The sequence below is a fragment of the Echeneis naucrates genome, chromosome 19, assembly GCF_900963305.1.
Source record: "Echeneis naucrates chromosome 19, fEcheNa1.1, whole genome shotgun sequence".
Classification (NCBI taxonomy): Eukaryota; Metazoa; Chordata; class Actinopteri; order Carangiformes; family Echeneidae; genus Echeneis; species Echeneis naucrates.
In genome coordinates this window covers 9,987,875-10,216,013 of record NC_042529.1, presented here as the reverse complement: position 1 = coordinate 10,216,013, position 228,139 = coordinate 9,987,875, and the positions used below count along the sequence as shown (strand labels likewise).

The 228,139-nt window shown below is 40.9% G+C and overlaps 27 protein-coding genes across 51 annotated transcripts; 14 read left to right on the top strand and 13 right to left on the bottom strand.

Moving 5' to 3' along the window:
- Window positions 1–2,004: 2,004 nt before the first annotated feature.
- Window positions 2,005–6,569, bottom strand: LOC115060076 (uncharacterized). Its single transcript, XM_029527902.1, has 8 exons — window positions 6,354–6,569; window positions 5,647–5,685; window positions 5,292–5,516; window positions 4,916–5,197; window positions 4,165–4,440; window positions 3,782–4,006; window positions 3,497–3,607; window positions 2,005–3,405 (listed from the first exon to the last, which is right to left on the bottom strand). Exons 1-8 carry the CDS (start codon window positions 6,454–6,456, stop codon window positions 2,924–2,926), a joined length of 1,743 nt encoding a protein of 580 aa, XP_029383762.1. The 5' UTR covers window positions 6,457–6,569; the 3' UTR covers window positions 2,005–2,923.
- Window positions 6,570–20,272: 13,703 nt separating this feature from the next.
- Window positions 20,273–44,631, top strand: LOC115060466 (SH3 and multiple ankyrin repeat domains protein 1-like). The gene is made up of 26 exons (XM_029528392.1): window positions 20,273–20,617; window positions 23,358–23,561; window positions 25,459–25,530; window positions 25,624–25,732; window positions 25,956–26,107; window positions 26,225–26,392; window positions 27,374–27,490; window positions 27,601–27,678; window positions 27,849–27,915; window positions 28,179–28,354; window positions 28,486–28,616; window positions 29,075–29,214; window positions 29,711–29,824; window positions 30,372–30,450; window positions 35,411–35,493; window positions 35,662–35,786; window positions 36,919–37,054; window positions 37,250–37,330; window positions 37,788–37,796; window positions 37,987–38,013; window positions 38,108–38,164; window positions 38,252–38,373; window positions 38,887–39,013; window positions 39,095–41,731; window positions 41,831–42,314; window positions 42,410–44,631. Exons 1-26 carry the CDS (start codon window positions 20,273–20,275, stop codon window positions 43,308–43,310), a joined length of 6,741 nt encoding a protein of 2,246 aa, XP_029384252.1. The 3' UTR covers window positions 43,311–44,631.
- A 2,845-nt stretch (window positions 44,632–47,476) lies between these two features.
- On the top strand, window positions 47,477–53,242 carry LOC115060379 (protein kinase C and casein kinase substrate in neurons protein 2-like). Its single transcript, XM_029528296.1, has 11 exons — window positions 47,477–47,653; window positions 47,767–47,980; window positions 49,065–49,135; window positions 49,251–49,407; window positions 49,662–49,897; window positions 50,714–50,869; window positions 51,173–51,348; window positions 51,441–51,561; window positions 51,689–51,756; window positions 51,859–51,938; window positions 52,698–53,242. Exons 3-11 carry the CDS (start codon window positions 49,079–49,081, stop codon window positions 52,808–52,810), a joined length of 1,164 nt encoding a protein of 387 aa, XP_029384156.1. The 5' UTR covers window positions 47,477–47,653; window positions 47,767–47,980; window positions 49,065–49,078; the 3' UTR covers window positions 52,811–53,242.
- A 685-nt stretch (window positions 53,243–53,927) lies between these two features.
- LOC115060376 (circularly permutated Ras protein 1-like) lies at window positions 53,928–62,883 on the top strand. Of its 3 annotated transcripts, none has more exons than XM_029528291.1 (21): window positions 53,928–54,009; window positions 54,258–54,363; window positions 55,037–55,288; window positions 55,812–56,033; window positions 56,147–56,293; window positions 56,381–56,461; window positions 56,559–56,632; window positions 56,919–57,074; window positions 57,157–57,198; window positions 57,403–57,492; window positions 57,757–57,908; window positions 58,014–58,095; window positions 58,339–58,469; window positions 58,712–58,796; window positions 58,913–59,019; window positions 59,168–59,280; window positions 60,103–60,220; window positions 60,687–60,827; window positions 61,212–61,305; window positions 61,399–61,422; window positions 61,500–62,879. In XM_029528291.1, exons 2-21 carry the CDS (start codon window positions 54,273–54,275, stop codon window positions 61,641–61,643), a joined length of 2,346 nt encoding a protein of 781 aa, XP_029384151.1. In that variant the 5' UTR covers window positions 53,928–54,009; window positions 54,258–54,272; the 3' UTR covers window positions 61,644–62,879. The 3 variants fall into 3 exon arrangements, with proteins under 3 accessions (XP_029384151.1, XP_029384152.1, XP_029384153.1); XM_029528293.1 differs by having other exon boundaries at window positions 53,980–54,009; window positions 56,153–56,293; window positions 61,500–62,881; XM_029528292.1 differs by lacking the exon at window positions 55,812–56,033 and having other exon boundaries at window positions 61,500–62,883.
- znf668 (zinc finger protein 668) lies at window positions 61,283–67,226 on the bottom strand. Of its 2 annotated transcripts, none has more exons than XM_029528295.1 (2): window positions 67,126–67,226; window positions 61,283–65,300 (listed from the first exon to the last, which is right to left on the bottom strand). In XM_029528295.1, the coding sequence occupies exon 2, from the start codon at window positions 65,290–65,292 to the stop codon at window positions 63,319–63,321; it is 1,974 nt and encodes a 657-aa protein (XP_029384155.1). In that variant the 5' UTR covers window positions 65,293–65,300; window positions 67,126–67,226; the 3' UTR covers window positions 61,283–63,318. The 2 variants fall into 2 exon arrangements, with proteins under 2 accessions (XP_029384155.1, XP_029384154.1); XM_029528294.1 differs by lacking the exon at window positions 67,126–67,226 and adding an exon at window positions 65,867–66,145.
- znf646 (zinc finger protein 646) lies at window positions 65,588–75,274 on the top strand. Of its 9 annotated transcripts, none has more exons than XR_003842260.1 (6): window positions 65,804–66,582; window positions 67,218–70,036; window positions 70,284–71,363; window positions 71,741–72,638; window positions 72,732–72,831; window positions 74,717–75,274. XR_003842260.1 is itself a non-coding variant. In XM_029528290.1 (5 exons), exons 2-4 carry the CDS (start codon window positions 67,434–67,436, stop codon window positions 72,636–72,638), a joined length of 4,581 nt encoding a protein of 1,526 aa, XP_029384150.1. In that variant the 5' UTR covers window positions 65,804–66,582; window positions 67,218–67,433; the 3' UTR covers window positions 72,883–74,037. The 9 variants fall into 9 exon arrangements, 6 of the variants coding, with proteins under 6 accessions (XP_029384145.1, XP_029384150.1, XP_029384149.1 ...); XR_003842259.1 differs by having other exon boundaries at window positions 72,722–72,831; XR_003842258.1 differs by having other exon boundaries at window positions 71,741–72,989.
- A 63-nt stretch (window positions 75,275–75,337) lies between these two features.
- si:rp71-1c10.7 (tumor necrosis factor receptor superfamily member 12A) lies at window positions 75,338–82,339 on the bottom strand. The gene is made up of 5 exons (XM_029528297.1): window positions 82,066–82,339; window positions 78,206–78,304; window positions 77,967–78,110; window positions 77,282–77,330; window positions 75,338–76,896 (listed from the first exon to the last, which is right to left on the bottom strand). Exons 1-4 carry the CDS (start codon window positions 82,145–82,147, stop codon window positions 77,290–77,292), a joined length of 366 nt encoding a protein of 121 aa, XP_029384157.1. The 5' UTR covers window positions 82,148–82,339; the 3' UTR covers window positions 75,338–76,896; window positions 77,282–77,289.
- A 666-nt stretch (window positions 82,340–83,005) lies between these two features.
- Window positions 83,006–94,321, bottom strand: rnf40 (ring finger protein 40). 2 transcript variants are annotated; one of them, XM_029528203.1, is made up of 20 exons: window positions 94,270–94,321; window positions 93,660–93,808; window positions 93,371–93,538; window positions 92,954–93,263; window positions 92,082–92,282; window positions 91,785–91,906; window positions 91,458–91,604; window positions 91,042–91,116; window positions 90,768–90,887; window positions 90,397–90,576; window positions 90,037–90,172; window positions 89,588–89,709; window positions 89,178–89,437; window positions 88,771–88,888; window positions 88,508–88,657; window positions 86,071–86,283; window positions 85,853–85,978; window positions 85,044–85,184; window positions 84,826–84,927; window positions 83,006–84,436 (listed from the first exon to the last, which is right to left on the bottom strand). In XM_029528203.1, exons 2-20 carry the CDS (start codon window positions 93,795–93,797, stop codon window positions 84,260–84,262), a joined length of 3,006 nt encoding a protein of 1,001 aa, XP_029384063.1. In that variant the 5' UTR covers window positions 93,798–93,808; window positions 94,270–94,321; the 3' UTR covers window positions 83,006–84,259. The 2 variants fall into 2 exon arrangements, with proteins under 2 accessions (XP_029384063.1, XP_029384064.1); XM_029528204.1 differs by having other exon boundaries at window positions 86,071–86,280.
- Window positions 94,322–94,560: 239 nt separating this feature from the next.
- Window positions 94,561–97,955, top strand: phkg2 (phosphorylase kinase, gamma 2 (testis)). Its single transcript, XM_029528004.1, has 10 exons — window positions 94,561–94,744; window positions 95,016–95,127; window positions 95,211–95,386; window positions 95,488–95,542; window positions 95,654–95,719; window positions 96,001–96,164; window positions 96,237–96,327; window positions 96,472–96,625; window positions 96,732–96,857; window positions 97,001–97,955. The coding sequence occupies exons 2-10, from the start codon at window positions 95,033–95,035 to the stop codon at window positions 97,244–97,246; spliced, it is 1,173 nt and encodes a 390-aa protein (XP_029383864.1). The 5' UTR covers window positions 94,561–94,744; window positions 95,016–95,032; the 3' UTR covers window positions 97,247–97,955.
- Window positions 96,850–100,103, bottom strand: cfap119 (cilia and flagella associated protein 119). Its single transcript, XM_029528005.1, has 9 exons — window positions 100,053–100,103; window positions 99,934–99,968; window positions 99,751–99,816; window positions 99,495–99,658; window positions 99,083–99,153; window positions 98,871–98,987; window positions 98,707–98,770; window positions 98,283–98,345; window positions 96,850–98,189 (listed from the first exon to the last, which is right to left on the bottom strand). Exons 1-9 carry the CDS (start codon window positions 100,056–100,058, stop codon window positions 98,107–98,109), a joined length of 669 nt encoding a protein of 222 aa, XP_029383865.1. The 5' UTR covers window positions 100,059–100,103; the 3' UTR covers window positions 96,850–98,106.
- Window positions 100,104–101,288: 1,185 nt separating this feature from the next.
- LOC115060117 (tubby protein homolog) lies at window positions 101,289–105,839 on the top strand. Its single transcript, XM_029527952.1, has 12 exons — window positions 101,289–101,389; window positions 102,331–102,490; window positions 102,650–102,868; window positions 103,008–103,148; window positions 103,307–103,459; window positions 103,549–103,715; window positions 103,840–104,001; window positions 104,107–104,219; window positions 104,711–104,825; window positions 104,910–105,008; window positions 105,100–105,271; window positions 105,385–105,839. The coding sequence occupies exons 1-12, from the start codon at window positions 101,348–101,350 to the stop codon at window positions 105,516–105,518; spliced, it is 1,677 nt and encodes a 558-aa protein (XP_029383812.1). The 5' UTR covers window positions 101,289–101,347; the 3' UTR covers window positions 105,519–105,839.
- Window positions 105,840–107,464: 1,625 nt separating this feature from the next.
- On the top strand, window positions 107,465–110,763 carry LOC115059551 (interleukin-21 receptor). 2 transcript variants are annotated; one of them, XM_029527059.1, is made up of 8 exons: window positions 107,465–107,602; window positions 108,068–108,197; window positions 108,313–108,500; window positions 108,623–108,792; window positions 109,375–109,552; window positions 109,720–109,822; window positions 109,923–110,001; window positions 110,074–110,763. In XM_029527059.1, exons 1-8 carry the CDS (start codon window positions 107,503–107,505, stop codon window positions 110,545–110,547), a joined length of 1,422 nt encoding a protein of 473 aa, XP_029382919.1. In that variant the 5' UTR covers window positions 107,465–107,502; the 3' UTR covers window positions 110,548–110,763. The 2 variants fall into 2 exon arrangements, with proteins under 2 accessions (XP_029382919.1, XP_029382918.1); XM_029527058.1 differs by having other exon boundaries at window positions 108,289–108,500.
- Window positions 110,764–111,111: 348 nt separating this feature from the next.
- On the bottom strand, window positions 111,112–123,488 carry ube2ib (ubiquitin-conjugating enzyme E2Ib). Its single transcript, XM_029527060.1, has 7 exons — window positions 123,354–123,488; window positions 121,881–121,959; window positions 121,683–121,766; window positions 121,266–121,338; window positions 120,243–120,352; window positions 112,685–112,764; window positions 111,112–111,633 (listed from the first exon to the last, which is right to left on the bottom strand). Exons 2-7 carry the CDS (start codon window positions 121,944–121,946, stop codon window positions 111,570–111,572), a joined length of 477 nt encoding a protein of 158 aa, XP_029382920.1. The 5' UTR covers window positions 121,947–121,959; window positions 123,354–123,488; the 3' UTR covers window positions 111,112–111,569.
- An 876-nt stretch (window positions 123,489–124,364) lies between these two features.
- On the bottom strand, window positions 124,365–140,080 carry kctd5b (potassium channel tetramerization domain containing 5b). 2 transcript variants are annotated; one of them, XM_029528198.1, is made up of 6 exons: window positions 139,830–140,080; window positions 133,706–133,814; window positions 133,275–133,366; window positions 133,070–133,165; window positions 130,269–130,394; window positions 124,365–127,941 (listed from the first exon to the last, which is right to left on the bottom strand). In XM_029528198.1, exons 1-6 carry the CDS (start codon window positions 140,049–140,051, stop codon window positions 127,912–127,914), a joined length of 675 nt encoding a protein of 224 aa, XP_029384058.1. In that variant the 5' UTR covers window positions 140,052–140,080; the 3' UTR covers window positions 124,365–127,911. The 2 variants fall into 2 exon arrangements, with proteins under 2 accessions (XP_029384058.1, XP_029384057.1); XM_029528197.1 differs by lacking the exon at window positions 124,365–127,941 and having other exon boundaries at window positions 127,952–130,394.
- A 360-nt stretch (window positions 140,081–140,440) lies between these two features.
- pdpk1b (3-phosphoinositide dependent protein kinase 1b) lies at window positions 140,441–148,659 on the bottom strand. 2 transcript variants are annotated; one of them, XM_029527542.1, is made up of 14 exons: window positions 148,531–148,659; window positions 146,005–146,295; window positions 145,753–145,795; window positions 145,472–145,609; window positions 145,188–145,332; window positions 144,907–145,004; window positions 144,724–144,799; window positions 144,563–144,631; window positions 144,215–144,311; window positions 143,895–144,068; window positions 143,552–143,769; window positions 143,327–143,384; window positions 142,915–143,067; window positions 140,441–142,785 (listed from the first exon to the last, which is right to left on the bottom strand). In XM_029527542.1, exons 1-14 carry the CDS (start codon window positions 148,552–148,554, stop codon window positions 142,672–142,674), a joined length of 1,698 nt encoding a protein of 565 aa, XP_029383402.1. In that variant the 5' UTR covers window positions 148,555–148,659; the 3' UTR covers window positions 140,441–142,671. The 2 variants fall into 2 exon arrangements, with proteins under 2 accessions (XP_029383402.1, XP_029383403.1); XM_029527543.1 differs by lacking the exons at window positions 144,907–145,004; window positions 145,188–145,332; window positions 145,472–145,609.
- A 360-nt stretch (window positions 148,660–149,019) lies between these two features.
- tsr3 (TSR3 ribosome maturation factor) lies at window positions 149,020–151,675 on the bottom strand. Its single transcript, XM_029527998.1, has 6 exons — window positions 151,273–151,675; window positions 150,841–151,051; window positions 150,341–150,534; window positions 150,089–150,256; window positions 149,516–149,570; window positions 149,020–149,325 (listed from the first exon to the last, which is right to left on the bottom strand). Exons 1-6 carry the CDS (start codon window positions 151,388–151,390, stop codon window positions 149,193–149,195), a joined length of 879 nt encoding a protein of 292 aa, XP_029383858.1. The 5' UTR covers window positions 151,391–151,675; the 3' UTR covers window positions 149,020–149,192.
- Window positions 151,676–151,737: 62 nt separating this feature from the next.
- gnptg (N-acetylglucosamine-1-phosphate transferase subunit gamma) lies at window positions 151,738–154,585 on the top strand. Its single transcript, XM_029527833.1, has 11 exons — window positions 151,738–151,866; window positions 152,000–152,054; window positions 152,136–152,203; window positions 152,290–152,344; window positions 152,496–152,579; window positions 152,685–152,778; window positions 153,102–153,216; window positions 153,312–153,394; window positions 153,640–153,762; window positions 153,859–153,940; window positions 154,045–154,585. The coding sequence occupies exons 1-11, from the start codon at window positions 151,800–151,802 to the stop codon at window positions 154,122–154,124; spliced, it is 906 nt and encodes a 301-aa protein (XP_029383693.1). The 5' UTR covers window positions 151,738–151,799; the 3' UTR covers window positions 154,125–154,585.
- An 82-nt stretch (window positions 154,586–154,667) lies between these two features.
- chlsn (cholesin) lies at window positions 154,668–163,921 on the bottom strand. Of its 3 annotated transcripts, none has more exons than XR_003842256.1 (6): window positions 163,422–163,597; window positions 163,234–163,335; window positions 156,866–157,077; window positions 156,355–156,436; window positions 155,630–156,006; window positions 154,668–155,524 (listed from the first exon to the last, which is right to left on the bottom strand). XR_003842256.1 is itself a non-coding variant. In XM_029528191.1 (6 exons), the coding sequence occupies exons 2-6, from the start codon at window positions 163,557–163,559 to the stop codon at window positions 155,827–155,829; spliced, it is 714 nt and encodes a 237-aa protein (XP_029384051.1). In that variant the 5' UTR covers window positions 163,560–163,573; window positions 163,875–163,921; the 3' UTR covers window positions 154,668–155,826. The 3 variants fall into 3 exon arrangements, 2 of the variants coding, with proteins under 2 accessions (XP_029384051.1, XP_029384050.1); XM_029528191.1 differs by adding an exon at window positions 163,875–163,921 and having other exon boundaries at window positions 154,668–156,006; window positions 163,422–163,573; XM_029528190.1 differs by having other exon boundaries at window positions 154,668–156,006.
- Window positions 157,976–159,903, top strand: LOC115060304 (uncharacterized). Its single transcript, XM_029528189.1, has 2 exons — window positions 157,976–158,137; window positions 158,600–159,903. Exons 1-2 carry the CDS (start codon window positions 158,135–158,137, stop codon window positions 159,659–159,661), a joined length of 1,065 nt encoding a protein of 354 aa, XP_029384049.1. The 5' UTR covers window positions 157,976–158,134; the 3' UTR covers window positions 159,662–159,903.
- Window positions 160,673–163,170, top strand: LOC115060303 (G-protein coupled estrogen receptor 1-like). The gene is made up of 2 exons (XM_029528188.1): window positions 160,673–161,003; window positions 161,663–163,170. Exon 2 carries the CDS (start codon window positions 161,796–161,798, stop codon window positions 162,906–162,908), a length of 1,113 nt encoding a protein of 370 aa, XP_029384048.1. The 5' UTR covers window positions 160,673–161,003; window positions 161,663–161,795; the 3' UTR covers window positions 162,909–163,170.
- Window positions 163,922–164,274: 353 nt separating the features above from the next.
- Window positions 164,275–165,557, top strand: uqcc4 (ubiquinol-cytochrome c reductase complex assembly factor 4). Of its 2 annotated transcripts, none has more exons than XM_029527136.1 (2): window positions 164,275–164,536; window positions 165,131–165,557. In XM_029527136.1, exons 1-2 carry the CDS (start codon window positions 164,457–164,459, stop codon window positions 165,435–165,437), a joined length of 387 nt encoding a protein of 128 aa, XP_029382996.1. In that variant the 5' UTR covers window positions 164,275–164,456; the 3' UTR covers window positions 165,438–165,557. The 2 variants fall into 2 exon arrangements, with proteins under 2 accessions (XP_029382996.1, XP_029382995.1); XM_029527135.1 differs by having other exon boundaries at window positions 164,284–164,536; window positions 165,128–165,557.
- Window positions 165,558–165,651: 94 nt separating this feature from the next.
- h3f3d (H3 histone, family 3D) lies at window positions 165,652–167,454 on the bottom strand. Of its 2 annotated transcripts, XM_029527133.1 has the most exons (4): window positions 167,399–167,454; window positions 166,517–166,659; window positions 166,256–166,409; window positions 165,693–166,162 (listed from the first exon to the last, which is right to left on the bottom strand). In XM_029527133.1, exons 2-4 carry the CDS (start codon window positions 166,642–166,644, stop codon window positions 166,034–166,036), a joined length of 411 nt encoding a protein of 136 aa, XP_029382993.1. In that variant the 5' UTR covers window positions 166,645–166,659; window positions 167,399–167,454; the 3' UTR covers window positions 165,693–166,033. The 2 variants fall into 2 exon arrangements, with proteins under 2 accessions (XP_029382994.1, XP_029382993.1); XM_029527134.1 differs by lacking the exon at window positions 167,399–167,454 and having other exon boundaries at window positions 165,652–166,162; window positions 166,517–166,650.
- A 1,250-nt stretch (window positions 167,455–168,704) lies between these two features.
- c19h8orf33 (chromosome 19 C8orf33 homolog) lies at window positions 168,705–171,132 on the top strand. The gene is made up of 5 exons (XM_029527130.1): window positions 168,705–168,928; window positions 169,199–169,662; window positions 169,751–169,841; window positions 170,040–170,186; window positions 170,310–171,132. The coding sequence occupies exons 1-5, from the start codon at window positions 168,901–168,903 to the stop codon at window positions 170,522–170,524; spliced, it is 945 nt and encodes a 314-aa protein (XP_029382990.1). The 5' UTR covers window positions 168,705–168,900; the 3' UTR covers window positions 170,525–171,132.
- A 67-nt stretch (window positions 171,133–171,199) lies between these two features.
- Window positions 171,200–176,507, top strand: anks3 (ankyrin repeat and sterile alpha motif domain containing 3). The gene is made up of 16 exons (XM_029527129.1): window positions 171,200–171,279; window positions 171,681–171,874; window positions 171,955–172,153; window positions 172,601–172,722; window positions 172,807–172,888; window positions 173,022–173,139; window positions 173,233–173,382; window positions 173,601–173,726; window positions 173,802–173,917; window positions 174,012–174,173; window positions 174,273–174,397; window positions 174,493–174,634; window positions 174,717–174,990; window positions 175,086–175,157; window positions 175,262–175,353; window positions 175,437–176,507. Exons 2-15 carry the CDS (start codon window positions 171,708–171,710, stop codon window positions 175,342–175,344), a joined length of 1,938 nt encoding a protein of 645 aa, XP_029382989.1. The 5' UTR covers window positions 171,200–171,279; window positions 171,681–171,707; the 3' UTR covers window positions 175,345–175,353; window positions 175,437–176,507.
- Window positions 176,508–176,531: 24 nt separating this feature from the next.
- Window positions 176,532–184,178, bottom strand: wdr24 (WD repeat domain 24). Of its 2 annotated transcripts, none has more exons than XM_029527127.1 (11): window positions 184,115–184,178; window positions 183,212–183,350; window positions 182,446–182,930; window positions 181,997–182,174; window positions 181,186–181,858; window positions 180,653–180,765; window positions 180,440–180,567; window positions 180,234–180,338; window positions 179,773–180,110; window positions 179,472–179,656; window positions 176,532–178,810 (listed from the first exon to the last, which is right to left on the bottom strand). In XM_029527127.1, the coding sequence occupies exons 3-11, from the start codon at window positions 182,924–182,926 to the stop codon at window positions 178,642–178,644; spliced, it is 2,370 nt and encodes a 789-aa protein (XP_029382987.1). In that variant the 5' UTR covers window positions 182,927–182,930; window positions 183,212–183,350; window positions 184,115–184,178; the 3' UTR covers window positions 176,532–178,641. The 2 variants fall into 2 exon arrangements, with proteins under 2 accessions (XP_029382987.1, XP_029382988.1); XM_029527128.1 differs by lacking the exon at window positions 184,115–184,178 and adding an exon at window positions 183,548–183,629.
- A 56-nt stretch (window positions 184,179–184,234) lies between these two features.
- On the top strand, window positions 184,235–186,700 carry LOC115059584 (uncharacterized). 2 transcript variants are annotated; one of them, XM_029527131.1, is made up of 5 exons: window positions 184,235–184,508; window positions 184,925–185,018; window positions 185,172–185,331; window positions 185,592–185,744; window positions 186,440–186,700. In XM_029527131.1, exons 1-5 carry the CDS (start codon window positions 184,384–184,386, stop codon window positions 186,616–186,618), a joined length of 711 nt encoding a protein of 236 aa, XP_029382991.1. In that variant the 5' UTR covers window positions 184,235–184,383; the 3' UTR covers window positions 186,619–186,700. The 2 variants fall into 2 exon arrangements, with proteins under 2 accessions (XP_029382991.1, XP_029382992.1); XM_029527132.1 differs by having other exon boundaries at window positions 184,402–184,508; window positions 184,676–185,018.
- A 5,215-nt stretch (window positions 186,701–191,915) lies between these two features.
- rhbdl1 (rhomboid, veinlet-like 1 (Drosophila)) lies at window positions 191,916–225,055 on the bottom strand. Of its 4 annotated transcripts, XM_029528000.1 has the most exons (9): window positions 224,852–225,055; window positions 223,495–223,497; window positions 217,208–217,366; window positions 209,974–210,198; window positions 208,865–209,013; window positions 208,652–208,764; window positions 195,198–195,298; window positions 193,246–193,306; window positions 191,916–192,187 (listed from the first exon to the last, which is right to left on the bottom strand). In XM_029528000.1, exons 1-9 carry the CDS (start codon window positions 224,888–224,890, stop codon window positions 191,916–191,918), a joined length of 1,122 nt encoding a protein of 373 aa, XP_029383860.1. In that variant the 5' UTR covers window positions 224,891–225,055. The 4 variants fall into 4 exon arrangements, with proteins under 4 accessions (XP_029383860.1, XP_029383861.1, XP_029383859.1 ...); XM_029528001.1 differs by lacking the exon at window positions 209,974–210,198; XM_029527999.1 differs by lacking the exon at window positions 223,495–223,497.
- Between the last annotated feature and the right edge of the window lie 3,084 nt (window positions 225,056–228,139).

Here is a 228,139-nt window from a genome sequence, read left to right as displayed (position 1 = left end):
AGAGTCCAATAATACATGAGATATTAAGTGTTAGGGTTTTTACTGTTTTTGTCATTTTTAATTTATTTATTGTTTAATGTTTTTGTTTTGTTTGAGAACTGAAACTGTAAATGTAAAAATAATATACATGTGAAAAATTGTAAAATAAAGCCTAGAAGTGTTCATTTCTGTTCAATAATAACAGTCACAATTTACACTAGATTTTTAGGTGGTACACAAACTATCTCACTAGATGATTACTATTAGGTCATAATCAGTAAAAACAACAACAACAAAACAGTAACAGTTTGTTACAGTTGAGCTAATATTCCACTTCATCAATTGTCAGGCAAAAAGAATTTAGGTTTAATTTTACCCATAATGCAGCACTCACTGCACTTAAGCATAAGAGCATGGAAATTAAGAAGAAAATAGATTTTAAAAGCACCAGAACAAAGGGCTGACCAGTTTTCCTGAACCTGTAAGTCAGTAACCTGGGAGTCACCCTAACTGTCCTGCTCTGCTCTTCTGAAATCAATAGGATTATCCTGCATCCATCTGTCAGTGAAAGAACAAGTGAGAAAGAGAGAGAGAGATAATCATCACTGAGATCTAATAATACTGCAACAGTTTCCTTCCTTATTCCTGAACAAACATACAATGTTGCATGATCTGCACAAGAAGAGAATAACTGAGTAAAAAAAGAAGCAACAATAGACAGCAGGAGGTAAAAGAAAACAATGAGAGGATCCGAACAAATTTGGGATTTAATGGGCAATAATTAGCTTTTTATAATAAATCTAATCATGGAATATCAGTATTACCATGGGCCCCTTCAAGGCTGCCTCTGGGGTGTGGATGATGGATTAATTGGTAAAGTTCATGCATACCCTGTTAAACAAGGTTACAAACAACTGGCTTAGTCTGAAACACAACACGCTCAATTCAAAGGTACTAAACACAACATGAGCAATGAGTGCCACAGGTAGAGAGTGGATATCACTGACAGTGAAATGCTGTGAATTTATTTTCAGAGAGCGGCCTTCCAACATTCCACCACCGTTTCTGTGAATTTCTTTCAGAATCATAACCACATTATTACACACTTCCTTGTAGGACCTTATGAAACCAACTAAATGTTGTATGGGTTTATTTTCACGTCAAACTGCTTGGTCTGACATTTAGCTGCCTTGTCATTTGACTGCAGAAATGTTTGTGTAAATTACATTTTAAACATACATTACAGCACATAAGTATTTTCCATTCAGTGAGAATTAATAGCTTACTTTCTATCGTTTTTTTTTTTTACTTATAATAGTAATATCATAATTATCGTTAATCTGAGAGCGTCAGTGTTTTGTCATTTCCTTCAAAAACATACAGGTGAGCCTGCACAGTGCAGAATGACGTCCGCAGAAGAAGAAGCAGCCATTTTGGACTGGTCACCGGCGCTGTCTCTCTCAGCCGGTACCGGTCCGGTACTGGTCTGTCCTCACTGAGACGAAGGGGCCTTTGAGCGCTGACGAGCTGTCTGTCCTTCATATGTAAGTTACTTGGTGCTAAAAGTTTGCTTTTGTTATTGTGTTTTCATTCGCCACCAGCTACAGTTGCCATGAAAACGGCTAGCTTAAAAAAGTTGCTTTGCTCGCTGACTAGCTGCCCAAACAGCTGACAGAGGAGCGCGTAATGAGAGAGCCTGTCCTGTCGCTATATTGTTTTTGTTTTTTTTTTGTTTTTTTGTTGGCTCTAGTGTATTTACAAAATATTTTTGTCCAGTTTTACTTACTGTTGTGTGCTTACTAACTGTAAGTGTAAATTTGAGGCCGCCTTGCGTTAGCAGAGGGTGCTGTGAGTTCACGTGGCGGCACCAATTGTTTTGGTCGGGGATGCTAATGTTTAGCCTGTTGGCACACTGTGTGTAATGACACTGCTGGACTGGATATTAAATTATTTATACTTATGTTCATCACATCTTCACCCGTAATGCTGTGATTTTTAAGTATAAAATTACAAAGGATAACTGAATAAAATCAAAACGGCTTTATTTTAGCATAAGGATACAATGCCATAATCTGCAGCAATTTGATATCATAGCTTTTAGCATATATGATGTTTAATAGTTACCTTTATATCTTAATGAAAAAGAAGAGAAAAAGCTTTCAATTTTGCAATTTTGGACAATTCATACACAGCAAAAAATTTTTGTGAAGCATATACATTTTGAGAAGCAAAAATCAGGTAATGACGATATTCCCTTTATCTGTACAGACTATCTGTAGAGACATAAATGTACTTTTCATGAGAACAGAAGCAAAATATCTTGAGTAAATGAATGAAGTCAACTGTCTGCCACAACTGAAAGCAATCTCTGATAGTTTGATCAAACACTCAAAATACATATTTACAGTTTATTCTAATTATAATAATATTATTTATAGTATACATTATAATTACTACAGGTACATCCTTGGTCAAATTGTTTTCAAGGTCTTTTAATGCTCTGGCATTTTACAAAATAGTCTGCAATTATAATGACTCATAGTTAAGTGCTAACATCACTTGTTATTTGTTCAGCTTTGCAACATACAGGCACTAATTTATGGTGTTTTTGATGGTTTTGCTCTTTCTTAACTTGATTTATGCCACTACATTAAACATTTTCTTAGTTTTTGTACATAGCTAATGTGAAGATCTCTATTTGGGCTTTCATCTCTCTTCTGCAAACCTCTGTAGAGCTCCCTCATCTCAAGTTACTGAAACTTCCTGTATAGTACTAAAATCTGTTGGATATTACAATTTTGCCAAATCATAGAATTTGAACTCCAGGATTGGCACATGCTCTGGCTTGGTTTGAAAAGTAGCATTTTCTAACATGCCCCTTTTTTTCGTGTTCCTCTCCCTTGCCTCCCCACTGTCATTTAAAATTTGTCTTTGTCCTATTTCTCTACTGTTTTGTATCCCCCCTCTGCTCATCCTTCTTCTCTTCCAAGGTGTTGTAAATCCCATCATTCCTATCTTTTTTCAATGCCTCATATCCCCCTCCTCCCGCTGCTGCGCCTTCCCCTCCCAGGGTTTGGTATAACTCCGCACTCATTCCCCCTTTCTTCAATGCCTCATATCCCCCTCCTCCCGCTGCTGCGCCTTCCCCTCCCAGGGTTTGGTATAACTCCGCACTCATTCCCTCTTTCTTCAATGCCTCGTATGCCCCTCCTCCCGCTGCTGCGCCTTCCCCTTCCAGGTTGTGGTATTCCTCTTCATTAATTTCCCCTTTCTTCAGTGCGACATATTCATCACCTTTCTTCTCTTGGCCAGGTTCTTGCGAGTGAAGCATGTCATACTCGGACTCCATTTTGGCACCATGCTTCCTTTGCAGTATCTCATATCTTTCATTTTGTGAACCCAGTGGCATTTCCTCATAAATTTGATCTAAAAGAAAATAATTTATACGTGATATATAGAAATGGAGCATTCAGTTTGTGTATGTGCAAAAAGTGGAAAACAAGAAGTAATCACATACCTGGGGTACTTCTCTTCTTATAGTAATAAAATAATAAACCTATTAGCAATATTCCTATCAACAACAGCACAACGACGACAGTGATGATTCGGATATTTGCGTTGGAATCATCTGAAACCAAGATAACACTTATGTAATGTATCCCGAATGTATGGCATCTACTTGACAAAACTTGGAAATAGAACATTACTGCTCTTGACAGACAGACAAACAAACTGTTGTTTATGTATATGTCAAGGGAAACAATGTAAATGTCCATTTGGAGGCAGAAAAGCGTTAACTCACGATAGTGAGAGGCGCTGAAGTTAGACCTCCCCATGCTCAACACAGCTCGACATGCGTAATAGCCACTCTTTTTAGGTGTCATGTTATTTGAGTATGTCCCCATCGGTTCCCATTTCTGAGTGTCGTCCTTGCGGTAATAATAATAATAGGCAGTGTTACTGCCACATTGTGAACAAGAACAGGCCATGTCTGCGCCTACAACAAGCTTAGCACTGATTGGATTTTCTGAAAAACACAAATGAGCAAAAAGTGAATTAAAAGATGTCTGATGGAGTTTTTGCATAAAGCATGCAGTATCACATGAATGAAGGAAAACCTAACTTTTACACCAACAGTTTTTACAGTCAGAGGCAGTGAAAAGAGTTTTGACTTGATGTTTGTACCTTGGATGGGCAAATCTTGAAAGTCAGACTCATTGCGATAAGATTTCTCTTTACTGTGAATGTATGTGTAAGAGGCAATACATCTGTATTGTCCCTTTGTAGCTTCCGTCACATTTTGGATTGTGAACAGAGGACCTGGAATCTGCTTCAGGATTCTTTTCTCTTTGTAGAAATTGGTGTTTGTAATTTGATTTGTCCCCCACACAACACACATGAGAGTCAGAGTCTGTCCAATTACAGCAGGGAAAGGCTTCATTTCCACTGATACAGGCTTGGCTATAAAAGGAAGATGCAGAAACATGATGATCGAAGATGGATTCATTTTTCACTTATACATTAAATAACTAAATATGAAGATTTCTGTGGCCAAGATGCATGGTTGAGTCTAACCTGAACATGGAATTCACTGATAAATAAAATCATAATTGAAAATAATTAAATAATTAGCTAAATTAACATTTGAATAAAAGTGATAAAGTGAGAACATGCCATTTTATATATATATGTAGTGCTCTGGTTTTGGGCCGGAAGGGCCTAGAGCACCTCATTTTTAGAGTGGCACCTCACACCTACATTCCATCTAAATTTAAATAGGATATCTACCAGAAACTGTCAGCTCTTAAAGGATTATTGAATGTTATAATGGAAAGCAATATCAAATTGATAAATAAATTAATATGCACTACTGAATTTCTTTAGCCACAGAAATATTATAATAGTGTTACAATGATAAAAAAAAATGTATGCCTACATGAGGTCCTGACTATAATTTGGTTACTTCTCTTTTCCTGTAGTTCATCAGTGCACCAGAAAATGGTCTCCGGCACAGTCAGTGGTGAAGTCTGAAAGGCCTCTGTTGTATTCTCTTTCAAACTTAATTTCAGCCTTTTTATCTCATCCTTTGCTTTCCTGTAGACCCAGCATCTCCATCCTTGCAGGCCGTGCTCATTCTCAAGAGACAGGATCACTGAGTTTCCAGTATGCATCACTGGGTAGCCGGTCATGATTTCAAGTGAGGCAATCGGCATGAATCCTAAATGGTAATAAATTAATTATGGCATTGCATGTATAGATTGTGTATTGCTCTTTTTGTCTTTGGAATTTTGAACTGTATGTGGTACATTTACCAATGACATTGATGTTGAAGGATTTACTCTTTTGGGTATTGCTCTCACATTGGTAAGCACCAGAGTGTTGGGAAGAAGCAACTGTGATCTTCCAGACTTCATTTGTGACGTTTAGTTCTGCATTCTTAAAGTACCATTTCACTTCGCTCCCACTTGCACTCCTGTCGCACTTCAAATAAAATGTATCCCCAATGAAGACATTTTTCAATCTGGGTAACATTTCAACTAAGGAGACAGAAAAATAATGGAAAAGTGACATAAGTATTTTTAGGACACGACAATGTCTGGTATACCTCTGACAAGTAAAACACGGAATGCATTGATGGCTGACACATGTATGAACACTTATTGTTACCGTTTGGCTCTTGTAGGCATCTTTCCAGGAGCAGGGATACTGTAACAAAATTTAAAATTATCCTTTAATATGGAATATTTTTTTCCACACTTAGCCTGCATCAGTTGTTCACTTAAAAAAGAAAATGTCACATACATGTATCACAGACTTGATATACTGTATGTATGTCATGCAAAGAGTTTTTCTCAGTTTAGATAAAGTCAAACAACTGACAACTTGTTACAGATCTCCTCTGCCTCAGGTGAACTCATGGTGTCAGAGCAGAATGTCTTTGACTAATTGCATCTATGATTCAATCCGTGGCTTTTCCCAACTAACATGCCATGCGTATCGTATTTCATACATACTGACCATCACCTTGGCAAAATAAAAGAAAAAGAGATTGAAAAAGGCAGCTGTTATGGAAAAATCATGCTGATATAAAGATAGAGATGTTACAGATGACCAAGAAGGAAAGTTTTTGTTATTGCCTGAATTGGGTGTAATGCCCGATGTAAAAAAAAAAAAAAAAAAAGATAAATATGATAATGATAATCAAAAATGCGAATAATATATTATTAAAATAATTATTTACAGATTTTTATTTGGTTTAGCATCTTACTTCTTTAATGTAGGATAAAAAGACCACTGCTGTATATCTAAGGTGAGTTTCAATGCATATTAGCCTTACTCAAACCACTGCAGATATAAACTCTAAACTTTCTTACCTGCCATCAGCAGCAGATATTTTCTTCCCCCCATTGACAGAATTGCGCATACAGAAAACATACAACTGGCCAAGATCGTGACAAATGAGAAATGACAAGACATTTCAGCTGTTTTAAGTAGTCCGTCGTGTTGACTAAGTTCCCACTGGGAGGGAGCTATCACTTAATGTGTTGCAAGAGAAAACTGAGAATACAAAGAACCCTTCCCTTCTTAATTCTTTGGACTTAACTGCTGATTTGTGAGAGAGCAATGCAGGGTTAAAAAAAATGTTTTCAGGAAATACTGTTAGTGGTACAAAGGGATGTGGTCATCACAGAAGACACAGCAACATAGATAGATTGAATTAAGAGTAAATAGGTATATTGTTAAACTCAAAGAACAACAAGGGAGAAACTAAATGATGATGCTTGAGAAAGATTTCAGATTACATTATTTACACCATCCTGTTAGCTGTTACCTGGAGCAGCTAACTTATTTACTCCTTTTAAAAAATTACAAACTACAGAAAAAAATGGTGACAAAAATATTACTTCCCATGACATGCAAGGTTCAAAAGTAAACAAGGACTTAAAATTTCTACAATAATCTCTAAACTATACCCCATGCTGAGACATCAGACGAAACTAAAAACATCCCTCTTCTGTATGGGGAACAACATTTCAACTCATTTCATTTCAATGAAGAAATGCTGGTAGAGAAACCTCCACATTAAAAGCACTGACAGTTGAATAAAATTTTGGAAATGTTAAAAATAGCCATGAGCAGCCATGATTCTCAGTAGACTCTTACTTACCGTCAGAGTACTACTTCATAATTTCATAATCTTTTTACAAGTGACCATCAGAGAGACCTAACTCATCTGCAAATGTTAATTTGGATCATTAGATGCTTGTCCTGGTCTTAAACAAAAAAATAAATGAAATAAACTAAAACCCTTATGTTTAAAGCTCTAACCTGCAGTTTATGTATATGAAAAGTGAATGGTATGTGACATATATCTGATTAATCCCTTCTGTTTGAACTGCTGAAACCACCTAATTGGACCATTTAACCTCGTAACACCTGAATTTATTTACGAATGTATTAAAAAAAAAAAATCTTTAAACCAGCATTGGGGGAATAAATACACTATCTCGGCTGCATTCTGAATGGAAGTGGGTAATTTGCAGCAATCGGCTTCAAAGGGTTAAAAATATAACTTGCGTGCAGTGGCTTGTGGGATACCAAGAGCTATGAAGGAAACACCATTTACAGTGCACAGTATTTTGTTTGGCATTCATTTTTTGTCTTTTTGTTTTATATTTTCAGTTGTAATTTTACAGCTGAGAACAACTTGCCTGGCCTTTTACTTATTTGCTTTAGTAAGAAAAGGTTTCAGACAAACTAAGCAATAACCACATGAGGTGTTGTGTTAAGCTATTGGAGCTGACAGACTGAAAGACAGCTGTAGTCAAAACTGCACACAGAAGCTCAGAGAGTAAGAAAAGCCAAATTAACATATGATTCACATCTGACTGATAGCTGACAATGTTTAAAAATAATGATGGTGGGAATACAACTAATGAAACAATGAAGGGAAAGAAAACTGAAAAAGTTAGGGTGTATGTGCTTTTCTGTTGCACCTGAAAATGTTGCATACTCTCAGACTTTTGGTTTTGCTTCTAAGAATTCAACCAGTAGTCAGTTTCACTTCCTCAGTGGAAAAGCTGACACACTGTATCCCTTTTATGACGCAAAATATTTGTCAATATTTGTTGCTTTTCTTTAGTCTTATTCCCTTTAATACAAATGTTGAAAAACACATCCTAGGCCACTGAAATATTTAGTATTTAGATACAGAGGGAGCAGCATCAACAGTTGTGAGAACAGCATTTAATGGCTTCAGTTACTTTGAACGGCCACCAGAGACCAGCATTGCACTGGTTTTCCTTAAAAAGACATGTACAAATGGACCATACAGCAGGTTGGAGCTTGTGCTTCACAGACTGTATATGTGCAGTAATGTGATGACAGCAGTCACAGCTAGTGAATTTCACAATGTACTTCCACTTAAAATGTATCGACATCATTTTATACTTCAAGTCAGTGATCTGAAGAAACACTTTTTTCTTTGCTTCACAGCTTTGATCTCTTAAATGAATAATTTCTCTGTCATTCTGTTCAATGATTTGCACTGTTTTATTTTTCCCCTTTTCATTCTGACTGTAATTCACCCCTAAGCAAAGTAACTGCACTAAATGAAACGCAACAAAAATAAGAACCTACCCCGCACATTCTTACTAGTGTGCTCTCCATCTGCCCATGACCCACTTTCATGTCCTTGCCTTTGGCACAAGAGGGGTTAACACAGAAAGCAGGAGGATAGCTGGCTACTCAGAATAAGGAAGTTGGGTACCACGGTAGGATGAAAGTGTGGTGAATACACACAGTGGAGTGGTACACCATTAAAAGAGAGCACCCACCAAAGCTCTTATCAAGGGTTTCAATGCAGGTGTCATGCCGTCCTTAAGAGGATGGATATAACAGCATTCATCTACATCTCCTCCTAACAGTGTCCTATTGTGTTCATTAATGTACTTCAACTGAGGCTGCCTTCCTCTTTCTGCCATCTTTATGTCGATGGGCTCTAAAAGCATACACAGAGCAACTATAAAGATTTCCACTCAAACACGCAAGCTGCATAACTATTACTTGCTGAAACAAAATATTTTTTTATTACATAAACTTACATATACTTGCATATAAAGATTAGTAGTTTAGGTTTAGAATTAAAACTTCATTGGTTACTTCCTCATCTAAGATGAAGAAATGCAGAAAGGCCTTGAGTTATTTTTCTCAGAAAACATACCACACCCTGTTGTTTGTCTGCATGCAGGGGTGCTGGGTATAGGAAAAGGTGAAAGAACATAAAAAAGCTCCAAGCACATTAAACACATTTTAGATAACCCTAACCCTAACCCAAACTCTCAGCTCCCATCTAGACAAACATCATCCATAGATTCACACAGAATTTCTCTACAAAGAGGAAGTGCTAATAGCTCTAAAACCACAACGTTCTTGCTGTGAGGCAAAATTGTGAACTACTAAACCACATAAATGTGAAAAAGAAAGGCCAGTCATGGGACTGAAATTGAAGATGGCATTGTAACTTGAATCCACGATAGCACTATACTTTAATTTAGTTTTTCAGATGTAATTTTTAGTTTGATGAGTATAACAAGCAAAATGTTACTCAGCTTAACTGCACTGGGACAGAAGCTCAAGTCCCATTTCCATATTTCAAACCTCCAAAAGGAAAATTAATGGTTTCTTTTGAATTAGGGAAAACAACCAAAGGGAGCATCAATCTTCTAACCTGTATTTACCTCTCATCATCCTTTAATTTTTTTTCTTTAATTTTTTTACAGTTTCTGATTAAGTTACATTTTAGTTAGATAGAAACTTAGTAAGGAGGGAATTGTACCACAGGACAAACGCGAGTGTACCAGACTGAGAGAGACAGAAATAATGAGCAAGAGAGACTGGCGCGAATGTGATGGAACAGTGAAAGATAAAAAGGCAGAGTGAGAGAGAATAATGAAGGAAATTGGGGATAATTGAATAGAGGAGCGGGTGTTTAAAAAAAAAAAAGCAGTGAGCAACTCGATGGATGGTAAAGAGTCACTGCACAGTGGAAGTACAAAGCGAGGAAGAAGAAGGGAGGAGAGAGATCAATCTAGCAGCTGAAATAAGAGAGAGAGAAGAGTAAGCTATGCTGGAGATTGTGTGCATGGATATGTGTGCAATATGGAGAGAGGGGGAGAGAGAGCGATGGTTATACTGGGGCACAGAGTAGGTGAAAGTGTGTGTGTGCGAATGAATAAGAGAAAGAGAGGCTGCACAATACAATGGCTCAGGCTGCCTCATACTGCTGCATATTTAAAGACTAGAAGGCATGAAAATGTGATTTTTAGAGAGAAAAGCAATCACTTCTTGATTTTTCTCCATCAAATTTTTCAATTGGATCTTTCTTTCATTTTCTAATCCCAGTCCTTTTTTACTCTCTTTGTGATTTATCAAGGAGGTCACTGCGGATGCAACGAGGAGCAGCAGAGACTGAACTGCAGAGTAAAAGGTATTTACTTTAAAAAAAAAAAAAAAAATTTCATCCAAACTCTGTTCCTCTACTTGGAATTCATTAAAATAAGGGTAATTGCTGTGTGTAAACAGTTTTTAATACAAAAAACAATAATGATACATGTTGACGAAAAACTGGTATTTGTGAACTACAAATGGAATATGAAAGATATACAATAAGAAGTATCATAGACACAGAAAAAGAAGAAATAATGGCAGTGAGGCGTGTAAGGGTGAAAGTCACAGCATTTAAAAAGAAGTGGGTGCTGGTGGAATTGTGGCAGAGAGATGTGGGGTAAACATCCTCCGTGGTCTGTTTTATGTAGTTGGGGATGAAGAGTAAAGTGAACAAAAAGAATTGCAAAGATCAAAAACCTTTAAAGGAAATGCAATACTAATTGCATGTCTCACTCCAGAACAGATGATTTATGGGAGCAGGCTGCTTGTAAGATGTATTAGTTACAGCACACAACATAAAGTAGCTGTAATGACGGTTATGTTTTTACTTGCTTGTAGTTAATGTGAATTACAGTTCATATCACAAAAACACACATTAAGGGAATGGTCTGACTGAATGGATTGCTGACCAACAGTTTCTACTGGACACAGTGGGCAGTGATGGTGGAAAGCATTATTTCTCTAATTGAGGCTGAATCCACCTTTATGACCATAATTGAATCCCTTGTGACTAGTTCAGCTTCTGTTTCATGTGGATTATTCCATGTTCATTATGACTCATAATTGTACTTTGCAACATTTTACAACTGCTCCCCCGCAGTTAAAAAAGTAGGTTATGACCTCTGGTATTACAGTGGTACAGGCACAGAGGAAATGGGGGGATAATTTATATAGATAATATAAACTGGGCATCAGCCTGGGAGTTTGCAGGAAAAATGAGCACTTCTGCTTATATAATACCTACATGGATACAGCCCAGGCAGTGAAGAGAATTGCATCACATTTTAGTGGATTGGTTCAAAGAGTAAAAGAGTTAAAGCAGAGAGGTTAGCAAAATCAAACCAGGGCTCATCAACACCCACAATTCACACTTCTTTAGCTGTGACTTGTCAAAATCATTACCTGTTACTGTTATTTATGGTGCCAGCTGGTGGAAAGATGGAAATCTTTTAAGGACACACACACAGACACAAATCAAATCACCTAATTTATTTCAAGCCTGGTTGAAATTGTACTTTATAATGTTAGCTTGTTATAATGTTAGCTAACCCTAACCCTACACTCTCATGCTATTGATGTAACATAATTGACTTTGCATATCCTCCCAAGACCTGCCCTGTATATGGCATAATGCAAAACAAGCAATACTGGCCCTAGTAGCATATTTCTCTATTGGAGAAGTGCACCCAGGGGAATTCATTTGGTAAAGAAAGAAAAACAAACTGGGGAATTTAGAGAAGGAGTAGAGAAACAAAGATTAATGGCTTCCTCACAAATACAAAACAATTGATCATTAAAGAACCAGGAAAGCCAGGTGAGGTTGTGAATAGTAGAGTGGGAGAGTAATACACTGAATTGAGCTGAAAGTTTGATGTGTGTCTTTCTGATTCAGAAAATTTACACCACCCCTGCCTACTTATTTCCACTCCATCCTGTCTTACTACAGGCTGTTCAGTGTAGCAGATGTGAAAACACTATATGGTCTAGTAATCCTTAGGGGTTTTGTATGGAGAGAGAGTAAGAGAGAAGACAGACATGGTGAGTGAATTGTTACTGTGACAGCTTGCTGCTGTGGAGGTAGAGAGATAGACCCTATTAGCTGCTTCTATATCTGTGAAGAGGTGCAAAACCTACAACAAAATGTTCTTTAAATCAGTCCCATGGGGGTATTAAAACTGGGCTACAGCTGTATGGAGGTACATAATACATAAGAAAAATACACATGTATACGCATGCACACTAACACACACACACACACACACACACACACTCTGACACATATTAATTATCCTGTAACTCAAGGATAAATGCTGCTGAAACTGTGCCACAGTTGCCACAGACAGTCTTCTTCCTGACATTTGAAGTAGCATCACCAAATAACCTGGAGAAGAAATTAGATTTTTAAATATGTTTATCATTGTATATGATTTTTAATGAACTTGTAATTGTGGAGCTGAGTCTTATTGTTGCACTCATTAAGACCGAATGCAAGAGAGGAGCAGTTTCCCCTGATTCTGCAGGCTTTTCATTATTACATACAGGGAGATTTCCCCCAGGGGAAAGATCTGGAGGATTGCCGTAAGCCAGGAAAACAGAAGCCAGCAAACTGAAACACTTCCACTGTTATGAAGAATTTAAATAGCTCCAGCTTTACCATTTCCGAACACAACCTTAAATTAATGAGTGAAAAATACAGCCACTTTCTTCCTGCACAGATGGCTCAGAACTGCTGCATTTTAGATGCACTGATTACATAGACTTTACAGGGAAACACTACTTCGTAGTTAGTTAGCCTCACTGTTTGCTGATGTAATCCAGCTTCTGGTCTGCTGAGCAGCCTCTTTCAAACAGCCCAAGTCAGATAGCCTTCGGTTTTTGGCTCATTTCTGGGCCGTGACAAGAGACTGTTGCTCTGATCAGCATAGAGAGCAAATGTTAAAAAAAAAAAAAAAAAAAAGCATGCTTTCCACAGAATGATTTAGAAGGAAAATATACGTATAATGCCTCCATTGCTTTTACTGTCAAATATCAAAGCTCATTTTCTAATCAAGTGTTGTTGCAAAAGAAATGGCAATGAACGTTAACAATCACTCAATGTATCTAAAGGTTTTCTCACACTTTGTTCAGCTCTATTGATTCAAGGTTTTGAATTTTTCAGGAGACTGCATTATTTGTTTTTAGTAGTAGTTTGTTAGCAAGTGAAGAAGGAAAGCTCTTCCTGTCTGTTGAGCCAGTCAGGCCCTATTACACGGTAGGTGGACAAGCTGTAATGAAGGCTGACAGGCATCGGCATGGTCCTCACTTTGTAAGGCATATCTAATAGCTTTTATTAGTATCTTGTTGACTTTTATCTCTCATTGTTGCCTTTATGTCAGTGGACGTCCAAGGTAAGTGAATCTGTCACTTCTGGACAGTCTGTTTGTGGCTGTTATCCTGACATTAAATGCACTTAAAAGCTTTAAACCTGCACTCATCCCTGTGTGTCTGACTAGATTGTCTGTGGCCTGCTTTCATTGTATTTCAGGTCTGAGGTCTTTATTCAAGAGCCCTGGGACAATTATAAAAATTAAAAGATGTCCTTGAAAAGTTGCTCAATACCAGTAATTCTGTTGATGTCTTGTTTAAATTGAAATGGTTTGTGACTTCATCTTATCACCTTTTTCGATGTTGTGAAACAGAAAGCAAGCAGCTGTACGGTTGCCTCTGTATTATCTGTTTTCATGACATTTTAATGCCTATTCTGCGAACACTCTTCTATAGAAGCATATACACACAATGAACCAACACATGCTCAGTGCTGCTAAGCATGGTGTTATTTAATTCACTGCTGAAGAGAACACCTTATTATCAAGCAAAGAATAACAAGAGCATTGTGTCTCATATATTGGCCCACATGGATTAGCTCATTAACCTGCAATAACTTCCAGTTGCATACGGAGACAGTAAATGGGCATCATTAATATCAAATTAAGACTAAAAGTCAGATTAATTCGTTTTTGAAAAGTTTGAAGTTCCTGTGCTGTTGCAATTGGTATCTCACATGAAGGGCACTTGTGGACAAGAGTCCCAACTCTTGATTTGGCATATTTTCTACTTTCTATATCATCCAATTGGACCTGTGCTATACAGTAACACAATGTTGAGTCATGAAAAGTCGAGGTCAAGTGCCAAGAAGGTGTAAAAGATGAGAAACTGTTGTGTAGTCGAAGATTCAGCTACTGTATCAAATTATATTTATGGGAAGGGGGAAGTCTTGAAAATAGTACAGGGGATGTTCACTCCTAAACGGGTACAGCATTGAGGTCTCCCATCCCATCTAGCCAAGTTTAGCCCCAGTGAGGCCCTGAGCGCACACACTACCTGACCCAATTATATCGAGTCTGAGGGGAAAGATAGCCCACTTTGATCGACACAAGACAGTCAGCCACACTCAGACAGACTTGTCTGGAACTTACTGATGCTATCTGCTCGACATTTTCCAGGACAGATACATTTGAATTCAGCTTAATGTGTCAAACTGTGGAGTGCCTGTATGTTAGATCGCACATTATGCCTTAAAGCATCAGATGAGCGGTGTGTAACCTATGGAGTAAGCTGTGGCCTCCTTTTTTTTTTTTTTTCTTCTAAAAAAAGATTGTCATTGGCGAGGTGGTGACGGGGAGGATCAAGCTGGAGTACAGATAAAAGGAGCTAGATGGTTGCTGTGAAATGGCAAGCTGGGGGTAATTATTTTAACAATCCACTTAATTCTTGATTAGCAGGGTGACCATTTTATGTATGTTTGATCAGCTTTAGATATGCAGTTGATTACGTGGCATCAGTTAGTGTTGGATTGAAGAATCTCCACCTGCTGTGAGAAATCTCAGAATAGTTGGGTGCAAAGAAGATTAATTTATTGATGGTATTGTTATATGGCAGTAAAATTAATCAACAGCTCCATGACTGTCAATTAAGTTCTTGCAAATCATCTCTTATCAAGCACAGAGTTAATTAAGCCTTGTTACAACAACAGGAGGGCAAACAAATAGTATAATATTCCTAAAGAATATATTCATTCAAACTTGAGGGATTTCTTTTTCCTCTGTATTGCCCTTTGGAGTTCACTTACATACCAGTGTATTATACAATAGGGCACCCACTTATCATTCCCCAGCTTAGCCCATCCCCTTAAACTCCTACGTCAGAGCACCATACCCAGACCTGATGGCTACTGATGCACCAGTCGTACAAAGCTAAGTGCCCTCTCCCCCCAGTTCAGTGACTCATCCCATCCATCCTGAGCTGGAGAAGGCTGAGAGCGTTCTTGATGGGTCCTTGTCACTAGGAGTGGGAAAGAGGCTGAAGGGTGGAGACCCAGTGAAAGAGAGCGATATAGAGGACAGAACTTGGCCGTTCCACTTCTGCAGGACGTAAAAGTGGGACAATCTGTTCCTTGGATGATTTCCAATTCTACTTTCCGGGGACCGATACACTGAAAATATATCTATACACATGCTCCGTCCTACATAGGGAGAGAGTGATTGAGTGAGTGAGCTAGTGAGTGAGAGAGTGAGAAAGTGGGAGAGCAAGAGGAAGAGAGAGGGTGACAAAAGAAAATGAGTGTGAGTCAAACTGACTGTCCAGGCAACACTCTGTCATGCCAGCTATCACAGCAAATCACGGTACTCATGATGGTGATGTATGCTGTGGAATATTTTAACAGCGATATAAAGAGTCAAATGATTCATCGGCAAATCAAGGAATATTTTTCATTAAGAACAATTTACAGTGCAGTAAACAGCAAAATTGGATCTATTAGCAAAACATGAAGAATATTTTGTGTATATAAAGCCAGAGAGAATAAAGCCAAAGCCAAATAAGTCCTAAAGTCATTATTGCAAAGAAAAGGGTAAAAGATAGATTGAAAGGAGAGATATAAGTGACCTCTGAGCAAATCTCTCCATCCATCAATCTTTTCTCTCCAGCTGTCCAAGGAGCGCATCAGTCTCTGTCCTCACCACCATGATTAATCAGTCTTTGATTCTTCGTCTTAGTTTCACTCTCTTTCTTTACTGTTGGATGGCCCATGTTGGCCCAGAGCTATCGAACTACTTTCTTTGATTTAACTTACATGGTTTCTTATAATCAGAAGCCAAGCTTCTGAAAGGCACCCCGTGGGAAGGCTTGTGAAATCTTCAGATCCTTCTATCCCTTTATGCTCTTACATGCATGACTATTCAAATTTTTATCCACGTTTTGGCTCGGCAGCTTCCAAGTTCACTAAAACAAACAAAAAAAAGCAATTGCATGATGTAATTCATTTGTCTGTTGAGTCAAATTATTTTATTGGAGACCGATCCATAACCTTAAAATAAGCCCATCAACATATGAAATTTATTTTCTCTTTAAATCTTATTGTTTGTGTCCGATGAAGGATGCACAAGGATGTATAATTGCAGAAATAAATCGTGAAATGCATAAATATACCCAAAATAAGACATTTTGGTCAATAAAAAAAGTCTTTCTATGTCTTTTTTTTTTTTTTTAATCTTTCATTCATATATTTATTTAGGTTTGGCACTTTCCACCAAAGATCGACACCACTACCTGTCTCTCTGCCTCTGCTATGCTGAGTTATCAGCAGAGCGGCAGAGCAGTGCAACACCTGACCCAAACACATGACTGAGCTGAAACTAAGCCAAAACAACAGAAATCATAGTTGCCTTTAACGATGTGGTGGCTATCACATCAAGGCCCTTGCTCACTGGGATCAGCTGGGATTAGCCCCAGCCTCCTGACTCTGATGGATAGGCAGTATAGACAAAGGATGGATAGTGATCATAAAATCTGGATTTTAGCCGCAGCTTGGAAAGTACTGCTGGTTAACATGGCGTATTATATTCCAAAATATTCCATAATTATCACCTAATTAACAGAAATAATTGTTTAAATATAGAAAAAAACACAGAAGTTGAATGATCTATTGGGGAAGATGGAGACCAGATGATGGCTGAAGAGAGCATTTCAGAAGTTGTGTGGATGGAGTTGCCATAATTATAATGTGAAATCACACTATCCTTTTACTCGTAATTCTGATTTCATTAACTCTTGTTTTTGTCCTTGCTTGCTGATTTTGGCTTTGTTCTCATCTCTTTCTCATCCTGCATCTAGCCACAACTGTCCTTTCACTGCCCTTTCTCCCTCAATCTGATTACTCTGCTTTATGTAAACTACAACTCTCACCGTCTGTCTCCCTTGTGTATTCTCCTTTTGCTTTTTACATCCCAATTAGTTGGCTGCTTTCTACTCTCAGCCCGTCCTTCTAGTTTGTTATATTGCCATGTGCGGACTCAATGTTGTTCAATATTTGATGAGACTTTGTTCATAAATCACACCTCCCTATTCCCTTCTGAGGAGCCTGAATGATAGTGATCTCCTTGTGAGTTTTAACATACCAGTCTTTGTCAGCTAAGTTTTTAGCCTAAGATGGAACACATGCATTTTGAACATAATATCATACCATTGCAGTGGCTAGAGGTGGGTGCTATGGTAAAAACCTTAATGAAAGAAAGGTTCATATATGTTTACTAGCCCCGCTTTCTCCACTTTCTTCAAAGCTTATTAATTTTTTCATACATTTCTGAAGTGGCTTTTTTCTCAAGAGTTTTTCTGTCTGAAATCATTCCTATGTTCCCTACTCTTCTTGTCCTTCCTGATTTACTTGCACTAACAGACAGTGTGTTTGTGTTAAAATGGCCCATCCTGTTACTCTCAAAGCATCTTGGGGAATCGGCAAGTCTGTCCCCATCTGACTGGTATCTCCAATTTACCCAAAAACACTCAGCTAGCTGACTTGAGCTCTGCCATAAACAGATATGATGCCAGCAATGATAAGACAATTTTGTTTTCAAGGCAAGAATCAAATAACGCACCAGTCCTTTTGTTTCAGTACATTTTGATGTGCTATACTTTGACGCCTTCATCAAATGTTTCTGTTGAATGTGTGGCACTTGGCTAGCTTCTTCATCTCTCCGTTATTATTTATGTCAATTACAGGCTACTGTAAGCTGTGCCAGACGCCTGTCGATGTTCCTTGGTCACCGATAGAGGTTGATAAGTCAAAAGTCATAAATCACTTAATGCCCCTTTAACCTTCATCAACACCATGTTTTCTTGATATTTTATTAATATTGTACTGACTCTCTAAGCCTCTGCATGTTGGTAATCTGTGATTGATTAATTTAGATATGTGTCCTAATTTGAGTTTGTCTCAATGAGTTCCATCTGTCCATCTGAGTGTTCTGGCACTCATCAATTTCAGACTCTCAACACATATTATATTCAGCACATCAAGCTGCTAACGAGACAGGGGGAGATTCCCTGCGTCAATCACCATCATTGAGGCGGCTGTTGGCAATGGTTCAGATCTGCTTGATGGCAAAGCCCCTGTAGCCAGACCTCACCACAGAAAAACCAGGACAGAATATACGGAGGCGCCAGTATGCCAAATCTGAAGCATGATGACACGACGTATGAATCTTAAAGCAAAAATCCATCCTAACGTATTTTTAAATCACTTTTAAAGTAGCTGCTGATGATGCAACTTGTATTTCTTTGGCAGTGCTTTTTTCTGCTGCTCCTGCTGATGACTGAAGTATTTTTTGTATGCCAGTTGACCTTTTGTTGCAGAAAATGTTTCAGCTATCTAAACGATCAACAATAAAGATCACAGTTTAATGTCAACGTCCCGTCTTTTTCGCAGAATTTCATAAAGGAATAAAGCAATTACACATACATACAACTTTCCCCTCAAAGAGTGCTCAGCTGATCAGACCATCAAGTAACCACACTTGTTTACATTGAAGAGCATGTTGGTTTTCTCAGCTGTACAACCTTCTGAACTTTCACAGTGTACCTCCAGACTAAGTTAATAGCAACACTCAAGCAGTTTCATGCCAACTTTCTCAGATATGACTTCCTCAAGGTAGATTTTCTGAGTTATCTTTATACCCATTGCTGATTAAATACCCATAAATCCCCTTAAATCTTTAACAATTTTCTAAATTACAGTACAGATACCTCAGTAAATTGACTGGGTAATCTGCCACCTTGAATAAACACGCTGGTTGGAAAAGCTAATTGTTTACAGAAGATTGCAACAATCACCTAACTTGGATGGATTTCTACATATCAACAACCAAAACTACTTACTTTCATTTGTCTGCTTGTACGTTACTGATGAAACTGAACTTAATACACTGTATCTGTTAGGAGTACACAACCTACAAGTCCAGCCTTGTTTATGGCAGGTGACACAAATTAATTAAGAAAATATCTCTTCTGACTGACATCAATATGGTTAAGTCCAGTGTATTGACTGGTGGTAAAGTGGATAAGAGATCTATCACAACACTTCATCTCAAAGTAACACACCTGCATTACAGTGATGACAACTAACATAGTGCAGGTGGCTGAGGGTGGAATTTTCCTTTAAGGAGCTCACATTTGGCTGTTAGCCCTGGGTTGTTCCTAAGACATAGGTCAGCTCCATTATCACAAAGTAGCAATGATCTTGACCTCATGTGAAGCTAAATTGCATATCCAACTCACTCCCTTCTGCAAAGAACCTGTGATTCAAATTCACAGAGTTTATATATAGTCTGTCTTTCATCAGCCTGCTATTCCCTGATGCATTCCCAGTGGCTAAATGGGAAATGTGGACCAGCTCTGTGCTCATTCACACATGTAGACTTATTAGCATTGCCTGTGGCTAGTTTTTCTATTATTGCACGTGTCTTTAACACATTTTTTTTTAAAGTTCACTCTATTATTGGAATGATCAGCGTTAAATGACCAAAGTTTACTCCCTTCTCTGCCTTTTTCCCCACAGCATGTTTCAAAGGATGAGGCCAGTCTCATGGGATAGCCATATTTTGTCTCCATGACAGCTATGTCACTCAGCCTCTCTGCAGTGACACCTGCACAGCAAAGGATGCTGGGAAATAATGAGCACTTTTATCCCGGCCAGGATGACAAAGATGGGGAGGATGAGGAGGAGGAAGAGGACCAGGGAAGAGAAAACAGAGAAGGGGAAGATGGACGTGACACGGAGAATGGAGATTTAGAGAGTCTGGAAGAAAAGGAAATGACGGGAGGACGACAATCCTGGGAAGGAAAAGGTGGCGAGGTGGTGAAACCAGCAGCCATTGTGGTCGGTAGACAGAGAGCCGACCGGCCCCTGAGGCCGGGGAACCTGGTCAACCGGGGTATTGCTTACATGTCAAATCAAATCCCGCTACACCATCCAGCAGTCATTAAGCAGCCACATCATCTCATTGCAGCCAATCAGCAGCCTCATCACCTAGGCCTGAATGCATTGCAGAAGAGACGAGCCCTCATGGAGCGCAGCATGACCACAGTTGCTCCGCTGGAGGACACGTTCCTGACCATGATGGTGTTTCGCATTGGGATTCCTGACATCAAACAAACAGTAAGTGCATATTCACATAAAGGTATATCCAAAGAAAAGATGAATGTATACAGTAACACCTACACATGAAACAATTCCAGGTTCTTTGTAGCATGGCACAGAGACTAGGTAGAGAAAAACAATTTCTCATCCAGTCTAGTTCTTTGTATCAACCTTTTTACGCAAGTTAATTGTGTAATTTTCTGTCCTCTTAATAAACAGAATACTGACTGCAGGTCTTTCACAAACAAGGAATGGTGTAAGTGTCTGTAGTATTACTACTTAAAAGCAGAACAGCTTTAATTAAGTTAAAGACATTTGGTGAGATACCCCTCAGGAGAACTAACAGGTCAACACTTGGCTGCTATATATCCAGCCCTTCTTTCAATTTTTTTTTTTTTCATTCCTCTATTTCGTGATGGAAGTTAAAAAGATTTAAAAGTTTTCCCATTTTAACCCAACCTTTTCACATCCCTAAATAAATAAATACAGTGTTGACTGTACATCTGTTTCACATTAGTTGCTGAAAAGTACCTGACGGCACTTGATGCATACTTTTTTGTGCATTAACCAAATAGTGTGCACAGCTACACAAGCACATCTCTTATTTCAAAGCATATTCACTTCAGCTTTCCCGCAAGCCCAAGGATGAGCCCCATAAGGAAGCAGAAAAAAAAGCTTGACTTGTGTTGCGAAACCTGCGAGGGAAGACATATTTACTCGGCAACATCAGGGAAGCATCTGCCTTGGGTCAGGTATTGGCATAATTAGTTTTCGAAACTGGAGTTGGTATCATTGCACACTTCTAGCTGCTCTTAACTGTGTAATGGCATCAGGTGAGAATTGGCCAGCCCACACTCGCCATATACAGGTGAGATTGCATGTCCAACTATAAACCCTCCCCTATCTTCCTTCCTTCATTTTCAACTCCCTGAACATGCCGACTGTTCTACATGTCAGCTAATCTGCCCTCAATATAACAGTAATTGCTAATTATCTAATAGGTTTTTAATGAGTTTAGGGAGAGCTGGGGAAGTGAGTGACTCTGAAAAGGCAAAAATATGTGGATGGCATCTGGGTTTCTTTTGGGTCTCCATCAGCCATGGGCATGATATTCTGTCCTGTGCACCACTGACAAACACTCAGTATCCCAAGCCCTGCAGCTGCAATATTATTGAATAGAATTAAAGAAAGATGATGAAAGATTGTGAATATTAGGAACTAATTAAAAGATAGTGAGAATGGATGTTATCAAGAGTGAAAATAAGCAAAGAGATACTTTGCATCGACAAAAGCCATAACACCAGCTGGCGAAGGTTTGACCAACTTTGCTGATCAGGAACAAGTACAGCCAGGAAGAGCTTAAAAATCCCTCATTGTATAAAAGAGAACAATGGACAGAGAATTATCACCCTAATATACTGTATCCATTACATTAGACATCTCTACCAGGGATTAATTACTCAATCTATCTCTCTTTCTCTTACACTGACACACAAACACACTGCGGAAATATAAACACTACGCTGCACTATTACATTCCTATAAGAATACACACACACACACACGCACACGCACACACATACACATCCTCATCATGTGGTTTACCTCCCAGGGACCGCCAAGACATTGCTACGGCAACGGGTGCCTGCCTCCACTAATGAACTGGTTGCCATGCCAATAGAGTTGGCTACACTATCAAGTAGCAAACTAGTGGGGGGGCAGGGGGAGTTGTGGCGTGTGGGGGCTTGAGGGGGGCCGAGGGGACATGAAAGTGTGCTGAGCTGTGCAATTTTACTTACCGTTCTCTAAAATGGAACAATAGCATGGATGCATATATCTCATTGAGACCTCTCAGGCCTGTCGTGGAGCCCCAGTGCAGCTTTCAGCTCTATCCTCCAGGCTCCACACTTTAATAAAAAAGGACAAAAAGATGGCCTTCCTGTGGAAATTCAAGAAAATGGCATAATATGAGGGAATGGGCAGCGCACAAATCACTGTGAAATCTAGTTAGGCTTACCACATACACATAATACATCCAAGGTATTTTTTCATTGTGGACATTCAGCCTCTAATGTATCACGCATACAGACCATAAGAGGGATGAAAATGTTTTATTTTTCATTTTTTGCTCCAAGCTAGTATGTTATTTATCCTCTGGATTGTGGTGCAAATATGACATTAAGTTTGCAGAGAAGAAAATGACAAAATGGAAATATTTATCCTAGTATGAAACCTTTACTTCTTCATTAGGGGGAGAGAAAAAGTGTATTAGACCCAAGTGTCTTGATAGCACAGATTACAAGTATAGTATATGTCATCTTATTTCCTTCAATGTGGCAGATGATAAATTATCAAAATGTAATTTATTCATATTCTGCATTCTCGTGCACCCATCATTTGCCAGCTGAATGTTATAATTGATGATATAATGAAATATACAAATACAGGCATGTTCATGTCATTCAATGTGACTTTACCAACACAATATGGAGGCAAGTGAGTTTTGTTTGTTGTGGTCAAAGTATTATAAATTATCATTAAATGCTATTCAGCAGCATGTCTTTTTCAGAAACAATGTCATAATTACTTTTTAGAGAACAGTAAATAGTTTACATTGGAGTACTTCTCCCTTGTTTGTCCTCTAAATTTGCTTTCCTGGATTTTGTCCTCTAAAAAGCTCTTATTTCCTCTTGATCATTATTTCTGGCTTCAAAAATACTCGCATATCTCCATTGGTCCTGTGTTTCCTGTCTGTCAGAGGTGTCTCCAGTTTGACCAGGACTGCACGGTGTGGAACGCCAAGCAGCAGATCATCTGCTCCCTCAGTGAGCCTTTGTGGGACGCCTACAACTACGGCCTCTTCCAACCAGCTGGAGATGGACGGGACGCCAGGTTCCTGGAGGAGGAACGGGCTCTGCAGGACTACTCACAGTCCTTTGAGAAGGGGGTGCCTTACCTGGAGGTATGGAGGTTGAAAGGGTGGAAAAGTCAGGATTGTTTGAGCACACTAAAAATAAAACTAAAATTAAGATAATTTACAAATACAATACGAATTTACAAATACACCAGAGCTTTTCTCCCCAGGTTAAACTGTTCAGTCTTGTTCTCTATAGATTTCAGGAATAACGGTCTGGTGTGGAAATGATTGATTTATTTTTTTTGGGTTGGGCTGAATGTTGTCTAACTGAGGTTGTTGTTGCATTCAGAAATAAAATAGCAGCAAACTTCTCCTGTGCACATCAAATCCTTATTGGTAATAACTAAGTAAAAATCATAAGGAAAATTCTGCAATTGAATTACTGAAGTTTGGTTGGGTTTTTGTTTTGTTTCTCTGTGTGTGTATGTGTGTATTTGTGTGTGATTTTTATGAAACTTCCCACGCTCTACACAGTAAAACAACATTTACTGAACAACCAATATTTATTCACTTTTGTGATGTGGGCTGTTGGATATCATCATGGTTGTCTCACAGTGCCCTCTGGTGGTCAGGGTGCCATAAGGATTCATGGGCTGGGTGGGGCTGAAACACTATTCTGCACTCAGTTTTTGGCTTCAAACCAAAGTGTTTACATTTTTGACATAGTTCCAGATGAGGACATGTCAGTGGATTGATGCAGCCTTGTTACTGAATTTTTATTAAAATATAATAATAATAATATAAATCACATGTTTTCATAATATGAGCAATGCCATTCAGACTTCTAAGCACTATTGCTTATTGAGATATATCACCACTAGCTAATAAGAACATTATAATTATTAGGACAGTTATCTCTTCCAGCCTGACCAAACACAAAAATGTGGCTGTTTAAGGTGCAATGTGTGGTTCAGCACAGTTGTCAGCTGCTGGAGAGCAGTATAGTGTTCTCCTCCCACCTCCAAGCTCCTCAGCCAGTAAATGATTAGCCTATTCAGTACACTACAAATATTGAGGGCGCAAATCTAGTCAGGTGGTTTTCATTGACGCAAACGGCCATTTAGACAGGAAGCGGAAGGTGAACCCACCTGACCTCCAGTTGACTCATCTTTGGGAGCAAGGATTTTTGAAGACAGATTCTCTGTACCATAATTTAATTCACTTTTTTTTTTTTTAGCATTCTCCACCTGGTCTTATTCCTAAAGGTTGTGAAAAATTTACAACACCACATATGTAACACAGTGTGACATACTGCTGCCTGCTCCTAATTAGCATTTACAGTATATAAATCAAAATATTTTCCCAAATTCACATGGCCAGTGCAGAAACTGTATTAAATCATTGCATCGCTATTTAAATAGCCTGCAGTGGGTACGGTTTATGTTAAAATGTGGGACTGAGGTTTGTCAGATCCTGTGATTCATATGGCCTTATGTGGGCATAAAGCAGTGGCTGTGGTGAGGCTATATCTGGCCTTAACATAGAACAATATTTAATGATTATTAGAATAATAATCAATGCTTTATGTACTCAATCTACAGTTTACATAATCGTTTTAGAACTGCAACTAAGCACTTACTTTAATTGTAAATATTAGGGTCATGCCAAACATTATTTATGAATGATTAAGATGTGTTCTTATTAGTTGTTATTTAAAAAAAAAAAACAGTCAAATCTGCATGCTGCTGATTTCAATGATTTTGAATTTTATTTTATTCCAGTTCAAGCACTAGCTCACCTAACCCTAACCCTAACCCTCTGGAAACAGAAAGTGTAGTTGCAGTTACCAAGAGAAATTATTGCTTAAAGAAGAAATGAATGAAACGAGAATATTTGTTAAAATAAAGATTTAGAAAAAAAAATCCACATTTTTTAAAATATGCAGTTCATGGCAGTTGCAGTAAGATTTACAGTTTTAACACACATTCTTTCTGGTCCTCAGTTTAGGTACAAAACCAGAGTTTATAAACAGACAAATCTGGATGAAAAGGCTCTCGCAAAGCTCAGCACCAAGGTATTTCCTCTCTTTAAACATTAAACATCACTACTATACGATATTAACTTGCCCTCACTGACAACCTTTTCCTTCATTTTCTACCCCTCCCAGGCCAGTCTGAAGAAATTCCTGGATTACATTCAGACAGGGGCAATTGAGAAAATGGCAAAAGTCCTTGACAAGGGTCTGGATCCAAATTTTCATGATCCTGACAGTGGAGGTGAATCTCTGATAAGCTTTGTGCTACTTGCACCTATTTTGACTTATATATATTCATATATATATAGATATATATATATATATCTATATATATATTCATTCTTGGTGTCCAAATCAATTATTGTAGCCTCTCTGTTATTGAATTGAGTTGATTTCACATATTGTAAGAACATCTGTAAGTGGATTTTGTCCTTGCCTGATCCTAAACCTTCTCTGTGGGTCAGAGACTCCGCTCTCTGTAGCTGTACAGTCCGGTCTGGCAGTGGAGGGCATCAGGGTGCTGGTCCAGGGCGGTGCCCACTTGGACTTCCGAAGCAGAGATGGCATGACACCAGTGCACAAAGCTGTTCGAGCTCACAATCATGCTGGGCTGCTGGTAAAGACTTCACATTCGCTTGCAGTTCAGCTTTGATTTGTTTATCTCTTGACTTCCACTACTAAAGTACAAACAGATTTTACACACCTGCTCAAAAAGGCATACTTTTCTTTCCAGGCTCTCCTGTCCCTAGGAGCGTCTCCAGACTACAAAGACCGCTGTGGTCTGACCCCACTGTACCACACTGTACTGACAGGGGGCGAGACCTCCTGCTGTGAGACCCTATTATACTACAGGGCCAAGCTGGGGACAAGGGACGAGAATGGTTGGGATGAGTCCCATCAGGTACTAAAAAACTATCTATCTATTCACATATCGTTTCACATATCGTTTCCTTTCATTTTATCATTTAAGGCATCTCTGGTCCCTCTTCATATGAACATCAGCAATGCACCAACATTTCTCAGTCTTATCTATGTGGTGTATTTCACATATCATCGCCCTCTGTCTCACCCTCGGCATTTATATCACACCCTCTCCTCTCGGCCTTCCTCACCTGTGTCCCCATTCTCTCTGCTTCCCTCCCTCCTTCTCTCTTTCCATAGCACAGGGATGAAGAGGAGTTTGGGATGGAAGAAATACATAAGGTACCCTTCATCCCACCATCTATCCATCCATAACAGCCTTTGTGAGTCAAAAGCTCTGAGAATCCCCCCTCAAAAAATGTAGATAAACTAAAGTGAAAGAGGTGAGCGCATAGTTTTCTTAAACCTGCTCAAATGTGAGTCATCCTGAGCTGAGTCCAGTTCAGAAAGAGTAACGTCTCTTTCTTACTGTAGATACGGGTGCATTGCCTACATTATGTCTCTGTGACATTCTGGTAAATTTGCGTTTGTGCTGTGAGCCGGTTGTCATGGTATTTTATTTTGGTTTTGTGGTGCTCTGTGTTTTCTTTCTTTATATTGTGCATATCTTGTGATATTTTAGTCCTGCAGAAAAAAATATGTGGAAACCTTTCAGGCTGCAGAAGGCTCATCTCTGTTGTTTTAATATTTGTTTTGTTTCTAGTTTGTTAAATTCTTGGTGGATTGTAATTGGCTCTGACCTGTTTTTCTGTAAAACTAATTATGGATCTAAATGTGAATGTGAAATACATTATTCCTTTTCTTTCTCTTTGTATCTCCTGTTTCTCTCATTTTATGTATAACTGTCTTGTACTTCAACAGTTCTATATCAAAGCGGCAGTTTCACCTTAATTTGTCTCCTTCTACACTTTATAATCCTGACAATTTGTGGATATTTCTATCGCACTCTTGACATTAAAAGGCTTGCCAGAATGGCTTTGCCCAGCACTTGGAGCATCTGCTGTTTTATGGGGCAGACGACACTTCACAAAATGCCTCAGGGAACACTGCTCTTCACATTTCTGCCCTGTACAATAAGGCAAGTATGGAAACAGATTCTTATATTAAATCCATAATATATAGTCATAATTATGAATGCTGGTTTTTCCAAAGATGTTAACCAATCACTTTCCCTCTGTGAATGATCAGGAAAGCTGTGTTCGTGTTCTTCTGTACAGGGGGGCAAATAGGGAGGCAAAGAACAAACATGGACAGTCCCCTTTTCAGGTAGATTTTTTATAATAATAACGTTGGTCTTTTAGCAATCTTTCTTTCCATTTGAAATTATATGTTCTATTGCACACAAATAAACAAAGAAGAGATAAAAGGAGAAAACACAAAAAAATAATTGCATTAGGTCAATCAATCATGTTTCATTTTGTTTCTGTTGTTTGCAGCTAGCTGTAATGTCTGGGCACTTTGAACTTGGAGAAATCATCAAAAACCATAAAGACTCTGACATTGGTAAGCTTTCATGTCTGGCTCTCTCTTCTTATGGACCTATTGCAGTAAATGTTAACTTAGCTCCCAACGCCTGCCTTTTCTGTACTTTGAAAATATGCCATGAATTTGCCCTTATGATTTCCTGTCTTTTCCTTAACGATCAACCCAATATCTCCCTCCATTTCTTCCTTTCACATCAAACTCTAACCCTTCCACATTTCTTCCTCCTCACCTTGAACCCTGATTGTAAACCTCACTGTCATGCCTCACACCTCCACCTTCAGTGCCCTTTTTGGAATCACCAAAGTATGTTCCCAAGCGAAAGGAGAGTTCCAACACACTGCCTCTCCATTCGCTTCATTCCCACACCCTACTGCGTGCTAACAGTGATAACACCATGACCCAGTCTGACCCTCAGGCCCTGCCCATCAAGGGTGCAACAAATCCCAACGTGGGACAGGTACCTAAGACGATTTGGAAGATGGTCATCTACTGTGTTATTAGTCATAATTAATGATGCTGCATTGTCTCTACAGGATTACGAAATCAGTTTTGTCAGTTTGTCTTTATGAGACTCTTGGTTTTCTGCAGGGCCAGCGCAGGGCATCTATAGGCGTGAGAAGCTCTAGCAGCCCCAGAACCCGTACACGATCCCCATCCAGAGGGAGGGGAGGCCAAAGTGACACAGAAGAGAGGCACCGACAGCCACGAGGCAGACAGGGGTAAAGAATATATATATATATAATATAAAGAGTATATAGAGTGGTGGGAAGTTATTTGAACCAGGTCTTTTAACGCCAACAGGGAATCACTAATCTCCAGTTACCATCAGTTGTATGCAGGTTATTGCCATCTGTGTCTCTGTCGCATAATGTGCACTATTTTTAACTGCAATAATGTAACTTATTTTAGATGTGGTATGGGTGGACATTAGTTTCCTGCAAGGCAGCAAAGATGGAGGAGATATTCATGGCCTGAAAATAATTTTAAATCCTGATGCAAAAGCTCATGAACATAAACCAACGAAGAGACACATTGACTAGAATCAATAGTATTTTCTACATACCTGACCTACAATAACTCAACTGGTTCTGATGTAACCTGACAAGCTGTACATTGTCTCACTTTGTCTCACTTGTTTTTCCACAATCTTATCTTATATCTCTTTCTCCATCCGTAGTGCAACCTCAGCGGGTAGTGGGGGAGGTCAGATGAAGCGTATGTACAGTGCAGTGCCTGGGCGGGTGTATGTGGCCACTCGTGCCCACTCTGCCAGCGGAGACAGAGAGCTCTCCCTCAACAAAGGGGACAAAGTGAAAGGTGAGATTGAGCCTGAACTAACAAACTCTTCTCACATATTTTGAACATCAATATGAAAGGTGAGTAAGTAGAACTGGATCCATGCTGATGATTAATTTAACAATTGCCACACAATTACCTAAATGTCCCATTCTCAGAGAATTTTGTGTAGTGTTAAGAAACGTTCAGTGCAGCTGCAATGTAGTTAGATCCAGGACAAAATCTAAGTTACTGTTATCTTAAGCATCAACAAAAACAAAGAGATGAGGGACGAGATGACAAACAATAGAAATTATAAGTACCAGCAAACCCACCTAGCCAGAACAAAGTATTACATGTCCTTACCATTCTCAGTGGATTGTGCAATATTGTTATAAAACTAAAGGTAAACAAGGGGAGTAAAAAGTAAAATATATAACAGTCCAAGAGTGACAATAGATCTACAGCCCACACAATATTCAATCCATATATCTATGTCATGAAGTATTTTCTGTTAATCTGTCTATCTGTCTCTCAGTATTAAGTGTAGGAGAAGGGGGATACTGGGAGGGAACAGTGAAAGGTCGCACTGGCTGGTTTCCTTCAGACTGTGTTGAAGAGGTGGCAGGTCAGAGTAAGGACAATCGACCAGGTAAGACCAAACCTGTGGGAGCGTCACATCTCCATTGATTTTTAAAATATTACCCTGTCCACACCTGCTATCTAAAGAATTGTATAGCTAACCTAAATTTAAATAATTTTTTGAAATGTATACATTGAAATGAATTATTTATTGATGAATTTGAGAACTTATAGCATTTACAATGACAAAAGGTGAACTGATGAGATTGCATATAATAGTGCACATATTGGAGAAAGGGTGTATAGGAAAATGACTTATACAGTCCCTCAGGCTGGCATTATTCTTTAAATCACTGTAAAACCAAGCACATGTCACACTCAGGTTTAACAGTAGGCCCTTTTTTGCAGCAGACAGTGGCACATGTACAGCACAGGCATTGGCTTTTGTCATATTTTCATAGATGCACACTTGCACCCAACAAGTAGGTGTAAATGTATTTGATCCATCTGAGCTGCATGCTGAAAATGCAACACATCTACAAAAAGACAGAGAAGGTGCGATGATGGGAGCTGAAAGTTTAAATTGAGCATATTTTTTGCCTGCATGTGCCTTGCAGAGACACGCAGTGAGAAAGCCAAAAGGAAGCTTTTTCGTAATGTCACTGTAGGAGCTTATGATGGCACTGATGGCCCCAGGTAAGGGAAACTACAATGAACTTTGCAACCTGTAATCAAACAAAAAAATGTCTTTATCAGCCACAAAGCTGCGGTGAATTTCTGTCAAGACGAACACTTGAAAGTCTTGATGTAAAGTGCCAATATAGGGGTGAATGGGTTTGTGTGCCTTGTTATGTGTTGAACTGGTGAAGTATCCCGGGCAGGCCCCAGCATTTTGTGTCCCTGATCTGCTATATCAGTTTAGAAAGTAGAGGGATTAAAATAATGATAAAACATGATTGGCTGCAGCTCTCCTATATCATTCTAGCTGTGTATTGCCATATGAGTGTGGGCAGCAGCTGAACTGTCTGCTCCCAGGTTTATTAGTGCGAGGGAAGACTGTGAGGCCAGTCAAAATTATCAAAATAGTTGGCACACTGCTGTTTTGTGGGTAAAAGGGGGGCACGTGTGTGCATGTGTCCACTTGTTTGCCCTATTTAGCTTTCAGATGTTTCTTGTATGTGTCTGTTTTCTGTTGATCCTTAACAGCACTCATTTTATTTTATTCTGCTGTGTGAACACGTCAGCGCTGAGAGCACAGAGCAGCCATGTCATTTTCAGCCCTGATCATTTTGGTTTCTCCAGACAATTGCACTTGTCTCTTTGATACCCTATCTCCATCCAAATGTACGCCTCTCTTCTCTGGGTGCTTGTTACACTGAACACAATAATGCTTTAATGAAAGGCAGAGGTGGGGTCCTCCTCCTCCATGACATCCTCCAATTGCTGTGGCCCAGCCCTGGGCAGCTGTAGTTGTGTATTATATGGCTATGCATGTTTGTTTGATTGTGCACATGAATGTGCCTGTGTCTTGTGCGTTTATACACCGCTGTGTTGATGAGTCATAAGGAGGCTGAAACACCAAGTGTTTGTTAGATCCCAGGGCTAGAGAGAAGGACTTTCCAGTCACCACCTCAGGGTTTTACAGCCTCTTACTCATTGGATCTGACATTACCATTGTGCTGAGGAGCTCTTACTGTCATTCAAAAAAGGCATTTAATTTAATGCAGCTGGCTTGTGTTCTAAATGGAAATAGCAGCCACTGAGGTTATATTACGTGTGTTAAGTTGGTTAAGCATAATTGCAGCACCATGGTGAAGTGGTGCTCAATTAAGAGCGAGGTGATCCGGAGCATGTTCCCTCACTGCAGCTAGGTGTTTGGGAGAATGTCAATTACTATTTCAGAGAGAAATGGAGAGAGGAAGAGTGTTTGTCAGGCTGTGCGGTGATGACAGCTCTGCTTTAGAAGAGAGCAGGGAGTGGAAGTTGGTGAATGTGCGTGTATGAATGTTTGTGTGCAAGTAAATCCAGGGTGGGAATCAGCTGTTGTTGGTGTATCTGTGATACAGCAGTCAGTGGGTGCGCAAATCCAAGTGCTCTCTCTCTCTCTCCCTCTCTCTCTGTCGCCTTACATTTATACCCATCCCCCGCATCCACACCCCTCAAAATGATTTCTGTCTTTTGCAACCAAACCCTGCTCCTGTCGTCCACCAGCACACACTCTCACACTCCCTTTCTTTCTCTGTTGTGATAATCGCCGGTATTTTCTATCTCTCTCTGTCGTCCCTTCATACTGCTTTTCTCTGATCTAAAGTATGCTCTCTCAGCTCTCTCTCCTGCTCTCTTGCTCGTCTCTCCCCTCCACTCTCGCGGCTCTCTTTGGCGGAGCTCTCGCTTAGGAAGACCGGGAGGAGGAGGAGAGAGGAGGGAGGGAGGAGGAGGAGGAGGTGGTGGTCGAGAGTGCGCGAGATAGAGGAGGGGGGGACATGGCAATGGGGGGATGCGGAGAGAGAGATTTCTCTCTCTCCCTCTCTTCTTCGTGGCCGTCACTGGGCCCCAGAAACAGGAGCGTGTGGTTCATTTACAGGTAGCGGCTGTTTCCTCATTCATTGGCTGGCTATGGATGTGAGGAGAGGACAATGGAGAGAGGGGAGAGGTAGATGATGCTATTGAGAGGCCGTGCCTTTTCAAAGACAGACTAAAAAGCTATGTATCTGTGCGTGCGTGCGTGCGTGTGTCTGAGTGTGTGTGCGTGCGCCTTAAATTTGTATGTTTTTTTTTTTATGCATGTGGATATGTATGGGACAGAGGTGGAAATTGAATGGAGACTCTGCAGCATGTTTATCTCTGTGCCCTTCTCTCGTGTGTGTCTCTGAACAGCAACATATTGATGTATTTCAGTCAGACAGTGTGGGTGTATTTCATTCTCTTTGAGTCATGATTTCTTTAAGCAGATATTTTTCATTCACCAGGACTTCCCACTTCGCCGTGTTTCTTTAAAAAAAAATTGCTGCTTTCAAATGCCATATTTTTCTGTGCCCATTTGTGTCATTAAAAATGTGATATTTTGACTGTACAGAAGGATGTATGTGAATAAGTCAGTAAGTGGCAAGAGCGCGGGTTTGTCAATTCCTTTTGAGCTCTAATTTGAAATACCTGTCATCGCTGTGCATGTCTACAGTCTGTGCATGCATTGTTGTTTGTGTGTGTATGCATGGCACTATATACACTGAATAAAATATATGTGCTCTTCGCATATGAGTGTATATGTAATAGTGCTTTATTGCTGTGGGAATATTTCTCCAGTACAAATATCTATGTATGTGCGCTGTTTATCTACCCTTCATTCCATAGTGTGTGTCACTAACATCAGTCACTTGTGATGTGTGGGTATTGTCCCCATATAACCAGTCTATTTGCATGTGCATTCAGCAGGTGAATAGTTAAACTGCTTTTTTTTTCTCTCTCTCTCTCTCAGTAATTGTGGATAGAAGAGAGGATGACTCAGGAGGGTACATAATAACTCTGGTCTCTAGTAGGCTTAAAGCTCCATTGCAGCCAGTTCAGAAAGAGCATCCTACAGCCAGAGATTAACTATAGATGTTTGCACTTTTATGTTTCTAATTGATCAGGGCCAGCAAGATCAATATGGTGGCAGATGATCTGAAAGGTTTCATGTATGTAAGGTAAACCATGTGTGTTACTGCAAACCAGCAACACAACTTTCTCACTTGGAGGATCAACACTGGGGTTGTTTCCCCCTTGTAGAGGTGGATGGATCAAGAGCCTGATGGATCCGTCCACCCACTCCATGTTACTTTGATCCTCAGAAAGGGAACGCATGATGGAGGACAGGGTGAGAGAAAAAGGAATGAGGTGTGAGGAGCAGATGGCTGGAAGGCGGCTATGCGTTGGCGAAACAGTAACATTGATGGAGAACACACAAGGGATGGACCTCAGTAGGGGAAAGTAGTGGCTGGCTGTTTTTAGTGATAAAATTATGGTTTGATGTCAAGTCTGAATCTTAAGGCCCTTTAGGCCAATGCTCCTCATTCTGCTGTACCTTTCTAATATAACATTCAAACTTTGTTTATTTCTCTGTTGGAATAAATACAGAAGAACTTGTTGTGTAAGTATTGTAAAAGCCAATGTGGAAAATAATATTATAGTTTTATTTTAGCGTTAGAAAAGGGGAAATGACATTTGATTAGAGGGGTATTCTGACAGACATAAAAAAATTCATTACTGCTTCCTAAAAACTAAAGGTAAAATAAAATTCTGGTATTTTTAAATGATATATTGATTTTGTCAAAGTGGTTGAGTGGTTGACATGGCTGAGTTACCCTGCTGAGTGCTTGTCTGCAGACCTTACTGTCAGAAAGCCAATCATACTGTTGTGTTTAGGTTAGAGTTCAGTTTAGCATCACAGTTAGGATTTTGGGTTTGCTGGCTCAAACAAAGGAGACAGAAATTTGTGTGCAGCTGGATATATTTGAATTGCAGCTCCTTTTGCAATTTCTCATTCATCTAAACTTCCCATTGAACAGAGAGAGGAAACAAAAAAAAAAACATATTCCCCCTGGACATTATGTCCTTCAGTATACCCAATATTTGCAGTGCATTGTTTTGGCAGCCATGCTGTCACTGTGAATAAAGGCAATTTTTCAACAAGGCCAATCACTCTGTTCATTCATAGTTCAGCCCTTCTAGGAAATCATATCCTTTGATTTGATTTCATTTGGTGTATCACTTTGAGTTATCGCTCAGGAGAACAAACTAACACAGAGACAAGTTGCCAAATAAAAAAATATCTGGAATTCCTTCTAAATCATAGAATTCGGCCTAAATCCTGGGCTCACTAACAGAAGGGTGAATTGACATTGTTAGAAAGTCAAGTCCACAAATGAGTCATGAGATGTGGCTGTGTGTAGAGTCCATTTAAACATTATTAGAGTTAAGAATTGTAAAGGAGCTTGGCAAAAAGTCCCAGACATGGTAATAGAGTAATGAAGAAACTTGGCGGACCAGCCGATACACTACTCCAACCATCTCATAATAACATTGCATCACAAATGTTTGTGATCCCTGTTTCTGTCTTCTCAGCTATCATCTCCGTGTTTGTGGAGGAAGATTAGAGGCCTGTCCGAGTTTGTCTTGTACATAATCTGAAGTGTCATGTATGACCGGTAGTGCACTGGAGTCAGTAGAGCAGTATTCTTGCAAAAGCTGCCCGAGGCAGTGAAAGCTAATGCAGCGATTTAGGTGCATTTGGATGTTTCTATTATCAGTAATGTGTATGTGCACACTTTCCTAATGTGCCATTCCCCAGACCCAGTGCTTCTCAACTCTAGCTGGATTAGTTCATAGTATGGGATGTCATCTCATGTTCACTCCCTCCCATTGTGGCACTAACTATATCCCTCCCATCAACCCTTTTGTCCAACGGCGCTTTTTGTATGACATTCTAAAAGCCAACCTATCTTTTGCTGCAGTATGATTTCATAATGTGATGCAGTATAGCTGTTTTCCACATTCAGAAAATGCTTTATTTGCATGACAATAAGACTTTTCTGTTGCTATAGAAGTCATATAGCACTCTTCCTCTCCAATTCTCTTTCTTTTCCTTCTTCCTGTCTCTTTCCTTTGTACTCCCTCTAAGTGACTACATCATTAAGGAAAAGACAGTGCTCCTACAGAAGAAAGACAATGAGGGCTTTGGCTTTGTGCTTAGGGGAGCTAAAGGTGAGTCTCTTCTCCAAAATACACCACAAATTCTTCTGTCTGTTTACATTTTTCAGCTTCATATGCTCTCTTCTCTCCTTTAATCTTGATCCCTTCCTCATTTTAAAACCCATGTTCTTGTTATCGTTGTCTGCTGAAGCTCATCCTTTTTTGTCTTATCCCCCTCAGCTCAGACTCCCATAGAGGAGTTTACTCCAACGCCAGCGTTCCCTGCGTTGCAGTACCTGGAGTCTGTCGATGAGGGGGGCGTGGCGTGGAGGGCCGGCCTGAGGATGGGGGATTTCCTCATCGAGGTAAGATCCATTGTGGACTAACTACATTCAACATACAGGCCCTGAGTTTTAACAACATGCTCTATCCAGATGCCATGTTGTATTGAAAACATCCCATGCTGATGCACCATTCCTGGGTCCATTTTATTGTTTGTTGTACATTTTTCCAACATGTCAAATAACGGGCAACAAGCCATTCCTGTAGAAGCTAGGGATCACAATTTCCCTTGGACAGAGCAATGATCGCACAGTGTCAGATTTTCAGTGAATTCCCAACATATTTTTTCATATAAAACACTGCTGCTTACTCCACTGCCACATATTTAATTTGATAGTGTTTCTTCAAGTGTGTCAAAGGTCTTTCTGGGAAATGTAGGAAAATTAGAAGAAAAAATCCAGGCAGGCTGAGTATGAACACAAAAAAGTAAATTTAATTTCGAAGTGCTGTCTAAGATGCACTCAACTAAACATCATTGATGACATCTGCAGGATGAACGACAGAAACGTTGAACAATACACTAGCCCATTTGATAAAGCACATCATTTATAACTTTTGTCCAGGGTTCTTGCAGATTTTGATCAATTGCATTGATAATTTTTCATGATGTAGTTCTAATATTATTTGGAAGGATATCATATATTTTAGTCAGAGGGACTGCTGTACTTGTGATCACTCTTCCTCAACGAGGAAGCACCAGCATTTCAGGCAGCACATTTCTGCCCTTTTTGTAGCTCTAAATCTCCCTGTATGTTGCCTTAAAAATCATTTCTGCTGGTGGTTGTCAAACCTCTATTAAATCTGATACATTCAGCTAATTGGTATTCAAGCTAATATGACTCATTTATGCTGCCCAGCCTTTGTAGCTGTGATTTAGTATACTCGCTGCCTGGATTTCTGGTGCATCCATCCAAAGCACAAACGTTATATATTTAATTTCTAGTGCTTAAAGCTAAGTCTTAAAAACACAACAGTGTACATCAAACGCAGAAAAAATATGCAATCTAGGGAGCCAGTGGTCTCAAGCAGATCTTGTCTCTACTGTAAGGTGTGTTGTGTGCACCCCTTTAGTAGGAGTACAGTTTTCATCCAAATGAAAGTTGATCCAACACATCAGCTCTGCATTCAGTCCTTCTATGTCTTTGCATGTGTCAGGTGAATGGCCAAAATGTGGTTAAGGTTGGCCACCGGCAAGTGGTCAATATGATCCGACAGGGCGGCAACAGTCTCATGGTGAAAGTTGTGATGGTTGCTCGAAACCCCGAGCTGGAAGACACTGCTCGGAAGAGGGGTAAGAGTCAAAATTTCCTCATGTCTCATGTTGTTTCCGATGTTTGTGATATGTATGTTTATGATGTGATGATAAAGCTGCTTGCATGTTTACTTCATCCTGAAAGGCTTTTGCGATGTGGTTGTCTTTGGTGACTCCATGTTTATACGAGGTTACTAAACATTAAGTCTGCATTTGGCTGGTTTCCCTTGGCAGCTCCTCAACAGACTAAAAGACTGACTCCTCCTGCCATTGCCCTGCGCTCCAAGTCAATGACATCAGAGCTGGAAGACATGGGTAAGATGATAGCGGAGACTAAAGACTAAAAGGAAAGAATAAAATGAGGGGAGGCCTGGAAGGAGCATAAGAGGAAATAAATAACCATGTCCCTCACAGTTTTTTTGTTGGGGGTGGGTCATGAGGATAAAAGCTTTTATTAGGTGGATTTGCTTCTCATCTGCAGAATGATGGTACAGTATTATGGTGCTGTTAGGGAAACGCTGCATTAAATGTTAACCAAGTTCATGCAGAACCAAGAAAATTATCTAGTATGGGTGCCAATTTGCTGGGGAAGTAGTGTTTTGATTCATTTGCACTTTTGATATTACCTATACAGAGGACGGGTGATAATTCAACAACGAAGTTATGAAATATTAACAAAGTTGCATGTTGGGAAATGTCACTTATTTGATGCGTTCAGTCACAAACTGTTTTTTGTCTTTTTCCTCCTCTGAACCAAATTTACTGCAAACAGTGGACAAAGGTGGGAAAATCTTGGATTTAAGTGCCCTCATTTTCATTTCTGTTCCCATCACTATCCCTCTCATTACATCAGCGTTCACACCATCACATGTGTATGAGTATGTATTTCATCGTTTCATCTACTTTATACATGAGTACACAGCAGCACTCGTCACACCTAATTTCTGTTTCTCACATTATGTATGCTACAGCTGCCTCTCCATGGAAAAAGAAAGCAGGTGAATATCAGCCTTTATCATAACCCCATCAGCCCCTGAGCTTTAATTAAAAGTCAGCCTTGTTTGATGCTCTTTTTTCCCCCTCCTACTTCAGACTACGAGTCCTCTCAGGGTCCTGATAAGAAGAGGACAGTATATCAGATGGCACTAAGTAAGAAACCACTCTCACTGCCTTGTCATAATTTTGTATTCATACATACTACTCTTCTTTTCTGGCATGTCTCTATCTTTGTTTTAGATAAACTGGATGAAATCTTGGCTGCTGCCCAACACACTATTACATCAGACAACCAGGGCCAGAGAGGTCATGGTGGCAAAAGGGATCGCAGCAAGAGCATTGTTCCCAATGTCTCCAATGAGGTACCGCTGGGAATACGAAGGAAGTCGACCTAGTTAGGGTCACCACTATAATGTCTTAACAGTTTGGACTAAATGTCCAGATAATCTACAAAATATTAACATTACTGAACACTTCAGGGCTGCAATATTAATTTCCATACAGAGTTCCTGTGCTGCTTGAGTCAGAGAAGTGACTAATGCATGTAAAAACAGATTCCTATCTTTAAATCAGCCTGGTCTTTAGCTTGTTTTTAGCCCTGTGTGTTGTCCTGCCCTCACTGCACTTGAGACAATGATTGACAATGGACCACCCACAGTAAAACATTTGTTTAAATGTGAGTCAGGTTGTGTTCATTCATTTATGCTCTATTGCCTGATACACTTAACACTCTGACTGACTGATCATTGTGTATTGCATTTTACTGTATATCAAATCAATTGCGGCTTAGTAACCAACAGCGTTTTTATAAGATTATATCCAAGTAAATCTTTTCTCCTGTATCTTCTTTTGATAATCTGTTCCGGCATCTGAAGCAACCCTATGAGCAGCAGTCTTCAGTGGGTCTGGTGCAGCAGGGACCAGGTTTTAGCTACAATCAAGCTCATTTTCAACCAGGCCACGGTCCTCAGCATGCAGTCATGATGCGTCAAAAATCCATTGGTAACAGCAAATGTCATGGAAAGATTTATGTCAGTTTAGTATGTGATTTTCAGTTTTTAACTGCTGTATCCATATGCTCAGGGTTAACAGAGGAGGAAAGACAATACCTTCACCCACCAGCAATGAAGCTGGCTCGCAGTCTGTCAGTGCCAGGACCAGAAGAGATTCCCCCACCCCCTAACACATCTGCCCCAGAGCCGCCTTTATCTGCAGGCCCTCATCCTGTGAGAGGACCTGCTATGCCTATACCCCCTGTAACTCAAGCCCACTACCAGCTCCACTCTCAGCCAGGGCAAGCAACTCAAGTTGGCTGGGAGAGGGGAGGCCCTGGTGGGATGAACCAGCAGGTCATGGTCCCTACCCTCAGAAGACAATCAGAAGGACTATGCGTCAGAGAGCCAGATGCACCAAGAAGAGGTGGTGGAAAGATGGGAGGGTTAAGGAGAGGCTATAGCAGTGCTACACCACCAACAAGTGCTAAGCCGAAGGCTCAGCAGGCACCACAGCATCAGCACATGGCCAGCAGAGAGCAGGGTGGAGGGGTTGGTAGGGGGGCAGCCAGGAGGGGTGGTCGTGGTGCTCTAATGAAGCAGTCAAAAGTGGAGGATGGACTTCGGCAGCATAGAGGAAAAGGTGGTGCGGCCAAAGAGAAGAGCTCCATCCCCATTCCCACTATCATTGTCAAAGCCCCCTCCACCAGCAGCAGTGGCCGAAGCAGCCAGGGTAGCAGCATGGAAGCTGAGCCTTCCCAGGAAGTAGAAGACAACACCTCAGCAGATGCAACTCCAGACAGCCCCAATACAAGTCTACCCTCACCACTCACCTCTTCACCCCCGCAACCCTCTACATCCACTTCTATGCCTTCATCAACTGTTGCACCTTCTGTTTCCTCCCAGCAAACCCTGGAAAACTCAGATTACACTTCAACATTTGGCTCTGCTTTTGGAGGAGGAGGAGGAGGAGCACGCAGAGACAGGGAACGTTTACGAGATATGAGAAGGAAGAGTGCTTCATTTTTCCTCTCTTCTGAGGAGGACATTCAAGGAGAAGCGGGGGGAGGAGCAGGAGAGACAGGAGGAGCACTTGGAACGAGAATTCAGCCCTTACAGGGATCACAAATGGATGTGCCTACGCCACGACTCAGGCCCTCCAAATCTATAGATGAGGGCATGTTCTCTGGAGATAGTTATGTCAACTATTCCAGCAGCATGCCCCCAGCCTTTGGCCTGCCTGAGTATTCGTCCCCAATCATCAGTCAGGATGGACAGCCCAAGTCAGCTCCTTCAATGTATGGTGCCCAGTCGACTACTACCTTCATCCATCCACTTACAGGGAAAGTTCTTGACCCTTCATCCCCACTTGGCCTTGCCCTTGCTGCAAGAGAAAGGGCCTTAAAGGATGACCGCAGGACACGACGAGAAGACAGACATTTTGGTCGCCAGCTGTCCACAGTAGGAGCCTTTCCCACCCCTGTTCAGACCCCAACTCCTTCCCTATTTGCAACCCCTACACAATCAGCGTACACTTCCCCAGTGTCTCTTCATCTAACGTCTCCCACTGCCACCACCTCGCCTGCGTCTCTGAGTCGCCCACAGTCACCAAGGATATTACGTTTGGGGGGAGGAGGGGAGAGGATGGAGAGAGAAAAAGAGGGTGGACCTAGAGAAGGTCTGAGAGTCCGTTTTTCAGAAGACAGAACTAGTCAATATTCAACCCAGTATTACCCACAAAGTCCCAGGGAGAGAGAAAGAGAAAAGGAGGTGTACGATAGCAGACCTGCTCCACCCATACAGCCTCCTCCACCTCCAGCTCAACCTGCCCCTCGCAGGCCTTCCTTCTTGCAAATGGAAAGCACTACCAATGCCAGCTACATCCCTCAGTACACTGTCCCCACAGCCCCAGCACAGACACATGAAGCTATGGGAGACATGAGAGCAGGGGTGGGTGGAGGACTTGGACTGATGGTTCTCCCTCCACCAGCTCCTTCAATTGATGCAGATGATGAGTTTGTCTTTGCGGACCCCTTGCCTCCTCCTCTGCAGTTTGCTAATGGCAAGAATGAGAGAGTCCAGGAATTTCCTCAGCGGCATCAACACACTGCTGTGGCTCCACCTCCACCTCCCCCACCACCTCTTCCATCTCCGAAGCCCTCCATTGTTCCCCAAACTTCGTCACAGGGTGGTGACTCTGCTGCCTCAAGCCTTACTTCCTATGACAGCGAGGTGGCCAACCTCACACAATCAGCGCTCTCTCCATCCTATCCGTCCCCACAGATATTTCCCCAATCCTCCAACACCACCTGCACCACTTCCACTACTGCTTTGCCTCCCACATCACTACACAGACCCCAGCCCATGTCCCATTCTCATCCCTATTACAGCAGCTCTCATGACCCCTCAGTAGGCGGTCACACCCCAGCCCAGGACAGAGGCACAGCTGTCCTCACTACCACCATGACCTACGCCACCACCACCATGACAGCCACTGCTGCCGCCGCCACCACCACATCTTCATCCGCATCCTCTGACTACAGCATGACCATGGCTGGGCCCAAGGTCAGCCTTGGTACAGGGAGCAAAGCTGCTGACCACACTCATCACACTACTACTACTATTTTACCCAAGAGCGGAGACTGGCAAGATGCTGTTGTGGATTCTGGGATTGAGGAGCTAGACAGTCACAGCAGTAGTGACCACCATTTAGAAATGCTGGGACTGAGTGGGCTGAGAGGAGAGAGGGGAGGTGTTGGAGGAGACAGGAGAGGAGGGGAGGGAGAAAAAAGCACTGAACATCAAGATCCTTGTACAACCTACTCAGGTGGGCAAACGTTTGAGATTCATAGCACCAAAGTGGCAAACCCTGTGTTTCCAAAGATGACTCATTACAAGGAAGGGGCAGGGAGGGGCCAGTCTGTGGCACTACGACGTCAGAACAGCACCAACCCTGCCCCCTTGCAGTTGCAGAGACAAAGCAACCCAGAAGATATCAGGTTAGATGGAGCACTCTTAGATGAAAGAAGGCGTAAGCAGAGTCGATCCAAAATGGAGGATGGCTTTAGCTCTGCTCTGGCTGCCTGCTTAGAGAGACCTATGGATACTCGGTCAGTGGGCTGGAGTGAGATTGAAGACCATGAGCAGGTCCAGAGAGGTGCTATGGTTTTGGAAGGCCGTAGACTGCACTCACCTCTTTCTGGTGTGAAGGCTAGCATCATCAATGAACTAAGCTCTAAGCTGCAACAGATGAGTAGCATGAAGAGCATGGATGACTGGAGCCACATTCCCAAGTCCCCCACCATGCATAGGTTTGTTTCTTCTCCTAACAGTTTGTGTATCTGCTGATTTAAAATTTTGTTTCAATTTGAAGGTTCATGGGTTAATTTTTTTTTGTGTCTCTCAGGTATTCAGCGGATTTCACAGATGCATTTCACAGTCCCCCCACCGGCCGCTCCACCTCGCCATTACCCACCTCCTCTCCACAGCATCGTCAGATCCTGACACCCAACCTGTCAGCCACTGCTTCTGTCTCCCCTTCCCCTCAAGTACCAATTCAACGCAATTGGACCCGATCACCCTCCCCCCAGATGCCTTCCTCTCCAGTTCATTCCCACCCTCCCCATTCCCCGACCTACTGCCCATATCCAACATCACCAAAGCATCGTTCTAAGTTCCGCAGGCAGACTTTCGATTTCAAGTGCAGCCCTACAAAGGAGATGCGATCTTCAGTCTCCCGGCGTCGTGCTCCAAGTCCACTTATCTATAACACTGAACAACCCAACCCCACCCCTCCAAGACCCTCCTCGCTCCCTATACTTCCCAGCACACCAGTTTACAACAACCCTTTTGACTTCCCTGGCCCCCTCACTCCGCCTTCTCCTGGCATCCCTCTGGGAGACACCTACAAGTCTTCAACACCTCCATTATTCTCCCCATCTGGTGTGCCAAGTCCAAACCCCCTACTTGTCTCCCGCTCTCTCTCCCCCACACATTTTCTCTCTGGAGCCTCCTCCCCAATGCATTTGCCCCCCAGCCCATCTTGCCTCAACTATCCCCATCTCACTCCTCCACCACCAGCCAAACCGTTTGCCGTCAAGCCCCTGCCCTACTGGACCAAGTACGATGTGGCAGACTGGCTGGCTTATCTAAACCTGGGTGAACACAGAGAGCGTTTTATAGACAATGAGATCGACGGATCACATCTGCCTTCACTCACTAAGGATGACTTCTTGGACCTGGGAGTAACACGCGTGGGACACCGAATGAACATCGAGAGGGCACTGAAGAAACTCACTGACAGGTGAGAGAGGACTAATAGACTCTGGAACACGTAGAGGCAACGGAGACAAAAGGTCAAAAAGGAAAGGAAAGGACAGTCAGTGTCTCGTTCCTTCCATAAAAATTAGATGGACCATCCCCTCTCTCCGTTAGATGCATATAATTTGACAAGTTGTCCCAGTTTCCCCTCCATCCTTTCCTCTTTCTCTCTATTGATCTGTTTTAACAACCCTATTTAGTTTGCTCTCGTCTTTATTTAAGTTCTACCCATTCTTATTCTTTGATTTGCCCTCCTTCTCTTCCCAGGCGGCTCTCCTCTCCTTTGCATGTTACTTCTTCTCCCCGAGACACAGACTGAGAGAGTGAAGGGGTCATTCTATGATGAGAGAAAGGGAGAGAAACAAATTGACAAAGATGAACAATAACAGAAGATTTTCAAGAGAAGAACAATGGACATCATCAGGTTGTGTCAAATTAAGACAAAGGGCTGGACATGTGTGGGGAAGGGGTTGTGTTAGAAATTTGCTTTACATGTAGAGAATATTGTGAAATTTGTCTGATTGAATTCTAAAGAAATGGTGCAAAGGAATTAAGAAAATCATTTGACAGTGACGTTAACTGAAAATACACTTTATAAACTTTTGATGGACAGGCATTTAATTAATGCACCACTTTGTGCTGTAAAAGACAAACACATATACACATGTTCATATTCTCACACACCTTGACAGATGGATTCTCACACCGTCTGCTGCTTAATATCACTGACAAAATGTCAGCGTTCAGAGAGTTGAAAAGTAGCTGCTGCTGCTTAAAGGGTCAAACCTAATAAAGCGTTGCTGATTGTGACTGACCAGAAAGTCTGGTGAAAACAGAAACATTAGAGTCACAACCAAGCATCCATTTTGTAGCTTTAAGCAGATCAGAGTATCAAATGGCTGTGATTGCTGGAGCCAAAGTCAGAATATGAAAGGGAGACTTTTTGTTTGTAAATGGTGACAGAGGAAAATGACAGACAACAACAGTGTTCTTTTTCTATATTTGCCATATTCCCCAACGGATGCCCCGGTAAGCTTTGTATGTGTGTACTTTGCAAACACTTAATATATTTTACATGTTAAACGGATTCACTATTGGTAGAACCATTTGTTTTGTACGAAGTGATGATCACAATCATTCTTTTCAAACTTGTCAGGATACTTAACTGTTGAACTGAAGTAGTGAAAAATGAGGACATACTGACATGGAGGAAACATTGTTTGGAAATTAGCTTTTTTTATTTTCCTGATTGTTCTATAGAAATGACAAGACATATTGGAGAGGACTCAAAAAGAGTTTGCATGTCAGTCATCTCTCCTCGACTTTATTGGTGTTTATGGCCATAGAACGGGTCAAGCGATGGATCCATCTTCTGTGATGCCATAATGTTGACCGCTCTTTCTCACACAGCAGGTGCAGTGGTCAAAAAGGGCTTTTTGCTGCTTCTCTGTCTGCCTGACCTCCTCGACCTTCAGCCTCTGTGAGTCTGTGTGTCTGATTTTGTGCGTGTGTTGCCAAATGCTTTCCCTGAACCACACCTTTCTCTTTCTAATGCCTTTTCCAAAACATATTTCTAATGTTCAGAAAACATAGTTTTTTCCCACCTGTTGACAATCCCAGTGTCTCCCTGTTCAAAACATGAACCCTTGAAAGAAATACTCTGACCCACTTTTCAAAAAGGTTTTTTCAGTGAGTACTTAACGTGAATACTGTATATGTTACGTAGAGGTGAACATGGATGCCCTGGATTTTTTTTTTTTTTTTACATGCCAGTTTAGCCATTCCCTGCAGTGAATTCAACTGTTAGGCAAAAATACATCATTTATAGATCTTTATGTAATGATGACAACAACATAAAAACATAGTATAATAAAGATAATATTATTAGGTATGTTAACATTTTTAAGAATCTCCGTCTTCCAAATAGTGTGGACAAATTATTTGAAGCTTTGTTTGGTTTGTGTTTCATTTGGGATTTTCTGTAAATGCTTTCTATACTGCTCGCCCTGTGGTGACCTCAGTGAAGCTGACACATGTTAGTTTATGTATATTTCTCTCTATGTGAGTTTCAAACTATGACTGTATTCTCATGCTGAGTTGCCTCAATGCTATTTCATGATGGATACTATTCCTGAGAAGTGAAAGGACTGAGCAGTAGTGTAGAAAGCATTACGTACTATGATTTAAAAGAGTATTTTAGGTCTAGTGAAATGCATAATTAATATGACTACATACAGTATGAGCATAAGTATGCAGAGATAAAGGGTATATATATATAGTTATATGTATATATATATATAGTTATATATATATATATAAAGATTTGTTTTAAATAAAAAAGTATATAACACTATGATAGAGGTACAACTAAGATGTTGAAATAAATGCTAAAATAAACTATGGCCCTGCCGTGGTTCTCATTTCTCCTTGGATTCCCTCTTTTGACAGATTCACATTATGATCCAATTTAAAGTGCTGTGTTTGAATTGAGTCATTTGGCAGCAGCTCGTATCAGCCCTGTGGTGGTTCAACACAACATTGTTTTCAGGTCCAGGATTATTTTCCCATCAGGCTCGATGAGCTAAAGGCACAAAAGAGCAGAGCTCAGCGGGAGAAGATGAAATGGCTTAATTCGAAGCAAGCAGTGGTTGTATTCATGCAACAAAATGAGATGCCCAGGAGGCATGGAGAACAACGTAGGACTTGGAAGAAGATGAATGGATTGTTTGCTTGCACAGTGCCCAGTTTAAAGTTTGTGTTTAAAAACTGTAAACACTTATTATTTTTGTCTAAGTGTGTTCCAGTTGTACAGGTTGCCCCCTCTTTGATTTTTTTCAAGTTGGTGTCTGGTCCGAAAGGTCTCCAGATAAGAAGACTTCCTACCACACATATATCTTTACTTACGTCAAAAGGTCTTTCTTCACATGGTAATCTGACCCATTTACTCTTAAATCGCCCTATGCTGTCTTTAATGTTTATAGAGACCATTTGTTTAGTAGAAGCTATAAATGCTTTTCAAATTAAAAGAGGAACTATCCAATGCCGTAGTCAGGTGTTGAATACCCGCGTACAACCAGGACATCTTCAGGGCTCCTCCGTGTAGCCTCTACAAGCCTCTGGACTTCAAATCAGTGTGTGAACACTGTTCTTATCAGAGGTATATCCTCATAGAGTATTTAAATGACTCATTGCTGCAGTATCTCCATAGATGGCCATTTGGGGTGAGATTATTTCTCACCCAGGCAATGAAAGAAGAAACTGCTTAACTAGATACCAATAAACACACCGATTTATAGATTGGTAGTTTGGGTGAACTAATAAAAGCCAAATGTTGGCAGAAGGCAGAAATCGAAATATTTCTGAAGATAAATTGTAATTTAGCTTAGGTAGCTTATTTTATTTGGTTTAGTCTTGATGATATTTTGAAGAGGGAGTGTGCATAACTACAGTGTTGTAGAGTACTGCAAATTATGAATGACAAACTGCTGCTGTAGTTTCATTTTGATCTTTTTAGGCCACTTCAGTTTCCGGCATCCTGGAGTCTGAAAGAAAACATTCTAAAGCTGATATTCAGTCTCAGCACCTAAAAGCAACGAACAATATTTGAGTGGATTGTATGAAGGTGGTCTTTGAAATACTCAGGCTTTGGCTAATTGCTTTTTGAAAAGTCTGATGTTACACAGCATTTATTGTGAGAAGACTGAGAACCAGGTGCACAGAGCAGCAAACAGATGACACAGGTGTTCTCCTTTAACTCCAGGCTGATGTCCAGAAGAATGCACATCAGAAAAAGTAAACAGTGTGCAGGAGAACATGTGAGCATGGTCTTCTCTCTTTGTCGGACCCTCTATCTAGGCCTAAAGGCGCTTAGGACTTATGTGGAAGTCCACGGGACCCCACCTCCACCCTTCGCTGCTGTCACACACTCTCACTAATAACCTCGCATGACTGTGTGCCATACTGACACGATTCTGTGAGCAGCCAATGGCCAAAAACAAGGTTCGGCATTTCATTAGTACCATATTGAGAGAGACAGAGGGAGGGACAGACAGGGAGAGGGAGGGGGACTCTTACAGCTGTTTTGTTTTTTGTTTTTTTTTTTTTCTTGTTTTTTTTTTTCTTCTTCTTCTTTTTAACAGCAGAGTAAGAGAGAAAGTGAGAGGGTGATATTCAAAGAGGGGCAGGAGAAAACAACCTGACAGGAGGGAGCCAGTGCATGAAAGAACCAAAGGATGGGGTTAAAGTAAGGGAACAGAAAGAGGAAGAGAGTTCATCCTGGAATGACTGTGAACTAGAATATCATAGCTGCCAGGGGAGTACACCAAAAGAGGTAAGTTTCTTCCTCCTGCTGCTTTTGCCTTGAAGCCAAAGCAGTAATTACCATGCAGATTCTCTGATTTCTTTCAATTTTTCCTTGCTTTCTGGTTCCTTTGCTTGTCACAGTGTCTCACACCCACTCTCAGATCAACACTGTATGTGTGTGTGACTTTAAGTGCCAAGGGAAAACTGGGTCAGCAAGAGAGGAGAGAGGGAAAGCGGGAGAGAGGCATGTGTTAGAGGAGGAGACGGAAAGAGGAATGAAGAGAAATCCTCTGTAGCCCTTGAACTACAGTAACAAGTGGTCACTTGAGTAATCACTGCTGATTCAGAGAGAAATGTAAGTGCTGGTTGCTCACAGGCATGACTGCTCTGCTGCCACTTTTTGCTTCTTTTTGCAGTGTGGATGGGTTAAACTACTTTGGTATAAATGCACCTGTGTGATAAAATGAGAGGGCGAGCCGGCAAGTCCCAGCTCAGACCTCTTCCAGTTTTCTGCATGAGCAACAACAGAATCAGGATTAAGTTAAAATATGTCGCTGAGAAGCTGTCAGGGACTTTCTGCCATGGTTTCACTCGCAGGAGCTCATAGCAAGGGAGAAAAATGATTAAAGATACAATTACATAAGAATAGAGAGCAGCTAGCTGAGAGAAAGAAGGTCTTAGATAAGCCTGAGTCTATCTCATGCCCAGTCTTGTGATGAGGTGTGGTTAGTCACTTTGATATTACTCAGCCAGCAGTGTGTCAGCCCAGACAGAAATAGGCCCAAATGTGTCTCCATCCTTGGCGTGTTTGTGCATGCATCTCCCTGCTTTTGTTATATCTCCAAGGTAACTGCTAGATCTCCTTTTCTCGACATACTGTGCATTTTCTTTGGACATATGGACAGTTTCTTCGTTTATATCCTATATTCCTGTTTGAGTGCCAAATCAGAAATCTGTTGCATTCTCGTGGTCCTGATCGAGTCAGAGTAGGAGACAGTAGGCCTTGTATTAGTCAGAGCAAAGGGAAAGATGACCTTTCTCTGCTGTTTATTTTGGGAAGGCAACAGGAAGAATGCCGGAGCAGCTGTTCTATTCCTGCTGGCAGATCCCACCCCAGTGAATTCCAGTCTGCCCCTGCTACGACACTCCTCTTACATGCAGGAGGTTTAGAAGTATCCAAGCACCGTACAGTGTAAATAATACCTCATTGGGATCATCTAAGTTGTTATGGCAATACACTTAGAAACATACACACACATGCACTATTATGTTGCCAAATATTTCCTATTGCACTTGGCTGCCATACAGGAGCAGTACCTCCGTTTATGAAGTCAGCCGGCACGTTACGCTGTATAGACGTCGAACCTGTTGCCTGATAATCAACGTCACCTCCCTCACAACCCTCTTGAATCGCACAATCAGCTATCTATTGTTTTCAGACGTTCCAAAAAAAATGGCGAGCCTCCCGAAAGAGCCACCTGAGGATGCCAAGAAACAGAGCTTCTGGATGGTGAGGATTTTGTCTGTGATCAAATCTAACCCCAGAAACAATCTGTTAAACCTAAAGAGTGCATGTGTGTTTGTGAATGGTCTGTTTTTCTAACATCATCGTCTCCCCCTCTCAGCCTGGCAATTACGTACGCACAGTGCACCGAACTGATCAGTCTTTTCAAGCCTGCAATGACATTGTAGCCTGCTTCATGGAGAGAGCAAAGGTAGAAAAACAATATGCCCAGCAGCTCAGCCAGTGGAGCAGCAAATGGAAGTCCATAGTGGATTCTCGTAAGTATAGATAGTTGTACATCTGCAGTGGCCTAAAAGCTGGGAACGCACATATTGAGGGTTTGTTTTGCGTTTTGTTTTTGTGATCAGCATCCATCAAGTTAAAATTACCTCCAAAGTTGTATTCAATAAATGCATCTGTGCTTAGTTGAAAGTGTCCAGCGGACAAATGGAGGTAATTGTTTCTGTATTGTTTCCATGACTCACCTCTGTGTGTGTGACTGAATTTCTCCGTCTGTCTTCTACTTCCCCAGGGCCACTTTATGGCTCCCTCATGAGGGCGTGGCAATGTTTCTTCACTTCCACAGAGCGTTTGTCTGAACTCCACTCCTCCATCTCTCAGTCGCTCATCACTGAGGAAGGGCACCGTGTGAAGACCTGGCAGAAGGAAACCTTTCCAAAGAAACTCTTTTGTGGGTTCAAGGAGAGCCACGACAACAACACAAGTTTTTCTCGAGCCCAGAAACCCTGGTCCAAAAGGCTGATTAAGGTCCGACATACATCATTTATACTTATCTGAGACACAAAGGCGTGTGATCTACAGTTCATGGGATAAAATAGGGCTTGTCTATATCCACTTTGGTGTTTTAAAAAAAAAAAGCCTCCCAACTTCACATCAAATGCATGCTTGAAAAGGGTTGTATGTAGTGAGAGTGCATCTGAGATTCTCTCTTATGTCAGCACATTACTATCTTGATATTGTGCCCTTAAAAAGTAGTGAGGTACTGCACCATTGACTTTAGATCAATCTCATAATCACCTGCCATTTCCAACAATGTGCCTGATCAACACTCATTTTATGACTAATACACCCACTAATGCTCATGTGGGTGCAATAGAATTTGCTATTTGAGCAGCCTTGAAAGACTGCACTGATCTAAAACTAGTACATCCCATTTTGGGTCATTTCACTTTGCCTCATATGTAAAACCTTTACTTGGTGTCCGCATCTTGGTGTCCACAATTAGTTTCAACAGTAACTCCTGGAGATACAAATGGAATCTATGAACTATTGAGTTGACATCTAACCTCAACTTTGGCCAAAATTTGTTCATTTGCTTTCTTGCTTCAGGATTAGCTGAGAAGTATTTGAAGATAGAGACAGCAGGAGGTTAGCTTAGTGACAACAGGGAAACAATTTAAGAAACCAACAAGATTATAGAAATTATTCAACCTGTCTATCATGTTAAGATATTTACTACACAGTGTGATTACATAACTCTTAACCAAAAAGTCATAAATTTTCCAAAATGTAAGATTTTTCCCTCAAGTGATTAATATGGATGTGTGCATGTGTGTCCAACAGCTGGAAAAGGCTCGAGTTTCATACCACAAGTCCTGCCAGAAAGAACAAACAGCCCTTGACAAAGAGAAACAAGCAAATGAAAATTCAGAGATGAGTCCAGAGAAAAAGCAGAAGTTCACGGATGCTAGAGAGAAGGCCACAGAGGAGAAGGAAAAGGTGAGGAGAGTTATCGCACTGCACCATCCTATGTCATTCATTTTACGTTCCTCCATCCACCCTGATTCACGACACAGTTAAAAATGTTGCATTCCAGGAAAGCTTTTCTGGCTGGAATCATCTTCCTTGTATGGAGCTGTGTTATCGTTACCCTGCTCACTGTTTATAGAGTCCAACATGGCAACAGTGGAGAGGACCTGATGATTTATACGTTTTACATCCCCCTCCATTAGAGGAACACAGTAGATGTTCTTCCCAAGGGAGACTTTGGTAACTTCGCCTCATAAAACTGTTCCCGTGCAGACGAAAGATCGTTACGAGAAACTGCTGGAGGATGTGACGTCCTACACACCTCGCTACATGGAGGAGATGGAAGCCATTTTTGAGCAGTCACAGGAGGAGGAGAGGAAGAGGATCAGCTTCCTGAAGCAGGCTTTCCTTTCCATCCACAGACACTTGGACATCACCAACAATGAGAGGTGAGCAGCTGTCAAAGAACTGGGGGTCTGTGAAGTTTTGTGGGTGGATGGTTGCGCTTATTGTGACAAACAACTCTGTGTCCCTGCATCAGTGTGAAGGCTGTCTACAGTGAACTACATCAAACTCTGATGGCCATCAGTGACCAGGATGATCTTAAATGGTGGAAGAACAATCAAGGTCCTGGCATGCCAACAGACTGGCCAAAGCTCGAGGTACATAGTGGAAAAAACTACATGTGACAATTATGGGGCAATGAAAATAAACAATTGAATCTGTGTGTTTGTATCTGTGTTTATCATAGCTTTGTTGATAATTCAATGATAAATTTCAAACTTTCAGGAATGGGTCCCACCAGTAAAAAAGCTGAAGAGAAAGAAAAGAGACCAGAAGAGAAAAGACAGTCGACCGTGAGTATCCAAGGAAATGCTTCTCCATTATTATCCAAAGTACTGAGTTTACCACATTGATGTTTTTTTCACTATTGAAATATATGTGTCCCCTCCTGTTAGTGTGATGATTGGGGGGGTGAAGGTTCGAGCTCTCTACGACTACACAGGAGAGGAGGGTGATGAGCTGTCCTTTAAAGCAGGTGACACATTACATGCGAAACACAATGTTTGTATTAATATGATTTGGAAGACTAAAGGGCAACTTATATCTCTGAAATAATGCAGGTAATAAAATGTGCTGTGTGGAGCTTACTGGTCTTATGTAAACGATATAATTGCTCACGTGAAAATGGCCAATGAGATATCCTAGTGGAGCTATAAAGGACGAAAACAAGTCACAGGGAGATTTTTTTATAAGGAAATAGATGTCCTATGCAATTGGCATCACATAAAGCATATCTGCTATTTTCATCATCAGTCAGACACAGATGGCGCAAACCTACAGTACAAAGCATAAGTGATGTGGCTATAAAGTCATTTGCATTCTGCAAAGATTAAAAGCTCAAATCATGTGTCCCAACTAGAGAAATTCTACAAATTAAAGTGCATTCATCTCTATTATTTTATTTGATAAAGAGTGAAATCTAAAGTGAATTGGGTTTACCTCTCACTGCCATCGTCTCAGTCTTTTTTGGAGCTCATGATAATCCAATTTGATGAAGCTGAGGCAAGCTAAGCAAATAGCAACCACCAAAGTCAATCAAGGCTAACACAGCCAACAAAGATCAAGTAATCCTCTCCAAGCTGCTACATATCCAGATTCTAACCTACAATGTGCAAAGATGACGAAGCTGAGATGCTCACAGAGGTTATTTTGGGCCAAAGTAGAGCTGATCATCGCTGTTTGATTTTGAGCATGCTGAATCATTTGAACCACCTTTTGTTCCTGCTGTTTCCAGGTGAAGTGTTCCTGAAGGTTGAAGAGGAAGATGACCAGGGTTGGTGTCGAGGAGTACTGAGTGGTGGGAAAGAAGGCTTCTTCCCGGCCAATTATGTCGAAGTCGTCGAGTGACATCACTGTGTCCAATATTTTACCCTCTGATTTTATTTCTTGCAAAGCCTTGGTTTTTAAACTTTCTTAAAAACAAAAAGCATTGTGATTTAACATCTAAATCTAAAATTAAAAATGTTAAGGCCTTAATATTCTAACCTAATTGGTTTGAGTATGAATTTACTTACCAAACACTAGAATGTACTGTTTGTGAAAGATTCATGTGTATATGTGTGGGTGTGTATGTTTGTTAGCATGCATGTGTGCAGAATCAGACAATAAGAGAAGGTATTTATTTTCTGCCATCATATCTGGGTCATGAGGTCACCGAATTGAAAATTGCAGTTAATGACAGGTTTACCAGCCACAGGTTTACAACTTGTGTGAACAAGTTTAATGTTTACTTGATGAGTATCATCTTACAAGCACACAAAAGTTACTTTGAGTGGAATGGATTTTCACAATAAAAGTATATTTGTTTAGCTTCTAACTGACACATTTTTTTTTTTTTTGTCCTGCTTTGGTTTTGGATATATAGACGATTGTGTTGGTTTGTCTCTTTGGCTAAGGCTGAAATGTACAACAAACAACAATAAGCTGGACTGGTAAAAACATTCAAAGTCTCAAAATAATTGGCAATCCCCCGACTTTCTCTCTAGTGCCACCATGAGGTTGACATCTCTGGTTCTCAGAATAATTTTTGAAATTCTATTCTTTAGCTTTGAAATGACTTTCATGATTTTATTGCAGAGATGCAGTAAATCAAATACTGATATAAGATGGTCTGAATTTCCTGTTCACTTTTTCTGTCCTTCCTCTAATCTTGTAGTGATTAGGATTCTCCAAACAAATAATGTTACTTTACTGACACGGTCATCACACTTTTTAAAATAAGACCGCATCTCAAAATTTGACAAGAATCTCAGGAGAGTCTGTGTAGGTTGTGTAGGTCAATTATTATCATTATTTATAATCTTGAACTTTGGCATCCCCATTATTTCATCCACTTATCTGACTCTCATGAATGTTTAACTAACACCATACAACATGCACTTAATCTATGACTAACTACCCAACTGCAGTCCTGTACAATGGCAGACCTTTGAAGAAACAAACCTGTTGGACAACATCTCTGAGACACAAATAATGCTTGACAGGACGTCACACACAATCCTTGAAGCAGTGCACTGTACAGTGAGCATTCAGCGGACTCTGTATGTGTAAGTACTTCTCGGGTATATGCTTATTTTAAAGGGCTTATGGCCTTTTTTATACTGCAGAAAAAGACACCTTCACTATTTCAGTTGTATTTCTTTCATGTGTGAGATCTTTGAAGATGTCTTTACATAACAAACAAAAGATCTGTGTGTTCAGGTACTAAAAAGGTTTACGCTTAAGGTGTTACTATGCATTCTTCATTTTGTAATTATGTCTTTTGGCTTGTTAAATAATATCCTCTCTCTCTCAGCCAGGCAGAATCACTATGGAATTTGCTTGTGGGTTTATTTATGTGCCGCCAGCAGTGAATCATAAGGACTCCCAACGACCTAATGCCAATGTCATTAAACGCTCTGGTATGATAACCCTAACCCTTATCCCATTACATTAAAAAAAAAAAAAAAACTCCCACAGATTTTTTAGGCTTGCACATGTTTAAATAAACATGTTAGGACATCGCTGCCTTCAATTTGCATTTTAGCTGGAGCTCTCTCAGTCCCACAGATCACAAGCCAGACAAGATATTTTCTATCTGTCTTCACTGTACTTTGACATCAGAAGGTATTTAAGCAATCGGAAACAGGAATAGATCTGATGTCATCTGAAACCATTAGGAAACCAAATATCTTGGCCACAGTCATTAACTGTAAAATTAAAGTATGATTTCGCTCCGATAGTTCGTTACAAAAGAATCTGTAATTTTCTCTGAAAATCAAATGGCTGATGATATGTGACAGTGTGAATGCAGCCACAGGTGGATCAGAGCTGCCTGGGTGACAAGTTGCTTAAGTACCATTGCGTATTATGCAATCAGTGATAGAACCTCTCTTGTCTATCTTCGAGGAGATATTCCTTCAGATACTTTGATTTGCTCGATAAAAGCCATCTGCTGCCTGAGTCACATTTTCTTCACAGCACAAAGGTCATCACAGCACCAGTTGTTTTGTCTGTGATCACATTTCTCTTGGAAGAAACTGCTCAAAATGAACCGCTGATGTGTGTGTTTCCCTTCTATTTCATTCCCTTTAGCTCTCCTCCCTCCTCTCCACCGAATTCGTCCTAGCGTTCCCCCACCTCCACCTCCAACCACCTCAGCAGAACCCAAGTCCCCAAAACTCCTCAAACCAACCCCCAAGGCAATAGAACAGTTGGAGAAGATCATCGTCAAGAAGGTTGTGAAGCCCACTCCCCACTACGAAAATTTTGAATTTCACAATAAAGTGGAGGCAACTTCCTCCATCAATACCACAGCTCTACAGATACCATCTCCTCCAAGGACAGGTACAGTGAATGTGGCAAATAAATGTGAAAATATTTGGCTGGACTAGTTCAATTTTTCTACTTACTATTATCTGAGATGCCCCTGAGTGTGACTGAGATCATAATTCGTATCTTAACAACTACCAAACACAGGAAAATGAGCAACTGCCTTTCCTGTTATTAAAGTGTATGCAGCCATTAAAGGAAAAAGGCTAATAAACAAGGAAAAGCAATCATGATTTATTTTTCACATCAGTCTGAGTCCATGACTCACAGGGCCCACAGTTATTAAATATCCTCCAAATAGTAGCTTCTCTCTAAAACACTGAACACTAAAGTCTGAGCAAACTAACACCAAATGTATATAGACCATGTTTTTGAGAGTACGTCATCCTTTCAAGCTGAATCACTATGTGTTTGGTGGGCCAGTGCACTTCAGTAGTGATTTTGCTGAGCTGCAGCCAAGAGGATGAATGACATTTTTTTTTATTGTTTGTGGGGTGAGTCATCCCTTCAACAGCCTTCTCCTATTTGCCTTACCCAGCTCTTCTACCCCCACACATGAGACCTGCTGTGTGCAGCCAGGCCACCCCTTACAGCCAGCCCTTTGACAGCAGGCAGACGTTCACCTATGAGCAGCCAAATCATGAGCCAGATTTGAATGCCCATCACTGGGACCCAAATTACTCATATAGTTTACCAGAGGGCACTGGGGTCGAGGTGAAGCCGACAGCTAATACCCACAACATGACAGCCCAGACACCAGGTGAACAAACATGTATAACATCATATATGACAGCTCAGAGTCGTAACTGATAGTTTTGGGAAGGGCAGATCATCCAAGTTCCCTCTGCTCTCATCTCTTCTCTCTCTCCGCAGTCCCAGCCCCCGCTCTCCCTCCGAGACCTGCATTCATGAAGTTGATCCCAGAGTACCTGGTTCTCTTACCGCCTCAAAACTCATCCACTTCCTCCTCTCAGAAATCATGTGCAACCTCATCACTTTCCAAATCGTCTGCAGGGAAAGGTAAATTTAACAGTCTCTGGCAAGCTGTCAAAAAACCCATATAATACAAGGTGGATTTTGTTCTTCAATGTTTGTTATTCCAAACAGGATCAGAAGATAAGGAGCCTCTTCCGGGAAATCCTAATGTGGTCCTGGTCAGTTTAGGGAAGTTACTCTCAGAGGAAGCAGGTGAGTAAACCTTTATAACCGCCTTCAAACCTTCATTATCCCCAAATCTAGTTTCACTTTCGGTCTTACCATGATGTTGACGTTTTCGTACATGCAGAAGAGTCCATACCAGGTGAGCCCACTTTCTGCTCCCAGTGCGGCTTTGTGCTGGACTCCTGCTACGCCAATGTGGTGATTACAACCTTAATTTGTCTTTCATTCGGAAACCTATAAGTGATTAAAAGGCATTGATTTGAAATCTGAATAACATCTATGAATCTCTTGTAATGACTGCTGGAAAATACAGAGCGTGACAAACAGTCAGGCACAAGAATTATTGATCATGTAACACAATGAAATTATGGACAACAGGTATTAGTCTGATGGATTCGGACTTCAGGCTTGTTTAGTCTCAGTCAATCAACTCATTTATTGTTTCTCATTAGCACTAATGTTCTCCCCTTACACTGGGCTGCAGGTTAATGTGTGTGACTCCTGCCAGTCCCGGGAGTCGACTGGCGTACCGCCCAGCCTCCTGTTTTCACTCAGCTCTGATGAAAAGCCCCTGTGTGCCTCTGACACTCTGCTGCTGTTTTGCATCGACATTTCAGGCTCCATGAGCATCACCTCGCAGGTAAAAACACACAAGATGACACAGATCTGTTTACTCCCAGCTGACAGTGACAAATGTGGTGATCAGTCTCTGCTGTGTTAAGGTGTGGGTAGGAGAGCAGTTTGTCCACAGATCCCGTCTTCAGGTCAGTTTTTATGTTTTTATTTATTATCAGTCCTTTTTAAGTTTTTTTTTTTTTTTTAAGACCTAAAAAAACATTGAAGTCTAATTTAAGAAATTCTTGTAGTAGGTGTGACTGGAAAATTGCCAGAATATGTTTGTATCCATTCATGGCACATAGCATGATGAATATAAAACTAAGACAACTAAATTGTTCTGCTCAAACCAGTTTGTCCAGGAAGCTGTGCTGCAGTGTGTTCAGAGACTCAGTGAACAACATCCTGACATAAGAGTTGGACTCATAACCTTCAACCACCTGGTAGGTTGGTGAGCCGCACTGATTCATAATTTTCATTTCATCATGGTATATGCATGTTGAGCTGTGCTTTATTTTTAGTCATTATACTTACACACAATGTCCTTATTGTTTCTGTATCACTGTAAGTCATAACAAAATTGGAATTTTGTTTTTGTTGGTTTGTGATTCATCATTATCTCGTAAAGCCCTTCATGATGAAAAAAAAACAAACAAACAACTTTATTGTCATTGCATTTCCTCATTCCCTGATGATTGCTTGGCCAGGTTACAATATATGGATATGAGGCTAGCACGTCAAAGTATCTGATCAATGCTAACTTGGTCGACAGCGACTATCTAAAATGGGCTGCTGCCAGTTTCCCCAGCCCCCCACCACTCTCGCAGACCAAGGATTTTTTAGTGAACCAAGTAAGGGGGTAAGAATAAAAAATAAAAAGAAACAATGATCATATACATTTTTTGTATGTTCATAAATGTATAATAACAAACATTACTTCCTAATTTTGCCTTTTCAAAAAAAGGTTATCTGAAGGTGGGGTCACAGCTCTGGGTCCAGCTGCTCTGGTGGCAATTGCAATGGCTTCCAGACAGCCAGGGTCCAAAGTAGGTTTGGCTTTTCAGTCTTATTTGTGGGATTATATCAGTACAATCTGCAAACTGTATTCCATTAGAACTTAAACATTTTTAGGCTTTATTTTTTGTTCCAGCCACATTTAAATTTGAATCAATGGCCTCAAACATGCAAAAATGTAGGAATGCTCTTAAAGTAAATTTTTCTCTTTTTTTTTTTTTCGTTTTTTCTAAAAACAATACAAATCTGATCTGCTATCGCTGCCGACCCTGAAGGTGATTATCTGTACGGATGGGAAGGCCAACACAGACTTGGGAAACCTGGAGGTGGAGGACAACGATGCTCGTACCCTGCTCTCTTCCACCATCTTCTACCAGGACCTGGGGGAGTACGCAGCTAATGAGGGGTTGGTGCACATCCCCAAGTCAATGCCAAGAACGGGAAAACGTGTTCAAACATATGATATGATTAAACACACAGATGCAGCCATTTACATATCTACGGCCCAGTTCCTGCAATAGACCGACACTGTTGCTGATCATTTGAAAAAGGACTCAGTGAAAGATGGAGTCTGATGTTGTCGTTCAACTACATTTGTTATGATGACGATGATGGATATCCTTTTAAAATATATCTTTTCTCCTTTAGTGTGACGGTGTCTGTGCTGTCCATAGAGGGAACAGACTGCAGGCTGGACGAACTGGGAAGACTTGCTGATCGCACTGGAGGGAAAGTAAGAGAAAGCGTGAAGCTGTTACATAAAGTTTCTCACAGCAATCATCAACCAATCAGTCATGGTTGGTTGTGCAAATGGTGCTCTTCTCATGTCGTCTGTTTTGTCTCCTTTAGGTGGTAATAGCAAGTCCAAACAGGCTTCACACAGAGTTTGAACAGATCATTGAAAACAGGACCATAGCTACACACTGTACTGTTACACTACTGCTGCCCAAATCACTGTAAGAGCTGCACTGCCCCCTAATTATCTGCGTTCCTGTGCGTTTCATTAATTATTCTGGATTAGTGGCATGTGAAAGGATTTCAAACACTTTAAATTACGTTATGAATAAAGCCTACAGGTTTGATTGATATCCTCCTCTGCTGCAGGCGTATTATAGGAGAGAGGGAGGCTGGACGGAAAGGGACCAGAGAGGTGGGGAATGTGGACCCAGATACAGAGATCACTTTCCAATTTGGAGCCAATGAAGAAGACACTGATGGTGAGAAAAAAAATGCCACCACTGACAAACTGTCAATTATGGATTTCTGATTTTATTTTTGTTTTGTTTTTTTACACATCCTTTACGCAGCTTTTATCGAAAATTGGGCTGTGAACTGTGTTTTTGGTTCTAGCAGGATGATATTTGCCAATCAGCATCAACACAGTACTGTTAAGAGAGAGGGAGCCAGAGTCACTATGTGATAAACTATCTGAAAAACTCACAAAATATGGTTGACTGAAATGCAACAAATGTGCTACGTGGAAAAAAATCTGCTGGATAACAACTGGAACAGGAATGTTGTGCCACTTCGGGATGAGTGAATATGACTGACTGGATGCACCAGTCTACCTGTGGATTTAATTTTAAAAAGTGATACACATGAGTAAGCTCAAATGAACTATTTAGCTACACCGACTATGTATTTTCATTTGTTGGCTTTGTCACTGTGAGTGTTAATGTAGATGTTAATGTGTAGCTCCAAACATGTCTGTGACTTAAATAACTGCAGATCTTTAATGTATTTCATGTTTCACCATCTAAAGACAGCAGTTTAATTATTTTACTGAGAATTTAAAACTTGAATAGACCCAAATTAATTCAGCAGCAGTTTAACCTGAAGTTGGGATCACTGAACACTTACCTGTGAGAAGAGCCCCAAAATGTAAGTGGAGGTCATCACACATCTCTGGTTTATGTAAGACAGCCTGAAATCTCATACAGCCCAGAGCACTGTTTGTCAATCAACAAAACAAACCAGGCATACAAGATCATGTTCATCAGGTTGTGCTTTCTCTTTGGTGTCTCTGTGCTTCTTTTTAGCGCCAGCTCCAGTCTCAGGGAGCCGTGTTTGCATCCAGCTGCAGGTCAGGTACCGACAGAGAAACGGAGAGAGGATCCTCAGAGTGTTGACTTCAGAGCGAAATGTTACAGATGAGAGGTGATCATGATTTTTCCATAATCACAGTGCTTTTCTCACTTGTGTGTTGCACAAATTGCATCTCGTGCACTACTATTGCAAGCTTAAATGAGTCATTATCACATCATATCTCATGTCAACATTGTTCCCCTCAGGACAACACTTACATGGATTGTTTTCAGGCAATCTCACTGAATCATTACTCAAAACAGCTTTGAAAATCCAAGCATACCGTTGCTGAGACAATGGGCCTTTCACATTTCATGCAGAAACGATTGCTCCATGTAAATCACATTTTTTCATTCATTTAAACATTTAGCTGCAATAAATCTCCCAGCCCGGTCTGCCTGCAACATTAACAGAATAAATGTCATGTGAGGTCATTGCTTTAGTCCCTCTGTATATTTGCACAGTTACATAACGGCAACGCTGAAGGTGTAGATGTTAGGAAGCAAACTTATGATGACACTGTGGCCCTACTTCCCAGCTCGGTGGTCCTGTCTTCTCTGTCTCTGGCCATCATTCAGCTCAACTCATCACAAGCCAGCGCTGCTTTGGCCGTTAGAGGCCGCTTCCTGGATGCCAGGAAGGAGGGGGAAATGCAGAGGAAGTTGATTGAGAGAGCAATGTAAGTTGCAAACTGCGTCATTGTGTGTGGGATGTGTAGAATATATATATATATATATATATAGATGCAGTGACTGATGCATATATCACAATCATATGCACAGATTAAAATGGAGTTGAATGAAACAGGGAATTGGACCAACTTGCATGGTTCTTCAGTAGAAATGCCAAAACATGATGATCATTCAGTTTTGCTGATGTTCCTAAAACCATTATTCCTTAATCTCAGATTGATATATTTTCTTGTTTAAATCGTAGGTGGAGTGTAAATTTGTTTTCAATAAGTGTCTTTTGAACTTTTCTTATATTTTCAATCTGCCGTATAATATGTGTAGAAAAGGTGACTTTGAAATCTGAGCAGGCGATGTGCTGTTTCTGTTTGCAGTGAACACAACCACAGTGCACAGGACAAACAGACATACCAAGAATGGATTAAAACCATGGAGCCAATATATAACAACATTCATAACATCACACGGGTGAGTTTGTTCTGTATGTTTATTAGATTCACTGCCTCACATGAGTTTGGGTCACCACAATTAAATATTAAATCTGTTTTATCTGTTTTCCAGAGAAAATCCGACTCAGACTCACAGGTAATTTCAGGTCATGTCTTTATACAGCTCTTACACATTTTAGTGCTGTAGCAGTTTTTCCTTTCTCCTCCTTCCAGTCTCTAACAGATGCTGGCGCAGCACTGCTCTACACCATGAAGCACAGCAACAGGGAATCCATCTCACTGAAGAATAAACAAACTCCAGCCAAATGTCAGCCTCCACTTTTCACCACATTGAAGGACAAAGATGCTTGCCTTTGATTATCTGGCTGAATAAATATCTGTCCAATGTTTCACAATGTAAATACATGACTGCACACCAACTATAAATACTGTCATGTGTCATGAAGAGACTTTCCTCTAAAGAAAACCTTGAATGTTTTCTTTCGGTGTTGTATATAATAATGGCAGAGGTCATGTGCAACATACATGGGAATGGATTTGACAATTTTTGCTTGGACAAAAACACAGGAAAAACCTGATGGAAGCACACACTGCCCAACTGTAGACTGTATGTCCATAACCATTTGTTAGCATCAAAATGGACACACAACAGAAAAATTTAATCACACAAGAGCACCTAACAATCTCTGCACAAACAAACACACACTGGTGGCTAATACGAGCTCACATATGCAGAGACTTAATCGGAATATTTTGTCAATATTTATAAAAGGAACAAAGGAATTCGTACAAAATAAGATGGAACAAAGTATCGTCCAGTCTGTAATGGAAACCGAAGCGTAAACAGACATGTTTCTCTGGGCCACACAAACATGTAACTCAGAGCAGATGTGTCAAACATTAATGTGGACTATTACTGAGTTTCCAAGAAAGCAGAGCATAAACAAAATGAGATTCAACCAGAAAACATGGAATCATGTTGAGCATGAAGAATCCCACAGTGCATCTGTCTACAGACACAAAGGGAACCCCTTCTTTTCTCTGGCCCTCCGCCTACACTACTGCCTGCACCGTCTGAGCTCCTCTCCTGGACTATGGAGCGCAGGTGAAAGGATAACCAAATTCCAGCCCACTGCTGGCTCTGGCACAGATGTTGCATTGTTAGATTCAATCAACTTCTTCAGCCAAAAGTCAGATTATTTGACAGAAATTAAACTAAAACTTTTTTTTAAAAATGTAAAGATTAATAGTTTTATAGACCTTAGTTCTTTCGCCTTCCCAACTCCACAATAACAAGTCCATTGTGGCCCTTTAGAGACAATTAAACTAGTATAAAGCAATCAAAACAATTGTAATTCACAGCTGACAATGTGCTGACTTTACTTTTTGCAGCCATCTCTCTCAAATGTTTAAGTTGCTCATGCAAAGGAAATACTGCCCAGATATTGAAACATTAAGAACAATGAGTTCTGCAGCCAGAGGACCAAAGAAATATTGCTACTCTTTACATGTTACACTTTCTTTTTTTTTTATTGGTACAAAAATTGAATTCCCCTGATTTAACATTTTGGAATTCCACTCTTTTATATTAGATCACTTTAATTACAAATATTTATAAGGTAAAACTATTTAAAACTGTGTCAACAAAATTCACAGAATACAGAGACACTATAATTAAAACTGCAGGCTGTTTACAAGAAGTTCCAACATTATTAAATGAAATTTCATAGCAATCAGCGTATACTGTATGTTTTGCAACTTAAAACACTTTATGAATAGATAACAACCATAAGACAACTGCTTAATAGGCTACGCATAATATAGTATAGTACAGATTTTAAAACATGATCATATGTAACACCTTACAACTATCACTGCAAAACAAAACGGCAACAAAGTGATAATTCATATGTAAGAGAATCTACATTGAAGTTTTCAAGAGAATTATTTTGAAAAATAACACTTAACACTCCAAAATAAGACTCATCGACAAAGATTTAAGGCCACTTGCTAAGTATTTGTGGATCAAAGCTTAAAGTCCCTCTTCTTTGATTAGATACTCTGGCAAAGTCTGGAAAGCAGTCACAGGTACAGTCACTGGAACCGTCAGGGATATGGTGCTGGCTTCCACAGTGGAGGGGGAAACCTCAGTGGGGGCTGGAGGAGAGGGAAGTGGGTCTGTGTGAATAATGGTCATGTCACTGAGTTGCGGGGCAGTCGGAGCAGCATCTGCATGAGTCCTTAAGTGCTTACGTAGGTAGGCGGCAAACAGAAAGGCTTTGCCACAGTGGGGGCAGTTGTGAGGTTTGTTGGTGGAGTGGATCTTCTGGTGTTTACGTAGTCCGGATTTGTTGAGGAAGCCTTTGCCGCAGCTGTTGCAGACATGAGGCCTTGGTTTGGGATGCTGCTTCTCATGCTCCTGTAAGTCTGCCAGCTGTGCAAACTCTGCCTGGCAGGTTTCACAGACATGTGAGCCCAGTGGCACAATCTTAGTAACAGATGGAGGAGTGGAGTCAATAGAGTGAAGATTTTCATGGGACTGAACTTCATCCCACGTTCCAAACGTAGCATCACAGTGCGTACAGGAAAACTGAGGAAGAGTTGTGTGTGTTGTAACACCTGACGCTGACCCCGCCTCAGTCTCCTGTTGCTGTGGCTGCTGCTGCTGCTCAGAGTGCTCAGCTAGGTGAGTGCGCTCATGTTTGCGCAGACTTGAAGATACAACAAAGGACTTCAGGCACTCTTCACATTTAAAAGGCCTTTCTCCAGAGTGCACACGCCGATGCTTGTTGAGACTGGAGCGCTCTGCAAACGATTTGTCACACTCAGTGCAAGAAAAGGGCCTAAGTCCTGTATGGACAAGCATGTGGCGCCGCAGATCCCAGGATGCTACAAATGCCTTGTCACAGCTCTGGCACTTGTAAGGGCGCTCCCCAGAGTGAACACGTTCATGCACGGCCAGATCCGCCGGCTGCCTGAACCTCTTAGAGCATTTATCGCAGGGGTAGGGCTTGAAACCCAAGTGGGCCCGCTGATGGCGACGGAAACTGGATGGGTCAGAAAACATCTTGCCACACTGTGGACACAGGAATGGCTTCTCCCCAGAGTGAGTGCGGAGATGTGACTGGTAGGAGGAAAGCTGGGTGAAGCCTTTGCCACACTGCTCACACTGATAGGGTTTATTCTGGGAGTGGATGCGCTGATGGCAGGCCAGAGAGGAGGAGCGGGAAAAGGCTTTGCCGCAGTCTGAGCACAGGTACGGTTTTTCCCCAGTGTGGGAACGCTCATGGTTTTTCAGGTCCTTAAGCTCTGTATAAGTTTTGCCACACTGATCACAGGCATATGGCCGATGGCCCTGGTGGTTCCTCCTATGTTTTCTGAACACAGAGGGATCAGCAAAACTCTTCCCACACTCAGCACAGAAGTATGGCTTTTCTCCTGTGTGAGATCGCATGTGCACCTTCAGTTTAGACAAGGTGGGGTAGCTTTTGGAGCACTGACGGCAGGAGTAAGGACGTTCTCCACTGTGCTGCGTCATATGGATCCTCAGGCATATGGCCTGCATGAAAGCCTTCCCACAGTCTGTGCATATGAAAGGTTTCTCCCCAGTGTGAGAGCGGCTATGGTTGCGTAGCTCTGTGGGGGTCTTGTAAGCCTTGTGACAGTCGGGACACTGAAAAGGACGCTGGGCTGAGTGAGTGCGCTCGTGTTTGGAGAGCTGAGCCTTGCTCAAAAACATTTTGGTACACTGGGAACACGAATGTTGCGGCTGGAGGTCCTTCAAGTGTGCCAACAGCTTGTGGCCCCGCAGAGCTGACAGACTCCTGAAAACCTCAGCGCATGTTGAGCATTTGAAGAAAGGTTTAGCTTTAGGAGGCCTGCCTCTGCCACGCTTCTTTGCAGGCTGATCCCTCAGGACCTCTTCCTCCTGCTGCGCCGCTTCTTCCTTCACAGGGGGAGTATACTGCTCTGTCAGAGGTGGGCTGCCGGGCTGGGGAGAGGCCATCTCTACATCTGTAAAGATAATGAAACAAAAACATTTTGGAATAATGATGCAAATAAGCAGAATTAACAGAGCAAGGGTATAAAGTGTTTAAGTCCTACCACAGGTATAAATCACTGAGCAGATCGTCAGTGACAGTGAATGATGATGGACCAGAGGAGGAAAAATAAATCTGTAATATCACATAATAAGAGAAATATGCGGGTGTGCGCTCAATCACAAAATGGCTGGCATTAGGACCTCCGGGACAATAAGCTAACCGCTTTGATGCCAGAGGGAGTTGGCGAAGGAATGACAGAGATGAGTGGGTATGAATGACTGACACGAGGCCGACCGGGGACGAGGCTCAAAGGTTACAAGGCAGTGTGACTACATTAACAGCCGGACACGATGAGTACGTATTCATCTGCGGCTAGCTAGCCTGCTAAACATTTTAACCAACTCAAAATGGCTGGCTTTAGGACCGGCTGCACCAATTCACTCGACAGTGTCATCATCGCCGTGATCGTCGTTGCACGGAGTGGATTTCGCTAACATTAGCTTTCGTGCAAAAGAGAAACAAAACGAGCTTCCTCACCTGAGTTGTGGGACATTCAAAGCTGGTCGCTGATGGCTGAAAACTGTGCGGTACGCGGCGGCATTAACCGAGAGACCGGGTGATTTCTGTTGACTGGCTGCAGGATGGGGGACGGCTTTAGGACCATGATGACGAAAGCTCTCGGCGAGCCAAGTGTGCAACATTTCAACACGTTTTATGCTTTAAAATACACAAATGTTGCCAGTCGCTTTAATGTTGGAACCCCCTGAGTAAAAAAAGATATCAGCCATGGTAAAGTTAGCAGCCGATACGTCTCAATCTGTCGTGCCAAGTGAAAACGAAATTAAAAAAAAAAAAAGGCTCAAGAGTCAATGGCACAGCTAGCTGCGGATACTGACATAAGAATGTACTCTGCGCTATGTCAAAACGGAAAGGCGGAAAAGGGACGCCAACAGTGAACATTTTGGTTTAATGTGTGTTTAATAATTCATATATAGCTGCCATGATGCTGAGCAGGTCGTTGATTGTGTCGCCACAACTTTTAACCCACTTACTTGGTTGCTTTTTAGAGGGACGCATTTCTCCGCTGCACATTTCCTGTTTCCTAGCAACAAGAGAAATGTGGAAATGGGGATGGAAGGGGAAAAAAAGACAATTGGGGGAAAAGGGGGGTGCCCTTTGCATAAAACAGCGTTTCTGTGATAATGAATGAAAATATATCTCCGGAGGCATGCATCGAATCTGTGCAGTTGAAGGTATTTCATTCAACGAATTAGCTAACGTTGTAATTCCGCATTTTAAGCGACTCGGCTTTTTGGTGCAATGTTTGTTTAGCTAGCCATGATGGTGGTAGCAATGGCGCGCTAACGTTAGCCCTCACTGTGATATTTGTGATATTAATTTAACCGTGATGAACTTCTCACATCTTCCGCGTTGTGTCGTAAAGACGATTATGCCGGTTTCGTTTTTGTTTATAATCTTGAAGAAGGTGGATTTGTGGCAATAAATCCGTAGAGAGGCGTTGGTCTCCCGGTTTATTGACATAGCTAACGTTAGTTCTGTTAGCCTGCCGGTGCAGAGATGTAGCAAAGCGTGAGATCGGTAGTTCCCAGCTTCATAGGTTTGACTTAATTGCCTGTTACTTGGTCGTTAAACTAACATACTGTGGTAGATTTTTTTTTTTTTTTTTTTTTTAAATCAGGATCGGCATCTGGGAAGAGTTACACATTTTAGGATATTTACAGGTGCTGCTCAACATTCACGGTTGTATTTGTAAGATTATTTGATTATTAACATACTTAACCGACTGACTGCATCAAACAAAAAAATGGGATGTTCCTTGCAATGTATTTGCCACAGCTGTAACTGGTGTGTCTTCTGTCCTCATCAGCTCAATTTCCTGCTCTGCCTAAACTCAAATCACTCCCCTGATCGTCTGGAAGAGGCCCTCAACGTCTTCTGCTGCGTTTCCTCCCTGGACTCTTTTTGGACAGTACTGTAAAGGAAGAATTCTTCTTTTTGTACAGACAAGAAAAGCATCTAATGCATTTCCCTCCTGCATCCTCCAACACTCCATGTCTTGTGCATTTAAGTCAATCATCTTGTAATGGCAGTGCAAGACCCTGGCAGGACAACAGGTTTTCCTTGCAAACAGTGTGGTATGGTATATCCCAATATGCCCAGTCTGCTCGAGCACATGGACGCTCACCTTCAAGAGGAGGAAGACCGCAAATTTAAATGTGATGAGTGTGGACGTGGTTATCGGCATGCAGGTAGCTTAGCTAACCACAAAAAGACTCATGAAGTGGGTTCTTTTCAATGTAATATATGTGGCAAAGAAAATTCAAATGCATTGTCCCTGAAAAGTCATCTCCGAAGCCACACTTCACAGAAAAAGTACTCTTGTACAGAATGCGGAAAAGCTTTTCGTTTGGCAACACAGCTGGCTACACATGAGAGGGTCCATCTTACCAGACGTTCAAAGCAGCAGTCATACAGGAAAATGGACATGGAATATCCCACACATGAGGATATTCATGAATTTGAAAGTGATCACCCACATCACCTCAGTGAGCATTCAGTCAGTGCTGGGACATCTATAGAAAATAGCCCAGTGGATGACAAGTCAGAGACTGTATATAATGCACAAGCTGAGACCTCTGATGATGGAGCAAATAGACCTTTCAGATGTGATTTGTGTGACAAATCATACATACATTATCGAAGCCTGACCAACCATAAAAAGAGTCATCAGGTGGGAATGTTTGAGTGCACAGTTTGTTTCAAACTGTTCAATAATATGGCTGCCCTCTACAGCCACCAGAGAACTCACAAGGCAAGAATTGGAGCAGATCCTGGTTCAATGGATGGTTTATACACAGAGATGCCAATAGACCAGTTTTCACCTCAGAGCCGGGATGCTCCAGTAAATTTCTGCCACTTGTGTCAGGTATTGTTCCCCAGTGATGAGGAGTTCCAGGAACACATCCAAATGCACAACTCTTCATCAGTGTCATTTGGGCTTCAAGATACATTATTAGAGAACCATAATTTATCATATGACAATAGCATCGCTTCACCTGAGTCAAATTTTTATGCCTCTCCTGTAAATAATATACCTTCTGTATCATCAATAGATAATCATGGAGGTTTTGATCAACCACAGGAACAGATTATGAATAATGGTCATGTATACTCAGATTGCTCCAATAATCAAACCCCATCCTCAAGTAGCACTCAGGGAGAACCCCCAATCCTAGACGCAAGCATCCTTGATCCTGTCCTGACACACACAGAAAACACTGATAATGCAACTGAAATGGAAGAGCCTTCAACTACAGATTCTGATGAGCGTCCCTTCAAGTGTCAAATTTGTGGTAAAAGCTACCGGCACTCTGGCAGCCTAATCAACCACAAAAGGTCACACCAGGTTGGAATTTTCCAGTGTTCTGTATGCAGAAAGAGCTACCCACATCTGGCTGCCCTCAAAAGTCATCTTCGTCTCCACAAAGCTCAGACGTCATCATTTAGCCTCAACACTGATGGAGATTGGCTCTCCTCAGAGCCTCTGACTCTGGATAATCAGCAGGGCTGTTTTTCCTCACAAGAGGAGGAAGACAATACCAAACCTGTGCTGGATATCGAGCAGAAGAATGGAGTGGATCCCAGCATTGGGGCATTGTACCATGAACAATTTCATCAGAACTTTTCCCAAGATATGACAGTGCATCTACCTCACAATGAACACCCGATGCAGAGGCACATGTGCGCAGACTGTGGTGAGACATTTGCAGACATTGAAGGGATCAAGTCCCACAGTTGTCCACTGCTTCAGCAACACGATGGTGCTACCAGTGAGTATGAAAGTAATCCAAATTTCCAGGACAGTAATGGTAACTATTCCATTGAAAATCCAGGGAGTAATGTGGACTTTGAAGGTTTGAATGGTAACCATGACCAAAATTACTTTGAACAGAATTTCCATGAAAATGTCAGTCCTCAGTTGAATGCTGGTGGACAAGGTGATGATACACAAGAGGAGGATGATGATGGAGATCTTTATCAGTGTTCTATATGTGGGAACAGCTACACCAGCATGAGGGCTCTCAGGAACCATCTCCGAGGGCACACACAATCTCATGGCACTCCTGCAAGCTCAGGGCCTTCATCAATGTCCTCCCATGAGGAAGTGAAAGATGATGAGCTGGGAGAGATGATGATCTGTAGTACATGTGGGGAAAGTTTTGCCAACAGGCAGGATTTGATCACCCATCAGCTTCTGCACAATGAGGATCAAGCTGAAGATGTTAATCATTTACATACAGGCAACAGTGATGTATGTGGAGGCAAGAAAGAAGCAGAGAATATCATTTGTGGCAGCTGTGGTATTTTCTGCAGCAGCTACCATCATCTTGAGAACCATGGCTGCACAGCTGAGAGGCAAGATGCGTCAATGCATGCTAAAGAGGAAATGAAAGTAAATGATATTTTTCAGCATGAAGACACAAGTCAAAGTAAAGAAATGGATGATACTGAACCTCGTCAATACAAGTGTGACCAGTGTGGGCGGTCATACAGACATGCAGGCTCCCTCCTAAACCACAAAAAGTCCCACAAAACAGGTGTATTCAGATGTCTCGTCTGCCAGAAACGCTTCTACAACCTGTTGGCCCTAAAAAATCATCAGCGGTCTCACTTTGATATTAAAAGGTTTGTTCCAACACACATCATCAGACCATATACAGCGCTTACATTTGTTATTCAATGTGTAAATTGTGAATACATGTTTGCAAGTTTTTTTGTTTTTTTTTTTTTAAATAAGAGAAAGTAACTTTGCTCTCCAGTTTCTCTTTCTTTCTGTCAGATGTGTTTTTTGTTGCAGGGCTTTTCCTTTTATAGACAGTTTACAGTTTTGCAAACACAGAACTAACTAATTATGCCTCCTGTCCTCCCCCAGACATACTTGCCATGAGTGTGGGAAAGCCTTCAAAATTCAGAAGCAGCTTTTGAACCACCTCAGAAGGCACAAAGAAAACCAAGCTAAAATCCAGGAACTCAACAACCAGATTCAAGCTCTCATGCAGATGAATGGGACCCAGACAGATGGAGGAATGCAGTCCTTGTCATCAAATTCCAATCAGGCTTTTACCTTTGCTCACCACCGCAAGCAGCTACCCAAAGGGAAAACTTCCCAAACAAAGACTGCGACTTTAGTCAAATCAGAAGACACAGGTGACCAGCGACCTTTCGCTTGTGATCAATGTGGCCGTACATATCGCCATGCAGGAAGTCTCGTCAACCACAGGAACTCCCATAAAACTGGTGAATATTATTGTTCTGTTTGCAACAACACTTATTCCAATCAACTTGCAATGAAAAACCACTTGCGGACCCACTTTGCATATAAAAAGCACTCTTGCCAAAACTGTGGAAAAGGCTTTAGAGGAAAGAAGCAGCTATTAGCTCACGTCTGTGCAAACCTAAGAAATGATGGGGCCACAGGCAGGAGGGGTCTAAAATCTCGAGCATATAAATGTAAGGATTGCAAGCAGGCTTTTCCCTCGGTTGACAAACTGGCATCCCACACCTGTGACAAACTTTCAGGCAGCAGTGATGCAGAACCAGATTTGTCTCCAAATAAAGAAGAGCGCCCTTTTACGTGCAACATATGTAATCGCAGCTACCGCCATGCAGGTTCCCTCCTGAACCACAAAAATACCCACAAGACTGGACACTTTAGTTGCACCTTCTGCTCTAAACCTTTCACTAACCCAATGGCTCTGCGTAATCACACACGCATTCATACACAGAAGAAAAAGTATGTGTGTCTTACATGCGGAAAGGCCTTCCGGCTCGCCAGTATCCTCCATAACCACCAGAGGGTCCACAACCGGGTGGCAAGTCACTTCAGCTGCACTGCGTGTGGGAAGCGCTTCCAGGGCAGGTCGGGTCTGAAAAGACACCGGTGCCGCAGAGGTCAGGAGAACTCAACAAGAGCTGGAGTCCACCAGTCAGACACAGGAGACAAGTGTTTCATGTGAGTTACTCTCAAAGATAACTGAGCGTATGAGTCTTGTTCTGTATTTGTGATCATTGGTGTAGTTTTTCTAGATTTTCTATTTGTGCAAGAAAATGACAGTGACTGAGGTGTTACATTGCCTAATATCTCATCCAATTATATAGTATTATTGATAAATCTGCATGAATGTATTAAGTAGGCCAATAAGATACTAGAAATTGTGCTCCATTACAGTGTTAAAATTTTATTTAAAGGGTACCTATCAATAATATTTATGTTGCGTGTTAAAGTGAACTTTTCCAAGTACAGTAACATTTAATGGTAGCATTAAGAATTTAGTAGAATTTCCTGCTGGTTTAAATGATATGGGTTGCTATGTCTTATCTCTGCTGCAGGTGTGATCTGTGTGGGCGCTCCTACCGGCATGCTGGCTCCCTCCTCAACCATAAGAAGACACACTCTGAAAACCTCCACCACTGCACCTTGTGTCTCCAGACATTTCCTGATCCTCTCACCTTACAAATCCACTCCCAGATGAGGCGTCACTGCTGTTCCGAGTGCGGCAAGACCTTCTGCCTGATTGCACACCTGCAGAGCCACATGGAGGTTCACTCTAAGGACCAGGCTGTGGTTTGCAGCCTCTGCCAGCAGAGCTTTCCTTCCACAGAAAGTTATCAGCAGCACCATCATGTGCACCACAGGGGTCAGGGCCCCTATCAGCAAGCTGTGGATGAACCCATAGATGAACCCAACCTCAGCTGGGACTCAGGAATAAATCAGACTATGGGGATGAATGAGATGCACAAGCAGGTCCCCCCACCTCTGTCTCATATCCCAGAAAGCATCACTAATTCACAGAAGGGCACTGATGCTGCTGGCACAGATGAGAAGAGCCATGTCTGTGAGCACTGTGGCCGAACTTATCGCCACGCTGGTTCCCTCCTTAACCACAAGAACAGCCACAAGACGGGCTCCTTCTTCTGCACCATTTGCCAGAAAGAGTTCACCAACCTGATGGCTCTCAAAAACCACAGGCGCATTCACACAGAGCCTAAGCGCTACCAGTGCCTGGAGTGTGGAAAGGCATTCCGCGTGTCCACTCAGCTCATATGCCACCGACGGATCCACACCAAAGAGAAGCCTTTTGCCTGCCTGATGTGCGACAAGAGCTTTTCCAGCAAGTCCAATCTGCGGCACCATCAGAAGATGCACCAGAACACACAGACCTTCGACTCCTCATTTGGCATGGATGCTGACTCATTTATGGACCTGGACATGGGCTCTTTCCTTTAGGTAGAACTCCAGAACATATAAGACAAGGGGACAATTGTTTGTATTACCTGTTGTATATCCTTCTATCAGTAATTGTAAAACAGTATTTTTCAGAAAGTGCTCCTTGGTCCTGACAGAAGCTCCTTTTGAAGATGCACATTTCATTACTGACTTCCAGTCTTACCTCCTCAACAGATGGCAACGTCACTGAAAAGTGAGTTTATCAGCTTTTGATAAGGCCTGAATGTTTTCTCTTAATACACAGGATCCCAGAATACAGGCCAGGTGATGAAAACATTTGGCGCTGCTCATTCCTCAATGACAAACCAACTAACCAACCAAAGTGAACAGAAACGTGCAGCCCAGGTCCATGTAAGAACATAAACACTGATAACATGTTTTTGTAAGACTACTGTTAACGCTGATCTCTCTTCTCTTGCTATATATTATTGTGTTCAGTGCCTCTGTAAGTTCCTTAGGAAACAAAATATACAAACTATATTTATCTTTAAATCCTTTTGTTAGCTTTGCCGTCAGTCTTGAGGGATTATTCACTTTCCTTTGGGATTCCACACAGGGCAAGCCTGTTGTTATTAAGTCAAATACCTCTGGGTGTGTCCAAAGGTCAGTGGCAAACTGAAATCATATTATCCAGTAAATAGTTGGACTGCTAATAATATTCACATTAAGTGACACTGTATACTAAAATTGATGTATTTATTAATTTATTCTTATTTTATGTCCGTATTTTACAAGGAAAACTTTTCATGAATGTTAAAGAAAACTTTTCTAAAACTCATGTAGCCTTTAAGGAACTTCATCGGTCCATTTGTCATTAGTTCTCAGTTACAACAGGCAGGAATGGATGAGAATGATGTGTTTTTGGCAGCACACAGGATAAACCTTCAAAAGGAATAAACCTGATGTGTAAAATGTTGTAGATAATCAGTTTCTGAACTGAACAGAGCATTTTTTCCATTTGTGCCATTTAGACATGTTTATATTTTAGCTCAGAAAACAGTTGTCAAAGTCACTCCACCATTTACTTACAGCTGTACATCCGGTGCATGCTGTAATCCATCTTCAACATTTTCAGAAGTGTCAGTGCCTAAAATGTAAACCGACTGTAGCAGTTTAATGTAAACAAACCTCCTCTCGCTGTACTTGTTATACTGTAAAAGAATATTATTTTAGGTGTATATTTCTTTTGCGAATTATCTGATGATTCGGGATTTTTAGTTGTTTTTTTTGTTTTTTTTAATCCAAAACATTACAAATGTCTTAAAGCAGTCAATAACTAAATATTGCAACACTGAGATGAAAGTGGTTTTATGTTTTTCCCTCACAAATGTTGCAATGACTTTGCATTTGTACTTTAAAAAAAAAAAAAAAAAAAAAGAAAATGCCACATTTATGCGAAGCACAAGTATAACTGCGAACAGAACCAGAGCTGTGTGAGTTTACAGCGACAAATCAGTTTCAACCTCACTGTTCAAGTTCATAAACCACTTATTTTCTGTGAAAAATGTGCAATTATTCATTCTTCTTTTGTTGTTGTTGTCTGCCATGAATGTTGTCCATTAAGTGGTTTGTGTAAACCCATGGCCTTTTTGTCTTTAAAATAATCAAATGAGAATTTTTTTTTTATGCCGTATACATCACATTTCATGTTAAGAGTGTTTTGGCTCTGGTAAGAAGTATGAAATACCTCATGGGAAGCCCTGCCTACCTAGTAACTGCTACTTAATGCCTCACGCAGCTTAATTGTAGGAGATACACTGTAATCAAACAAACAGATAGTTACATGTAAGACATGAAATGGATTAAGCATCGATTTAACACAACCAAAACTTTTTTGGTTGTTTCTCTGCAGTCTGTTGTTTCAGAGTTATATTTGCACATGTGTAGTGGAGACACTTGTAGCCTAAGGACAACAGTCGGTCTATAATAATGCAGCCGAGATGTTGTTTGTGGGCATGTGGACTGGCAAATCGGCTACTCAATAGCTCACCTCAGCTCATTTTGCGGGTAGTAATATTAAAGCAATATGCTGAAAGTTTCAGTTCACAAACTGAACCCATCTCATTTGTCTTCAACAGGTTCAGCATGTTGACACTAGCCTTCAGAAACCACATCGACTTCCTATCTGCCATTTGTTTCATTATTTAACCATAATATAACGATTTGGATGATTCCTGGTAGCTAACATGTAAAACACATGAAAAGTTCAGTTAAAACTGTAAACTTTGTTTATTTTTGTACAATGTTCATGTTCTTATTTCCTCTGGCACTTAACACATTCACTCCTCTGTCATTAATCACACTCACAGCCTGATTTTTGTGGTGTGCGTTAATCTCAGATCTCTCTGTAAATTTTAGGGTGAAAATATCAGTTGGATCTCTGTACATTAATGGCAAGATTTTGTTTGGCAGTCGAAAACTGCTAGATTAGCTATTGTGTAATAAAAAGCATATACCACATGTTCAGATTTATTGGATTTTCTGTGCTCAAAATTGTATGCTCAGTATTAAATTCATATTTATATAACTATTTTGTCACTCTGAAGTGTAGATTTTTACTTCTTTGTTAGAACATAGTTTAGAATATGAACAAATTATTGATAAAACTAGTTGAAATCAATTAAAAGTCTTGGAAAATACAATGTGGGTTTTTTTTTTTTTTTCTTGTCTGTCAAAGTCATCAAAACCCTTTTGAATTATTACTGAAGGTTGGCAGTTTTATTGTGAAAATACTTTTGGTACACAAAGCAGTTTATAGGATTGCATAAAGTAAAAGAAGCCAGTGCATGTACAGTATATACAGTTAGAAATAGAAAGCAAGAATAAGGCAGAAAGTGTTAGTTATTGCTCAGTAACATCTTTTGCTGGCCAAGTGGAAGTTTAACAAAAATCTTCACTGGAGTCCCTTTAAAAATGTGCTTGTCCCTTGCAGTTAATGCAACACTACAAGATAATTAAAAATAAATAATATAAACATCTAAAAGAAAAATAAAAAGAAATGAAGTAATCTGTATTTTAAGTGATGTTGCCACGGGGCAAGCTGTTTACCCACAAGCAGACAGATCTGAAACAGACCTGAAACATTGTCAGTGATACAATACCACAAGATTTTTCAATACTCATGTACTGCATAATGGTTTGGAAATTCATAAAAATCTGTTTGTATTATCAAAATGTGGAAAACAACAACCCTGCCCTCCATGTTTGTTTCTGGTGTCAATGGCTACAGAATCACAAACAGACATGATGCTTCTTGGTTTTTGGCCTTGTTGTAGATCTGAAATCATTGGACAGGTCAGAGTCAGCAGGCACTGTGATTGTGAGCTCCACCTAAAACACTGTAGGTGTCATTTTCTTCACTACAGTGCATTCCTTGCAACATTCCCACATGTTAGCGGTTTGAGATTGTGTGTCTAGTGTTTCAAACATCCTGTCCTACGAATGCTGGGACGGTATTGTGCATTCTGGTTGGAAAAACTCAGCTCAGCTAATCCAAAACTCAAGTAAAAACAATAAAACAGAGAAGACAATATTGTTATGACCTGCAGTGAAGGGTCTGTGTTGGTCTCAGGAGACCTGGTAACAGTGCATGAGTACAGCTTCCTCCCTTAAATCAACAGCTTCATCACTGTATCAGGCTACTAAAAGAACAGGTACATGGAGGTACTGACAGGGACAAAGGCTAGAATACATTTAATCTAAAAGTAGCTACATTCAAATTGCCTTGATGTGCCCAACAGTATGTGAACTCACATGTGGTTTATCTTTAAGAGGCTGTTGGTAGAGACCCCATCGAACCCTGCAAACAGCAGGGGATCAAACTGCAGCCCAGCAGGCAGCAGTTGCTGTCTTACATTCATCGGAGTCCTGCTGCAGAACAGCACAATGAAAAACAGAAGCATTGATTTCATCTTGATTCTGCATCAATCCTCAAAACTCACAAAGGTCGTCCAGAGCGAAGTCTGATTTACCTGGAATATAAAGGCACAAAGGATCTGGAAAAGATGCCACTTTAGTATAATGTTGTTACTATTCCTACAGAGGACTGAGAGTTGCTGGATGTGGTCACTGTGGGACAGACATCGTCCATGAGAACTGAGCACATCTCTTTACTGAGCAGTCTAATAAATTAAAATGGTCCGAGTCAAGAGATACCCTGCAGTCAGAGTAAACACTTTGTGGTCCAGAGGTTCCTGCTTCCAGCTCTGAGCCAGTTGCTGCTTCATTCTGTCACATCTGTTTCCAGAGGAAGATGAGGCTGTGGACGACACGACAACAATCAGCTCATCTAAAAATATGCACTTACTGAACCCTTACATCTGACAGTGTGTTGACCAATAAGCATTGGATTAAAGCTGCTGATATGTGATCTGATGTTTATCCCAAATAAGCCACCAATAACTTTCAAATTTCACATTTTTCCCTTATTTTCTCTTATATCATCAGTTTTTGAACTGACTTTATGTCAGAGATACACGCATTCATTCATTCATCTTCTACCACTTATCCTTTTCCAATCACGGAGCCAATCCCAGCTCAGGAACTGAACCTGCAACCTTCTTGTTTGAAGCAACAACGATAACCACTATGCTACTGTGCTGCCTTGATATGACATGAATATCTAAAATGAAAATGATACTTACTGAAAAGTTTAAGCTTGATAAAGTGGCCCCGCAGTTTCTTCAATGGGTTCTGTGGGGGGAAAAAAGAAAAAAAAGAAAAGCGTGATTATTGTGCCAGGGGTTGGTGTTCAGTGTAAGCATTAGTGAACGCACAGTAAGAGATGCTCTCTGAAGCATCTCTGTTGGTTTGTGATGCAGCTGCAAAGGCTTCGTACCGAAAAAAAGGAACTGCACACAGCGTGCTCATCTTTGCACCAGGGGACACTAAATGATATTAGGAGTATTACTTAACCACAAATAAATCTTTGTCAGTCGTAAGTCACCCCCTGAGTGTAAAACATTTCAGGTTTTTATGGACAATGTCCTTCCTGTCATTTCTGGGTGTGCAGAGAAACTAACACAGGTTCTTTAATTGAAAGGCTGTGGAGTCAGGCAACAAACAAAACTAAAGTACCACAAGTCACAATTTCAGTAAAAGTATTGATCATAGTAATCTTCTAAAGATTTTTTTATATTTCTGGGGTCCCAAGGCCAAATAATGCTTCTGTATTTGAGGATAACAGTTGATTAAATACGTCCACCCGACACTTTGATTTGATGTAGTACAACAGTGATGCATTGCAGGGTGTCTGTTTGGGAACATGGCAGTAAAGCAGCAATACAAAACATAAAGTTTCATATCTGTTTCAAGCTTTGAGAATCTCACCACGCAAAGGCCGTTTGTGTGACTTGCGTCGATGCACCATAACTCCAATAATCAGTGCAGCACCGACCAGCACGACAGCCAGCACAGAGAAACTGGTGATGGCCGCTGGCTTCCACAGGTCAGTGGTGTCCTCCGCGGGTTTACCTGGAGATGAAGCAGACAACTTCAACTGCTGCCACCAAGAAAAGCATTCAAAAGTGTCACCTAATCATGGCAGCCATTCATTTCCACTCTCTTACATGTGTTGCAGGATGGGGTCTTAGGGTACTGCTTGCATGATGCACATGGCACACAAACATCCAAATCTGAGTTCCAAAACTCTGAATTGCTACATTGACCTGTAACAGAGATAGATCAGACAACATCCTTTTTATTATTATAGCATTTTAAAATTCATGCTTCATTCACAGGACACTGAGCCCTAGGCAATACACGCCTCACATTTCATGAAATACTTAACGCCGTGTCTGTTGTGCCAATAAAATTTTAGAAGCTGATATTTTAGGACGTGATTTGAGATGAAGGTATGTAACAAGCAGTCATTATTTCATCAGGTGTGACCTGAGCAGGACACAGCAGAAACTCTGTGGGTTTTCTTCTTCTCATGAAAACCAAACTTGGAAATTCCTTCTTATCAGACTGCTGATGTAACCAAACAGCAGAGAGAGAATTACTCAGTAACTTTCGGTACACAACGGAGGAAGGAGAGCAGGATGTGTCTTCACCGAGTGCTTCCGCTGAATTGTTTTTGCTTCTGTGTGCGCCCTGTGATTTCCAAAGAACGAACAGACGCATCAGTGAGAGAGAGGTTGGCTACACTCAAGAGAGTGTCTACCCCTGTCGAAACAATGGAAAGGCTCTTTTTCTTTTTATGGCAGCAGAACAATTAAAGCTGCCACATGATGAAAAAGGGGCCCGAAGATCGGACACAGTTTACACCAATAATAAAATCAAGAGTAGAGACTTTGATTGGTGTTTTAATAGCAGAGTGGTTTCCTCTGCAGGTTTTAATATCCTGGCTTTGATTGTGGAGTAAGAATGCGCCAATACCTCAAGGTCATGGATGAAGCAGCAAGTATGGTGACGACAAACTGAAAAACAAACCTCTACAAAGCAATATTCCCACACAGTCTAGTCACCTAATAAGATGAATGAAACAATAGCAGACAGATTTCATAACACGGAAATAGTTGGGCAGATGAAACGATAACAGTTTTGGACAAAGATAAGAACATTTGCATGAACAAACTATTTTGTGCATGTCATTAGGAAAAAGTCAGAAGTCAGAGTGAGAAGTGAGTCACCGTTTGTGGTAACTTTCATGTCCAAATGAATTTCTTTAGAGAGTCATAGCAAAACTATCAAACAGGTTTGACGTAAGGGCTTCAGTGACAATATGACAGGTTAATAAGAAACAATAGCTGACACGGGCTTTCAGGTAAACGAAACAAGGAAGTGTTAAGAAAAATGTAAATATGACATTGATAAAAATGAGGGCTTCTTTGCTCAGGTTAAACACTCAGAACAGGTCTGTGCAAGAAATGTGTATGTAAATTAAATCATGCCAACTTTCCCTTATTGTGTTGGATTAAAAGGTTACAAGTGCAAGAGCTGCATTCAAAATCTTCTATAGTTTGTAGGTCATTATTTAGAAAAATGGCCCCTGTGACTGATTAAATCCTGACTGTGAGCAGCTTTTTACTGTTGTAGCTCCAGTGGGTCGCACAATAAATCTGGTGGGCGTATGGGAGGGGTCACGAGATGATTAATGCTGTAGTACAAAAGCCAATTTCTACTTCACAAATTAGTTAAAATTTGGATTTCAAACTAAACCCTTCTTTTTCTGAGTTATCTCTTCTAACAAGTCATGCAAAACCAACGCAGCTAGACACTGCTGAAAGGAACAAAAAACACGGAGGAGGGAGGACAAATAATCTTTAAGAACTTGGTATTTTTAAGTCTAAACTATAATTCAGTTTTAGCTGGAGAAGAACGTTTAGGGTTAGGTAAATAGTAAGTGATGCTGTCAGATAACAGGTTAATGGAAGATTCAGTAGAAACACTCAAATCCAGCACAAGAACCTAAATACGTCAGTTAATACAATAACTGAACAGTAAATGTAAATGAATTTAAAAATGTAGTTGCTTTTCATCATTTATGATATTTCATTGGTTTTTCAATAACACTTCATCCCACTCTTGTTTAGTACTTATGTCAAAGATGGCAGAGAAGCTAAAACATGCTGCTGCTTCTTTTTTTCTTTTTTTGTTTTGTTCCACTGATTAAAGGGCTCTTGACTGATTAACTCATAAATTTCAGTTTACTTGTCACAAGAAGAACTTCTCAGCCTGTCAAATGAAAAAAATGTCCATGTCAAGTCTGAAAAATACTTTAAGCCTGAGCGTTTAAAAAAATGGGGCATTTGGGGGTTCAAGAAGATGCAATTGAGTTGCATTATGGGAAATGATAGATTCACACGAGAGCCAACGGAATTCAGAAGATCTCAGCCTGTGCTATTTAGATTTTTCATTTTTAATGGATCTTTGGTACATTTCTTACCACTTCACTTGTAAATGGAGAAAAAGCAATTTCTTCATGCTGGAGACTGTGGGAAATAAACCATAATCCACCAGAACACATCCAGAATGAATTAAAAACCTCACAATCAGAATAATTTCTCAGCATGAGAGCTTGCGAACAATCACACACATCATAATTGTGCAGGAAGCTTTGGTGAGCTGGTAACATCGCACAGGACTCATAATACTTGGCCACCAGTCAGTGCAGGTCATTATTAGGCAGCTGAAGCCAACAGGCACCTGCTGAAGAAGTTATGTTTGAGGCATGTTGACCTTTAACTCTCTAGTTGTGCAGCAACCAAATGCTTGGTCCCTCAGAGACTCTCTGTCCTCTGGAGCCAACCCGCCCGCAGAGCTGGGCTGACTCATTTTATAGCCGTGGTCACAGTAAAAATGTGTCACAGTTCTTGTAAGCCTGATGATTTCAGCCCTGCATCATCCATCAAGTCCAGCTGGACTCACACACAAGGGTTCAAAAAGTCACTGGAAGGAACTGAACCTTGACTCCTGGTTGACCTCCAAACTCAAACCATATCTAACAAGTGGAGCTTCGTCTTGTGTCTATCAGACAACCTGAAGCTTCACATTATACTGATCAGAATACTTCACCCATGGTGAGCCTGACCAACAATTTACAGATGAAAAAAAAATCTGCTCTGGTAGTTTCTGTAAGTTTTAACATTTTATTCCAAAGAGGTTGTTCATTCATTCATAAATGAATGCAACACGTGCAAGACTCCACTTTGCATTTTAACGGAGAAAAGCTGGAGGGATTTCCTCTGTACCTAAAGGAAATAAAAGAAAGAAAGGTTTGGAGCCATTTCTTGTGTTCAAGACCAAAAGACTTGGCCCATCTCAGCACCTGAGTGTTTTTGGGCGTGGGGGTGCTGTAAGGGGGTGGGTGGCCCAACAGCTGATGCCCAGATGTAGAGACTGTTTCACCGGGAAAAACATGTTTTGAGGTCAGTTAGTTAAAAAGAATTTGGTGACTTTAATGTTAGAGGAAATGCTCCTAACCCAATGTAATTATTCAAGACTGCCATCTGAGTCTGCTGTTCTCCACTGGGATTGAATCCAAACTTCAGAGGGCTGTGGAAACACAGTCAGAAGCTTTTTTGGGGGGGAGTTTCTGTGAGATAGTAAAAAGTGTATCTTTGTGCAAAATGGACCCTTGTGCGGGGTTTCCATGCGGCCTGGCCCTCTCACCCTGGGGCACGGATGGCTGGACGGGGTGAAATAAGGCAATCGGAATGCGGAACCGGTGAGAAATGCAGCTGGTCAAGGAAGCGGCTCTGTAAGCAGACCCGCTATCTGCCTCCATTACAAGGAGACCGAGACCAAGACCAGAACACCAGACTCTGATCCGCGTTCACAGAAAACAAGCACGCCAACACTTCGCTCACAAAACACAGACAGAGGCGGATCAGGCGGATCGAATCACTGGAACCAGGCAGCACAAATCACCCAAACACTGTGATTTTGACACTGTTAGAAAAAAAGCCCAACTCCTTCTACTTACTTTTCTGTGCGCTCACAGCGTGGAAGTTGGTCACAGCCGCTATAATAAGTCCGCAGAGCGCGCAGAGAGCGTGAGAAGCCATGATGTCTGCGGAGGAGAGCTGCTCGCTTTCGGCTACACAATTCCCGAAAGTTCATCTGATTAACAATCCGTGCTGGTTTTCAGCATGGAAAAGCGAGCATCAGAGTGAGTCACCCGGAGGAGTCTGCGCCTTGTTTTAATAGCGCACACACCCACGCTAACAGTTCAGCTCCTATGAGTCATTTCCTATGTACTGTACTGCTGGGCTCTGTGCGCACTGCCCGGCTCACAGGAAACTCCACTACCACAGCATTTGGCTTCATTTGTTTCAGTGGAAGTGAAAGTTTCATATATCCTACCTCAGGTATGACACTTTCTGCACATCAGATGTCATATTTTTACGTGGCCACACCCTGTTGTGTTTTTTTTTTTTTTATCCCTTTCCTTTTCACCAGGGTCTGTGCAGTCTGGACTTAATAGTGTTCTCATTATTATTACCACGCCTGTCGACGTCATCCGCTCGTCTCTGCCAAAAAACACAAGTCTCTGGCATCACTCGGGGTCCCATACACAGAGAAAAGGGGAAACAGCAACTGAGGCAAAAACAGATGACACTCACTAGGAAAAACCTTTTTTTTTTTCTTTTAAAGCCTTCCTAGAGTTAGATAATCTTTACCTCTGTCCACATGAATGCCTCTGCAGAAAAGAGGGGCTACGATCATCTGCCTGACGCAGGGTGGTGTTATTAATGCCTGGGGCTGGGTGTAGCCTGCTGCTGCTGCACAAATATGCAATAACAAAGCCACTGGACGGCTGCCTGGAGTGCTATCAGGCTGGCCCCTGTCACAGCATTAACAAGGACCATCAGTCCCTACAACATCTGTGGCATGCACGAAGGACTACATCACTTACAGCAAAGTGAAAACGAGCCATTTATTTAAGACAGGTTCTTCACATTCATGAGTAAACAACCATTGCTCTTGAATTAACAATAAAATATCTTTTTTTTTCTTTCGCCAGCACTATAGCCAATCTTTACCTGCAGGGACTCTTAACTGCCCCCAAATGTCTGATGGACTTTTTTTTCACATATTCAGTTTTTTTTTTCCTCTCAGCACACTGGAACTTTTTTATGTGCGCTACATGGTGTGAACTGCCTTTTCCCACAAGAGCTAACGTCAAACAGACTCTAACCAAACTCCCAGTAAATAGTTCACATCATCAGAACAGAGGAAAAGAGTTTTCATTGGCTCAATTAGGTTAGAAGCATGTTGTTAAACAGATGTTTTTGTACTCCACTGTCACGGCTAACCTTCAGGAAGGCGGTCTGAGAAGACCTGGAGCAGCACAGCTCACTAAGGACACCCATATGAGCTGACTTTCCACTGGAGTGATTTCATCAGTAATGAGGCACTATAAGCTGCAGATGTTGTGTCAAACTCTCCAGCAGGAACCATGGCAACAGGATGAATACACACAGAGGACCTTGCCCAAGGTGATCCAAACACTCCTGTATGTGGTGACTCTGTGCCAAACTGGCTAATGTCTCTCAGGCAATGTTCATACTATAGTCTGCTCAGTAATTTAGACAAATCTGGTTGTACTTTACATATGAGAGCATGTTTAGTTTTACACATGCAAACCCCCCCAAGTGTATAAAGGATGGCGTCCTTTAATTTGGAAGTTTAAATTTCAGCTTCACTGATTTTACAGAATTTCCAAAACCAACAGGACTAAACTACTATAAGAAACACCTCAGGAGGTCACACCAGTGCAGCTCCAAGGTCTTCAATACGTAAAAAAATGCTGCAGAAATATTTGAAAAGTGGGCCCAGTTTGTTGAAAGAGAGAATCTTTATCTTGGCAGGAACAGCAAAGACAGGAAAACATTGCAGAGCAGCTCAACGTGTAAGAAAATCACTGAGTGCACAAACAATGTTTATTAGCTACAGCACAACTCTCTCAGATGTGTTATGTTTGGTCACCAGATTAATCGCCAACTGGCAATGATGTTGAAAACAAGTCTTTTCCACAGAGAAATCAAAATAGGGAAATAGTCAGCTGATATCCCCAAAATGTCTCCCTTGTGGAATAAATCTTCAGTTCCTTTGTCTTTTCTCTCTTTTTTCCTCTCCTTTGGTTCTGTTTACTGTTTGCTCTGTTTCTATGTGAATTAGGTGATGTAGATGCGGTGAAAGTCGTTGGCTCCGAAGGCACAGTTGCACTTGGGGCACTTCCTTTGTCGGGTGTCGTATCGCATCTTCAGGCATTCGTAGCAGAATACATGGAAACACTTGGTGAGCACCGTCTCTTTGTCCCGTGTGTTGCAACAGGGGCAGCGCAGTTTGGCCTAGAGGGAGATAAATTAATCGTTTATGGGCCAACCATTGTTGGCATTGTTAAAAACCTCCACAATGCCTAGTAATGCAGCTAATACTCAGGGTGTAACAGCTGAGAGTCTCCATATCCCCAAAGTACAAAGTGATCATAATATTTGCAGAGGTTTACGCTCACTTTTTGGCCCCTACTAATGAATGAGAAACCTGCCCTCCTGCCAGCTAATCAAGCAGATCATAAAGCTGACAACAAATTACTTTTCTATCTAAATTACTATTTCTGTCAACACAAGTGCTCTCCAGATTTTTCTCAGAAGCTGTTGGTGTTTTTGTAGATTCCTCTTCACTGACACAGGTTAATTAAAGTCATAAACCTTTCTGCACATTAACAATGTTCTCTCACCTTGTACTGATTGATCTCTTCCTGCAGGATCTCATCAGCATCAGAATAAACCTCCACCTTCTTCTGTTTTTCCAGCTTCCGCCTCAGCCTGGACAAATCCTCCTAGTGGGCGTTTAGAGAGGAGAGGCATTGGAGCTGCAACCAATTGTGATCTGAGAACCTCAAAGGTACCCTGTGTGAGTTTGGGAGCAGATCCCCATTCCTGAAATACAACATACCTGAGCTCGTTTCAGGTTGCTGCTCTCCCTCTCCCGGGCAGTGCGGTTCTCCGCCACAGAGACCTGGATCTCCTTAAGTTTGGCCTGCGTGTGCTCCAGCTGCACCTTCAGGTCCTCTGCCAGCTGGGCAGCCTCCACCGCCTGCAGCAGGGAAGGAAATGGATACACTCAATAAAAAAAAAAAAACTAATGGTGAGATTCCTGAGCTGTAATGTGCTGGAGGTACAGTAGCTTGATATTCTGAGTCTGTCCTTTTGTTTCAGGTTTGGGGATTTAACTATGTACTCACTTAAACAGAAGCAACTTATTCCCCCCCACATTTTTTAAAAATCACATTTCAACATGCTGGTTTTGATTGTTTTAGTGTTATTGTTATGGTTGTTCCTACTTGGGTAGGTAAAAGAATTCTCACAGTATAGTAATCTAAGAAACTATGTGATGTCATTTACTTTTGCTATTTGCTTTACTTGGCATATTTGCAGTCTCATCCATCACCTGGTCATTACCTAAAATGCCACAAATCAGGGATTTTTCATGAAAAATATCAGTATGAGAAGAAGCTAGTTTTAATTTGCTAAAATGTAGCTCATCAGTTCAATAATTTACAGCCTTTCGAGCATGTCAGAATTTTCACAAGCACCAAATAAATATACCTACAAGTGCTACTTTGACACTTGCTATTACCCAGATCCTCTTTCAATTCTACAAAGCTTTTACACTTAGGAACATAGGCATGTGTCAGCAATCGCACCATGCAGTCATTAATAGCAATGAACTGTGCGCCTGATTAATAGTATCTCTCTCATCACCTTCCTCTTGTTGAGTTCTAATGCTTGTGTCCGGACAGCGAGCTCTTTTTCCAGAGCAGCAAGTGTGGTCTGGAGGACACCCTCTTTTTCTTCTAGCTTCTGCACCACCAACAGCTGGGCATCCACCTGTGAAATGCAGCAGCCAGTTGATATTTCACTTTCCTGGCAAAATGAAAAAGATAAATTCTGTATTTCCAGGTTGAAAAGCTACACTCCACCTGGGTTTTGAATGTGAGAACTTGGTCTGCCAGCTCCTCCTTTTCCTCTTTCAGCAGCTTGTAGATCTGATTCGATTTAATTCGCTCACTCATCAGCTTAAAATTGGCATCATCCTTTTCCCGTAACTGCTGTAACAGACGGCTGTTCTGCTCCTGCATGTCCTCGAAGGCCTGGCCAGTTACATCCATCTCACTAAGCAGGGCTTCCTCCTCCTCAAGAGATGCATAGGTGTCAGTGATCAATGACATCAATATTTGTTGTTGCCTCTGGCCTCTGATTTAAAAACAGTCGGGCCCTGATAGTGTACGTACTGAGGGTAAATTATCTAGCTTTAGTTCAGGGCTACATTCCTCCAATAAAACTATGCATCTATATAGATAATTGTTGCCACAAATGAAAATAAGCATTCAGATAATGTGCATGAAATAAAAATGTTTGCAATACATTCAGAGGATGCATTTCCTAAGATTTTAAAAGAATTGACCAGCATCAACTTTAAATGGCTACTTACAAAAAACAAAACATCATACATCATCAGCGTAATTACAGAAAATCGGAGGCTTTGGCTACCAATGTAGCTTCTAAAATAAAAACATGCATGTTATCTCACTGAATCAAAATCCCTCCATCCAATCTATGTGGTATCGTTGGTTCAAAGACTCACAAATGTGTACTATCATCATATACTAGGGTTTATACCTTTACTGGTCTGTTCATTTTGTTGTTGTTGCCTCATTTTGGTCCCCACTGCACAAGTACAAGCCAACTAAGGCCCACAAACAAAAGTCACATGAACTCACAAGTAGCTTGTTCATGTAATAGTTTTTGGCAATTGGGCTCACTACAAAGGTTTTTTTTTTATTATTTTAAATTTGAGCAACCAGGAACAGGAGGTAAGAAATCAACCTTGTCTTAGTCCAAAAGAGTCAAGTTGCAGCACTTTAACACAATACCTGATAAGAAAGCAAATGCAAAGAACTAAATTAATCATTCTGAGTCCATTCTGTGTTCTGCCTTTTACTAATTATGTTCCACTAAACCTCCCAAGCATGCAGAGCTGCAGGCTATCTGATCTCAACAGCTGTCTCTTTTATGCTCATAAGTGGGGTGGAACCACAAGTAAGCAATTCAAAATAAAATAGGTACTCTTTTACTTTTTTGGGTAATTTTTTTATATTTTATTTGACTAAATTTTTCTCTGGTGGTCTTTGTCTAATTATTTGCTTTGCAGAAGACACAAACATAAACATCATGGAATCAAAACTTAAGCAGTAAATGTTCATGTCTGCCTTGATGACATAGGTGAAGATAATATTCACATTAAGTAATAAGCCTCTAAGACTGACAATTGCTGATGTCAGACCAAGGTTAACAGCTGAGTGAATATTATTGTGACAAGAGCATTACATTACCTAATGTGGGTGTGTCCACCATCTACGCAACTCAATTGTAGTTAGAATTACTATGACATTACTTAAGCATCATTTTACTCTGGTCAGATCACTGTTTCATAGTTTCCATCTCATCTGGTCACTGTCTGAGTTTTCTTGACTTATTCCAATGAGAGTGTCTCAAGAGATCTGGGGCAAGTGAGTGAGCTCAGAATGGACAGCACTTTACTTACTTACTTATTTAGAAGGCTTATCCAAAAAAGACTTACTTTCATTTTTGTTTTGAAATATGTTTCCCTTAAATGTTGACATGACAGGATAGCGTAGCACTCGTGAGCAAAGTTAATTCATTTGTTCCAGATCCAAATTTACATATTTTGGAGTGACAAACTCACTAAATTCAGCTTAGTGCACATGATTTAATTGATGCACCAAGATTATGGAGACATTTTTATGAGGTTTTTAAATATCTTTAAAAAGATAAAAAGGCTGTAATCCTTTGAATAATTGTTTACACACACAGTACTAGTTGATATTGTATGTACTGAAAAAACCTGTCTGAAACTAAAACATGTTGGTCGCAAATGTCAACACTCAGAAATATCATAAAATGTTACCAACAGATCAACCCAAAGTTAATCATCCAATCAAATGTAAATGAAATGACACAGCATTAGATTTCAGTTCCTTTCTGGTGGTCTAAGATTAGGAGAACCTCTTTCTTAGGCAAATGTGACACTCATTACAATACTCTTAGTCTTAACACAGGCGGTCTGTTTATATACATCTGGTGGATTCCCAATGCCTTGAAGTCAGCCTTTTTGCATATAGGCTGATCATTTCTGAAAAACAAATGGTTCTACAAATTCGAAGTAGTTTAACTTTTATTATGGTACCTGTCAATTTGCTGCTATGATCCACTGTAAAAGTTATGTGTGTATATAAAAGTTGCACCTAAAACCTTTGGGTGAACATGTGACCACTAGCCTCATATTTCCTCGCTCTCTACACTGACTGTTCAGCAAAGTCATAATGGCATACACACCTGCTTCGTGGCAGCAAGTTTCTTTTGTAGATGCTCAATGGTTTCTTCTGCAACTCTGATTTTCCTGAGAGCATCTTCATCAGCGAGCTTCTTGCTTTCCTTCCTCTCCCTCTCTTCGAGCTCTCGCACCCTCATCCTTAACTCATCCACCTGGATCATTTGACAGAATAGGACATCATCAGTATTTTTTTTAGCAGCTAACACAGAGCTTTTGTCTGACATGCAAAAATGACAAGCAGGCAAGATAGCAAAGAACTACAAACCTCAGCTTTAGATTTGCGCTCAGCTGCCATGAGCTGCACTTTGTCCCTCTGCTCCTTTGGAGCTGACTTGTACATGTCCAACAAGAGTTTCATTTCTTTCTGGGACTCCTGGGCTTTCCTGATAAGTTCAAATTACAGAAACATAAGCAATCAGAACAAAGTGAGTAGCTGATTGCTTTAAAGCACACAAACTCACACACTTGAGAATAGTAATATGAGGCTTTTAACAGCCTTTAGTGATGCCAGACTGGCAGTTTGTAATTTATGCCTTCACAAGTGTCTACTTTTATTTTATCAATGAAGATTTTGGCCTCAAATATTATATTGTATTATATTGTAAGATGTGACTATGAACAAATACAGGTTTAACTAGAATCCAAAGTGGATAAATTAGAAGGAGCTTGTACTTCAGTTCTACTCTGAGCATCTTCAGTGTGTCCGAGTCCTTCCTCTTTAGCTCATCGCTGCGCTGTCTCTCTCTCTCACGCTCCCTCTCTCGTTCTCGTTCGGCCTCCCTCTCCCTCTCCCTGGCCCGCTGTCTCTCCAGTTCCTTCCTCCTCTCCTCTTCTTCCTCCTGGTCTTCATCCTCCTCTTTCTTTACATCAATGCTATCACTCGTTGTCTCCTCAAGAATAAGAACTCCTGTGTCACCACTCTGACAACGCAACTGTGAGTAAAAGAAAAACAATTACTAAAAATCACTATTTTTAAACATTGTTTTCAATAAATGTATCTATTGTTTCGATTTTACTTAGAACATTTCTCTGAATCTCAATAAAAACACAGTAACCACTTGACCATGAATCACGTCATCTACCTTATTGATCTCCATCTGTGTTTCCCGCAACTTCCGCTTAAAACGCTGCACATCACCTTTCAGCTGCAGGTTGTGGTTCTGAAGACTGCTGATTAAGTGCCGCATCTCTCTGTTGATTGGTCCTTAGAGTGCAAAGACCAGTATTGAAAACCAGAATGGTGTATGTGAAAATATCTGTGTAGTTTTGTTATGAGTAATTAACCATTATCTGGAGCTGTAAAGGATGAAGTCTACTGCTTAAATGGCATCATGGTACTAATTTTAAAGAATGTGTTAATGTAATAATACATTATCTAAGCATAATCTGTTTCTCTTGCAGATTATGAAAAGAATTTCCACTGATCTAAAAAATGAAACTTGATATGCATCAAATATATTACAGTTATGGTGTTGACTCATTGGCAAGTGTATACATCTTCATTGATGTGTGAGTGTGCTTGAAAAGGTACCTGCTTGCTCATTTGCTGCCAGATTTTGCTCAAACTCGATGCGCAGCATTTCATACTCTTTGCGCACCTGGGCTAAGGTATCCTCCAGTTGGATGACATCTGTCCGCAGCTTCTTCTGAAGGGACAGCTCATCACTCTGAATAATTGAAAACACCAACACATTGCTATTCTTCACCAAGCAGTGTTAATAACCCACACATTTCCAAAGAAAAAAAAATAAAATTGTAAAGACAAACCTGTAATGCAACAACACTGAGTTCAAGTCTGTGCATAGTTAACTGCATGCTGGAGTGTTATATTTTCCCTGATTAATAATTTGTTTGTCTACGTGAGACAAATTTTAAACCTTTAAAGAATTACCTCCATGTGCTCAATTTGTCGAAGGTGGGCATTCTTTGCAGTGAGCAGGAGTGCTCTGGCTTCATCCAGCTGGGTTTTAACTCCTAGAGACTCGTTGTACAGGAGGGAGAACTGAGACTGCAGACATTTGTACTCTAGAGTCTCTTTCACAACCTCTTCTGGAATATTGCGCAAGTCCATCTGAAAAATGAAATTGTTGATTGACATTACATCAAAGATTAAAGAACATTAAGATTTTGTGATCTCTGTTAATACGTTACATTGAGCCAGCCTGTGGCTCAATGCAACCTTTCCTGTTGTCTCAGGAAATGGACTTCCAAGGCGTAGTTGTTCGTAGTTGTTCCATCCTATTGTGAAAATACTATCTTTACCTTGAGTTTCTCGCTCTCCCTTACAGCTTCCTGTAGCTCCACCTGCAGTTTCTCCAGCTCTGCCATGCGACTATTTGCTAACTCCTGGTTGTGCTCCAACTCTGCATTTAGACTCTCAAACTAAGATTAAAAACAAGGACAGTGTATTATAGGATTGGTAGGTATTTCACTTAAACACACTTTTGCCGGCACATCTCTGATCAATTAAAACTTGCATCTGAGCTGTGACATCAGTTACATAAAAAAAAAACGGATAATTCCTATAAATGCTCACCTTCTGAATATTCAGTGTAATCTGGCCTCCAGGTAGTCCACCTGAGCTGCCAGTGCTGCTGTATCCGGATTTCAGCTACAGAATTAGGTAATAAAAGAAGTTATATATAAAAAAAATAAAAAACAAAAGCAAACAAAGCCACCACCACATACTTGGTGCTGTGGACCTATAACATCATTCAAACTGTGTTTATTTTCAAGATCCAAATAACAATACTCAATCAATTCATTCTCTGACTATGCATCAGTGAGAGCCGCTGATTTAAAGTTGAGGACCTTATCACTGTCAGCTTGTGTTAGAGAGGGAAACTGCCTGAGCCTGCACCTTATGAACAGCTCTAAAAAGTTGACAAACAAACATGAGAAAAAGGAACAGACGAGCATGTGGGATGCACACACATTATCACACAAACACACCTGCTCCATGGCCTCCGCCAAATGTTTGTTGAGTTTTTGCTCTCTGTTGCGGAGTTTCTCAATGTCCCACTGCAGGTCCTCTACTGTTGTCTCCATCTCAGACACCTTAGTTTCAGAGCTGGTCACCTTGTCCACCAACTCATTGTACTGCAAGACAGCCATACATGGCAATAGCTTCAGTGCAAGTACAAATCAAAGTCAGCGGGTACACATTTTCACACCCTCCATCCATCTTTCTGACACACTTGTTCATACCCACACACACATACAGATATTGCCCATACATGCTTGGGTGTCAACCCAAGAACACTGTAAAGGACATTGTACCTCCATGGCCATTTTGTGGTGTCGTCCCTGCAGGAAAGTGGCCAGGTCCCGCAGTCGACTGTTCTCCTCCAGCAGAGTGTGGTTCACATTGATGATCTCAGACTGGGTCTCATCATCACACGCTATCAAAGAGGCACAAGTTAGCAGTGTGCAGTGTAAGTGGAGCTGATGAGTTCCTAGAAAATCATGCTCATATCACACAACAACTTGAAAATTGAATTATTTACCTATAATATGGGATGTTTACCAATGGCACTTATATGAATGACTTAATTCCAAGCATGTCTCCACAGTTACCTGTAGTCTGGACCTGCTTGCACATGTTGTCGATGCGACTGTGCAGCCTGTCAAAGACGCAGACCAAACAGGCGATGGCCTCTTTGCTGAACTGCATGCGGTCCTGGAGATGCAGGGTAAGTTCCTCCTCACTGCTTTGCTCCAATGTGGCCAAGAAACCTTTGGCATTCTCACTCAGGGGAGGAAGAGGTGGTGATGTATCTGAACACAGCAAGAAATGGTTTTGCTGAAGTTTTGGGGTTTTTTCGGACTTAGTACAACAGGTAATAATAGTGTAAAGCATTATATTTCAGACCTCATTCAGCAAACTGTATGTTCCCTCGTAAAAATAGATACCCCAAACGCTTACATGTTTGGCTTCTTACAATAAACACGTGGAAAGTAAGTACACATTCACGGGGACACGTTTGTGGATTATAGCTCTGCCATATAATCACTCAGGTTGTCATTAGGCTAACACCACGCCTGTGCAACTGCCGCTGAACTTTCTGACCAGCTGTACAGTCAGCTCCCTCATCTACTCTCTCTTCACCCACAACTGTGTGAATGTCTATGACAATAACATCATTATGAGATCTATGGGTGACACAACAGCTGTGGACCAGATAAGCCCTAAAAAAGCATCCAGCACCTTCTGTCTTTCTGCTCCACTTACAACCACAATGTATACCTAGCCAACAAAAGAGTAAGTTATTAGCTGTATTATTGTAGTTTCAGTCATGTTTCAGAATGGTTACACCACTTTTCTATTACCACAAGTACAAAACGAAGGTTGACTAAGGACTATGTGGTCAATTCTAATTAATCAAAATGAATTCGGTGGACATTATGGAGGCTTTTCTGAAATTTGTTGTTAGGAAAAATATACTGACCTGTAGTTGAGTCCTGTGATGGCTCTGTAAGCGTCATCAGCTCTTCTGACCCTGCAGGAGGAGGGGGCTGCTGCTGCTCTGGCTGATGCTCTTCCTGGTGCTCCTCCTGCTGCTGCTCTGTTTGCTCTCCCTCATTCTGGGCTTCTGGAAGAGGAGGTGGAGGAACAGCAGAAGTTGGAGAAGCCAGAGTGACACCATCTTCCTCCATTGGTGTGGGATCAGGAAGAGGGGCCAAGGGTGGTGTAGGGGTGGATGTAGCTGAAGCTTCTGGCTCAATACGTTTGCGTAGAATCTGCACACTCTCTTCGAGCTGCAAATGGCAGATACAAGGTTTTAAAGACACGTTAGTGGAAAAAGTATTACAAGTTTAGAAAACATTTTCATCTAGTGTTGGCCAAACAAAAGTGCAGAGAGTACCTGCGACCAGTAGCGGTTAACAATCAACAGAGTAGTGTCATCAGTGGCTTGTCTCTTCTCCAGCTTCTCAATTTTCTCTCGTAATTCATCCTCCATCGCCTGCCTCTGCTCCAAGCGTTCACATAGTTTCTTATTCTTAAACTGGAGCACTTTCATGTCCATTTCCTCCTGCATAGATCAAATACAAACAAAGAGTCAAGGAGAGTCAGGATTTTGTTTGGCAAATAAATTTTAAAGGAATTCTTTGTTTAGAAGTATTAGTAAAAAATAAGTATAAATGATGACTGACCGTAGAAGAGACTCCAGCTATGCGAATGGGCTCGATGAGGGTGGTGGTGGTCTTCTCCTCTTTTTTACTTTTCTTCTCGGGTGGGCCAGGAGGGCTGTCCCCCCCTGAGGGACGCTTTCCTCCCCCAGCACCTGACATCCTTCCTTCCTCTGTAAGACATTACACAGGACACAGAGTGTTCGCTCTTACAGTTTAAAAGAACATCGGTTTCATTCAGAGAACTCATTCATTTAATGACAGCTAGTCAGCGGCATTAGCTTCACACCCCATTCGAAGGAGCAGGGATTTAACAAGCTTTAAAATGGTTTTTCTTGGATTCGCTCGGAAACACGAGTTCCCGAACGGTTGCGGTAACAATATTGTGTGGATTATTGTGGTGATTAATAATGTGGCTTTTATACGAGCATTAACGCGAATTAGCATCCTTGCTAACGCTATGGATGCTAATGCTAACGATGAGCTGTCCGAGACCTGTTCGGTCAGCTGCAGCATTCAAAGGCTGGAAGCTGGCATTTATATTTACTGACCATCACTGCACACGCAAAACAATGTGTAAATAAAATCGATCCGCGCAAATGCATTCAAGCTGAAAAATATTATGCTTACAAACCTTTACAAGAACCGATTCAAAGTGTATCTCGGGGAATACAGGGAAACCATCGGAAATGACGAAAATTTACTTCCACATGCAATTTATTTTTCAGCAAAAATCACAAAAATCGACATTGGATTAATGAATGATCACAGTTTAACGATACGCGAATGTAAAATGGATCTATGATATGCATATACAAAAAAATAATGGATTTAAAAACACAAATAAATAAATAATGGTGCAGTTTTCCTCCCGGCCTCGGGGGGCAGCACTGCCGCAGCTTGCAGGCATTGCCTGATTCGAGGAATGTGAGCGAATGTCAATCAGTCTTGTTTTGCTGGTTTATGCCAATATCATCAGCTAATTTTGCAAGTGTCGCCGCGGATTCTCACAAAGCCATGGCTCCATGGTAGACACATAAACCGAAAATGGCAGTATTATAAATCGTTTCTTATTTGCTGTCTTCTTTCGTCGCTCGATTTCGTATATGGTGAGTAGCTTCCTCTTCGGTCAGTGAACCTACTCCTGCAGCAAGGACGAAGCAGAAACACAGCTAGCTAGCTGTTCTGATGGAGCAAGGGCACGTTTACAGATAAATGCAGCGAGGACCGAAAGTATACAAGTAACTGAATAAGAATACCCTGCTAACGAGAATTACCAATAAACTCTAATCAAAACTCATGACTTCCTGACTTCAGCTGTTCCTGGTTCACGTCATACAGCAGTGTTACAAACTCTGACTCGTTACTGTCATGTTACAGATTGATAATCTGTCAGCATGACCAAGGACATAGTTGTTGGAGATGAACTGCCGGACTGGGTGGGAGCCAAGGAGTTCTACCAGAAATATGATCCCAAAGAGGTCATCGGCAGGTGAGTCCAACAAACAAGCAAGAGTCAGACGTTTTGTGTTTTCTGAAGGAATGATAGAAACCAGGGTTCTCTGTCTGCCACAGGGGTGTTAGCAGTGTGGTGCGCAGATGTGTGCACAGACACACCGGTCAGGAGCTGGCAGTGAAAATTATTGAGATCACAGCAGAGAGGATGACTGCCCAGCAGCTGGAGGAAGTGAAAACTTCCACGTTGAAGGAGATCCAAGTCCTGAACATGGTGAAGGGACACTCCTCCATCAGTATGTTGGAAGTCTCCTTTGGGCTGCACAACATAATTAGATTTCCATTTTTGAATATTCAGTCGTGCTGAAACCATTTTATGTCTTTTCATTTCCTGTAGTTACTCTCATTGATTCCTACGAGTCCGCAACCTTCATATTTTTGGTGTTTGACCTGTGAGTTTGAACTCGTACAGCAAAAGTGTCATGCACTTTCTGATTCTCCACTGAGATATATATGTTAACATACAATATCAGATATTAGTACTCTCTTGTTTTCATTTTCAGCATGAGGCGAGGAGAGCTGTTTGACTACCTCACAGAAAAGGTTACTTTGAGTGAGAAGGAAACCAGGTTAGGCCCGGCATGATTACACTGTATAAGCTAATAGATTTTTTGACAGCTTTCCGCCATTCTTGTATCTTGTTATTGTATTTTTGCAAGGTCACAATGCCTGTTGTACACCAATTATGTATTAGTTCCTTTTCTGCTGAATATTTTGGAAATATACTTAAAGTGACAACAAGTAATCTACATTCCACATTGACCATAAAAACAGAAGATGCTACAGTTTATAAAGAAAGTCTACTGAAACTGTGGAAACAGTTATGCTTTGTAAATCTGTTGGTCTATAGGAGTATAATGCGAGCTCTGCTGGAAGCAGTGCAATACCTCCACTCCCTCAGCATCATTCATCGGGATCTAAAACCCGAGAACATCCTCCTGGATGACCAGGGACACATCAAGCTGTCTGACTTTGGTTTTTCAGTGCAGCTACAGCCTGGAGAAAAACTTCGAGGTACTGTGGTATGTCTGGGATCACTGTTGTCATTCAGAGTCAAAATATTTATATAGTCTTTCTTTTAATCAGAGCTTTGTGGGACCCCTGGGTATTTGGCTCCTGAAATACTGAAATGTTCCATGGATGAAACGCACCCCGGTTACAGCCAGGAGGTAGACCTGTAAGTATTTTGGCAGTTATAAATTTTTTTTATTTTTTTTTTTACCTAGAATAATTACAAACCATGATCCATGAACCATGGTGTTGACCTTTTAATTATTACATTTTTTTTTTGCCTACTTGTTTTGATGTTTCTGTCCTAAAGCTGGGCATGTGGAGTGATCCTTTTCACATTACTAGCTGGTTCACCACCATTCTGGCACCGCAAACAGATGCTGATGCTGAGGATGATCATGGAAGGTCGCTATCAGTTCAGTTCCCCGGAGTGGGACGACAGGTCTGACACTGTGAAAGATCTGGTAAGCTTACGCAATTATGCATGTACAGAAGTCGTGACATTCACATGCTGGTGGTATTTTCATATTTTTTGTTTATTTATTGCATCTATTTGCTTGTGATTCTCAGATATCCAGACTGTTGGTGGTGGACCCAGCTGTCCGCCTCACTGCTGAGCAAGCTCTAGCACATCCCTTCTTCAGACAGTACCAGAAGGAGGATGTGCGGCTCTTCAGCCCAAGAAAAACATTTAGAGTGAGTCATTTTGTTGATCTGGCTTATATTTATAAGATGATCTAAAATTTCAACTTTGAACAGAAGTGGTTGTTCAACATTATGGGAGGAAGCAAAAAAAAAAGCTCAACATTGTTATTTGTTTTCCTGTCTTGCCTCCTCAGGTGTTGATAGTCAGCGTGCTGGCATGTATCAGGATGTACAGTCGTTACCGTAAAGCTCGCCCGTTGACTCGGGAGGTGCTGGCCAGAGATCCATATTCCATTCGTGGTGTCCGCAAACTTATAGATGCCTGCGCCTTCCGTATCTATGGGCACTGGGTGAAGAAAGGAGAGCAGCAGAATCGAGCCGCCCTCTTTCAGAACACAGCTAAGATCATGCTGCTGGACCTGGAAGACTTTGAGACATAAAATGTCATCCTCATTCCTAACTATCTGAATTTTTTATTTAACCATTTGCATGACTGTAATGTTTGTTTTTGTCTTGTCGAATTACTGTTTAATTTTAAGCTGAAGGATTCAGGGACCCCAGATGATTGTATGCCTCAATACACACTGCGGCTCTCTAAGCATGCACAACCTAAAATGCCTTATCTGTGTTTTGCTCTGAGTTTGCTTGTCTGAAAACCTTCGTTGGGCCATCATGTTTGCAGTAAAGGTCACGTTGTAAAATTAGTTGATAAAACCACAGAAACTTTAGTTAAATTATGCATATTTAGGATTTTATCTGATGTTAAACAGAGGAGAGCACTGAGTGTCTGACGTACACATCCAATTACTGTGATTAATTATTTAATAGATAATTGTATGTATGTGAGTTTATGGATTCAAACACAGATTTACAGATATTCCAGTGTTACAAATAACTACCAGAGGACCCGTGACACATTTAAGTACAGTAGCTGAAGTGTTTTTTGTAACCAATCATACATGCAGATATTCCTATCTAGGAAGTTACAGTAACAGACCATTTTTGACTGAATAAGCTACTTAAACTAACCAACTACATTCCTTATCCAGTTCATTGTTCAGTGTAAAAAACAGCACTTTTCTGAAAAGTGCCTGTCCAACAAATGTACAGTAGGTTTTATTGACTATAGAATAAATATTTCAGTCTAAATTATTTTTATTTTGTCTTTTTTATGGAAATCATGCTGGCTGTCTGGATGGAAAAAGCTTGAGGGAACTCTCATCATCCTTTATTTTTTGGTCTTGTGGTTGAGCTTTGGTGAGTCTAACACCCTGTTGTGCCCATCTGCCATTTCTTTAATTCAGTGATCAAGCTGTCCAGACACAAGCATCATCTGCTCTCTGACTTCTTTCTCATTGAGTGTCTTTACCTCTGATGTGGGACCTGAAAATGAGGAAAGGAAGCAGTTAGAAAACACAGTTTGGGGTATTATTTATGGACCACTGTACTCAATACTGCTGTGATTTGGGATCGTACCATTTGTGTTGGGTGTTTCCTGTGTTTCAGGAAAAACACCTTTCTCTGGTAAAACTTCTCCTTCTATGTAAAAAATGCAAAATAAAGAATGATCTACTAACAAAACTGATCAAAAGACCTTTATCAAGAGTATTCTGTCCAACTAATATAGCTTAAACAATGTTAAGTACAAATAAGCTTTAAGTACTTTTTATACTTTGGAAAAATGGAAGATTAACAATTGATTTGCAAACAAACATCTTACAGGTTTGTAATCAAATTGTTTGTTCTTTCAATCTGCTTGTGCACATTTACAGAATTCTTTACATTATTTTCTTTACTTCTTAAATAGCAAAAACTTATTATGAGGGGAATGAAAAGGGTCCTGCAAGCCTAGATAAGCCTTTTCCATGCCATTGTAGAGCCTTATTGTAGTTTTTGTTACCTGGAGCAGAAAAATCCTCAGGGTCTAGGTTCTCGGTATATGTCAAAGACAAATCCAGTTTAATCTATGAGATGGTAAAAAAGAAGTGATTCTAATTTAAATACAAAAAAGTATATCAGAACATACTGGGAACATTTAATGCAAGATAAAGATTTTATTTTTACCTGTGGAGTGAAAACATATTTGTATAGTTTGTAGTGTCTCAAATAATTGTTATAGATGTACTCAAATATACAGTTCACCTCCTTAGCGCTAAAGAGGGCGATGCTAAAGGGAGGACGCTGCATTTGGAAGACATAAACAATAGAATGAGAGGTAGAAACTTCACAAAATTAAAAATGATATTATTAGAAAAACAGCTTCTACTTGTACGCACCCTGACTGAGTGAGTGAGCAGAAGTTCCTTGCAGTATTTTAGACAATGTTCTAAGTTGTTGAGTGGTGTTTCTACAAGACAGGAATTTAAAAAATATCCTATAAAATCTGAAGAACATGTAAATAACCCATCCGAACAAGCTGACTCCCAACCAGATCAGGCCCTGACCAGTGGCGCTCAAGTGTGACTTGAAATGTTAAATTCAAAACTGACTACGGTATATACAATAACATTCTCCATAATATTTAAATATTGAATTGGTCATTGATTTGAAAGAATTAGTAGACTATGTACTCTAAGTATACACCCTCATGGGGAAGGGTTGCCTTTGCAATTTCTCAATCTATGTTGAAATCCAATTCCATCCTCACCCAGTAAGCATAAGTATTATTAGCAATCTGATTTTACTTACCAACGTTGGCGTCATGGATAGATTTGATGATGGACAATAGGGCAGATGTTTGTTCCTTTTTGAAACTGTTCTCTCTGGTAAAAAGCACCGCCTGCACATACAACTCCAACAGCACTCCTCTTTTTGGTTCAGGGAGGTCAACTCCAAGCACTCTGCACAAGATGCTGTCACAGAGGGGGAAATGGGACAGAAAAATGAAATCAGATGTGTGTGTGTGTGTGTGTGAACTTCAGAAATCATAAACAGGGGCAGAAACCTCTCCAGGTCTGGAATAGACTCCATGTTGTCGATCTCCTCCATGTCATGGTAGCTTACATGTGTCCTGAAAAGACCCAGGGAATCGATCCAAGGTTAGAAACCTCATTTACTAAAACAAGACTTTGATAAAGCAGCAAAGAATCGAAATGAATCTTAGCTGTATTATAGACAAGGCGCTCACCATAGCATCAGTTTAGCTTTGAGGTCATACGGCATCTTCAGAGCAAAACAAAATTTAGTTTCGGCAATTCAGTAGAACAGTCACACCAACCGAGCAGCGGATTAATGTGAAGGGTTTACCGTCATTTTCGTATTTCTTTCGCCGGGTGTATTACAGAGCAAACGGCAGAAGTTAACTCTGTCATAAGTTTCGCAACACATGTCAAAATACGTGTCCTTTGTAATCACGTAGAAGTATTTAAATGTGAAATCACTTCCTGTTTGGTTACCACGCTGTATCCTAGCAACAGTAACCCGCCTTTTCTACCCCCCCCCCCCCTCATTTACACATATACGCATGTATGTATAATATTATACATGTAATATAATATATATTATTACACATTTTTTCATCTGATGAAAAGAAAGAAATACACAGTTAGCTAGTTAACTAACTCTTGGACTATACACTAGAATAAAATTACATCAGGAATTTGAGATCTCCCCTGTTTCAGTTATAATTACTTAAAAGTTTTCCTTATTCTTGCACTTACAATTTGTCTGTTTAAATGAACAGCAAAGTCTCACCACTTCTCTTACTAACGCTTCCAACTGAACACAACTGATACCAAAGCCGAATGATTCCTATCATTTTGTAACAGCTACACCACAATCATTACAGCCCACTTCACGTCAGATAATAGGCCTGGTCACATTACAAAGCATTTTGCAAACTTATTTGTCGGCTATCTGAAATGACCAAGAACAACCTAGAATTTTGGCCACACGTCCAATACATTTCCAACAACAAAACCAAACATAACCAATCAGGTGAGAAGTGTTTGGAGAGCCGGTACGATAGAAAATCAGCAGACCAAACCGATCTGAAGTGATGAAAAAGGGTGAAGGACAGTGAAGGTCATGGGATGACTTGTCCCCTTTTAAACGTCCCTCCAGGTGTTGGGGCAGCCTGGAGGGGTAACCTGGATGACCGGGGGCAGTTTGCCTTGGGTGCTGAGGCTTTCAGGGTTGACTGCTGACCCGGTAAGTGATGCAGACTGTGGACTGAGAGAAACATGTAACAAAGTAGCACCTTCCTGTTTGTGTGGTCTGAGTTTGAGTTTAACATTCAGAGGCCTCAGCATCCATACAGAGAGCTGCTCCACACTGACTGAGCTCTGAGCTGGACACTGCAGTTTAAGAACATTATCCCCTTTTAATCCACTTTGCCTTCTGCTACTTGCAGGTGGACAGACTGTCAGATGGAGCAGGGGGACACAGTCAAACAGACACTTCTATTTTTAAATGCTACATGTGTTTTGTCTTTTAGACGCAGGGAGCTCTCTCATACTGTACTTTGACGCTTTACCTGTTGCTCTTAAATATTATTATTTCCCCTCTAATAATTGTAATTGGGATTGAGTCTTTTCTCAGACATGGAGGACCAGGACATACGACAACAGAAACTGGACAACCAGGTAAAGAAACAATGATTATGAACATTGGATGTAAACTAAACATGAAATAGTTCAGTTGTTTTGTTTAAAGGGGAGTAACAACTATGAAACACAAATTAATTATAATAAAATGACGTTTATATTCATAGAGTGGGGTTTTTTCATCAAAAAATATATGTAAGACAAATAAATTATATGCGATAATGCTGGCAGTGATGCTCCTCCATTAAAGTGGTTAAAACTGAGACAGAGCTTAGTAAATAAATGGCTGCTTTGTCAAAACCACCGGCTGTGCAAAGCTCAACTTAGAGTCACAGTCTCATTTATTCTACAGAAGTATTTGAGGTACTGGCTTACATACAGTGGAGTCATGTATAAATACTTCAGACCAGAAATATCAGCAGGTCACCAGAAGTCTTATAAAGCTATAGTAACCTAATATCACTCATCTTACATTAAAATGGCCACCGATAAAAATACCAGTTTGTATGAATGATGGGCCCTGCATTTAAAATTCTGCGTGCATTATCAGTTTTTTCTTTCCTTTTTCTTTTGCAGATCAGAGTTGTTAAATTTGTTATTTTAAATGTTTTCATTTCATTTCAGCAACTAATTATATTTACAACTATAGATGACTGCATTTTAGATTGCATTTTAAATAACCCCAGATAACATGCAACTCCTTATCTCTTACTTCAGAAAGAAACTTTGTTGATAATAACCGTTAGTGTTTATCTCACAAGAACCAATAATATTGTCAACAACTATACAGATAAATAGGTCTGAAAGAGGTGATATCCAAGTGAGGATGTTACATAACACACATTAAGACAACATTTTCTTAAGTTAAACTTTGCTGCAAATAATTTAGATGTGACTGTCCTACAATACAGAGATCATGTTTTCTTTTGAGGAAACTGTGTTGACAGTTTAACTTAAATCCAATGTGCTCTCTGCCATAGCGAGTCCTTGTGATGAAAAAGCAACAAAAGAAGAGGTCTGATACTCAAATGGTGACAGCCAATCGAGATATTCGCCAAAAGAACCGAAGGCACAGAGCTGCTGGGTCCGATGAAACGCCTCTGTTGATCAGCCAATCCCTGAGCAACACTTCTCTGAGTGGTTAGTATGACAATGATTTATTTTTATCTGGAGCAGAAGAACTCAAAACAATTTTTGCACAATAATAATAAAAGTAGAACTCAATTTTATTGTGCAATTGTGCTTATCCTCTTAATGATAGTAAAAACAAGAATGTTTCTCTTTGTACTTCCCCTGAAGATCAAGTTGAACATGCCCATGACAACCCAGTGGATGAGATCACTCTTGGAGAATGTGATGAAACAGCACATATGATGTTAGAGGAGAAGCCAGTGACTCCCAAGAAAATGAACTTGGACATTGATGAAGAGCCTGAGGTGACATGTGCTGTGGAGGACGATGCCCAGGTGGAAGGGAAAAAGACAAAGAGGAAAGATGTGAAAAAAGAAAAAGCCAAACGTAAGACATGTACTACTAACCTTTGGGCCATAGATGGTCAGGAACTCTGCATGTTGTGTTTTTTGAATGCATGCTAATGTACAGTATGGAGACACTTTGCTTTACTAAATTATTCATGTGCAATTCACTGTTTGTTCAGAGGTGGAACAGAACAAGGAAAAGGAGAAGGACAAGGACAAAGACAGGGAGAAAAAGGAGAAAAAAATTAAGAAGAAAGACAAAGTGAAAGAATTGGAAGAAGGACAGAAGACAAACAAGACGACCAAACAAGAGCATAAAAGTAACACCAGTGTTGCACATATCAAGATTTATTATCAAGAAAGGAGTATTCTGTGTAATATACTATACACGATATCTGTGTCAGGAGGCAAAAGACCTATTTAAGATTTAACATTGTTATTTTGCACTTACACCATTTAAGTGACTTTTCTTTTGCAGAGGCAGATTTAGAGGAGGCTCAGGAAGTAGAGCCAGTGGCAGAGGTGGCAAGTCCAAAAATGAATAAATGTGACAAAAAGGATGATGAAGAGGAAGAAAAATCGGAGAGGGCTGTCCTCCAAACGCCAAAACGGAAAAAACAACTAGACACATGTGAGGAATCTTCTGGCCCCATTCATTTTAAGATCAACAATACTGCAGAGTTTCAGTAAAGAACAATTCTGTCTGTTTTATCTTCACAGCCCGGTGCCAAATAAGTGATGAGAGCAAAGATGAGGAAGTCCAGGAAAAAGAGAATAAGGGGAAAAAGACCAAGCAAAACAAAGCAGAGAAAACTACGCCCAGTCTAGCTTCACTCAACTCCAACTACAGGGAGAGTTCATCTTCAGGGAGTGAATCCAATGAAAGAGTGAGGCAATATATGTATAGAAAAAAAAAGATTTTTTTTTGGTCAAACGCAAACGGGAAGTCATTTTCTCTTTCTCTCAGAAGAGATTTGGTGAATGTGGTGAACTCATTCTTTCTCATTTCAGTCTACCTCTCCAGTGTCAGTGGAGGACCTAGAGAAGTTTGCTTTGCGTCCTGCTCCCAGAGACGTAACAATCCAGTGCAGGATCACCAGGGACAGGAGAGGCATGGAGAAGGGCATTTACCCAACTTATTACCTCCACATGGAGAAGCAGGATGGAAAGAGGGTTAGTGCATTCAGTGTTTGAGCACTAATGGTATGATCTTATATTCTTGCCACAATGACTCCTCTCCTTCTTTGTCAATCTATGTTTCACTGTGTCCCCACCAAGGTGTTTCTAATGGCGGGCAGAAAAAGGAAGAAATGCAAAACATCCAACTATCTCATCTCTACTGATGCAACAAATCTATCCAGAGACACAAACTGCTACATAGGAAAACTAAGGTATAACCCTCTTTTATTCCAAGTCTGTGAACATATTTTATTTTGGATGGGATTATATTTTTTGTATAATAAACACTATTGTGGGTATTTTCTTTGGGTTGTCACGTCAAGTAAAGAATTATGAATTATTATTATATTATTATAAACATGGTTTCCCTTAATTGTGAAAAAAACTTCTTCAGATCACATTAAACACAAACTGTCAACTTCTAAGAGTGGCAGACAAACACAATCCCAGGACCCTGGCACAAAAACACCTGACCTTAACTCTGCTTTGGAAAAAACTCATTTGTTTAGCTTTATATAGTATTTTGTAGTGATAAAAGTAGAAGAACAAAAGAAAGTAACTACAAATGCTGGAAATGTTTGCTTTTGATGATTCTAACTTGATATAAAGTGGAAATGATTCAACATGGAAGTGAGTACAACCAAAGAGTGTTTTACTTTAGATGATTTTACATCATGCATCTTAAAAGTCCAATCTATTTCAGGTCCAATGTTCTGGGCACAAAGTTCACGGTGTATGATGGAGGGGAAAACCCAGAGAAAAAGCCTTTCATCAAAGAGTCTGAATCAGTGAGACAAGAGTTGGCAGCAATTTGCTATGTGAGTTAGAATTTACATCCCTGTATACAGCTCAAAAAGGGAAATAAACAAAAACCTTTAACAGAATTGTTTATGATGTTCCAGGAGACAAATGTCCTAGGCTTCAAGGGTCCCAGAAAAATGACAGTGATCATCCCTGGCATGCTGGAGAATGATGAAAGAGTGTCCATCTGTCCAAAAAATGTATGATGAAAGAAATTCCTAAGCTTATAAAAGCTGCAATTCTGGAAGGTAAGAAATGTTTTAAATAAACTGAAATTGAATTTCCCTTCAGGATCTTGAAACTCTCCTGATCCGCCATGCAAATGGCAACACAGACAAACTGGTCACCCTGGTGAACAAATCCCCAAGCTGGAACGAACAGACTCATTCTTATGTGCTTAACTTCCATGGACGTGTCACCCAGGCCTCAGTCAAAAACTTCCAGATCATCCATCCTGACAACGGTAAGATGAGAACGTTGTATTGTTTCTCTTCTTCCTCACAACACAAACACAAGGTTGAAGGCTGTTTTGTCTTCATGACAACCCATCCCCTCCTTCTCTGCCCTCTCCTCCAGACGATTATATAGTGATGCAGTTTGGCCGTGTAGCTGAGGACGTCTTCTCCATGGATTACAGTTTCCCCATGTGTGCCCTGCAAGCCTTTGCCATCACCCTGTCGTCCTTCGATGGCAAACTAGCCTGCGAATGACCCATATCAGTGTGCCTGGAGAGCATAACTAGAACTTTGATCAAAATAAAAAGTTAAAACTGGTTCCATCATTTTATCCAGGGGCTTTCACATGTTTTGTAACCTGGTGCATTCCACCACTTTGAAGAATGTCACAGACCTAGAGGAGTTTTAGAGCTTAAGTATTATTGTATCACTGATTTTACAATAACATGTCAGCAAACTAATATTTATTTCAGATTGTGCAATTTGATTTAATAGTTGCTCTTTTTATATTTGTCAGATGAGTAATGGAACTGTGCAATTAAGACGAGGACAACTGTGTAAACACAACCTGTGACATATTAAATGATACTAATGCAAGTTTTGCACTTGATGAATTATTTCTTTTCAACACATACACAAACTCTTTTAGCTAGCAATTGACTTTTCCAAGCACCTGACTAACTTATGCTGCTGCGATCTTCTCCACATCTCTTTATCCATCAGATTGCATGGTACTTTCAACCAGTAAACAGTGTGCTATCATTTCCATTACGTTAAAGTCATTATCAGAAGAAGGAAACGTTCTTATCACAGCACCAAAAAAACTGAAAATAGCACTCACATCAGATGCAGAGGAACTGATAGAGCCAGCTGTATCAGCCTGTCCGCTCTTGTACAATATTGAATCTTGAAAATACATCCATCTAACTTGGGCCTCATTGCTCATCACAGGCTTGTTTTCATCATAAGCTGACACTTTCTCATGGGGGGGGGGGGGGCATTTTGGTTTCAATATAAATAGGCATCTGTTAAGCTCTGGGGTAAATAAAGTAAATATATTGGAACTGTATCTGCATATTAACATGTTGAATTCACCCATATTCTGTTCAAATTCTCTTTAAATGTTATATATATTTTCAAATTAGGCCTTGTAAGTATTTTCCCCCTAAAGAAGTAACTCATGCAGCAACACAGACCACAAGTGATGAAAGTCAAGGCATTTTTAATAGCTCACTCCTTTGGACCACACCTGAACATAACTGCAAAATAAATTTAACTGCAGTTCAGGTGTTGGCCTTATAAGACTAAAAATTGTTTGAACAGGACTCAACGGAACTGGACTAGTACTGAATTTGTTGTGGTCTAAGAGTAAATGAGTCCCTGTAAGAGTCTATGTATGACCTAACACACTGAGACTCAGTCCGCAAGTGCACAAATTAGTAAGTTTATAAACTCCAAAACAGCTAAATCACAAACATCAGCGGAAGACACTGACTTCAGGGTCAGCTCTTATCTTTTTACAGAATCACAACATACAAACAGGATACAGCTGATCTCCTGTCAGTGCACTACACATTGCACAACATTCATATAGGCTGCATGACCAAAAAAAAACCCAACATATTCCAGTTTCAGGTGGTTTTGGTCTGCATATTTTGACCTACATTAAATCAATTCATTTAATTAAGAAAAGAAGCGCATCAGCACGAAGTGAACTTTGGCATAAAGTCATCTCCAGATAACACACAGTACAACAGCAACATTTATTAAGTTAAAATACATTCATTTCTAAGATTTCTCACTTTGTGAGTAAAATCCTGGCACTACAGTGTAACAAAGAATTACTTCATTATGGCCCGCTCAAAGATTTACTGTGTTGTACATTTTGTTGTCTCAAATATAATAAATGCAGGTTAGAATACTAATAAAATGCACAAACAGTTGTACAACATTTTCTAGAAGAAAGAAAAAAAAAATTCCAGTATGAGAGACTGTGTGGTTTCTCTGTGGACACTTGAAATGCAGCATTACAAGAAATACATCCATTTACAACGGATCTCTTAAAAAGGAACATCCTCTTCATTTAGTTACAGGATTGATGACCATTGGCGAAAAAAAGGCAAACGGATACCTCCCTCTCTCAATCTTGATTACAGACAGCCCTAAAAGGAGCTTTAGTGAAAGATGAATTAGGTCAAGCCATCTCAGGGCGGAGGTTACATCCAGGCCAGCTGGTGTGATGGATTGGTGCTCGACAGCCAAGCTGAAGCTGATGCTGCTCACTGTGGTTCTGTTGATGTCAACTGATATCATCTGTCTGCATGGAAGTATCATTACAGGTTAAGTTTCTGTCTGAATTTTTAAATCTGATTGGGTACAGATGAAATAGACAGAAGAGGGCCGCATGATTCAATTCAATGTAAAAGCAGCTACTGGAGCTATTCTACAATCAGGCAATGGGTGTGTGAATGTGTGTTAATTAAATCTGTTATACAGATTTAAAGAGCCATTGGTCTCTGTAACTGTTTCTTTGGAACATGGAATACGCAATTTGTCAGTTTACATATGAGCATGCCCCAAAATATGCAGGATCATATTCAAAGGGATCACTTCCTCAAAGCTATCAGTGTTTTCATTAAATATGCATATTTTCATATCTGCCAAATCATTAACAGGTGCTTATTGACCGAAGAGCATTTCAGCATGTGGTCATTTTAGAGTTAAAGGACATTCACAGAGGGATACCTAAGTGACAGTTTGGCTCCTGACTGTCCAAGTGAAACATCATCTGTGTAATTCTTTAGGTGTCGACAATCTTCAATGTGTGAATGATTACCTGTCAACGATCAACTGTACCCTGAGAATTACACAAACAGCAAACAGCTCAGACACCAACAGCTCCTACTGGCTCATATTCAGCAAAGTAATCTTAGAGTGGGTCACTTTTTTATTAACACATCTAAAATAAATGTAATTCAATGTGATCATATTTCTCACTACTATTTCTCCTCGCCTCATTACACAGAAAGACGTTTATTTGTATCCTCAGAAAAATCGATGAGGATTATTTCTGCTCTGTTAAAATATCTTATCCGATGGATGATGATGATGACGACAGTGATTATGTGGAGGTCTTTGGAGACATAGAAACCTTTCAAATCTCATTTTGCCACAACCAAAACAATGGATCTGAACCCTGCAAGACGATGGTTAGAAGATATAAACCTTCAACAAACAGTAAGGACTGTAATGAGTTTGACGTGTATAATCAGCAGCACAGAGCACTTTCATAGCTGTCTACCTTTGTCTAAATTTCCCTTCGATGTCTGATTTTTGTCTGCATTGTGTCTTCTCTTCAGTTAAACCAAACACGCCATGCTGCCTCACAGTTAGTCACAACTCAAGTCAACACAATTTCACCTGGAAAAGCACCTATGAAGAATATGCAGAGTTCACTAATCTGGTTGACAACTTCAAGTTTCAGCTGCATTTCTTCAAGAGGGGAGACAAACACAACAGCGACAAAGAGGTACACTTTGTTGGTGGGAATTAGAAAATAACAGAAACATTTGGTGAAATATTTTTGATTTTTTAGAGGTGGCTTTGTCCCAGTTAAAAGTTGGTAACTACTTGTGCATTTCAATCTCAGTTCTTGAACTTTATTCCCGTTAGTGGAGCAGAATTCCAATTACATGTTTTTCCCACTGTACATTTTCTTTTAATGAACTTTCTTTGATGCCAGATGGCTCAGACATGATAATTTACAGCAGCTTCATTAGTGTGGACATCAGTGTGGCAGCTGAGCAAGCTTTGACTAAGAACATAATGACAGCGCTATTGCTCAGCCCTCTGTCCCTATTAATATGGACAGACCATTTAAGTTTGCTTTAAAGATCTGACTACACAAAAGGTCCTTGTTAATTAAGGCAACAAAAAATTTTAAAGCTAAATTATTACTCTTCATTCTGCCACAAGACATTAAGATGATGTACAAATTTTTTTGTCAGATTCTATTAGCCTTAATTTTGTTATAATGAGAAGTGGCACAAATGCGCAGGACATTTCACCCATTTGCTGATTTTATCATACCCTTTTTTATCTTTTCTTCCAGGTGATGTCACGTGATATTTACATTGACCAAACCAACTATTCTGTGGACGATCCGATATTTGCGCCAGACACCGAATACATTGCCAGAGTGCGGTCTAGTCCTAATTTGGCTTTCTACAAAGGACAGTGGAGTGACTGGTCCCCTGAGGTTCACTGGAAGACAGAGTCAGCCATGAGTGGTGAGTCTCCCACGTTATACACCGCTAATCTAAATTTGCTATGGCACACATTCATCTGGGATGAAGCCTGGTGAGAATGCATCAGGTAAGTGTTAACATTTCTCTGTATAGATTTGAACTCATAGCTTTGCTCTTGTTAATTTCTTCTCCTGTGTTGCTCTGCTCAGATCAACGAACAAATACATTCATCTCTAGGATGGTTAAAGTGTTCATCCACATATGTGTGATTGTGCCACTCGTCTCACTTTTGTGCTACATCTCCGTTAAAAAGTAAGTTCCTCCTCCAGACTATTGCTCATCAAAACTCAAACCACAATATAGCACATGCCATTTTATAAAACTAATGCATCTTAACATTTGTCCCTTACAGATTCAGGAGAAGTGACTTTATCCCAACTCCAGCACCATATTTCCACACCCTGTACAGTGAGTGCCAGGGAGATTTCAGAGTAAGTTAAAGTTGTCACATAAAATGATTGCTATTATCCTGAGAACGTCCTGAACAATGACTTTAATTATAGAGCTGGGTGATTACACACGAAAACACAGCAGACATGCAAAAAGAAGAATCTTCTCTCCAAATTGAAACTCTGACCAAGTATGCCGATGTCTTGGAGGAAGACCATCAGCCCAGGTTTAACCAACAGTTGGTGTTGTGCAGTCCATACAGTAACATGATTGACCGAGTGCATGATACTTCCCTCCCTGGCGTTCCTTACGCTGTGAGCACCATGGCTTCACATTCAGCTCCAGAAAACTCTGTGATGAGTCTGACCCCCAGCTCCCAGCCACTGAGCCTTGCAACAGTAGACTCAGGGTGTTGGCTCTTCTGTGACACATCCCTGGGGAAGGACTCTCCCTGGTACTGTAATGAGTACTGTACTCTGAGCACCTTTCAGCAGACTAGTCCAGTGACAGCAGAGCACCACTGGAGATTGTCAACAAATTCCTGCCCACAACAGATCATCAGTGTGGATGCCATTGAGGAAACCTAAAATTATGTATTAATATCTTGTATTGAACAATATAACAGCATGACATTTAAGTGTAAATAATGTTGGGCTCAAAAGTTTAACTGCACAATACAAAGCAATGCAATTTCTGTGAATAGACCAGTACTAAATGCTAAAGTATGAAAACACACAAAGCTACAATGCAAAAGCAAAATGTGTAATGGACCTGCAAATGGGGGGGGGGGGGGGGGGGTAAAACTTTTATCTAGTAATTCACTTTGCTTCTGAAAGCCAAAGTCATCTTGCTGCATTTACCTGTATAATAAAGAAAATGCTTAACTTTTGTAGAAAGTTTTATTTACGCCAACACATACATGAACAAAGCACCATATAACCTTAAAGTCTGATACAGAAGTAAGCCTACCTGCCTCAGTCATTGTGGCCTTTTTTATTTATTCCAAAGCAAACACTCTGAATAACAAAAAGACAGCCAAGGCAGCAGATTCTATCATATATTACAGCATGCTGAATAGAAAACCTGGGAAAAGAGAATTAGACAGAGCCATCTAGAGACACTATTGAGATACAACAGTATAAAAGTGCCATTCATTATACAGCAGTTGAAATACTGACAATGAAATAAGCTAATTTTACATTAATTTTATGGAAAATAAAAAGGGGGAAAACAAAAGGAAGAGACCCTGTGAAAAAGCAAAATAAAACAAAAAGACATTTTCTTCCTTGAACACTGATGACAGCCAGCTTGCATTGAGTTGAAGAAACTGGTACCGAGCTGTGTCCCTTGCATCACATAAGACAATTAATGTTAAAAGAAACCAGGATGCTGACGCACCCATTCCCTCCCAGCATTATGCGCCAAACGGCAATTAAGAACAAAAAATTGATAGGCCAGAGGAGAGCGGATGGCACAAAATGTGTGGAGTTTAAATAGAAGTCTTTAAGCAAGTCCCGATGTGAGAGGAGCACATTCATTGAGATAGTGAGCGGGGAGGTGATTCTTGTTAAACCCATTCCTTCTGCCACAGCGGAGCAAGTCTTCGCCCTTATGAGGGGGAGAATTTTTTGGCTTGTGCTCGAACTCTTTTTTCATATTCTACTCTGTTTTGGCTACAAGGGGGTAAAAAAAAACAAAAACAAAAACAAAAAAACAAACAAACAAAAGAAAGGGAAAAAAAAAGAAAGGAAAAAAACAAAACAAAAGGAAAACAAAAAACAAGCTGTTATCATGGCATTCTGATATCTTACTGAAATAATACAAAAATAAAAATAAAAATAAAAATAATCTATTTTGGCCAGAAAGAAGCCAGGACTCCTCTCAGATTGATCTTGTCATTTCATTTCAAGCTGTAAACCTATTTTAGACATGTTCTTATATTCCTTCATATAGCCACTTGAACTTTTATTTAACCCCAGGACACTCAAATTAATATTTTGTGTGCAGTTTTATTTCTAAAAATCAGACGGACCTGTGTGGGTTCTGTAGGTTTAGATGCTAAACAAACTTAATATGTTGCAGATACTTTGGATGAATGCACATTTCATATCTTATTTTAATCCCAATTTAAAAAACACATCCAGACCCTGTAGTGCACACACAGACCCACGCAAGCACATGAATGCATGCACGGGCACACCTAACAGACAAATTCAGAAAGGTCATCAGGTTCCTGACCATGTTTTAAGATGCCTCTCATTGAACACATATCCTCCTTGTATGGTAGTAACATTTAGCAATGTACTCTCATCAGACAGGAGTGCTATTGCTAACTGAATTGGTTAGCAATGCAATGACAAAGAAGCCAAACTATTTTAGTGCCAAATGGAAATAAATCTATTTCAGTGTTTACATGTTTGACACTTTGTTTGCCTATAGTTACCATGGACATTTGTTTTTCATGTAAATTTACTTTAGCCACAGTGCTACAGAAATCATAGCACATAGCAAAAACAATCAATTCAGAAACAGGTGAACATCAGCTCCCTGTGGAGCATCAGGATGTCTGAGGTATTATAGAAGGTGTAACTCAATTTCAACCCAGAAACTGTCATTACTCATCTCCTTGGCCCTCTGAAGACACTTCAGTTTGTTGATCTTTTAGATATTTTACTTGTTAGCACTCTGTTTAAAATATAGGAAATTAAATCTAGTATCACTTACCAGTAGATTGTGTAAGCCTCTGCTTGGGCTGGATCCTGGATATTTGGCTCATTTAGGAGTTCCTGGATACCTAATAAGATCTGTAAGATGAATCAACCAATTATATCAATAGATTTTTTTAAAAAGAGGCAATAAATCTGTTCTGCGTTTATTTATAGGACTGCATATAATATTTAATGGTCAAAAAGCTCTAGGTTAGTTGCACTTGGGTAAATTTACACCTTCATCCAATCTTCTCATATGAGATTTCAAGGATAATATCAAGTTGATTGAAAACTTCAGATTATAAATATGATTGTGAAGAAGAATTTACAAACTTAGATACATTTCCTTTGAAAAGGGACTTGCCATTACACGTCTGGGGCAAACCCAACCAAATGTTATTTCCTCCTGTCTTCGCTCCCCTGCTGATCAGTGTCTACCTGAGTGTCATTCCTTTGTCCTTTTGTTCCTTTGTCTGTGGCCTTGTCTGGGAACCATCCCTGCCCCCTACTGAGTTCACCCTCCTGTGGTAATCGGTAATACACATCCCACTATACGATCCATGCATGAACTGTCTGTGACCACACCCGGGGACAGGGTATATCTGTTAGCTGGCCCTACAGTGAGTGAGTCCCTCTGTGAGTCCCTCTGTGAGTCCCTCTGTGAGTCCCTCTGTGAGTCCCTCTGTGAGTCCCTCTGTGAGTCCCTCTGTGAGTCTCTCTGTGAGTCTCTGTCAGTCTCTGTCGGTCAGTCTGTCGGTCGGCCAGTGTCGGTCAATCTCTGTTACCGGACCCACTCTGTGTCGGTAGGCTCACCATGACCTGGAACTTCAATAAACTCACACCACCTCAGCCAACCTGGAACTAGACTCAGATTGTTTTTTTTCTTCAACAATATGGTGCCGTGACCCGGATGGCAACATACTTCCAAGGAGATTCCTTCTTCCAGACCAAAGACACGCCATTGAATTGAGAAATTCTGAATTGGTAAGGAGCTTCTTGAGAACCCATTTAATGCTACTGTGTGTTGTTGGAAAGTCTGTGAAGTTGGAATCCCAAAGAAGTTGACGCCATCCGTGATTTTGAGTAGGTTTGCTGTGTGGTTGTGAGTAAGAGTGCTGATAGGGTAACCATGTCTGTATAAGTAACTGGATTGTAAGCTTGTTTGCATTGCGTGATAGAATCTTTCTGCTCTTAAGAAGGTCAAATATTCCAGGTAGCTGAATCTGTGATTGTGTTTGGACGAGGTCCTAAGTGTTTGGAACACTTTGAGTTTAGTCCAGAGAGGGACTATTGAAACTAAAGTTGTGGGCCTGATTTGTTCGGCCAGTTTTGTGTAAACTGATTTGACCTGTGGAGTTTTAGCAGAGCTTGGAGTGTGAGCAATTGCGAGTGATTTTAAGTTTTGAACTTACATACAGACAATGGGAGGTTGTGTCAGCGGAAGGTCAGAGAGAGAGCTGAGTGGTCCAGCCAAATATATGTTCGACAATTACGGTAGAAACAGTTTAAAATTTGTAATGACATGGGCCGAGATAACTGCTGATGATGGCCACTTAAAATTTCCCCTGAATGGCACTTTTGATCAATCGAGATTAAAAAACTTGAGAGACAGACTGAGTTGTCGTAGAGACAGAAATAAGCATATTGCCTCCCTGAGACTCTGGAGGGATGAAAGCAGACGCCGCCATGTTGAATCCCAAGTAGCTGCCCTCATCGACCAAAATAAAAAGTTACGGGCCCAATTAGAAGAAAGCAAAGCTAAAGGTAACCCAGATCTCAGAGAAGATGAGCTGCCGGCCACCGATACCGAAGTCCAAAGTCTTTATCCTTTAAAAGGCCTAAAAGACTGCAGTACCGATGATGACGATGATGATGATTGGATTTGGGCGTACAGAATGGGCAAACCGTCTGGCCAGGACAATGCAGAGGGATTAACCACAATGAGAAAAGGGGGAAAACAAAAGAAAGCAGTTCCAACAAAGCTTGCCCCACTCATTACCATAGGAAAGGACATCGTTTACAAGCCTTGGAGCCGACGGGAGCTCAAGGAGATTGTGGGAGATTTTCCAAAAGATGTCAGGAAAAGCAAGCAAAAGTGGCTGGACGAATGGGAGTCTGTATGTGCCATATACAGTCCTCACCTTCCTGACCTGGTCCAACTGTTAAAATTGACTTTGCCAGCTGACGTGAAACAAAAGGTGATAGATGTTTGTAAAATTCCCCGTGACCCCACTGAACTTGCAGACATTGCACCAGAACAGGCTCATAGATTCTACAGCATAATAGCTGCAGCTGTTGAGAAGGAGGTAACACAGCAGATCGACTATACTCCTCTCAACAAAATCCGACAAGGAAAGAACGAGAACCCTCGAGAACTGTGCGAAAGATTACACATGGTGGCAAAAGATAACTGTGGCCTGTCTCAAAGTCAAATTGACGGACTTCCACCTGGTTACCTGCAAACCACATTTGTAAACAGCCTTCAGCCAAAGATCAGGAGTAAAGTACAGTTAACTGTTGGTTGGACAGGGAAATCTATGTCCGAGCTTATGGAGATAGCCCAGCATCACTGGGATAACTGTGAACAAAAGGACTGTGAAATGCATGAAATGCTAATGTCGGCCCAAGTGTCACACTACACAGGCGGAGCAGCCAAAGGAGGTGGCAGATACAGACCCTTCAGACGGAAGGAATGGAATCGAAGGCCAGGGCCGAGAAGACAAGTCCACAAAGGCAGCTGTTTCTGTTGTGGTGAGACAGACCATTGGATAAGAGATTGTCCATACATGACATCTCATGGTAAACCCACCCTGCCTACAGCACCTCCAGTAAGTGATCAAGAGGAAGACCAACAAACCCCACAGTATCACCAATAGAGCTGTCAGGACAGTAACCAATTTGAAACAGAAATGAGTGTGACCCAGGCTCCACTCATCAAATTAACAAAAACAAATGCAGAACCTCATTTAACGATAGATGTAAATGGAAAAACAACATCATTTTTAGTAGATACTGGAGCTTCCCTTTCAACTTTAAAACCAACGGAATCAACAAATTTGAAAGCATCCAGAAAAACAGTGAGAGCTGTGGGAGTTGGAGGAATTCCTTTGTGTCTACCTGTATCTGAGCCTACTACAGTGTCTATTGGTCCTTTCACAGAAAATACGTCAAGTTTCACAACTTCTCACTCTTTTCTTTTGTCAGACACCACTCCAGTGAACCTGTTAGGGAGAGATTTGTTATGCAAACTGAATTGTACTATCTACTGCACACCTGATGGCATCTTCTTAGAGACTAACCATGAAAATGCAACAGCTGTGATAGCTACCTTGACAGAGCAAATTCAACCCATTAGTGAAGAGAAAGGGGAAGTTTATGACAGAATAGTGTCAAGTGTGCCCCCGACAGTATGGGCATCTTCCACTAATGATGTTGGGTTGATTAAAACAGTTGAACCTGTACAGGTATTACTGAAGCATGACGCCTGCTTGCCAAGGATTCCACAGTATCCTCTTTCTCAGGAAAGGAGAGAAGGCATCCGTCCAGTGATTCAGTCTTTGCTAACACAAGGAGTAATAGTGCCATGTAACAGCCCATGCAATACTCCTATATTCCCCGTTCAAAAACCAGGTAAACAGGAATACAGATTTGTACAAGATCTGCGAGCCATCAATAAGGTAGTGCTTCCACGATTTCCCTTAGTGCCAAATCCCACCACTGTACTCTCGTCACTGCCAGCCAATTCAACTCATTATACTGTGCTTGACCTCTGCAGTGCATTCTTTTCTGTCCCTCTGCATACAGATAGCCAGTATTTGTTTGCATTCACATATGAGGGACAGCAATACACATTCACTAGACTACCCCAGGGATACACTGAGTCACCTACTATCTTCTCTCGTGCCTTGCACAGTGATTTAAAAGATGTTTCATTTCCAGGAGGCTCTGTTCTAGTGCAGTATGTTGATGATCTACTTCTAGCTTCTCCTTCTGCTTCTGCTTGTGAGACAGACACAATTGTCCTCCTAAATGCTTTGGCTGTAAAGGGACACAAAGCTTCACTAAAGAAAGCCCAGATGTGTCAGACTGTAGTCCAGTATCTGGGACACACTTTATCTGGCTCAACAAGAGTCCTCACTCCATCTAGAGTAAAAGCTATATTGGAAGTGCCTAAACCCACTAGTGCGTCACAGATGAAAACTTTTTTGGGAATGACAGGGTACTGTAGACAATGGATACTGGATTATGCGTCACTTGCAGCCCCACTCCAAGAGATGTCCAAACCCTCAATCTGTACACAACCCCTAACTTGGTCACAACAAGCTAATGATTCATTTGAAGAGTTGAAACAAGCATTACTGTCAGCCCCTGCACTTGGACTTCCTGATTACAACCAGCCTTTCACACTGTTTGCCCACGAGAAATGTGGTTTTGCACAATCTGTTCTCACACAGCGCCATAACTCCTCCTACAGACCTGTTGCCTATTTTTCCTCCAGACTGGATCCAGTAGAGAGAGGACTTCCTCCTTGCCTGAAAGCTGTTGCTGCAACAGCACTTGCAATTAGCAAATCTGCTGATATTGTATTAGGCTCTCCACTCACAGTCATGATCCCACATGATGCTCTCACTCTGATTACCAGGGAAGCTCACAGGCATGTGACAGGAACTAGGGAGGCGAAATATGTACTAACACTCACAGCTCCTCACATAACCCTTAAAAGATGCTCTATTCTTAACCCTGCCACTCTATTGCCCACGGAAGATGATGGTGATCCTCACAATTGTATGGATGTTGTCTCATGCTCTTCTAAACCTCGCCCAGACCTTTCTGAAACACCACTCTGTAACTCTGATCTTGTTCTTTTCACTGATGGCTCAGCTTACAGAGAAAATGGAGTGCCATATGCAGGGTATGCAATTTGTGATAACTTCTCAGTAATTGAAAGTGCTGCTCTGCCATCCTCGAGCTCTGCCCAAGTAGCTGAATTGTATGCACTGATGAGAGCCTGTCATCTGGCAAAAGGTAAAACTGTTACAGTTTACACAGATTCCAGATATGCGTTTGGCTGTTTGCATGATTTTGGTACGCTGTGGGCAAACCGAGGATTCATCACCTCCTCTGGAACGCCAGTAAAACACGGTAAATTGATTGGGGAATTGTTGGATGCATGTCAGCTGCCCTCATCCATTGCTGTTGTAAAATGTGAAGCACACACAAAGTCTGATGATCCTGTTTCTCAAGGCAATGCTTTGGCAGACCATGCGGCCAAGGCAGCTGCCAAGATTGGTGATCCTGTCCATGTAAAGCTCTGTCCCTCCATAACTGCTAACGATCTTGCTTCTCCTAATGATGTGGCATCCTTACAGGAGAACGCTGATGCGAAGGAGCATAGGTTGTGGCTTTCCCATGGATGTAAATATGTAAATAACGTTTGGTTCCACAGAGATGGCCGTGTTGTGGCTCCGACATCTCTGTACCCGTGGTTGGCCCGCATGTCGCACGGCTTGTCGCATGTGAGCAAAGAGAAGATGTGTCAGACAGTACTGAAGGATTGGTATGCTCCTGGATTTACTTCCTATGCTAAGAAGTTTTGTGAACAATGCTTAATCTGCCAACAGCATAATCCAGGAAGGACAGTTCAGACGACGCCGTCGACACATCCTCCGCCACGAGGACCTTTTGAAGCCCTACAAATTGATTTTATTCATATGCCCAAATGTGAGGGATATGAAAGTGTTCTTGTATGTGTTGATATGTTTTCAAACTGGCCTGAAGCGTGGCCTTGCAAGAAAACTGATTCTGCCTCAGTGGTGAAATGCCTGCTGAAAGACATCGTTCCAAGATTTGGAATCCCACTGAGCATAAACTCAGATCGTGGGACCCATTTCACGGGACAAATAATGACTGAACTCTGTAAGTCTCTAGGAATCAAACAGAGGCTACACTGTCCATACCATCCACAGTCTGCTGGTCTGGTGGAACGACAAAATGGTATTTTGAAAAACAAGTTGGCGAAACTGTGCGCTGAAACAGGGTTGAAATGGACAACGCTGCTGCCCCTGGCCTTAATGTCAATGAGGTCCACACCTGTCCGGAAACACAAACTAACACCTCATGAAATTATTACAGGCAGACCCATGACGGTGCCCAGCAGCACAGCCCTGTGCATAGGAAAAATGGATCTTCACGCCATGGATGAGTCAATGATATCATTTTGTTCTGCACTAACTACCACTGTAAAGTCATTCCACAGAAAAGTCAAAGCTGCCCAGTCTTCTCCTAGCGACCAGTCCTGCCACGACATCCAACCAGGGGATTGGGTGTGCATCAGAGAGTTCCGACGGAAGAACGCCCTTGAACCTCGCTGGTCCAAACCACATCTCGTCCTGCTGACCACCAACACAGCTGTTAAGTGCGAAGGTCGTCCTACGTGGATCCACGCATCCCACTGCAAGAAAACACCCCCACCACCATGCAGCAGAAACCAGCAAGATCCCTCCTCCTCATCGCCATCGAGTTGATAGAAGGACCCCCTCCCCCACGGGATAAAGCTGGCACCGGAATCCCAGAAGAAGAGGGAGAAGTACATCTCCAGAGACCTGGATTCAACCCGAATGGATTACACCCAACTAGATGGAACCCTTCACTGGTTACTGAAACAACTACAACGATCATGTATTCTGCTTCCAACACAACCGAATCTACCCCGCACCTAGAAGATGACAATTCAGATTTTTTGTATATGATTGACATTGATTTCGATTGAACAGGAAAACCACCTTAATTCTATTGTTCATCTTATTGTTAATTGTTTATTGTGTTCACCTTTTGTTACTGTTAAAAAAAAAAAAAAAAAAAAAAAAAGGGTGGACTGAAGAAGAATTTACAAACTTAGATACATTTCCTTTGAAAAGGGACTTGCCATTACACGTCTGGGGCAAACCCAACCAAATGTTATTTCCTCCTGTCTTCGCTCCCCTGCTGATCAGTGTCTACCTGAGTGTCATTCCTTTGTCCTTTTGTTCCTTTGTCTGTGGCCTTGTCTGGGAACCATCCCTGCCCCCTACTGAGTTCACCCTCCTGTGGTAATCGGTAATACACATCCCACTATACGATCCATGCATGAACTGTCTGTGACCACACCCGGGGACAGGGTATATCTGTTAGCTGGCCCTACAGTGAGTGAGTCCCTCTGTGAGTCCCTCTGTGAGTCCCTCTGTGAGTCCCTCTGTGAGTCCCTCTGTGAGTCCCTCTGTGAGTCCCTCTGTGAGTCTCTCTGTGAGTCTCTGTCAGTCTCTGTCGGTCAGTCTGTCGGTCGGCCAGTGTCGGTCAATCTCTGTTACCGGACCCACTCTGTGTCGGTAGGCTCACCATGACCTGGAACTTCAATAAACTCACACCACCTCAGCCAACCTGGAACTAGACTCAGATTGTTTTTTTTCTTCAACAATTGACTGAACATATAATCTTTGATCACCATGCATGCCATAATTACTATGTTGAGTGACAGGGACATGTCTATTGAAAGAGAGTGAAATCTAATTGTACACAGATGTATTTATTAAGTATACCTGCTTTATTGTGATGGCCGGTCTCCAGTCCTTGTCCTCCTCTAGAATAGATAGGCATACTGTGCCTGATGGATACACATTTGGATGGAACAGTGGAGGCTCAAATTTACCTAAAAACAAACAAAAATAAAATAAAATGTTAAGCGCATTTACATTACAGACCTATTATGAAATGTCAGTCATGATGACCAAATTCCTTAAACATTGGAAGGCTTTTTAACAGCATAAGGAGATTCAACTAAAAAGGCAGTAGCTTCTGATGTTCACATCTACACTGGCTGAACAATATTTTATTGGCAGAATTTTTATTGCCACCAGCATCGCCACCTTATTCTCCTATGTCCCAATATCCAGGCATTGTGTGGTAATGCAATATGTCCATTCAAATCATTTACAGGTACGACATGGTAAAATTAACAGTAAAAGATGCATGTCTGAAAACACCACCTAGCTGGGCCAACAACTAGCATTCAAATACTCTGTTAAACAGGAACAGAAGGATAAAATGACAAAGTACCCTTTCAACCACTGACTTTGAAGTCTCCAAAGAGTCCTATGCCGTAGTGAGACTGTCCTATGCTTTTGACCAACTTTAACAACAAATATGCAGATACTTGGTTTTGATCTGTGATTATGTCTTGTTAAATTTTAGTTGTAGCTCACTTTTTCAACCACAAGCATTGTTTAGCCTCCATGTGTCTGAAGTAACCTCCATGATGGGAAAGCAACAGATCTGTTTAGTGGGCTTTAGCTCTGAAAGACATGCGAATGTCAACCAATATATACCCACATCTACTGCAGTCACTTGACCCCAGTGTGAATGCTGACTGTATGCCTTTCCATTGCAAACAAAAATCTTGATGTTTGTTAATTTTTTTTTATGCTCCTGACCTCATCTTGCCGCCCCCCCCCCCCAAAAAAAAAACAAAACAAACAAACAAAAAAAAACAACCAACATTTACTAGGTGAAATCACGACAAAAGCTATATTCATGGTGGACACAGAGTAGACAATGTAACTCACATTTTGGAGGTGAAGAAGGGTAGTCATCCTTGAACAACATGCGCAGTTTGAACAGTCCTCCTTCCCACGGAGTCTGAGGAGAGAGTCATTAGAAACAATCTTATTAGCGTCAGTTCAAATTAAAAAAAAAAAAAACAAAACAAAACACCACACTGACTGTTCAGTCAAAAACTATGAATTATTAAGATTTCACATGCCTTTCATTTGAAAATTAGCTCAGTACCCCCCCCCCCCCACTACTCATGCTTACACAAAAAGAATTGCAATTGTCTTAGAAGATATGTTGTTTAAAAGCAGCACATGGTCTTTTGCATCTTCTACAGAAATGTTGTTATATCAAGCCCACCATATTCTTTTTGGAGTACTTGCTATGCAAAGTAAGGACACCCTGCATGCAAACAGGTTGAAACACATTACCCCCTTCTTGCCAGGAATAGCACACTCCCAATTCATGAGATTCATGGTTCCATCTGGATTTTTAGTTGGTACAGCAACAAATCCCTGCAAAATTAGATAGGAGAGAGCAAAATTGTTTAAAGAATTGTGCATAATAAAAGCCCAGAAATATTGGCATAGAGAAGTAAGAAATTGTGCATCTCCTACAACACTACTTACAAAAGGATGGTCCTTCCGCCAAGCCTTGCGCTCCTGGGCAAGCCGGCTCAATGCAATGCCTGACATGATTTGTGGACTCCTGTAAAGAAAGAGAATGCCAGATCAATTTTACAGACACTACCATTCAAATTAGCCATTCATTACGCAAAGAAATCCAAACCTTTTGCTCCCAAAAAAACAAACAAACAAAAAAAAACTAACATAACATTCTCCTGCATAACAAAGTGGATGCATTACTGTCCTTACAGACATTCTCTATTTTCGCTAAATATGATCCACAGAAATTGGATCGCACAGAAGGTATAAAGCCACAAAAATGTTTTTGTGCTGACATTAAATGTTAAAAGCATTATCAATGTAGAAGAACAACTGATCAGCTGCACTTTCCCTCCCACCCAGTGAATGACAATCCTCTCTAAACAAGAGCAGTCAGACCCTCATCTGTTAATGAAGGCGTGATAACAGGTCCATCACCTTGAATTAATTAGAGTTAAATACTGCTCAACCTCTCTGCTGCGCGTCCGGGGATGATTGCAATCACTTTCCCCAGCTAGTGTTGGTGCAGAGGTGATGTTGGTGCTTCTGTTATCGGTTCACTTCAGGGCTCATTTACAGCTAATTAGACGCTGCACCGGAATGTCTGATCATCTCTATAGCAACGAAGCTTTGGAGGTACGGACGGGCAAAAGCAACAAAACGGTCCCAACAACAACTAATTATTATGACTCACATGCTATTACCAAACTTTATACCGATAAAGTTACACTGGATATAGCATCATATGTGATACTTGGAAGTTTTTACATCAACCTTAAAAGTATTACAACGAAAGTATTTTTATCGAAGTGTCTTGATCGCCGAGAGCTAGCCAACTTAGCCGGTGAAGATACAGTGGGGGGGGAAAAAAAAAAAAAAACAGCGAGAGAGGTTTTTACTCTTGACACACCAGATGTTTCAAAAGTAAAAGGCGGTCCACGGGGCGACGCCATTAACATTTCATTTGTCTCGCAGTCGTTGAGCTTTAGTGTAAACTTGCTGTCAACGCAAACGTCCAGAGTATCAAAGCTATCTAGTTAGCAAGCTAGCCGGTTAGCTTGATAAGCTAACTCATGTGCGCCAGAATCGTGCTTCATCCCAACAGGCGCTGGCGCTGTTAGCGTCTGACACGGCCTGATGCAGCACAAAAATGCGCAATTGCACTTGATTTTGACACATTTTTGGATGAGGAAAGTGATTGCTGCCTTATTCTAACGCTTAATAATGTCTATTCACAAACGGCAAACAAGGATGTGGTATAATGTACAGGAATAAACCCTGCCATAATCCATTAAAGAACAGAGACAAAGAACGCCAGAGCTAAAAGGCGCACATTTGTGCATTGCCAAACTAGCGAAAATGGCGCAAACTGAAGCGGGTAAAATATCTTAACACACGACAAAATTGGCATCTTCCGTAAAAAAGGTGCACTCCTACCTTACAGTATGGCTGCACTGGCTCTGATAATTGAGCGAAATGAATTAATCGTGCTGAAATCCTGTTAAACCTTGGAAAGTTTCCCTCCTGAAAAACCACCCGCTCCGAGTCAAGCTAGACACAAACAGCAAAGCGAAACAGTCACCGTCGTTTACTTCCGTCTTGGTTTAAATACCCATAGGAAGACTAGACTACGCGTTTATCTTGAAACGGGATATGTGTCAGAGTGTATCTCTGTAGCTGTGGATGATTCGGCCGAATGGTTTTATCTGGCTGCTTATTTAATAGTTTCCATTTTATTAAGACTACACATAGTCCGCTAATAGCGCCCAGCTTATTAAAAACACCTTTACACTGTTTGCTCTTTGCGCACGCGCTGTGTGGTGTCTAAGTTACCGATCGAGAAAGTAACACCAACAAACTTCACATTTCAGACATTCACGAAAGAAACATGTTCATTATTTGAATTATGCTTTGTTCGTTTTAACAACTGTAATAGCTGCGTGAAACAATAGATTGGGCATCAAACATATACAAGGCGCGACTCGAGTCAGCACAGGTGGATTTCTATCTCCTATTGTATAACATCTTTGCCCGGACTACAGACCGTCAATGCCGACGACTGCCTTTGACAAACAAGCGACCTTTCGTAATCAAAAACAAATGAACAGATAGACCTGATATGAAATACTTGGCTTTAAGACACTGAACAAGATGTTATGGTCCCCTGAGAAAAAAGGAAGAAGAAAGTCTATATTTGAACAGGCATTTTCCCAGACTACTATGCTATTGCGGTCAGTTTTGATAAAGTGACGCAAGAGGTCGCGATTTATCACATAAATGTAGTCACGACTTTGTTCATAATTTCTACTTTTGTATCTGTACTTCGCTGTGATGACGCTGTCCAGTTTATTTCCTGATAAACATAAAACCTTTAATTACGGCTATAATGACGCCTAATTGAAGTTAAAAAATCTGGAAAAATTAATACACACACCAATATGAATGATATTTTTTTATTGTGTTTACCTTATGCAAGACCATTTAGATCTATCCCCTTAAACTCATACCTAGTTTTACATTTTTTTTAAACATTGCATAAGATCATATATACGTGATCTATGTAGTGATATGAGAAACTTATTAATGAATGTAACTGTTTGACTGAGGAAAAATGACACATTCATTCCCTCTGATTACAAGTGTGATCATTCAATCATGCATTACTGTGGTCTGTGGCTTATAACTTGAATGCAAAATAAAATTGGGCACTTAAAAGTATTAGGCTACAGATTTGATAAGTTTGTTGATTACATAAAGTGATTATCATTGACAAATGTTCAACCAGACAACTTGTTCGTGAAGGGCATGAAGCTATTGTAGTTGCTAAGGGAGATGAGTTTATCGCCTCAGACCAGAGTATGTCAGATGAGGTTACAACTGAGCCAAGCAAAGCTAACACAAAACACTTAATATCTTATTGCAAATGAACAAACAAAAAAACTAAAACAAAACAAACAATAACAACAAAAAAAACAAAACAAACAAACAAACAAACAAACAAACAAAAAAAAAAAAAATCAAAAAAGAATCTGTAAAAATCTTAGCTCTAAACCAACACAGCTAAAGTTTCATCCTGTTAATGTAACTCTGCAATCGGAGAGGGTGGGAAGCAAGATTGTCTGCAACGCTGAAGCATAGGCTATCAGAGGTGGCTGGAGGATCCTATGTCTATGAGTTTCAGTTCATATGGAGTGGGGAGTGCTAGTTACCCCTGGTGCAGTCACAAGTCAGACGTATGGTTAACTTGTCTGAGGGAGTGCAAGACAGTACATAATTGGAAGGCTTCAAAATACTATAGCAAATGTAAACATAGCCTAGCTCTGGCAGGAAATCCAGTCTACAGATTGAACCTCTTTGCAGATCTCAAATTTTGCACTTTAAAAGCCCTTGTGTGTTTGTGTGTCTATATCAAAATCATGCATCCATACTTGTTTTACCAACAATAAAAAATTTTGTTTAGTCAAGTGTATACGAGTACATGTGAGTAAATGGAGGTTTGTGTGTCATTAACAATTCTATATGTACAAAGTGTGCCAGCATTAAGAAAAGTTTACTCATCCCTGACACTAAGATCAATGTGTAGAATACACATAAGACATTGAATTTTGGTCATTGGGGAAAAAGGCAACACTAAATGATCAATTGTGAATGAAATATCCAACCTATCAAAAACCACACATCAAACCTGAAAACAACTTTCTATTAAAAAAAGTGTTCTAAAATGCTGTATTTACATTAACAACATTACAGGCTGTAAGCAATGTGCTCAGTGTTGTTTTCCACTGTAGTGCTTGTAATGCTGTGTACGAAATCTACATAATTCAAAATGCTTAGAAGAATCTATCACACTGCAAGAAAAAATACATTTGTTTTTAAATGTAACAGTCAACTTCATAGCCAGCCAAGTATAGCTTTGTTATTGGTTATCAAAACATGTTCCAGGCATGTTCTCAGTGAAAGACACCGTGTTCAGCATCAGCTGTTTCAAACCCAACTCGGAGCCCAAATCTCTAGAGTCCTGTACAAACAATGCAAAACAGAAGTTAACATTGTCAAGATTCTCTCATTTTTGAAGATCCAGTATAAACAACTTCCATTTGAAGTTGCGTTTTCTATACAGTGTACAAAACGTGCAGTTTGTTTTCCAAGAGTTAAATATTAATATTGAATTTGGATTATTTACATCAAACCAAAATCCTCTGTAGATGAACTGAAAGTCCTTCACCACTGCCTTCAATAAGTTCCATTCCCCAAACTGCATACAAAACAAATACTTCCCCACAAAAAAGATCTTAAACAAGATGTTCCGTCAAACATACAAAATAAACCAGTTGAGGAAAAGAAAAAAAAAAAAAAAAAAAACAAGTGGGAAAATATTCAAGACAGCATTGTCTAAAGAATGTTTTTCTTGACAGAAAACTGGAGGACACTGATCTTTAAAAAAAATAAAAATTAATCACTAAAACAAAATTCATACCTTTAAACACCTTTGATTTTTTTGGCAGTTAACTTTTGATTCATGAACATGAGGTCTCAAACTAATCTTGTTCAGAAAAATATTTAACAGATTAAACTTAACGTGTATTTTACAACATTTAGTTCGTTACACTACCAATGTCCCACAGAAAGTATATTCATGTATAATTGTGGTTAAATGTGCCAAAACACAAATATAATTATTTTAATACATGTAAGTGAGCTTGCTGAAAATTTCACTATTACTTAACTCAAAGCACACAGTGACCACATCAGTGGGTAATTGAGTTACTAAGGTTGCAAGTTGGAGTAAATATGGTCTTACAAGAAGCTACAGCAGCACACATTTACTCATCAAGCCAAGAAAATGAATGATAAATAGGCATCTTGCATTCAAATATCTGCTGTCTTAAGTTAGCTTATTTTGAGTGAATTCTGACCTGACACTAACATGCAGCTTGAATGACCACTTTGATCTTATTTGCCTGCTCAAAATGCAAACTAAGCACATTATGACAGACTATACAGAGAAGAAATAAATGTACTCTACAAACATCTCTACAAAATAAGGTTCTTGAAATAAAAAAAATAAAAAAAGAAAGTATAATCTTTTGTATGATTGGATCCGAAATGAAGCCTAAATTTTGAGTGTGTTCAAACCTGTTGCAGGAGCTTTCCACTTGTGATCGTATTACATGTTACTGCCAGGTCTGAACAGGGCCTCTGTGAAAATGGGACTTGTCTCTTCATTACAGGTCATTTCCTAATTATTAATAAAAGCCCTGTAAGTATAAATTACCTAATGCCCATTAAACCTACACAGACAAATCACAGTGACTTTTTGTTCCTTTTTGACCTCGAATAGTAACTGAAAAAATGTTTTAAAACAAAGTAAAATGCCACCTTAACTACATCTGATAAAATGTGTGATGTATAGTTGGGATCCTCATGATCACAAATCTCAGTTTAACAGTTTGAACTCTTTGGAAAAATATTTTAGCTATTTGTATTGGGGTTGATTTTCACATTTAATAGTCAAACTCTGTAACGTGCGCTAAATAAATGCACAATTCCCTTCTTAACACCTTTAAACAATAAATTTGAGTTGACATTTTTGATTTATAAAAGACCATACTGATCCCTTACCAGACCCTTGAGTTGGAAGATATAATTTATTGAATATGAGATGACCCTGAGTGAATCATTGGCCTTATATGATGATGGCCATGTTTGATAGCATAAAACATTTGTAGATTGCAATTCCTTACTCTCAATTCGGAAAAAAAACCCAAAACAAAACAAAAAAAACTTGCCGCTAATTTAAAAAGGTCCAGTTTAAACATACAGGCACAAATGTCAGTAAACAGACTTATTTACATCAAGAAATAAAAATAAGAATGGAGGGAAAACACAAAATAAATGCACACCACCCATTTAAATCTCCATTGTGCCAAATGTTCTTCCACAAAGATGATATGTTTGCATCATAACACCTGGAGCTCATAATACTAAGTCCTCTTCACATCCGTGAACCCCTTTCCTGAAGAATCTGCAGAGAGAAGAAGAGAATGATAGTGACCAAAAACAACAAACATCTTGTCCTGATAGTTACCCAGTACTGACTCTCTACATCCTCTGTATTTCAGTCACTTTACAAGGTTTTCAGTTGTTATTCATTTCTTTTCACGTTACACCGAAGCAATTATTGCCGGCACTTCCTCTCTCTTAGCCAGCAACACAGACATTTACTGTACAAGCTGGCTCAAGCATCAAACAGTGACTAGGGAGCAGAAAAGGGAAATGCTTGTATGATGTGAAGAAAACAAAGCTGTGGTAGGAATCCCTCAACACACGGTTGTTCATCCAGGTCTGGGTGAATTCATGCAAAGCTGGAAACCTTGATGACTGAAATACATGCTGCTGAGGAATACCACAGTGCCCTGAATACCTCTCAGCTTCTCAAAGAGAAGAGGAATGGCAAAATTCAAGATGAACGCTTTGACAAATCAAGAACAGTGTAATTATAGTGTTGCCAGTTTAAAGAGCATATTCATTTTATTTTTCAATTCCTTGTTCATTACACTTCTAGTCCACCTATTCTTCCTTTTGGGACTTGGGGCTTCTCAGAGCTACAACATAGTTTCAGCAGTCTAACTATGGAAGTAGCTACAGAGATGAGCCTTATTAACTAAATATTTATAAATTATGTTTAGTGGAACAACTTTTCTCATCTTTAATGCACAATTTAACGTGTTGCTTGGGAGCAAAGAACATTTATCACAATTGAATTTGATTATAATAACTTTTGATTATATAATTTTAACCATACAGTATATTTTGCATTTCTTAAAAAAAGAAAATTATAATGGGCTCCAACCTTTACCCTGCCTATCTACAGTACCATAATATTCTAATCAGGGTAATATCCTTGAAAAATAAAAATAAAAGGAGAAATATGTACATGTGTAGGCTGTGAGCATGATAATAATTACAAGGCTGTGTCTTTACAGTACTGAAACAAACTGAGTTCATCCCATCTGGTTCCAAAGAGCTCCACCTGCATAGAAGTGTTTGACCAGTCTTACGAGGAGCCATCTGGCTTTTCATCTTCCTTTGGCTTGTAGACTCAAGTCCAAAGCCGATTTCACGCCATGATTCTTTCACTTTACTCTGGTGTAAGCATCAGAAGTGTGTCAGTCGTGTAAAATGCGTCAGGGATGCATGGGAAAGGATGAGGAAGAAAAACTCAGAGGTGTGATGCAGGCACTACGAGCAGTTGGGCGCTCACCAGTGAGTCACAAGTGCTCAACCCAAATCAGAGTCATTCATTTCATAATCTGTACCTTCATCCTTGCTCTGAGCAACATGTAGCATGCAGACAGCACAGAATATGACAAGACGTGCTATAAGATCATGGAAATTAATGAAGTAAAATGTAGGAGAGGGGAAGAATGAAACTAGAGAGTTATGTTCAAAAGGGTTGAGATTAACCCAAACAACTACTGCATATTCATTGTGTCTATGCACAGGTCAGGGACACAAAGCGCATACAAATGTTTTCTACACACTTGTCTGACGCTCACAATTCACTTATCATCAATAACATAATCATTATACATAAGACTAATCAGCTTAGTTTGTTGGGCAGAAAATCCTACCAAATAAACCTCTTTGTCAAACTCTGTACTCTTTCTGAACATGATAGACGCGTTGGTAGTCTTTCATCTTCCTATTAAAATAAACAGCAGCATGAATATGGATGTGCTTCTTCGTGTGTGGCTGCCATCAAGGAGCAAGGCCCCTGCAGGGAGCTTGAATTCTTGAGGGTGTGCCTCCTGCTTTGCTCCGTAAACCCTTGAGAAAATGACAGACTTTGCTCCGCTAATCTGCAGACCTGAACTTCCTTAATGCCCTAGAATGGATTATAGTGTATAAAGTTTTTTTTTTTTTTTGTTTGTTTTTTTTTTTTTTTTTTTTTTAAATTTGAAGTCAAATCTAAAATGGCACAAGCCAAAATGTTACATTTTAAAAACATAATTTAAGTTTTCTTTTCTTATGAAACACCAAAGAGAACAAAATTGTTCAAATGAACAAGTCTAAATGAATGTCTACTTTGCTTAATTTCATACATCTCTCTTTATTTCTCCGTTTATCACTTGAGGTACAGGCAGTCTTGTTTTTAATGCACTGAAGCACTGAATATTCACAATGTTCTCCTTCATAGAGGTTTCTCATCAATAAACTAGAGGTGCTCTCAGCCCTCCGGTGGCATTTCATAAATGCCGTGCATTTAAAACATCCAGCACAGGCCATCATTCACAGATGTTTGCTATGGATGGATTTTCAACTGGCCTCTCTGCACTCACATACACTTACCTTGGCCTTCTCACTGGGCTCACTGTTTGTCCCGTATGATTGATTGTGCAGCTCCTTGGAGACTACACACAGGAACTCAGCTTGGTCTTCGTTTCCGTAGTTGTAAGAGGAGCCTATGCTCACCAACTAGAGAGACACGAGAGCAGAGCACATGGAAAGAATTAGCCTTAGACTTATGAAGTAGATGCAAAAAAATGAGCCAGTCAGGGTCGGAAAACAGAGGTAAGATGATGTTAAAAATAATATAAAAGAGGTTGATGACCAAACAAACAAAGAACAGAGTAAACAGGTTCCTGCCACTCATATTGACACACATTACAAATGCTATTTTTCACAAAACGTGTCGCTAATTACACTTTCTTCTTAATCCATGTATCATCTGCATGAATGCCATTTTCAATTTTGTTTTTCAGATATCAGTCTCCACTGACAAATGTGGGTCATGGGGGGGATGAAATCAGAAAGATTATTGGTCAGATTTAAATGCTGGATATCATGGCTGCATGATTACATGGTAAGCTGAGACCAATAGAGCAACATGGTGCCCCTTTCAAACACTTCAAAATAGAATACTACAAGGAGATATGTTTTGGTTTTTTTTTTTTTAAGAATTAAAGACTAAGTTATAATATTTTTGTCAGTGTGTTTCAAAAGAAAGCAGTTCAAACAGTCTTCAGGACCTGCAGGCATCTACATCCTATTTAAAAACTCAAAGAGTTGTCAAAGTCATCACACAGAAATATAATAATCAGTGGTCCAAAAATAAAGTAATCACTGGAAAATAAAGAGCACAAAGACACTATAGAAAGAAAAGAAAACATGATCAGCAGATCATCACTGACAGATTATAGGTGCAGGGAATAAAACATGCTGGTTGTAAATCAATGGAAACTGGTGGATTTGACTTGATAGGACCAGGCTTGCTCAAATTGAAAAAAGTAAAACTGAAGATTTGGAAAAAAAAACAAAAAAAACAAATAAGGAGAAAACATCAAAGTAGCTCACGCTCATCCATTTCAACTTTCAATTGACTTTACATTGGTCTGTTAGTGGTACCTTAACACAGATTGCATGTTTAGGATTTTCTCCAATGACGCCATTGTCAAATCATTTGGGAGCAATGCCATCAGCAAGACATTTGTAATTCCGTACACTTGAATGGGCCTTCTGTCATTTTATTATATTGTGTGTACCTACTTCTGTTTTAGCTACCTGTCCACCAGATTAAGGCTCAAGGGAGCAACCCAGAGTCCACCAGGTGTAAAAGTCATTAACGTCTGACTTTTTCCCCTCCAAATATTTTATTAGGTCAGACAGGAAAAAGTGATGAAAAACTTATGTTAGAAAATCCTACTGACGGCATCATCAAATAAAACCAAAAAAAACAAAAACAAACAAAAAAACATTTCCTGGTCACATCAGTGCAAAAAAGAAAGAGCTATAAGACAAAAGAGGACAAATAAAAGAGGAGGAGACCCTTAAATCTTTACAGACTGCATACACACATTGAAAAACACGAGGAAAACACAAAAAACCCCAACAAAACACCAAAAAAACCCAAAACAAAACAAAACAGCAATTCTTCTTCTTGTGTATCTGCTCTCACCATTGAATGTTAAGTGTGTATACTGCAGGCTACATGGATACCCCGAGTACCCAGGTGTGCATGTTCAGACAGGCATCGCCTCATTAGCCACTGCTGCCGGAGACTTGTTGTTAAGTGCTCTCTTACATTAGCACATAAACACAGCAAAGAACAAGACTGCTAGCTATCATGGATATCACTTGTCAAAAACGCACGAGACATACATTACAACAAATCCTACAACCTCTAGCAGAAAATACTCTCCTGAGCTGATGACTTGTGCTTCAGACCTTGCATAGGGACTGTTTCTAAGGGCTTCCCTTCTGACCTGTTTAAGGAGATGAGTTAAATCCAATCATCCCTAATCTCAGAGTGATTCATTCACACATCTAACGCACACTCGCAACACCCAGACAACTGTTCTTTCAATTAGAAAAAAATGCTTCTAGCAGTTTAATCTAAAACACAAACTCTTATCTAAACTTGTATTATCTACAGTTAATGTTTGAAGCCAACTCACAACATATATTACCTACTTTAAAGACTTTTTCTCCTTTTCACCTCTTAACAGCCAGCACTATATCACAGCAAAAGCCCCAAATTAGCTGAATTGCTACATCAAAGCAGAACACAGAAGCTACTGACAAGCTCACAAACTGTGAATGCAGAATGAATAAAATCAAATCAAATCATAGACATGAAAAAAAGGTGTTGTGATCTTTTAGCCTCACTGGTGAGCAAGCAGTACAAATGAACACTGAGAAAAATCAATTCAAAAAGGAAAAAAAAGAAAACGAAACAACAGACCAACAACTACGTGACTACTAGGGACAAACAATGGCCAACGGGGTGTGTATGGACAACATGGGGACCATGCAGTGACCAGCCCGTGGACAGAAATTTGTGGGACACACCTCTCCGCTGTTGTTTGGCAAAGCAGACTCCTCTCCCTTCACCTCCCTTGACACAATCAGCAGAAACTCTGACTGGTGGGCCCGCCCGTAACCTATACTGACAAGCTGCAACAACCAATCAGAGCACATAAGGGATGCCCGGATCATGTATGTGGACATTGAGAAAGATGCTTTTGGCTTTTTGGCTTTTTAGCCATTTCCAACATTGAGGATTGGAATTTCAGGGTCAATGTGAGCATAGCGAGGTGGGTGAAGCACATGAAAGGACGACTGTTGCTGTGACCTTGCAAGAAGGAATGTACCTGTTCAAACTTCCAGCCATCAGACATGGTAGACACCATCTGCGTCAGCTCCTCTTCCTGGCACTGAAGCACCCGGTACACATGCTTCACAGGGACCTGAGAGGGAGGACAACCACTTGAACAACTGGAAGGTCTGGGAGAAATAAAAACTCACAAAACAAAAAGGAAGATGAAGGTTAAATCTGAATTTGAGAAATGTTCATACCTGTGATGTTTTGCAGTCACGTTCCCTGATCTTGTCCTTGATGAGCTTTATTAATGATGTGATGTTGTAGAATTCAGCTTCTTCTAACACACCTTAGGAAGATTAATTAAACTTTTCACACAGGGAAATAAGAAACTGAAGATAAGGTTTAGCAGTTAACAACTGCATCTACCTGAGGGCTTTACAATGATGCTTTGAGGTAAAATGCATTCGAAACTATTTAATAGATAAATTTATTCATACTGAACTTGTGGTCTGTTACAATTTAAATACATCAACTAGATTATGTTTAAGAGGGCCATTTTAAAATACCCTAAATTTGTTGTTCACATTCTTATAATCACAACCATCAATAATAGTGAAATACCAAAAACAAATTTCACAAGTTTAGAATGAATGTTATATGCTACAGTCAGCTGTATTTTCATTACCTTCCTCTGCCAAATCCCTGTTGAGCACCAGTTTGCCATGCCTCAAGTAGTTAAGCACTGGCCCGAAGTACGTAGGGTCTCTGTCTATGAGATAGGCACCAGTTTCATCCTGAAAAGCAAACAATCAGGATGAGATTAATATAATCATGCTGGAGAAACAGTGAAAGTTTCAAGACAAAAAAAAAAAACAGTCCAACATTTACTGGCCACACTTTAAGACCATCTGAAATCTGTTTGCATTCTGGGAATCCAGAATGTGGACAAAATTATTATGACCTTGACCTTCTGAAATTTTCAGGTGATTTATGTGAAATTAGACAATCAATGAGTGAAAGGATGTATATGCCTTAGTTTGTGGGGGAAAACCCCACCACACTGTGCATCAGTGAATAAAAGTGGAGGGATGAGAATTACGAGGTCAGCTCCTGTGCTGATAATCTCTACAGGGGTTGAAGACACATGCGCACAAAGAGACGCACACACATAACAGCTCTGGGATATCACTTCACTATTCCCACAGGCCCTGGGTTTGATCCCGATTCCTTCACAACCACTGGGTATTCCCCTATTTCGTTAAGTACTGTGATTAGATTGTCTTTGTCTCATGGGAGAAGAGGAGGCTAAAACAATTAGAGCAGAGCAGATTTGGAACAGCAGGCCACTGAGGGGACTGAGAGGAAGCACCTTGGCTTACAACTGATGATTAGAGTCTGGTCTGTCACATAGTTGGCCTCAGACATAATATGACAGACAATTTGCTGCCTTTCTTTGCACAGCAGCTGACATCAGTTTACTACTAAACGTTTTCAAATATATCACTGAATGAGTCAAAAGTGCATGGCATTTAGTGAAATACCTAGTACAGACCAAAGGCCTTGAGCAAATTTCGTGCTAATTCCCCAAATGCGACAGGGTGTTTGATTTAAGTATGTGGCTTCATGTGCCATCCTAGCAAATTAGCAGAGTTTCACGCTGACAATATTTACCAAAGAACACAGAAATATTGTCATGCACCCCAGGCCCCGATCAAAATCAAACATACAGCAAAGTCTTCACTGGCAAACTCATGTACATTCATAGCGACACAGCTCTTTTTCACAGGATATGATTCAACTCAAAACCCATTAATCTTTCCAATAATGAGAAAAGGTCCCAGTGCATTTTCTTTTGTAATGAATCTCTGAACCCTCTAGGTTGGTTGACCTCCTTTCCAAGGCAAAAATATCCCACTGAAGCTCAGTGGGGCTCTATTTTGGTCTCATTGCCCTGTGTCAGTTTCTTACATTTTCATAGTCACTGAAGTTTAAGCACAAGTTCAGGTGGGCCTGCATAGAGGAAACAGACAGGACCGAAGCTGAACAAGTCACATTCAAACCGCAAACCACATAGAAGAAAACTGTTGATTTTCACATTGAAGGTTAAGCTTGTCCCTTTCCTCTGTCTATTTTTGAATGGCACAGCAAAAGTGAAGATGCACTAATTACCCGTTTCTTTTGGCAAATGCCCAAATATACATACTGTAATCAAAGTAAGTTATTTATCAAACTAAGATTTTTACCTTATTTTTCTTCCCCTCAATTTTGAAGTTCCAAAAAAAAAATAAATAAATAAAAACCCAACACAAACCCATTTGCACTGGCATTTCAAGCAATACATGTTTCTATGTATTTGACATGTTTGCCTCTGCCGTTTCTTCTTTTCCTCATTGTACTTTACAAATTGTTCAAAGTAAATTCTGCGTATCTTGATAGTTTAACCAGCAGCAGGATCCAGGAAATCTGGCCTTCAGAGAAGGAAAAGCACAGGTGCAAGTAATAAGATTAACATGTGCCCATTCCAACAATAAACCATTTTAATTGCTAATTCTATATTTGACAGTTTAACTGATGTGGCTGAGAAAGGGCATGTCTTTTTTCTTTTTCTTCATAATTTTTCTCATAAATAACCTTATCATTCATATTGAAAAGAGCTGAGGTAATGGATTTGCCCTTTCATCAGAAGTCATTTTGATGTTTGACCAAAGTAAACATCAGTCGCAGGTCAATTCCAGTTAGAATTACAGTTTTACTAAAATGAAAGGGACGCTGCCAAAGTTTTGTAATAATAAATGTCCATTGCACTATTGAAATCAGCTTTTCTATACTGCATCAAAAAAAATTGATCAAACATGCAAAGCCACAGTGTCTGTGCTCTGCGCTTCTGTAAACTTTGTGCTTCCTGACTTGTTGCACTCACAAGCCTGTTGCTGGTCCTCTAGATGCCCATGTATCTATGGGGAACATGGGGTCAAATTGCCCCAATTCAGAGAAAGATGGGCTCTGCTGTAGACTTGCGTACACAAAGGGGACAGTGTTCTTAATGAAAAACAAAGGGCTGTGTCTCTTGGGGCCCAGCCTGGGGAGCGCTGGGTAACAGAGGGGTGGGAGCAGTGAAGGAATAGGAGGAGGGCTGCTGCTGGGATATACTGTAGACAGGCAGCATACAGAGGTAGCAAACCAGAAAATAATTAGAATAATTAGAAGTTTGCCTTCTTTATATAACAAGATAAATATTATTTAAAAAAAAAACACAAAAAAAAACCTACCTACCAAACCAAAGTAGATGATAGACAAATACACTGACAAGTGTCAACATCATCTCCAATAACCATCGCATTTAGGTCAGTTCAGTGTAGGTCAGACATACCACACAGAGTTTTATGGCAGGCCTTGCAAAAATATGCAGAGACTTTAAATCTCACAATCACTAAACTGAAGTCAAATCAGGCCCTATGTCTGGTTCTATGTCTGGATCCAAACTGGGGACAACCAAAAACGCACATAAACAAAAGTCAATTATAAGGGTGGCCTTCACACCAGGGGGGAAATGTAGTGTATTAAAATTATTATTCTTCACTGACACACAATACATATCCTCCTGCAGGAAATACCACAGTGACCCGCCCTTTAAGCACGTGATGTCGAATGAAGCTTTCTGTAGACGCATCAACATTTACAGTCAATGTCTAATTCAACAAAATTGACAAGTTGCTGCATGCTTGCGATTACAACAATGGGTGCAAACCAGAAATTTGTAAGCAATGACAAAGTGATGCACAGCAAAATGTCCATGTCACTTATAGCAGGACAGTTGGTTAAAAGAAATTGTTTAACTAAACCAAGATGTGAGATACAGAAGATATAACTTCAAATAACATTATCACATGAGGGAATTCCACTATGCTCAGGCCAATGAAAAGAATGTAAGCGTTATCAAATGCAGCTCATCGTTCATTGCAGCCAAGCTCAAGCCCCCTGCAGAAACAGAGCTTAAAGATGTTGCAGTAGATCCTCTAAGTCACATGACTGCACTACTTAGCCAAGTGCAAGTCTGATCCTTGTAGAGTGGGAGCCAGGAGCCTCACTGGAGACGAGCAGTAATGGCATAGTCAAACAGGCCTTCATCTATTAAATAATACACACATCGCATCAGGGCCATATTATATTAAAGTATTTCAAATTTCAAACACTGTCATTTAAATGCATGTTTGACCTTTAACCAAGGCCGTAAGGAAATTCTCACTTTTCTACCAGTTTCAGCTCTGCAAGGTAACCTTGTAAAAGTCCAGTAAAAGCTTTGCTGTCATGATGAGAAGCAGTTAAGTAGCTCCACAGCTAAGCTGGCAAGCCAGGAAATCACTGCAACCTGGCGCGCTCCCTCAGCAGAAGCAGAAAAATAAGTGGAAAAATTGGTCTCATTGATGACTGACACTGGTGCACAGTACAGTTCAAGCTGGCAACATTCTAATTTATTTCTGCACAAGACAGGGATCAACTGGAGCTTCCTGGCATTAGTGAATAGCATTTCTTTAGAATGATATAGGTTTGATTCACACCTAATTTACCAATAGCAGACTGCAGTATACTGTTGAGTACTTACTGCATGAAGACAGAGCTGGTAGGAGATGATATCACCGTTAAATATTTATGATGCCTCCCACAGAGTACTCGGGCATGACATACAACCTGAATCTGGCATTAAATATGGCCATATTTTTCTCACACATACTGCAGAGAGAACTTGTTCAGCCAGCAAATGGATATGAATATGAAAAGAATAAGATGTTGAAGGAACAAGAATCCTTTGTGATGGGGTGTTTGAAAAATTGATGCAGCTCTCAACGCTAGAAAGCTGGGTCTTCACTTGAGTGGCCCTGAGCTGAGTAGTGTGAGAGCAGGCATCTGCCAAGAGGGGAGATGCCAATTTATGTGTATCTCTCAGCTAACTGACTTCACAACTGCCGATTTTTAGAAAGATCCTATGATCATTTGGCATTAAATTAGCCATACCTCCGACAATATGATGAACAGGCCAGCAGTGAGGGTCATTTGTAATTTGAGAAAAGAAAAAGAAGACTTCTAAGTTTCTCAGACCATGCACACCACCGAACTTCCTCGACTTTCTCCCTGGTCTACCTCAGTGAGCAAAACAGGCTTCAGTCAACAACATGAATAATGCATTTCTCCTCAAGAGTCCTGCTGAAGCACGTCAGCCTGCGTGACTGAGAGCTGAACCACTTATTTCCTTGGCTGAGAAACACAATATAGTATTCACCCAAAAGTAGAGCTCTTTGCTGACCTGTCACTGATGGGCTTGTTAAAAAAAGGCCTTCTTGGCTTTGTTGCACATATAGGGATGGGATATATATATCCCACTTATGGAAGGAAGGATATATATAAAACATCCTTTTATATTAGTTATCTTTAAACAGAATATGAGCAGGAGAAAGGTACAGTAAAGGTTTCAGAGTCTGATACATACTTAAGACAAGGGATTGAGATGGACTGATCCGTTGCTCATGGGAGGATAAACTGACAAAAAAACCAAGCTGATTATACAGAGATTAAGATATTTGCATGAAAATACGAGATGAGCCTTGGTTTCAGCTTAGTATAAAGGGGCCAGGGGTGAAGATTAAAGTGTGCAAGTAGATGGCAACAATGAATAATGGAAAAGCAAAATGAACTGTGAACAAAAGAGCACATTTCACTATGTATAGACGCACAAAAATGGTTTTTGAACGTGCCTTAGGCCTTAATGCAAAAACACACTGCTGTTAGAAATGGCAGATGGACAAACAGAGGGAGAAGCCTGCTATTGGAGCATTGAGGCCATTCAGGGAGACGAGTGACTTCATCCCTCAGCTCTCAGTTGACAGCAGCACCTCACACCACTTGGCAATGACTTATGTACTCATTAGGGGAGACTCAGCACTAGCACATAGGCTGATTACTGCAGAGCGAACAGAGCCAAGACAGAGACTAACCTCAAGAGAAGAAAGGGAGAAGCACCATCTGATCTAGCAGTAACGTCTTGTATGTATAGGTGATGTGGATGGTAAAATGTTGATCTAACAGTGTAAGACATTTCCTCAAGTGGAAAGCTGTGGGTGGACCGTGCATCAAATAGAAGTGACAAATCTAAAACTGATTTCAAGATAACTGATACAATTTGAACTGAACAGTGCAAGTTGAATATCAAAATCTACTTTCATGTTGAAAACTGGACTACACCGTCTACGTCTGAAGATGCAACTAGATGGGATTCTTTTTAATGATCAATGTTAGGAGGAAAATGTTTGCGAACTATTTGATACCTCAACTAGTGTAACACAATGCATCGACTTTAGATGGAGAAAGTTTTCAACTGCTGGCTGGGCGTGTTATTTATACAAAAAGGTGCTTTTAAAAATCCACTACGCTTATTTAAATAAAAGCTTCACCTTAAAAGATAACCGTTACCAAGATCCTGTTATTGAAACACCAAATAAGAGTTCCTCACACACAGACACTAGCAGCAAGATCGTATGTCATGTGGTGACTGTCGGAATCTAGCTAGCTTGGCGAGCTAATGCTAACTAGCACCAAAAAAACAAAAAACAAAAAAACGAGTGAGCTCTGACTTTTTCAAGAAATACTAATTTTCACAACCCGAGGTATCTTGCCGAGTGAGGAAGTGAGCATGATTATCAAATGCCAAATCCGAGGAGCAATGCAGCAAACAATGAAAAGCCATTTTAACATTTTATAAAATGTAGTTAACTAAGTACGCTCCCAACTAGAGTGCTAACTAGCTTAGCATTTACCTTGTCGGAGTCGAGCTCGGGGTCAGCTTGGCTCAGTCTGTACAGAAATGATTTTGGATCTCGACACAGCGTCTGTCTCGTTGTTAAAAAATACGTGCCCCCGACGTTTAATCGAATCCACTTCGATGCTCCGACACCGGATGAAATGTTTCTCTCCCCGGCAGAATGGGCCAAACATCTCCGGTGAACGGAGCCGCTCGTCTCGGAGCTGTTCTCTGCCATCCCTCTCCTCCGCCCTTGCCTCGGCTCGGCTCTATGTGTGCGGCTGACAGGAAATATCGGAGCTGCAGCCACTAACTTAGAGCCCACGGTTCATGCAAAGCAGACTGCCAGCTCCTCGGCCACTCCTCCTAACCCACTCCAGCAGCACTAACTGACACTTGCATAAATTATCCGAGGAAAGAGGTTGATCTACCGACGCGTCTGCACGGAGCGATGATCTCTGGCTGCTGAGGCTGGAAGTAAGAAGAGCTGCGATCATAGACGCTTTGTCCATCCAATTCCTATAAGTTGGGCGTGAAAGTATTCAAAACGAAATCAGAGTATCTTTCCCCCTGAAACAGTGTTTGCATTTAGGGAGGATTCAAGTAATTTTCACGACACACAAACAGTGATAACGGGCCGGTACTTTATTTACATGCTGGAAAAAAAAAATGTGCTGCTGCTTTCACCGTGTCACCACTGTGGTTGTTAACAGAAGACAGGACACGCGGCTTTATTTGTATGCCTAAATCCCTACATGCTTTAATTACTGGACTACCAAGCATTAAGTGGAAAATTCATCATTCAACATCTACTGACCTAGCGCACAAATAATCAGAGAGAGAATGAACAGATTCATTAAATTATCAGAATATGATTAAATCACTGAGCAAATAGAAAATGTATGATATAGTAAGAAAAAAGCTGTAAAATATTATAGTTTACAATAATTATTCACATTCAAAGGCTTTACATCTCAATACATACACAACATGGCCCCTGAACATGACTTCAATCCAAATATGATTCATATATTAGAATTTAAATAACACAGAATGAACTAGAGGCTAAACAATAGCCGTCAAATAACCTTATACAAGAATAAAAATACAAAAACTGTATCCTAATATCATTGCATTACTTGCTTCAGATTTTAATAATACATCATCTGTACATCACAGTTCTAGTCAGTTACAAGCCAGGTAGAATTTTCCATACACCATGTAACCGACTGCCATCGACTTGATTCAAACAATTTTCTAACTAGAGGAAAACACTTCTCTAGTGCTTTCTCAACTTTAGACAGATACAGCAATTTCATCGGTTATTTGGATCAGATAGATATCCTTTAACTGACATCCAACCACATTGAGCCCCAGGCCCCAGGGCCAGAGGGTCCTGTTCACCTATACTCCAGTCACACACTGCACACACAGATTCAGCTGAAGGAAGAGGACCTTTGGAAAGGACCTTACGGTAATATGTCAAAAAATTAAAAGCATTATGATAATACATATTGCTAAAACAAGAGCACAAGTTAAATCATTCGCTTTAATTGATATTGGGCCAAACGTCAGAATAAAAAAAAGAAAAAAGAAAGAAGGGGTGGAGGGAGAAGAAAAAAAAAAAAAATGGGCCAATGAGCCCAATGAGGCAGTTCTGCCATCTTGTCCAGGGACAACAGCTTCACTGTGATTGCTTCCAAGAATGATAGTATGTGTATGTATCTCTGTTGATGTAAGTTTTCTGGTCAGCACGGGGTGGTCAGCACATAAGATTTTGTTTTCAATAAGACATACTGAAGATGAACCGACTATCCCACCGAAAAAGAAACTGAAGAAGTCACACCACAAAGAAATAGCCAGTGAGTGGTACAGAACAGCCAAATCATTCAATAATATTCGTTATGGTTGCCAATGCAGTCAAAATACCCACCTTTAAACTTGAATAAAGTATAACTCCAGTGCCCTAGGAGAGTGAAGCAGACAAGGCTGAGCTACAAAACTGGCCATGCAGGAAAGATAAGCAAGTTATGATTAGGAAGTACAAGCTAGTGGCATGTTTACCCGCCCCCTATTAGCAATACATCCTCAGTAACGGCTATGAAAGGCTCACACTTACACAGAGACCAATTCAGACCCTTGTCTCACTGCAGACCGGCACTCTGCTTTGTTACATGGAGATGTTACCTGGACTGCAATTAGCAAGTACCAAGAGACTTAAAAAAATAAAATAAAAATAAAATAAAGAAAAATACTGTGGGGACATTTGGGCTCTGACAAAAATATATATATGAGTCGAGTTTGGTAAACGTGTGAGACTGAATCAGCTTACAGTATCAGTTACAACTATGGCGTATATGTACTAGAAGTGGGGCCTGACTACAGCTTACAGGTATGATGTAGGATTAGGATATGGTTTAATTAAGATATCAGGATACGCTCTGGTTCACAAAAGCTAGATTTTGTGTTATGGTATAATTGAAGCAGGAAACCAGTCCTTGCATTGAGATAGTCGTAGCAGTACCCAAGCTTGTGTCACTCTATGGGACAAGCTTGCCCTTCTTATTCCCCCTGCAGAATGTACAAAAAGCAGATGTGCATGGTGGCAGTCTTATCATTCATACATGGAAAAATGCAATTGAAGCCTCACAGAGAGCACAAAGAACAAGCAAAGCAACCCTGAATCCAAAGTTGTATTTTTCCCATGGTTCTACTCAGGAAAACAAACAAGGTCTAGATGCCAGCGTCTCTAAGAGTTTGTTTACACTGCGGTGATGAAGGGCACTAAAGAGGGTGTTACTCTGCTCAGTGATTGGCCTCAGAGCTAAAGAGGAGTGGCCACAGGAGGAACTGTACTCCTATAAGCCAGGGTTTTGGTGCCTTTGATAGATCTTTCTCCACACTTCCTGGATCTTCTTGCACCATCTGTCAGCATTTCCACTGGGGTCCATCAAATAGTATGTTCGGTTAGGCTGCAAAGATCAGAGAAAAGGTAGAAAAATATTTAAATTATGAATTGCGCATGAGATTGTAACAGAAGCCTGATATTAACATGGTGGAAAATATTCTCAACAGATATCAACAATAAAGCAGTCACTCACTGTATGAACAAAGAAGGTTTTGAAGTTTTTCGCCTCAGGGCGTAGCTCTAAGGACCAGGGAATCTCTCCTTTCAGGACCTTGTTGACAGGATCCACATAGTACAGGTGTGGTCCCTCAGTGAGAAGCAGCTGTCTCCGTCGAGCAAATAGACCCTGCAATGGAATTACAGAAAGCTCAAGACATTAAATCACCAACAGGGGGGGCTGTTAGGCCAACGAGACTTTCCAAACCACAGCAGAACATTTACTTCCTAAAAAACTAGTAGGCCACATAATGCCATGGGAAGTGATTCTCCAATGCTGAGGCAGTTATCCTTTTTTTTTTTTTTTGTGGGGGCGGGGGCTACCAATGAAAAACATATGTTGTAAGACATTAAAACATACAGTAACTATATATCAATACAATACACACCTTTCGTTTATCCACTGGGCCCATTTTAAGGATCAGGTTATTCTCCACAAACTGGTGCCTGTGTAAATACGCAGAACAGGTTATTGACTTTTCCACATTTATAGGACCTGTGCTAAACTTTGATTAGAAAATGATGCAGATTTCAATAAAAAAAAAAAAATATGAAGGGTGCTGAAATACACAGGTGTCAACGGGCTGGCATTGGTAACAAGTAGAGTGATTTACCATGGATTTCCAGTGGTCTGTTTATCAAGCAATAACTGTTTTTCCTCTTCAGTGAACTGCAGGTCTAGCTCAAAGGAGTTGTTGTCCAGGTCATGGATGTACTGCTCAATATTGCTGCTGGATCGCTGAGGAGGTGTGGACTCGTGTGGCGACAAGGAGTGTGATGAGCTGGACTGGCCCACCTGCATGTTGCTGAACTGGCTCAGGAGATCATCGTACTGAGGTTGGAAATGGGGGAGGAATGAAATCTGAGGTTTAGTGGATTCTAAATCTTTCAAAAATGGTAATACACCTAAGTTTTCCCATCAATAAATAATTTTTTTTTTGTCAAAAAGTGTTTTACATTTCCATAGCAATCCTCATCATCCTCAGACATTGCTGGCAGATAAGGGGTGAGCTTGGGAGGCGTCTGCAGGTATAGATCACTCCAGGAGATGGTATCGAAGAAAGGGTGCTGCTTTAGAGGACTGTACCCTCCCATCTCTTCACACCCAATCCGTTTGGAAGGGTCCAGTGACTGAGGGGATAACACAAACATTCAGATGCATTCAACAAATGCATTACTGTATAAATAACCTACACCAGAACAGATAACTAGGACTCCAAATTCATTTTCTCCACAAACTTTTGTAACATTTTGTTGGATATTATTTGATAACTCACCAAAAGCTGTTTGACAAGATCCTTAGCTTTGGGGAAGAATTTCTCCGGGAATTCATATTCCAGCTTGATTATCTTCTGGAATATTAGGTACTCATTTCTATAATATATGAAACATCACAGGAAAACAAAAAAGCAGACTCTTAGAATGGTTACCACAACTCCAATATTGTTCACTATGTTACTGGGACAAGGTTATTAGCACACCTAGGATTTGCTGCACGATAAAAATAAGATCTGAACAGTAAACTTATATGGAAATAGATACTATATAACATGATTAATCATTAAGGAAGCATAAATTAATGAAAATAAACTGAGCTGTAACATTAATATGCCCTTTGTACTCACCCAGCTCTGAATGGTGGTAAACCAGCCACCAGCTGATAGATAATACATCCCAAGGCCCAGAGGTCAGAGCTAAGAGAAATGAAAATATAGAAAATAAGCATAAAATTACGGATTAACAATACAGATAGAAATATGATTAATAAGGACTAACTCTAAATTACCTTTTGCATGCTGATTTCTCTGTTAGCAGCTCTGGAGACACATACTGTGCTGTTCCAACAAAGGAGTTTGCTCTTGCTGCCAAACAATGCAAATAAATAATAAAAACACATTAACATGTTTATTTTGCTAACTAAGTCAACCATCACATTCATGACCCAAATAAAAACCATAAATATTGTTACCTTGTTTACTGTCTGATGATAACTGTTTTGCTGTCCCAAAATCTGTTATCTGGATGTGCATATCTTCACTCAGAAGAATATTCTCTGGTTTCAGATCTCTGAATGAATGAATGAAAGAATGAATGAATAAATAAATAAATAAATAAAATGTTACAAGTTATGGGTAAAAAAAAACAAAAACAACTACAACAACAAAAGCCCTCTATATTTCATGAAGAATTATATAAGCAAAACGGACATACAAAACACTAGTGAAAAAACTAAAACAAATTAAGTCTTACCTGTGTATTATCCCCTTATTGTGTAAGTATTCTAGAGCACAAACTATTTCAGCTGAGTAGAATCTAGTGCAGGTCTCATCAAATGAACCAATTTTCCGAATGTATTTCAGAAGCTCTCCGTTCTTGGCATAGCTGAGACCAAAATCTAGATAGAGCTGGTTAAGGATCACTGGGATTATAATAAATCAGTCGTTGAAAATTAAGATTTTAGCACAAAGAAAAAATAATAAAGCAACTGATTAGTTGTTAATATACTTGACAAACTGATATGTGTTAAAGGATACACAACTTCTCATCATCTTGAAATGTGAAGTAGAGCTTGACGAAGAATGGGTGATCTAGATTTGACATCAAATCTCTTTCTCTTTTCACGTACTGGGCTTTGTTCTCTTTCATAATATGGCGTTTCTCTAATATCTTAACTGGAAAGAGAAATGGAAAAAAAAAAAAAAAAGAAAAAAGAAAAAATTATATTTCAGGAGAAAAAAATTGCAAAACTGTACTCAATAATTATTCCACCATGATAATACAGTGTAATTCACAGTAATCACCAAAATGTACTTACTTGCATATTCTTTCCCTGTTACTTGCTCTCTTGCCAGAACAACCTTAGGATACAAACAAACAAACAAACAAAAGAAGAGGACATTTACTTTGTCATTAAACTTAGGTATAGTAACTCTTAGGGCTTGTTTTGCCATTTCACCTCAAGTGAACTAAGGATGATTCATCGAGGTAAATCAATCAGAAGAATGTTAGCATGTAGCAACATCTACCCAAGTATAATTCAAAACTAAGCGGAATGCAAGTCACATACCGTTGAGAAGGAGCCTTCTCCCAGAATCTTGCCAAATCGGAAGTCTTCTGGCTTCTTTTTGCGCGGCTGAGGGGTCTGGGCAGCCGGCGTTGTGCGGAGGTCTGAGACCTGGTTGCTGGCAGACCCTCCTACAGCACGGGCCTCTGAAGCTGAGCCCTCCATGCTGGGACAGTGGCTACTGCTTGCGCCTGGGATAGCAAGTGGCGAGCAGGAGTCAGGGTGGTTTCTTACCATTGATGGATGCGAGCAGGAACAGATGACAACACTGGGCTGAATGGGCACAACATCATACTGAAACAAGAGGAGGCACAGGGAATATATTACTCGGAGTGATGTGGCTGTAGTAAAAAAAAAAAAAAAAACACACACACAAAAAACAACAACAACAAAACCTTTCTTTCTTTATATGGTATAAATAGTATGTCCTCACTTGAGAAACATGCAGCCATGTATCCTTGTCAAACTATCAAAATACACTTTATACTGCAGTCAAACATAACTAGCAAGAATATAAATCATTATTAACACTACTATAGTCATTCCTGTTATTTTAACTTACTACTAATATATACAAATGCAATTTTAGTAGTATCAGTCAATAATCGTCTTTACATCTGTATATTTGCTTGTATTGCACTATGTTCTTTTTACTCCTGCTTTCTTCTCCCCCCATTCTTCCCTCTCACTCTCTCAAGCCAACTGTTCAAAGCAGACTGCTGCCCACCTTGAGACTGTTTCTGCCTCTTATTGGAAGTTTTCCCTTGCCACAGTGGGATGTGATGAATCTCTTAATAATTCTATACATAGTTTAGTCTAGACCAGCTCTTTATGTGAAGTGCCATGAAGCAACTATGTTGATTATTTGACATGATATGAATTAAAATTAATTTGACATTATAAAGCAACCCTATATTAGAATATAACAATAACAGTGAGAACAGCTACAGATTTCTTTCTTTTTTTGGTTGATAGTATGGCAAAAGTCATATTCATATAAATGACATATCCAACATATTATCAATTATATAGACAACTTCTTGCATGTACTGGTGCAACTAACATTAAAATTTAAACACTGTCAATTTCCTGACCAATTCCAGATCATCATATAGAGTATTACCTACTTCCCACTGTCAACAATTTAAAGCTACTGTTTCTCACGCTTTTAGCAGGACGTTACAACTCAAAATAAATAATTTCAGGCGAGACCACTTGAGGAGCAAAGTCTAGATATGACAAGGCCAAACAACTACTAGAATAAACTGCTTTGGACCCTGGTGGTCCCACCCTCAGGTGTTAAAGTTAGAAAAACTGTGTCAAACTTATTGCTTTCATGTGACAGGTGTATTAACGACAGCGACTGCACTGAACTGATCAAATTTCTGTTCAAACGATCAAGTTGACATGGCAGCTAACGCAAACAAACACTAACGAGAAAGCCACCAAATTATTTTTGGGAGCGCCAGAGACCTACAGCGGCAGGTTGGACTTCCAACAAACTGTGTCTTCCTCGACCAACATATGTCATCTTAGATTTACTCGTGAATTGTAACAGTTGGTTTTAATATTACTCTGCTTGCAGCTCGGTTTATGTTGGTTATTTCAGTTGGCCTAGCTTCTTCTCATTCAAAACCAAGGTGTGGCCATTTAGCTGCCTTATCCGGAGTTCACTTTATGGTTAACGACAGGACATATAACTTTCCACTAACCCAATACTGCTAGACAAACATGTAATTGTTGATAGAAAACCGCAGCTAACGTTATCCCTAACCCTGAGTACTTGGACAACAACAGGCCTGTGAGAACTTTCTTTGCTAACTAAGGCTTGATAGCAGGCTAGCGTTAGCTCCTGCTGCCTTGTCAAATAATACCGGCCATCGCTGACAGCGAGTTATAAACTTAATGCTAACAGTCAGGCAATTAGCTAACGTTAGCAAGCCAGGTAACATAAGTTCAAAACACGCTGCTGAATTCACTTCACGTTTTTCATTTGTGTTCAATGTAAGTAGGCTTATGTTGATGTACAATTCAGAAAATCAACGAAGTGACAGTTAAACTACACAACAGTAACCTCAGAATGCTGTCTTCTAACCAAAGGTGGGACGTAATAAAGCTAATGTTAGCTTGTTAGCAAGTCTTACCATCGTTAGAAAGCGCGAACCCATAGAGCTAACATTAGCCAACAGATCCTGACAACCACGGGAAACGGCTTTACTGGCTATGAAACTTGTAGAATGCACTGGTAAATGTTGAATCCAAATCATTTATTTCCCAAGAACTGTAACCGTGAAACAAGTCAGGTGTTGGACAACCCCGATCAACGCAGAACACATTAGATGTTGTGTTAGCCAACATTAGCAAGCTAACGTGGCTAGCTAGTCGTCGTAACGTTAAACGATCTTTTGCGGCTAGCATCGCTCTTCAGATGAAGGCCTGACCTAACTATTTGTTGTCAAACAGCCGCCGTGCTGTACATTCTCAACACCGGCTTCGAGCTGTTATTCACGTTGAAGTTGCAACACTTACCAGCTGACTTGTAGCTCTTGCCATGGGAGTTTTCCTCGAGTATTTATTTGGAATAAAATAATTAGAGAAGCTCCAGTAATGGCTGCCTCTGCGCCTTCATTTTCGAGCTGTGACGTCGTTCCACAACAATGTTAGCGCAGGACAGCGGAGAGTCCCGCTGTGTCCGCCCCCCTCGCCACATTTACAACCGACTCAACTTGATCGACTGATAGTGATGGAGAAGTAAATGGCAGCAGTTGTTGATGTTAGAATATCACTTCAGCCCGGTGTTAAAAGTCGTCTTTTCAGCAGCCGGTTTCAGATGTTACGATAATGAATTACAGAGCTATTTTCTTTACCGTTTTAACTCACCGTCTGTGTCGGGACAGACTGATTTTTTTTTAAATGAAATATGGTTTGACCCGATCATCTTAATCAAGTCAACCACGATGGTCTACATATTTCACTGTGACAACCGTGGATGGCAATATACCTTAAATGACACGAAGGTTGCGAATATTTTTTTTATTTGTTATGCTTTTTACATTCAAATTCAAAATTTATTGCACAACTTTAATATTTTTGAATACAAAATCAGACTGCCTAAAATAACCATCAGTATATGTAAAAGTACTGACAAAAAAAAAAAATTGTGGCTGAAATATGTTCTATCATGATAACTGTCATTCACTCTCTTCCTCTTCACAATGTGAGACTGTTGATTCGTCGTTGCTTTCCCTTCTCTCATCTTCTGCTTCCTCTTCAGTATCATCAGAAGACTCTGTATCCTCACTAGAATCATCATCTTTAGACGCACTAAATACAGAAATGACAGTTGCATGAACTTAGCGACCACACAAACAGGAGCTGATGGTGTGCTACTTTGTGCAGCAAAATTTAATAGTGACATAACACCATAAAACAACTATCAGCAGTAAAATGTGATCAGTGCCATTTATTCATTTCTCAGCATAGGCATCACTGTAACAGTCAGATTAATGCTTACCAATGATGTCTGTTGAGATTCCTACATTCAACCCCTGAAGTAACGTCAAAAGGATCTGTAAACAAGACTGACAGTTAGTTTTAATAAAGATAATTGCTTCAACAATAAAAGCCATAACTCAGCAACTGCATACATTCTACTCTGTGTATGGGCTAATAGAAAATCAGGAAACAATCCCTCTTGTTCTGGACTTTTGAATCATTGCTCACATCTCTGCTTTGTTCAGTGATTCAAATAGAATCAAATCAATCAAAAACAAATGACCTGGGTAAAACAAAAGTTTTTGTGTCAGACTGATTGTCAGTCTAGGAAACAATGAAAAGAACGCCAACACTAGCATAATAATTATTTAGCAAAGAGGAGTCACCACAAAAACTATCCAAAAATTAGAGTTAACTACTACTTTTATAAAACACTTGCTTGTGATTGTTTTAAGGGAGAGTTTACACTCCAATGAACTTCAATAAAAACAAATATAGAACAAAATCCAACATGACACCAAGCTACCACTGCTACATAAAATTGTAGGGAAACAAATGGATGGGACCTCATTAGAAATCTACCCCACTTTACCAAAGTCCTCCTCCTCTGGTTTCGATGTAAGGAACTCCCGCTCTACAGAGAGCAACTCCTCCTCTGACTGGCATGCAGCATAGCGTTCCAACAGGATTTTATTGAGCTCCAGGAAAACTGTCCCCCATTTGAATTTCTTCAGTAAAAGCACTGCTAGTTCTTGAAAACCTGAAAATTCAGATAATGTGTCACTGTCATGACTTACGATACAATACAGTGGACCATTCCTGACTAAGTAAAGCTAAAACTTACCAACAATGCAGAATGTGGCAGCAAAAGCCTCAACACAAGATAACTTGCAAGGCTTGCCATAGTTCACAGGGTTTGCAGCTACAAGGTAAGGCAGTAACCTGGGATGCGTCCCGACCATCTTATTGAAGGGGGTCTCCTCCAGTTTGGCCCAGGAACAGTCTATCACTGCTAATCCATTTTGAGCCACAATCTCTCTGTGCATAAAGGTCACAGATTTTTGACAATCACATTTGCCCCAATTTATAGAGATCATAAATCAATTTCAATTTACATACATTTGTTACTAACCAGAATTTTAATCACAGTGATTAAAGCACAGGTGCTGAAAGGATGATGTAATCAATTAATTTCTTCCTAAATTGACCATAGTTATTTAACAAATTAAAATAGTGTTTGGAAAAAATACTGTGCATTTACCGATTTAGCTTACACGTTGGTTTCTTTGCAGGCTAGAAGTTATTTTAAACTGTGCATGCGCTACAGAAGAAGACTCAACACACCTGTCTGCTGGCGTTACATACTTTGTGCCCATTGGACTAAGTATGAGTCCATTAAATCTCTGATTGAGGCGCAGGTTGCGAACAAAACCTTTGCGGACTAACTTCCTGCCAGTGCAACGTTTGGGATCACAGTGACCCAAATCCCACATAGCAAGGGGGCAGGGAAGTTTCACCTGAAGGGCTTCTGCTCCTTCCTCTACATGAAGGCTTGCTGAAAATGACAGTAACAGAAAACAAAACATAAATATGAACAAAATAAACTGGCACAAGTGGTGGGCTATCACATCAGCTCACTTAAAAATGGCATGAACAGCCAAGATCGTTTTAGACATTAAATCATTACATCAATCATTCAGAGATCAAGTTGTTAGGTCCTAAAACAAAATCGCAGTTGTATGTGTCATACTTCAATCATACACACTTCTGGATTACCTTCAAAAGCAGTGTGCATTTCTTCTGTAAAGGTCTCTAAGGACTTTCCCTTCATTTTGTGCCGTTTGTCTTTGCCCTTGTCTTGGCGCACAAACTTGCCCTGTTTCTTTCGGCCCATATTGCACCAGGTTGACTAGGAGTTAGCTCTTTCCAGATTACAGCCTGCGTTAAAACTCACCGGCAGCTGTTTGCATGCTCTGACATTAGCTAGCTAGCTACACCACAAGCTAAACTAAAAAACAGCAATTCGCTGAACTGTTCGTACTTAATCCTTTACACGTTCATAGACACCATTACTACCACAACTATTCTGTCTTCATTAATTTTCCATTTCTTTTAATTACACTTAAAAGATGATAAACTTTTTCTGTACTCCGTATCGCGGGGAGCACGTCGTAGACCGAAGAGCGAACTGCGCATGTCAGCAGTTTATTTTGATCACATGAGCTGTCACGTGGCGAACCGGAAGAAAGGAAGAGCAGTAGAAAACAGCTCCACAGCACATTTTAATCATTCAGAAAGAAACCATGCGCCGTTTTTGTAAGGAGATGTCCAGTCTAATAAAGCAGTTGATGGTCTGCATGTTTATATTCGGTATGTACTCGTATTGCGGGGGTCGTGCCTTTTCTAATAGCCACACTAAACCATATGTGTTGCACCAGATAGTTTGTGCTGAGCTGCTGTGTGTTCATTGACCTGAGTCTGATAGCAACCTCTTTTCACACAGTAAACCATGGTTTCGCCGGTAAAATGAAGATAGTCGAGGAGCCAAACACATTTGGGTATGTTATGCAAAAACATATTTGTCAGTGTTAGCTCTGCCGAATTTAGCTCTTACTTGACGCGAGTTCCTCATTTTGCAGATTGAACAACCCCTTTCTGGCTCAGGGAAGCCGGCTACAGCCCAGAGTAACCCCATCTCCTGTGTCTGGTAAAGTAGTTTGACAGAATCTAAAACCTACATCTAATTTAATCACTGGCTTCACTTCTCATATAACTGTTAATTCTTTCTTCAAGGACCAGTGCATCTTTATAGGCTTGCTGGAAAGTGCTTCAGTCTAACAGAGTCAACGTGAGTATTTTAAATATCATGCAAGCTCTGCATTTGTGATTTTGTTGCTTTTACTGGTTCTCTACTCCTCTCTCTTTTGGATACTTAATGTGGGATTGTTTTTTCAAATTGGGCTCGCTGCAAAAACACATGTAATTGGATTGCTTTGCAGGTATAAATATGAATTCTGTCCATTTCACAACATCACACAACACGAGCAGTCATTCAGGTGGAATGCTTACAGTGGAATACTTGGGTAAGATGCTGTTGGTTAACCTTCAATTACAGCTACATTTATTATATCAATATGTGAATGAATGGCAGTAGCCAGTGGGATTGTTTTGTTGTGTGTTCCTCACAGGATCTGGCAGGAGTGGGAAATAGTAAACAACACTTTCACAGGAATGTGGATGAGAGACGGGGATGTTTGTGGAGCCAGGAACAGAGAAACAAAGGTTTTTGCGGTTTAAAAAGCTTTCAGTCTTTTAGCTAAATTTAGTAGCTCCCATTGGCTTCTTTCAGCATCTCCTCTTTGAACCTTTCAAGTACAATATCAATAATGCAACACAAGAAAAGAAAATAAGTAAAACAGTAAAAGCAAACCAAGCAACAAATATTGCTGCGAGTCTACATATTCAATATTCTAAAACTATTAAATGGTCACTACAAAAACAGCTAAGATAGACAATTAATGAATCAACCCATCAGCTCAAACTCATTGCCACAATAAAGTATGAACAAAGCTGTTATCCAACTGTTCTTTGTCTTGGTTTTGTAGGTGATTTTTGTCTGTAGTGCAAGCAGCAAGCTTGCTCAAGTCTCAGAGCCCAGTACTTGTTTGTACTCACTAACCTTTGAGACTCCACTTGTTTGTCATCCCCATTCTCTTTTAGGTAAGACAAAATAATCATTAGAATGAACAAATCAACACGGTATGTCGGTGGCTATTGTGATTTCTAACCATTTTTATGTTTTTTTTTTTTTTAAGTGTACCCCACACTGACTGACTCTTTGCAAATGGAGTGGGATGAAGCTGAGCAGGCTCGCTATGAGGGTCTCATCACTGAGCAGGTAAGGAGCAGTTTGGTTTGATTCTGGTGTCTGGCAGTTTTTGCCGTTTGCAGAACAAAGAAATGTAATTGCATAATCCTCTCAAATGAGGGATTCAATCTTTCTCTCTTCACAATTCAGATTCTATGTATTTATTGAAAAGCTCAGTTACTATCTGAAATGCTTCTAACATACATTTTCAACCTTTTTTCCCAGTTGTAATAATCAATGTAAAGGTACACTGACACTGTGTATGTTTGCTGCAGGGGTACAATAATCTTTTGAGGGACATTTTTGAAGATGCTGGTCTCTTGAAGGGCCAAAGAGTAAAGTTACCAGAGGTTATGACCAATTCAAATACACATGATTCTTTACAGAAATGTACAGAGGTATGTGCATTTATACAGAGATTTAAATACTTTTCCATATGAAATAAAATATGGCAAAAATGTTTATTAATACCCTTGATATATTTTTTTTGACAGGACTTCCAAAAGCAGAGAGAGGAGATTGAGAGACTGCGTGTTCTTCTCACTCAACACAATATTCCTTTTGACTCAAAGCCAAGTATGTCTCTTGACGTGAGAGGTGTTCACTTACATAGCATGTAGTGTAAAGTCTTGTGTAACGATATTTAAATGTCTATAATTTTCTATGTACATATATCACAGATGAAGAAAAAGGTGCAACAACTGTGACAGCAAAGGATCAGCACCTAAGGGGAGATAACAACCTCATTGATCTACACTGAAAACCACCTGAAGCAAGTCATGGCCTCCATTTGAAAGCACCTTCTTAGATTTTGATGGTCATAATGAGCAAAAGAGACACTTATCACAGGACAATGCTCCTGTCACTGACTTACGGTTCATCTGAAGGAATAACATTCAGGCCTTTGCAGAGAGAGCTACTGTACACTAGATACACTTCAGGGTGTTCAATAGAAATGATCATAATATAAACTAAACATGCTTGAAATTCTGGAGGCATGCAATGCGTGGAGAAATAAAAATATTTTACAAATGCATGATAAATTATGGGCAGCATGGTGGCATAGTGGTTATCACTGTTGCCTCATAACAAGGTTTGGGGTTTGGTTCCCGGGTCTGTGGCCTTTCTGTGTGGGGTTTGCATGTTCTTCCTGTGCTTGTATGGGTTTCCTCCCACTGTCCAAAGACATACATGAGTTAACTGGTGACTCTAAATTGTCCGTAGGTCTGTCTGTGCGTGTGAATGGTTGTTTGTCTCTGTCTGTCTTTGTGTGTTGGGACTGCGATGGATTGTTGACCTGTCCAGGGTGTACCCCGCCCTCACCTAATGTGAGCTGGGATCGGCTCCAGCACCTCCAGGACCCGGAAACTTAAGTGGTTGAAGATGAATGAATGAATGAATAAATGTTAAATTATGAAAACAGTTAACATCTCAACACTTGTTCAGAATTTTTCCAAACTTTGTACAAAAGAAAAGTGGGTCAATAAAAGCTGCTACTGGTGAAGACTGTACTGGGGTCACTATCAGGATTTTTCTCTTTGGGTATATATAAAAAATGTAACTGTTTTCCAAGTGATACATATAAATTACAATCTGTTTAGATTTTTGCATCTTGGTTTGACAGAAGTATTTGTACCCTTTTTAGTTGTACATTTATAAGTTTAGGAAGTGAGCTCAGGTAATTTCTCTTCCTCTGCAAATAGAAACTAAGAGTCAAACATGTTCCTCTGAATTTCAGGCAGCATCATTTTTAGAGATGCTGTGGCCAGAAATGACAGCTGCTGTAACTGCTGTATGTATGGAGAAGATCTGAATAGTTGACATGATTGTATCTTGGTTATAGGGACATTTTTTAGAATGCGATTCAATTTTAATCACTTCACATTATGTGTAAAATCTAATTTGAGAGTTAACAATTAGAACAAAAAATAATAGAAGTATAAAATTCAACTGGACATTCAGAATATAAGCTCAGGTACAAAAGAGGATTTTGTCACAACCAAACACTCATTACAGTTTACCACAGGGTGGGTAAGAAAAGTTATGCTCATCAGTGACTCCACTGATTATGGGCCTCGGCAAGCACAAACATGTCTTGACAACAAACATTCCTGAGGTCTCTGCTTTGTGTCATCTGTGGGGGTTTGCACCTCTCCTCATCTGCCCATAGTGAAGAAATTGGAAATTACCTTCTTTATTTTTAACAATCAATAACTGTTTGCACAACTAATTCACAAGTTTAGTTTGTTATTAAAGTAAACTTACATCGTCTTCATATTTTAAAGAAATACTTGTGATTTCATCAAAACTTATTTTCCCCAAGGTCTATTAGAAAATACTAAATGAAAAAAAGAAAAAAAACTGTTTTAGTCCAGGCGAGATCAGGCCAATGATTCAGTCCACTGATCAACAGAGCTGAGTCTTTCCTGCTGAATGTGACGATTTCCTGCAGTAGTAGTTTGTCAGGAAAGCAGTTGGATTACTTCTCTGGCTCTGTGCGCCCTCTGCTGGACAGCCACGTCCTCTGGTGCTTGTCCTGACTCTTCAACCAAGGCTAAGGCTTTTTTTACTGTGGTGTCTCTTGCCCCACCCTGAAGCCCCTCCAGGTATTCCAGCAGCACAGAGAATTTCTCATCTGGAACCTTAGAACAAGTATATTTAGTTAATTGTGTTGTTTTTTTTAAATCAAGAACTAGGTAGTATAAAATTTGAACTTCAAAGAGGAAGTCATTTCAAAAGCTTAGGGGTGAACATCTTCCGGTGTAGGAAGGAAGTGCAAAGATGACAAATTCAAAGAAATGAATTACAATTTTCCTTAGGATTCACATCCCAAAATATTAAATGAAGCGACCTTCTTTTAAACCTAATACAAACCCTGATATGAAAGTGCTGTAAGAGAGAGTGGGTGTGACTCATTAATCTGTGGTCAACACTTCTGTCGTGCTAAACCTCAGATGTGAAAAATCCCCCATCAGGCTTGATAATTTTACCTTGTCAGAGTCAAACATATGCTGCAGTAACCATGTCTGTCTGGTCTTCTGAAACTTCCAGTCTTTTCGGCTCTCAGCCCAGCTGCAAAAACAACATCAGTACAGGTTGTGAGTGTGGGCTGCAGTTTCAGATCAGCTCATCAGAGCGAAGACCAGATACTATATGTATAGGAGGGGGAAACAAGGTCACCAATAAAAACACCCCCCACCCAAAAAAAAAAAAACCCTCAGTTTTCTGCTATTACACATTATTTTTTTGGTGCTTTTCATGCCTTTATCAAGACAGTGAGTGATAGAGAGGCCAAGAAAAAGTAGGGAGAGACAGAAATGAATGACACGTGGCATTGGTCTGTGGGTCAGAGTCAAACCTGAGATGCTGCGATATGTGGTGTGTGATGGCCAGTTTGTAGGCCCATCATCATTTGTCTCCTGAAGGCATTTCATAGCTTAACAGAAGAAATGACAACATAAGAAGCAAGAGGTGGCCTGTCCTGGACTGAGCGGCACTTACCAGCTGAGGTAATCTAAGGCCTGCTGAGGTGCGGTGGGTCCAGATGCTTCTGTTTTCTGCAACGTCTGTCCTTCAGATTTAAGCCTCTTCTTCTCTTCCTTTTTCATAATCTTTTTCAATTTCCTCTCAAGAACCCGCTTCTCTTCAGGACTCAAGTCCTCCTCTTCCCCTGGCTCATGGGACTGTTCGGGGTGACTGGGTGGATCTGAAATCTGTCACACCAAAGCAAAACAAAGACTCCTGGAAGTTATCTACAGTAACAGACTTTCCTTGTGAGACCCTTTATCGTTATCAGCATTTATTTTAAAGCATTAATAAACATCTATAAATAACCCACAATGACTAGTATGCATGATAAGAAAACCTATACAATCATTTCACTTTCTGTCCATTTCCTGCCAATTTTCTGTTATATACTGTTCAGTTGCAGTGCACACCTGATTTCTTTAAACCTCAGTTTAATTAATATCAGTTTTTGAGTAAACAGGACATTTTGTTTTGCTCAAGTGCAAATAGAGAAAGATGAATGCACTCTCTGATTTTGGATCACTTCCTGTTGTGCTGCAGCTCAGGGGGACGCTTCCTTTATCGACAGCATATGAGGTCAGTGACGAATGCATTTACATTTACCAAGTTAACCATAGTGCGCAACATCCCTTCTGTACTGCGTTCAGAACACAGGTTCATATCCACAGCAGATGTTTGAGCAGTTTCAAAATAACCACTTCTCTGGTTTGTTTCTTGACATCATAAAAGGAGGAGTGTTCAGTGACTGAATTTTGAATAAAAAAAAATTCTTTCTATTAACATGAAAGAATACCTTTGCTGCAAAACAAAATTTATCTACCTCCTCATTTAATAGAATTACTGATGCCTGCAGAGGACTATCAAAATTAACTCCACAGAAAAATAAACAGCCAAATTGAAGCTTAATTATTATAGCTATTTTATTCCTGGGACCAAAAACTGCTATTTTTAACTCTCAGAGGAAGTTAAACAAGGAACACACTATGCTCTCTGATTTAACAGACTCAGTCAGCACAGTGATGAAAAAAAAAGAGGGAGGGGGAGGAAAAAGATTTTGATCACATGGCCACGAAGTCACTCAGAAAGTATGCTGCTGGGGTATTGCCCACAGAAACAGAAACAGCCCTTCCCAGTGAACGGTTGTGTCCATGCAACGAGCATCATTTTGAAACCTTTGAGCTAAGACACATTGTCTGGCTGGTGGATACAAAACAGGAGACGGGCGAGTGACGACAGCAGAAAATGGTAAGTGGAAACATGTGTTTTACTGAGCAGGCAGTTCCTCAAAGAGGGGCAGACAAAGACCGGCCAACAGGCACATGCAATAGTGCACAATTATATGTAAAACAAACTAAGCTACCAATATTTCTCACTATTTGAAGATCTAGTATGACCTATAGCTAAGCTCATATTTGAATTCAACGTAGAAGTAATTTAGGAAGGAAATGTACCATATGATGTAAGAGTGTGTTCCTGTGGAAAACAATTCGTAGGCTTGCTAACGGTTGAAATGCATTCAAAGTAGCTGAGTGATTTGAATAATGTTTTCTACTTATTTTTATGTATTAAAAGTAGCTCATTCAATAAGCTAGTTGGCTATTAAAGAAAGCCTCTGTTCACCACATTGATGGGAGGAAATTCATGATTAACAATGGACAGTGATGCTGAGGAAGATTTCCTTAGGGGGTGTTTTCTCTTTTCTTCCAGTCTAATCAAAGCGTGGACTTCAACTTCACCACTGAGATGAGCACATCACCCCCATTTTCTGACACTTCTACCATCACAGATATCACGGACCCTTGTGCTACCTCCACCACCTTCTCTATATCAGACAAAATCGCAGCAAATGACATAACCTCCAGAGCAAACTATGTCTACAGTGCCATAGCAATTCTGGGGTTTGCGGCAGGCTGCTTCCTGATCTACAGCTTCATACAGACCTACAGAGCCCAGAGACGTCTGGCTTGGCTTCAGTGTCTACTCTGGGCTTTTTGTGGCATCCAGCTGCTGCTCCTGCTCCTCTCTCTGCATGCTGTAGTCTACAGACCTGACTACCTGAAGACCACAGCTCTGGGCTGTGCTGCACTCTCCTTCATCATCAACATAGCCTCTTTGTGTGGCCTGTTTGTATTAGTGCTCATGGCTTATGTGCTAACCCTTGATCCACCATCACACGCCCTGCTAAGGAAGCCTGGGGTCTGTGCAGCCCTGGTGATTGTGACATCAGTTCTATTCGCTCTGGTGCTGGCTGGGATTCGTGGACTGCACAAGACGTGCAACTGTTTTGTGGATCCAGCCAAAGCTGGTGTTTCGTATGCAGCAGCTAAGCTGTGCCTTACATTTCTGATTCCCTACACCCTCCAATTAGGACTTCTGATAGGTGGCTGTGTCCGGCAGTGGAAATCTAAAGGACGCTTCCTCTCCGGCTCTGAGGAGGGTCCCATGTTCCTAGCAGTCACTATAATCATGTTTGCATGCTTGCTGTTATACAGTGTGGTGCTGGTGAGAGGTGCAAAAATACAGAGGGAGGAGGAGCTGAGCAGCCATGAGCAAGCGTTTCTGAGTGTGGCTGAGTTTATCTGGTTCGCAGGGAGCAGTGTCAGTCTGCTGCTCATACTGTTCATGCACAGGCCATGTCGAGAAAGTCTCTATGGACTGTTCAGGCAGCTGAGGGACTGCTGTCGAAGCCCAAGGCACACACAACCAAACAGAAACATCATTGCCCCACACATTGAGATCACAGACACCCTGCAAGACATAGAGTCATAGAGGACAAGAATCTCTCTGTATGAGGACAGAACTCTACTGATGCATCATATTGAAGTCTTTTGAAATCTGATGTATTAGACATTTCGTTGATCTAAATTTTACAATGCATGTTTTTCTTTTAAGTGACTGTAAATGTTTTTATATCCATGCATTCTGCTTTTTAGTTTCTATGAAGGCTGAACGTTGAAAAATAATTTTCTTTTTTGTACATTTGTATTTCATAAAGAATAAATATCCACAGAATTATACAAAATGCCTGGATAGTCATAAATATTTCCATACTAACACTGTTCATAAGCTGTTGTGAGCCAAAAATCATAAAGTAGACAATTCCTCATTGAAAACAGACTCCATTTCATATCCCTCTGCAAATTACAAATAACACAGAGGAAACAAGAAGTCTTGGAAAATAACAGTCAGATACTAAGTTTTTTCCAGTAGTGTCAATATTCAAAATGTAATAAAAAAAAAAAAACTGTTAAAGAGCAAGTTACACGATCAAACGACATTCTGAGAATTTCAGGCTCTTTTCCAGGAACTGATGGCACCAGTTCTGGAAATAACCAACCTGCATGGATCATATGTTGTATCAGCGCCGGCAAATAATGGCACAAAACCAAGGCTATGACCAGTTGGAAAATTAATACAGGAGCGAGGTTGAAAAAGTTGACATAATATGTAATGTCAGACCTGATGCTCACACAGTAAGATCACACATGTAGTAGTTAATATCTAGATTCTTATTACTCAAAGAATCTAATAAATGTTCATCCTAATAAAAAACACACATAATCATAAAATGCACACAGATGAATATAGAAAATTATCTGCAGGTGCCTATGAATGAAATCAAACAGCAGGGATTTTGCTACATAAACAATTTTTTGAGCCTAAAGCAAAAGATGATGTAAAACTATCCCTGCCTGCCCTTCATCATGTTTGGTGTAAATATGCTGCCAGTTGGCTGACTCCCATATTTATATATTTTAACATTTAACACAGTCGCGACACTTCGTGGAGAGCTTTGATGAAGCTGAATAACCTGAGTTGACATAATTATTTATGCCATGAAATACATCCATAGAAAAATATATAGATATTCTACAGGACTACTTACAGTTTTATTAAAGTGCTGAAGTGAGTGGTTATTCAAAACACTCTGTGCTACTGTAGGGCTTAAACAATGTAACTTCTTTGAGTATGTGTGCCTGCATTGTGTGTTTGTGTTGCTCGCTGTAAGTGGTGGGTGGCACCGCAACACATTTCTGGATTTACTTTAACATTGGCGTCCGTGGTCACCACCAAAGGACAGAGAGACTGCGTGCAGTGCAAGGAAACCACTGTAAGTTTGCTACATTGGTTTTTAAAGTATGTTTCACAAATAAGTTCATCTCAAAGTTAACTGACTCTGTGTCTCAGTATAGTTTTATATGTGTTTCTTTAAAGCTTGTTTTAACAGCTATTACAATTTCAGTGCATGTGCTTGCCATTGTACATTGCAGTAGTTCACAGCGGAGAGATGTCAGGAAACAACAAACAACAAAGGTCTTGATTTGATTTGGATATGCTGCAGATTAAGTTCAGCCCTTTAAAACTTTCATTTTTTTATCTCTTACTGAATTACAAGAATTCTAAAAATATAGGATCACCAAACAAAATTACTTTATCATGTTTTATCACATTACCATAATTTTATAGCAAATCATCTTCAAAAATGCAACAAAGCTAATCGTAAGCTTTACAAGTTGGAATCTGATTGAATGTCATGTCACTGTAGACATTTTGTGAGGGTGTTTATAATCAATCAAATTTACACATTAAATTCCTGACATTGCTTAATTATTACAAATATTCAAATGATTCAGTGCTGTGAAACAGATTTTCACTTAGTAGTATTGGAGAAATAGTATGGAATTTCTGCCTTATTGAAAGTGAATTCTCAAACGCTAAATCTAAAGGCTTAAACTAGCTGGTGAATGACTGTACCTTTCTGCTACACAGGACGACCAAAAAGAGGAAACAGATGGCACCACTGGCCCCGCATGAACTAAAAAGCCTTGAAAATCTAACAACTATGATAAGTTAAGGGTTAGTTACCACTAACACTGGCTCAAGACAAACATTTAATAGGGACATGAGAACACACATGGGCTACACAGTCATCACAGAGTACAACTTCACAACTTTACATCCAAATGGCACATGGGCAGTTGTCTCAGATTTTCTGCAGACAGCTTCAGACAATCAACATTACCTGATCAGCCTCATCTTGTCCAGCCTCTACATCATATTCCTCTTTCCTGTTGGCTTAGTTGGGAATATCCTGATTTTAGCGGTCAGCCTGGACTACAGAGGCCCCTTGACAGCCCCAGACCTGTACTTTGTGAACTTGGCTGTGGCTGACCTGGTCCTTGTGGCCGATTCTCTGATCGAGGTGTTCAACCTGAAGCATGGCTACTATGACAAGGCCGGCCTGTGTACCTTCATGAATCTGTTCCAGCAGGTCAACATGTACAGCAGTGTCTTCTTCTTAACATGGATGAGCTTCGATCGATTTGTTGCACTGACTGGCATCATGTATCGCAGCAAGCTGTGTGCACGCCTCAGCTGCTGCCTGATCTGGGTGTCCTCATCCCTGCTGACCCTGCTGCCTTTTGTTATAGCTCAAACCCAGCACCCAGGAGAACTCAATTTCTGCTTCGCCAACGTGACCCAGATTCAGTGGCTGGAGGTCACGCTGGGTTTCTTGCTGCCTTTCTGCATCATGGGTTTGTGTTACTGGAAAATAGCACAGGTACTACAGCACAGTCAGAGGGCACAAGGAGACCCACAGCAGAGGCCTTGCAGGCAGAAAGCACTGCGGATGATCTCAGCCGCTGTCTTAGTCTTCTTCCTGTGCTGGCTCCCAGAGAATGTGTTTGTAAGCGTTCACCTTGTGAGAGGCGACACAGACGGCGGCACACTGTGGCAGGACTACCCTCTGACTGGTCACGCTGTCAGACTGGCAGCTTTCTCTAACAGCTGCCTGAATCCTCTCATCTACAGCTTCCTTGGGAAGACCTTCCGAGGTAAAATGAGAGTTTTTCTCGAACAGAAGAGGAGATGGGCTAAACTGCACAGGTTAGCCTTGGGGAAATCAATCTATGTACGAGCTACAAACACATGTAACCGCGCAGCAAGTGACAGACCATGTCAGTCTACACATTTAAGCTGTCCCATCCTCCCACAGACTGTTCTACTCCCCTAAAATAACACACATCTTTGTTCTGGGTTTGAAGACAGTTGCTTTACACACACCATGTATTGTAAGTTCTGGATCGGCTGTAGATTTTTAAGGATGTTTTTTCAAAGTAATCTCTGATGTTATTGGGCATCTAAAATCTGAACAATTTTGTAATATAAAAAGATATGAAAATAAAAACCTCTATGTATTGAATACATTTTCATTGCTCCAAATTTTTTTTCAGCACCATGTAACCTTGTTTTGAGTCAATAAAAAATGATGTGATCCATATTACTGGCCCTTATAATGAGTCTTGTGTATGGGGTGAATGAGCAGTTTACACGCTTACCTTAGTTTGCTCTGTCAAGTCTTTCTTTTTGCGTTTCTTTTCCTTTTTCTGTTTCTCATCAGCTGCTGTGATAGTCACATGGGGACTCTGAGGTGCAGCCTCCTGGGAGATATAAACAGATTCAGTAAATCAGGATCGTTTTCAGGATGGTTCATGTACAGCAGAATACAAGAGACTGTGCCTCTTACCTCAACTTTAATCCTTTTCCTCTTTTTCTTTACTTCGCCATCCATTCTTTCTTCAGCATAGCCCGTCTCTGCATTTGAACCCAACTTCTTCTTTTTAGGATGACTTGATCCTGATTTCAAGGATCTGTCGTTGGCCATGAGGAGACGTACTGCTACAAACATTAACACATGTACATGTTACTTACGATATACAGCATTACTATATTATCCTAGAACTACAATAACAGTTAACAAAGACGTCTATTTCATTGGCAGTAATAAACATATAAATACACTGATAACCATAGTGACCTAGGTTACACTTAAATATTAATATTTTGTATATTTTAGGGGATTAATTTTTCCTGCTACAGCTGACGACCTGTAAGGGCAAGAAGAAGAAACGGACTGTAAACAGCCAGTAAACAGCTTTTTTCAAACACACATTATTTCCGATCTGCTTTAAAAACTTACTTGGACTACGAAAGAAACGTGTAGCACACAACAAGCATGGGAACTCAACTAGGAAGTGATGTCGGCCAGTTGGACTGTGATTGGACAGAATTTCTGTCTTCGTTTTGTGATTGGCCGGCAAATGTAAGTAGTTCAAAGACCCTCGGTGACAAAACAAAAACATCCCCTGGACTTATTTATTTACCTTATTTATTTACCAAAACAATACTTTTTTAACTAAAAACAAACAAAAAGCTTAGCTCTTTGCTCTGGAAAAAACAGAAGTTACGAAAACAATCTTATCGCATTTTCTAGCTCAAAACTCCTTCTGCTTGTGAATATGATCTGATGTAATGCAAAATTTGGCTAGGAAACAGGCTGATGTTATTCTAATTTTGACTTTTCTCCTTTGTGTTATCACAGTTTGAAATCAAACAATATTGATTTATATTTTCTTCTATATTTTAACGGAACCGAAATGTGCGGTCAACAGCTACGCCGGAAGAACTTCAAAGTTGCACAACATCGTGGTGTTTGGTAAGAAAATCCTGGGTGCCTTTGACCCGACGATTGTGTGTGTAGTAAAATGAATGGTTGTTCAAGATGTCTACAGCAGGACGAGTTTTCATCGGTCTGACTCGAGTTTCCTTCAGTCGAGCTGTTTTAAACCTTAAACTGACCAGGTGAGTGAGATCTGGACTGAAAAACCGTCGTCGGTCTGTCGATAGCTGCGGCTCAATGACGTTTTATATTTTTTACTAGTGTCGCTTTGTAAGGTGTAATTATATCGATATTTAATCTGAACATTACCAGCCCACCCCATTATGTAGACAAATTGTTTGTTGAAACGCTGATATTCTTATTCCGACCAATTTGAACCTCACGATCAGTAAAAAACAGTCCAGTTATCACCCACTAATAAGAGATAATGCCTCAAACAGACGTTCACACGGTTTTTGTGACAGTCTGAGCAGGATGAAATGATTCATTTACAGTGTGTGCTGATAGTGTCACACTTCATTCCTAAAAATGTGTGGTATGTGTCTCCGTTCGAGTTAATATTGTGCCAACTCCGTTTGTGTGTCCTGTTGCCCATCAATGGCAATCATGATTTTATCTCCTCCAGTCGTTTAACAGCTGTCTAATACTCACTATTAAGGATTAAAATGCATTAGTGTACTCTAAAATGGGAATGTGTGAAGCAGTTCAATATGAAACTTTCAGTACTGCAAAGCTAAATCAGTTCTAACTCCCACTTTTTTTTGGTTAACCAGCAGACCATCCAGTGTACGATCTCTGGCTTTGAGCTCCCAGAGGCCTGCAGATGAAGAGAATAACGAACCCATCAAGTTCTCCACCAGTAAAGCCAGTCACAGGACCTGGAAGGTGCACCGCAGCATGGGCAGCCAATTTGAACAGCCCTGGTGGAAAGTCCTCACTGTCAGCCTGATTGCCACCAGCTTCCTGCTGTGGTGTATACTGAGAGAGGATGTAACTATTGACTCGCAGATGGAGAAGCAGCTATATGAACATTTACCTAACCTCCATCCACCAGAAGAGCATGACCAAAAGAAATCTAGTTAATATGGACTACAAGCTTATTTATTTCAAGATTATTGTTCAAGCTGTGGCAGAGACTCATTACCCTGCACCATGGCTTAGATGTTTAATGGAGTGAAATTAATGTGATTAAAAATGACTTGACATTAACCTGTTTAATATGACCAATTTCACTATAAATTCATAGTCACAATACAGTTTCTAGAACTCCTTCAATTTGACCCAAATGGTCCAGCTGTACCCAGGCAAGACACTAAAATGTGAGCACTAAGCACTAAACGCCTTCAAGGTAAAAAGTCAACAAATTGAGGTAGCAGAAAGTTTATTTACAGCACAAGAAATCCCATGACATGCACACACAGGATTAAAGATCCAGATTCTAAAATAGATTTGCAAACCTGAGAAAGGCAGTGGAATATTTAGCATTTAAAGATGTGTTGCTCTATACTAGAGTAAATGACAACTGAAGGAAAGGTGAAATGAAAACCAAAGTACAAAAGATACCTGAAACTACAAAAAGACATTAAGTGGTACACATGCTGGTAATAGTTCAAGATTTACAAAACAAACCCATTCCCTGCCAACCCCAATCCCCCACTAAAAAGTTAAAAGCAAATTATTTATGCACGCTCTCCTCTAATTCGCCTGGCCAGCTGGATATCCTTGGGCATGATGGTAACCCTCTTTGCATGGATAGCACACAGATTGGTGTCCTCAAACAATCCAACCAAGTATGCCTCACTGGCTTCCTGTTTGAAGGGAAAAAGGAAACAAAAATCAAACTACAAATCTGCAGCCGTCTGGAAGAAGGCACACATGGGTCAAGACAGTTGCTTGCCTACCTGGAGAGCACCAATAGCTGCACTCTGGAAACGGAGATCTGTCTTGAAATCCTGGGCAATTTCTCTGACAAGACGCTGGAAAGGCAGCTTCCTAATGAGCAGCTCAGTGGACTTCTGGTACCTACGGATCTCACGCAGGGCAACTGTACCAGGCCTGCACAAGTAAACATACATGTTCCTTATAACACAAGCCATGTTTAAAATGAAGCATACCCCGGGGACCACAGTCTCCAGCATCGTGTCACTGGGCGCCAAACGTACCTGTATCTGTGAGGCTTTTTCACGCCGCCGGTGGAGGGCGCGCTTTTCCTTGCTGCTTTGGTGGCCAGCTGCTTCCTAGGCGCCTTTCCTCCGGTGGATTTACGAGCGGTCTGCTTGGTACGGGCCATTTTTTACCTGCGGATCTATCAATAGACAAGAGATGATTCATTAATTAATCTGCTTAAATGTCCCGGAAATCACACTCCGCTCTTCAGTGGATCATCACAGGGAAAGCACCTTGACGCTGAGTAGTTCACCGATGACACACTGCGGAGTGAGTCAAACCTGAAGGATACGAATAAATCTAATAGCTTTTTAATTGACTGGAATCAAGAAGAAATTAGGCAACAGAGCCAGTGTTCCGTGATACGTTTCAAAACTACACAGAATCGATATAAACTGATTTTAACAGATGGTTGTACATTTTTAAAGAGCCTCTAAAGCACCGCCACCATTAAACTGGAGGACACACACACGTTTCTGGGCTGTTAGAGAACAAATTTGATGCTAGCATAGACGGTTGCAAAATGGCGCCAGCTAGAAGCCCAGAGACTTGCGGCAATTTAATCATATTGTCTACCATCTGAAGAAGCCCAGCATATAACCGCACACGTTTAGTTCATTACAATGTATCATTTGGTTATAATACAATCGAGTTTTTCGTTAAACCGAGTTCACACAGGGGACGTTTAATTAAGCTAATAGTTAGCCAGCTGGCTATAGCGCGCTCTGTTGTTATTGTTAGCTGAACAACGCTAAACGATAGACAAGAAGTTTTAACGTTTCTTGGCGACCTGGAAAGCAGAGACAGTTAGATACCGGACAATCTATGGCCACACAATGTGAGAACAAGACAGTAATGATTAATCCCTTTCACATTACCGTCTGTGTTTGTGTGTTCCTGGAAACTGCCGTGTCCTTCTCGTGTATCGCGTGACTGTACTAACCGGTTTTAGAGCTGGAGGTGGGTTTTATAGTCTCACAATGGCCCCGCCCCCAGAACTACGGGATTGGGCCAGACTGAGTTCGATGACGGAATGTGATTGGCGGAGAGACAAACGGTTCGTTGCCACTATTTTCTGAAGTAAAGTGTTAAAAGAAACACATTGTTTTCATTCATCTGTCGACAGGTTTGTCCGTTTGTTTGTGGACAGTTGCATCTTTTTCGCCGAACCATTTTGCCATCACCTCTTAGTTTTTCATCCATATTATGCTATGATCTCCAAAAATACATATTCTCTTCTTAAAATGATTTATGGACAAAGCTTTATGGTGGATGATGATGATGTGCATGGGGAAAATAAATATTTATCATCTTAATGTGATCACACTCAATGAGACTTATCACAGGTTTGTCAAAGTAAAAAGAAGGAAGTCAGGTTTTTTTTTTTTAGAATGGTGCAATGTAATAGTACACAACACCAATTCACTGAGTTGCTAAAATAAACAAACAAATCAGGCTTTTTTGACAGAACTTGGAAGTTGTCCCATTAGATTTTTCAGCCCAACATCTGTTTAGGTAACACCCACAGATTCATAGGATGGTGTCAACCCTCAAGCTGACTGATCCCGCAGACAGCCTGGTGACAAAACCAGATTGGTTCTTTGTTATTAAAATGCACGGTATTTGGGTATTGCCATTTCTTCTCAAATGGGCTACAATCTTTTCACTTTTATATTTGTAAAATCTGTTCCTCGTTTGTTCTATCCACTTCTTGTTAAGGCTCTTTCACTCCTGATTTGTTGTTTTTACTCCAAAAGAAACATGCTGAGGTGGAGCTGAAGGACTCTCTGGGCTGATTTGCCCTGTCCCACTACATGAGAACAGACCACCAGCACATGGTCATGTTCCTGATCCTAGTGTCAAGAGTCTTAATTTTTCCCAAAATGACTTTTTCTTTCCTCCACAAGCAGCCCTAGTCTGACTTCACTCCCAAATTCAAGTTCATTACCTGCCTCCATATTAGAAACTTACTATTTACTGAAGTCTGCTGTGCCATCGCCCCTGTTCATCACAACATCAGACCAGTCCGCAAAGTATGTATCTTTTTTTTTTAAACATGATTGAATAACATTTAAAGGACAAATTAAATACAATTCAAGAAGTCTTTTCTACCAGCAGGGGAACGGAAACAGCAATTAAGCGGAACGTGAAGTGTTCCGGAGATGCCAACAGACGGACCTATTCTTCAGACGCACCGGAGGTAAGCTACTCAAAGACAGTCCAGATAATATGTCTTGGCTGTCAAAACCAACCTGGTTTAACGGAGTTTGAGAAAACAGAAGTGTGTTAAAACTGATGAGGAAACTCCGGCCTGTTTCCTTCACTCCTGCGGCATCGGGTTAATAAAGCGGGAGCAGGCTGCAGCTCTGGGAGAGGCAGCATGGCCGAGCAGAGGCTGCTCTTCATAGGTACTTTATAATCTACTGACATGTCTGTGTATGAGCCCCTCTAGATGCAGGCCTGTAAACGGTTGGAGGTTTGTTGTGTGAAAGCCTGTGTCTAAATGATTTGAATGGTGCTTTGTTTGAAGAGAGTCTCAATTCAATTTCACAGTGTCTCCACTGTTTGTGTTGACATTGAAAGTAGCGGAAGTGTTTGGATGATCGGTGCAAGTCAAAGTCAATACACAGCCCTAAAAAAGGTTGCCATCACGTTTGTTGTGTCTGTTCATATACCAGATATTGACCCAAGGTCAGACCGCTCTGCCTCAGCTGAAGGCACATCCCAGAAACCTCTCTGGACCCGCAGCGACAACACCTTCAGATTCAACTTCCTCCCTGACTGCTGTCCAGCTGTGGAAGAGAAAGAGTCTTCATCAGAAAGGGCTGAGGAGGCACACAGCCAGCGATCTTTTACTGGAGAGCAATCTGCTTTTGCTTTCAATTTTCAAATACCTGGCGTTACGCCTGTGGAAGAAATGGAGACAACAGACAGCCCAGAGATGTCTTCTCCAGGAAACCCATTGAACATCCAAGTGGAAAAGTCTTCCTCACCACAGGAAGGTAACCCTTCACCTGAAGCGTCAGTGCAATCCAAAGCAAAGAAGAAGAAGAAGAAATCTGGTAAGAAAAATGCTTCAGAGAGCTCCAAAGCACAGCAGATGCCAACCGAGGGGAGTCGAGGAGGTGAAGAAATGCAGCTGGTCAGTGTGAGATGTTTTGCTCCAAAGTATCCATGTGATAGGATGGATTATTTTTTCAGATGATGATGGTTGAATGTGACCATTTCAGAGTGCAGAGGAGCAGCTGAACAGGCAGCTGGACTGGTGCATCGAGCAGCTTCAGCTGGGATTGAGATCCCAGAAGGGCACACCAAAACAGAGTTTGTGTGATGTTCATTTTATATTGAACCTGTACAATAATGTGTGCATTTTGTGAGGATATCCTGTTGTTTACTCTTGCTGTGAGATGTGTTGGTCTTTTCTCCCTGATGCAATTGCCAAGGCAAATCTCCATTTTATGAAATATAAATGGACTTGCGCCTAAATAGGCTAATACCTTTGATATGTTCTCCCTGTAGAGGAGGAGGCCTCTCGTGCCCTGAAGACTCTATGCAGCTCCAAAGCCCCTCTGGTCAAGAAGAGGCAGGTGATGAGAGCCATGACCGGAGAGTACAGGAAAAAAATGGAAGAAGAGACGAAGAAGCAGTTCAAACTCATTCAGAGCGGTGAGTGGATCGAGGAAGTGAATTGAGCAATGAAAATTGCACGTGTTTAAAAAAAACAAATAAACAAAAACCTTTAAAAGTATTCCATTGCGGTGAGTTGATGAGTTTCTCTGTTCCCAACAGAAATTGCATCAGCTCAGGTTAAAGTTGTGTCAGATTCCCCAAAGAAATGTGTTTTCCACCGGAGAGCTAAAGTCAAAACCCAGACCCCAAACACAGAGGAGAACCGAGAGAAAACTGAAGCCCAGGATTCAGGCCGAACTCCACAGACCCAGGGAGACACGTCTGCTTTTGTTTTCACTCCTTCAAAGGAAGCATTTTGCTTCAATTTTCTCTGACCCTTTTTGCCCACCTAAATCTGAAGACAAACTCTTCACCGCAAGCAATGATGAACTGTGTCTGTACATTCAGATCTAAACGGGGCATTCTTTGTGATAGAAACAATGAAACACCAACAGAGCAAGGGGCTGCGATGGAGATTGAGAAAATATGTAATAAACTATTATGATACAGTGCTGATCTTCAAAACCTTTAACTGGCAGCTGTGTGTTCCATTTTAATGAACAATTTTGTATTTTTGTTTGCATCATTTTTCTCAGTATCAATTTGTGAGTTTGGTTTGTTACAGTTGAATATAAGCCATGATTTGTTGAGTTCTTTTGTAGACAGCAGATTGTAATGCGAAAAGTTCATAGCTTTTGCAGAATTAATTTCTCACACCTTAAGAAAAATTGTGCCGCATCGTAGCACTTCATCATACCATTGCCTGACCTTTTTACAAATCTGTATGGGAGGACAGGAGTTGTGAGCACTTGTGTTCATTTTGTTTGTGAATTATTGTGGCACAAGAAGATTTTCTTCTCAAAAGTGTGCATATCTATCTAAAGACTAAAATGTTTGATCAAACAACATTCCACACTCATGGATTAAGATCAGACGTGTTAGAGAGAGGTTAGATCACTGTGTGTTGATTTAATGTGTTCAGCGGCCCCTGTCAAACAGGAAAGGGCGGGGTGTGTTTCAACACGAACACAATTGAGTGTGACACGCACAAAAAACTTTGAGCCGCTGAGAAAACAAACTACCGTTGCTTGTAAGTTTTGAACAACTTTTTCCACATATTCGTTATTTCAGGTTGCCGTCGTGTTTATGTGTAGATGTGTGGTGGGACATTCTTATCTTGAGTTTTTTGTATTTTTATTTTTTTCGTTAAGCTAACACACGCTAAACGAGCAAAGTTGGGAGTTAGCTCCAGCTCCGGCCAATGGAAATCAGCTTTAGCCTCAAAATAACGGGCCGTTAGGAGCTGACACGAACTGTTGTTTGTGTGGTCATTGTAAGTAAACACAACAACAACAACAACCGGCTGCTGCGGTTTACTGTTCAGACCCAGAGCCTTTGAGGCACCAATACGGAGCGCTGTATTGTTGAATATGTCATGGCGGGCAGAGGTTCACAATCAGGACCCGGACTCAGGACTGGTTCTGTTTTCAGGTGTCAGGCCGAGGGGAGAGCTGGGAAATGTCCGAGCTAAGCGACGAAGCCAGTGAGTCCGAGCAGCTAAGTGCCAGCTTGTCCCTGTGGTTTGGAGAGTCCCTGGTGAGACCTGAGGAGCTGGATGTCCCTCTGGACCTGCACACCGCCTGCTCCATTGGCCAGTACGACGTGGTGGCCGAGTGCATCAAAAGGTGGGTGTCCAAACACACCAAGACACATGTGAACTCTTCCGCCACAACGTTTGCATCAACACGATCTGGTTTGTTTTCAGCCGGGAGGTGAATCTGGATGGCAAGAACATCGGAGGGTGGACCCCGCTGATGTATGCGTCTTACATCGGACATGACAACATCGCCAATCTTCTGCTGGAGGCAGGCGTGAATGTGAACGCTACCACCGCCAAAGGTCTAACCCCGCTGATGTTGGCAGCAAGCTGTGGCAATGAAAGCATTGCATACTTCCTGCTTCAGGTACAAAATGAACAAGTGTGAAGTAATTCCATTCAAAGCTTTACCTTTGAATAGAAAATTACCACAATGTGGACACACAACAGGACAAAATGAAGGCGCACAATGTGACCTGATCGTTTATTTGTGATTTCACAGGTTGCATCTGTTCAACTGTACTGATGGAAAATCTATAATATTTATTATAAGCAAAGACCCTTACAATTAGCATTTCTATTTTTGCTTTTAAATACAAGTGTTTGGTGCTTAGATGCTCCAAACCCACATGTTGACTCAACCTAAAATGAGCTGACAAAGTGGGCTAAAGCCAAACCAGATTAACACAAAACTGACAATAAGTTTACCTACCTCTGACAATTTTCAAGAATCTCCAGGTAGATTTCCAGCTGTACTTGTTTTTCATTCATTTTGCAAATGAAAAAACTTTTTTTTTTTTTTCATAAACAAAAGCAAGGTGCTGAGTTGGAGCTGAAGGACTCTCTGGGCTGGACTGCTCTGTTTCACTGCACGAGCACAGGCCACCAGCAGATGGTCAAGTTCCTGCTGGATAACAATGCTGATGCAAATGTCAAGTGAGTGTCTTCATCCAAAAACTCCTGCAAACACTCCATGCAGACTGCTTTTTATTCAACTTTTTTTTTTTTTTCCCCCTCCAGGGAACCGGGGTCTGGCTTCACCCCTCTGATGGAGGCTGCTGCTTCTGGACATGAAATCATAGTTCAATACCTGCTTGATCATGTGGGAAATTTACTATCTGCTAAATATGCTCTTTGCTTTTATCATGTCAAAAATTGACCACAGCACTTGACACATACCATACAGTCTCAACACCTTATTTTATTTTATTCAATTTTTAAAATTGGTTTAACAGAAAGTTAAAGTTGAGGATCGCAATATTAAAGGAGAGACTGCCCGTGCCTTGGCAATGATGTATGGCTATACCAAGATAGTCAGCCTTATTGATTCACGCTCTCCAAGGATTAAGCCAGGTACATTTCTCAATAGCATACTGTCTCTTTTTATGTTTTCTTAATTAAGTCATAATCAATAGTTTTGACTTTTATTTTGATGCTTCCTGCCAGCACATTTTGAAGACCTGAGCTCCTCTGAGGACTCCGACAGTGCACCCCCGAGGATAAGGCCAAGTAGAAACCGAGCAAAAGGCATCAGCATCCATGATGGACCTCAGGCTATTGCCAAGTTCCGAGTAGGAGGCACGAGCAAGCTGTGTGGTAGTGTCACACTTGTTGCGCATAATACAACCAGTTGGAGGTTCTAGTAGTTTAATTAATTTGCACAATTACTTAAAAAGGATAATCTAAACAATCACTGGATTAAGGGAACTAAAGCACTGACATTTACAGTATTCAGTCAATCAATGGCATGTTGACATTCATTAATGTAACCATGGGGTACATGAGGTTTTGTCATGTTGCTCCTCTCATCACAGAGCCTCCTGTTGTGCTGCCAGGATACTCAACAATCCAGGACATTGGTGAACAGAGTGAAGGTCTCCGCTACCGTGACGTGACCTCACCTATCAATGAGCTGGATGGTCAAAGCAACAGCAGCAGAGGTGAAAGGAATATAAATGTGTTTTCTAAAAAAAAAAAATTAAGGAGGACTCAAATATTTCCTGTTTCTGCTGCAGATGACAGTCCATTCTTTGACAATGACATGCCCACAATGAGGAGCAGCAGCAGCAGCAGTGAAGGCCTTCCTCATGTGATTGGCCTAAACTGGGAAGGCTCTGTGGAGAGTAATGAGGTGAACATAAAAGCACACAAATCCACTGTTAACTCAAGGAAATTGTATGATTTATTTTAAAATGCAGTGTCAGACAGACATCTTTGTCCAATAGGACTCTGACCAGTGCAAGAAGAGCAGTTCACGCAGAGTAAATAAGGGTCACCACTCAAAAGGCAAGAGGCATGGAAGCAGTGATGCAGCTCACTCCACGGATACAGGGAATTGTGGGATACGTTCACATATTATTCCCCCACCCTCCTACACTGGTCCAAAGGTAAGTCTATATTTCCACAAATTTATATTTACTAGTGACCTGGGTGGTTCATGGTATTCAGGGCTGTCTTCATCAAGACCTCCAATCTTATTCCATTAGGATCTAGCAGAGTTTTTGGAGCAGATTGGCTTCTCAAAGTATCTCCCACTACTCGAAGAGCAAGACATTGATCTGCGGATATTTCTCACTCTGACTGAAAATGATCTCAAAGAAATAGGAATCACGTAAGAATCTGTGGATCCCTCTTTCACACTGATCCTTCAAATGGAGTGTTTGTATTCTCTATTGGTATGAAATGACTTTCTGTCATGTTGGCCAGTTTGTTTGGACCTAAGCGCAAGATGACCTCAGCTATTGCAAGGTGGCATAGCAGCGCTCGACCACCCAGCGATGCTCTGGAACAGGCTTATGCTGACCAGCTTGAGGCTGAGATGCAGGAGATGGCCATTCAGCTACACAAGGTTCATTATCTGTTTCTAACTTTTCTGGACTCACCTGAAAACCTTCTACTCACATCTAACGGACTAACTCTCCTTGATGTAGCGCTGTGAGGAGGTGGAGAACCTGCAGAGCCAGGTTTCTCAAGAGAAGGAGCTGCGCACTGTGATGGAAGGATGTCTGATGGAGGACAAAATGGCATGGAGGAGGGTCCATGATGAGTTGGTGGAGAGCCACCGGCTGGCTCAGGACATGAGCGCCACACTAATGAAGGCCAGGACTTGTCGCAGTGAACTGCTCTCCTGCCTCTCCATCGATGACAATTGCAGCTCTTTTACTGACGTGAATGATAAATCCAAAGATGACACTGGTGTGAAACGTAAGTTATTGTGATATTTTGGATAACACCTTTTATATTTTGTGATTTATTATTATAATTTTTTTTAAAGCAAGTGATTTTCTACCTTCTTGTAGCCGTGCAAGGCCTGACGAGCTCCAGTGTTGTGGAGCTAATGAAGAAGCTGGATTCCTATGAAGAAGCATTGGGTAAGGTGGTGTAATGTTTAATAGAGTGTTTTGTTTTAGTTTTTTTTTTTTTTTTTTTTTGGTCATCAGGGCAGTCTAATGCTAAGCCTGGTTTATCTTTACAGCGACAACTCTGCAAACTGTGCTGCAAAATCTGAGGAGACTGAGTGCCCCTGAAAAAGTGTCTGATAGCTGGGAACGGCCTTAATCTCTTCAGGTGAGTCTTCCTGGATAGACCTCACTGCTGGATCAATTCTAGAGCTGCTACAAAATCAGCAAATTGTTTTTCATCTTCTAAAGGGTCTTGTGCTAATATTTGACGGAGGGTGATTTAACCACCCTGAACAATCTCACTAAAATGGGAGAAGGTCGAGGTGAGGCCAGCCCTCCTGGACTTGAAGCAGCCGACCTGCAGCCCCTCTGGGATTGGCCGATGGACCAAGAGCTTGCCAGGAGTGGACAAGGCCAAGGGCAGCAGCTGCTGCAGAGAACGACAAGCAGGCAGGAAGGATACCTGACCTCCCACAAGCTTGTGCTGGTGAATACTGGACTCCGGTAGTCGGGTTGTGAAAATGGCCCAGGAGGAGGAGGGACTGATCTTACAGGTCAGATGCTCTAAAACTGTGAAGTATTAATACGAAACAGTACTCTCTACCTATAAGAAACTTGGTTTGAATTACATTCCTGTCACCAGATGAGATAAATGTAAAGAAAAGAGAGTAGTGGGTGGCAGGTGTCAAATAGAGATGTAGTGTGTTTATTTTAGTCAGTATTTGGTGCAGATTGATGATTTCATTGGAACCTTCTAATTTTTTGCTGTTTGAAAATAATGGCCTGCTGAATATTCTATGTAGACAGTGAAAAGTGTTGGATTAAATGACAGGTCTTTTTAAGGTTTTAATTATCATAACACAAGTTATGAGTAAATTATAAAATTTTAAAATGGACATTTTTACAACAAAACAGCAGCTCAGTTTTCTTCAGGTTTCACACAGTGGTGCTTACACTTAGTTTAGTGCTATTTGGCTTTACTTCTAGAACAGGATCTGTTTTATCCCGAAATCCCCCCAAAGTCGTTTTAAATGCTGGATAATGTCTGTTGCAATTAAAACCCAGTTGCCTGAAAGTTAAGAGCAAGTTTTACAATAACATGCCCTTTTTCTGCTCAGTTTAGATTGACTAACTATTCTTAACTTCATAATTTTATATCCATGTACTGAATGCATTAGGAAATAAGTAATACTTTAAGTCTGTTATACCCAACAGTTTATTTTTACTAGGCTATAATTTGGATTGTGGAAAAAACGGCAGCAGAAAACTAAAATAATTCAGGACATTTTCTTCTGAATTCAAATCTAAAAAAAAAAAAAAAAAAAATATATATATATATATATATATATATAGTCCAATGTTTGCAATGAATTTTGTCAGTAATATTTTTACACTAAGATTTCTTTTACATTGCTGCAAATTTTTTTTACGCATCCATCTCTTGGACCAACACTGAATATTATTTGAATTTTAAAAACTCCAGGTCCCGTCCCGTTTCCTGTCGAGATGTTTGGTCAGATCAGCTGGTTTATATTAGCCTGACACAACATGGCCAATAAGAAGGTTGTTCACTCTATAGCTCTGTGTGGGCTGAGCCTGGGGCTTGGGATTCCCCTGCTCATTGTTGGGATGCCTTCATATGAAGTACATCTAAAAATCCTCTGTTGTGCCCTGGGCTTTGGCGGTAAATCGATGTGACAGTTGCTGCTCAGTAACTACCTTGGCACAGTACAAATGTTGGCTGAGTTTGGCCCAAGCAGCTGATTCAGATACAGCAGCCTGTAGGTTTTTAAACGAGCACAGATTCCAGCCAGCTTGTAATTCACTACTCTGCCCCTGTATTGAACAGGACAACTCAAATATCAATTTACTATGATACCAGCTCATGGGAAATGTAGATTTACGTACTGATGTTATGTCAAATGGCCAGAAAAGGTGTAATGGGTGCTGATCTTTTATTTCTAGTGCTTTTCCGCAACCACATATAGTATCAGGTAGTTTATGCTCAATTTAAATTTTATTCCTAAAATTACCAAAGCACACAGAAGATGTTGAATGGCAGTACAGTGTTGTATGGAATTATATTTTTTTATTTTTTAAGCTTTTCGGTTTGTGGAATCCTGTTCCAGGAGGCTTCTGTCAAAAAACCAAGATGAATTTACAGGAAATAAGGTCAAGCAGCAGAAGGCTATCACCTGTAGTAATGTTCTGCTGCTGATTTACAACGTGTGACAGATGAGGGTGGACGACCAACCCTTGAAACTGGGCAGCTGCCAGAGTGTAAATGTCTGTTTTGTGTGTTTCCAAATATGCATCACGGTTGCGACAGTACTGATAAAATATTCTACATGACTACTGTGCCAATTAAACTGACAGCTAGATTGTAAAGTCATCCAAACATTTTCCATCAGACTCCACAGTACTGGATGTGACAGGGATTCTGGTAGAAACAGACAAATTTCACTCAAGATAAAGCTGGTCTTGTTGACGTTCAACTGCACAAAAGCTGTCTCTTTTGGCTTCTACGCCTCTGTGCTGTGCTTCTCACCAGCAGTGAGATATACACGTTATGCCAAGCAAATGACTGTTAGTCTGAGCAGCACACATTGTGTCTCGCTGGTGGACTAGAGGCTAGAAATGTTGGCAGGTTGCCAGCTGGGATTTCTGGGCCAGTGAGAATAAAATGTGTTTGTGGGAAATGAATAAGTTGTGTTCTTTCTTTTCACTAAGCTTCTCTACAGCAAGGCATTTTACTCACACTGTGTCACAGGGACTGGGTGTCCTGGCTGTATTGGGCAGCTGCTGGGTGACCTACACTACCAACATATGTGAATAATGTAAACGCTACAAAATGAAACCCTTTCTGGGCAATGGAGTGTATAAAACACAGATCCGGGACACCTTAAAATGTTAATTCAATAGTTATTGCTTTTTTACTATCAGAATAAAGGGCTTCTTTAAATTAACTCAACATTATCTACAGTCATTTAAAATAAGTTATTAGTTATTAGATCAAACATTTGTTGCTGCACAGCCTTCAAGGTTTTGCTGCTGCATTTAAAAAAGATGCAAAATGCAGAGAATAGAAATTCAAAAAATATATTGTTAAATTCTTTGAATGTCTGGCAACATCTGCTTATTTACAATTACATAAATGGTTCAAAAACTAATTCAAGTGCCGATGTGAAATCATACATGAGTGATTGTGTTTTCTTGTGACCAGTCATCCATGAAACACATACAGAACTAATCCTCTGTCAGCCTCAGTGGATCAGACCTGACTAATCTTACCTCAAACACACAGTAATTGTTCTTTCCACAGTGACAAATCACTACAGGCCCTCATGGAGGGATGAAGACGTGTCTCTTCCTGGTGTGTAGGATAGTCACGGCTGTGATGATCAATTCCCACGCCCACAAAAGACCAGCTGTGTGAACGGTGGATGTGATGGGCTCAGGTGTATTCACACAGGTGACCACAGCCAGCAGGACAGTGAGTGCTGCTTTTCAGCCAGTTCATTATGTGCTCTAGATGTCCACCGTGGCTGCAACCCTGACACCACACAAACAGTCCCTTCACCACATGGTGGCACACTGCACACACGCTGGCACACTGGTGGCACCTGCAGACGAAACGCAAAGCACATTTTAGGGCTTCAGTCAACTAGGTAAAGTAGTTCCTGCAAAAAGTACTTGAACTACACTACAACTACAAACAACTGTGGGTTATAAAATGAGAACGAAAATGATTTGTTTTACCATCACTTTTCTTTCGCTCACTATGATTGCTGTGAAAACATGCCCACGCACTTGACCTTTCTTTGTGTTGTGTGTTTGCAAAAGCCAAGGGCGGTGGTCATGCAGCGTCATGGCGGACAGAACTTTCCTAAACACAGTCTGAGAAAGAATAACTGTGGCCATTTTTTAAGCAGTATTGTTTACAAAACCCAAATTGAATCTATTTCAGAGTAGGGTATTTTTAATTTGTTGTTTATGTTATGACCTTTGAGCAAGTTAGTACTTTTTGTAACAACAATTTGACAGTTTTACTTGCATGTATCAGACTAATCAGACAATACGCATAGCTCGTAAATAATTAAAGTGATGTTCAAAGTTTAATTACAAAAACTAACTTCAACAAAGTTGGATGTATTTTAAAAAGTAATGAGTGTACTCAAGCTAAAGCTACAGGGTTCATATCAAAATTCTTTTTTTCACCTCTAAGAGATACAAACCAAGTGCAAATACATTTCTGTTCAACAATAAATGGAAATGTTACTGTACCTATCACAGATCCAGCCCTTGTTGCTCATTGGCCGCTTGCAGTTGCTGCAATTGATATGCAGCGTTGTAGACGCCTGGTTCAGGCAGGTGATGGCGCTGCATGTACTCAGTTTGATGACCTCATTGGACACATTCCACAACTCAAACCGCTGCAGCAGGTCTATGTAGGACATGTACCAGTGCTCCTGAAATGGAAATACAACTTGTTTAGGGTTTCCTGTTTTGTCTTTACTTCCACAGAGTACAAAACCATAATTAAAAATACACTGTACGCAAGAAACCAATACTATTTTTATCTAACCTGGGTGAGGTCATCAATCTCTTTTCGGATCCGATCTCCCAGGACGATAAGCACAGACACAGCCATCTGGACGTCCCCTTGCTCAGCGTAGTAGCTCAGCATTTCTCGCACAATGGGGCAGAAAAAGCTGGCAGGTAGATGTGGGCTGAACAGCGGCTGAGAAATGGAGATGAGTGAAAAGGACTCGATGGGTGTCAGACAAGTGACCTCTGCCTCATTCCCACTGACATGAGGGGAGTCAGCCTTGTCCTGTTGAAGGTGCTCAGGAGCAGACGGGTTATCCATGATCTCATGGCGCAGCTGGAAGGCCTCCTGGGGCAGTATGTACTCCTGCTCCTCTGTTATGACAAAAGGAGCACAGATAATATTAGATGAAAGAATGCTGAGCAGAGGTAGATATAAATAGCAGTAACAGATTTAGGCAACTCTTTAGTTTCTTCAGAGATGAGACTGGGACCTACCTGTTTGGTTGTCATGCTCCATTGAATAGAGGTCATCATCATCTAACTCAGCATCACCAAACATGTACTCAGCCTGGCCTTCACTGCCTTCCGTCTCCTCGTTTTCTTAAATTTAATGGTCATCAGTTCATTATACAAATGCTGAATACGGTACAAGCAACTGAGGGACACCAAGATCCTCTCAAGTCTTTGGACAATCTTCTCACCTTCGTTATTGTTGGTGAGGTGCAAGTTTCCAGACTCCAGGTGGATGTTGTCCTGCCTGCTCTCGCCTTTACTGCGCTCCAGTCGACTCTCGGTTCCTATCCCTGAGCCTATTTCCTTCATGCTGAAACTGAAAATATGGTTTGAGTTAAATTTAGATTTTAAATGATATACATTATTTTTCTGTAACAGCACAAGTTGAAAAGGTAATTTGCCTGTTCATTAAAGGCAGGGTTCCCAGTTTACTGAGGATAGGGTTTGGACCAGGTGCTGTGAGGTTTGCTGGGTCAGAAAACATGATTCTCAGCATAGTCCATGTTGTGGAAACCTTTGAATGAAAGAAAAAAAGTTGGATATAGCTTGAGTATTCATATTTAAAATACAGACCTAATAAGTCATTATGTTTTGTTGGTTATGAATGCTGCAGTTCATTGTGTTTTGCTTTTATATGCCTGAAATATATGCCCTGTATATTTGGTGGCCTGAGTATCTTCTAGGTGTTGACTGTTCAGACAAATTCAATTATTCTAAAACTGAGATGTGGGAATGTGGAAATATTTTTTGTATACTGACGTTTTTAGACCAGATAGTGACATAATAATAACAATAACAACAATAATAATACATCGATAAAAGAATGAAAATAAATGTTTGACACAGTCATAGTACAATCACTTCCCAAGTAATTTGAAAAGTTGCCATTTAGATTGATAATATCTAAATCCAACCCCTGAGCAAAATGTCTGACCTGAGGTCTTTTAAGTTCACGGGCCACCTTGGCATTGTGATCACACAGCTCAGCAAATGGCTTGCCACTGAGGAGGTAGAGTTGTGCTGTCTTGACAAACCAGTCCATGCGGTTACTGTCCAAGTCTGTCTCAAAGACACTAAGAGCACTGGACACATGAGCAAACTGTTCTGTCGGGTCGGGCTTCTTGAAGAAAAAGATGGGGTAGCGGCGGTCGCCTCCAGGATATGGCTTTCTGTTTGCATCACTGCTGATCAGACTCTCCTTGGCTGCAAAGGCCAAGTCACCAAACAGTCCAAAGCACAGACCCTCAGGGTTGGCCTTATCCACGGGACGAGTGGCATCTTTGAACATATGCTGGTAGAGTGTACTGTCTTTAGAACCAGAGAGCAGAAAATGAGGGTCATGTTGGTGACGCCACACAATACCAGTGGTTACATCTTTGTGTTCCTCAAAGGTGGCGAAGGGAATAAAAGGTCTGCGAATGTCCCACACATAGATGTTGTGGTCCACCATCATGGAGCAGGTGGCCAGATGAAACTTTCTCTCAGGCCGCCACTTGACTCTTGCCACTGAGGCGATTGTCTGGACGCAGTAGATCTCCTTGGCCCTGTTGGTGGTCATGTCCCAGACCTTAACCATCTTGTCCCTGCCTCCAGTGGCTAGCCAACCCCTAAAATAAAAAGTGTCACGTTTTGAACAAATTACTTTTGTAATAAATAATGCTTGGACAAATAAGTGTTGTGCGTCCTGAAATGCCAAAACAACGAATAACTGTAACTTTCATCTGGGTTTATGTCATGTTGCTAACCTGTCATCAGGGTGCCAGTCGCAGCAGAAGACAGGACCGGTGTGGGCAGTGAACATTCGCTCATAGCGGTCTGGCCGTCTAATGTCCCACAGCTGGACGTTGCCATTTTCAAAGGACGCAGCAAATGTGAAATAATCTTTCATGCTGAACTGGACGTCCCTTACACTTTCAGACTGACCTACAGGAAAAGATGTGGTTATATTACAAAGCATGAATTGATCCATGAGAACATATGGACCAAGAACAGGTTACTGTTTTTTATATCCACAGCTGGGAGTAAACTTGACCAAAGTCAACATAATCATAAGCATCCGATGATGTGAAAAATAAATCATGGTTCTTTGTTGTGCTAACAAGGCAGAACAGGGAGAAACACCTACATTATCACTGTATTAGATCAAATTAAAGATTTGTAGGATTAGATTATATCACCATCTTTTTATCATTACCTGAAAAAGTGCTGACAGATTCCTTCTTGCGCAGATCAAAACACTTCATGAAGCCATCCTGTGAACCACTTAGCAGCATGTAAACCTCTGTGGGGTGGAAACACACTTTGTTGACAGTGCGTTTGTGTTCAGTGAACAGCTGGTCTTGCTTGTTGCGAGAGGGTTTTCCCAAGTTCCAGGTGACCACTGCCCCATTGGTGGCAGCCGTGGCCAGCAGGCTCTCCTCCATCTGGTGCCACATTACATCAGCACAGCTGAAGTTGAGGGAGGGTTTGCGACCAACGCGGAGATTCAGCTTCTCCACAAACTGCTCCTCTTCCAGTGCGTAGATCTTGAAGATGTTGCGGCCGGCCACCACCACCTGCATGGCGTCGCGGCACACGCTGATGGCATTGGCAGGCGCGTCCAAGTGGCAGAACATAGTTCGGCCACTGATGGCATTGCTGCCAAGAGCTGTGGTAACCCGTGACATCTTCTCCATGTTCCTGGTGCAGACAACAGTGATATTTTTAGGCCAGGGACAATGAAACAGCATCATTCACTTATTTATTGCCACATTCACTTTTACCCTTGTGCCAGCTGTTAAGGCATAGTCTATAAATCCACCAGAAGGTGGCACTCCAGCCAAGTAAACCATTGCAATACATTACACTTATACAGCGGTTGGTGTAAGGGGATGGCAGATGGCAGTGTGTGACAAAGCAATTAATGAACATTATTGCACACATTTAAATATGTCAGACAGTTGTATGTCTGCAGTACTTACTTGGTGAAGAGCTATCAGCCTCTTCAGCATCTGCAGCCACAAAGAGTCCTCCTCATCTGCTCCCATCAGAGCCAACTTGCTAGTTTGCTAGAGCAAGGCTGGCATGTGAACAACACAGTAACACCGCCGGGGTTTGCAGCTGTAGAAAAAAAAACCCAGAAAAATAATCACCATAACAATGTGTGCTGCAATCTTTATCACAGACACATGAGCATTTATTGATAGAAATAACACCTTGATCAATATGGAATTATGTTATAACTTTTATACCGTTATTTCTATTCATTAAGCATCTTGTTTTGTATAGCTGCACATCTAAGACTGACAGGTTCTTACCTTCGTGAGGTAAAGAAACAGATTTCTCTTCATGTGGCAATGTATTATGTTAGGTCAACTGTCTTTTTTACCCCCCTTCAGCACTGAAAATCTCGACTGAAGATAGAAGTTTGTTTGTTTTGTGTGGGTTTTTTTGTGTTTGCTTTTACCTCCACACAGTGACGTAGAAAACGAGCCTACCCAGCAGAGTCCACTCTCCCATGTAACTTTGTGTGCAAACACCCTAAATGTCCACAGAGGTGGCCGCTTTCACCCCCCACTATCTGACGTTTTGGTGGCGTCTCATTTTGCTCAGAAATAAAGTGAAACTGCAGCTCGGTAAACCCTTCAGCCTGGTCTGTGCAGCTCAGCAGCTGAACTCACACTTCAGTGTTTCTGCACCATAAACATGACTGGAATGTGATGCTAATGCTAACTGGCTAACCTCGCTTCTGACCACATTCCCAGATATGAAACGCGTTTAAAAGGTATCTCAAGCGATCGATGCGTTTCCATACGTACATCTCAATAGGTAGAGACGTCAACGCAAAGTAAATAACTAATAAATTAGTATTTCAAGGGACAAACCTTGCGTAACTGTTGTTCGTTGCTTGCAATACCGGATGCTATAATATGCTCCACAATCTCGCGGGAATCCGGCGGTTCACGGAGGGAAACATCGCGATACTACAGGCCATTCAAGAATTTACTGCGAGCTGTTCTTGTTGCAAGTTTCCTGCAAATGAGAGTGAAAACTGCGCCTGTTGGATCAAGTCGGAGCAACAAAGTGTGCAAAATAATCCATGTTCGCACAAAACAAAGGTCTTACTGAGTGATGGTGTGAGCTGTCTGCTGCCATGAGTGATCTGTTTGCCTGTGAGGAGCCAGCCACATGGAGGAGAGTCTATGAGAAGTACTGGGATGTGGTGGAGGCCAAGGCCAAAGGCAAGAAACCTGGAAAGCTACTGAACCTTGACAAGTGGTAATCCTCTTTCCAGCAGAGCATTACATGAACTTCACTGCGTGTAGATGTGGACTCACGGTAGCATTTGAAATGAAAATTGAAATGTGACCAGGATATCACAGAAATGATTTGAACATAACATTTTGTCTGTGATATAGACTAAAGTACTGTTGCAATGTGTGCAGGTTCAGTCTCCACTTCGGAAACAGCAGATAAACAGAACAATCCAAACTGACTGTGGCTGAACGTTTGGATTTGTTCTCATCCTGCCAAATGAGTTCATGATCATTTGCCTCCCTTATGATACACAATATGGATTAAAACAAAGCTCATTTTTTGCATATTATTGAATAACTGTGCTATCCCTTTTGTATGCAATCTACTACATGGATTAGGAGAGCGAAGGCAATTCAGATCTGTTTATCTGTCTTAAGGTACCAAGAGGAGTTGCCAAAAATCATTTCAAGTCGACCTGGCAAACACATCACTATGTCAGAGCTGGTGAAGCTGATGGAGTGGAAGCTCACTGTAAGTTAAGTCTACACACATATTCATAATAATGCTAAGAAACCTATACACACACACACACAAACAAAAGTTGTTGTCTAAAGTCTGGGTGCGTACTAACAGTCTCAGAGCACTCAGCTGTGTCCTTGAATGTCTCTGTGTGTCTCTCTGCAGAGAGGGAAGTTCAGGCCGAGGCTGCAGCAGCTGGTGGCATCCAACAGTGAGGAGACTGTGGAGAAATGTTCCAGAAAGGCCTTCAGCCTCCTGCCTGATGTGCATGCAGCAATCTCAGAGCTCAGCTCCTTGAAAGGCGTTGGCCCTGCCACTGCTTCAGGTGAACACAGCATCTGTAGGCTATTCTCTTTCTGAGGACACCATGTTCAATCTGCTTGAAGCAAATTCATAAAAATCCATAAATTCATCCAAGTAAAATGAAGCACAAAGCATCTATTGCTTCAAAAAGTGGAGGGATAAGTCCTCATACTGGTGGACCGAGCGACTGGTGCTCCCAGCCCTCTTTTTAATTAGCTGCAATATACTTAGTGGCTATATCCAGCTTGACTTGGGGCTGATTGACTGTCCATTTTGTTGCAGCTGTGTTGGCAGCAGGAGCTCCAGAACAGACTGCATTCATGTCGGATGAAGCCATGGAGAGTGTACCGGGACTAAAGCCCATCCAGTACACAGCCAAGCATTATGCTCTGTACCTGGGAAAGATGCTTGATCAGACAGAAAAATTAAACAAAGGTAAGATAATGACACAGCCCCAAGGATGGTTTTCACATTACATCTGCAATTTGTTGTATTTTTTGGTATTACAATACTTTGCATTATTAATGTAACACACGACACGACTAAATAAAAGACTACTGTTGGTTTAGAAGCTACTGACAGGTTTTAGCTCAAAGTACACCTGCAATCTGCTGCACCATCCAGACTAGTCAGATGGTCCGGGATACGTCTGCCCACTGTCCCCAGAGTCAAACTAGAAGAGGCAGCAATCCTATTTGAATGCACCACGTCTGAAAAGAATTCCCACAAAACGTGCAACTCTAATCTCTTTAAAATTGTGTCTTAAAACCTTCATGCTTGTCTTTGCCTTATATAGAATTAAGTTTTATTTGATTCTTTCTTACACTGAAATAAAATTTTTATTCCTTTGGTTAATTTGTTTTGTTTGTAGGAATATCTTTTGTGCAGGAATTTTAGGATTTTTTTTGTATTACAAATCCTATTTTTATTACCTTTTCACTTTGTGTCAAAATGGAAGTTATCATATTGTCTTTACTGCAAGGAAGCAAAGGTGATTTTATGCCATTTTTGACAATGATAAACAGAAAGAAGACTCTCTAAAGTGTCTCTTTCTGTTAATTGTCATATAAATAAGCTTGCCTTCATATTGTGTGTTGATATGATTCCCTGGTTTGCCCTCTCGTTCTCAGTGGATCCCCAGCAGGACTGGACGCCCCACAGGCTGGAGCTTTGCTTGTGGACGTGGACTGTAGCCACTCAGCAGCAGCTCGCACTTGTAAAGGATTTTGATGTTAAGGGCGATGCAGCAGAGAAGAGCTCAGACCCTGACACTGTCCAGAGACCAAGAAAGAAACTGAAAACAAGATGACATGTATTTTTTTTTTCCTTAGATTAAATTAGATTAAATGCTTGTATTTCTTTATTTTGTCTGAAATAATAAAGACTTTACAACAAGCCAAGAACAGTTGTTGACATTATTGATCAAGGCTGCAACCAACAACACAGAGTCAGCGGTCACATCTTCAATCCAACTTATAGACTAAAAATGATAGTAGATATTTACAATATCTTACATATTACAATTGTTCAAATTGACCATTTGTTCTCGCTGTAATGGTGATAATGATTTTGTGCTAAAACACACAAAAAAGCAGTAGGATGTTGCCACAGTATTGTTCTTTATTTATATTGTTTCTAAATTAAAGCAAAGTACAATGAACAGTACAAAATAAAACAAAATATATTCATATATATACAATATAAAATGGTTCCGTTCAGAACATTTAAAAAGTACAATAGATTGTGAAATAATTAATGAGGACTTCGATATAAACTATCCATATGTAAATTTAGTTTTCCTTTCCTCATGACAGAGAGAAAAATAGGTTCTTCTGCTTTTTCTTTTTGTAAACGCTGTGTTGGTCCAACCTCTTATCTGGTCTGAGAGATTGAACCTCGTAAGCTTGGCACCATTTTATCAATACAAGTAAGCAGCTCATGAAAAACTACCACAGCAGCACAGATATGATGTTTTATTATTCTAAACTGTCGGAGGGAAATTACTCACATTTGAAGAAAACCACCTGTGGTTTGGCTCAATATTTGTGAACAAAGAATCAGTACCAAAGCTAGAAAGTGGGAAATCAAAAGTTGAGTATAGTCTTTGAGTCTTACGGTTAGTTTTTTCAGTGGAGATATAGATCTGTGCTCTATTAAAGACAAACCTTTTTCACCTGCTACGCTTCTCCTGTTTCTAGCTGTGGCAGAAAGAGACCAGGCTTCACTGATCCACATAAAACCAGAATGTGAAGTGGATTTTCATAAATCAAAGTTTAAAGCTAACAACTGTAACATTTTTAGCATTTTGGATAGTTGGACAGATTGCAAAATTTATGATAGTTGTTATGCGTCGGGATTCAAAGTCAGTTGTGTTTGCTGAATTTTACAATCAAATCTGCACATATGCAAAACCTGCTGCTGTTTTAGACAGTGTAACATATAAATATCCAAGATAGTTTGGGAACTAAAGCCAAACGTTTGTACATTTAGAAAACTTTAAGAGTCCATAAACCAGCGCTGCAGGTTTCCTTATCTTTACCAAAACACTATGAGAGTAAATGTGTGGACTGGTTATCATTGCATGACTCCTGTTCTAAATACAGTTCCATCTCTAGAGCTACATTTTTCTGCTGTACCTGCTCAGTCGCAGTTACAGTTACATATTTCTAAGTAGCACTAAGAAAAGGCAACCTGGCTTGCTTGTTAGCCAGCAGCAGCTCAGAGCAGCTACTGGATGTACATTTGTTCACACTGTTAACAAATGTTCACATATGGATCCTGTGTATGAACATGTGGAATAAATCACACAGCTACCAGCAAAGCAGCCTCTCTGCCTGATGCTCAGTCTTGGGGTTGTATATAACAAGGCATTGGGCATAACAGCACGATGGATTGGCATAGGGAGGTACAAAAGCATCGAAGAATGATTATGGTGTAAGAGAATATGGCATGACATGTCAGTTAACTACAACATGATAAGTGCAAAAAAGCCCACTTATGATGAGATGCAGTCAGAGAAATGTCAAGTATGCTGTACTTCTTCATGAGATAAGCACAGAAATGACTTGCAGTCATATCAACAAGGATCCACGCATCAATGAGTTTTACTCATCTTTGGCACTAACCTTTAAACATCGTCTCTCACCGAAACCAATGGAGGGGAGGATGTTGTCAGCACAAAGTGACGGATCACGTTTTATTGACAGGCTGCTCCTACTCAGCTCATGCAATCCCTCACCAAGCCTTCCTTATTCCTTAGAAAACAAATATGTCACCCAAAGACAGCAATTAAATGAAACATCATGCAACCTGTCAGATTCACTTATTAACGGGAGAGATCCTGTTTATGGTCTAGGCTCTGGTGCGTCCTCACAACAGCCATGCATCACCCTGACAACAGGGTTGTTGTGACATGAGTGGAACAAGGTGGGAAAGCACATAGAGGGTTCAATATGAACGATGCCGGCATTGTTGCCTGTTGCATCTGCTGTCCCTCCATCTCTCACAAACCAAAAGTGTCACATGCTGTCAGGTGGAGACTGAGAGTCAGGCCTCTATCAACTCCTCTCCTTTCGTATGTGCTGCTGTCTGGCTGCAACAGTACATGTAGGAGATGACTTGTGAAGGTGTGTTGGTACTGTCATTGGCTCAGGCTCAGGGCCAGGAGATTTGGCTCACAGAAAAGAAACATTCCCGAAAAACTGTTTGTTGTCTAACATACTTCTAATACTTTGTTTTCTTCTCTGCTTGTTCCAGAATAGACTTATTTAAATAACCAACAAAACACTGGACCCTTTGTGTGTAGAGAGCTCAGTTGAATATAATTTTCCGAGGTTCAAGGGAAACAAGAATTCTCAAGCTTTTCATTTTAGTCCTGTATGTACTTCCAGGAGGGTTGATATTCACAGTTACTGTGTTCTACAACAGCATAGGAATTTACTAGCCCTTTTTACAACCCGTCTGGGTTCTTATGAATCTTAAACTAAAGAGGCACATTAACCTCCTCTCAGGCATCCCCTTTATCCTCATTATAGGCTAACGGGAAATGTATGCATTATTCATCAATGTATCCTTGCTATCCTAAGCAATATGTCCTGGTATACACAAGTATTTCCATCAAGTAATACAACTACCACATGTAGTCTGTTTTAATGTCTGAAAATGGCTTATTCTGACTATTTGATACTCATTCCTCCATTTAACAAAGAGTCTCCTGTTAATACTGACAGTTTCATGTGGAAGCTAATGCAGAGGACAAAATTTATAACAAACTATCAAGATTGACAAATGCATAAATTATTTCCCGCTTAGGCAGCCAGTGGTCATTTCAATGAATTATTGATTGAAATACTGAAAAATGGAACTTAGCATGACTAAATGTAATTGCTATCCTCGCCTCATCTTTCCAAAAGCCTGGATCACTCTGCAAATAATCTTAGAAGAACTGCAGCAAGGCGTCCAAACACTGCTGGCTTTGCCCAAAGCTGCATCCGCTTCAAACAAGTTAGTGAACAAGCTGCAAAAATTAGTCCAGCTACATGAAGTTGCTCAGTTTGTTTTCATCCATTGCAGCTGTTGAACATTCACAGCAAGGACATGATTTGGATCTCACACACAAAAAAAAAAAAATAAATATCTGAAGCTACCCATCAGCAGGTCTTAAACCAACGACCTCTTTTTTTTCGTAATCTCTTGCCTCTCTGTTTTCTTCAGTTCTTTCTATGGCTTATTTTCTAAAGCACAAAAAAATTATAAAATTAAGTGGTCTTGAGTCATTGGTGGTCATTGAACAAACCAGGTAATTTTGCCTAATTGACAATTTTTCTGAGGATCATCAAAGCCATACAGGAATTATCAGGAGAACAACAATCATAGCATTAATTTTGCACCATTTGAAACTTTTCTCTGTTCCCTGCAAAGAGGAAAAAATACAAATAAATATACTCTTGGTTATGAACATACAATATACACATCCACTATCAAATGAAAAACAGGGACAACTTAATAACACTCTTTTTCTTTATAGGTACATTCCTTTACAAAAGTATACAGTCCCTAAGAATGAGAAACTGAGGTATAGACTGGGCCTGACAGAGAGACCCCAATGCCCTCTGGGACATGAAGGTCAGAGGTCAGATGATGACACATCCGTGCCCTCCCCAGTTCAGTCTGTCAGAGTGAGAACAGGCAGATGCCACTGTGTGTGTGTGTGTGTGTTGTGTTTGTTGTCATTTTTCTCTTCGGTTATTCCATGTTGACTCACAAGTTCAGGCAGTGGCCACTCTGTATGTGTGTGTGTTTGTGTTTATGTGTGTGTGTGTGTGTGTGTCTCGCTGAGAGCCACAGAGCATGTGATGGCATATTTTACACGATGCACCTTGCAGGTTGGTGGTTAATGATTGACACAGCAGCAGGAGGAGTTCCCTCACTGCAGTAATGACCATCCAGGAAACTTCAGCTGTTCTTTAATCTTTGTCCTCCCATCACGCGGTCACATTTCCCATCTTCGTGTCTGGCCTATGTTGCGGGAATTATGTTTCTGTGTCCACAGTGTAGGTATATCATCATGGAAATGACAGCAAAAAACTGATGTCCTTTTTATATTTAAAGACCACATGAAGTGAAAATAACCCCTCTTGCATTTAAAACCTCTTCCTTCATTCCTCTTGCACCTGCTCTGGAAGGGAATTCTTCATTTCTTTGTACTTGAGATATTTTGGTGGATTTCACACTCCGCAGCTCAATTTCATGAAAGTGTCATGATAGTTGTGTGTGAGTGTCGGTTACTGTGCCAGGAGTTCAGCAAAAAGCCAGAGCGACCCCTCTGAGTTACAGCAGGGACATGAGATTAGAATTTATGTCTCATTGGTGCTTCAATGTTTTTTTGTTTATTGCTGCCTCCGGAAATAACTGTGCTCTTCCTGAACAGTCTTCTTTAAATCTTCCCCAGCAGCACAGCCAGCAGACTCTGCTTCAGTGCCTTAAAGCAAAATGCTGAAGCTCTATTAGTTTAAGTGGCATTGCTGCAGCTGATCCTCATCTCCGACCTTTGTCAAACACAAAAAATATCTGCAAGCCTTTTTCCAGCACATACCTCAACTGCTCTGCCCCCTTTCGTTCCTTTTCATCAGTGGCACATGTCATGAACTCAGATTCTTCTGACTTGAGGTCTTTAGATGTACTCAAAAATCTGTTGAAATGGCTTACACAAAACAACAAAAATCAGTGGCCTTAATGCTCACTGAAAGGTTAGCACTGGTAATGTGGATGAGATTTTAACATATATAAAAAGATATAATGTTCCTCAAAATGGATCTGAGGAACTTTCACCTGTACTTGCTGCTACTGTAACCCCTCTTTAATAAAAGAGACATATTTCTTTGATTTGCAAAGTATCTGTAAAAAAGAATTCTTGGTCGATTTAGGTTGCATGATCTCATGTCATTTCATTTGGGTCTAACTAGAGAGGAAATGGGAAAGTTAACAGTGGTCGAGGGGGAAGCTTTGTTTGGAGCAGAGTTGAAGTTAGTGAGTGTGTGTGGAGCAGATCTAGGGGAGGAAAGGTGATTGGGTGGGGAGAGGCGGTGGGGCTTGGGTGGGGCATCATCAGGGGGGTGGTGGGATCTGCACTCCAAGGAGCTCATACGCAAAGATGTTCCAAAAGATGGCAAAGAGGAGGAAGGTGATGAAGGAGAAGACGATGACCCACCAGGAACACTGTTTCTGCAGACTCTCCTCGTAGCTACGCAGGATCAGGAGCCCCATGCTGATACCAACCACTGCCCCTGACAGGTGCGCCATGAAGCTGGGCTGCGGCCCCGAGGAAGGCAGCGGCGGGGAGAAGCGGAGCCAAACTGCACGGCCCACCTCTGAGCTCACTGTGGAGGAGGAGTTAGCGTTAGGGTTAGTGCGGGGTGTGAAGAAGTCTCTTCAATGTTTGGGAATTCAGCCCAGACCAGTATCCTTGTTTTCCACAGTGGCTTGAAGAAATTCTTTGCCTGATGCCATTTACCCAAAGTACTTTAATTACGAAGCCACTTCACCTCCAGCACTTCTACGCTTTCAAATTAAGACATTCACATCTAGATGTTATAATTCTTAAAACCCTATTAGAGAATTTGTGAACCTAAGCCAAAATTACCTTATACAAGAGTGTGATTTTATTTTGAAATAAAGGCATTCATTCATTTGTATAACTCACTTCCCATCATATAAAGAATAGGGCCAAGATCTGAGTTGACTTCAAGTTAGTGCCTAAAGATGAACTGTAGCTTACTGTGCACTGCAGTGGAGCATTTTATCAGTCTGCTCTTGTAGCCAAAAAAGGTCACAGTGTGATTTAAGTAGATCTACACTTGAAAAATGGCTTTGAAGTGTAATATAAAGCAGCTTTTTCTGGCCTCTTCCAAAGTCTCTTTAACGGAATAAATACACAACACTGATGTTAATTCAGTCTTCACAGTAGCTCACAGCTATGGGGTGTTATATTTTATTGTGTATACTCTGTTTGTAAAACACTGAGGAGAGATTTAACGTTCCTGCAGAGACTCACTGCTCTCAGTTCAGGGGCAACAGGCTCGGGACAGATGGAGGGAACATATTGCTCACTAATGAAAATCACAGCGTATCAGTCCACGTGTGGAGAAAGAGGACAAGTGGTGTGACTCAAATGGTTCAAAAACAAAGCAACATGTTCAGTGACGGAGCCTCTCACTCCTTTGAGCCATTAACTATGATGACTTAAGCAGCGATTCTGTTGCTCGGCTTTGAGGGGTTGTTAAAGCCTTCACAGATGACAAACACTCTTCTAATGCCAAGCTGTGAGCAGGCGCGTGGACTTTAAATGGAAGGAAATACACACTCCACATTTTAAACATAAAGAACAACAGCATGAACATGATCGTAGGGGCTCTGAGAATGAGTCTGGAGAACTTACTGCAAACTAGGGCCAGGATCATGCGGAGCAGCTTGTAAGGACAACGCATCCCAGCCCAATTCTGCAACACAAAGCGAAAATGTCTCATCAGCACAAAGAATCATGACGCAAACAGCCACAAAAAATACGAGCATATCAACAACCTGACAGGACGCACCTCACTTTCTAACCTCTGGAGATATTTCAACACAATCTATTTCCATAGGAGGGAGGCTGCAGCACTTACACAATGCAGAGCCACGATTATACACCTGGTTGCTCTCCACCCAGTGGCATTAGTCAGGATATGGTAATGTAACAGAAGAATGGACCAATCAATGGCCTTTGGGATTCTTTGAGGGGAAAAAGACCAATTGCATCCTGACTTAGAATAACAGGTTCACTCCACAGGATCAATAATTCCACCAATCATGTTCCTCCATAAGTTCTGTGGGGATATGACCAAGCCAAGTATTTTTATTCTTCTCTTAAAGTGCAAAAAGAAAAGGGGAACACCATGCAAAATTTATACCATGTAGAGATGTGTACTATACATTTAATACAAGGCAGGATGCTCCTGATGTCACAATATTTCTACAAATAAATGATTCATATGATGAAAGTGGAGTGGTCAGCGCAGCAGTGCAGCGGAGGAGGCCTGAGCTGTGTGTGATGTGATGTTGCTGCTCTCTCATGGGAGGCAATTTGCTCTGACGTGCCTCCAAACCCGCAGGAGGAGAAGGGCAATCTTTAACCAGAGGACAGCCAATCCATTTTGTCTGTTACAGATCTCGTTATCAAACCCCTGACTTTGAAATGCTGAAGGAATCTGACATGTGTGTGTGAGGTGCAGGAGATCACTGAGAGGCTGAGAGAAAAAGCGCTTGCTCATACGATGTCACAGAACGCGAAGGAATATAAATGTTAAGTGCAATGTCAAAAGTTTAGTTTGTGCATTACATGGTTTCAAGATGTATTCTGACAATGTCGCTGCAGCTGCATGACTTCTACAGAGTCACGTCCACCGCAGTGCTTGAAACCTCACTGAACCTGAAAATGTCTGGTGGGCAAACCGGAGTGTGACGGCTGATGGCAGATGGCCAGGAATTTACTGGGCTGAGGTTGGACAAGGTTTCAAGATTCCCAACAAAAAGCACAAACTAGACAAAAAGTCATCAGAGCAGAACTAAGATGTGCCTTAAAGGATTTACCAACAATAAGTGTAACAGACCAAATAAACTGTCTGGTAGCTGCTATGAGCACACAGTTTTACAGCATCTTTGCTGTGAGCCCGTCAGCGCACTTTGATTTCTATCCCTGCTGGCATCTCCAGTGTCCACAGTGAACAGCAACATCAGTTAAAATGATTCGTCAGATGTAACATCGCCTCGAGAGTCGAAGAGAGTGAAAGGCACATCACGCGGAAACCTTATAACAGAAACACACACAGCATCAAGGGAGTTCACTGCCTGTTTTTCAGTGGACACAAATAAACACAGTGTTAATAATTAATATAAGAGTCTGAAATACCAGCGCACATGAGATTCATCAATACAGTTGACAAGAACACTGGGGGAGAAAAAGGAAAGGTTCAGCGGTGTGAGGTATGGAAGACGGTCCTCAGGGTCTGCTGTTCATCAACAAGCTGCGGCAAAAGCCTAGTTTTCCTGATGACTAGATAAGAGGGTCACATTGTCTTGAGAGTTTTTAGTGGTATTGTCTCAAAAACTGCTGCGTGACGAAGTATTTATCGCAATGATGTGATCCTGCTGCAGCAAGAAAATTTCAAACTGGCATCTGCAGGGGAAAAGAAATCAAAAGAGACAGCCGCGGAGCCCAAGAAGTTGGGGTGAGTACGAGGTGGTCTCTCTCTGACTTCCTCACACCATGTGGACGCCACTGACATTTCCTCTCTATTGAAAACCATTTTCATATGTAACAAAGGAGGTGATGATGACAACAATGACAGTTACCATGACGACGTTGGCCAGATGTGCTGAGCACAGAGCGTAGACTCCACCAGAGCCCCCCACCACCGGAGCACGCATATCAGTGATGGACACTGTCAGCGAGCCTGCAGGGACACAGAGAGGGACAGAGAGAGACAGATTAGGAATGTAGAAAGTATGCAGTGCAGTGTGTGTGTGTGTGTGTGTGTGTGTGTGAGCTGTTAGGAAACAGCATTTTACAGCACAGGAGAAAAACAGAGTCAGATTACTCATCACGCAGCAGTACAAGTCACCTTCCTCAGAGCCTTTTTCTAAAAACCCCTGTGAAAAACATCAGCTGACCTTCACCTGCCCCTTCATATTACACACACAATACATGACACAGTCACGCATACATGTGATCTGTGTGGGGGAGCAGTCTTCTAAACTCAGTAATTAAAATAAAGTGGTAAAGATCTGAAAAGATTTCTTTCTTAAATGGATTTTGCTTGAGGGTGCAGCATTCAAAAGAATTTCATTTAAAAATTATGTCTGATCAAAGCAAAACCAGGAGAACCTTGGTGAATTTGTGTCACCTAAAAATGGATGCACAAAATCAAATGTGGGATATGTAGATATGAAAGGAAGCCAAACATGCTGTGTAAAACTGATTATAATATGAAAACCATTATGGTGGAATTGGCAGTTACAAAGGAACTGGCTTTAGTCTGTGGTATAATGACTACAAACTATACAGCAGTTTGCCAGCAAACTGTGCAGTTAAAGGAGAATAGTGTTTGATCTGGTTACATATGAACGATTAAACATTTATGACAATCAACAGTTTTTCTGAGAGCAATTCAAGAAGCAGCTATTAACTCAGGTTGATGATGTGAATAGCTGTCACACGTGTAATAATGTCCAACACCAGGTGCAATAAAAGAGGCTTAAAATGCTTAACAATAAAATACTTATGTATAGATGCGGTCCAATTTTTCAGCTGAGAAAAGGACAAACAAATATAACAGGTAATATTATAACTTAAACTAGATTTGGCCAAAAGGGGGAAACTACATGAGAGGCTCAATTCAAATTGCGGAAACCCTGTATAGGCTTAGCTCGTTATTAACAAGACACACAAAAATCACTGAAGGACTTTAAAGTGCTATATATAAGATTTCTTTGACAGCTCAGACAGCAAGAGCCTGATGGGAAGGGGTGATGCGTTACTATGCTAACTTCAAAATAGGAAAAGAAGTGATTGCACTAGAACAAATGTTGAAAGGAAATGAACAAAGTGTTTCTTCTCTGCCGGTAAGTAAACGGCTGTTAATGCTAATATTGGCTATGCAACAATAGTTTTGCTATTGTTGCATAGCCAATATTAGCAGTGACATATAGCTGCCTTCAATAGGCAGCGGTTTTTAGTATTGTTAAAGTGAGTTTAAGTACAGGCCTGAATGCAAAACAAGAACCAAAGTAATGACACCATGAAGTAGGACAGAATCCCAAGCAGGAGAAATCGTAGTGGCAGTTACTTGCAAAGACAAAGTCAGCCACTGTTAATTATGCAAATGAGCTGATAAGGGAAGTGAAGAGGGCTGATAAAACAAAACAGCCCCTTTTTAATCATGGCTGGGGTTTGCCAGAGTTGTGATCTCAGATCTATAATGCATGTTGTAACATTCATAGTCTGTGCACGTGTGCGTGAGTGTTGCACAAAGTAAACATCTTCTTAAAGAACGCCTAGTCAGCCCGTGGTGGCAGGGATGATCATGGAAAGACAGATGGTAATCAGAGTGCGTTCCCGAGTCATTCATCTCTCCTCGCTCCAACACCTATGGGCTATTTGACTTGGATTTATGGGGCGTATGAAGGTTGGCGCTTTAATAAAGATTTCAGCAGATTCACAGTGCCCCATTTTAAGGAGCGCCACGAAATTGCAATTACGCAGCGTAGCATACAGCATGTGGTCTCTGATCTCTTCAAAGTAAAGGAAAAATTGAATTGAAGCAACTTCAGCAGCATCAACATCTTATCATCTAGTTTCTCCTTTAGCCTTAACACTTTTTTTTTTTGCTCTTAATTTAATGCTTCAGAGCATTAGAGTTGGAAGTATTGATGAATTATTAATAGAAATGAGAGATATCATCTGGGGTTATGGGCTTTTACTGCTCTTAAACATGTGGCATAATTAAGTGATACAATTTTAGGAATTTATTCCACTTTCACGTAAACATAAACATGGACAACATTTTTCATCCAAGGGACCTCATCTCCCACTGTAGATTTAGATTCAACTTGTAGATTAAAGATTAAATGTTTGGTTAATATCTGATAGTTTGTATATGACACTGATTGATTTGGATGATTGATTTCTATGCTAAATGAGTATGACTATATCAGGAATTTGGACACATAACTACATTTAAATGTGAACTTCATTCAAGAATTAAAAATTTTTCATGTTTGAGGTCAGTGGAAACAAATTGAATGCAATTCACCAGGCATTCGAATTTTATTACCATGTAAAAATAATACTGCAATTTTTTTGCAAAACATTTGTTGGTGTTTCTTACAGCACAAACAACATAAATGTTTATGAGGAACAATATTTCCACTTGAGAAATGCAAGACCAATATTCCCTTTCCCCCCAGCTCTGCTTTGTTCATCAGCAACTTTTTAAGGAAGTCGTCGGGAGCATTTTAAGTGCTGTGCTGTTTGGTGCTGAGCAGAACAGGTGAAAACGGTGAGAGTGAACCAAAAGAATTAAGTTGCATGCTGTTCAACCAAATGTATGAGCTGAGCTGAGGTGATATTATAAGTGATCATACAGTTGAGGGGAAGTGCAGAGTTGGATGATGGATTTGTGGATTTGGTACTACCAGCATCCCAGCTCACATTTCACATAGGAAATACTTGTCAGTGTTAATGCTAAATATTGGTTAGAGTAGCTTTAAGAGCAGAGAAGCAGGCTGCTGTATTTGTTTTTAAAATGATAGTCTACGTGGGCCCAGACCACCTTTTCACAGGAGAGGCTTGTCAGGGATGTGACACCACCATCTGTGGGTGAGGAAGAGAAGACAACCTGAGACCTCCGGCTCAGAGGAAGACACTGACTCCACTGGGAGGATACAAACTGCTCTCTCCTCCTGCTCGCTCTGCTTTGGTGAGAGGCTCCAAAATACAGTATGAATATTAAACAGGCCTGTCATGTGGGCTCTCCTGCTTAGGGGGATTTAAGATTTAGGATTCTCTCACTCAGCAGCAGCTGAGACGTGAGGTGTGCGATTATTTCAGTGCCGTGCTGACACTTTCCATCTCATGCACAGATTATTTATTGTTGCCATCCTGAAGTCATCATCAATACACTCAAATTTTTTTGTGAGCTTGCAGCATCCACACATGCACTGCGGCGTAGACAGTAAAAATGACCTGCTTTGTATATGAGTATAGGTCAACAACACTCTCAAGGCTATTCTCTGTCTGCTGCAGTATAATCCCCATTGCAGCTAAGAGAGCTGAATGTCTCTGTCAAACCAAACTTTCTACCATTGCTGCTACTCCAGGCTGCCCTTAAGCAATAGAGCAACTTCGTATTTGTCTGTCTCTCAAGAATAACGTGCATGCAAAGGATAGCAAGTCTATCCGAGTCCAGAGCTTGACAGCGCCTGAGGCTGCACTGCTCTGTAGCCACTTCAGTGGAGGCTGTGCCAGAGGACAGCAAATACTGCAATGAAAAAAGAAATTCTTGGAAAATCAGGTGTACCATGATGCCACACAAAACTAAATGCTTGCTTTAGCTAAATTATGCAACATGAGATTTTAGGGGTAAATATCTTACATCACAGTTTTTTTTTTTTTCATGAATGCATAAAGTTCTCCGGTTTTCATTCATTCATTCATCTTCAACCGCTTAACCATTTCCAGGTTGCGGGGGTGCTGGAGCCAATCCCAGCTCACACTGGGTGAGGGTGGGGTCACCCTGGACAGGTCGCCATCACAGAGACAGACAGAGACCAACAACCACTCACACTCAGACCTACGCACAATTTAGAGTTACCAGTTGACCCAAACACGATGTCTTTGGACAATGGGAGGAAACCCACGCAGGCACGGGGAGAACATGCATACTCCACACAGAAAGGCCCCAGGCCCGCAAGCTCCATAATTTTCTGTTATATATAATAACATATTTACTGGGTTTACATTTAGCTGAAACGTTTTTTGACGTTCTTGGAAGTTTTGGCATTGATGAATACATTCATTTGGAGAATGAATGAGTAAAACTACAATATTTGCTTTCTTTTAGCTCCTCCACATATCACAATAATCCACTCCTTACTTAGTTGATTATAAGAATGTCTGACAGGAGGTATTTTCTGGGAACATAAGGGATCTTAGGGAAAATTAAAATGCATAAAAACTGCATTTCTTGGTTGGGCAGCCAATGAATTACTCAGAAGAGGACAATGAATGCTGATTCATTCAGGTAACTTTGCCCATATTAGGCACAAAGAAACTGATCTTATTATTTTATTCAGTGGTGATATAAGCAATGAGGAGAGCTCAGCCAAAACAGCCACATGCATCCTGCTGTGTTTTAGTTAGTCACGAGAAATGAAATAATTTGCAAGACAAATATTTAGGTCCAGCAGGATTACCATTCCGCAACTGACTGTTTTCATGCAGATGTCAGACATATCCCTGGTAAAGCCTGAGCTCAGAGAACAGTATTCGGTGAGGGAAACCTGTACCCACTGATACTGTGGGGATGGTGCAATCTAGCTTGCTCTATTTGTATACATTTGGCTCAGACATATCTATCCTGGATGCATTAAATCTTGTGGCCCTGCACACAGATGTGCTGTAGTCAGCACTCCTGTGGTCACAGGGCTGACTCTGTTGGCCAATAAACTGGGGAAATGCCTGACCAGATTTATTTACTAAGCACACATAAGAAGCGAGGGAGACTGATGAGTGGGCACATAAGGAGCAGAAGACAGACTGCAGCTACATTCATACATTTTCTAGAAGTGGCTTTGTGTGTTGTGAAAGGTGAGACATTATTTTATGATGAAAACCAACTTACTTTAGTTTTATTATATGAGCAGACAGTTTGGATGTCTGGAGTAAAAATATAAATGTCAGGATGACTCAACTAGAAGCAGACCATTAGTTACATGCTCTTTTGTCTACTTTGCCGTCTATTCGAAAAGCCCATTGATTCAAATGCCTTTTAATAGTGTGGTGTCCATTTCAAAGCCTCATTTCAGCGATAATAGTGCTGTCAAACTGGGAGAGCTCTATTAGAGCTGTTTTCTACCCGAGAAGGAGACACCTATATGTTATCCAGACAGAAAGAGAAAAGAAAAATATCACCTTGGACACCAGTGCTTTCCTTAGAGTGAACCAGCACGACTCGCAATCAGTTCTCATCCAATCTAACTACTTCATCCATCTCGTTGTGCCCTGCGCAGCGTGGTTGCGTTGGGGATGAAACCCCTCAGATGATGTGAGGGAAAAGAAGGAGTATGCCAGCTTTTAGCTTTTCGGCTGTGTCAATCCGCAGTGGAGCATGCCAAAGTGTCAGCGTCCTCAAAGACACTAAACACTACAGACCTGTGCACCTGCACCTCAGTCAAAGCAGATCATTAGATGAACAACCTCAAAGAGGAGAGCACAGATTTAAAGTTGAAACACATGTCCCGTGTTTGCGACACGTGTCCCAAAATTGCCAATGTAAATACACAATGATTCTCAAGTTTCCTTAGAGAATTATTGTGTTTATTTAAATAGTTTTCAGGCCTGTCCAAATTTGCCACATACAGAAAAAACATAGTTTTGCTACCCCAGAGCCCAGGGGACATCAAGAAAAATCAATAATCTCCACAAGTCATATCCTTCAAACTGCTGAGAGGAAACTGCTCAGCGCAGCACTAGCAATCAGGGAAACGTCTAATCATATCTGATCTTGGTGTGTGTGTGTATGTGAAGATATCAGCATGCCTATAATGGAGGAAGCAGAGAGACAAATTTTAGAAAACAGTGTTAGCTAAATGCATTGTCTATGTCACAAGAAAAAGAAAAAAAAATCTTGCCAAGACCAATTCTGTTATCTCCCACGGCTGCTTTTCAGTCAACAAGCACAATGGCTGACCTTGGATAGAAGTTACTCAAATTCTTCCAACATCCCGATGAAAAAAGGGTCAGAAATCGCTTCCCCTGCTGAAGATTATAAAGCCCCAGTAATGGCTACAGTATGCATGACGTGCTTCTTCATCAGAGAACCACCAAAGTAAATGGAATATAAAGTGAGCAGGGAAATAGCCTCATCACTAACTCCGACAGAGCACCTGAGAAATGCTGCTGTCCTGGACTGGCTTCACACCACAGATGCAAACGGTCAGCCGTAAACACAGTGGGCTCACCCCACAAAAATGGGCTGCCTTACGGTGGGAATATTCACCCTGCTCGGTGTTGTTATCAGTGGGGCTGCAGGGGGCGGTGGAGGAGCTGAGCTCAGTGTCACCTAGGAAGAGTTGACTGTGGGGTTAGATGGGGGGTTGGGAATTACCATAATCATGTTGGCAAGTGCTGGAACGCACCAAGGTCACCCTGCTCGGTTCAGCTCCACACCAGGGGAGTACGTGAGAAACGCAGGTCCAGATGCAACACTGGGCTTCATACACTGAGCCATGTGCAGCGGGTGTTGGCTGAATAGGATAGAAATATGACCTTGCACCTTAACAAAACAGCACAGTCACAGACACACACTCCACCAACAGGCCTTCAGCACTACAGCGAGCAGGAACTAATTGGTATTCATTTGGCAATAGTGACACAACAATGACTCCACATCTCTCACAGTCCCAAAAGCACCTTCTGCTTTTTTTCCCCCCACAATTCTTACCAGGTTCACCTCAAGCCAACCAAATCTCAGTGATGCTAAATCTCTACAGCGTTGCCTGATGTGAGTCACAGTTGCAGTCAGAGACCGAGTCACAGCCTTCTGGCACTGAGTGATTTTTTTCAGCGCTCTGTTCTCTGACACTTCTACTCTCCCATTCTGCCCTCACATGTCTGTTGATCTTCATCTCCCCCTCATTAACGGAGATCAGTTGCTGATGCAGCTGATGCATTGTGGCGGCAGCATAAATTTATCTGCCTCAACTTCGCTCCAAGAAAAATTCCCATTTTACCAAAAGAAGGAATAAATAACACCACCTTCCCTGTAACCCTGGATACAAGGGTGGTCTATTTAACAATGTGTTAGTGTTTTCCTCATTATAAATGTTGAAATGTGTTTAAACCTCTAAAAAAAACAAGTGGATTCAGTTCAGGTTTTCTTGTCTGTCCAAGTTTCAGATGGCTGCCCACCCTGAGTCTGGGTCTGTCTGAGGTGTCGGCCATTCGTTGTTATCACTGACATACAAAGTAACAGTGAATGAGACATATGACAAATTGGAAATGTTTCATCAAAACAGTGAAGCTCATTTTGTTTGTTTCAGTTTCCCAACTGATTTTGTTGACTTTAATCTTGTAGATTTTGGATCAAATCTGTTCTTCTAGGCTTTAGGGATTTTAGTAGAACATTGTAACTTGGGGCTTGTGTGTCCACACCAAACATCAGCAGAACGGACGATGGACAAAGTTACTCTTGGCAGTTCACCAAGACCCTCCACTCACTGGCAGCAGAGATAATCATATTTATCCTGCCTAAATATGTGCAGCAGTGTTTTAAAAGGTATCAATCTCGTATAAAACAGGAATGTGGAAAGGGCAATGTGACAAAAAAATAAGCCCGAGGACCTGCAGTCATTTAGAAACTGATAGGCCTGTATTGGTGTAACAGAACATGGAAATAATAATCAGGCTAAATCAGGAGCAACAATAAAGCTTGAGACCCATAGCCACGACGGAAAAGCTGACACCACCGCTGCCCCGCCTGATATCAGGAGAACATTAATCAATTGCTAAGGGATTAGACATCAAATGCTTTTAGGTAATGACATCTACTAGCTTGCAAATATGAGGTTACTCTGACATGTAGTCATTTATTACATTTCTATTTCAATTTCCCAACAGGCAACACATCTCTTCCTCCTCTTGATTGAGGACACAAATAAGCAGTGTGAAGATCCTGCTCTCTAACACGAGCTGGCACATTCATTACAGTCAACATATATTCTGTTAAAGGCTCCTGAACTCAAAGAGGACGAAATCCTGCCAACGCATAATTCAAAACATGTGCTCCATAGGTGCTGGAGCAGCCAATTGGAGGTGACCAACCGGCTCCTCAGGTGCTCAGAGACAAATTGAAACATCTCATACTTTCCTATTCTTTGGTTACTCGGGTGCATCTACACACAAGTCATTTATTTATTTTCTATTAACCAGCAAAAGTGAAGGAAGGGTTAGGGTTATTTAAAAACAGTCTACAGCGAGGAAAGGTCCAATCAAGTTTGTACTTCAGTAAAAGCACAGAAGTCAGAGCTCACAGGAGAGTTTATTCTTGGATTAGTTGGCGAAGAAATAATCAGCAATAATTTTGATGAAAGCTTTCACATTTAATTTCAGCCGTTTTTCAAACTAAAGCAGGCAAAAGTGTCAAGATACCCTTGTGTCTACGCTTTGAAATAGCATCAATGATAACCCTTCAGTTTAATTAAATATTGATTCCCCCAATCATAGAGTGTTTGTTTATCAGGTTATGTGGTTCCCTTTGAAGTATCCAATAAATGTAATTGCTCCTTTTGTACAGGTGTGCTAACACACTCCCTGCACTTATATTTTAATATAATTTGTTTGGAGAAACACACAACTGACAAAGTGATACATTAATCTTACTCAGCTATATTCTTTTTCTCATACCTCTTGTAGCGTATATCAGGCCATAATATTTGCGATGTGAAATTCGGATATTATAAAATCTCACTTTTTTGAACTGAGGACACTGACCTATCCAGACCTTCACATTCTGTAGATATTAACTTTTGTGGTGAAGAAAGTTTGATTCTGTGTGTCCTGGCATCATTATCTTTATGGCCGGCAGACATTTAGTTTTTACTGAAAGCTATCATCGTCTTTCAGAGCCTCCACAATTTTTTCCCCTTAACTGCTATCTCTTACTTTCATACTGAACAGAGGAAATTTTAGGCTGAGTAGGCTGAGAACTTTTATATCTATTTTATAGCCTTCTCTACTTTGTAGGAAATAGTTCTTCATTTTCAGATCCTCTATCGCCAGACTTGCTTGTTTAAAGTGAGTTGAGTGCAAGTACAAGATGGATAATCTGCTATCTTGGGAAGTTTGACAAATCCTACTGACAACTCACCTGATTTACAAATCCCACTGAATCCGTTAAGGCCTTCGTCAAGTTCTCAGTATTCTACAAGTGAAGAGGAGCCAAGATTTTTTGTGGAGGCCACATCTTTTTACCTGTGTTTAAGTTAATGGAATAAAAACAGTGCAGCAATATTTTTCTCTGCCACGGGGGCTGGATTTATGTTCTTTCATTAAAAAAAAAAAAAAATCAACAAAAAATGTACTTTGCCCAGAAGGCTCAAACTTCCTCCTCCATCTTCATTCAACTCAACAAGAAGTAAATAAATAAACTGAAAACAATCCATTTAAGAGGCACAGTATGATTTTTCTGCAGCAGCAGACAGATAGGGAGGTTGGGCATGCCAAAAATAAAAATTTTAAACAAACGTTTCTTTCATGTCTGGTTAAAATACTTTTTCACTTGATGGTGATATTTTGGGAACATAAATATTTTACACCAGGACTTTTGCTACACTGATGATTGGATTTAGTATGCTTGGCAAAGGACAAGGATGGGGAGAAAAAAAGTCTGAGAAAGACACAGATATCTGAATTGTGCAGGAATTAGCGCAACAGCAGACTCGAACTTGCCGTTTCATGAGTCTGCGGGATTTGGGTTGTCTGAAATGTGAGGTGATAGTGGAGACAGAGACACCCCGAGGCTCACACTAGACTACCAGGAAAAACACGGTGATCTGGCACCTGTTAATGTCCTGAAGCGCACGAAGAAGCTGAAGGAGCCGTTGGCTCCAGGGAAGGAGAACCAGGAGTGGATAATAGGGGAAAAAACTGAATGGTGATGAAAAGAAAGAATCTTGTTCTATCTTTAATGTGGAGCTGAGCTGAAATGTTTCAAATTAACATGGTGCTGTTCTCATAATGAAAACCTGAAACATGAAATTCCTGTGGAGCGGCTCAGGCACTTTTAGTCCTGCAGAGCCATCAAGGATTACTGAGTTGATGCAAAATGAGTAAGGACAAGGTCCAGGGTCTGGCTGAACCGCTTTGTTAGGTAGATAATTACACAATTGTTCCCTTTGTCAGCCCACATCCAAGGACAAAATGTACAACATAACTCTTTATTTTCAGAGGCAGCAAAACAATATTGGAGCACTCCAGTGGAGTAAAGATTATTTTCTGCATCCAGGGATTTACAGATAACACCATCCGACCCACCCAAACGAAAACATTGTCCTTTGCCAAACTAATTTATCTTTTCTTCTAAGTTGCAAAAAAATTATGTCAAGATAACGGCTACAGAGATACATCTTAGCGCACGTGAGACGTCTAAATCTGTGAGAACAATTTTACACCTTCACAGTTTCTGGAGCATCTTTAAAATGAAAAATCTTTCTTTTGGCTTAGAAAGCAAGCCCTGTGGTGCAGATATTCTTGCAGTGTTTTATGGAACACACATAAAGGCACAATACCTGCAATCCACAGACTTTGAGTATAACATGTAAGCTTTACTGCCTTACAAAAATAACAAGCAACATGCATGCGATAGTTGATAACAACAGCCAACATGATTGAACTCACAAGCTGAAATAAAACTGCATGAATATAAACATGAGAAAGCCGTGGGCAATAAAACAGGGAGGGAAGACAAGTCAAGATTTACACCGAGTAATCTGAACCACTGGACAATTTCTAATATCCACAAGCAATCAGGTTTTTACACAAACTGAGGGCAAATTGCAAGATATGATGCAGGGACACACCATGTGAACCAAAATCCATGTTCACACTTACATATAGTCAGGGATTAAAATTAACCAGGTTTTCCTTTTTCCGTGAAACAACACAGCATGTAGCTGCTGCTGCTATAAACCTGAAGTAAGAAGAAAAAGAAGTGACCATACTCTTTGGTTTTCTTTGCTGCCAACTTTTTGCGCTTCGGGCTGTCCCCGCAGAGCCCCCTCCCTCTGAATAAAATGCGCACAACGACATTGACGGTCTTCACAATTTTACTTTTGTGTCAAAATTTGTTGATAATTAAAATTATGCACAAATAGTCTTGGCCCTCAGAACGTGGATATACTGTTCGTGGCGGATAGAAAATTCTACATTTAAAAAAAAAATCATTTTAAGATTCTGTAGGATCTACAGTATACACCACCTGACTGACTGAGAGGCTTTAGAAATCCTACACCTCCCCTCAGATGACCTCTCACCTGAGGGGAGCCTCTCTACTCCTGACTGAGCACACTCAGTCAGAGGCTTCCTCCAAATCTCCCATCATCCAGAGCGACACAAACAGTCCCTGTGCACTTCCCAAACTGCTTTCCTAATGGACCTATCTCACACCATTCACTCCAGCACACTTTAGGTTAAATTACTGTGGTGCTGGAAGCCATTCATCATATTGTTACCAATGGACAGCACAGCTGGTCCTTGCCATTTAGGAGGAATTCAGCTGATTTTTAATTTTTTTCCAAATGCCAAGGAGCTGAAAGTCAAAGTATGTCATATACTGAATGTATACTGATTATACTGAAAGTTCAATGTAGCAAAGTTAAAATTTAATTCCAGACAGTTACACGGGACTTCAGATTAAACTTGTACTACGGAAATTAAATTTTTGATCACAACTATGTAACTGGAGCATAAAAATCCTAGTGAAAACAGTTTGACTCCAGGCTCAGGGGAAACAAATGCCAGCATGTATGATCTCCTTGCTGCTTTCTCCTCCTTTTTGATTCAGCCTATTGCTTAAATCTCCAAACATCTCAAACTGCACTTAGGCTAATTCCCCAGAGAGATGCCTTCCATTACTCTTCTACTTTTTCTTCTCTAAGTCCCATGCTTACTTGCCTGCTCTTTTCCTGTCATCATTGCTAAAATAAATCAAAGCCGCAACAATTCATGAGTGTTAACAGTGTGTGTGCATGTGTGCATGTGAGTCTGATATTTTACAGCGCACGAGGACTTCAGAGCTGCAACAACTCTGTTTTATGACGGTATTTGTAAAGAGAGGAAAAGGAAACACAAAAATTTCAGTTTTACTCACAGGAAAACCAGGTTACAGGAAACAAATTCATATGCATGTAAGTCAGTATGAATAAAGCTATCGCTCTCAATAGTGTTCAAATTATGGTTAGAAGACGATTTACAGATCCAAGACAGAAATTGTTCCCAGTAAGGATGAAAGGGAAAAGAGATTTATGGAGTCATGTTGATATGATGTCTGCAAATACGCATTGGCACCAAAAAGTGAAGTAATAAACCACATCCAGCAATCAGTGTGGATTTAAAACTTTCAATCTCCAAATTGGTGTGCAGGAGGACGAAAGTTCATGAAGTTACTTTTCAACGAAGACTTGTGTACTGCAGCATGACCTCTGGACACCACAAGTCACTCAGCTGAATTTGGTTCACTAGCCTTTTTGCATTTTTTTTTCTCTAAACGGCTGGACTATAACCCGAGTTGAATTTATCAAAACTATCAGACAGACAATCCCTGCATATTGGCTAGAGGACAAGATGGAAACAAACTCTGTCTCACTAGACCTGAGGCTAAAAGTAGTTTGTTTTCATCCAGAAAATATGAGATGCAGTACAACCTTTAACTTGATAAATGATGAAGGTACCAAAAAAAACACAAATCAAACCATTGTTCTGTCATACTGTGCAAACGGTAATGAAAAAAAAAAATAATAAAGGAAACTAGGCCGGAACAGATATATCTGAGACTGGAGAAACACAAAGAAGAAGCAGCTTCTCTCTTTGTATTGTTGTTTTGAAAAGAGAGAGCAATACAGTACAATATGTAAACTGCATGCTACCCCAATGCACAGCTGACACCTGTAGATCCCCTTCACAGTGTCGGCCATTTATACAGGTTGGCCAACAAAGCGCACACAAAAAACTTCAGTTAAAAATCTCTTATGAGAATTTATACAAGCATAGCAAATGATAGTCATAGATCACATCATATTTCAAATAAAGGAAATCAGCAGTGAAAAGTCCAGTTTAAATGTTGTATTAAACATTCAATGTGAATGTTGCCCTTTTTCTTTTTTTTTTTTTTAAAGCAGTGAAACATCTTTTACCAACGCACAGTAAATGTTGCCGCTCCTTTGACCTTGTGGCACAGCACTCCGCTGTGCCACAGCCGCCACGTTGAGATTCACTGGTTTACATAATTCTCAAAATGTTCAAAAACACTCACCAGCCAGCACTCCTGCCATATAAAGCAGACTTATTCGTAGGATGCCGTGGACCATCTCTAAAGGCACACCGATCATCAGCTGCAGTAAAGCATTAAACCCCAATTGCTCCAAACTGAAGAGAGAGAAAACAGGATTCAGTTTTTGTGATTCTGTGTCACAATCAACGAGCAGCCAGATTGCACAAAGCAGGAAGCAGCGGCTGAGGAACCTACCCAACATGCATGAACATGTAGCTGAAGAAGCGCCACACTTGTGCACGGTGGCCTGGATGGTAGACCAGGGGGCTCTTCATGAAGTCAGGCTGATATGTCTGCAGGACCCACTTGTTTAGCATAATGCCATAGCACATGAACACGAAAATCTGCAACAGAGACAGAAAAATGACAATAAACTGTCAGTTCTTGCTGACATAACCATTACATGCTCCCTCTCTGCAATATTGCTGCACAAAAGGCAGAAATTGCTCTGCATAACGAAAACCCTCTGTGCTTTCTAAAAGACGTATGACATTGTCTTCCTTTTTTGGATTCCTCAGCTGATGCTTATTAGACTTGTGGGGAAAATTACTACCCATACAAAAAAAAGGAAGCACATCTGGTTCAATTCCATTAATTTCTTTTCATAGAATAATGACTCATTGTCTCTGTGAATTAAAATTAATATGAACTGTTATTATCACACCCTCACTGGCATTACAGACCATTCAGTAACATTTGGACGCATTATAAGAGCATTTGGCTTCCTTTCCTCAGAATTATGATGATTTCAGGGGAAATGATGAAGTTTTGTTGAGAAACTGTGGGTTATTTGTGCCACTTAATCCCAAACCATTCAACTGTGCTTCAAGAGCATTTCCATGTTAGCAGTTTTACTTTTTTCCCCATTGAACATTATAGGTCAATTACTGACTCTGTGGTGACCAGGGGGCTTATTGACCTGGTTTTCAAGTTCCAAAATTAGTGCCTGAAAAAACAAAAAAAAAAACAAAAACAAAAACAAAAATCCCTGCATGTAGACTGACTGAGCATTTCAGCTTGGAGGAGCAGCATTAAATGCAACCACTAAGCCCCTGACTCTCAAATGGTTTACCAGCTCATATCGAGCTCACTCTAAAAGCATGTGATCAAAGGCAAGAAAATCTTTTTAGTGGGTCTGAGAAGGAGTAAGCCACCAGCAGTCTGCCCTGTGGGTTAGTGGCACATATAAGGCTCAAGCCTCAGGTAAAATATTTCAGGATAAAAATGTTTCTCAGCAAACCTGAATCAGCGGGATCACTACATTCACTGAACCCAGAGACGAGCTGATAATGTCATTCCCTAACCTGGACGATGGTGACAATGGCGATGAAGACAGGCGGGGGACACAGGCGGTTCTGGTGGAAGTACCAGCGTCGGTCCGTCTCACAGGGCAGGATCTCATAGGCCACATAGCGTACGAAACGTTTGTACAGACCCAGTCCCGTCTCGTCCAGCAGGATCTCTCTCTGCAGCGTGCGACGGCCATTGGCGATGGCTCGTCGGAAACTGCTGGAGCGTTTGCTGCTCATCTACAGGAAAGGATGCATTATTCTTCAGTGAGCCCAATGCCAAATCCTCAAGACAACTTTTCAAATTATAAAGAAACTTAGAGATATGATGAACGTCATCCAAACTGTACTGACAGGAGCTTAAAAAAACATCTTTGATGAAAGTTCGTAGAGAAGACCAATACCAATTTATGAGGAAAGATTTTCAGCTGACATAGATTGTGCCTTTTAGAAATCAGCAGACAGGTGTGCCTTCATTTTATGTGTTTATTTTTTCCACTCGATTACTCAATGTCTTTTTTGCATTTAACTTGTCTCGAGTCACGGCCTAAGCATCAGTGTCAGCAGTTGGAGGTCACACCTTACCAGCATCCCATCACTGCCTGCTGCTGAATTTCTAATCTGTGCAATTAAAACCACAACTTTCTTCATGCTAAGTGGCTCAAATCATCAGTAAAGGAGGATCGCCTCTTTTCATATAATCTGACGGAAACTCATCACTGTGACTAATCATCCTAGATGGGGAAGAGCCAACACTCATAAGGGGCTGATTTCACAAAGGACAGCATGACGGACACTCTCATCTACTTTAAGACTTTGCCTTTCCTGACATGGCTCAGATGCGTCAGCGAAGCTGTGAAGATCCTCTTGCACACTTTTTTCTCCACTTGGACATTGCTGAATTCAGCACTTCTAATTGTACTTTTTGCCTTGTACTTATAAGTGATTTTTAGTGTCCATGATTTATATGTTTTGCCTCCGTTGACTGAGTGGAATCACTTTGGCCAAAATGAAGCTAAAAATGAATGACAAGTGTCTCACACATTAATCTGTAACATAAAAACAGCAAAAATTATTTTTGTTCAAACTTTGACAGTCACTACATCCCATCTGTGTGACAGCAATATAAAAGAGAAGTAACAGAGCTGAAAGCATTATAGTGTTTGGTAAAATTAATTAATTGATAAAATAAAATCTTTATGAGGGAGAGTAAATGATTTTATTCTAATTAGTGCAAATACTAGAAGGAGCTTATTACATCCATGAAACTTGCCCTGGAAATAAATGTTTTTTCTGTTTTCATGCAACTGGGCATCAATTAAAATATTAATATGAGAACCACATTCAATGTATAAAAAGCTGGTGATCCCTTTTTACTGTTTGATGGAACTGTGGCTGAAAAAATTCACGGCTGATAAGAAACTAGAATAATGTACGTATAAGCTGTTTTTGATTTCGGCCACATCTAAGTGTGACTGCTGATTGCAGCTAAGACATTATAAAAAAAATGGACTGTTGAAGTGATTTTCTCCTTGAAAAGAATATTTTTGTTAAGGAGATCTATTCTATTGAAAGAGAGAAAGTGTATGTGTTCATGTTATCACAGACTCCAGGTTTGCTTTGTGAGGAGCTCTGCAGCAGCCCGCAGGCCAGCAGGACCGACTCTTGATAAGTTCTTTAATAGAGGCTTAGGGTGAAAACTATCCTAATGCCACGACCGAGGCAGAGAACCATTAGTACAACCCAGAATTCTTTTCCACCAGAGTAACCACTGAAAATACCGTCTGACCAGCTACCAGGGATCCTTCCGAGCAAATATCTGCATTTCCTTTCCAAGAAGTTTGTGTAAAATTTATTTGACGGTGAATACCACACTGAAGTCAGAAGTTTAAAGTCTATAATGCAGCTAAAACAATACAGCTCCTTTGAGGCCCACTGGCTGACAAAGCAATTGTCTACAATTGTCCAGGAAAAGCAGGGGAAGCTGCAGCAGCAGCACCACAGCCAGCCTTTTGTAGAGTTTCCTCCTTAGACAATGTTGCAGCTTCATATGAGACATTATGAAGGAGGGGGGCAGTAGGAGGTTCAACCCATCACTGAAGTAGACCATTCATAATTCATTAACCGGGTCCTGGCTGTAGACTCGTTATATTGTAACCACAGCAGGGGGCACAGTGAAAGAAAGTGTGGGTCAATATCTATAAAAGCTAATGAGCTAAACATACTGAGAGACAGAGACTGCAAATAAATGAGCAAATAATGAAGAGGTAATGAACAGATTGCTCCACAAATAGAGTCCCTGTCTCTTTTTTTCCTTTTAAAGGAATCACTCAGAAAAACAGGGAAAAAAGTGCTAATCCCTTTTGGAGGTTAGCGGAGCCGGATGTGATAACTACCCTAACCGAGGGTAATTATAACATCGGTGTTTGTACAGTGAGGGTGTGAGGGCCTGTTGCACAGTGATAACCAGAGCAATGTCGAGCAGGGCTGCTGGCTCCCCCACAATTGGAGGGATGCATATTTAGTATGGAAATCAGGCCTGGAAAATGCAATTATACTATACTTGAGGCAGGGAGTGAAAGCCGAATAAGGAGTAGAGGGACATTAGATGGCAGAGAGGAGGGAAATTAGAAGGCAAGATGAGATGCCTGGCTGGCTGATGCCAATTTACAGGCTGCTGAGGCCATGGGTGGACGACGAAGGTGAGGCCCCTTCTCTCCCATACTTAACATCTTCATAGTGCTGAAATCACAATGGAAAAGAAGTCTATATGAAGATGAGAAGTGGATTAGAGTGAGGTTAAAGATGTAAATGTTATTGTGCTCTCTTATTTTGCTGACTTTATTTCATCTGTGCTTGGCTCTGTGACAACACCTGTCCCCTCCTGACACCGCGGCGTATCTCCTGTTCATACCGACTGTGTGAATGTCTTCCCCCGAGACACGGCTAAGCATAGCTGTCATTCTGCCTTTCCTTCCCTGACATGTCGGGCTGCCGCCTCTAAAGTGAGCCGTTTGAAGTGACAGCAGGAGGGAACAGACAACAAGACGTGCATGAGCAGCCAAAACATGTGATAATGTAGTGAAAGGAGCGATGGAGCGAGATGCACAGTAAATCACATGACATCACATGAAACACTTGTTGGGGTGGGGTCTAACTTGTACAGTGTTAATGTTTGGAAGTCCCTTGACAAGGCAACATCTTTCAGGGAATAATTGATGCTGAGGCTGAGCGCACAAAGATAAAGACAGTATTCCCCTTAAGGGATGGTTGAATTGGCCAAGTTGACAGCAGTGTGTGTGTGTGTGTGTGTGTGTGTGTGTATGCATGAAACAGCAAGGGTCCAGCCTCCTCCTTTTGGTAGCTGTGTGCTGCTGACCGAACATGCTGCTCTCAGCTTTAGTCACTAGTCCTTGATAGATTAATTACCAGACCACACGGTCAATACCTCCCAGTTCAATGCTAATTAGTAATAACAGTTTAAAAAATATTTTTTAAAGGCCATTTGGATGTCTGCACCTCAGATACACACAGAAAAATCTGTAAAATTTCAGATTTTGCTCAGAAATAATGGTAATAACTGTATTTTGCTCACAAACAGGTAAATCATGTATTGTTGCTTTACATAAATCTTAACAAATGAGCCACACTTCCCTCATGATTCACCACCACTGGGCTAACAGTTTCACTGTAACCATTTCATATATAAATTATAAATCATTCACAAGGTCAAACCTGCATCTTGCTTGCTCTCTGTTTCTCATATACACGCTCACAGCAGAATCCAAATCACTGCGGATCTCAAGCCTCGCTGATTCTACTCTGACCCAGATGCTCAGGTTCTTTCCTGCCCAAATCCTTTTAAAATGAGAATTTACCTTTTTGTCCCTTCTATTTGGAGCCACAGCCTTCCTTCATGGTTTAATCATTGTGGTGCTAAACTTAGGGGAAAGAAAAACTCACACAAGGACACTCAAGCAAAGTGCATCAATTTTAGCTGGTGACTCTGGGAAACCAAAGAGCCTTAAATTGAGTTGGTGGGGGATGTGATGTTGATAAGTAGCATCTGTGGCCATGGAGATGGCTACACTGCAGGCACTTAAAGGGACTTGAAAAGACTTGAACATTTTTAAATGTTTATCTTTCAGTTGCTGAGTACACTGTCTTTACAGGGGCTGCGGCCAAAGTTAATCTCATGTCTGAAAGTGTTCTGTCTCACCACACTGCTCCAAATACCACAAAAGATTCACCCAGTTTAAACGCTGGAAGTTTTAATAGAAAAATGACATAAGAATTTCTCTAACAATACATCCTGGGGGAATATAAGAATCTTTATAATCTTTGTCTAACCCTAAGCCACAACATTTGGGGGGAAAAAAAAAGGGCAAAAAGCAAGAGTTTTAAAAACCTTCAACCTGAATAAAGAGAATCTCCCGCCATAATCTCTAAAACACACCCTCCACCCGTGTAATTAACCATAGCAGCCATTTTGGATCCCCGTTGAGCATTAGCCAAATTACCACCCGAAGGAAAACAATGACACACTTCTTCAATTACACAGCTGTTACATGATAGCATCAGAGGACTCTCTTTAAAGAAATAGATACGTGCAATTAGACACATAGGAATATCCCACTCAACACTGGCCTGGTTTTACCCTCGCTTCACAAACAGATGTTCATTTAGTTGGTGTCTCTCAGCCTCCTGCATCGACAGAATGTATGTGTGTAATTGTGTGTAAATGTGTCACCACGTGTAAAATGTATGCTGGCTGTTTTTCAGTGTGGGATTATTGTGCAAACGTGAGCTATAGCCTCATACCCTTTGGGAGTGTATATGTTTGAGTGAGTGTGTGTGTGTGCATGCGTGTGAGCATTGCTCCCCAAGAGAGGTTTTAGCAGAGAGTTACTTATTCACCCCTCTGGCTGAACTGATGGAGTTCTCTGGCTAAGATAGCTCTGCATGAAAGATGGGTTGAACACAAACGATGTCAGAACGAGTCTTACACTACCACACACAAACGCACACCACACACATACAGACACCAGAGAAGCTGTTGCCTAACGGTGCGATTCAAACACATTTACAGCCACTGAGGTTGAGAGCAGCATGGATTCATGACAGCACTGAGTGAATGTAGAACAACAAATCAGGAAAATGTTGAACATCCGTTAGAGACACAACTGAAAGGAATCTCAATGGCCTGTGGGCTCAGAGAATGAAAAGAGCATGGATTGATCAGGCACATATACACACAAACTCTCTGCACTTTGTTATGTGTGCATTACATTTTAATAATGCGTCGTGGACTTCCACCTTCAGTTGACGCCAGATCACAAATCAACAGACGCATCAGACTTTAGGCACTGACTGTGATATGGTGGCAGCAATCGAAAATATAACTCCCTGAAAATCAGAAATACACAGTTGTGAAAGGAGGTGGAAAGAAAAAAGGCAAAAGAATGAAGGGAGTAGTAGACAAAAAAGTTGATGAAGACACAATCATAAAAGATTTAAGTGATAATTATAATTATAAGATAATTATAATTATCTCTGGCTTTTAGAGAAAAGAGATTAGAGGAGAGAGAGAGAAGCTGGGGGTGTTTGTTGATGACCTGGTTGAAAATGTCATGCTACATGCAACACTTTTTCCCATGGCTGCCTGGAGCCCTTCCCAGAGAACAGAGGACTGCAGTCCTGGCGCATCACATGCTTCACAACGGGAGTCCAGATTCACATCAACGTTCAAATGCTCCGTATGTTAGTCAGCAAATCCGTACTGGCAGCGCTCATGTGTATGAATGAGAGTCTGTCTGCATTTGAGACGGTGTGCTTATATCAGGAAGGAGGGGAACGGTGAGACAGAAAGAAAAGTGGGGGGCTGCATTAATAAATAATAAACCGCTTCCAAGGGTTTGTGTGTATGCAAATCCTATGTATGCATGTGCAGACTGGTGCGGATATGATCTGCGTGCGTTCACATGTGCGTATCAGAAAAATCTTTAAAATCAGACCTGGGGGTCGATAACCGTGTGAGGCTGGGTGTTCTCAAATTACCTCAGATTACTGCCTGCTACTGCCAATGCTGAGCTAATCGAAGGCAATTTGCATTTGGCTGATGGGTAATTTTAAAAGTTTCTCCCTGATGGCATTCGAGGCGAAGCGGGTTTTTTTTCCCACCTAACATATGCTCTCAAGAAGTGTAGAATGAAAGAGAAGGAAATGAGATTTGAAGGTTCAAGGAGGCAGGTACAAAAAGAACGGGGATGATATCACATGGCTGAAGAAAAGTGAGGGTTCAAGATCAGACTGTGCTGAAATGAGAGGGATCAAAAAAAATAACAACACTTGAAGAATGGCAGAGAAACAGAGCTGTATACTCCAAGAAGGAATATGATGAAAAGGCAGCACCACAGGAGCATCACCTTTATTTCTCTGCAGTGACCTCAGATATAGGTCTTGCTTCAAGCTGAGTGGCCTCATGTGGCCTTTTTTACGAACCACAGGCAGCACAGCACAAGGTAAGATACAAAACAGGCAATAAATAGGGAGAGAAAACAAAAGAGGGGGAACTGTGCCCAAGGAAGTAAAAATAAGACAGGAACTGCATTGCACTTAATTACGGTGCTTACACCTGCATGGTTCCAGGAGCTGAAGGCAGGTGCTCATCGATGAGCCTGGAGTGAAGCAGCCTTTCACACGCAAGCCTTTACATGAATTTCCATAGAGGCAAACAGATTGTCGGGGAATGAAGGATAAGAAAATGGAAAGAATTCAAATCCTGAACTCACTTTCAAAGCAGAGGATCCAAAAACAAGGTGCCGACTGCCGAAACTGAGTATAATATCACGCAGACTATTTGTCCATTTGGTGTGTAAAACATACTCTTGTTCAGGGTTAAGGTTTAAGTTTACTGCTGTACACAGTGGTTCTGAAGAGGCCAATAAATCATTTGAAGGCATCATGTATGATAAATAAAATTTGTTACTTCAGCGTTGTGGCTCTCTGAGACTGGTGTGGGTGTTTTTCTAGTGCTCACTGTGCACAGCTAGTGCAGTAACTCTCTGGATTTAACAATACATTAACTGGAAGGATTGATCCCCCTTTCACAACAACCTGAATAGTTCAGTCAATTTTCGCCACTGTGGAGCTTGGTGTGAATCAATTCTGTAACCTTTCTGAAACCCAACAAAAGTGTGAGCATGTGATGAAGTTTGTGTCTTGTTCTGCATGCCACGGGCCCACTCACCAGCTCAATGAGCTCCTGGTAGCACACCTGTCCCTCCTCATTGCTCTGGACCAGCGCTAACAGCATGTCCAGTTTGGACGGGTCCAGCTGCAGCTCATGGTGCTCCACCAAGCTGGTGAAGTTCTCCACTGCAATGAAACCGGTGTTCTCTGGGTCCAGCTGGGGACAAAAAAAAAAAACAACAATCCATTCTCAGAAATACTGGCATAAAAACTGGTTTGAGGATATTGTTCATGTTGGGCTTTTTAGATGATAAGCTGCACTGCAGAGATTAAGTGACAGTTTGCCCTGAGGGAGATGCATCAGTAAAAGACTGAGATATATACACACACAGAGATGCAGCTGATACTCAAATGAGAGCTCCAGGGCTTCTGACAGTGACACTAGAATTAATTAAGCTATGTGGCGCCTGGTGAAGAAGGCCCACCGATGAATTTCCTCCTCCTAAAGCCAGTCCTGGCAGATCTTCTGCAGGTGTTCTCACCTCCTACATTACGGCGCGGTACGGCAGCTTCCCTACAGTCTGGCCACACTGAATGACATCTACAGCAGCAGGAGGAGGACCTCCTGTATCACAAAGGACCCCGCCCACCCCACACACAGCCTGTTTGTCCCCCTTCCCGCAGCATCAGAGGGAGAACCACCAGGCTCAGAAACAGCTGCCTTCCTGGTGCTGTAAGACTCTATAGCTAATGAAAAACTCACAGTGGAGAGCCTTCCGAGTTCATGCAGCTATTTCGCCATTTCAGCCACTTCAATTCAGCTTCCACCAATCTGTGCAATACTTACACTCTAAATATCTCCACACCTTATTTCTTTTTTCTTCAACCCTAACTTAATTTAGTCAACTTTTTTACTTTTTACTTTAATCATATTGTGCTTCACCACTGATCCAGTGAATTGTAATTTCATCGTCATGCCAAACATTCTAAGTAAAAATAATAAAAGACTTCTTGAGTTGTGAATTTTGGCGTCTTTGATGCTGTAGTAAGAATTGGGCCCGCCTTAAGATAATACCACATTCAACCTCATTACAAGAGCAAAAGCAAACAGCGAGATGGTCGCCATTGTCACAAGCAGAACACAGATGGGCTTGTCATTCTAATACGCTGTGACTTGCAGGTTTGGTGGGCAAAAGGAAAAAAAAATGCTTGCCATTAAATGAGGTTGACTTTTCAGTGTTTGTTTCTGAGTGGACGTGTCATTTGACTCACTCTGTAAGTCTGTCCTTGGTCACATTTGCAGCTCACAGTCACTGTGGTTTTTAGAATCACCATTCACTCACTGAGACCACAGTCCCACGGGTTATTACTGCTGATGCCAGCGCTTGTCGTAATTGATTTAAGCGGGAGAGTGTCATAAAAATGGCTGGGTGAAGTTGTCTAAAATAGTTCAGGGTTAAAAATGGCTTGTAAAGTATAGGGTGTGTATCTACGCTTGGTTTGTGTAATGTGGGTTTTTCAGCATCACTTTCACATACCTTTTTTTCTTAAATGCAATTCAATCGCTCTCCTACTGAGTGTTAATTTCTCATGCCAGCTCTCTTGAGTGTATCTGACTGTTTGTGAAAAGGTGCCGGTGGACAATCTGGAGCAGTACAAAGAGAGCACATGGAACGAGCCCTTGCTGCTTCTCATTTTACTGTTTCCTGAATGCTAACATGGCCTCATTAGGTTTTGGATAGTAAATCAACAGCCTCTTGTTGCCCCAGGGAGGAGTGAGCTTTCAGATGTTGCGTCAGTGTGGAGTCAGTCGTGTCTGATCATTGTTGGCTATGAGTCCACAGGAAGACTCCCATCCAGGCCGCCTTAGTCTGGACCCGGCCGACTCCAACACAGTTAGAACAAAGATGCTACACTTGCTGCATCAGGAGAGTGGCATTAAACTACGCTGCGGCATGTCAGTCTCTACTGCGGGAGGCTCCGAGCTTAAAGCTGTGCTGCTCAACGAAGGAGCAAAGAAGATCAATCACCTCCTGAACATGTTTACTGAATTTGCTTTGCTTCCCCCTGCACTGTTTCCCGAGGTTTTTTTACACTCATTTACGCGAACACAAGCATCCCATTAACTGCATTTAATCTGTCTTTTTCATTCCCCCAAATACTATTATTTCACATGGGAGAGGGCAGTGGAGGAAGAAACTAATGGGATAGTTTTTATGACGCTTGACTTAGAGAGATGTGTTGCTGCTTAAAAGTACTGGAGAGGGGATTTTGTTAGTTATGATACTTGCCCTACACTAACATAGCTCAAAACAAAGTAAAAAAAAAAAATCTGTTTCTAATAAAAAAAAAAATCTATGCAAACACAGATATTGTTGACTCCAAGACAATGTTTACATGATGTGTAATTGTAAATGAAGGGGAAAAGCTATCCGCAGAATGGCTTCCTTTTCTCATTGTCAGTCACACATCACGCTTTAACTTCCACACTCCCCGTTAAGAGAGCCTGACAGACACCGATTACAAGGCAGCCTGAAACGCTCATAAAACCGAATTCGTGAATAAAAATGAACCAAGATGGGAACGAAAATGGTCCCAGGTTTATTTTTAGATAATCCCTTTAACTGTGTATTCCATGGACGTTTGTTAAAACACAGCCCCAGTCTTCCCTTGAGGAGAGCTGAGCAAAATGGTGCAGATATGGCCAATATTTAAGATGTGTAGGACGCTAGAATGGCATGTGGGGAATACAGGGGGGCGAGACAAAGCACGAAAAAGACAGTAGAGTGGCAAAGGGTGGAAAATGAGCGAGAGAGGCGGATGATCGAACTGTGTAATGTAAGACATGTGAAATGTTTTAAAGAAAAGAATTGCAGAGAGAGAGAATGGAGAGGAGAATGAGGTATGAATGACAAAGACAGAATAGAAAAAATGCTGAGATTCTGCGCGTTTGTCTGGGCCAACAGTGAGGCCTCTTCTTCTCTCTCCTATAAGAGGACTGTGACACACTCCAGTGCTCTGCATCCACTTGCCACAGAGGAGAGATAGATCAGATTCTAACGTGCTCCTGGCTCAGCCCGGGCTGACAGAACAGAGAGCCACACTGGGGACATCTGATAACTGTCAGCCTCCATATGTCAGCCCATCACTACGCATACAGCGGCCGCTCAGCCTCAGACACGGTGGCACACAGTAAAGTGCTCCACACATTCATGCAAACCAAGTGTTGCTCTTGAGCTTTCACACTGCACAGATACTACTCCCTTCAGTCATCTGGCCTTATTCAGGAGGAACGTAACACAGGAGGAGGCTGTCCTCTGATGATACAAGGAAGTGGAGGATTGGCTGTTGTACCCAGTTAGGATTATCAATTAGTGAGATGAGGCACATTGGGATGAATGAGTGTTGGCAAGAAGAGTCTGTTGTTATTTTCTTTTTTTGTTTTTTTTTTTTTGGGGTGATGTGTGTGAATGAGAAAGGGGGGAGACACAAGGAATAGAAAAGGTAGGAATGTAGGAAGAGGGAGGGCAAAAATCACAGAGGTAAGCAGTTATTGAAGCGATCCAACACTGGTGAGGGCGACACTTTGACAAGCTGCAAGCGTTGCCATAGTTACCAGTCGCCTGTGTGTCATCCCTTGCACCCCCCCAATCTCCGACATATTGGTGCTTGAGAAGCAAGGGAAAGACACAAAAGGGAGGGGAGAGAAAGAGATGATTAAAAAGAGGAGAGATGCTGATGTCTGAGAAGGACAGAAAAAAATGAATACAGATTCAAAGGAGATCAATGAGATAAAAATAAGGAAGAGCTTACATGTAAAATGAATTGGGGTGGAGATTATGGATAAGAGGTGGAGGTGTTGATGCCCCGGGGGGGGTGTGAGGAGAAGAAGAGAGGAATCCTGTCTGTCTGACTGACCCCCAACACCTCTATTATCTTCAGGACAGCATGTGCAACTGACCCCAGCCCATGACTGATTTATCAGTCTGGTCCACATCGGCTCAAGAAGCAGACCTTCAGCCATGATAGGACAGTGAGAGAACGGGACAGAGAGATGGGGACGATTCCCATGTTCAAAATTCACAATCATTTACTTTTATTGTTTGAAAACTCCAGACAGTAAAATTCCTGCTTCCTGCACTACGTCCCCAGTGTGGCGCTCTGTTCCCTGTCGCAGATTAGCTGATTAATCACCTTGTTGACCGACAGAAAATGCCAAAAAGATCCAATTCCAGATTCATAATTGGGAATCCTCTATGTTTCCTTTATCTTTTATGATTGTAAAAACATTTTCAGCCATTTTGGCCTTGTGGTCAAACTTAACAAGCAGTTTGAAGGCTTCCCCTTCAAAAACTATGATGAGCATTTTTCACCATTTCATTGACAAATTTTATCAGAAAACAAGAGGCAACAAGGCTTAAAATTTCTTACACTCTACTGTTGTGATTAAACTAGGGTCTGCTCTAACTAATACAATATTCAAAACAATAAGTACCACTTGTTCAGATATACTAAAACAGACACAATCATGTAGAAAATAGAAAAATTATAGAAAATAGTGGCATTTACTCAAGTACAGTAAGATTTGAAATAAAACAACATAATATCTATATAGAACAGATAAGTTCTTCTCAGAACTGAAAAGTCAAAGGAGGATAACTTATGTAATCTCAAGAGGTTTTTTTTTTTTTTTTTAGCAAAAGTTTGATTCTTGATTTAGTATTTATTTACTCATAGGAAAATAATTACCATGACTCCAGTGAGATGGGAATGCAGCAGCATCACTGCTACAGTTGCCAGGCCCGGTCCCAGTGGGCACAGGCTACTTTGGTCTCTGTGAACAAAACGGTCAAGCATGAAGAAGGCCGTGTAAGTGCAGAGGGCAGTGGCATTTACAGGGCACAGCATGTTTGCATGGCATCAGATAAAACCCGTCTGTTGCCCACAGACTATGTAATTATCACAATGCATGTTATGCACTGCTGTTATCATCATTACACTCAAGCTTTATCACTGTTCCTCTATAAGCATGATGGCCCAATTTGAAACATCCAAGGAATTTTCCTTGATGAAAACAATCATCTAACTCCGCTTCCTGGTGTTTCAACACAGTCCAAACAGCCAGAGGGATTTTCAATTACAATTCGATGCAAATCAGAAGCAGAGAATGATGAAAGGGGGTAGTGTGTATGAGTTTTACTCTTACTGCTTGACATAAATATGTCAGAATCACATTCAGAACCCCAAGTCCTTATGGGAGAGATATAAATAAGCCCGATAAGAAATGAACACATAGGGGAGATATTTAGCAACTGATGATAGCGTACTTTAGAGTGCTACCAACCATCAAGTTGCCTTATCAGTGGCACTGCAATGGAAAGACTACCAGAGAAGTGTGTGTGTGCGTGTGTGTGTGTGTGTGTGTGTGTGTGTGTGTGTGTGTGTGTGTATACTCTGATGATGAGCATATGTGTGAGCCTGCATAGGCCAGAAATAGCCTGAGCTCAGCATTGCAACCTTCTGCAGACAAAGACTAATAAACTCACTCATGTTGCCACTGTTGCTTTCTTCCTCGCTCCCCCTGCAGCATTTTTATGTGGTTCAGAGTGACAGGGCTGCAATTTCCCCTCTGCTTTAGACCTGCAGTGCTCATGTAAACTAAACACGTCCTTCTTTGGGTGCAAAAAATGTTGTACTGCCCAATAAACCTCAGTTTATAATAGCTTACGTATATTTGGCTGAAGGACACGCTGCTCCATTTTTTAAAGTGCCAGGTTGGGGAAATCCCTACCAAACCATGTATGAGTAATCATAAACAAGTACACTTAAGATGCTTTTCAGCCTATCCCTTGACCTCAGAATGCTCGTGCGGATTCTGGATGGGATGCTATGGCCATGATGGGAAGCCTCCGACGACTGTGGCAATATAAATCTGATGGGCAGTTCTGCAAAAACATGAGACATGTGCTGCAAAACATTTTCCTGGATAAAGATGAGAAAAAAAGTGCCCAATGTTTAGGCAGGCAGCAGGGCTTTGTTAAAAACAAGCTTGCCTGTTCGAGGTCCAAATGCTGTTGGCAGATTTCACCTCATTCTAGTTTAATTAGAGAGACCTTTTCCAAATCAAAGGCCACCGCATGAAGTCCCCAAAGTGGAAAAAGCCAGTTGTCTGCCAGTGTGAGTGATTTGGTCTATACTTGAGCATAATAGGACAGTAGCCTGCTCAACTGTGGCCTTGCAAACTGCCTATATGAACACTGGCCCAAGCAGAGTAAATCCCACAATCAATAAAATAACCAGCCGTTTACAGTGTGGAACTATTGGCTTCATCTCCCAAGCAGCGACCTGCTGGATCCAAAATGGTTATTGACACAGATGAGTCAGCCTATTTGATACCGCATTTAAAATGTGTCTGTCAAGAAATATGTATTGTCGAGGTATCACCAAGTAGCTGTTATCACTTAAGTGCTCATACAGTAAATGACTCACCAGTGTAACCACAGAGCATCTTCTCACTCAACCCACACAGGCTTCCACCACACACATTCATAAAAATGCAACTGTGCACATGATCACAGACATGTCTCCCCAGGGCTCTTCAGCTTGCTGATGGGCCAATCATGACCCCTGAAAGAAGCATCAGATAATTGATTTCTAAACCTTGGACAGAATGACTGCCCAATCTTTCTGCCAATCAAGCTAAACCTCAACAGGCCGGGTGAAAAACAGCAAACACGTTGGAAAACTTAGAGGCAAATACCAGACAGAATAAAACTCAAATTACCCATATGGACACATCCACATATCATTTAGGCCTTTTGGGAGCACTTGCCAAATACATGCATTCCTTCTTGGCATCTGCCTCAAAATCCATTCTAGCATGTTAATTTTGGAGATTGTAGACCACAGCTAAATTCAGAGATCGATCTGATTGGGCGGTAAAACCAGGAGCCTGGGTAGAGGACTCTGAGAAACCAGATGTTGTAAGGAACATTTGTCACTGCTGTCCATATGCACCAACTGCACAACAACATTGTATTTGTTCTTGGCAATTATCTTCAAAAGAGGGAAAAGTTTACGGCCAAATCACAAATTCCATTCTAAAGGAAAAACCGTGACAGTGGGCTTCACAGGAACTGCCTCACTGCTCGACCCTTAGACATGAAAAGCTGGACAATGTTTAAATCTCTGCTTCTCTTGGTCTCATATGGGAAGATTGGATTTGTGCATTAACAGAGAAAAAAAAAAAAAAAAAAAAAAAAGAGGAAAAATGCACTCAGGTACAGACACACATCCATGCACATACAGCATGATGCTGCAGACGCTAATGCAGCAGCTGCATGATTTCCCTTTTTCCTACATGATTTCTGGTTCACTCTTCAAATCTAAAATCCATCAATGAAATCAACCTTTACATCCATTCATGCAGTCCTACCAAACGTTTTCCTCCTTCCATAAACCATGACATGATGCCCCCCCCCCTCCACCCCTCTTTTTTCCGGGGCCCATGATCTGACCTCACATTCTCGGGGCTCACATGGCTCCATGACGCTGGCATCCTTCATGTTACGGCTGTACAATGCAAACAGCCCCTGCTATGAATCCTCACATCAGCTCTCACCCCCAGCCTCCGGACGGATGGCGAGGTGGCCGAGAGCCCGTAACCATAGAAACCTCTGCCGCTGCATGCTCGCTTGCTTACCTGCTCTTGTATGAGCTGAAACAGGGAGCTTCTATCCATATACTGGCCAGTGAGGTGAGAGGACCCGCCGAGGACAAGGGCATAGGGAGGAGCAAGAGAGGAGTGGTGTTGGTGTTGGTGAGGATGGGATAAGGTGGAGGGGGATTTGGCTGAGGTAGCAGCTGGTGCCTAAATTGTAGCGTCAGGCCCCTTCTTAGCTGCTGCGCCCCCCCCCCGTGATGATGGAGAAAGCCTGGAGGGCTCGGTCCCTGGTTTTCCTCGCCAGAGGTGGAGCTGGAGTGACAGCCCGGTGCTGAGGGTGAGGATGGTGGCGCGGACGGGCCGTGACTCTGCTCTGAGCCAGCGCAGTGTGGCGGTGCGGCCAGCTTCAGCAGACGACAGGCAGGCAGGCAAGGCAGCTCTCATTCACTCTCCTCCCTCCTCCTCCTCCCCCTCGCTCTCCTCCATCCCATTGCACTGACTGCTACCTCTCTCTCCCTCTCCCCTCTCCTCACACACACACACACACACACACTGCGCCGCCTGCATGTCAATGAGGCAAAGGAGGGAGGCGGCCTGTTTCCTCCAATCGCAAAAGGGGGGGGCGTGGCCAGGGGCTGCGGCTCCGCTCCTCAGGGAGGGAGCAGGGGATGGGCTCCACTGCGGCTCTGCTCGTACTACAGGCAGACCCCCCCCCCTCCGTGCACACGTCTAGTCTGTCTGACAGACACGCAAGCCCACACACTGTAAACAAGACGGCGGCAACATCCTAACCGTGTTGTGATAGTTTTAATTTGGATGGATGGCGTAATGACGCGAAGGACATCAATCCCAATCTGAGACCACAAACCTGCTGAGCATCCTTTACATCCCCGTGCTAATTATAGCCATTGGCACAATGGAACAATGTTTGCACTGCTGCACAACCTACCGTCCTCCCACCCACAGCACACAGCACGGACATAAAACTGAATTAGACTGCTTTAATGGCCAACTGATCCCCCATTGAGCTCAAATAAATACACCACAACAATAACACAAAGCCAAAAATGAACCTTAATACATTAATTCATTGTTAGTATTAGTAGAACAAAGACTGTGTTTATGTTAATCCAATGCATCTGATCTGTCTGTTACTGCTTATGTGGACAGCCTTGTTTTATTGAGATCCCCTTGAAAAGGTGATTTCTCTCTGGACTAATCCACAGTGACCCCCTCCTCCTCAGGATGATGCCTACAAGGCGAGAGAGAAGGAGCCAAGGGAAATAAATTTAAACTCATACGAAAATTTTCAAACAGCCCCTGAGGACACTGTGTGGGTTGTGACCCATCATGGTTGAAGGGGCAGCGTTTTGAGTCCCTTGTACCGTTTCTGGTGAGACTTACCACCAGTAGCATAACTGAGCTTCTGGCTCCTTGACAAAGAGTGCCTCAGCCTGTTTAAGTACAATGATTGCACCAGATGTTTGGACTTTTATATTTTCTTGTAAGGATGGTGGCTTGTAAATCCCCCTCAATGTGCAAAGCAGTTTTTAAATATCCAGACCTACTCAGCACAGTAATGTATCTAGTGCCTTACTGGCTCAACTGCTGCCACTGACTATGAGAGGCTAAGGGTAACTGCGGTATTTGTCCTAATGGATTGGATCTAGGCCACACTGAACGTGGCAGTGCTCCCAGACTTTCTTTGTCACCTTCCTTTATGCCCATCTGACACACTCTGGTTTAAACAAAACCTTTATAAAGCCAGTTCAAGTCTATAGAAATGCCAAGGTTCTTTTTCTGCTTAGAAGGACTGAAGTCAGTTCATAGTGTTCTTTGTTCAGCTATTAATCAATGTTCAAAATTAATTTGTCTTCAATACTCTCCAGTTATGTGAATATGACATATGTAATTATTAGGTCGCTTCTAGAGGATTTTTCAAATTGCAATAAATGAGATGGACTGAAAGCACAGCCGAAATTAAACCAGATTCAGCTGTTGCCTTGGTAACCCCAACGGACTCCCATCAAACAATTACAGATGAGTACCATGAAAAAAAAAAAAAAAATCACCCCATCCCACCCCAGTGCGGTTAGAAAATAAAGGACAAAACCCTTTTAAGAAAAAAAAAAAAAGTCCCCATCCTATATGTTTCAAAAAAGGATGAAGATGTAGTAGCACTGTTAGAAAAAGCAGTGAGAGTTGCATGGTTATCACAGCACAACCTTGGCTTCAATTATTAAGACAGACAGTGTAGTATCAAGTATGCACTACTATTCAGTCACAATAAGAAGGGAAAATGGCCTTGAAAGAGGAAAAATAGCAGTAAATGCAGGTAAGAACACAAAAAAATGAAAAGGATGCTAACTAGCTGTACCAGGAGTCACGTCAGACTTAGTGTCTCCATTACTCTACCACCCAGTGGCATTATACAGATGACTTGCGGAACAAGATAAGCCTCCAGTGAAATGCTGTCTTGGCTGCTTGAGGCATCCTCAGCTGAATGGTCTCTCTTGAGCCTGACTAAATCCTTCATGTTCTATTCACCCCTGGTGGATGGATGCAGGCGGCAGGACAAACTCAGGCAGCCTGTTTCTCTTTAACAAGGCCTGAGAGCAGCAGACAAAATGCTGCTGTAGCCTGTGCGTGAGCAGGGAGGGAATAACAAGACCTTTCAAGGAGGCAAAACACACATTAATTAGACTGCTAACCTGCACTCTTCCTCACCATCTTAATGACCTCGAGGCCCAAACAGCAGGTGTTTATTTATCAGTGTCAGGGTGAGAATAGTTGCTTCTCTCAGTGAGATGCATAGCAGAAAGCTGTGACTGCTTCCCCTATCTGGATACAATGAGTCTTAATTTTATGTAGATTTTGAGCACGAGGAGTGCATATATATCTTATTTTACAGAGCAGGTCTCTTACATTCACCACAAATGGTATGTGCAGGGATTATTCTTTGTGCACAAAAACCTCCTCTAATCAACCGTATATCCTCACAATGGTTTGCACAACCCAAGTGAAATCCAATCCTTGTAGCTCAGTCTTGACCCAAGAGGTTTGGTATTACAAAATAAGGCTCTCTGTTGATCTGGTCGCTAGTGCAATATTAATTTCTGCTCTGTCAAAAGACTGCGGAGAGTTGCATGCCAAAGTATCTGGGAGTTATAAAGCGGATAGCTGTCATATATCAGCTTCACAGTAAATCTGTGTGCTACTTTATTTACTGTCTACTGAACTACATGCAGGCAATGAAGTTAGAAACACTGTGTTTGTTTCGTATATATATTGCTATGTATCTATCAAATCTGGCACCATTTGATACCA

Excerpts from the sequence above, each read along its gene's own strand:
- LOC115060076 (XM_029527902.1), bottom strand. The coding sequence starts at position 6,456 with ATGTCTTGTCATTTCTCATTTGTCACGATCTTGGCCAGTTGTATGTTT. Across the intron at positions 5,198-5,291 it reads CTTCAACATCAATGTCATTG|GATTCATGCCGATTGCCTCA; the intron begins GTAAATGTACCA and ends ATTACCATTTAG. Across the intron at positions 4,441-4,915 it reads AATTATAGTCAGGACCTCAT|CCAAGCCTGTATCAGTGGAA; the intron begins GTAGGCATACAT and ends TTCCTTTTATAG.
- LOC115060466 (XM_029528392.1), top strand. The coding sequence starts at position 20,273 with ATGACGGGAGGACGACAATCCTGGGAAGGAAAAGGTGGCGAGGTGGTG. Across the intron at positions 20,618-23,357 it reads TTCCTGACATCAAACAAACA|AGGTGTCTCCAGTTTGACCA; the intron begins GTAAGTGCATAT and ends CCTGTCTGTCAG. Across the intron at positions 38,165-38,251 it reads AGTATATCAGATGGCACTAA|ATAAACTGGATGAAATCTTG; the intron begins GTAAGAAACCAC and ends TCTTTGTTTTAG.
- LOC115060379 (XM_029528296.1), top strand. The coding sequence starts at position 49,079 with ATGGCGAGCCTCCCGAAAGAGCCACCTGAGGATGCCAAGAAACAGAGC. Across the intron at positions 49,136-49,250 it reads AGAAACAGAGCTTCTGGATG|CCTGGCAATTACGTACGCAC; the intron begins GTGAGGATTTTG and ends TCCCCCTCTCAG. Across the intron at positions 50,870-51,172 it reads CCACAGAGGAGAAGGAAAAG|ACGAAAGATCGTTACGAGAA; the intron begins GTGAGGAGAGTT and ends GTTCCCGTGCAG.
- LOC115060376 (XM_029528291.1), top strand. The coding sequence starts at position 54,273 with ATGGAATTTGCTTGTGGGTTTATTTATGTGCCGCCAGCAGTGAATCAT. Across the intron at positions 56,034-56,146 it reads CATGACAGCCCAGACACCAG|TCCCAGCCCCCGCTCTCCCT; the intron begins GTGAACAAACAT and ends CTCTCTCCGCAG. Across the intron at positions 61,306-61,398 it reads ACATTCATAACATCACACGG|AGAAAATCCGACTCAGACTC; the intron begins GTGAGTTTGTTC and ends TCTGTTTTCCAG.
- znf646 (XM_029528285.1), top strand. The coding sequence starts at position 67,434 with ATGGCAGTGCAAGACCCTGGCAGGACAACAGGTTTTCCTTGCAAACAG. Across the intron at positions 70,037-70,283 it reads TCTCACTTTGATATTAAAAG|ACATACTTGCCATGAGTGTG; the intron begins GTTTGTTCCAAC and ends GTCCTCCCCCAG. Across the intron at positions 71,364-71,740 it reads ACAGGAGACAAGTGTTTCAT|GTGTGATCTGTGTGGGCGCT; the intron begins GTGAGTTACTCT and ends TCTCTGCTGCAG.
- si:rp71-1c10.7 (XM_029528297.1), bottom strand. The coding sequence starts at position 82,147 with ATGGCTTCTCACGCTCTCTGCGCGCTCTGCGGACTTATTATAGCGGCT. Across the intron at positions 78,305-82,065 it reads CGCTGTGAGCGCACAGAAAA|GTCAATGTAGCAATTCAGAG; the intron begins GTAAGTAGAAGG and ends TCTCTGTTACAG. Across the intron at positions 77,331-77,966 it reads ACACAAACGGCCTTTGCGTG|AACCCATTGAAGAAACTGCG; the intron begins GTGAGATTCTCA and ends TTCCCCCCACAG.
- rnf40 (XM_029528203.1), bottom strand. The coding sequence starts at position 93,797 with ATGTCAGGTGCTGGGGGAGGAAAGCGTCCCTCAGGGGGGGACAGCCCT. Across the intron at positions 89,438-89,587 it reads CACAGATGGAGATCAATAAG|TTGCGTTGTCAGAGTGGTGA; the intron begins GTAGATGACGTG and ends TTTTACTCACAG. Across the intron at positions 88,889-89,177 it reads ATGCTCAGAGTAGAACTGAA|GAAAGCCCAGGAGTCCCAGA; the intron begins GTACAAGCTCCT and ends TGAACTTATCAG.
- phkg2 (XM_029528004.1), top strand. The coding sequence starts at position 95,033 with ATGACCAAGGACATAGTTGTTGGAGATGAACTGCCGGACTGGGTGGGA. Across the intron at positions 95,543-95,653 it reads ATATTTTTGGTGTTTGACCT|CATGAGGCGAGGAGAGCTGT; the intron begins GTGAGTTTGAAC and ends TTTCATTTTCAG. Across the intron at positions 96,165-96,236 it reads GCCTGGAGAAAAACTTCGAG|AGCTTTGTGGGACCCCTGGG; the intron begins GTACTGTGGTAT and ends TCTTTTAATCAG.
- cfap119 (XM_029528005.1), bottom strand. Across the intron at positions 99,817-99,933 it reads AAAGCTAAACTGATGCTATG|GACACATGTAAGCTACCATG; the intron begins GTGAGCGCCTTG and ends GGGTCTTTTCAG. Across the intron at positions 98,771-98,870 it reads AATATGTTTTCACTCCACAG|ATTAAACTGGATTTGTCTTT; the intron begins GTAAAAATAAAA and ends ACCATCTCATAG.
- LOC115060117 (XM_029527952.1), top strand. The coding sequence starts at position 101,348 with ATGGAGGACCAGGACATACGACAACAGAAACTGGACAACCAG. Across the intron at positions 102,491-102,649 it reads GAGCAACACTTCTCTGAGTG|ATCAAGTTGAACATGCCCAT; the intron begins GTTAGTATGACA and ends CTTCCCCTGAAG. Across the intron at positions 104,826-104,909 it reads AGTTGGCAGCAATTTGCTAT|GAGACAAATGTCCTAGGCTT; the intron begins GTGAGTTAGAAT and ends ATGATGTTCCAG.
- LOC115059551 (XM_029527058.1), top strand. The coding sequence starts at position 107,503 with ATGGATTGGTGCTCGACAGCCAAGCTGAAGCTGATGCTGCTCACTGTG. Across the intron at positions 107,603-108,067 it reads GCATGGAAGTATCATTACAG|GTGTCGACAATCTTCAATGT; the intron begins GTTAAGTTTCTG and ends GTAATTCTTTAG. Across the intron at positions 109,823-109,922 it reads TGCTACATCTCCGTTAAAAA|ATTCAGGAGAAGTGACTTTA; the intron begins GTAAGTTCCTCC and ends TGTCCCTTACAG.
- ube2ib (XM_029527060.1), bottom strand. The coding sequence starts at position 121,946 with ATGTCAGGCATTGCATTGAGCCGGCTTGCCCAGGAGCGCAAGGCTTGG. Across the intron at positions 112,765-120,242 it reads CGGCCATCACAATAAAGCAG|ATCTTATTAGGTATCCAGGA; the intron begins GTATACTTAATA and ends TTCATCTTACAG. Across the intron at positions 111,634-112,684 it reads GAGGCTTACACAATCTACTG|CCAAAACAGAGTAGAATATG; the intron begins GTAAGTGATACT and ends ACCCCCTTGTAG.
- kctd5b (XM_029528197.1), bottom strand. The coding sequence starts at position 140,051 with ATGGCAGAGAACAGCTCCGAGACGAGCGGCTCCGTTCACCGGAGATGT. Across the intron at positions 133,367-133,705 it reads CAGGGATTTGGCAGAGGAAG|GTGTGTTAGAAGAAGCTGAA; the intron begins GTAATGAAAATA and ends AATCTTCCTAAG. Across the intron at positions 130,395-133,069 it reads ATGGCTGGAAGTTTGAACAG|TTGGTGAGCATAGGCTCCTC; the intron begins GTACATTCCTTC and ends GTGTCTCTCTAG.
- pdpk1b (XM_029527542.1), bottom strand. The coding sequence starts at position 148,554 with ATGGCAAGAGCTACAAGTCAGCTG. Across the intron at positions 144,632-144,723 it reads GAGAAATCAGCATGCAAAAG|CTCTGACCTCTGGGCCTTGG; the intron begins GTAATTTAGAGT and ends CATTTCTCTTAG. Across the intron at positions 142,786-142,914 it reads AAACCTTCTTTGTTCATACA|CCTAACCGAACATACTATTT; the intron begins GTGAGTGACTGC and ends TGATCTTTGCAG.
- tsr3 (XM_029527998.1), bottom strand. The coding sequence starts at position 151,390 with ATGGGCCGAAAGAAACAGGGCAAGTTTGTGCGCCAAGACAAGGGCAAA. Across the intron at positions 150,257-150,340 it reads TGCCACATTCTGCATTGTTG|GTTTTCAAGAACTAGCAGTG; the intron begins GTAAGTTTTAGC and ends CTGAATTTTCAG. Across the intron at positions 149,571-150,088 it reads ACCAGAGGAGGAGGACTTTG|ATCCTTTTGACGTTACTTCA; the intron begins GTAAAGTGGGGT and ends TCTTGTTTACAG.
- gnptg (XM_029527833.1), top strand. The coding sequence starts at position 151,800 with ATGCGCCGTTTTTGTAAGGAGATGTCCAGTCTAATAAAGCAGTTGATG. Across the intron at positions 152,055-152,135 it reads GAGGAGCCAAACACATTTGG|ATTGAACAACCCCTTTCTGG; the intron begins GTATGTTATGCA and ends CTCATTTTGCAG. Across the intron at positions 153,395-153,639 it reads AGGGTCTCATCACTGAGCAG|GGGTACAATAATCTTTTGAG; the intron begins GTAAGGAGCAGT and ends TGTTTGCTGCAG.
- LOC115060303 (XM_029528188.1), top strand. The coding sequence starts at position 161,796 with ATGAGAACACACATGGGCTACACAGTCATCACAGAGTACAACTTCACA.
- chlsn (XM_029528190.1), bottom strand. The coding sequence starts at position 163,583 with ATGTTTGTAGCAGTACGTCTCCTCATGGCCAACGACAGATCCTTGAAA. Across the intron at positions 157,078-163,233 it reads ACTTGACAGAGCAAACTAAG|ATTTCAGATCCACCCAGTCA; the intron begins GTAAGCGTGTAA and ends TTGGTGTGACAG. Across the intron at positions 156,007-156,354 it reads ATATGTTTGACTCTGACAAG|GTTCCAGATGAGAAATTCTC; the intron begins GTAAAATTATCA and ends ACTTGTTCTAAG.
- uqcc4 (XM_029527135.1), top strand. The coding sequence starts at position 164,457 with ATGTCTACAGCAGGACGAGTTTTCATCGGTCTGACTCGAGTTTCCTTC. Across the intron at positions 164,537-165,127 it reads TTAAACCTTAAACTGACCAG|CAGACCATCCAGTGTACGAT; the intron begins GTGAGTGAGATC and ends TTGGTTAACCAG.
- h3f3d (XM_029527133.1), bottom strand. The coding sequence starts at position 166,644 with ATGGCCCGTACCAAGCAGACCGCTCGTAAATCCACCGGAGGAAAGGCG. Across the intron at positions 166,410-166,516 it reads AAAAAGCCTCACAGATACAG|GCCTGGTACAGTTGCCCTGC; the intron begins GTACGTTTGGCG and ends TTACTTGTGCAG. Across the intron at positions 166,163-166,255 it reads CAGCTATTGGTGCTCTCCAG|GAAGCCAGTGAGGCATACTT; the intron begins GTAGGCAAGCAA and ends CCCTTCAAACAG.
- c19h8orf33 (XM_029527130.1), top strand. The coding sequence starts at position 168,901 with ATGGCCGAGCAGAGGCTGCTCTTCATAG. Across the intron at positions 169,663-169,750 it reads GAGGTGAAGAAATGCAGCTG|AGTGCAGAGGAGCAGCTGAA; the intron begins GTCAGTGTGAGA and ends TGACCATTTCAG. Across the intron at positions 169,842-170,039 it reads GAAGGGCACACCAAAACAGA|AGGAGGAGGCCTCTCGTGCC; the intron begins GTTTGTGTGATG and ends TTCTCCCTGTAG.
- anks3 (XM_029527129.1), top strand. The coding sequence starts at position 171,708 with ATGTCCGAGCTAAGCGACGAAGCCAGTGAGTCCGAGCAGCTAAGTGCC. Across the intron at positions 172,154-172,600 it reads TTGCATACTTCCTGCTTCAG|CAAGGTGCTGAGTTGGAGCT; the intron begins GTACAAAATGAA and ends CATAAACAAAAG. Across the intron at positions 173,383-173,600 it reads AGGCACGAGCAAGCTGTGTG|AGCCTCCTGTTGTGCTGCCA; the intron begins GTAGTGTCACAC and ends CTCTCATCACAG.
- wdr24 (XM_029527127.1), bottom strand. The coding sequence starts at position 182,926 with ATGGAGAAGATGTCACGGGTTACCACAGCTCTTGGCAGCAATGCCATC. Across the intron at positions 180,568-180,652 it reads ACCCTGCCTTTAATGAACAG|TTTCAGCATGAAGGAAATAG; the intron begins GCAAATTACCTT and ends CCATATTTTCAG. Across the intron at positions 178,811-179,471 it reads AAGGGCTGGATCTGTGATAG|GTGCCACCAGTGTGCCAGCG; the intron begins GTACAGTAACAT and ends TTTCGTCTGCAG.
- LOC115059584 (XM_029527131.1), top strand. The coding sequence starts at position 184,384 with ATGAGTGATCTGTTTGCCTGTGAGGAGCCAGCCACATGGAGGAGAGTC. Across the intron at positions 184,509-184,924 it reads CTACTGAACCTTGACAAGTG|GTACCAAGAGGAGTTGCCAA; the intron begins GTAATCCTCTTT and ends ATCTGTCTTAAG. Across the intron at positions 185,745-186,439 it reads GACAGAAAAATTAAACAAAG|TGGATCCCCAGCAGGACTGG; the intron begins GTAAGATAATGA and ends TCTCGTTCTCAG.
- rhbdl1 (XM_029528000.1), bottom strand. The coding sequence starts at position 224,890 with ATGGATAGAAGCTCCCTGTTTCAGCTCATACAAGAGCAG. Across the intron at positions 210,199-217,207 it reads ACCAGGAGCTCATTGAGCTG|ATGAGCAGCAAACGCTCCAG; the intron begins GTGAGTGGGCCC and ends CCTTTCCTGTAG. Across the intron at positions 193,307-195,197 it reads ATCTGGCCAACGTCGTCATG|AATTGGGCTGGGATGCGTTG; the intron begins GTAACTGTCATT and ends TTTGTGTTGCAG.